General features: G+C 33.8%; 1 protein-coding gene across 1 annotated transcript; it reads left to right on the top strand.

Annotated features, from left to right (window-relative positions):
• Window positions 1-109129: 109129 nt before the first annotated feature.
• Window positions 109130-254837, top strand: CYLC2 (cylicin 2). Its single transcript, XM_054584086.1, has 5 exons — window positions 109130-109338; window positions 250600-250640; window positions 252379-252500; window positions 253944-254118; window positions 254272-254837. The coding sequence occupies exons 1-5, from the start codon at window positions 109130-109132 to the stop codon at window positions 254835-254837; spliced, it is 1113 nt and encodes a 370-aa protein (XP_054440061.1).
• The last annotated feature ends 33521 nt before the right edge of the window (window positions 254838-288358 follow it).

The raw sequence follows: 288358 nt of genomic DNA, 5'->3' as shown, positions 1-288358 counted from the left end.
CCCCACTTTCCAGTGGTTCTGAATAACATTCATACATTCTCAAGTAGTCCAGCGTAATGAGTACACTTCATATTTGGACAGTACTTCTTCATCTAATTGTCACATCCTCTGCTGCCTACCCGGATGAACAAGGGGCAACAGCGTCTTCAAAACAGAAAGGGAGTCTGAAGCCTACTACGCCAATCAAACCCAAATTCCACTCAATAAAAAGTGAGTCCTTGCCAAATGTTATTTCACATGTTTACTAAGAATCTTTTATTGTGAAATGCCCGGCCTAGTTTCAGGAGCTGTAACCCTGCTAACAGGCAGGAGGGGCCCAAGGATGAAATAATCAGGAGGCCTTGGAGAAACAGGCTCCTAAGGCTACTTGACCTGTTTCCCCACCCCTCTGCTTTGCCTTGAGATGGTCCTTGCCAATGACGGGTAAGACCCCTTGGGGGAGGGGCAACCTAAGACAGGTATTGGCTGATAAAGGTAGCAGATAAGAGGTTGGGGGACACGGAGAAGGGGAAAAGAGGTCCCCGCACCTCTCGGCTTGGTTTGGACACAGCCAGAGTCCTCATTATAGCCGAGAAGCAGTCCCCTTATCCCTTGGTGGTTCCGTCCCCGCGCCTGGCTAACAGGGCAGGAAAAACAGCCCTAGATCAGATCTGGCGGTTGCCAGGGTAATGAGGCCTAAAAGTAAATTTTTCAGTGTGCTCCGTTTTTCCCTCATATCTCTGGTCAACTCATGCTGCGAAGGACCTTCACGTTATTTATGCCCCTTACCCTTTATCATGAAGGCGCTTGCCCTTGTCTTCATTCTCTTTTGTTTAGACTGGTCTCCTCTTGGACCCATGTAAATCAGTAAATTCCTGTCACTTGTTTTCTTAAAGGTATCTGTTCTCTGTGAAACTTAACATGCTAATGTAACGTGTACGTATGCATTCCTGTTGCCTAGCCCACTGATAAGTTTTTCAATTAAAACCTTGGAACAAAGGGCGATGGGGCCTTCCCCACTAGGGGGATGGGCAATGGCCTTCTCCGGTAGGAGGGAAGTGCCCCATCTGCTCTCCCGGCAAACAGTGAAGTGTTTGCAATGATTTGTGTTTATTCCCCCTCATCCGTGACAACCCTGCGACGGGCTCTGTGGGTTTCGGAGCCCTGCTCCCACCTCAGCTGGCCCCAGCCGGTTTCACTAAGGTTTCAGGGAGCGCTGTGCTCCCTGCGGCCTGCCCCTACAGCCGCCACACAGTGCGACGGTCTTCTACTTTTCATCGTCAAAGCAAAAGTCCCTTGTGTTATTTATGTTAAGGATGGGAGAGAAGAAGTGTTCACTCTATAGTAACAGTAAGATAAACACACAACCATCCAAAAAGTTTACCTGCCTACACTGTTCGTGGTAAAATGGATTTTTCTCACAACTTTTATTCATTCTTAACATTTTTGTCCTAGTTAACTACTTATCCAATCTCAAAGATAGATGAATTGCATATCTGGTGAGTAGAAAGAAGGGTTTGATACCAGTATAGAAAAGAAAGGCTTTGAAGTCTGAATAAAGGCCATTTTTTTTTGATTTCCAATATGTCTTTAATATCTTTAGTCTATGTTTATACAACTCCTTAGGATATGCAAAATAGTATATGCTTCTGTGAATAGGAGAAATAGTACGAATAAAACAAAGACCTAATTTTAAGGAAAAATTAGCTCATTTAATGCTAGGAAAAGAAATGTGGAATATATTTCTGAATGATTATGAAGCATTACTTTATATATAAAAGTCTCCCTGCAAAGAGAATAATATATTCTGCTGGGTTACTTAAAGAGTCAAAAACAAACAAACAAACAAACAAAAACAATGAACTGCTGCCTTGGCTCGATAGCTCAGTTGTTTAGAGCATTGTCCTGATATACCAAAGTTTCAGGTTCAATCCCTGGTCAGGGTACCTACAAAAATCAATCAATAAATACATAAGTGGGTGGAACAACAAATTGATGTTTCTCTCTCTCTCTCTCCCTCCCTCTTCCTCTCTCTAAGAAAATCAATAAATAAAAATGTTTAAAAACCTGATGAACTGTAAATGAAATAGGATCTAAATAAAGCTAAATTTAGGAAAACAGGTTAGTAATATTATTTAAAGGATGTTGTTTTCTCCTAATATAGTTTCAAAGATAAAGGTGTTTGCTACCTCAATTTACATATTTACAAACATAATTCCTTTTATACATATTCAGTTATTCTTATACTTGGATAGCTGTCTCCATAATGTTGATTTACATGTGCAGTGAGAAAAAAATATGTGTCTGAATGTAAATCAAAATAACACACGATTTCAGTATTAAATTTTAATTTTGATTGCAAAAAAAAAATTAAGGTTTCCCATTTCTAATATTTTATATTTTAAACCATGGAGTTTTTCTCCTCCTTTTTCTTCGGCAGTACCTATACACATTTATACACTTTTTATTTAAAAGATCAGATATTTCTAGATTTAAGAAATAATAAGGGAGATAATATTGTCAAAGGCATAATAAAGTTTCAAAAATGAGTTCATCTCCATCAGTTGGCCAAGGTTCAATACTCAAATCAGAGGGTTCAGAGGAAGTATAAGCACCAACTTTAAACTTACCAATTCATGTTAATGAAGAGGATATGACCAAAATTTATAAACTTGGGGACTGGCAAGAATATGAAAGATGGCAGGAAGTTACAAAGAAATTACCTTTGCATATAGACACCATATGTAGACCAAGAACTTTTAAATTACTAAGTCACTTGGGGTTAAGCAAGAGCCTTATGACCTCTCAGGCTAATCTGTAATATAAACATCTGACTGGGTATTTTGAGTAGCTAAAATCAAGATAAAATGGGGGTAAGGATTTGTTTGAGAAAATGTGGTAGATATAGATATATTGTTATGTATTATACCTTAAATATCTGATAAGCATTTAGGTCTTTGTTACTATGAATCATATAAAATGATTCATACTGATATATGAATCCCTAATAAAATTTCCAATGTTCTCATAATAATTCATTAGGCAAGTAGTATATACTTTTACTCTTTGACCTATACTTATTCTGCTTCTTGTCATGCCATTGCTTAATCACTTATCTAACGTCATACTTTTATAAATCAATAAAAACCAAAACTGCAAAATTAATTTACTTTGTAGAGGCTATGCTATTGACAGTATGTCATAAAGACATAAACGGTATCATGTTTCCAATAAGGAGCTGATTCGAAGTTTTATATTTCTGAGCATGACACTCTTAAACTTTCCTCATGATTTTTCTTATGATCTCTTTCTCTCTCTCTCTCATGATAGATATATTCCAAATAATTTGACTAAATGCTTAAGGATATGTTTTTACCATGATATACTAGAGATAAAAAGAAATAGTAAATGTGGACAAATACACTTTTTGCTTAAAATATTAAAATAGCATAGCTATTTACATCTTTAAGTTTATTAGACTGAATATACAGAGAGGGGCTTTTGTTTTCCTAACTGAATATTGTCCTGATGGTGGAAAACTTTCATTTTTCTAAAATAGTTTTATTTAATGTAGTAATAACTTTGGCCTTAGACTCTATTATTTCTAATATACATGAAACTATACTGGCTTTACTTTGATTTATATTTGCCTGTTACATGTTGTTTATATATATTTTACTTTCTATGAAATTTGGTTTCAGCTCTGCTCTTACAAGCAAACTATAGCTGGACTTCTTTTCTGGTGGGTAATTATTCATATCTTGATTGAAGTAATTCATACCTTTATATTTATTATTTTTATTTATGATGTACTTACATTCATTTAATCTCTTAATTTTATATTTTTAGACAAATATTACAAATAATACACTGCAAAGATGGTAAGTATAAAATTTGGTAACTTTTGATATATGTGAACACCTGAATATCCTTCACTCCAATGGTGGTACAGAGCTCATTCATCATCTACACCTAACTGTGGGCAACCATTATTCTAATTTCTATAATGATTGATGAGTTTTGCCTGTTCTTGAACATTTTATAAATGGGATCATAAGTTTTATAATCTTTTGTGTCTGGATTCTTTCACTGAACATATTTATGAGATTCAGCCATATTTTTACATGTACCAGTAGTTCATTCGATATATGTTACCAAGGAGAATTCCATTGTATAAATATGCTTAAATTTATTTAACCATTCTCTTGAAAATGGCCATTGGATTTTTTTGAAGTGCTCAATAACTATGAAGAAAACATCTATTAACATTTTTATACAATGTTTTATTTTTATATGTTTTAATTTCTCTCTGGTAAGTACCTGGGGTTGACATTAATGGGTCATAGAGTGGGTTTTTGCTTAACTTTATAAAACATTTTCAAACATTTTTTTCCAAAATTGTTGCACCATTTGACATTCCCAGAATGCATGAGGATTCTAATTATTCCACATCCTCATACATTGGTCCTCTCTGCCCAAACTCAGTTGTTCCATCTGTGCATAAAGGAAATGATTCCAATGCAGAGCTCTGAGCAGACAGAGAATTGGAGTATTTCCTTGCAGTCTGTTCCTGTAACTCCTTCCAGACATCCTTTGGGAACGAATGATATTACCTGGCAGATGCCTCTGATCTAGGAGAAGTCCTCCAATTTGGAGCTGAGTCATGTGGACGTCTACTCTGGCAAAGAGCCCAATCTCATCTCTTAATGGACAGTAGGAAAAGCTAGCTAGTTCTTCACACATTTCTCCCTTTATTCATGAGAAATCTTTAGAGGAAAATGAACCAGAAAGCATCTTTCAAATCTATATAATAACATAATATTACATAAAATACTTTAACATTCTACTTATTTGTAACCTTCTGCTCACTTATGAAGGATTGACAGACTATACAGAATGGGCAATTATAAATTTGCAAAGGACTTAATCTATTATTTATTAATAAATTATAAGGAATAAATACAGAGTTAAAAGTTAACATATGTGATGTTAATGATCAAGTAGAAATCTATGATTTCACATAGAGACCTCTTCTATGAAGACCACTAAGACCCCTGTCAACATGTATGATTATTAAACCCATGAAAGATTCTTTACATAGCTATAAAAGTGATAAGTGCCTTACTGACACAATTTATAAAAACAGTATCGTTGGTTTTTTATACACACACATACACACACACACACATATATAATTTCAGAAAATTTACCTCAACACAGCATTTTGGGTGATACATGCCTGAAGACTAGACTAAGCCTAAAGGCATGGAGACCTCTAGACTACAGTACCTGTAAACTGCCACATTTATTTAAAATAAAAAATATAAGTTCAGTAATAAATCACCAGAAGTAGAAGTAGAAAAGAATTGCAAAATGAAGAGACATGTAGCACCAGGTACATGTTGCAAAATAAATAAATTTTTTAAAGCCCTAGATTTTAAGATTATAAAGCAAAACTATTTTATCCTGGCCCAAATCACTATGACTGGAAATTCAGAGAAAGGAACAGTGTGGGTGGGGCCTCTCTTTTTCACAATATCTGGTCCACTGATACCTGGACACTGGAACAAAGACACTTGACTCATTCCATGGTCTGAAACTATCACACATGTAAAAGAAAGAATTAAAATAATTTAACATGACATCTTAAATGTAATGCACCTTCAGAAGGAAACTACTCCTTCTGGTGCCTGATTTTAGTTATAATATAGAAAAGTTGATAATGAACAAACTGTAACTATTCAATAACTGTTTAAATTAGCAGTTTCTATTTTCACAGATGCCTTCCATCCCCCCATAATACTGAAGCATTCTAAAAAATGTACTCAAATTTCAACTGCCCCCAACACACACTGTCTTTGAAACATATAAGGCAAAAAAATACTTGGTTTAACTAAGAACAATACATTTTACCAAAATTTACATTTTTTAGATGCACAGAACTAGAGTACAGAATTTTGATATTTTTTATTTGTATGTGATTGCAGGTAATATCAGATGAGGTTAAAATAAGTTTCCAGCTGCTTGAGAATAACATTTTATTCCTGATTATTGATGACACTTAACAATTGAACAATCTGTTCTTTGCAAGATTTAAGTTTTTACTAAACAAGTTCTTGATTAGAGTGATTCACAGATTGATGAATAAATTTAACCTTAATGTACACTTAGGAACACAGCTCTTCCTGAATATGTAGCAAATAAAGTATTTATAAAATTGATAGGCATTTTATTTTATTTTAAGAAAAATCCAGGTTTATGACAATATAGAGAAGAAAAATGGTCTGGTATACTGATTAAATCAGGATATTTCATTTAAGGTTTGGACTGAATATAGTACTTCAGTATTCACACTTGAATGATCAAGCTAAGAAAAATAAACTTGAAAACAGTGATTTCAGTGATGATTATTTGTGTACATAACAGTATGATTATCAAGGTTCATGATGTCAAACCTGTTACTGTTGCTTTCCATGTTACTTAAAATAGGGGAGGTTGCTGAAGCTTTTTGTAAGTGCACTAGAATTATGTGAGCCAACCAACTTCTAAGTAATTAAAGTAACATTCACAGCCTTCTAAAAATATAGGTATCCAGCCACTCAGGAAATTAGCCTATATGACATGCCATGAGTATTCATGATACTACTAATGAAATTGAAGCTAACTGCTCTACTGCCAAGGGGTCGATGTGGAAATGCAACTGAGAATGATCTTTTCTTTGCAAAAAAAGGATTTCCCATGTCTTTCTTCTTTTCATATTTCTGGTCAGAAAAAAGGTTGGAATTTATTTGGTGCTGGCAGATGTTTCTTACTGTACCACAGAGAGTTGGCAGCATAAGGAAAACTAAAGATTTGTTTCCAAAATATTTGTTATTGTTATTTCTTTGCGGTGTTGTGGTTCAAAGAACATGGTTCTTTGAAGTAATATCAGTCCAAAACAAACCAACAACATACACACATGCACATACACAAACACAGAGATTATTTTATAATTTAAGAAAAGGAATACCGGGACACAGTTTCTTCCTAGAATAATGCAAACTCAGTATTAAAGGAGAATTAGAAGTTTTTCTCTTTCTATGTGAGATTTTCACTTTCCCCTTTTTCAGGGTAATTTTTTTATGGCAAGACTCTTTTAGTATTGGCTAACAGAAAACCTATTCCCAGCCTAACTTATTATGCACATAGACAAAGCCATTTACACACTTCTTTACCTTGCAAAGCCCTCTGGTCAAGAGAGACGATGTTTTGATGGCTGGGCTTTGAGGCCTATTCTGGTTGTACTTATTTATTTTTATTTTTATTCAACATCAATTTATTTATTTTTATTAGGGCGGCCCATTTTTTGGTATTTTTTCTATTACCCCTTATCCTCCTCCTTCCTCCTTCCCTGCTTAACCACCGCACTGTTGTCCATGAGTCCTTCTCCCTTTTGGCTCCATCCCCCGGCTCCTAGTCACCTCTGCTCCCAGGGCTGCCAGCCTGCTCTCTGTCTATGAGTCTGTATATTTTGCTTGTTAGTTCAGCTTGTTCACTAGCATTAGCCTAATGAACAAACTGGTTGCATTTAAATTTCAGTCCAAATGCACTAAGAATTCCTTGTTGATATTTGTGGGTTTTTATTCAACTAGTAAATATATCACAACAAGTAACTTGTTCTAACTTTTCTTCCACTGCCCCTCGTCCAAATAAAGCTCTAGTAATGCCAAAATAAATGATTTCCATAATTAGCTGTAGGGAATTAAATAAGTTGCTTAACACTTAGGAGACTATTTCTCACTTAAAATTGGAGTATTGTGTGTCTACCCAATAAGGTTTTTGCGAGGACTGTATAAACTCGATTTGACATATAGAATGTGTACATATAAGGCAAAGCACTTCACAAGTGTAATTATCTAAAGGAAATGTATGATGATGATAGATAGATATAAATATCAGAATACAAAAACACTATATTTCACATTTCTAAAATTATCATTTTTCTGACAGCCATGGGTATGTTTTCTGAGACTGTTTGAAACTATGAGGTTACCTAAGCATGACCTTTCTGTTTTAAACCTTAGACAAAAAATAACTTGATACAAAAGGAAGAGAAGTGAATAAACAAGGAATAGCTTATATAAAACCAATTTTATAGAATCCACATATGTGGTGGCAATACAAATGTTTTCCATAGCAGAAAAATGTCTTTGAGCAGTCATATCAACATAGCTTCAGCCTCTAGCAATACTTGTTATTTCATAGTCAAACCTGATTTAATTTTTCTGTTGATATCAATTTCTAAACATGAAGTTAGAGTCAAAGTCATTTTTTTTCCCTAAAATAAGAAAAGACCCCTGTAAATTCAGCCTTCAAATACACCTTTATATAATCTTGAATAAATCATAAACCATTAATAAATAAGACTGGGTTCAACTTAGGCAAAAGTTAGAAGTATTTTTTGAGTTTGTTTACACAAACTTTTAATTCTCAGAAACTTAGACAAGTTGTAGATATAAATAGACATGTAACTTAAAACAATTACACATAGTTAAATATGCATACACCAATGAAGACATCTTGGACATTCAGGCCTTCAAGAGACAAATATAGAGCTGCCAGTCTTCTAAAAGGCGAGTGTTACTTTTGCCATAAGTTGGTGGTCAAAGCAGCTATAAGCGAACAGAACTCAAGGGGAGAGGAAATGAAAAGTCAACTTTTAGTTGGCGGAGTGTCAAAGAATTCAGGTCTGTCTTAATTCTGCCTTAAAGAAGGGAAAAGTAGGGCCATTCAAAACAGAAGTGGAAGTTACAAACAACAAAGTAATACAAATGATAAATACAAGTGGTACAATAATTAAAAACTAATTTCAATGGTTGAGCTTAGAGTATATTGTAACTGGTGGAAAATTCAGTGAGTTTGAAGATGGTTCAAAAAATTCAATCTAAAAACTAAATAGTAAAATAGAAAGAAAAATAAATAGAACCGCAATAACTTGTGGGACAATATTGAACTTTTTAAAATACCCATAATTAGAATTATAGAAGAGGGGAAAGCAGTTTAAAAGCAGGAAAGACTATTTTAGAAAATCATTTGCAAATACATCTAAGAAAGGCCCTGACTATTGGAATGCTGTTTCTTCAAAGTCCAAACTGGTAATAGTGGAAACAAGAGAGAAATCTGTATTAACTGAGAGCCTCCAGAAAGTTCTGATTTCTGAAGTTTCAGATAATAGAGAGCAGTGGACCCATGTAAGTAGTTTCTAGGGGATCTTATCTTCTCCATTACTTCTGACTCCTCTGTTTATAATCTACTTATTGGATAAAGTGGGTTCTATAGAAAAGTGAAAAATCATGTTATATCACTCTCCACTTCACACTCTAGAAGATTCAAAGAGAAGAGAATGTTTCTCTAATCCCTTGAGACGAGCCCTCTTACAGTTATTTTTGAGGGAGCTCCCAGCAAGGAAAATCCTTTTTTAAAAAAAATTCACTATAGCAAAAACATTCTTTTGAATGAATTTAAGTCTTAGTTTTTATTGCAAAGAGATCATTACACATACAATTTTTAAAAAATATTTTATTTATTTATTTTCAGAAAGAGGAAGGGAGGAAGAAGAGTTGGAGAGAAACATTAATGTGTGATTGCCTGTTGCACATCCCCTACTGGGGACCTGGCCCACAACCCAGGCATGTGCCCTGACTGGGAATCAAACCAGCAACCCTTTGGTTCGCAGGCTGGTGCTCAATCCATTGAGCCACACCAGCCAGGGCTAAACATAAAAATTTTTAAAATTCACATATTTTGGTTCTTCAAATATATATTTTTTCTGTTTTGATACTCAACTATTTCCAGTAAGAAAATAAATTAAAATCAATTATCCTATGATCCACATAATTTCACCATCTTAACTCAGAGATTGAAATTGTCCATACTGATATAAATCAGTAACTGAACACTAAGTAAATGAAAGAGAAGAAATAGCTCTTCCTTGTAAAATTAATGTGATTGATAAATGTATAAGGAATTTGGGAAATAGAAAGTCATTATTGGAATCCACAGAAATAATCACTGCAGGCAAGATATGCTGATGAATAAACAGGATATTTACAACATCTCAAAGTATCTACCAATGATATAGACTAATTTTAAAGAAAAACATGGTAACTTTACAATGGAGAAACCTGATACACATCATTCTAAGCAAGATTTATGTCACCATTAATAAATATGAACATTATGTAACCCCTGACATGAAGCACCAAGAAGTGACATACTTTTATGCTATTTTTGTCAGAAGTGCATAATCTCAATTTAATAAGAAGAAAATATCAGATAAACTGATATTCAGGGACATTTAACAAAATAAATGACCAAAGTTTTTCAGACTTTTGAAAGTTGTGAAAAACAAGGAAAGACTGAGGTATTGTAATAGTTCGGAGGAAACATGATTAAATTATATATGACGTTCTAAACTGAATTCTAGATCAGATAAAGGACATTAATGGAAAAGAAAAATTGGTGATATTAAAATAACTACCTACTTACTTAATATTCTACCAATGCTAATTTCATAGTGTTTTAAACTGAATTTATTGGGGTGACATTGGTTAATAGGGTTATATAGGTTTTGACTGTACATTTCTATGATATGTGATCTGTATGTTGAATTGTGTGTCCACCTCTCAAAGTCAATTATGTTCTGTCCTCAAATAATTAATTTCTTAGTTTTGATAAATATAATATAGTTAGGCAAGATGTTAATGTTAGTAAAATCTGGGGGAAGGCTATTTGGGAGCTTTCTGCATTATTTTAAGAACATTTTTGAAGGTCTAAAGTTATTTAAAAAACTAACGAAACTTAGAAACAAAGCTATAGATCCCTATATGATTTTTCTACATTGAATTCATAGCAAAACTAAAGCTATTGATAATATAATTGTAACACATTATTAAACTCTCAAAAACTTAAAAATGAAAACTAAAACTATTCTTATTTAGTACTTTGATAATAATCAAACTACAATAAAAAGAAAAGCTTCCTCTTAGTTTCAAATGGTATGTGTCCTTTGCCACGGCATTATTACATCCACCTACAGATTTTAGTATTAATTTTAAGTATAATATATCAAAAATATTCTACTTACATAAATTTAAATGAATAGCAAGATAATTTAATATTTATTAATTTGAACAAGATGCACTGCAGTAATATTGATGTATTTCATACTCATTGAAATCAATTCTACTTCAAAAGAGTTTTATCTGAGCCTGAAGACAAAACTGATTATCCACTTAATGAACGGGAATAATAAAATAAGATACCAGGAAGTATGCCCCCAGGCAATCAAAAAAAAAAAGAAAGAAGGGTGGAAATAAAAGATGGAGGGAAAGAAGGAATTAACATTAATTATGACTTCGTATGTGAGACACTATGTTAAGAATGATACATTGATGAATCCATAACTTCCTTAAAACTATATGAAGTTCTAAGATTATTCCAATTTTGTACACAAAATAGCTTAGGTGGGGAGAGGATACACAAATAGCAGGTGTTATGGGCTGAACTATGCACCCTCAAAAAGCTATGTTAAAGTCCTACTCCTTTGTAACTGTGAATGCAGCTTATTTGGAAGTAGGATCTTTGCAGGTGTGATCAAATCAACATGCCATTGTACTGGATTAGGTAAACCCTTATTAAATGACCTGTGTCTTTATAAGAAGAGTGGAATTTGAAGGCAGATAGACACAAAGAGAAAATAACATAAGGAGATGGAGGCAGAAATTGGAGTGATTTGTCTGTTGTCCAAGAATGCCAATGATTGTTAGCAACTGCTGGAAGCTAAAGACAATTGGGAGGGGAGACTGACTATGTGAGGTAGGGATGGGTAGAGTGGAGGAGAGTAATGGGGGGGCAATGGGGACAACTGTAATTGATTTAAAAACAATATAAATTTTAAAAAAGAGTAACGTGGAACAGATTGTCTCTCACTCCCTCCAGAAGAAACAAATTTTGCCACATTTGGATTTTGGATTTCTAGTCTCCTGGACGGTGAGATAATAAATTTATTTTGTTTTAAGCCACTCAGTTTGTGGTACTTCATTATGGCAGCCCTAGAAACTAATGCACCAGTTTACATGGCTATTAGTGTCTGAATTTGAATTGTCATACTCACTTAAGAATCCATTACTTTGCAATAAAAATCAATCCGACAAAAGGATTAAACCATTCACTGGGCCAAAAACATGGAATGAATCCCATGTTTCCCTGAGATTTCTTCTCAGTAAAATTCTGATAAATTGGGAAAAAATTAAATCTATATTTTTAATTAATTTTAGGTAACAACATAAAATATGTATATATTCCTACATAGGAAAGATATCTATTACCTTTAAATTATTTCTCATGATACGAAGAGGTGTCATGCATAGAATAAAATAGGGTCATTCATTTTCAGATTTAACTTGAATCATGATTTAACAGGTAAGTAGCAAAGAATAATCAGATCTGCATGCAGCTGACACTGCCATCTTCCCTTTATTATTGAAAAAAAGGAAAGCATAAATAAACTGTCAAAAATGAATGAAACAAATGGTTACTTTATTCATTTCTCAAATGAGTTAATTTGAAATATGTCTGCTTCGATTGCTATGGTAGTTTATAAAATCCAAAGCAGTAGTGTCTCCCTAATGCGAAGGCAAAGGCCATAGCACTTCAGAAATAACAGTTTCCTGAGATTCAGATGTATTTTGTTCTTCCTGTGAATATATACAAGCTCAGGAGGCTCTTATGTGCCTTGTTATTCACACTGATCTTGTACCAAACGGTTGATAAAGCTATGCATTACAACTAGAAGCAGTAGAGTGGAATGCCCCACCTGGAGAAAATTCTTCATCACGCAGGTCACCCCTGTGGAGACACTGACTGAAATAAAGAATGTTCCGATCAGCACGGCAGGGACCCTGTGTGATCCTCTGAACACTCCTCAGAGGGGTTTTCTACTTTCAATAAACCTCACTGACAATCTTTCTCCTATTTTTATAAAGATATAATCTTCCAAATTTATATTTATGAGTTACATAATAGTTTCATGTTAAAAGAGCATTAATTTTTCTGATTTTAAAACAAAAAATTTACATAATATAGAAAGGTATTGAATATTTAAATCAGATGTAATCTCTTTAAAATTTTATAATTTTAAAATCCTTGATGTTTTCTATAACTCATGTAAATACAAAACAGATGTTTTGAGACCATTGGTATCATGCTATATATACTGTTTTTGTAAACTTTTTTGTACTTTTTTCTTCTCTTAATATCTTAATGCTTTTCTTAGTATGAATTTCTCATTATTTTTCAGAGATATAATGTTAATGATTAGTTACATAGCACTTCACTGTATTAATTACTATAATTAAATAATAGTATTCTTGAACTTTTTTTTTTTCTATTTTCATGTCTATGAAGAGAGCATGCATGTTTATTCCCCAGTTACTTACTGGTATAGAATGACAAGCATATGCTTCCTAAATTAAACTATTTTTAAACTCATGGAATAAAATATATTTGGTCATTTATTTCTAGATGCTTTGGAGAGCTGGATCTCTGCATGGAAGCATTAACTCATAGCTCTTGGCTTTCAAATGCCTTCTTTAATGTCCTAATCTCCAATAATCTTTATGCTTCATTTTTTTTTCTGTTTTGTACCCATCTCCTTAGCTTAGAGCAGTTTGTGGGGACCATCGCACATATTTTCTGATGAAGAAGATTTATTAAGTACACACCATTTGGCAAGCATCAGATAAATCATGAAGAACACCACTCTGTTGTCTTCATTTCTCCATAAGCCTTTAAATCATTAGCTCTCAAATTACTGACATCTTCTGATAGTCTATGCAAGGATGACCTTTTCTTCCCTTTTGCATACATTTTATCAGTCCAAATGACAGTTCCCATAAATATGTCTGTGCATCTTGGAAAAAGCAAGCATAATATGTAGTTTTGCATGAGTGTATGGCCCTGTGTTTCTAAATTGAAACTTGGCTTGTGAAATACATTTGACTGACAGGCTAAAAGCTATTCTTAAAGCTCTGGGAAGGAATGCCCTCTTGTCTCTTGGTTTTGCTACTCTCATTCTCAATATATTCAGTGAGACTACTTCACAGTTTTCATCTATTATCAAAATTTGTGATTCAATGTTTGGTTTAGAGCCTCTGTGTTTTTTAGTGAAAAATAATATCTTTTAAACAGGAGGTTCTCCTAGAACCTCCTGATCTACCAAAGCTTATTTATGAATGATTATGAAACAAGAAATTCAGTCAAGGAAGCTCATTGGATAAAAGTTTTCTATTTGTTTTGTATAACTACAACTTCACTCCTGAGAATATGAACCTCCAGCTGTCATGTGTATGTGATGAATTGGGTCCCTTTCCAACTATTAAGGAAGCCCCACTATGTTTCTATGTTTTCTGGCAAAAATAGAAGTTAGCTTAACACAACATCTTGGCAAACAAGTTGCTGGCATAGAAAGGCAAAACACATGCAAATTGGCAAGAAAAATACCTTGTATATGCAACCGATTCCAAAAAACAGCAGGTGCAAATCCAAATTCACCTTACCCAGTCCTGTAATAAGCACAAACTTATGTAAAAAATGTAAATACTTGTCTAAGTTAATATTATTCTGGATATAGGTTTAGGTTCTCTCATTTTCATTTCCTGGAAGAGGAAAATCTTGTTTAGAATGCAGAATGAAAAAATCTCTCTGTCTCAACTAGGAAGAATGATAGGTCTGTTTTCTGTTGAATGTAAAATTGTTTGCTAGTCTGTTTTCTACTGTTACATGAATAATTTTTTATGAGTTATAAGGCTCCCATCCCATTTCAATGAGGGAATGGCTTTTGACACATACATTCTCACTCTCTGTGTCCTCTAGTTCTTATGCTGCCTTTTAAATCTTCTCAGCAATAATTACTGTATTTGTTTTATATAATCACTCTAGTTGCACATATGCCATTTAATTTTGGATGTGTGTGTGTTTTATTTTATAAGTAAATAATGTTTATTTTATAGTTCATCAATATTCCCTTTAAAAATATTTTTCTATGTTCCTGTTCATTTGTTTACTTTCTTTATAGAACACGTTAATGAAGAATGAGGTTGCAGCAACCGTCACCCATATAGTTTGATCTCAGTGAATTTGCCCTTCATCCAGATGTCAATCTCAAATCAGACAGGTTACTTTTCTGCTCACTAAACCCTCATTGAATTGTTAAATAGGTGTCATCGATTCTGGTTTCTTTAACCTTGTATCTTTTTCATAGCTATGACCCCAGTTGAGACCCTAATAATCTCATGTAGAAAACTGCATTTGTCTCTTAGGTATCTTTTGTCACTATTTACATATTATACTTCCAATTGATTTACCATAGATGCTAGAATATCTTTTCCAAAGATGAATTATATCTCTTACCTCATTTAAAACAGCTCTTCATTGTCCACAGAATTAAATTCAACCAACTTACTATGGCATGAAAATCTCTTTAACCTCACTACTGCCTCCTCTTGAAAACTTACCTGATAAGTAAGTCTGTGCTTTCATCTTATTCTTTTGCCCATCAAAAATACGCTAGATGCAAGAATATATTAAAGTAGAATTTCCTTGCTTAGAAAATTAGGCATCTTGAGAGAGTTGTTTGCTTGGCATTAATTTCCAGTGCACATCTGGATTCTTAAGTCTCTAGAAGAGAAACCTCCACACGCACTCTATACCTTGGTGAACATATAATTTTGTCATGGAATGTAAATAATCTGAGAGCTTTTAGATGTTATTATTACATGTAACTCCCAATTTTAGACTATAAATTCCTTAATAATAACTTTATTTTTAATCCCCAGAGAATATTTATTCACGGGATGAATCCTCTCCGTTAAGTTTACCAGGTATTTTGAAATCTGAGGGTTAACCCTCATTTCTGACCACAGCTGATCAGCCCCTGCCTAAAACAAAAATAAAATCTCTAACCCAAAAATTATTGCCAAACACACTACACATTCTCTCATAAGCATCATCCTCAAATACTTAAATTTCTGATCCAAAACTCCATGAGGTATAACAAAATAGTCATTGTGTTAAGGCACTAAGATTTTATTAGTTTGTTATGTACTATTAGGTGACTAATATTCCTACTAGTCATGTAAACTAAAATGATTGGAAATCATTTAGTAGTACTAGCTTCTGAAGTTGAACTTGTGTGTGACCTATTATTCATCATTTCTACTCCTAGGTGTATACCTAAGAGAAATGTCTGCATGTGTATAATAGTATTAGTTGAATCAATAAAAAAATTAAGAAATTTCAAATGTCTAACAACAAAGAAGACTATAAACAAAGGGCATTTTATTCATAAAATATAATACCTTGCAAAAATAAAAATGGACTAACAGCAACTGCACATCAAAGTAGATGAATCTTACAATAAGAAAAGATCTAGACAAACCATAATAACATCATAAAATTCCATTAAAAAAACAAGCAAAACTAATATATCGAATAGAATTCAGGAGGGCAATTGACTTTGTGGAGGAAGCAGAGCATAGTAATTGAACATGGACAGAAAATCAACTTGTAATATTCTACTTCTTCATCTGGGTAGTGTCTACATAAGTGTGCTCAATGTGTCATAATGCACTCTACACACTACACGTTTGTTGTGTTCCCCCAAAAGCTTAAGAACAGGAGAGTGTTTCTGATTTTATTTGCAAGTAGATTCAAGTGTATATTATATCTGAGGTTCCAGAAGTAAACAATCATTTTGAAGAATTATTTTGAGATGAAGAATTTTGAATAACATGGAAATATGATGCCCAACTGAAATGATATAAAAAAGAACTTAAGGAGCAGGTAGAATATTACAAAATGTGCAATTGATAAGATAGAAGAAAGATTGAAAAAATTTACCCAGAACTAACATGGTAAGCCCAAAAATAAAGAGAAAAAGAAGAGGCATGGAGATCATACTATCAACTCCTAATCTAACAGGATTCCTGGGGTGGGGCCAGGGGGGTGGGGGAATCACATCAGATAGGAGAGAAGCAATACAGAGGGAAAAGAAAAGAGAAAAAGGAGAGGGGTTGATTTCTAAAATTTAGAAAAGCATCTAATTTAAAATGAAAAAAATGGTACTGCCTATGTCAAAATGTAATAATAAAAACAGTCAGTAAAAATTTTTATGAAAATAAAATAAAATCCCCAAGGAGGTAATGCTGGTTTATTCCATAAACTATTGCTTTGTACTCCAAATATCCAAAAAAAAAAAAAAAAAAAAAAAAAAAAAAAGAAAGAAAGAAAAAAGAAAAAAGAAAAAAAGAAAGAAAGAAAAGAAAAAAGAAAAAAAGGGACCTGTGGGAAACAGAATGAACTTCAAGATTTTTATGCCCAATTTGCCACTCCTATGCAAAATAATCAGAAGGTATTCTCATACACACAGAGGGTCAGAAATTTTACACCCACAATAATCTTACTTAAAAAAACAAAACCAAACAATATACTCTTAAACATCTTTGACCAACCAAAATATAAATCATTCTGAAGAAACAGTAACTGGAAAAACAGAAAAATGGCTAGATGACAACTAAATGCCACACATACATGATTCCATGTTTTTTATAGAACATCACCATTTTCTAGGATGCTACCTCTCCTGTTCTCTGGTCATAGGCTGACTTTCTTGAAAGACATAAATAGGAAAAATTAAATTATTATGGAAAAGTCCCCATTTATATTTTGATTCTGGTATGCCTCTTAATGGTGGCAGAAGGATCAAATTCCTCTGCAATTGTATTTTCTCTCTGTCATCCTTTTAGTTCATTTCCCAAACTCTGAAATCCTGCTGGTAAGTAAGCACACTATTCAAAACAATGTGAGTCTGCTTTTTCTTGTATTTGAATTTTCCCTCTACTTGCTGTTAGAAAAGGTGATAGGATGAGTACTATAGCATAATTACTTCACTTATTTATATTGCATCTCCATACCATTCAATGAACTTTGAACTCCTTGGGTGTATGGTTTATGTTCTAGTCCAGTTTCCATTCCCCACCTGGTCCAGTATTTGGACTCTATCAGGACCTCAGTGATATTTGTATATAAATAGATCTGAAGATAAAATCAAAATATAGTATCAATTCAGAGGTTCTCTTTCCAATTTAAAGTGCAAAGTTTTCTTCCAAGATATTGAAAGCATTAATCTTTTTAATCACCATAATGAAAATCAAAGCAAATTGAATTAGATAAATCCCAGCACCCACTCAGCACAATTTTTGTGGAATTAGTATTACTATCTCTCATATTTCTTGGTAATTGTGAATTGTTAGATATGGATTGTATATAGGAATTTTTCCACAATGAAATTACATTGCAGGTTTTAAAAAACAAGCAATCATAAACAAATAAAAAGCAAATGCTGCGACCCCCACGGAGTGGTGGTCCCTGAGCCGGAGCGAGGGGAGAATGAGAAAGGACAACACAACACAAAGATACAACACAAGACAGTTTAGAGAAAAGCGGGGGCCAGGTGGGACATTGCCCTCTGATGGAGAGACAGTGACAGTGACCACAGTCTCTGGGTTTATTTTATAGGGGTTGGTTAGATAAAGCTCAAGGGAGTTTTGCAGACTTAGAGGGAACACTGTGGGCACAGGTTGTTCCGTTCCCAGGCTATCTACATGATAAAGCTTTCTTCTGCAAAGGTTGCAGTCCTCTGCGGCTGTAGCTTGCAGTTATCTACTCCTTTCTCAACCCCGCCCCTCCCCCGCCCCAGCCTCCCGCCCCCTCACCGCCCCCACTGGTTCTTTCGCCAGTTGCCAGCTTGCATCTGACTTGCAGATACAAGAGGTCCAACGTGGCCTTGCCATGCGCTTAACCTGGCTTTTGACGTCAGCCTTCCCCGTCCCCCACCAGCAAACTTGTTGGCCTTTAAAGGGGTCCTTCAAGTATCATCAGATGATTGACTATAGCATTTGACCTCTCAAGTTTCTCTAGACCATGACATTCTGTGATGTTTTATTTCCTTTTTGACCTAAAATTTGTATATATATAATTTGAAGGCGCTTGCATTCTCTGAGGCTGTGGGTGTTTTTGCCACAAAACATGCTGCTATTGACTCACTCTGTTATTGATTTATGTTCATAGTTTCATTTTTCTTGAATGAAAATGTGCTAATCAAGTCACATAACTGTATCCAGTTCATGTTTTGACCAGCCAAATATGCTCATGGGACAGTTATGAGGCTGAGCAGTACAAGTATGGATCCATAGAGCTCAGAGACCTCAAATGTGTTACATAGAAGTGAAACTTACCATATTGATGTATACCCTAGTACGTTTCAAATATGTATATAAGCTGAAGGAATGATATAGAGAGTTTAAGAGAAAGAGATGAACTTATATAAAACTAATCAACAGAATATTTGATTCATTAAATTTTCAAACCCCCTTATGTTTTAATTTCATTATACACTAGGATATGCTAACTACAGGGTCTGGCAGAAGAAACGCCTGCTTGAGTATGGCTGGTTGGGTAATAATATGGATGTAATAATTTATCATTTTAATTTGAACATTTCATCTGAAATGTCATAAGGTGTGCTTGAGTGTGATATAGTTATGTTACAGAATTACATGCTTATAATTTTGGAATAAAAGATTTTGGAATAAAAAGGGGGCATTATTTATGCCAGACACTGTATTTAGTTAGCATCTTTATAAAATGAAATAATTCTTTTTGGCATAAGGAACAGTAGAAAGCAATGTCACATTTTGTGGTGAATATAGTATTTATCTGGAGTCTATTTAATCTAAAAAGACATCATTCTTTTCGTAGGACAGTGTTTAAATGGTATGGTAAAATGTTTATATTTTACAAACCATATTTACTATGGTGTGTAAAAATGTTGCAAAATCACATTCCATTTCTTACTCTGAACATAATAAACATTTTTGTTTGCTTTACCAGCTTGCTTAATATAAAACAGCAACAACATTACTTGTCTGCACACTCACATATTAGTTAAGTAAATCAAGCTAAATCATATGAGTAAGTGTACTTTCAGCTCCACTCAAAGTTTCCATTTTACTACTTAACCCTCACAACCTTCTCTATCTTCTTTAAATATAGGAAACAGGCCAAGATAAGTAAAACAGTGTATAATTCCGGTAATTCCTATCTGGTGAGTTTAACACAATAGGATCACCATGCTTGCTTTAGGACTGCAATCCATTTCACAAATCACAATTTGCTTTTACTTGCTTCGGTCATTACAGCAAATTGGTAAAATAAGGGATACTGCTATCATTTTAACCTTTAAGACTTTGGAAAAATCATGGAAAAATGATGGAGGCAGTAATATAAGCAAAATCTTAAAAAATAAATTTCATTTTCCCTATATCATGATGATTATAAGGCTCTGAATCTCACATTTTCTTCACTTGTTAGCTTTCCTTACTTTCTCTTTCTTTAATCTTCTATCATTCTTTGTCTTCTAATTCTCCCACCTCCTCTCCACCTGTTATCAAGAGTTTCTGAGTGTTTAATATGGCATATTTTGCTTTTCTCCCCTATGGGAAAGAAAATGGATTCAGGTTGAAAAAGAACAACCAACATTAAGTGAAAATAGAAGTTCAAGATGTGACAGAAAATAATAAGAGCTAGACTTGCATTCAAGAAGCCCAGGTAAGTATTCTAATGGAACTAAATGGTAGAATTCTGAAAGTTGTAGTTAGATGTGCAAATGGCTAAACCCAGCTGCTGAATCTAATTCAAAATATTGAATACAAGACTTCCCTCAGTATAGAAAGAATGTAGAATATTCTGGCCAGCATTCTTTCTTTGATTTATATAAAATTGTAAAATGCTTGTTAAATATATGTTTGAATTTCCTAAAACTGAAATAGATATTTATCTATAGATTATAGCAATACATTTGCTACTGAAAAATACAATAAGTCACAGAAAAAATACAAAGTTTTAAACAAAGATGCTATATAAGTACAGAATATGAAAGGGCATAATAATATAATTATTTTATTCTTATACTCAAAATAGCCAGAGTCCTCACTGACATGAAAATTAAATAATTCATTCCCTCATCAAATACTCATTGGTGCATTTTATGTGCCAGGCACTCTCCCTACCACTGGGAATATCAATGAATATGGAGACAAAGATAGTTGCCTAATAAAATAACATTAGAATGTAAGAAGACTTTTCAGTTTAAGAAACCATTTTTTGTCAGAAAACTTTCAGCTAAGAGTTTATCAAAAAAAGGAGATACATTTTTAAAAGTTAACAAATTCCTTAGATAGTATAAAGAGTGAATTTCTCAATTAACATAAATGTCTAAGTGAAATTACGTACCAGTAGTTTCAATATTAATAGAAATTTGAACAAAGGTTGTTTTGAACTATAGGTTGTTTTTTTTCCCTGGGGAAATGACTTATTTTTCAACCTTATTCTTTTTTGTCAATGTAGCATAAAAAGTGTTATAGCCTAGTAATAAAGAAATCATTCTCTAAGGTCTGCCAGATATGGCTCAAATTCCAGCTCAGTCACAAAGCTTTACAAGTGACCTTGGTCCAGTTAGTTAAGCTCTTTAAATCCTAGTGTTTTTTTCTAATTTATGAAATGACCTAATTATAGAACTTATTTCATTATGTCTTTGTGAGAATTAAATGAGACACTGTATTTAAAATATGGGAACATATTTTCAAATACCACTTTAAAAATACTAGTATCATGCTGATCTCAGTCAAAGTGATGTAGGGGTGGTAAAAGTATTTTTTTCCTAGACCATGCAAAAACTTTGCCTTAGGAGATTTGCTATTTACAAAAGAACCTGTTAATGCTGTGAATTAGACTAGTCAATGACAGATTTCTAAAAGCTGGTGGAGTGAAAAATGCAGTAACTATGGCATCTTTCAAGAAGTCATCATATGATACTAATGCTCTGTAAGATGGACATTTGTTAATCATATTGACTTCTACGACACTGTATTGAAATGTTCTATATTTCAAACCCCAGGTGTGCTGTCCCAAATGTTTAGCATAATGTTCAGAATTCCAATGATAGAGGATGATGGTCAAGGGCGCCTTACCTAGGCTAAACCATATTCCTGGTAGTGGATGAACTCACGTGAATATGGAATAGAAACTGGATGGACGAAGATTTTGTGAAGTGTAGAGAGGCCAATAGAATGCATAAATTCATTCATAAAGCACAAAAAGAAATTTCTTGATGTAAGAAATTTATCTTTGGAAATTATTATTTTTTTAAAATGTGGACTAGGGGAGTCCAGCAGAAATGGAATAATAAAACTAAGAACTAAAAAGACAATTGGATATTTTTATAGAGCAATATAAATTAGAAAGTGAAGTTTAAATTCAGGAATTCTGTTGGTTAAAAGACTTCTTATGAAATCTCTGCAAACCAAATAATCTTGCAATGATGTTTTTCTATTGATAAAGAACTTTCAAATTCACAAACGTCTTAAAAATGAAATTGTAATACACAGTGCTTTTGCAAGTTGGAATTGCCTATATAATGCTTGCAATTTTAAAATATCAATGAGTCCAGGTTACACAGGGAAAACCTGCCTTTTATGTTGTTTTAATTAGAGTAGACATTTCTCCCTTGATACTTAAAATTAAAGATTATACTTGTACTTGGAAAGCCATAATGAATTTCTGATGACAGTTAAGAGTATGGGACTTTGGGAATAGTTGCCCTCAGCAAGAAAGCTAAATTGTGTTCATAAATAGATTAACATACTTGTATGTGTTCTTGGTATTATTACTAACTGTAATAAAACCTTATTAGAGATTCACAGTGTATGAAAATTTTAAAAGATTTTATGATTCTATATGGCAGTCACATTTATGGTTTGTTTAGCTTTGCATAAGTATTTGCCAAGTACTCTTCACTTGTTCTTTCTAAGTGTGGGTCAAATATTCTTTTGTCCTCAAATAAATGACAAAGAGTTAGTGCTGTGAAAAATGTTTTATCTCTATTCTTCCTCAGAAGAGCAGATTTTGTTTATAATTTGATATTCTCTAAAATTAGATACAAGGTTATAAGTGTACAGAATTACTTAAGAGCTCATGGTGACAGTAGTCAACATGAACATCATAATGTAGACAATAACCTCACCTTCTCAAGGAAGATAATTTCAAAACCTATTCAGTGATGCTATTTATCTCAAAGGTCAGCATCTTTAGGTAAAGAGAGAGACATGATTTATTTTTCACCTCCACCATTTTATTTTAGAGATCTCCGTTTACACTATTATTTATTTACTTAATTTTTTTAAATTAATTTATTTACTTTTTAAATACATTTAATTTTTAAAGCATTGCCTCCTGTGGGTGGGTGAAATTTGTTGCTTATTATACTGCTTGTTTTTAACAGAAGAATGAAATGATGTATCAAAATAAAGCTTTAGGGAGACACAAAAAGTTAATAGAAAAGATAAAGTTGACAATTACAGTTACACAACAAGAAAAACAAGCTCCAAGAGAAACAATAGTCAGAGAGGGAAGAGTAGCTTTAGAGCAAACGCTTGCAGGAGCAGCAGACACACCCAATTCGATGAAGTTGTCAATTGCATCCCTGTGCATGAATACCTTTACACAATTTTAAAATAAATCTTTCATTTTACTTCCCACACTGTAATTTCTGTAAATATAAAGCAATATCTTTATTCATTTTCCTATCAGAGGCATTTATGTGGTTTCAAATTTTCCTCTAATAAAAACTATACCTATGTAGGTATCTTAACACCTATCTCTTCTTAAGCATGTAGTAGTTTATCTGGAAAAAGAATATATTTTATTGCTCCATTTTATGCTTCTGCCCTCTTTGTCAAATATTAGATGTCCATAGAGACTTGGGCTTATTTCTGGGCTTTCTATTCTGTTCCACTGGTCTATGGGTCTGTTCTTGTACCAGTACCAGATTGTTTTGAGTATAGTGGCTTTGTAGTAGAGTTTGATGTCCGGTATTGTGATCCCCCCTACTTTGTGTTTCTTTCTCAAAATTGCTATGGCTATTCGGGGTCGTTTATGGTTCCATATAAATTTTTGAAATGTCTGTTCTATTTCTGTGAAATACGTCATTGGTATCTTAATAGGGATTGCGTTGAATCTATAAATTGCTTTGGGTAGTATGGACATTTTGAGGATATTAATTCTTCCAATCCATGAGCACGGTATATGCTTCCATTTATTTGTGTCTTCCTTAATTTCTTTCTTCAATGTTGTATAGTTTTCTGCATACAGGTCTTTTACGTCTTTGGGTAAATTTATGCCTAGGTACTTTATTTTTCTTCTTGCTATATCGAATGGTATTTTTTCTCTGATTTCTTCTTCTTCTATTGCATTGCTGGTGTACAAAAATGCCTTTGATTTCTGAATGTTGACTTTGTATCCTGCTGTTTTGCCAAATTCACTTATTAGGTTGAGGAGTTTTTCAGTAGAGTCTACAGGGTTCTCTATGTACACTATCATGTCATCTGCAAACAATGATAGTTTTACTTCCTCCTTTCCTATTTGGATGCCTTTTATCTCTTTCTCTTGTCTGACCGCTGTGGCTAGGACTTCCAATACGATGTTGAAAAGAAGCGGTGAGAGCGGGCATCCTTGTCGTGTTCCCGATCTTAGTGGGAAAGCTTTCAGTTTTGGCCCATTGAGTATGATATTGGCTGTAGGTTTTTCATATATGGCCTTTATTATGTTGAGGAATGCCCCATTTATTCCCATTTTGCTGAGTGTTTTGATCATAAATGGGTGCTGTACCTTATCGAATGCTTTTTCTGCATCTATCGAGATGATCATATAGTTTTTGTCTTTTCTTTTATTTATGTGATGTATCACATTTACTGATCTGCGTATATTGAACCATGCCTGCATCCCTGGGATGAATCCCACTTGATCGTGGTGGATAATCTTTTGAATGTATTGCTGGATGCGGTTTGCCAATATTTTGTTGAGGATTTTAGCATCTATGTTCATCAGCGAAATTGGCCTGTAGTTTTCTTTCTTTGTAGGGTCTTTATCTGGTTTTGGAATCAGGGTGATGCTGGCCTCATAGAAAGAGTCTGGGAGTCTTCCCTCCTCTTGGATTTTTTGGAATAGTCTGAGAAGGACAGGGGTTAGCTCTTCCTTAAATGTTTTGTAAAATTCTCCTGTGAAACCATCCAGCCCTGGGCTTTGTGTGCTGGAAGTTTCTTGATTACTGCTTCAATTTCCTCAACTGTATTCGGTCTGTTCAAGCTTTCTGTTTCTTCCTTCTTCAGTGTTGGAAGATTATACTTTCCTAAAAATTTGTCCATTTCATCAAGATTTTCAAATTTCTTGGCATATAATTGTTCATAATAGTTTCTGATGATCTTTTGTATTTCTGTGGTATCAGTTATTTCTCCTCTTTCGTTTCTGATATTATTAATTTGGGTCCTCTCCCTTTTTTTCTTGTGAGTCTGCTTAATGGCTTCTCAATTTTATTTATCTTTTCAAAGAACCAGCTTCTGGATTGGTTGATCCTCTGAATTGTTCTTTAACAAATGGTGTTGGGAGAGCTGGACGGCTACATCCAAAAAATTGAAATTGGACCATCAGCTGACACCATACACAAAAATAAACTCAAGATGGATAAAAGACTTAAATATAAGTTGCAACACCATCAAAGTCCTAGAGGAGAACATTGGCAGGAAACTCTCAGATATCCCACGCAGCAATTTTTTCACGATATGTCTCCTAAAGCAAGGGACATAAAGGAAAGAATAAACAAGTGGGACCTCATCAAAATAAGAAGCTTCTGCGCGGCAAAAGAAAACATCAGCAAAATGAAAAGGGAGCCAACCCTATGGGAAAATATATTCGCTAATGATACATCAGATAGAGGTTTGATCTCCAAGATATATAAAGAACTCACTCGACTCCACTCCAAGAAGATAAACTATCCAATCAAAAAATGGGCAAAGGACCTGGGCAGATGCTTTTCCAAGGAGGAGATACAGAGGGCCCAGAGGCATTTGAAAGGATGCTCACCATCACTAGCCATCAGACAAATGCAGATCAAAACCACCATGAGGTACCACCTCACACCGGTCAGAATGGCCATCATAAACAGATAAACAAACAACAGGTGCTGGTGAGGCTGTGGAGAAAAGGGAACACTAGTCCACTGTTGGTGGGAATGCAGACTGGTGCAGCCATTGTGGAAAGCAGTGTGGAATTTCCTCCAAAAGCTGAAAATGGAACTGCCTTTTGATCCAGTGATTCCCCTGCTGGGACTATACCCTAAGAATCCCAAAACGCCAATACAAAAGAACCTATGCACCCCAATTTCATAGCAGCACAATTTACAATAGCCAAGTGTTGGAAGCAACCTAAATGCCCATCAGTAGATGATTGGATCAAAAAATGATGGTACATATACACAATGGAATACTATGCAGCAGAAAGAAAAAAAGAACTACTAAACTTCGCGACAGCATGGATGGAACTGGAGAGCATTATGATGAGCGAAATAAGCCAGGGGTGAAAGACAAATGCCATATGATCTCACCTATAAGTGGGACCTAACCAACAATACAAAGATGCAAGGAAAATAAGACCAGCAACACTGAAAGGAAAAGAAATCAACAGAGACAAGAGGGAAGGGGGGGGGGCAGGGAAAGGGAAGGGAAGGGGAAAGTCAAGGAACATATAGCAAGGACTCATGGACAAAACCAAAGGGGAAGAGCTGAGGGAGGGTAGGAGGGAGGGCGCAAGGGAAAGTGGTGCGGGGTAGGCAGAGACAAATGTATTTAAAAAATAAATTTAAAAAAATCTTAAAAAAAAAAGAATATATTTTAGAAGCGGAAGTATAGGCTCTTAGATTTCTTTTTAAAGTGAAGTTAAATCTTTACATATGACATATAGCTAATTTCCTGCTAATTTACATTTTGACAAAACCTGATACTATCAAACTTTTTGACTATCCCCAGTAAAATTCATGTAACAATATTACATTGTTGGTTCAATTAAGATTTTCTTATTACTAACAATTTTAATAATTTTTTACACTTTAAAAATTTTTTATTTTTAAATTACAGTTTAGATTCAATAATATTTTGTATTAATTTCAGGTATACAGCACAGTGATTAAACAATCATGTACTTTACAGAGAGTTCCTTCTGATATTTCAAGTACCCATCTGGCACCATACATAGTTATTATATTATTTCGTAGACATGACTATTTTGTACTACCAATCTGTAATTCTAATCCCTTCACCTTTTTCACACATTCTCCCAAACCGCATTCCCTCTGGCAATCATCAGTTTGTTCCCCTTATCTATGAGTCTGTTTTGATTTTGATTGTTTATTTTGTTCCCTATTCCACATATAAGTGAAATCATATGGTATTTGTCTTTCTCTAACTGACTTATTTTACATAGGATAATATCCTTTAAATTCATCCATGATGTCACAAGGGTAAGATTACATTCTATTCTATGGCCCAGTAATATGCTATTGTATATGTGTACCATCACTTTTTTTCCACTCATCTATTGATGGGCCCTTGAGTTGCTTCCATGTCTTGGTTATTATTAATAACTCAGCATTGAACATTAAGGGACATATATTCTTTTGAATTAGTGGGATTTTTTTTGTTTCTTCAAATATATATGCAAAAATAGAAATGCTGGGTCATAAGTCAGTTCCATTTCTAATTTTTGTTTCCCACAGTGGCTGCACCAATCTGTATTCCCACAAACAGTGCATGAGGGTTCCCTTTTCTCTACATGTGTGCCAATACTTTTTATTGGTTGATTTATTGATGTTAGCTATTCTGACAGGTGTGAGGTTATATCTCATTGTGGTTTTTATTTGCATTTCTCTGATGATTAGTGACTATGAGCATCTTCTCATAAGTCTAATGACCATCTGAGTGTCCTCTTGGTGTGTATCCAGGTCCTTCTTTGTCTCTTATTATTGCCTTTGTTTTAAAGTCTATTTGCCTGATCATAGTATGGCTACCTCAGCTTTTTTGTTTGTTTCCATTTGCATGACATATCTTTTTCATTCCCTTTACTTTCATTCTGTGTGTGTTTTCATTCTGAGCTGGGTCTCTTGTAGATAGCATATATATGGATCTTGTATACTTATCTATTCAGCTACCTATCTTCCTTTGACTGGAGCATTTAATCCATTTACATTTAGTCATTATTGACAGGTATATAGTTATTGCCATTTTATTCTTTGTAATAAGTAACAAAGAAGGTCATTACATAATGCTCAAAGGATCAATCCAACAAGTAGGTATAACTGTTGCAAACAGTTATATCCCCAACATAGGAACATCTAAATATATGAAGCAAATATTGATGGAGATAAAAGAAGAGATCAACAGTAATACGTTCATAGTAGGGGAATTTAACACCCCATTGGCATCAATGTATAGATCTTCCAGACAGAACATCAACAAAAAACAGTAGCCATAATGCCACACTGAACCAGATGGATTTAACTGATACTGCAGAATATTTCTTTCCAAAGCTGCTGAATATACATTATTTTCAAGTGCACATGGGACATTGTCCAGGATAAACCACATTTTAGGACACAGAACAAGTCTCAATAAATTCAAAAAGACAAATCATATCAAGCATCTTCTCTGACCACAGTAGTAGGAAACTAGAAATCAGTTACAAGGAACAAACTGAAAAACACACAAACACATGAAGGTTAAAAAACATGTTACTAAACAATGAATAGGTTAACAAAGAGATCAAGGAAGAAATCTAAATATACCTTCAGAAAACTGAAAATGAAAACACAATAACCCAAAATCTATGGGACACAGCAAAAATAGTCCTAAGAGGGAGATTCATAGCAATATGGGCCTACATTAAGAAAAATAAAAATCTCAAACAATCTAACCTTATACTTAAATGAACTGGAAAAAGAACAACAAACAAAGCCTAGAGTGAGTTTAAGGAAGGAAATAATAAAGGGAAGAATAGATATAACAATATAGTGTCCAACACTATACAAAAAATCAATGAAACCAAGAGCTGGTTCTTTTAACAGATAAATAAGATTAACAAATCTTTAACCTGACTCATCAAGGAAAAAAAAAAAAGAGAGAGGATCCAAATAAATAAAGTCAGAAAAGAAACAGGATAGGTAACAGCTGAGAAAGAATTAGAAGAAAGCATACAAACAAAAATATGCCAACATTGAACAATCTGGAAGAAATGAATAAATCCCTAGAAACATACAATCTTCCAAAACTGAATCAAGAAGAAACAAACAAAAAACTTAAACAGACCTATTACAACCAATGAAATAAAATCAGTAATGAAATAGTTCCCAAGAAACAAAAGTCTTGGATCAGATTGCTTCAAGGATGAATCAAAGGAGAACTAATACTTATTTTTCTCAAACTATTCCAAAAAATCTAAGAGGAGAGATTTCTCACAAGCTCATTTTTTATGAGGCCTGCATTAAAATATTAGCAAACTGCACACAGCAATTCATTAAAAAGATGATATACCATGAGTAATTGGGATTTATTCCTGGGATGGAAGTTTGATACAATATCTGCAAATAAATTAAGATGATACACCATGTAAACAGAATGAAGGATAAAAATTATATGATCATATCTGTAGATGCAGAAGAAGCATTGGAAACAATCCAGACCCATTTATGATTAAAAAAATAAAACTCTCAGCAAAGTGGGAATAAACAAGCATACCTCAACATAATAAAGGCCATACATGAAAAACCCACCACTAACATCATAATAAATGGGGGAAAAATTAGAAGTGTTTTTCTTAACATTAGGAACAAGACAGAGATGTCCACTTTCACCATCCTTATTCAACATAGTACTAGAAGTCCTAGCCACAATAATCAGACAAGAAAAAGAAATAAAATGCATCTAATTGGAGATGAAGAAGTAAAACTATCATAATTTGCAGATAACCTGATAATATATACAGAGAATCCTAAAAATTCCACCTAAAAACTACTAGAGCTGATAAATGAATACAGTACAGTAGCCAAATACAAAATTAATGTTCACAAGTCAGCTGCATTTTTATATACCAATAATGAAATAGCAAAAAGAGAAACTAAGAAAACAATCCCATTTACAATGCCTCAGAAAAAAATAGCTAGGAATAAATTTAATCAAGGAAGTAAATGATCTGTACTCAGAAAATTATAAGACACTGAAGAAAGAAATTGAAGAAAATCAAAATAAATGAAAACAGATAGTGTGTTCTTGGATAAGAATTAACATCATTAAAATGTCTACATTATCCAAAGTAACCCATAGATTCAACAGAATTCTTATCAAAGTACCAATGGCATATTTCAAAGAACTGGAACAAATAATCCAAAAAATGTATATGGAACCACAAAAGGCCCTGAATAACCATAGCAAACTTGAGAAAGAAGGACAAATTTAGAGATATTATGCTACCTGACATCAAACTATACTACAAGGCCATAGTATTGGGTCAGCCAAAAAGTTTTTTTCCCCTGTAAGATAGCTCTAGTAGCATTTTGTTGCCTTTAACTTCATTTGAAACTATTTTATTATATTGTATTTTGACACATCAGTGTGAATTTTAAAAAAATCAAAATTGATGAATTTTTGTGTAGCCATTTTAATATTGAAGATGGACAAAAATATGAAACATTTTCAGCATATTATACTTTCAAGAAAGGTAAACATGCATCTGAGATGCAAAAAAACAAAAACAAAAAAAAAACAACCCACAAGATTTGTGCAATGTATGGAGAAGGTGCTGTGACTGACCAAACGTGTCCAAAGTGGTTTGTGAAGTTTCGTGCTGGATATTTCTCACTGGATGATGCTCAGGTAGAACAGTTAAAGTTGATAGTGATCAAATAGAGATGAGTAGAATTAATGTTATACCATGTGGGAAATAGCCAACATACTCAAAATATCCAAATCAATACAGTTATTGGTGAAAATGAAAAATGTGTCTTTTATTTTATGGGAAAAACTAAACATACTTTTTGGGCAACATAATAATAAAAACATCATGGTACTGGCATAAAAACAGACATATAAATCAATGAAACAAAATAGTCCAGAAATAAACCCACACCACTATGGTCAATTAATATTTGATAATGGAGGAAAGAACATGAAATGGGGTAAAGGCAGCCTATTCCAAAAGTTGTGATGGGAAAATTCAACAGATAGATGAAAGAAATGAAACTAGCCCACCTTCTTACACCATATACAAGAATAAACTGAAAATGGGTTAAAGACTTAAATGTAAGTCTAACCACAAAAAAATCTTAGAAGGAAACATAAGCTCTAAAATCTCTGACATTTCTTTTAGCAATATTTTTTGTATATATTTTCTGAGGCAAGGGGAACAAAAGAAAAATAAACAAATGGGACGACCTAAATAAACTAAAAAGTTTTTTTTACAGCAAAGAAAACCATCAACAAAATGAAAAGATAACCTACTTAATAGAAGAAGATACTGCTGATAATACATCTGTTAAGGGGTCAATATTCAAAATTTATAGAGAACTCATACTACTCAATACCAAAAAAATCAAACAATCAGATTATAAAAATGGCAGAGGGCTTGAACAGATACCTCTCCAAAGAAGACATACAAAAAGACAATAGACATATTTTACATTTTTAAAGGTAGTTTACTTTTATTCTTGAGGAAAAAGCACACTGGTAATATTAATGTGGTCATTGCTTTTATTTTTTGGCATTTTCTAGTTGATCTTTAGGAGTTCTGTTGGCACTAAATACCAATTTTATGAATAAACACTTGGTAGTCTTCACATTGCAGATTACATGACTAAGTTATGATAAAATTAAATGAAAAGGACCAGGTAGTCAATATTTTATGCTTTCCAAGCCAGATATATCTCTGTTGCTGGTCAGTTAAGGTAATATTTTTCATTAAAAGACATATAGCTTCATATATGTTAGCTATATAAAAATACCTTTTTTCAAAAGCAACTAAATAAGTAAAATTGCAGTTGAAATGTTTTTGAGTTCTAGGTAAACACATTTTTGTGGTGACTTTTTTTAATTACTCATTCAACAATGAAGTTATTCAAAAATTACCACAAAGTTTAAAATTCCAATATTCATCAACCAAGAAACATTTGCAAATTGTAAGCATATTTGCAAATAATATTAGTAACATTTGTAAATAAATATTAGTGAAATGTGTCCAGTTTCTTTCTAACTTGTATAGTCTGAGTACAATTTACTCTTATTTCTTTATTCTAATATAACAAATACAATCATAATAAAATGGATGTCACAATGAAAACTGTAGAGCTAGGGGGAAACAAGGCAATGAAACAGGTTTTTGGGAAAAAAGGCGGTTTGCATCAGTCATGTGCAATTAAACCTGTCCTATAACCAAAGTACGATAAATCCTCAAGTCCAGCTCTGATTATCTCTGAGTTAGTGATGTGTGAGATGGAATATTCAAGGTGGTATGTGAAGTACGACACTTTGGTAAAAGGTACGATCACTCACAATGAGCTTCTAGTGATTTCACGGGTAGCACAATTTCACTATGGGATCCTAGTTCAGTCAGTGAGCCATACTACATAATGATTTTGTGATATATTGTCAATGATCTTTATAGTAGAGTTATTTATTCATGAGTCAGATTCAAATATTATCCCCTGTGTTAATCTTTATTTAAAGTAAAACTTGGAAACATTATGTTGGAGATTATTTTGGTCAAGGACCTTGAGTATTGTCATGCAGATGCTACTCAAGGCCGCCCAACTGAAAATGAGTGTGAGCAGTGAATTGGCAGCCTCTTTTGCCAAATCATGTACCTTGGCAAAAAGGTGCATGCACTAAACAAAGTTGCCTTATTATACTCCTCACAAAAATGTCATAGAGCTAAGACTGCCCTGAATCAATTTTTCCCATCATCAATATAGTATCAATGTCAAGTACCACTAAAGAAGTATTCAATGTCAATAGTTTACAGAAAAGGTGCCTGTGATAAGGTTAAGTTACTAAAACCGCATCATTATGAGTTAATTAGCATCCTCAGGAAGAGTTTTCTCATATGAATAATTTCAGTTCTCCCAAACATTTAGGTCACATTTCTAAATTGCTTTATAGGTTATACCAATACTGCAATTTGATATAATCAAATTTATTACATATCCACTCGAAGCTGCTTCTCCTCTTATGCTTTTATTTAAACAATATTTTATATCAACTAGTTTATAACTCCATCAGCAATACTTACTCTTTACTCACACCAATTTGACATTGTACCACACACAACCTTTACTTAGTGTCTCCTGCTTTAATTAATCCTGTGCCTTACTGTTACTTAATATGTTAGAGATATAACTCTAGTTTTGTCATTTCCCAGGTCCAACATCTTCAAAAGCTCCTCATTCTCTGCACAATTACTCTTCAATTACTTGTCCTGGTATTCAAAGTCATCATGTTGTCCCAACCTGCCATTTCAGCTGTCCTTTCAGGCTTTTCACTGGACAAGCAGTTTTCACAAAGATGAGTCTCATAAAAATGCCTCACTCAAAATGTTGAATACCAATACATTTTTCTGAAATCCCAGTATCTTTCATGCACTTATTTTTAAGTAACAGCTTATTGAGATAAAATTGACATATAATTTACCCATTTAATGTGCCATAATTAATTGGTTTTTAGTATATTCACAGAGTTGTGCAAGCATCACTACAATCAGTTTTCATCACGCCAAAAATTACTTCTATGCTCATTAGAAGTCACTTCTCATTTCCCCATTTCTCCCCAATTCTCCAATCATAGCTGTGTGTGTGTGTGTGTGTGTGTGTGTTTAATAAAATTTTCTTCAAGTCCTAGCCAGAGGTGTGGAAGAAGAGTGGAGAGGCAATGGAAAGTGCACATACATTTGTTTAAGAATAACAATTCATAAGGAATATCTGTGTTTTTTTGCTCATTTATTATTGTTCAGCAAGGATTATACAAATTTTAAAAGGGGCTGGGAAATGTAGTCTCTAGCGGGAAAGTTATGTACCCAGATGAAAATTAAAATTATAAGATTATAAAGAATAATATATCACAAGGTAATAGTAGGTGAGATCAAGAATATTAGAAATTATTAGAATAGTGTTATCAAGTTAAAATTTGGGAAGAAATTTTTTTTTCTGATATGAAAGGAAAAAAAGTACTAAAATAAATTGCATAGCAGGGAATATAACCAGATACGAAAATTTAGTGAGATGTGGGAAAATACTAACTTTGCTGTGAGCATATAGGTAAATAGTAGGAGGAACTATTTAAGAAATACAGTATATTGGATTCTGACTATTACTGTAATTTACCAATTAGATTAATTATGTCAAGTAGAGTGAGCAAGTCTTCTTCAGCTATGCAACTAAGGATAATGCACATGGTTGAAGAACCATTATATGCCTAATTGAAATATTGATTGAAATACTAAGTAGCATGGATTCAACCATAATAAATATTTGTTGTTCTAAGTGTGTTTCTGTCAAATAAAACTGCTGATACCCTGCAATTCTCACATGAAAAGAAATAATTACAGAGCTTATCTTATTTTAAACTAGAAGTACTATCAGTAGAAATGATTGCATTACTTTTGTATAAAAAAAGCAGCAGTCCATTTATTTTTGTTCCCAGATGAATTCTTAATACTGCATTTTGTTTTGGTATAGTTCTTTTTAAAAGAGCTCATGAGTAAAAAATTAATAATATTGTACAGTTTCCTCCACTTATTTTTTTAAAGATGTTCCATTTGGTCATTTGTAACTCATCCTTTGTGAGGTATCTTTAAAGTTCTTCTTATTTGTGTGATTTTGCATTGTCATTTTAATTGATTTTAAGGTTTTTATATGTTAAATACTATGTGTGTGTGTGTATGCATGTATGTGTGTGTGTGCAGTCTGTCTGGATAAAGTTCAGCCATTGTTAATATAATGAGAATGGCTTGCTCAACATCCATGTAACCTGGCAGCCAAGGAGAGTGGACAGGCATGCACATCCATGAACAATGACTTCACTGTACTAGTGAGACAGGGAAGTAGACACGTTTAGTGAGCATGTGTACTATGTGGCTATCACATTCAAAATGACTGAGCAACAGCATCACTAGCCATCAGAGAAATGCAGATCAAAACCACCACGAGGTACCACCTCACACTGGTCAGAATGGCCATCATAAACAGATCAACAAACAACAGGTGCTGGCGAGGCTGTGGAGAAAAGGGAACCCTAGTCCACTGTTGGTGGGAATGCAGACTGGTGCAGCCACTGTGGAAAGCAGTGTGGAATTTCCTCCAAAAGCTGAAAATGGAACTGCCTTTTGATCCAGTGATTCCCCTGCTGGGACGATACCCTAAGAATCCCAAAACACCAATTCAAAAGAACCTATGCACCCCAATTTCATAGCAGCACAATTTACAATAGCCAAGTGTTGGAAGCAACCTAAATGCCCACCAGTAGATGATTGGATCAAAAATTATGGTACATATACACAATGGAATACTACACAGCAGAAAGAAAAAAAGAACTACTAAATTTCACGACAGCATGGATGGAACTGGAGAGCATTATGCTGAGCGAAATAAGCCAGGGGGCGAAAGACAAATACCATATGATCTCACCTATAAGTGGAACCTAACCAACAATACAGAGATGCAAGGAAAATAAGACCAGCAACAGTGAAACGAAAAGAAATCAACAGAGACAAGAGGGAAGGAGGGAGCGGGGGTGGGGACAAGGAAGGGAAGGGGAAAGTCAAGGAACATATAGCAAGGACTCGTGGACAAAACCAAAGGGGAAGAGCTGAGGGAGGGAAGGAGGGAGGGCGCAAGGGAAAGTGGACAAATGTATTTGAAAAAATAAACTAAAATAAAATTAAAAAATAATAAAAAAGAAATTCTAGGAAAAAAAACCAAACAAAATGACTGAGCAAGTAGAGCAATGAATCTGTATCAAATTTTGCATTAAGCTTGAACATTCGCCCATGGAAATTATTTGGATGATTCAGAAGGCTGCGGCTATAGGCAACTGGTGATTGCAGCTTCATCTATCTGGACAACATGCCCACTCATGCATCATGTATGGTGCAGAGATTTTTTGGCGAGACATCAAATCATCCTGGTGGCTCAGGCCCCCTACAGCCCAGATTTGGCACTCTGCAACTTCTGACTTTTTCCAAAACTGAAATCACCTTTGAAAAGGAAGAGATAGCAGACCACTGATGAGATTTAGGAAAATACAACGGAGCAGCTGATGGCAACTGGGAGAACTGTGTGAGGTGCCAAGGTGCCTACTTTGAAAGAGACTGAGGAGTCATTGTTCTATGTACAATGTTTCTTATATCTTCTTCAATAAGTGTTTCTATTTTTAATATTACATGGCTGGATACCTTGTGGGCAGACTATATATACATATAAATATATATTCCCTCCTCTTAGCAAAACATAATCACAACACAGGCCATCTTAGAATAATAAAAGACTAACGTGAATTATTTACAATATATTTAAAAATCAAAAAGTCTAGTTTTACAAGTATGTAAAGGACTTCTACTAATTTTAAAAATAATATGTACAACGGACAAGGATATGACCAGCAATTCATAAAATAATTTAAAATTACCAATAAAATTTGTAAGAAATGTGAACATCAACAGTAAACAGAAAATTGCACATTTAAACAATAAAATATATTTTAAAAGTCCAAATAAAAGAAAATGAAAAGAAACAAAAATGTTACTTCAGTGAAGAAGAGAAAATGTGATACTTACCACGATGATAGATTCTTTCATCCTGACATTCATGTTGTAGAGCAATAAGACAGAACCAAGTAAAATTAATAATGCAAATGAGCCCTCATTTCTACTTCAAGGTACATGCAATTAAACATTTAATTTTTTTTCCAAAAGCAGTTATGTAAAATAATGCTCATTACAGTATTACTTTAATAATAAAAATGTGAAGCACACTAAATGAATCTCATTAAAGAAATTAATGCTATATAATAATTAAAATGAATGAATTATACTCCCCCATATATCAATCAAGAGTATATAGGAAAAAGTTATTTTTAAGAGGAAAATTCAAGCTTTATCGGGGCACATAATTTCAACTCCAACATAAACAAGAAACAACTCTGTTTTAAGCATGCATATATACATATATAAAAATCTAATAAAATTGACTGTAAAGATATGCATAACACTCATCACGATGTGAATTATGTGACTTGTGCAGGAACAGAAAATGTAGGGAAGAATACTAAGATGTGGTAAGCTTCTTTAAGAAAAGGCAATGGCTGCTACACCTGACATGAGCAATCTGTTAACTGAATACAAATTAAAATATTCTCATGTAAATTTATGCATGATATTAACTGCATCATTATAAAAATGTAACACAGTAGATTCAAAAGAGCATACAATGAATGGGAATTAGGATAATAAATGCTGGCATATCTATAGTATTGAATAATGCACGGCCATGAAAATTATGCTAACCATTTAGTGTTTTAGAAATTGATCACAACATTGTGCTACATTAAAGGGTGTTATAAATTTTAATGTCATGATCTTAATGATAAAAAATAGTATCAAAATATAAACAAATACATTTACAGATAAACACCATGTATATATGATCCCACAAAGAAATCAATTGCACAATGTTGGGATGGGCAGAAGATATTTCTGAGAACCTTTCTTGAACAAGAATTATTTCTCAAAGAGACATAAATGTCTAGGCCTTATCCGGATTGTGATCTTAGTGAAACATTAAAAGCCCACATTATATAATGTGTTATTGATGGGGCTTGGCATCAGGATATTTTTAGACTCTACTCCAATATTGTTGCTGTATTTTTAACTTTTTATTTTGAAGTAATTTCAATATGTTGAAAGAAAAAATTTTTTTTCTCCCAAGAACTGAAATTTAGGACTGCTTACAACTGAGCAACTATGTATTCTGTTGAATCACATTAGCCATACTCTGCCTCAGCTAAACTTTGTGCACTGAATAGAAATGCCAATAAAATATAAAAGGTTTTCAACTGCCTTTTCAGACACTTACTGTGATGTAATCCAAGCCTGACAAAGGTAATAATCTTTTAAATTTTAAAGAATAATAACTGAGAAGCCAGAGGTCTGGGAAATATAGCATACTAGTAAAAATTTAAGTCAATAAATGAATGAATCACTCAATGGAATAATAGATCAATAAATGTTTGAATAGAGTGTACTACAATTATATATACAACTTTTGAAGTAAGTTTTCAGATCCTTTAATTGCAAATTTAATATATAATATATTATAAGTCATTAAATAACATGCAATCCACCAAAAGCTTGAATATTGTTCAAAAAGACATTAAATATAATCAGGGCTGTATATAAATATTATAGCAAAGGAAACTTTTAATAAGGGAACTGAACTAGGTCCTATATAAGCTTCGGATGATAGAGGAAAAGGGGTTTGACCTAAATGCTTTTAAATATCTTATAATCTTACATGTCTATTGGATGCTAGCTAGCTCTCATCTTCAAAGAATACTCAGTAAAATGGGGAAAGACTTGAAATAAATACTCAAGATTCTGAAAGTTCTAAAGTAGAATTACTTAGGTATTTTCTCAGACCTTGAAACATTATCTGTATTTTTATTTTATTTTATTTACATTTATTTATTTGTTTATTGAAAGAACATCGCCCTATCCAGTCTCCAACACTGGACCTGCACCTGGCCAATGCTGTGCTCATGCCCAGCTCCACACGACTACTTGAACTAGTGATACACCTAAGCAAGCTATAGGTTCTTCCCCATGGGATGTTGGAATTCAGCACAGAGGATGGCGGTCCTGTAGGTGGTCAAATGTTTATCTTGTAAATTCAAGATCTTCAGTGAAATGTGTTCTGCCAGCATAGCAAGGAAAAGTTTGGCTGCGATCTAGAAGCATGTAGTAGAACAAGTAAGCGACTGGAGAGACTGAGTAGATTATGAAGTCCTACTAATTTCTTGTCCCCCTCTACTTCTGAGGGAACCGTCATTATATTTCAGCTCCAAGGTTTCACGAAACAGCCATGTGTCCTTATCCCCAATTCTGCATCTGAACATAGGGTAGCTCAAGCTACTTTTTGGTTGTTGCAACTGTAGTCTAATGAATACAATTTGAAGGAAACTGGTCCTTAAAATGCTCTTAAATGCCATACTCAAAAGACCCAGTAAGACAAGGTAATAAGCATGAAGTGTTCTCTACAAACGCGTCAAAGAAAACACCCTCGGTTAGGATTCTAACTCAAGCTTGTTAAAGCACGGAATATTCCATCTTTCTTTACAGCATTTCTCTGCTAAGCCATTCCTGATATTCAGTTTTTAATAGGGCTATTATAATTAGGCTAAGATAAGAATGTTCCCTTTCAGAGTCCTAGTCTGTTTTCTTTCTTGCTTTCTTTATATCCTTCTTTGATTCTCAGTGATTAATAACAGTGTCACTAAGTCCTGTAGATGTAGACTGGCAACATTAACCAGAGGATTCCTATGAAACAGTCTGACCCAGCACTTGCAATAAATCATGCTTAGTGCTTAGGCCAGAGTAAAAGTCTCTGCTTACACCAGAGGAGTTCTTTTGCACAGAGAAGATTAAAAAACTCAAAGTCTGAATTTTACCCTTGAAAGTAACTGAGATTTTCTGTTTATTATTAATGGACATATCTCCTTTTAAATACAAACTTCTCAATTACTGTCATATAAGTAAATTGCTGTTAGTTTTTGGCAAGATACTTAAAAGTACAAAATTACAGAATAAACATTGATAGAAATAACTTAGACATAATTAAATTCATCACCTGCTTTCACAGATTAATAGAGAGAAAATTAGTTATTTAGTTAGAGATAAAATCCAGTTTTGGTAACTCGTAGTGGTATTGAATTTTAAAAATATCTTATATAACTTTTCAATTATAAATAACAACACATTAACTGAACAATTTATTAATTCAATATTATTCTTAGCTCAATAATTTTAAAGGCTATTTGGGCTCAGTTGTGTGATTGTTTCTGAGGTTACCATGAGAAATAAATATGTTCTCAGTCTTCGAGAATACAGGATGGATAGAGCAATTGGAGTTACAAATGCAGAAATTATATGAAATGATAGCAAGATTAATAATGTAATCATAAAATATATAATATGAACTGGAGCTACAAAAAACCTTATAAAGAAGGTACCACTTGACTGAGTTGTGAAGTATATGCTTGGGTTTGCAAAGTACAGGAAAAAAAAAATATTTATTAATTGGTATCACTACTGGAATACCCTCTGAAAACCTGAAATCATCTCAGATACTTCATTGTATATCTATTTCTATCTCTCTCTCTCTCTCTCTCTCTCTATCTATCTATATATCTATCTATCTATCATCATCATCATCATCTATCATCTATCTATCTACCTATTATCAATCTTTCTATAATACCTACCTTCTTACAAAAAAAATCCTATGGAAAAGTTATTTTTCATTTAAAAATAGAATAGAGGGGGAAAGACCCAGGAAAATTAGTATTTGTAACAGTTGGACAGTTAGTACATGGAAGAATCACAATTCAAATCCAGAGTTGCTTGATTCCAAACTCACTCTTCTGGAAACACTGCATGTGTAAATAAATGCACATGCATGCACACGCTCACACAACTTGAGGAAATATGAAAAACCAAAGAAGGTAAAAAGAGGGTGATTTTGCAAAGATACTGTTTTCTTGCAGAGTTCATGGCCAAAATATGAAAATTTACTGTTTTCTTAAGGTTTTCCTAAAATGTCATTTTCTCAAATTCATACACCGTGTAGTAAGTCAGACAATAACAATGTATATAGAGTTTAAAAAATTAATAGTCAAGTAATTTTCTAACTATGTGACTCACATATAGATGGTACTGAATGTGAAACTGAATGGTAATAGAACCAGGGAAAAGTGTTATATGTTATGGTCTATTTGTATCTAAGAATCTAGCCCCATTTTTTTTGTGCCGATAGCTGCAAACATCTGAATGAACTTCTGTTCCCCAATAAACATATTGCTCTCAAATGATGTCAATATTTAGTACAAAAAAATTTATGTATTCAACCACTTCTCATATTTCTCTTGTAAAAAAGGGATTTTTCTCCATATTTAAAATTTTAACAATGCAAAATTGATAAATATGACTTCAGTCTCTCTTCTGATACATTTCTTTTCCCTCCTATCTGTGGTATTCATTTTTAATATTTAATGAATAAAATTAACTTAGACATTTAAACAGTCCATTTACAAATATGAAAAATGTTTCATTGTGATTGGCTTCCTCATAAAACATAAATAATTTCTAATGCTTATAACAATTTTAATTATGGAGTGGGGTGTTAGAGTGAAAATAAGAAAAGCGACATAATTAATTTTTAAACATATAGGTGTGAATATCTCATTAGAATTAAAACATATACAACAATTTTATGGCCCTTGATTTCCTGGAATCAATGTATGCTTTCAGCATCTTTTGGATTATTTTGATATAACATGAACAGAACACAAAAACAGCTACTAAGAGATTTTTTAGACAGGGGTTTTAATTGGCACCAGCCATCCGTTTAGGGAGGAGATACTAGGTAAATATTCATTAACTGGTTTAACTAAATATTGATACACAGCCCCATAGATACCTAAGGAAATACTTACAGTTCAGTATAGGTACAAATAAACGATAAGATAAATACGACAGCACTAGTAGCCTGTTTTTATAGATTATAATATCCTTAAAGTAATATAGTATCATTTACATTATGAACAAGAAAGTATCTTAGGTCATAGAACACAATTTATTTTTGTTTTCTTAGGGGTATAATATGCCCCATTAACATTGGTTAATTCCCTTTAACATGAAGAGAAGGGCCGTATGATTTGCCTTGGTTATTTTTTGTCTTCATTCTCCTTCAAGAAGACACTTTCTGGTATTAGGAAAAACACCCTTTATTACACTTTAATCTCCTTTATATTGTTAGTTTCAGTAAATAGGATGTCTTATTTCTATTTTCATTATGCTAATATAAACCTTATATTTTCAAATAATTTTATTTAAATATAGTTTATCTTAGTCAATGGATAACAAATCATTTTTTTCTCCACAATCACTTTCCAAGCTATAAAACCTCATTTAAATTCCAAACATCCCATGTAAACTTTTTCCTAGGATTCATATTCAATTAATTTTCATATATTTTTATCTAATAGATTTGTTGTAAGGATTCAAGAAATAAATAAAAAGAAATTTAAAAATTCATTGATAGTTAATAAATTACATAAAATGTTTACACAGTAACAGCTGACATTTACGCTAAACTCATAAAAGTTATCCACATTAAAAAGTAGAAAACTTAGAGTCATTTATATGGTGCCATACTAACAAACAATGATATAGTTCTATTGTACTGGGGATTTGAATTCTACTGGATTAAAGGAAATAAAAATACTATTTTTTCTTACAGTTTCTGAATATTTCCCATTGGTCATTTTCCTTCACTTTTCTATAATTCTGTTTATACACCAAAATCCAGAAAGAAACTGTTTAATTGATTGAAATGAATGGGAGGCACTACCTAGTTATATTGCTTCGGACTCAAAAATATGAATTGCTCCTGTGCTCTGTAGGGTAAGCCTTGTCATTTTGTCATCCTTGCCCTTTGGGGACTCTCTACCATTCATGTTATTGGTTTCCTATATCTTCGGGTGAAAAGACAAACATTTTTATGAGCTTGCCAGAGACATACAACAACGAAGTGCCTCATTCCTTGCTCTGTCACATGTATTTAAAAGGGTCCCTTGATGTTGGACATTTAAGATACTCACACCTTATCACTATTACAGGTGACAGTTCAATATTCACCATTGCATATCTACTAAGTGCTAGTATGTGTGAAGGGCAAATTCTAAAATTAAAATTAATTGTGACTAAAAATTATATTAATCTTTTTAGACGTAACAATGTTTGCACTAAAAAGTGCTTTGATTTATACCCCCAATATGTAGAGGAAAGCACCTGTTACTCTGTGGCCTTCCCAATATTGGGTTTTATTTATTGTTTGTAACTGCTCTTTGTCAATTGCACAGGGAGAAGAAGGACAGGGGAACAGGGCATACCTTGCTACCAGCAGTCCTTACCAACGCCAAGGGGGTGGCCTCTGAAAGTGCCAACTCAGGCACACTTTCTCCTTAGCTGAGGTGTATGAACTCTTGCCCATGACTAAAAACAAAAGGACCATTCTTCCAATTTTTTTTGCTTTGTGTGAGAGTTCAAGTTAATCCTACTTTTCTTGACAATGGAGGCAGTGTATCAGCTGGTAAAGCCTGCTGAAGGAGAAAAATCACGTATTTCGTCTCAGCTGGATTAGGACGCAAAAGTCATGAGAATATTGTTGGTGGAGCTCACCACCTGATTCTAAATCCTGGCTCCACCATGTATTGTGTAGCCCTGGCAAAGTTAATTGATACTTCTGTGTCTCATTTTCTCACCATTAAAAGGGGATAATGAATGTGTATGTGTGTCTGTGTGTGAGAGTGTGTGTGTATAAATGTATATATATAAATAATAGGTTTTTATAAGGATTAAAGAGGAATGTAGAGTTCTTAGAACATTGTCTTGTCTGGTATGAGTGTTCGCTGGTAATTTTATTCTGGTAAGAGTACATTAAAATAATTCTAAGCATTTTGCATTGATTCATAACCATATTAATCAATAGAAAAATATTTATTACCACACTAAGGCTAACATTTTATGACAGAAATATTAGCCACATAAAATAAAGCAACATATATTTAAAATTATAAATATGTAAGTTTATATTATATTTTCTGGTATTGAAGAATTTATGGTCTATTAGAGGAGGTGAGTCATATGTACATAAATATATGTCTAACAATAAAATGCAGCACATGCTAGTGCCAGATTTGTGACCCAGATTACTTCTTCAGTGGTAGTGAAAAGACCATGTCCTCATGAGACATTAAATTGAACTGTACTATGATATTTGTGAATAACTAAACTTTTGAAAGCAAATTCATAATTGTGGATCTAAATTCTATTATTTATTAAATGAAAGCATAGAACTATAAGTTATCCAAGAGGCCTTCCAACTCTAATTTTATTTGTTTAAATCTATGAACAAGCACTACAGGTTCAGAATAGTGAGAATCAAAATGTACTGTAGTAATAAGAGCCATTGCTACATTGGACTTAAATTGAGTATTCACATTTAGGTTCAAGTGGGAATCACTTTCTAGAAAATTGTGCTGCATTATGGTAGTTTTTACTGTGCTTATTATTATTTTCATGTATTTCTCTTTCAGGATGGGTAAGTTGGTTTTACATTAAATAGTTTAATTTTTACTTAATAGCTTTCTTTAACCACACAATCACAATTTTTAATAGCTAACTTTAATATTATACGCCATTAGTACATGTCTTATGAACCATCATAGTGGTTTCTTGGCTTGCTTGTTTTCCAAAAAGCTCATTATAGTTTAAAGGTCTGTAAAGGGGATAAAGTGAAATATTATAAAGACCATCACTGTCGCGACAGCATGGATGGAACTGGAGAGCATTATGCTAAGCGAAATAAGCCAGGGGGCGAAAGACAAATACCATATGATCTCACCTATAAGTGGAACCTAACCAACAATACAGAGATGCAAGGAAAATAAGACCAGCAACACTGAAAGGAAAAGAAATCAACAGAGACAAGAGGGAAGGAGGGAGGGGGGGTGGGGACAAGGAAGGGAAGGGGAAAGTCAAGGAACATATAGCAAGAACTCATGGACAAACCCAAAGGGGAAGAGCTGAGGGAGGGAAGGAGGAAGGGGGCAAGGGAAAGTGGTGGGGGGTTGGCAGAGACAAATATTAGAAATATCTGAAATATTTCTCAAAATATTAGAAATAGAGTTAGCATATTACCCAGCAATCCCTTTTAGGGGTATTTACCTGAAAAAATAAATTAAAATAAAATTTAAAAAAGAAAGACCATCACATATAAGAAGGATGAATTTTTGTTGCAAGCAGAACTAATCAATCAAGTGAGTCTTACTCTTTTATTTCTAAATTTGGAATGTCAATACTCATTTAAAAGTATAATGGATATTAGTTACACACGGTGGCTGCCCAGCATCTTTTACATAGCCTTGCTGTCAATAGGGAATTGATTATATAGTGATCTTACTTCTAATAAGTAGGAGCCAGAATCTGACCTTGACTATCCCAAACTAATCCCTGGTAGCAGATAGCGATCTAGGGAAAGAGAACACAGGCTCTATATCTTGGTGCAGGTTCTAGAGTAGAGCAAATATGTGGTATGAGTGACGTGGGCACCTGCTCTTCATCTGTACTGCCAGCCGTGGTGTCAACGGAAGAGGCAGTGCGATCTGCGCTACCATTGGCCTGGTGTGAACCAGATTTTGCTCCTGGCTGCAAACACAAATTTGATTTTGATTTTCCTGGATATATTGTAATCCATATAATATCTTAAAATTAATTATTGTTCTGCTAATACCAGATAACACCAGTGTTTGACTGATATCATTGCTTGATGAAATAATTAAAAAACCCAGTTCATGCAATTGTGTAAAGTGTCCTATAATGAATTCTGTTTAAAAAATGTTTGGAGGTCTGACTTCAGGGTAAGATGATGCCTGAAGCAGAGGTCCATCTCCAAACTCAAAGAAAAATCAATGGAAGGAACAAAAGATATGGTAAAATCAAAAAAATAAAACAAAAACATGTAGCTTTGAAATCTAAGGAAATGTGCCATTCATATTTCATTAATTTCAAGATATTTATGTTAGGTGGTGTGCAGTAAAAAAGACATTAATGTTCAAGTCATCCAAAAGGTTAGGTGATAATTATTATGAACATCTTGGAGGCTGGAAAATATAGGAAACCGAAAATTAAACACTTTACTAGGTATTTTATGTTTCAATTGTATAATTTAAAATAAAAATAGAACTCATCTCGTAAATGTTTGAAGATAACAGTGAGATTTATTTCAGCTCTGGTTAGAATTGACTTTAAAAAAGAAAGATGTCAAATAGTGCCTTGGGGACCTCTTGTGTGAAGGTTATAGAGAGAATTCAGCTTAAACCTTGATTAAAGCTAAATTCCTGTTTGATATATAATTCATTGCTTTTTTTTTTCTGTGAGCACAAAGCTAATCTGTAACACTAGTTATCTAGCACCAATTTCAAAAGTTAATCCTTTAAATATCTGAACATAAGAAGAATATATTTCTTAGAGAAAAACTTACATTTCAATTTAAAATAATATTAAGAGAATGGTAAAGTTTAGTTATATTGCAGTTTCATATCTACTAGCCTTCCTTCAAAAAAACAAAAAGCATGACCCACTATTCATAAATCAGGATTTGGAGATCAGAGATATTCTGAAAATATATGGAATCAAAAACCTAGAAGTCATAGATTAAAGTCCATGTATTTCCTTTGTTGTAGATTCCAGGTACAAGCTTCTGTCTCTCTCTCATCCTTTGAGGAAAGAAAAATGGATGAATAAAGGAAAGAAAGAAGGACAGACACTCTGGGCTCACCCTTACCTTGAAGACTTTGCAGTGATGGTTCCAGGTAGTCACATTTGCTTATTCCAGTTATGCATAATATGTTGTTAAATGACCCAAGTGTCTACAGAAAAATTTTGCATTTAAACAACAGCTCCAACAAATGGTTAACATCCATAATATATAAAGAAGTCATACAACTTAACACCAAACCAACAATCCAATAAAAAAAGGACAGAGGACCTAAACTGACACCTCTCCCAAGAAGACAAAAACAACCAACAGATATATGAAAAGATATTCAACTTCACTTGTTATTAGGGAAATGGAAATCAAAACTACAATGAGATACTACCTTACACATGTTAGAATGGCTATTATCAACAAGACAGGTAATAACAAGTGTTGGAGAGGTTGTGGAGGAAGAGGAACATTCATTCACTGCTGGTGGGAATGTAAACTGGTACAACCACTATGGAAAAGAGTATGACTGTGCCTCAAAATATTAGAAATAGAGTTAGCATATGACCCAGCAATCCCTTTTAGGGGTATTTACCTGAAAAACTCAAAAACATTTATCTGCCAAGGTATATGAGGTCTGTTTAGAAAATGTCCAGCCACTGTTAATATAATGAGAATGATTTGTGTGGCATTGATGTAACCTGGCAGCCAAGGAGAATGGACTGGAATGCACATGCATGAACAATGATGACTTCACTATACTAGTCAGTGGGAACGGTAGATGCCATTGAGTTAGCATGTGTACTGTATGGCCATTGCATTCAAAATAACTGAGCGAGTAGAGCAATGAATCTACATTAAATTTTGCGTTAAGCTTGACCATTTCTCCTCAGAAACTATTCGATGACTCAGAAGCCGCGGCTATGAGCAGCTGGTGACTGGCAGCTTCATCACAACAACATGCCCACTCATGCATTATGTCTTGTGAAGAATTTTTTGGTGAGACATCCAATCACCCAGGTGACTCAGACCCCTACAGCCCAGATTTGGTGCCCTGTGTGACTTCTGGCCTTTCCCAAAACTAAAATCATCTTTGAAAGAGAAGAGATTTCAAACTGTCAGTGAGATTCAGGAAAATATGACAGGGCAGCTGATGGCAATCGGGAGAACTGTGTGAGGTTCCGAGGTGTCTTCTTTGAAGGGGACGGAGGCATCATTGTCTTATGTACAATGTTTCTTGTATCTTGTAGCTTCTTCAATAAATGTCTCTATTTTTCATATTACATAGCTGGATTCCTTCGGGACACACCTCATATTCACCCCTATGTTCATTTCAGCATTATTCGCAGTGACCAAAACATGGAAACAACCAAAGTGTCCTATGACAGAGGATAGGATAAAGAAGATGTGGTACATCTATACTCAGTAATACTACTCAGCCATAAGAAAAGACAAAATACTGCCCTCTGTAACAAGACTGACGGACTTTGAGAATATTATGCTAAGTGAATAAGTAAGTCAGAAAAAGCTAAGACCATATGATTTCATTCACATATGGAATATAAAACTAAAACTCAAAGGCACAGAAAACAATATGGTGGCTACCAGATGGAAGGGATTCAGGGGTAATAAAGGATAAAAGTGGCCAAATATATGTGACAGAAGATGATTAGACTTTGGGTGGTGGGCATGCAATTCAATATACAGATCATGTATCATAGAAATCTATACTTGAAATCTATACGACCTTATTAACCAATGTCACCCCAATAAATTTAATAAAAATAAAAATATATAACAAAGAAAAAGCAGCCCAACATGGAAAAATGTGACTTTCCATTATTGGTAATTTTCTTAAAAAAATATGTAAATTAAGTGCGGGAAGATATACCAATATATTAACAGTATTAATCTCAGTGTGGTCACACTGTAGATGGCATATACTTATTTGCTTGGTTGGTTAGTTTCCTTTATTTCTTTTAATCTTAAATAAATATTGATTACTTAATTAAAAACAAATGGAAGGAAAGAAGGAAGGGTACACATAAGAGAGAGAAGGAGGAAGAGAATTAAAGGATTGGCATACATGACATCATTCTCCCTAAAATACCAAAAGGACAGAAATGTGAAAGTCTGGGAAAATGCAAGAGCACAAGAAGAAACACAGTCCAGAAATCCATTTTCCTGAAAGTATTTTTGTTCTGTAAATACTCTGCAAAAATGGGTTTATCTCCCTTTAGCAATTTATTGTTCATATAGGTTCATTGTTTGTCTAGGCTCTTCCAATAAAATGTACAAAATTCATTCTAGCCTCTTTCTTCAAGTGGTTTATACAAATTTAGACAGAGAGATAGATAGATAATAACAGACAAATATAACTGAACGTTGTTTTCATAGGATATTACAAATATCTCAAAGAGATGATCTCTTGATTGACTAACACAAATGTTAATCAGTACTTTGCATTGGGTATTTTGCTAATTGGGTAATATGCAAATTCCATTTGCCACCATGTTATCTGTTTATTTCTCTCAATCTTTAGAATAAAGAATCACAGATTCTGTCCCCAAAGTCCAGTTTGAATTTATCTAAAAATTGGCATTAATGCCCTTTTGATCAAACTGCAATAAAGAACCATAAAAATGGAAAAGATTAAAGAACAGGTTGCACAAATCTATACCCCTCACAAGTAAGTGCATTAATATTTTAAGTGTACTCCTACAATCCTGTTAATTATAAGAGGAAAAATGTATAAGTATTTAATATCTTTGAAAATCATTTTAATTTAGGTAAACCCAGATACATGATTTTAAAATAACAAAGTTGTCATCAAATAAAAAGAGCATTTTAAATTTTATTCTTACTCAGAATTATAAAGACAGTTTGTATTTCAAGAATGTTTTTCTGCTGTACCAATTTTTCTCTTTTAGTAACAACTTTTCTTTTTTGTTTATGTTTTAGCATATCTCACCTGGATTAATAATTATTTTACTTGGTTGCTTTGCCCTTATCTTCTCTTAAATGTATTTTTAATGTTTTGCTGCAATTATCTTTAAAACTATCTGAATGTTGCAGTCCCCTGTTTAAAATAGGTTTTCATAGGCCTCAATTTAAAAATTAACTCTCCCACATGACTTTTCTATGTTAAGTATGTTTTACATACTAATGTGCAGGATATTCTTGCATCAGTTGGGTATCACAAACCACAGCCTTTAGCCCAACATTGTAGTGGCTTGAAATTAAATTGGAAAGGGGAATTCCTATTAATAGGTAGGACTCCAAATAGTATAGTTAATAACATGATTCGCTGTATCTGTAAAGGAAAGATAGAAGCTGAGAAATACTCCACTTTTTGAATGAAGATTCTTGGAAACGCAGAACAGTCAGGGAAATGGCTGGAAAAATTTAGAGGACTGGTTTTAAGTGTTTGGCAAAACTGTATATGGCTAGATTTCTCAGAATAAAACTATAGTGAGAGAAAATATGATCCTTGCAAATTCATAGCACAAGTCTCTACTGCATATGCCGCTCTAAATAATGAGGTAGACAAGATGGTCCTCTAATAAATGCCATTTATCCTCCCTGTCTTGCCTCTTTGTTCTAATTGAGTTAGATCCTAATCACTGGCTACAGTAACAGGAATAGAGATTACACATGAGCTTACCCACATGGATTTAGCCTCCCTTAGCATGATCTTTGTATTACCACAGTTTGATACCCAAAGACCTGTAGTTGTGACTAAAGAAAATGGCTCACCGAACCCTGGAGGACCAGTCAGGGGCTTATAAATTGATTCTATTTGTATCCTTTGCTTTATGTTCATGAAATAGGTTGTTCTTACTCAAATAGAAATGTAAAGAATGTTCCTAGTAGTAAACTTTACACTTTACAGGTTACAGAATATCAACACTGAATTATGAAAGAAATCCTTGAGTAGTGGATGGACATCTTTCAGGTTATAATTAAGATATTCAAGTGATAATTTTCAGACAGTGGACATTCATATTCTCATTCATACCAGAAATAGTTACTCTGTATTAGATGAGCATAGTTTTAGAAGTGTATCTATATAAGGATGCTGGATGTTTTTGGACAGAAAAGCAAAAACACTAAACTTGATATGTATCATTATTTCTCACTGTTTGGTCCACATTGCCCTAAAAGCCCTCTCCAGGAAGTTAATTCCTTCTGCGTGCAATTATTGCCTGCTATTCAGCTCAAGATTTGTGTATACTGGGACTAAGGAAGGGGTGTAGTAGTCCCTGGTTGCACCTCTTTTTCGGCTAATTCATCCAGCTGCTGCCCCAGATATCACCTGTTACTTCGGACTCGCCTTATTCTGAGATTGCAATTCTGCCATCTCTGTCGTTGTGAGTTATTGTAGCACAAGCAGAGCTTCGGTTTCCCAGTACTTTTATTAATATTAAATGATTTGATTTCTAACTTTGAGAATTGCTTCCAATTTCTGGTCTGCTGATGCTATATTTTCTTATTTTGAGCTTTTATGTATTTTTTAAAAAATATATTCTGGTTACTTTTGAGTGATTTGGGGTATGAAAAGAGGTAGGCTCATTCATACAGTCTGGCTTTAGTTCTAAATATATTAAACCATGGTCAAAGATAATATTTACTGTAAAATACAGTTTTTGTACATACTTTTTCAGTCTATCACTACTTAGACTAAATATTTTCTCCTTGATTTAGACTTCAGCTTATCCGTACTTAGTCTAGAGAGCCTCAGGAGTCCCTGAAGGCTGGGTTAGGGACTCAGTCCTTGTTCTGACTGAATTTCCTACATCTAACCTTATTATAACATCTGCCATGATCTATTCAAACTGCCTTTTTATTGTTATTTTCCACATAATCAGATTTTAAACTCCTTGAGAGAAATTAATACTGCATATCAATCATAATATCTTGAAGGCTTGACATTCACTATGTACTGAATGAATCAAAGAAATAAATAACCACATTGATAAACTGATACATTTTAAAAGTTTTTGTTCAAAATCAATTTATCCTGCTGTGGCTCCCACGGAAATGTAACACTTTGATCTCCTTTTGAGAAAAATTTCTGGCTGAGAGGAATGAAATTAGCGAAGCAGCTTCAGTTCCAGATCTTCAGAATAAGCTTCAGTTTATGAGCCAACAACACCCCTTCATGGGTAGCCTTCAGTCAATGGCTGAGCACTGTGGGCAGATTGGGCTAATACAAGATTTCACTAGTGGACCATCTTTGATTCAGAACTGCCCATTGGGTTCTCTGATTACACTTTTAGATCTGCATCACTGTATCAGGCCCTTCCCGGACCTCCTCTACCTCCCTTTCCTTTCACAGGTCTCAGAGGGTGTGGAAAGTTTATCCTGCTCAGTTTAGCTCTCCTGACTCTCTTATCCTTCCTTCACTGGAGTTATTCCCCAATAAATTGCTTAAACTACTAATGCCCACTCACCATCTTCTTCCTAAAGGACCAACTGAAACACTACTGATATAAAAACAATTATTTTAAAATCTGAAATCACACAAAAAACACAAAAGATTTTGAAGTTTGAAATGAAATCAGTGTCTGCTCAATGTTGGATTGATAGGCATCTTTCACTTGGCACTCCTTAGTCAACCTTCTCCCTAAAGCTCCATGTTAAGAATTTAATCTTGTTTATATTGTTCAGTATAGGTTTTTCTAATAGGTGTAACAATTTTTCCACTTTTTATTAATTTTAACACAAAGTGACATTTTTATTTTAGTACGGATATATTATTTTGTTAAGGTTCTAACTTTTTCTCTGAAATATGTATAGTGCCACATGAATGCTTAGATATTAATTTCTCAGCATTATTATCAATTGCTTTATTATTATAGCTATAATTCTTATACTCCTGTTCTGCAGATTTTACTATACAGGCCAAAACTTAAGTCTTTAACTTCTGTCTCTATAATTAGATCTATTCATATTGCAAGCTAAAAAAAAATGATACTTCTAATGCACAATTCACTTAACCCTATAAGAAACAGTGATCCAGGAAACAGAACCGAAGGAAATCAAATAAGCTATTACCAAGGTATTGTTCATCATACTGTTGTCATTTGTAATTTAAAGACATGATACATGTTCCTTTTCCTCTTCTTTTCCCCTTATCTTTATTTTCTTTCTATACTTGAAAAATTTAGTCCAATATCTATTGAGCTGATCTTGCACATGGTAGAGAGTGACATGTGATGCTAATCTGATGCAGGATGTCGAAACTTGACCATGGAGGGATGGAATCCATAAGGGGGAGATTCATGACAGAGTGTCAGTTTGAATGGTATGGGGCAGGGGTTCATGCACAGGGACTGCCTAGCACGGCGTTTCCAGATTTAAGTGTGCTGCGAAGCATGTCTGTTTGTGGGGTGAGGGAGGTGGGTGATAGCAAAGATAAATCAGTTTCATACATAGCTACTCTGTGTGTGTGTGTGTGTGTGTGTGTGTTAGTAATAGGGATCAAATATATTTCCCCATCAGATTCAGGGTTACAAATATGAAAGGAATAAAATAAAAAATAAAATTGAGTGCTTAGATTGGAGTTATCAGTGTGAACTCATGGCATTAGAAAAATAGGTAAATGGACAAATATATAGAGGCGAATGTGTATTTATTCACACAAACATATACACAGACACATACAAATATACTAAATACATACATACAAATATACATATATACATACATGCATTATAAGTAGCTCTGTGCAATAAGAGATCCTTGAGCTACAACACCCCATTAGCAACTGCAGATTCTCATACCAAGATCTTGCTTTCTAATTACCATGCTCCACTAGAAGAAACTAAGGCTCATTATAAAAATGGATATTTTCAGGACTATGGATGTTAAAGTTGAGCCTGGTACTTATGGCTGGACCAGAGGGCTAAGACTTACTCAAAAAATAATGAAGATATGAAAAGGCCAAGAAGACAGCTTAAAGCTGATCACCCTAGCCAAATTAAACACCAAGATAAATAATGATAATAAAAGTTCATATTCTTTGAATAAAATAGGAATCCATGATTCAATACTGGTATAAAATGATAAATGAATCATTTGAAAGTTTGGTGAAGAATAGAATATTTATATAGCCTAAAAAGTATTTATTTTCCAAATAATCATTAATTACACAGTAAAACCAAATGCATTTACAAGGATGAATTCTGACAGGTACTACTTTAATCAAGAGGACTGTGCAATGAACAAATCGAACTTGCACAAAATCATACAGGGGGTGATGAGAAGGATACATCACTACATCTGTAATATTCCTGGCAAAGCGACAAAACTGAATATGATTCTAAGGAAACATAAGACAAACTCACACTGAATGACATTTTACAACCCATATTGCCTGCAGTCCTCTAGAGTATCACAGTTATGAAAGCCAAGTAAAATTTGACAAATTCTTCCAGGTCAACAGAGACTAAAGGGATTCTACAACTAAATATAACAATAGACTCTCAACTGGATATTTTGCTATAAAGACATTACAGGGACAATTGAAAAATTTGAACAGCGTTTTATAAGTAGACAGTAATAATGTATTATTGTTAATTTCCTGATTTGATGGTTACAATGTGATTTCTATAGAAGAATATTTTTGTAGGAGCTACACACAGAAGAGCAAAGGGGTGATGAGGCATGATGTCAGCAACTCCATACCAAAGGGCCCCCAAAAATTAAAGGCTATTGTACGGTACTTGCAACTTTTTTGTAAGTTGAATCATTGTAAACATAAAAAACAAGAAATGGAAAAGAATACTGTTTCAAGATACCTGAACTCAACTTCTCAAAAAAGTGTAGAGAAGTGGTAGAGAAGACAGTGGCAAAAATAAATGAATTAAATGAGTTATACTGTGACAGATTTAATTATATTTAATATTTAATAAAGATACATATAATTCCTGCCTTCTAAAAATTTAACAGAAAGAATATTATGAAAAACTGAAATTCTGATACTTATTTCCAAACCACATAAACTTTAGTATTTTTCTCAATTTTTACAGTATTATTCTCAAAGTTAATATTATAAAATTATCCTAGACTCTATCATAAAATTGCTATAAGGCCAAGAAAACCAAAAATGTGTGAAAATAATTTCTAAAACACTTATGTAAATAACAATGACTCAGTGGGAGAGATTATATCAAAAAGTGTTTGCACTTTTCTCCCAGGAGACTGCATAGTCATACAAAGCTAAAAAGTTAGTTGCACAAGTCAGAGCTAGAGAGGAAAAAAGTTTGCTCCAACAATGGATGTTGTCTGCTCCTTATTCTAAGAAGGTGTCCGTTTGACATTTAAGAATGAACTAGTGAAGAAAAAGAAAAAATACAGAAAATTGTACATGCAGAAGAAAGAAGGAATTTGCCTAATATGCACAATCTTCTGAGTTAAAGTATGAAAATAACAATTTTACATTGTAATTAAGAAAATGAACCAAATTATAATTTTGACTGACAGAGATAAAATATTTCCTACAGGTGTAGCAGAGTTGATTACTGTCCATAATAAGACAACTAATAAAAAAATCAAGAAAAATGCATAGAAATGGTAGGCAACTCATGTAAAATGAGGAAACTATGCTTAGACTTACTACGTTTATCTATAGATTTTTTTTTAGTTTAAAGCAAGTGAAATGGACTTAATTTAAACAAAAATAATATTCATTTAAAATATTTTGTAGCTCCAAGAAACTGTGGGTAGACCTGAGAATGAGGCATGGAGCAAAAGAGCAATGAACAATGACAAAAAAGATGCCACAGAACTGATCCCCTGGAAACACCACTGTTGCACCTGCTGAATATAAACATCATGTTTGCAACACCAACATCAATGACACTTGACAGTGGAGATGATGCTGCTACATCAGAAATGATTTGGTGAAAGGGCTGTTCACTTGCGTCTCTAATTTATTATACAACATCTGAGTAGTGTGTACATAGATGGGATTCATTTGCATGTTTCCTTAATTCAAGGAATGATAACCAATCCATATAGACTGTGCACAATGTGAAAAGAAGGTTCCCAAAAGGAAATAAAGAGTTGTTTCAAGAATGCTGCACGGCCAGAAAAGGCAGATGTTTACCAGGAGGGGTTTCATTATTTTTTATTCTTTAGTTCTTCAGGTTTACCTAAACACACTCACATGTAAACACATGCACATGATTGAGGTGCAATATACGTTATTACTAATGTATATGTATAGATGTTTGTGTATGTATAGTTTTTAAAAGAACATTCAATCACAGTGGTACTTAAATTAATACAAATAAAACAAACACATCAGACTCTACCCCCACACATTCCCCCTGACCCAGTAAAGAACACTTCCACGCATGGAGAATTTTAAACAGCGTGTTTTTTTATTTAAAAAAATACACTTAAAGTATTCTAAAAAATATAAGCATAAGATGCTTCATTTTCTCCATTTTACTAAATCAAAACACTGAGCACTCCTTCTTTTACTTTTACAGAGGGGCAAGGCTCTGTAATACCAATTCCTCATTCTTCTTTCAAATATTTGTCAATATTCACTTATCTATATTTCTTTGTTTTCAGGTTCCAATAAGCTGATCATTGTTACTGCAAAATCAAACTTTTTTCCAAACTCAAAGAAGTGGCTCAATTTAATTAAAATGTCTAGTTAGATTAAACATTTTAGATTAGATTAAAATGTCTAATTTTATTAGACATTTAATAAAATGTATCTGTTGTATCTGTTGTTAGAATTTACAAATGGACATTAACAAGCAAATCTCTCTGAATACCAATTAGTTTTAAAGGAATTGACAGATGGAAATGTTTATTCACTGTTACATTCATTTATACTTGCCTCATCTGATCTTTTCACATATTTATGATAGAATGCTCTCCTACAAGAAATATTTCCTTTCAGCATAAGCCTAACTATTTCGCTCTATTCTGCTTTCTACTGTATATCTAATCAGAGGTATAATTATAGAAAAAAAAGGGAGTCCAGGCAATAGCTGTTTCTAAATTCCAACAACAAGACTAGACTAATATTGGATATCTTAGGTGTTACTTAAATATTACGACTTGGGACAGTGTTGTCCAGGGCCTAGTAACATATCAGTTAATATTATTACATGAATGAATGAATGGATGGATGCATGGATGATAAGTGGCTAAATTAGAAGCAATAAAAGTGGGTGCTGTGTATTTGGATACAGAAACGTCTCCACTGAAACCATTGACATAATTTGCTAACATGCTAATCTCTGTATATGTCTCTCACCCACCCCAACCTGATAGTTTATCATTTATTATATCACATTTTAGTTTGCTGATCTTTTATTATTATTATTACACTTTATAATTTTTTTCTTGTGGTGTATTACCTCACTATGTAGGGACAAAACAACAATTGAATTCATTTTTTATATCTGGGTGACTGATAGAAAATAAAAATTAAATTGCTAATAGTTAAATAGATAAATGGGTGCCCTGGGTTTAGAAAATATATTGGCCAGTAAAGGTCATAGCCAGAAATAAATTTCTCTTGCAGACTTGGCCATAATATACCAAAGATGATTAGGACAAAAATAAATGTCTTTAGAGATTATTTAATCCCCTAACCTCTTTTTTTTAAATTCTGATTTGATGATAGGTCAAAGTATTTAGTAAATTATACTACTCATAACATTTTTTTCAATCATTACTCTAGCACAGGATATTTTATATTTAAATTTGTTCATCTTTCATTACCATTCCTATTTCCCATTGTTCATAAGAGCTATATTATGTGTTCATATAAGTACTTTAATATATGTGTAACTTTATTAAATATATAGTACATTTATGGGATAAATGATTTAATTTATATAAAGAGTATTATAAATATCATTCCTTCTCTATTACTCAAAATTATGTGTGTATTCTTATGGGTTTTAGGAGACATTCTTTGGGGTACACACCTAGAAATGAAATTACTGAACTACAAAACAAGCACACATTTAACTACAGAAAATGCAAGATTGCTTTCCAAGATGACTGTAACTATTTATACTCCTGAGAGTAGTGTATGGGGTTCCTCTTTCTCGCATCCTTTACAACACTTGGTATTATGCTCTAATGTGGTACTTTGTTATTTTGTTGTATAATATTCTAGCCCTCTTGTAGTATAGTTAAAAAGTAAATCTGTGTTATTTTAAATCATGAGAGCTTCGGGTATTCGTTACCAAACCATAATCTGCCGTGACTGATTCGGTGGCCATTCAAGATTTCACTTTTCTGAATGTTTAGAGCCACGTCAGTTGGGTGTCCCTGAGGTTATTAAGGTCAAGGCTTTACTTTGGCAATTTGGATGCTGAAGGCATATTTGCTTGTTACACATTACCAACTATTTAGGCTGGAAGGTGAAAGTATGCTGGAGTGCAATACCAATCAATTGTGAGCATAAAAATGTCAATTGTTTTATGTAATCCCTACAAATATTTATAACAGATCATTATGTTGAAGTTGTTTAGCTGTGGAGGCTGCTAATACATAGTATGCCTCTAAATCTCAATTGAAGGGGTCATGTAAAAATACAGTTGAGATGTTTTGCAGCAAATATTCAGTTCTTGAGTATATAAAGGCTGACTTAGGTTCATGGAAAGCTTGATTAAAGCAATAATGATCAAAGTATGGCTCAAGACAGTGAAATTAACCACTATCCTTAGATAGTTCCAGAAATAGTTGCAATTTAGTGTACTCTACCATTTGAAATTAAATCAGAGCAGTGATAAGCTGTCACAATTTCAATTAATTATGACCTTTAATTAAGCATAGCAATGAAAGAGCTGCATACACCCAAAATAATCAGGGTTTATGCTACTAAGTGGGTTAGAAACAGCACAAAATAAGTAATTTGCTGGCTGAAAGCAAGGCAGATCTAAAAATACCACTTTCTGAACTTCTGTATGTTTTGCTTTACCTTTTGTTCTTTACCATAGTATTCACCTCAAAGTAAAATTCCATAGTGTCTTACTCTTTACCAACCATGAGGTAGTCATTGAAATATCTTCTTTCTAGCTTTCCCAGCTGGGCAATGGGAATAATGAATGTCTGTGGTATATGTAGTTGTAAAACTGATAAATTAATTGTATACGGATAAAGTCCAAGGCTCTCTTGATTGCAGGACACAGAAACCCAATTTGAATCAGTTTAGGCAATACAGAGAAATATAGCGTTCCAAAAAGATGAATGAATTTCAGTGATTTCTAAAATCAGGAGAAAATGCAATAGACACTCTATAAATTTGTTTCTCATTTGTCCCTATTTCTCTATGCTAATTTAATTCCTCACCAGTTTCCTCTGAGCCTTTTAGCCATGGAGTCCACATACATCCAGTTTTGCTACAGGGAATTAAAAACTTAGTTTCAATTCCAAAAATTCCTTAAACAGGACTTTAAACAGCCTGGTATGAATTACATGATCATAACTTGTGGAAAATTGTTAGGTAGGATACTTGGCTCATAACTCAGAGAGTAATACCCGGAAATAAGGGTGTATATGTGTATGGGGCGGGGATGGGGGGGGAGAAATAGTGGGAGTAGATAACATAATAGTTGTGATTTTTCTAAATTTAAGAGTTGATGATTAAAACTTTCCTAGAGGTAAGGCACAAGTCAACAGCAATAGCGAATAAAAACAATGAATAATCATTGAGACTTTGGTTGCCCACAAAGAAAAAAAGAAAACAACAACAAAAAGATTAAGTACAAACTAATCATGTAGATTACTCAGAGAAAGATCCCCAAGATGTCTGCCTATTTGACAATTGTTTTAGAGAATTTGGTGAAAGGACATAGACAATGTTACTTCATAGTTGGAGGAAAAACTCCTTACATTATAAAGAGTAGATAAAAACGGTATCAGTTCTGTCCTTTATATTGGTGGATTTGCTTTTATAAAACAGCCACAGCTCCTAATAAAAATCATGAATAATGGATAAAAATAAAAAAATTTTTAAAATGTCTAAATATGTGAAAAGAAGTTTAATATAGAAACAAATAGATGGCTCCTGATCTTTGAAATGGGGCAGGGGGAAGGCTAGAGGAGCTCCACATTTCAATGAATTTCTTCCTAGAGGCATTTCCCACTTTACTGAGGCAAAAGAGAGCACGAAGTTCAAGCAGAAAACAGTAGTCTTTACTGGATGAAACAAAGTGACTATAGTTCAAGACTATAAGAACAACCAGATGTTGAAGGGAACATTCCACAGTGGGAGAGCCCCGAGTTTATATTCAATACCTATTACACGTTCCATTGATTCGTCATTTGTAGGATGATACTCTAAGGAATCCTGTGAACAACAGTAAGTGGGGGGCTAAATATCTGAGCCTTCACAAAAGCAAGTAAGGTGGAAGTAATTTAACTTTTTTCCAAAACCACAAAGGAAACAGTAAGAAGCTAGATGGAAAATTTCAATAAAAAATAAAAACTCCATGAAAGAACTAAATGGAAGTTAATCTATAATTCAAATACAAAATATGTGAAATTAAGAAAACCCAAATACTAGATGGATTGAACACAACAAATATAGATTCTTTAAACTCAAAGGCAGATTGAATAGGCATGTTTCTGAACTTTAGCAAGAAAATAAAGTTATAAAAATGAAAGAACCTATCCAAGCATTTGAGAATAGTGGTATCATGTCTACAGGTATAAATTTTGTATAATTAAAGTTATAGAAAAAGAAGAGACAGAGAATGGAGCAGGAGAAAAATTTTAAGAGATAATGGATATTCCCCCTCTGCCCCCAAATAGATAAAAGATTACTAATCACAGAGCCAAAAAGTTCAGCAAATTTAATACATACAAAGGAGACCAAACAAGGGTTCATTATAGACAAGCTACTTAAAAACAAAGAGAAAGAGAAAAACAATAACAGAAAAAAAATAAATGTACAAGGGAACAAGAATAAAAATGATAACAAACATCTCATCTGAAACTAAACAAAAAAGAAGACAATAGAGTGACACCTTTAAAATACAGGAAGAAGAAAAAAATCCTATAAACCTTGAATGCCACAACCAATTAAGAATATCTTTTTAAAATAATAGCAAAATACTTTCAAACACAAGAGAGTAGAATTTATTGCCACAAGAACTATTCTATAAGAAATATTTATTAAAAATTTTTAAGGCAGAAGAAAGTTGATAACTGATTTAAATTTGTATCTACACAAATGAATAAAGATAATCAGAAATGTCACACCCTTTTACTTCCTATTAAATATAATTGTTCTCATCACTTGAAAGAAAATAATAATGACAACATGTTGTGGGGTTTATAATAGATGTGTAGATAAAATTTTGCAGGACTATGGTACTAATAGGAAAAGAGATTAATGACAAAGAATAATCCACCAGTAGACTCACAGAAGCAATCAACTGATTTGCCAAAAGAGTTTCAATACAATTCAATGGGGAAAAGAAAGTCTTCAACAAATGTAGTGGAAAAATATAACCTTGACTCCTATTTCATATCATATGTGATAACTGAATCATAGATATAAATATAAATGCTCAAACTATAACATTTCTGGATTTTTTTTGTGAAAGTGAGATAGTTGAAGATTTCCTACACAGAATTTAAAAAGGCCTAATTAATTTTTAAAAATGATAATTAGGCTTCTTATAAAGTAGAACTTCTGTTCAGTGAAAAATATGATAAGAAAATGAAAATTCAAGATGTAGATAGTAATTTACATACATATATGACAGAAGACTTGTATATATAAAAATATATATATCTACAAATAAGTACAAAAAAGTTAAATGACTCACAGAAAAGGAGGCATCATCCTTTACTCAATGATAAACCATTTAAAATGTCTTTGGAATCAAACATTGACTTGTTACTTTCCATTCTCTATCTTTGTTTTCAGAGGGACATTTTATCTTTCAAGTAATAGACCATTAAAACCCCCCACAAAAAACACCCCCCCACACACAAACACACACACCCAGGGGGCTTCCTAGACTCTTATTCAAATGGATGCCTGTGCGGCTAAAGCATCAATTTTTCAGATATTTCCAGAAACTTCTGAATCATAAGGAGGCTATAATTTTTTATTAATCAAGAACATTTTTAATAAAAGGTAAAATTAAGAAAATTTAAATTTCCTTCCTTTACTATATAATGAGAGACCTTGGGTGCAATTGCATAAAGTTAGGACAGAGTCTCGATGCAAAAAATTGAAATAGGGAGTCTCCAGCTTGAAGAGAGAAAACAGAGGAACAGAAGGAACAGAAGTGATTGCTTTGCTATTTTTCTCTAGACTTGGTTACCTGAGTTTTGGTCTCCCAACTATACTTTTGCAGGGAAATATAGCAAAGAAATTAAATAATATCACTTAAGTATAACAGGGTACAAATATTCAACTGAAACCTATTTTTACCAGCAAAACAGATAATAACTGTGAGACCAGATGCGTTTGTTTTGTACTTCTTGAAACAAAAATTTCCTTATGCCTAGCACAAAGCAAGACTTCTATCCTTGTTATTATCCTTATAATCATATTCCTCCTCTTCATCATATCTTTGGTATGTGTTAACTGAGCATAAGATTTCAGGAAGTAGTAATAGTGACTAAAGAGAAAAAGTATTCAGGAAGCATATGATTTAATTGAATGGATAGAATTGCAATTGAATGCAATTTTCCAAAGAACCTCTGAATGTAAAACACCAGAAACATATTGTGCTTATTAACACCATGGACTGGTGAATTTAATGAGACCTTGACCCTATAAACATATTAAAACTGCTTTATATTTTATAGAATTTTATTATTTTACTTAACACTTCCACATATCTACTTTTTATTAAATATATAAACAATGTTACCATGGTTACTGTTAATATCAGAAGTTCAACCTTATTAGGAGTATTTTTCAAAGATAAGAATAATAATGATGATAATTATTATTACAATGATAACTTTTTTTTGAGCTGGAAAATTATAAGCACAGTTTTAGTACCTCCATATTAAGTCATTAACTTCTCACAAATCCTTTGAATCCAGTATAGTTCTTTTTTTTAAAGATTTTATTTATTTATTTTTAGAGAGAGAGGAAGGGGGGGAGAAAAAGGGGGAGAGAAAGAAAGGGGGAGAAAGAGAAGGAGAGAAACATCCATGTGGGGTTGCTTCTCACGCACCCCTTACTGGGGCCTGGCCCACAGCCAGGCAAGTGCCCTGACTGGGAATCAAACCAGTGACCTGTTTGTTCACAGGTTGGTTCTCAGCCCACTGAGCCACAGCAGCCAAGGCCCAGTATGGTTCTTTTTTCTGTTCATTTTACAGATAAGAAAGCTGAGGCAAAGATATATTGAGTAACTTGCCCAATGTTACACTAAGGTGGAGAACCTTGGATTTTCATAGCCAGGCAATCTGGCTCTATAGTAGATACTACATAGGCATAACATGAATGCCAAAGTCCCAATGGTAAAGGCACAAGAAGCTGCAGTAATGTAATTTAAGCTTAACGTTTCTGTATATTAACTAAAACAGGAATTCTCTTTGGTACTCTTATGTTGTATTTTCATTCTACTCACTTAATAATGGCTTTATAATATACTTTTCGTATATTATACGAAATAGACAAGAGGGATTATATGAGATAGACAAGAAGGGATAACCTTTTCTGAATAGGTAAATATTTTACTTTAAAATGGATAATAGATTTAATAGATTCATCACTGATAGAGAAATATATTAGTGTTTTCCCTTCTTTTCTATTAAAGCTCTTTGAGTCTCATCAGTACTCGTGGAATGATGATGACGTCTACCCTTGGGGCTGCTGTGAAATTTATGAGATGAGGTGTGTGCAGCGCAGGATGCCACGTATGTAGTGACTGTTTAAGAAGATAGTTTCCTTTAACCCGTAGTTAAATTCAGTTATAACTAGGCTACTAGTAAAACTTGAAAATAAATGTCATGGGATAAGACTCATAAAAGATAAGTAAAAATGTGAAGTCCTAAAAACTGTAAAGGAGTATTATTCTTCACATATTAAGCCTTGTTATGTACAACATATCACAGTGTTACTATGAGCAGTATGTTTCTGTTGTTTGACTTTCAGAGTGTTCACTAGAAAATCACAATCATCTGGAATACCTTCCTTTTACTTAACTCTTATGTTGCCTGGAAAAATTGACTTCTCTTTAGACACTACCATTAATTCTTTACACTGTTGTCTAAGCCAACAACCTTTGTTTTGTTTTGTTTTGTTTTTGCCCCAAGTTATCTGAACAACTCCTCCCCTGTCTTCCTCTTCTTTTACTAGTTACGCTTTTATGACCTTGTCTACATTTTAGACTGTGACAGGAACATTGTCAGAATACTGCTAAGCACTTAGAAGTTCTAAATTTACATGAGGTTCAAAATTCTTCTGATAGGTGTGTTGAGAAATAACACTAGTTAGAAGCACAGAATATTGGATCTAGAATAAAATTTAGATCTACATTAATTCTATTCTCCCTGTTTACTGTTAATTAAAATGATGCCTGATAGTTCTGTGGTGGAGAAAGTTGGCAAAATGGACACAGCTGCATGTCAAGTCCCTGTTCCACTATCTCTGGATGTGTGAGCCGGGGCCAGTTACCTAATCAATGGTAAACTTCGTTTTCATCAGTATCAAAATAACAATAAGAGGACACTCATAGGGGTGTTCTAAGGATTAAATGAGATTATACATAAAGGTACTCGACACATATCAAGCAATAGGCAAGATCTAAATAAGATTACTGTTTTTCATTAATAATAGTTCGTATTATTTAGCTGGTGTTACAAAGCAGTTCATATACATATGATAATCCTATTGTCTGACAGAGAAGGTAGCATAAAAATTACATTTTACAGGTAAAGTCTCTTAGGCTGGGACTAGAATCAAATTCCCTGCCTTCTTCCTTTTAATTCCTTTTGTACTTTAAGTATTTGGTCACATGTCTTTTGACTCAGTTCCTGGAAATAGCAGCGCATTCTGTAGGTTACCTAGACAACCCATTCAGGACAAGTTTCTTCCCTATCTTTCAAGCCAGATGATCCTGACTATTCCTTTAATTTGACTTTTCAGTGCTTCTCCTAAGGCTGTCTATATAAGTTCTTTCATACATTTTATTACTTATTCAAACCAAAATATTGGAGGGGCTTGCAGAATATCCTGGAAAAAAATGTTGTTTCAAGCTAATGATTCATATGAAAAAAGAATTATGATGAAATTAATCCAGGAACAGACATTTAATAAGAACCTATGTGAGTATATTTCTAAACCGTACATTCAGTTGGAGCCCAAGTTTAATTTGTTGGAGACATTATGAAGTCAATAAAACAATGTCTCAAACCAAACCTATATGAGTAGTATGAATTTAGATTCTATTTATTATAAATGCTCTTCCAAAAACTTTTTCACCAGTGTTCTCACTTACATTTAAAAACAGAACTATAAGTAGCCATGGTTAATGCAATTCAGGCCATGTTATGTTTTCAGGTAACTCTGAAACAGGAAAGCAGAAGACGTTTTTCAGCAGAATTCATTTTCATGAGACTGCATAACATCTTTGCTGACCAAACAGGTTCTAATAGTTTGTGCCTGGAAGGCTTTTTTACAAGTCTTCCCATACTGAATCACTATGTGGCTGAGAAAATGCTTTTCTGTATGAAAAATGGCCCAAATACTACTCTCACTTATACATACAATCTATGAAAACACAGACTATCCAGTACATAAGCACATTCTACAATTTATGTTTCTGTTAACAAGAAATCAAATATTGATAACCCCCAGGGAAACACAAAAGACTATTCATATAGCATACCCAACATTACATTAAATAGTCATCCATTTGTAAAGATCAAAGCTTAATTTGTAAAGAAGTATGCATTTATTGTTATATGAGGTTAAGACTTGACACATTATGGTCAAAGTAAAAGGCAATATTAAAAATAATATTGCTAAATGAACCCTGATTAATTATAAGTGCCAAGATATTTGAGCACAGCTGTTTTCCCTAATATCCCTTAAATATAATTGACATACCAACATTATTATAAAAAGTATTTATGAATACTATAAAACTTGTATCATCACTAGAAACAAGTAGAAAGTGTGAGTCCATGGTGTGCGCTTTTGTCTGTGTGTATAGTTTCATATATTGTTTAATGTGCAAATAAATATATTTTTATTTATTATAAAGGCATGTGTTATATTTGTAGCTGGTGTATTTTATCTATTTATGTATGATTATATATTTTCTAAATAATGTGAATAATACTTGTTTTATAAATAATATATAAATAATATACTCAAATGAGAGCATAAACTGCCCATATAGTCTTCTAGTACCAAGGGGAGGGGGTGTTAAGGGGAAGGGAGGGTGTGAGGTTTTCCTAAGATACACTTTAACCAAAAAAATAAGAATTTAAATATAAAAATCACAAAGTTGAATAATAAAATAATGGATGATAAATATTGGTGTCGATTTAATAGAATTGCCTAATTTGAAACAGAAACTATATAACTGTAAAATAAATCAATGATAGATAGATAGATAATAAATAGATATATAAACAGGACACTTAGAAGAGACACCAACTAAACTTGTAGTAAAGAGAAAGCTATTTGGGAAAAACTCAAGTGGATTAAGCATCAAATGTAAATTAAATAGCAACCATCATAGAATTTTGCTGAGAAATACTAACCCAAAAAGTGTCATTTTCTGTAGCTGATAGGATTAACTTCATTGAACATGTAAGAAAGAGAAAATTTCATTTCATATAAAACTTTCAAGCTTGCAGGGAACAATGTAAACTTTTCCAAAATTATTTCATAAAGCCCAGATTAAGTTGGCTCAAAATTTCTTAAAGTTAGATTTGTAAAACAAAAGCTTCTTTTTAATTTTATTTGTGAATTATGATTTTTTAAGGCCAACATGAAATTTCAGCAAAATATTCCCATTATATTACAAACTAGGATTTGAACTATGAAAAAGATAATAGTAAGAAATAGCGGGTCATACAAAGAAGAGTAAACAGTTTAAGGGAACACATAATTACCAAAAAAAAGTAGATTATGGCAGCTCATTTCTGAAAATAAAGAAAATTTTGATTTTGATTTTGAAATCTTTTGGAGAGTGCCATGCACAACAGAGTTTATTGTTGTTATTAATAAATGAAAAAACACAAAACCCTGTGTTTCTTATTTGGGCTTTTGGAAGTAAAATAGAAAAGAGTAGATACAGAAGTTAAGGATATTGCTTAAGAGCCAGGAGGCAATAAAGTATAGACTAGAGTACAGACCAAGTTCTGAGTGGAAATAAAACAAGAACCTTTTTACACAAATATTAGTGTGATAGAGGTAAACCATGAGAGTGTGGGAGGCTATATTTGTCAAATAGGTAGAGAGGAGTCATAGGAAAAATAGTGAATGAAAGAATGATGGCTCAGAAATATGGAAAATTCTGCTGGGATTGTACCCTAAGAATCCTGAAACACCAATTCAAAAGAACCTATGCACCCCAGTGTTCATAGCAACATTATTTACAATAGTCAAGTGCTGGAAACAGTCTAAGTGTCCATCAGTAAAAGAGTGGATCAAAAAACCGTGGTACATTTACACAATGGAGTACTACGCAGCAGAAAGAAAGAAGGAGCTCCTACCCTTTGTGACAGCATGGATGGAACTGGAGAGCATTATGCTAAGTGAAATCAGCCAGGCAGTAAAAGACAAATACCACATGATCTCATCTATAAGTGGAACCTAATGAAAAAAACAAACAAATGAGCAAAATAGAACAGGAGACATGAAAATAAGGAATGAAGTGACAGTGACTAGAGGGGCGGGGTAAGGAGGATAATGGGGGAAGAAGAAGGGCCTAGTCAAGGAGTATAAAAGACCCATGGATGTGGACAACGCAGTGGGAATGGACTGTGGGAGCTGGGGGTGGGCAGGGCTGGGGAGAGTAAGGGGAAAAAATTGGGACAACTGTAATTCAACAACAATAAAAAAGAAAATAAAAAACTAAAAGTTCTATTAATATAACTTTCCATGATAATAATATAAGCAAAAATATATGATATTAAAAAAATCTTCATTTGTTTAAGAAGAATTATTTAAAATTAAAACCTTTCAGTGAAACACAACATTCCATTTAAATATTCTATCATCCCTGTAATTCGTAATAATGTGCTTTAGACAATATAATAAATCATGAAGAGTAACTAAGACCTACAATTTAGAAAAGAAATAGTAAAAATGTTTGACTTGAATATAATATGATTATCTACTTGAAACCTGGAGAGAATGTGCTTTAAATGATCATGCCATCTAAGATGAAAGCAAAATGGGTAGTTACATGATAAATACATATATGAGAACTGTGGGGGCTGTGTGTGTGTGTGTGTGTGTGTATGTAAATTATTCTAGGGAAAAATACAATCAAGTAAGACCCAATTCATAATAATAATTCTAGTAAGAAACATCATAAAAACTAGCAAATAGCTAGAATCATCAATATAAAGGAAGCTACTCAATTTTTTAAGAGACACAAAATAGGATCTGATTGTGTCTTTAATATAAGCATAATACTAGTAAGATGTCTGTTCTATCAAACAATGAAGTGAAACAATAAATACAATTCTAAGATAACTGTGTTGTTTTTTTTAGTGAAATTTGAAAATAGATTTATGGCCCTGGCTGATGTGGCTCAATGGGTTGAGTGCCAGCCTGTGAACCAAAAGGTCGCAGGTTGGGTTCCCACTCAGGGCACATGCTAGGGTTGCAGGCCAGGTCCCCAGATGGGGGCGTGGGAGAGGCAACAACATATTGATGTTTCACTCCCCCTCTTTCTCCCTCCCTTCCCCTCTCTCTAAAAATAAATAAATAAAGTCTTTTTTAAAAAAAAGAAAATTGATTTATACCCATTAGGAAAAACAAATCTTTGAATAAAATGACAAATAAAATTAAAATCAAGAGAAACTTTTTCTACAAAGTACTAAAATATTACAAAGATATTATAACTAAAATGTATGTTTCTGGCACAGAGCTTAGTAGACCAAGCAATGGAATAGAGTTATGAGTCCAGAAAGTTATAGAAATTTTATATACACATAATTTCATATATATTCATGAAATTATAATACATAATTTCATGTATTAAAATTTGATATTTTATTTTTATATCATAAAAGAAAGATTTTTTAAAAAATAAGTCATATTGTGATAACAAAATCATTTAGGATAATAAAATGAACATACCACCCTTTTTATTCTTGAATGGTTTCATTGTTATATCATGAAAATAGCTTTCAGCACTTGCAATCTAGCTTCGGTCAATTAGGATCATATGAAACCATTACGGTTTCTTATGTCCAGGTTATCAGTTGTTGTATGGGCAGTGCATCAATCTCTTCTAGATTGCTTATGTTATCATTTAAAAATGAAAATATTAAAGGAGAGAAATCTGATACTTTTTTTTTAACTTTTAGGGAGAAAGTGAGAAGTTCCACTGAATACTTCTCCTATCAGTTTACAGGGAGTTGAGTTCCACTCATTAATTCATTTAATAAATATTTGTTAAATGTCTAATATGTATGAGCCAGGGTTTTAGTTTCTATGGTTTTACCTTAACCTGTTTTGTTCTCTTGGAACTTACATTCTACTTGAGAATTTACAAAACATATCAGCAAACAAGGACCTCTGCTATGTCAAGAAAGTGGTGGAGCTAAGCAAACTGGGACTGTCAAAATTCAGAGAACACTCTACAATATGGCTTCTTGAAAACAAATATCACAATCAAGATGTATTGTAACACAATCAGTCACTGCAAAATGCTTCAAAATTCTGATCCCTTAAAGAAAAAAACATCTATTCTTGATGTTTACCAAAAAAATGGAAATATCTGAGTACAGTTGAGGAGACACTGAGTTTCAGGTACCTATATCAATTTGAGTCTCAAAAGCAGATGGCGAATGGCTAAATATAACAGAATCTGGAGCACAGAAAAGAGAACAGGAAAGAAACATATGGAGGTCTGGAAGTACTTAGGGAGGAGAAGGTAATAGCAGCTTCAGCAATAGCTACTTCCTGGCTTATTTATTTTAACATCTGCTATATATTCTTTTGAATTAGTGGGTCAACAGCATCAAAATTTCTAAATTTGTCTTTCCTTCTTTACTTAATGTATTGGCAACATTTCACAAAAATTCAATATATCAATGCTAATTCTTAGGAATTATTATTTTTTCCTGTAACTTATAATATACATATTAAATAGATCAAGTACTTATATTTAAGCCCAATTTATTTCATTTTGCCCTTAACATTTAAAAAAATACAACCAACGATACTAACCTATTTAATTTCTCACTTTAACATTATAAGTAATATATATATATATGTGTGTGTGTGTGTGTGTGTGTGTGTGTGTGTGTGTGTGTGTGTATATATATATATATACACATTTAGTATTAGGAGATCCCTTGCAAGAAATATTTTTATAACTCAAAGATTTCCAAAAATATGTACCAATATGGTTGGTCTACATATCAATGAGACAGCAACTTAAAAACAAGAACAACAAAAAGAGGCTATCTTTTATGGCTACCATCGCCTGATGACCATATTGCCTAAGCTGTCTTAAGCACTCTAGACAACTCCGTATCCCGGGAGCTATGGAAATCCCTCAAGTTCCCCAATCTTTGAACACTGCAGTTATCTAATCCCATCTTGTAAGAATCTATGCAAAATTCTATCTAGCTTTTGAGTTCAAGTAAAGTAAAAACCACTTCAGCTCAACAAATCTGAGGCTAGTTCTCCTATAGCGTCAAAGCAAAACCTGATTTCTAGGAGCCCCATGTGACACTATCCTTTTATTGCATTTAAGGATAACACCACAGTATGGAAGCTCCCAATGCCTGAGCCCTGTTCACCAGCTGCGCTTATTCAGTGACAAACTATACAGACATTAGGACATTCCCAGAACTCCGAAGCCCTGGGTCCTTTTGAACCACCCTCCGTATTTTGCTTCTCTTGAATTCTTTCTGTTCACCCAGCAGCAAAGATGAATTTAGAGTTCTCTTGTAGCAAACGTCCAGAAGCCCATGCAATCCTTGCTTGCCATTTTTAGATGTTTAAATGGAGCATTTAATTGAAATATTAAAGATGGTCTTTACTGACATCATGGATTCTGTTATTCTGCTCGGAACCCCCCTTCTCACACAGAGCCCCTCCCACTGCGCACTCTCACAAAGGTTAATGCTCATAATGACAACGCAATGGAATCTAGAGTTCCTTTAATCTTACCTTCCCTTCAAAAAATAGCATCAAAAAAGCACTCTCATGTTAAAGAAATTCATAAAATATGCTGAAAATCCCTGTTCTCTGGGGAGTATTACTGCCTAAAATGTTTCAATTTTCATAATATTGGCACCTTTACATGAGGTCCAATAAGATTCAAATCTCGTGAATCCCCCTATTTAATCAGTACAGAGAAATTACAGGGACAAGTGTGGACTCAGTAAGAAGATATGTTTTCTAAAGACTTGTGATTAAACAGCATTATCTTTAGAGTCTCCTGCCATGCATCCTGGGAAATATATTGCTAAACAATTAGCAGACAGATAGCCATAGCAGGTTGATCAAGCTGGCATTGCTTATTTAACAGCTCCCTTCCCACACATGGCTTAATTTAAATTCCCCAATATAAAGTACTCATGGCTACTTGGTAAAAAGATTCAGGGAGTCCCTTCAGGCTCTATTATCCTCAAATCCTGAGCCCCTTTGCCCTGGTTGGCTGCCCTACATCCTTCTTCCCTAATGTTGTCTTGTTTGAAAGAACTCCAGATACATTCTATTTTTGTGATTACCTTCAGCTCTTTACTTTGCAACTAGGAAATTATATGTTTTCCTTCCTGGCTTTAATCCTGGTCATTTGGGACTTTTTTCCTACAGACTTTCACTTGTCCTCATAAATACAGATAACTAATATGACTTTTAGAGCTTCATATTAATTTAGAATTTAAGCAGAAGGTGATATTCCACAGAGCAGTACTACCTGTACTGATGTGCTGCAATACTTGGAATAATGTGTAGCTGATTAGTATATATTTTTGGAATGATTAAATGGATTAGGAACCTGTGTTGCAAAGAATCTTCTGAAAATTGCACCAATTATTAATGGCAAAACAAGAAGCCAAACCCAGGTTGCTGTTCAGGCACTCTTGAATCGATTTTATTGTTTATAGTTATCTCCACTGTTTCAGTGAGAAAAAGAAATTAAGTAAAAACATTTAATAAGCCAACAAACAGTAATTAGGGGAAAATTTAATACACTTTGAGTATGAAACTGTGGTAGCCACCTTCCACAATGTTGCCAATGATCCCACCTCTTGGTGTTCAGGGACTTGGTTGTGGGCTGCACGGACTGCTAGTGAACGGACTTCTCGTTTTACCACCTCTTGAGAAACTCTGTGCCAGAATCACCTCCCTTTACCCAGTTATGCCACACTCAGGTTTCTGTTCCCTAGAGTCTGTGTAAGATAATATATGATTTTGTTTTGAAATTCTAAGCTGTGGGGTAATTTGTTAAGCAACCATAGATAATAAAACACATTTCTGAAAGTGGTGGGGGGTAGGCAGAGACAAATGTATTTGAAAAAATTAATTAATTAATTAAAAAAACATTTCTGTAATTTCACTACCATTAACAACCAAAATGATAAAAGAAAATAAGTGTGTATATGTGCATGTGGCTATGTGTATGTGTAATATGTAAATTGCATTCGGTTCAGGCTCTTTCTGTACCTTACAAAAGTTACATATATAGTACATACATATCAATATCATGGAGAGAGAAACAGGTAATTTCTATCTCTATGTCTATTACTATGTATAAGATGTGTGTCCTAGGCTTTCAAGGCTTTTTTCATGGCAGTAAGAACGATAACATCATGGTGATGTTACTTGTCTCATTCTACCTTTGAACATATTGGTTTATCTGAGTATGCGTTAACACAGTGGCATGTGTAGAAGTTAAACTTGGTGCTTTTGCATATGTGGAAATCAGAATGTAAATATAAATAGGAATTCACATGGTTTTTTGTTTTATAAGGGGATTCCAGTTACATTTTCCATGAAGCATTATAGTTTGATGAAATGAACAAAGAGAAAAACATTTAATAAAGCTGTTTTTTTTAAATTCTAGCTATATCACTATTAGTTATGTGACCAAGAACAACAGGACCTATCATTCTGATCACCTAAAAAAGGTGGATTTTACTTAAAAAGTCATAACAAAAATAACAGTTATGAAAATAAAGTAATATAATTTATGGGAAATGCTTTGTTGTGTTTTTAAAAATGCTCCTGTTGAAACAGGAATTTATTTTTGTTCTTTGACAACTTGTATTTAAACAGGTGAATAGCAAAACATGTCTCACTGCTTGTCAAAACTAGGGCAAGGAGGAAGTTCACACTTTTCCACCCAGGAACTTTGCAAAGGACACGAAAAGCTTCTGATAGTTGATATTGAGAAGTCCTCAGAAAAGCCCATATTTTTTTGTCTCTATGTTAGGTAAGAGCACTCCTTGATTCTTTGGTAGAGTCTTTCTCTGAGTCTCCATCTTCTTTTTATTTCAACACAATATCACACAAATTAAAATTTTGAGGTACTCAGATTAAGAATTCCCATTTAATGTTTATCTAAACACCTGAACAGGAGAATACACCATCCAAAAAGGTGCCATTTCAGTATATGGATTGTGTTGAACTGAATGCAATTAAGACCTAGCAGAGTCAGAAAAAGCTTGTCATCTCCCCCTAACAGCTTTCCATGTGACTGATATGCATCACCACATCTGTCACCAGCTTGAGGACAACTCTCAGACTTCAGCTCTGTTGTTCTCCTGGGTGAGGACGGCCAATCCTGGTTCCCCATAAAGTGTTTACAGGCAGCTAAAGACTCATCCTCAAGATTCCCAAGTGCTTTCAAAGTAAACAAGAGAGCAACATTGTGTTGCAGCCTGTCAAGGCCTGGCAGGTCCATTCTAGAGTCAAGCAGATGGAAGAAAGTGTGCGGAGCCATGGGGATGCTTGACATGCCTTATTCACGAGTGGTGAGTGACACATGCTGCAAGCTGCGTGTGTCCAGTGAGAAACCCCTACTCCCTTAAGTACTAGAGACAGACAAAGTCAGCAGAAAGCCAAAATATTATATAACAGTGTGATTCTGTGCAAGCAAGCCTACTTCTTGTTATGGGAACATTTTATTGGACCTAGTCTCAAGGCTATGAGAACACTACTTACTAGGCCCATTCAAGGTTATGAGAAACTGCTTCCCTTAGTTACCCAGACACCTGGGTGAAGAAGCCAGACCGCCTCTGTTTATCCTACAAACAACCTCTGGATTTCTTGGTAGTCCTTTGTTTTATTATTGCTGAAGTTCCTTAGCCGCCATGAGGAGCATTCCTTTTCGTAGTGTGGTTTGCTCAGTGAGTGCAGCACAAGGGAACAGAGACGGATGCTCACTGCCATGGTTTGCATCTTGGGGTTTATGTGTTTTCAGAGGCATCTCAAAAGAAGCTTGGCAGCATCAAACCTGTTAAAGGGAACATCACAACAATTGGAGTCAGGCAAATACCTCAGGGAATCAATCATTCACTCCCTGAGGGAAACTTCAATGCTCCAGAAGCCTTCATGCACCAAGTCTTTCAGAACACAGTTTTCTACAGGTTCACAACCAGAATGTTCAGGCAGATGTCAGCCAGTGAAGGGAGATGCCCCTTCCTACAGTGCGCAGCAGCCCAGGGCAATGTCTGGGACCGGAGGCCCCTATGCAGGAAGGGAACCATGGTGACTCCTGCTGGGCATTGAGTAGACAATGGACATCAAGCTGGGTTTAAATCCATGTGAGAGGTGTTATGGGCCCACTCCCCAAGCGGGGCGCATAGACTTCCTATTGGTAATGCTTTAATATCTAACATACTCAAGTGGATAGAATATAATTTTCTTAATCTAAAGTAAAATTTAAAATTTCCTAAGAAAAAATTAATTGAATAATTAGAATAAAATAATGAGAGACTCCAATGAAAACATTTTCTGATGAAATTCTAGTTATTTAAGTATAGCAAACAAATCTTAAAATTATCACCCCTGAGAGGGGGAAGGATACATAAAATGTAGGAAGGCAATGGAATAACAACCACAGAGTTTAAAGGGAAGATTTTTGATCAAATAATTCATGATTCCAAGGCCATTTTTTAAATCAAGAAAATAAACAAAATAAAAAAAGTAATACTTTGTTTACAGTCCTCTAAATAGAACAGAATAAAACTTAAAAGCCTTCAATGCAATATATGGAACCTATTGATCAGAGAAATGAGAGAGGATTTTATCTTAAAGAAAGATCATTTCATGTAGGAACAAATAAATTGAAAACCCTTTACTGGCAGCACTAGTATTTTTAAAACCACAATTGAGAGCCTAGGTTATTTTTTAAAATTTTTAAACTTTTTAAAATTGCAGTTTACATTTAATATTATTTTGTATTAGTTTCAGGTGTACAGCAAAGTGGTTAGACAATCATATACTTAAGTGTACCTCCTGATATTTCCAGTACCCATCTGGTACCATACCTAGTTATTACAATATTATTGAAAATATTCCCTATCCTGTACTTTATATTCCTATGACTATTTTGTAACTGCCAACCTGTGCTTCTCAATTCTTTTATCTTTTTCACCCAGTCCTCCAATCCCCCAACCCCCATGGCAGGCATCATTCTCTTCTGTATCTATGAGTTTGTTTCTTTATTTAAATTGTTATTTAGATTCTACATACAAGTGAAATTATATGGTATTTGTCTTTCTCTGCCTGACTTGGCCTAATACCCTCTAGGTCCATCCATGTCGTCACACATGGTAAGACCCTAGGTCACTGTTTTGCCCTGGGTTAGAGTATTGCATTCCCCACTTCATTGTGTTTGTGTGCCTGGGAAACAACAACATTGATCATCCAGCAGAGACCTGGGCATTTCTCAAGCTAGTGGGCTAAGTCTTGTGGAATTTTCTGTTGAAAGGGTTAAGAATCAAACCTTCTTCTTGTGAGAAGGGAAATCAATTTCTGAAAAATGAAGATCATTTGGTATGAAGAGAGATAGCAGTCATCCAACAATAATACCCAATAATTATTGAGTATTTACCTTGTGTTTCCCACTAAATGCTGAGGGTTGAGTCGTGAACGAAGTCTATAAACTCCCTGTTCTTTGTGGGGCTGTTTTATAGGAAGGAGCCTTGGAAAATGAACACATGAAGAATCAAATAATTGAGAATTTCAAAATCAGAGAGTGACTGGGAAGTTTACCTAAAAAGAGTGGTAAGGGAAGTTCTCTCTGAGGATGAGTCATTTTGTCAAATTCTAATGATGAGTTACACCTAGTTGTATAAAATTGGAGTGGAAAGAATTCCAGACACAAAGAAGAAAGTGTATAAAAGTGCAATAGTGACATAAGCAGGGCTGGGTGCAGAACAAAAGCCAGACAGTGTGGTCACAGTACAGCATCTAGGGGAGCAGTGAGGGTACAGTTTTGAGAGGTAGAGAGTTGCTAGATTTTATAGACTACAGCATATTTGGATATTATTCAAGGGACAATTAAAAGCCATTGGAAAAGTTTAAGCAAGTGGAATAGGAATAACTGGGAGTGGGTGGAAATGTAAAACTGCTAATTTGTTTTAAACACATTTTAGTTGCAATGCTGAGAATTAATGGGAAGACTACTAATTATAAAGCTGTAAAGATAATCTTGGTGAATATTATTATAGCTTTAACCAGAGAGTTAATAGGAGATCTGAAGAGAAATGGTAAGATCACATATATATTTGAGGTAGAATCAGTAAGACTTGTTAATGGATTAAATGGGGTTTTGATGGGGAAAAGAAATGAATAAATACATTGACTACTAGGTGATTTGGCCTGACATTCATGTCTTAGCGCTCATGCCTACTGGGGGAAGAAAACTGAAGAAAGAAGTAGTCTTGAGGAAATGGAGGGGGTTTTTATAATTTTGTCCTGTACACTTGTAAATTTGATATGCCTATTAGATGTGTAAGTGGTATTGATGTGCGGATGTGCAAGTGAGGAACGATGAATGTAACATAATATAAATGCACACATAGATACTTTATGTATATTGACAGTATATTAAATTATATATACTGAAAATTTTTGATGGATGATTTCTGTGTGTCAGTTTTACTGAAACAGAAGTGACAAAATTTGTACATATTTAAAGTACACAACTCGATGTTTTGATACATGTGCACATTGTGAAATGATCACCACAATTAAGCTCTAAACATTATATATACTATGTATCATATATATTATATATACCATATGCTATATGTATAATTGTATATATGTATAATATATATGGTGGTATGTGTATATATATTACATTACATATACTATTACTGCATATAATACATGTTACATATTATAAATACTATGTACTATACATGATATATTATGCATATATATAAAGCATTAGATCTCCAGAACTTACTCATTGTGTGTAACTGAAATTTTGTACTTTGACCAACACCTCCTCATCTCCCCCTGTTCCCAGCCTTCAGCAACTTGTATTCTACTCTCTGCTTCTATGAGCTTGACTACTGTAGATTCCATATGTAAAACATTTTTCTATAACTATGATATATTTCAGTAAAGAATAAGATAAACTTCAATTTAATATTTCTGTAAGTTTCAAAAAGTAGGTTATTTTCTTTTTTATTAATTTTTCACATACATTTGTCTCGATTTACCTGCTACAACTCTCAAAAAGTAGGTTAATTATTTTCTGATGAATTCTTTTAAAACCAGAAATTAAGAGCAAATAAGAAATATCCTTACCGCACATATTACAATTCTAGGAAATTTAAACAACCTTAAAAATTCTCAAGAAAGAGGGGATATTAAAAATTGACATATAAAATATAAAAGTTAAATGGCAATGAGAATGCATCATTTAAAACATAAGATTCAGCCAATGTTTTACCAATTGAAGATATACCTCCTTTAATTTATTATAGAAGGCTTAGAAAAGATAAAGCACTACGCAAGATCCTGAAAACAAAACAAATAAACCCACTGGAAATACAAAAGTGTAAACCACAATGTATATACTTTATGAAGGCTAATTAAGAAACATAAAATTTATGAAAATATATTCACATTTTAGCATGTGATATACTATATTTTGCCATGTACAACGTGCATGTTTTTTGCCCAAATTTTCAAAGGAAAAATAAGGATATGCAGTTATACATGGCTAGTATTAATTCCATAGCTATATAAATGTTTTTAATTCTTTTATTTATGCTTATGCATTAAAAGTGTAATTATAGGAAGCAATAACGATATTGGTATGCAAAATCATACCCTGGAATATGAAAATTGGTTTTGTTTCTACATATAGATAAATAAATAAATGAATTAAAAAATTAATGTGAAAGATTTTTTTCTGAAAGATTGGGCCAAAAACGTGGGTGCACACTATACATGGAAGCACATTATATATGCGGCAAAATACGGTAACTATAATACAGTACACACACATACACACGCATTCATATGCTAAGTTGTTATGTTAATAATATAGAAGTTAGAGGATTAATGCCAAAAAGTATATAAAATGGAATGAAATGAAATAAAAATGATACTTTGATTATTTAGAAAACAAATGTATTAGTACTTCTAAAAAATTATAAGAGAATTCCATGTACAACTGTAAACTAAAATGTTTGGAAATTTTAGGCAATGGACTTTTAGTGAGAGAATATTAATAAATTTGTTCTTGGAACAATTAGCAAAACTGAATAAACTACAATGCTTTTTAAAAAGTGTTTAGCAATTCACTTTCAAAGGTGATACTGGTCTAACATGATTTTTAAGGCAAGTGTTTTCACATTCATATTTAATACATTTAACATTGTTTTAGCTCACAGAATAAAATTCAGATCTCTTAACAAATAATCAGTGGTGAATAGAATAGAAGCTCCCTGGTGTGGGTGAAGAAACTGCTGCATGCAATCATGAATACTGTTCACACAATCATAATTCAGAGTCTCATTTTTAATAGTAGTACTTTGTTTTAGAGAGAGTTAAATTATCACAGTCTTGAAAAATATCTCCTCTGTTTTTTCTTAATAAACTCTTATTCTTATACATTATCATATAATTATTATATAGTTAAATAATTATTTTTCATACCTGGAAAAAGGTAACATCTCCATTTCCAAGACAAAGAAATGTCAAGGGTAGCAACTGTATGTGATTTCAATGCAGACTAAATCTGCAATTGAGAAATACAAGGCCTTTTTTAAAAAATGTAGTGTGCGTGAAAATGGTTAGGAAAGAAAATGAAAACAGGCAGAAAAACACAGGCAAACTTGGCTTAAAAAAGAAAGCAAATTAGAGCACACATGAGTCTTATAAAGGTACAGATAATAATTGAAAGAAACAGAAAGGAGAGATGTAGCAGAATACCATTGCTCCTTGCCTAAGATAGCCTCATCCTAATTCTATGAGTCTGTGAATATGTTACTTTATATGGCAAAAGGGACTTCCCTGAACTGAAATGGGTTTTCAACAGTCATAAGACAGATATTGTTTGTGCCTGTTGTTGGGGAGGGGAAGAAATCCCACTTCTATCTTTTTTAAGTTCTTATGGGTCGGCTAATGATAAAATTGACACAAGACCAGACTGACAGGAGAAACATCAGTTTTCTACATGTACATGGGAGGTTATAAATAGTCTTCTCTAAAATGATAAACCAGCCAGCTTTTTAGACTTTTTAGAGAAAGAAACAAGAAATTTGTGAAGAAATGACAGCCAAAGACACTTGGGTTTGGGTGCTTTTGGGCCCTGAATACCTTAGCTCTAGAGTTAAAGTGCCCCTCTCAGCCCCCCTGGAGCAAGGAGGTCACCATTCACAGGAGAAATTTATTTCCTGCATTCAATAAAGAAAGGAAGGGTCAGCATGCCCTTGTTGCACCAGCTGCTTGTGAAGTAACATTAATTCAAAGCAATCAATATGCCATTGAGGCATATTTTGTGGCAGCCTGCCCTAAACCCTTGGCTAAGCAGTTTAATGTTTTAGGAAACAGGTGAGCTAGGGAAAAGGAATCCAGGTGGGGTCCCATGCCTTTCCCATCATAGCTGCCCCTGTCTTCACAACACGAGTTTTCTTAGGAATCTTGTCCATCTTATTTGTGAGCACTTGTTTTGGTGTATGGAAAAGAAACTGTGAGTGGATGTGAAACTAATTCCATTGTCTTTGAAATCACCAGGGGTTTTATACTCTGACTAGCAAATACATATATTCAACTTTCAGCAGCAAGTTAAACTTTGAAACTGAATTACTTTTAGTGATCTTCTGTAGTCTGATCCAAGTAAGCATGTGCTCATGTTCCTTATATCAGGGGCCCCGAACCCCCGGGGCGTGGACTGGTACTGGTGGGTGGCAGGTTAGGAACCAGGCAGGAGGCAAGCAAAGCTTGTCTGAGCTCTGCCTCCTGTCCCCGACTGCTGGTCTTCCACAAAACCTGTCTGTTGTGCTAAAAAGGTTGGGGACTCCTGCGGTATATCACCGTATTAGCGTAGGTAGCTAGATATTAATAAAGGAAGGGAGGAAAGGGAGTCAGACATTAAGCAGGATAATAAACTAGAGTGCATAAGCCTGCTTTGCTAGGAAGTTGCAGTACTTATAGGCTCCCCAAGGGATTACAGAATTTCCCTGCCAAAGGGATTAACACCTTGCTCTCCCCTGTTTAGAAAGAAAGGACTAGCTTTACAATCTCCCCAGGGTAAAACAGTTGCTTCCCACAGATTACTGGGAAAGGGATAAAATAATATAGGGGAAATTCCCCTGCTGGATATATGTCCAGTAGAAGCCAAATGGCAATGGGGGAGGAAATTCTACTTTGAGGCATGCTCAGTAGGAGCTAAGCTGGCAACTATAAAGGCCTGTCTGTCTAGCCTGGGAAAGGATCCAATTGGATAAGGCACACAGAACCCCAAAGACCTAGAAAATGGATTGGTTAGGAGGCGGCCCAGCAGGAGCCCAGGAAAGATTGGGAAGTTGAGTGGTTAGTTTGAAATGGTGCCTGGTCCTCTCCAAGGCAGAGATAATGTAACCCAGGCTAAACAGAGAGCTCTCACTCTCTCCTGCTAAAACACGCACTCACGGGTTCATTTGTGTGTTCTCTCTCCATAGCAGCCATGTGGCCCTCGCAGCCACCTGGGGCCATGGCAGGCACAGGGCCAGCCAGAGTGCAGCCAGGAACAGACGAAGCTAGTCATATGCACTAAGCTTCAGCATGGCACAGAATTTTTGGACACTGGCCTTTAAACTGGGCTTGATGAAGACAAGGTTGGATTTTTTTCAGTGGCGGTATGGAAAGAGATAGGACGTTGGGAACCTGGGGGCGGCTTTCTGTTTCCACACCAATAAACCTTACTTTGAAATCACAACCTCCCATGTGTGGGTTTCCCAAAATATTTTTCTCATGACCCTGTGAAAGGAAGCCATTTTCACAGCGGCTACAATCGGGGGTGCCAGTAGTAGATTTCAGTTTAGTTTTTCTGCAACCTAGAAAATAATGTGAATTATCTGACATTAATTGTGTATGTGTTTGTGTGGTTTTGGTGATATGTAAGTGTAAATAAAGAAATGTTTCATTCTCTGGTGTAGGTTAAATATTTTTCTCTCTACCTTTTTAGGTTCTTGGCAGAGACATTTCTGCCAAGTAATAAAACGACAGATTAAGAAGAGAACAACAAATAGAAATTTAGTAACGTGTACCTCCTGTAAACGTGGGAGAAACTCAGGAAAACAGAGTTACTCCCCAGAATGGTCTAAGCCATCATCTTAAATACCATCTTCAGCAAATGACAAGAAAAAGATGCTGGAGGGAGGGGTTGAAGCTAGGGTCCATATGACTGATGAAATTTAGCTTGAAATCCTAGCTCTAGAAATCATCTCTCTGTATATCCACTACTCAGTGACCTGGTCTTTCCCCCAGATAATCAGTAACCCCAGACAACAGCCCAGACCTGACTAATAGCCACCACGTCTGGGCTTCTGGCAGGCTAAAGAGAACATCTTGACCTAAGCTATGTTTAAGCTTCAGAGCTCTCAAATGGAATGAAGCTTTGGCTACTTTCCCATGTAGCCAAAGGGGATGCTGGAGCAGACCTCAGAACTATCTTCAAGAACTGAGGAAATGATTTATCACCTTTACCTCACCTCTGACTAATTGGCTCCCAGCAAGGCCATGAAGCCCCTAAACATAGTGACTTGTGATTTTTCCCTATATAATCTATAACCTACAGGCTGTCAGTGAGTTGGGTCTTCTGGGCATACGCTCCCCATCTACAGATGGGCCAATTCAATATTAAATAATTTTTCTTTCTATACTGCAAAATCTTGCTCCTGTATTTCTCTGGGCTGCTTGTGCAGGCAGACAGACTCTAACGTTGGGGCCCAGTAACAGGATGGGGGAAGGCCTGCTAATATGAGGTTGCTTAGGAAAAGCACAGTAACAAGTAATAAGAGTATGGCTGTTAGGCAGATCTAAACCCTTGCCTTCTCCATTAGTAAGAGTTTCTAGAGGTTTAGTCATCTTTTTTTTCCTGGTATAGAGAGGGCGATACCTATATAAATGGAGATTTTCCTTATAAATGTAAATGTCTCTTACAAAAAGGTAACTTCTACTTGGTTTTCAGAGCTTTTCCTATGTTTTCTGTTCCTTAAAAATAATCAGCCTAAAATAATCCTTAGCCAGGGACATATTTTGTGGTGACAAATTCTGCTCCCCCTCATTTTCTAGCAATAAAAAGGTAATTGACATTTTACAATTGTATATCTCCTGTATATATGGCCAGCTCTGTCACTTATGAATGCAAGCTCTACTCTCCCCTCTCTCTCAATTGAAGATTAGTTAATTATCAATATTTGTGCACAACCAAGGTATATTTAGTAAACACAAACAGATTTACAATGAAAAGAATATGTATGAGATTTAAATAACTTAAAAAACAGTTTTTATATGGTTTGTATGGGAATGTGGATATTTAAGAGAATTTCATTGATTTGTATAGTTATTATTAAAATGATCCTCAAGCTATGTGGAAAGGGAAACAACTTTTTGGTTTGTCTTCTGAGAAATATGAAGGTTTGTGAGTGCATTACTTTATGTCTCCTTACACAAATGAAAATAAAAAAGTACCAGAGAAAGTAAAAATTAAATGAAGTCAAGAAGTAAGGATAAGTCTCAATGCTTTGAAGCTATTGAAAAAAAAGTTGCACCCCTCTCCCAAGGTAATTCATAACATGACTGTTCTAGAATCACAAAAAAATAACATATGATAGGATAGAAAGAAATCTACATGTAAACTACACTGGAGTTTCTTAGTTTAATAAGACTCTATGGCATAACACAGCTGAAGTGAATGAAATGGTTCTTTGTTCCTGATATTGGAAGATGATTTAATGATAGTAAGAAGAGAATATTTCTGAAACTACAATAGACTTATAAGCTTAGGGGACTTATGACACCTCCAGATACACATTAAATTCTGTCTTAAAATAACATATGGTTCTAGTTTTGTTAAACCAAGTAAGAAGATTCTTATGAATTAACACGTTTTGTCATGTCTATGCAAATAAAATTGGTCAAATAAAACATAAAGATATTTGACAACTAAGGACTAAGGGAACAAAACTAACATTTTCTGCCAACTTTTGCAGTTAAGTGTGAACAGCACGTCCCTTGATGGGAAGTGAATGAAGAGCACTTTGCACCCTGAGATAAACCAAAAATAATAGGGTATTTTTTAGGTCCCAAACCAGGTTTATTTTTAATCTTTTCCTATAAATTATTGATTCTCTAAAGAAAACAATTTTATCACTGACTTTTCAATTCGGTGTCTGAAGATGTATCACTACCTTCATAAATACGATACTAATGACAAAAATATTTTTTTTGGATCTTAATAAACTAAATGGTGATTTTGTGCTCCTCCCCACCCCTGCTTTAATGCCACTGTTTTTTGTTTTTGTTATTGTTTGTGTATTTTATTACTAATCCTTCTAAATCTGACACCCTTGCATTTCTGGTAAATACGGTTCACTTTTTTAAGTTCTTTTGTCCCTGAGTCATTCCTTCACACAAAGCTAATCAAAATTCTTCTCTAAGGTATTTCAAATTGGAATGAAAGAAAGAGAGGCTCTTTAACATTGGCAATGAAGTTGAGCATATGGGAGCCCAGAAAAAAATGGCCGAAGCCCAAAATTCCTAGCCTCACAGTCGGGGGGAAAAAAAAAACCCCGAAAAAAAAAAAACAGCTGCAAGAAGGAAGCAGACTTGTAGAAAGAAGCCAAGGCTACACAAAGCAGACCAGTCTTGACAGGATTACAATAATCACATGCAAGTATCCCAGACTTCTTACTTCAACCCTGCCCATCTTTCTACAGGGTCATAACTCTCTTTTGGCCTAAAACTAGTTCAAGTTGTTTTTGTCCCTTAAAACTAAGGGAATGCTGACTGGTAAAACAGAATGGTATACCCATGAGTATGTGAAATATTCAGAGTAAGGGAAGCAATTTCTGAAGCAGGGAAGTCGAAAGACATGAGTTGTTGGAACTTGTGTCATCAGCTGGAGCAAGAGAGCTGTTAAACCAAGGTCAAGGGTTGTTGCAAAAGGCTCACAAATGAGGCTTTATATCTGATATGATCAATTTTCATTTCCCTTTGCAAATTCAGTTGGGCTAGTGACAATCAGCCAAATTTTGAGAGCCTTAATTTGATAAAACACAACTCTGGGACAAATAATCAATTTTTGTTTGGAGAGGAGAATTTTATTTTATAATGCTGGTTGAAGAGACGCAAGTTTTTGCTTGAGTGGGTAAGGTGTCACCTGATGGTGGGTCATTTTTATTTTTGGACATCATGATTTATATCTATTCCTGTGCATTCTGATCCAGTTTTCAATCTCTTGACAACTTTACATATTGCATTTAGGAATCTCAAGTTGATGTCCCAGCATGTGTGCTAATTGCAACATTGTTTATCCAGCTCTTACTCTATTCTATGCTGATTTACTTAAAGGTTCATTAATCTCCTCTGCACTTTGATTTGGTCCTAAATTAGCTATTGGAAGCCAGGTGATTGACCCAGATTTGACACTATTCATTTGTCAGTCTTACTTTTACTAAGATTAGATTCACTATTTTTAATTTGGCTAAGTTTTTTTTTCTACTCATTAAATTGATTTTCCCTAGTTGTTCACAAAATGAAATGCATGGGGAACATTATTTTAATATAATGTTCCTTAATATTCCTTCTTCAGCTAAAACCCATTTTTATCATATTTTGCCTGGGAAGGATTTCAGGGTATTGTGTAATGCTTTAAAAGTAGAGCTATTTATCTAATAAAAGTTAATTCTCTACAGTGTAAATGTTTCTTACATTAACACAGTTAACAGTTAAGAACACCAGAATACCAATGAAGGGTTCCGTGGTCTGTGCTCCGGAGGGTGGCCATGCCCTGAGGGGGCCTGGAAAAAGGAAATTACCCTGACGTTCCAAAGGCCTGTTATCTTAGATGCCAAAAAAAAAAAAAAAAAAAAAAAAAAAGAACAAGAGACAGACTCAGTTAAGGAAAAGGTTGACCTTTTTCAAGTAAGATACCAGCCTGGTGACTACCTGCCATGATCTGCTTTTAGTTAGAAAGTTTTCATTTCAAACCATCCGATGTGGTTACTTTAGGACTCTGAGTTTGGAAGGCCGCCATTGTCAGGTTTAGTATGTGTTCTCTTTTTCATCCCCAAAAATACAGCAGAAAGTTTGATTCTTCTTTGGCATAAGAATCCAGTTACATTGTAAAGACTTTCTAATGAAAAGGGAGACTGGATGTTTAATGGTTTATCCTTTAAGTTACTTTTTTTTTTTCAAGTTAAGGAGTATTTAAAGGCACCTAAAATGGTGACATAACTTTTTTTTTTTTTTTGCCTTTCTAAGTATCTCATAGACTCAGAAATTTTCACTCAATATTCTACACGTGTCAATACATTAGAATTATTATTATTTTTAGTCACTAATGTGTCCAGATAGGACTTTTTCAGAGGGGATTTTCTTAAGGGTCTGCTGTGTCCATTTGACATGACCCTGTTAATTTTTGAAAATTTACTTCTCTTCTCATCTGAGAAGATATCCCAGGCTTGTCTTTATCCTTTCTGTCCAGACCGAGAATTAAGTAGTGTCTCAAGGAACTTAGTCAGGTTTCTTTCGGTGATGAATTGTATTATAATGTATCTTATAGTTCCTCCTTTGTCAATCCATTGCTGATATTTGCTCCATAGTTATTAATAACTGTCTTTATGATTAGAGACCTTATCAATATAAAATGTTCTTTTGAGCTTTTAAAATGCTTTCTGTGGGTCCAATTATAGCTGTGTGAAAAATATCATGCTCTCATCTTCCCTTTGACTTGCATTTTTATGATATATCTTTGCCTACTGTTTTATGCATGTTATTGTGTTTTAGATATGTCTCATACTCAGCATAGTTTAATTTTTCTTTGTAAGTCAATTGGAAAAATCATTGTTTTGGGTTTTATTTTTTTATTTTTTTGGTGGGTTAGCCAGTTTATACATGTGATATGCTTAAAAATTTTTCTAATCTTTGTCACATTATTTTTCTATGTTAGGTAAAACCCCCAAAAGCCTGGAATGTATTTATAAAGCAAATGTGTATTTATTCTTATATATTTAAACTTCAGTCACCTTCAAAGTACTCTCCATTTGATGCAATATATCTATCAAGACATTTTTTCCACAGTTCAAAACAGTTTCTGAACTTGTCAATTTTGATGCCCTTTAGTGCTTCTGCCATTTTTTTTTTTCATTTTTCCACATTGGCAAAACATTTCTTTTTGAGAAAACATTTTCATATGGGGAAACAAAAAAAGTCACTTGTGGTGAGATCCAGTGAATAGGGAGGGTAGGGCATGGGGTCATAACATTTTTGGTCAAAAACTGCTGAACACTCAGGGTGGTGTGGGCAGGTGTGCTCCTAAATCACCCATCATGCAATGGGCAAATACATTCAAAGAATCTTAAAAAAAAATTTACTGAAGCCAAACGCAGCCTCTTACAACAACCCCAATTGGAACACTGATACAGATGGTTTCCCGGAACACTCACCTAGTGCACAGGGGAAGCCTGTACTACAAGGGGCCTTCCTGCCAGAAGATAATTCCATCTTGGGGGAGCTTCTCTTCATATGTACAGGGTCTGACAGAAGTAACACCTGCTTGAGTGTGGTTGATAGGGTATAGGAATGTCTCACATGAGATGGACAGCAATTTGAATATTTCACCTAAAATGTTCTATGGTGTGCTTGAGTATGATATTGTTATGTTACAGAGTTACATGCTTATGATTTTGTAATAAAAAATTTTGTAACGTGTTATTTGTGCCAGAACCTGTATATACATATATATTTATATTTATATATATTTGCGTATAAATAGCAAATCTAAAATAATGTGTAATTAATTAAACACAGTTGAACCTATGTGGCTTCTTTTCTTTACTCTATGTTTGCACTTCCAAATTCAGTACCATTTATATTTTGTTCATATTATTATATACATGTTATTTTTATACAGTATCTGTTAACTCCCTATTATAATTAATAATAAGATTGTGTTGTTACATCTGGCTTCCCGCTTCTTCCTTCTTGCTTCTTTCCTTGATCATTACATTTTTTAAAATAATAGTTTGTTGCTTGCTCTTCTCTTAATATATTTAAGCATTTACTTGTTAATCTGTTAGCTTAAAATATTATATTTATTCCCGGATTTTACATAACAGTTAATAAACTTATTTTTTATTTTCCCTCTCCATTCCCTTTTCTGCTTTTTAATTCCCTGTATTCCTCCCCTACTTCTCTATATAACATTTGCACTTAATTATTTTAATTGTTTGTAGATTTTTTGAGATTTCTATGTAAACAACCATGTTTTAGACAAGAATGCCTAAAAGAAGACAATAGTCTTCTTTTTTTTCCATATGTTTTTTATTTCTTCTGCTTAATTTAACAAGTTAGAGTGCAATTTTGAAAGAAAACCGTGCGGAGGGGAAATGTAGGTATTATCTAGTTTCTGATCTTATGGTAAAAACTTTTGATAAATTATATAATTTAATTTTAGTCTTTAAAATGTTCAGTTCTAGAAATTTTATGTGAACCTTATTTAACTAACAAACTTACCAAAATTTAATTCACATATTTCAAGTTTATCCTTTTAAAATATGCACTTCATTGTACATAATACTTTCCAGGTAAATTGTTGTCATAAGATTGATCAGCAATTCACTCCTTTTTATTGCCAAATAATATTTCACTGTTTGAGTATACCACATTGTGTTTATTCATTTATCAGTTGATGGACATTCAGGATGCTTCATTTTTAGCTACTATGAATGATGCTATTTATAAACATTCATTTACAAGTTTTTCTGCAGGCATATGTTTTCAATACTCTTGTGTGTATAGCAGGGTATGCAAGTGCAGGCTAACATGGTAATGCTATTTTCAACATTCTGAAACCTTGCCCAACTCTTTCTCAGAGCGGTTGTGCAAATAAGCATCAGTTCCTTCCCTCCAGGGGCAATGAATAGTAAATGTTCAATAAGTATTCAAAAAGTGTTTAATAATTTAAAGGCACTATTGGTTGGAAGTTGAGATCAGATATTTTGGACTCATGGATACAAGAGTCAAAATCCTGAATAATCTAGTTACTAGCAATATGCCTTATGTCAATTTTATTTAGTCTCTTCATATACCAATTCCCTCAGTTGCAAAGTAAGAACTAAAATAGTATCTATATTATAGAGCTTTAAAGATATTTAACTGAAGTAATACATTTACAGGGGTTAGCACAGGGCCTAACTTACAGGTTCAGTCAAATATCCCTATAGGCTATATTTCAATTTTTCCTCCTGTGAGTTTTATTAAGAATAGTTGTTCAGAAGAAAATTTTTTTTTTAAAACAATTAGAGTTGTATAATAGGGATATATATTACCTGGAAATGCAGTGACATAAAAAATACTTGATAAGAACCAGTAGGATGTATTATAGAATCCATTACTATAGCCAGGCTTGGCTGTCAGTGCCTTGTTAATTTTAGGATTTTATGATGCTATCGCTTTATAGCCAATATTTGAAGACTAGATAGACTTCATTTGTAGGGAATTTTATTATTCTAAATAGACCCATCAAACATTTTAAAACACATTAATTAGTATTAAATTTCTTAAGGTCTTATAATATTACTTAGGGATCATCTTTGTGTTTTAAATTATGTTGCCTTATTCTTTCAGAATATATATATATATATATATATATATATATATATACAGTATACATTGTGTAAGGATAAAAAACTGCACTGATAGTTTTGATTAACCCTCTGGGAACTTAATATATATACCTATTTATTATTATTTTTTATTCTCACATGAGGACATGCTTATTGATTTTAGAGAGAGGGGAAGGGAGGGAGAGCGAGAAGGAGAGAAACATCAGTATGAGAGAGAAACATCAATTAGTTGTCCCCTGTACACACCCAAGCAGGGGGACCAAACCCGCAACCCAGGCATGTGGCCTGACTGGGAATCAAACCCATGATCTTTTGGTTTACAGGACAATACTTCAACCAGGGGAGCCATACCAGTGAGGGCTTACATTTATATAATGTTATACGAAACAACACCTAATTGTGAAAAAATAGTAATAATGGCAATAGTAGGCAAAGGATATACTGAGCGCAAAGTATTTTGTCAAGCACTGTGGTAAGCTCTACACATTCTATCTCACTTATCCTTAAAACAATTTTATGATAATATGAGGGGTTTTATTATAACAATTTTATAAAACTGAAACATGATATATACCTTTATTATCTGCCAAAACAAATTGGTAATGAATCAGAAAAGATTCAAACGCAGATCAACTAACTTTAAACAATTCTTTTTGTTCTATACTAGATTATCCAAAATTTGTCTTATCAGTGGATGTTCTGAACAAAAGTATTTCATTGTCAAAACTCTTTGAAACCATTACCGTTTTATTCCTAATGTCAGGGTTCCCCCCGCACCTGTCAACACAAATCAGAGAATTAAACATAAGAGTATTTGTTATCACACTTAACTAGAAGTCTAAAGGAAGGGTTAGTTTCAGGGTTGAATTAATTCTGAGGACTTTATTTTGGTTCATTTCTCTATGATTCCCTCCACTCAACCTCCTCTCAGCTTCACACTCAAGCTAATAGAGAACTGTCTCATAGCTCTGACCAACGATGTTAAAAAAAGCAAACACACACAAAAAAAGAGTACTGTGTTTCTTCCTAGAAATAAACAAAGACAGAAAAATTACTGTTATATTTCACTGAACTGCATGTCCATTAGTAAATGCATTCCTGCCTAAAGGTAATGCTATGCTCTCCTTGACTTAGCTGTATGATCCTGAAAAAAGAAAGTAACATGAAAAGACCAGGCCAATCAGAGCACATCGCACCCTGGAAAGTACTCTGTAACTTAAAAGAGGTGTAAAATATTTTACAGAAGGAAAACCTCCAGTTCCTAAAACTATGTTTTGATATTTATCACACATATTAATACAGTAAGTGTTCTGATAACTTTTTTATTAAAGAATCCCATTTAATTTCAAACATCCCAATATTTTTCATAAATTAAATGACTATGGTTCTTTGTTGCATAGTGTAGCTATTAGCATATCACAACACAATAATCTCCATTGCAAAAAATTAGTTATATTCTGCTCTAGCTCAATAATTTTCAAACCCCCTCTATCACACACATACACACCAGAGCTCTGTGAGACATCATAAAACTCCTAGGGGGGAACATGAGCCAAGAAACTCTCAGATATTCCATGCAGCAATATTTTCACCGGTATGCCCCCTTGAGCAAGGAACATAAAAGAAAGAATAAACAAATGGACTTCATCAAAATAAGAAGCTTCTGCATGGCTAAAGAAAACATCAGCAAAATGAAAAGGGAAACAACAATATGGGAAAGTATATTTGCCAGTGATACCTTGGACAAGGGTTTGATCTCCAAAATGTATAAAGAACGCACACGACTCCACTCCAGGAAGACAAACAATCCAATTTAAAAAATGGGCAAAGGACTTGAACAGACACTTCTCCAAGGAGGACATACGCAGGGCTCAGAGACATATGATAGGATGCTCAGCATCACCAGTCATCAGAGAAATGCAAATTAAAACCACAATGAGATACACTTCACACCAGTCAGAATGGCCACCATAAAAAAATCAACAAACAAGTTCTGGTGAGGTTATAGAGGAAAGGGAACCCTAGTACACTATTGGTGGGAATGCAGACTGGTGCAGCCACTGTGGAAAACAGCTTGGAATATCCTCAAAAAGCTAAAAATGGAATTGCCTTTTGACCCAGCAATTCCACTGCTGGGATTATATTCTAAGAACCCCAAAACACCAGTTCAAAAGAAACTATGCACCCCAATGTTCATAGCAGCACAATATACAATAGCCAAGTGCTAGAAGCAAACGAAGTACCCATCAATAAATGAGTGGATCAAAAAAATATGATGCATTTACACAATGGAACACTACACAGCAGAAAGAAAGAAAGAGCTCCTACCCTTTGTGACAGCAGGGATGGAACTGGAGATCGTTATGCTAAGCGAAATAAGCCAGGGGGTGAAAGACAAATACGGTATGATCTTATGTATAAATGGAACCTAATCAACAAAAAAGCAAGGAAGCAAAATATAACCAGCAACATTGAAAGAGAAAACAAACCGAGAGTAACAAGAGGGAAGGAGGGTGGGGGATAACATGGAAAAGAAAGGGAAGGGTCAAGTCAAGGAACATGAATAAAGGATCCATGGTGAAAGCCAAAGTGGGGAAGGAATAAGAGGGGGAGGTGGGATGGGTGGGGCAGGGGAAAGTGGTGGATGGAAAATGGAGACAAATGTATTGGAACGATAAAAAAAAAGAGGTCTAGAAAAAGTTAGTTATTATTTGGTTATGGTGATCATCAAATTTGTGTATTTACTGAAATATATTTGAACAATGGCCTAAAACTCTTGAAATCACAAAGATTTAATAATGATCAATTATATTAGAAACAAATTTCCAAAACTAATTTAGAAGTTCTCTCTTATTACAAATCTTCAACTGTACCACTTCAAATAATATTTCTTGATTTATTTTCTTTCTACTCAGCATCCCTTCTATTCATCATCTAAAATCAGTCAAGAAAATAAATCTACAAATGAAAAAGATTCTGAACTTGTAATGAATTGAACATAAAAAACGTGTCAGATTTACACTGTATTTTTTAATATATCATCTGTTTTGATGATAACAGTAGCCTCATAAAGTGGATATTTTCCTTATTTTGCCTGGAAAGGATATTAAGCCACTTTACTTCTAATTTTACAATGCAAAAACATTTTATTATAAAAATAATGCTAATGAAAAATACAGCTATGAAAAGCAGGTGATCTCTCAGATAATGCATTCCAGATCTACACTGAATATGATTCTCTAAACACAAAAGTGATATTTTTAATACCTGACCATAGTTGATCAACAACCTATCCAATTAGCATGAAACCTCTTCTTTATCTCAAGATATTAGCAATACCCAATGCCTTTCATCTGGGGTGCTGAACAAAACACACCCATAACAATAATGATTAAAATAAAACATACTGTGACAATGACTATCTCTTGATTATATACTATATGCTAGATGTTTTATGCACACTATACATTCTTCTCATCATAACTTTACATATCTGATATTATCATCTACCCAATAATAACTTAGGCTCAGACTATTTAATAATTTATCTAAATCGTTTGAGTTAAAAGTAAAGATGTAGAAAAATATACAATTGCAGGATAAATCCTTGCTCCAGGTTGATATTATATCTGTAAGTTATCAAACCTTCAGTAGTCATTTCCCACTAACCCTCCTTGCTATGATTTCCTCTGGTCTTATTTCTTCATCAAATAATTCACATTTGCTTCCTAATTTAAGAATATTTTGGAAGAAAGTTTGCTAATACTATACTTTTCTATTTTTTCACAATTATTGTGGTTATATTTAAAATTAAATTTTCTCTTGAGTGAGATGGATGGTATCTTCAGTGTCAGTACCTTCTTATCTCTCAAACTTAGAAAACATGTCCACAAAATATTTGACGAAATTTATCTTTGCTACAAAATGACCTACAAAAATGTTTTAAAAATAACTTATATGTTAGCATAAAACTATGTATATGATATTAAAAAAACACAATACAAATACATTTGTGCATTTATAGATAGCATGCAGGCACATATAATCATGTAAGTACACACACCTGATTGCATGTACATATGTACACACAGGGGTACACAAACATGCATTCAGATACACATCTATGAGAGCATGTTTGCATAGTCTCTATTTGTATATTTGCATACGTATACATTTGTGCATTTTGGGCCTATTCAGTGGATTATTATGATGAAGTGTCTTCTACCAGGTGGCATCAGTTCCTATAACTCACGTATTGCCTTTACACTTTAACTGATTAGAACCGAGGCACTGGTATGATGAATGACCTGGTAACTTTCAGTATGTAAAGTATAAAGAATTCTACTGCTGTTCTAATCCTGACAGTGTGTTTAAATGGGACACATTTCAAACTAGGTAATACACCAGTGTCTGCTTGCCAATCATACAGTTAATATTCTGTTTTATACTATAAATTTATGGAAAGGCCAAACTTGTTCATTTAATCTTCTTGTATTTTGGGTGTAATAATCTTTTGTTGGCTTTTGTTCTGTTGGTTTTTTTTTTAAAGGCTGTTTTACAGTCATTTTAGATACTATAAAACTGTGATAAATGTTATATTGAAGATGTATTTTACCATGACCACTTTGAATACTTACGGGAAAATATTCTGGGAGTTGTTATAAAAACATCCCAAAGAAGCAATATTTAATAAAATTAGGTTTAAAAAATTATTTCTTCTTCCACACAGAAGCTAGAAATTGTTTTCAAAAAGCCCAGTTCTCTATTAAATGTTTACCTGGATGTTTCGTATGATTTTTATATCAGTTGATTAAGAGTTCTCTGATCTGCTCTCTCCTGACCTTCCTCCTTTCTTTCTTCTGACCTGGCCCGGCTCAATTTGAATTCTAAGCCTAGCAGTTTCATTTTTTGGATTCACTTCCATATTCTGGAAGAAATATATTCTCTTAAAAATTATTTTGATTTTATTTGTGATGTCCTGGGGGCTTAGGTAGGCTGTGCTGCCCCATAACTCTCTAATTTAGTGGTCCCACCAGTCATTTTGATCTCATAAATACTTTGGAGCCTCTGCAGCCCTCTATTGGCCTCACGGGCTTCTTTCGGGTCTCGTTGTGGCATACATTCTCCTTCCAGGCAAATATTTATTTCCCTTTCTGTCTTTTTTGGCCCTTAGGCTCATCACAACTCCATTTTCTCCTCCTTGCACTATTTTCAGCACAGTTGGTACAGTCTCACAGGTGTTGCAGTTTCCGTAGGTGGTGAACTTTTGACCTTATCCACACTCAAATACCTCTTAATACCTTGTCCCCTGGTTTACTAGAGGCCATTTCTGGTATTTATTCAGGTTTTTTGCTGTAGGAGCTGCTATTCTGACTTTAAGAGAGCATTGGGAATGATAGTAAGTCATGGTCAAGATATTATCCCAGCGGCAAATCCTTACTTTCACATGTTTTAATGTTTCATTTTTTAAAATAATGACATATCAATAGCAGGAGCAGAGAAATAATGAAGGTGAACTTTGAAAGCTCAGAAAGTATATAATAATTTAATCAGATTACATTTATAATTCTTGGATTGTACATGGTTATAAAGTCCCCAAACACATATTCGTCAGGTTTACAGGCATACATACTGATAATATAAACTTGTAAACAGCTACCAGGGGAAAAATGGTTTCTAGTAGCACTCATTTACAGAGTTCAGTGGACTTTAGAAATTGAATGAATTTACTCTTCATTAACTATTAGGCTGAAGTTATAATTTGAGAAAATAGGCCAGCAAAAATAAAGCTTACTCATAGATTCCAAAATATAATATATATTTTATTACATAAGTCCTATGTATTGTATATATCATCACAAGTATATGTTTTAAATATATGTTTGTATTTTCAATATACATGCTCATGATAGTATCTTCCTAACAGAATAAAGAGAATTTAAATTAAATATATGTTTCATTTGAACCCTACTTTACTTTCTGTAATATAACCACTGTTAATATTTACACACAGATTAATTCCATATTTTTAAGTGACATGAATATCAATCTATTACATAAATGGGAATATTTGATGCAGTCTTCTGAACCTTGCTTTTTCTCTTTAATAATTTCTTAAGTATTTTTTCCATATCAGGCCATAGCTCATTCAATTATATGTATAATATTTACTGAATAAGTGTTCCATAATTTATTTATGCCAGCTCTATTGGAAATTTATCTGTTGTTTATAGGAATCTGCTGTTATAAATAATGCTGCAATAAACATCCATTACAGAAATAGCATAGTTTTGAGGGTTAAAAAATTAGATATGCAATTCAAACGTTTAGATAGTTTGATATCTAAAAGAAAATCATGAACTCTATGAAACAGGTATCAAGAACTTAGAAAATATACTGTGATAAACCAGGGAGAAAAAAAATAGATAGTGAAAGAAAATAAAGAAAAAATTCATTCAAGAATTTAAGACTAGAAGTGTACCTAAATCTCCCTGGGGCACTTCAAAGACTAATGCAAAATAATCACTGTATCAGGTATAGCAAACAAATTCCATATTAAGTGGTTAAAATGTGTAAGTTGCATGTAATAAACTGAATAAAAATAGTCTATAAAGATTAGCTTTAACTAAGCAACTCAGATGGTTTTACTATGAAACATTTTCAGAGATATAATTGAAATTAATGCAATATTTCAAATTTTAACAGATAACAATACAACTCAAGAAAAATCAATATAAAAAAGAAGTAGGGCTATTTTGAGAAAATATCTGAATCATATTGAACATCAATTGAAAATAAATCTTCAGTTAGTAATAACATAAATATATGAAATAAATATTTAGAAACAAAAGGGAAATACTGATAAAAACACAATAGTGTCATTCATTAATAATTTAATTTCAGTCATAACAAATAAAAACATTTAGAATGGATGTGATAAGTGCTCATGTGCTCTGGAACTAGACAGGCAAGGTGGGTATGTGAAATCATCTTATGTAAGGAAATGGAAGTTGCAAGGACTGTCGGGACAGGTGAAATGATACCTTCAAGTGGTATGCACAGGAGAAAAAAGAAATTAAAAAAACACACTGTATTGTCAAAACAAAATGTTTGTGTAGGCCAATTGTTCTTGCAGTTGTATAGCCTTATACAATGTCTTTGCTCTCATTGAAATGAAATTTACTAAATCCATAAAAGTTGAAAGATAACTGGTCATAATATGATAAAGCTAGTAATTCATATTATATGTGCATGTAGAACTGACATAAGTAGAAATATACACTGCTAAATAACACTTCAAATAACTAAAAAAGCTGCAGTTTCAGAATATCCTTTTTTTTTCCTCTTTAGAATTAGCAAGAAATACATAATTTCTGGGGATAAATAGGTGAAATGAAAGATGTAAACAAGCAGCTCAGTTTTCGCCCAGCCTGAGCCCTAATTGTACTGAGCCCTAATGATTAGGTGTACACAATATACCCCTCAGGCATAGCCACCATGCCTGAGGGCATATTTTACTGGAGTAAAATACACCCCCTATGAAAGATGTAAATACATAAGCAAGTTATTTAAAATACAAATTAAAATTCATAAATTGAAAAAATATATAAATATGTATGTATAAAGTTATATCAATATAAATTTATTAATTGACAAATACCAATTAAAATTTTTTGCTTAAAATATAAACAACTTGCTTATATATTCATGTAACACATAGGAGAGCAGAGCTTAGGTTCTTCACAGGGGTTTCCCTTAAGTACTCTTTTCACTCTACCTTCCCTTTCTTCTGTGGCTTCAGACTACTAATTCCTTAAATATAATATTTGAGTTTCAGAAGAGGAGGATGAAATAACAATTTTTGAAAAGTTAAGATTATCATAAAGAGGAACTCATCACCATTCTTTAAAGCAAATAGAATTCCTACAAAGATTTCTATTATATAACATGTATGAATAAAATGCACATTAAGTTAAATGATGCAAATGTTTATAGCATTAGATAATTTGAGTACCTGTTCCTGATTTTAGTAGCTGCATAAAAATTCTCCTAAGTATTAAAGGTAAGTCTGCTTGGCACTGAAAAAATTTACTTTAAGTTTCAGAAGATTTTACCACTCTACATACTATCTTTTAAAAATTGTTCATTCTTTTATTTTCCACTGTTCTCCCTCTTTTTCTTTTTTTTTTTCACATATACAGAATTTATTTTTGTTGCTGTTCACATTCCCACAAAAAATATGAATAGAAGAGAGTAGGCTAGTTAACTCACATAATGCCATTTTCTTTTTTTTTTTTAAGCTATTAAAATTTCAAAATGTCACTTTATTTATTTTTTTTTTACCATGGCCTAATTTATTTATTTATTTATTTAAATTTATTTACTTTTTAAATACATTTGTCTCTGCCTTCCCCCCACCACTTTCCCTTGCCCCATCCCTTCACCCCTCCCTCAACCCTTCCCTTTTGGTTTTGTCCATGAGTCCTTGCTATATGGTCCTTGACTTCCCCCTTCCCTTCCCTTTCCCTGCCCCCCCCCTTCCCTCTTGTCTCTGTTGATTTCTTTTCCTTTCAGTGTTGCTGGTCATATTTTCCTTGCATCTTTGCATTGTTGGTTAGGTTCCGCTTATAGGTGAGATCATATGGTATTTGTCTTTTGCCCCCTGGCTTATTTCGCTTAGCATGATGCTCTCCAGTTCCATCCATGCTGTCGCAAAGTTTAGTACTTCTTTTTCTTTTCAAATACATTTGTCTCTGCTTTCCCCCAACCACTTTCCCTTGTCCCCTCTCCCCAACCCTTCCCCTTTGGTTTTGTCCATGAGTCCTTGCTATATGTTCCCTGACCTTCCCCTTCCCTTCCTTTTCCCCCGCCCCCCCCCCTCCTCTTGTCTCTGTTGGTTTCTTTTCCTTTCAGTGTCGCTGGTCTTATTTTCCTTGCATCTTTGTATTGTTGGTTAGGTTCCGCTTGTAGGTGAGATCATATGGTATTTGTCTTTCTCCCTCTGGCTTATTTCGCTTAGCATAATGCTTTCTAGTTCCATCCATGCTGTCGCGAAGTTTAGTCGTTCTTTTTTCTTTTCGCTGCATAGTATTTCATTGTGTAAATGTACCATAATTTTTTGATCCAATCATCTACTGATGGGCATTTAGGTTGCTTCCAACACTTGGCTATTGTCAATTGTGCTGCTATGAACATTGGGGTGCATAGGTTCTTTTGAATTGGTGTTTTGGGATTCTTAGGGTATTGAAATTTGATCATCAGCTGACACCATACACAAAAATAAACTCAAGATGGATAAAAGACTTAAATATAAGTCACAACACCATAAAAGTCCTAGAGGAGAACATTGGCAGGAAACTCTCAGATATCCCACACGGCAATTTTTTCACTGATATGTCTCCTAAAGCAAGGGACATAAAGGAAAGAATAAATAAGTGGGGCCTCATCAAAATAAGAAGCTTTTGGATGGCTAAAGAAAACATCAGCAAAATGAAAAGGGAGCCAACCCTATGGGAAAATATATTTGATAATGATACATCAGACAGAGGTTTGATCTCCAAGATATATAAAGAAGTCACTTGACTCCACTCCAAGAAGACAAACGATCCAATCAAAAAATGGGCAAAGGACCTGGGCAGACACATTTCCAAGGAGGAGATACAGAGGGCCCAGACACATTTGAAAGTATGCTCAGCATCACTAGCCATCAGAGAAATGAAGATCAAAACCATAATGAGGTACCACCTCACACTGGTCAGAATGGCCATCATAAACAGATCAACAAACAACAGGTGCTGGTGAGGCTGTGGAGAAACGGGAACACTAGTACACTGTTGGTGGGAATGCGGACTGGTGCAGCCATTGTGGAAAGCTGTGTGGAATTTCCTAAAAAAGCTGAAAATGGAACTGCCTTTGATCCTGTGATTCCCCTGGTGGGACTATTCCCTGAGAATCCCAATTGTTCTTTCTTCAATAAATAATTATTGAACTACTATGTGTTAGATGCAAAGATATGCATTGGTAGTTCTAGATAAGAGGCCTAAATTTATGACTGAAGGAGATAAAGCTACAATTTTTTTCATATAACATGATTACCTAGGGAATGTTTTTAAAAATCAGCTGGAAAAGAAAAAGTTATTTTAGGGCATGAGTGGTAAGATACCAGTTAATAAATAAATATAGAAAACATATAAAGTTCTTACATATTTTCAATGCCAACTAAGAAACTGAAATGAAAAAGTAAGAACTCCTTCATAATGACAAGGGGAATATAAAACACTGACATTTTAGTATAGATATTAATACATTGCTAAACTATAATGAGGAGAATAAGAAACTTGAATAAACAAAAGTCTATCAGGTTCTTGGGAAAAAAAGTAAATACAGAAAAACTTACAATGAAAAATTTTGCACCTGAATATACAAAAAAAAAACCTAATTCCAAAAGAAATGAAAAAAAAAACCCCAAAACAAAACCCAAACTGTAGAACCTGATGATATCAGGAAAACACATGAATAAAATAACTTTTGAACGTTATTGATGATTAATCTTCAGACTTCTGCCCAAATAAAATGTAAATTTTTAATAGCTTAAATTGTGAAATCTAGATTATGCTGGTCAAATAGAGAAGTGAAACTGAATAAAATGGAAAAAAAGCATGTATGAATGAATATGTGTTTTCTTATTTGTGTATGTGCCTGTGTAGGCTTTCTAGAACACTGTTATATAGTAAATACAGAATTATGAAAACAGGGGCAAAGAAATCTTGTGTTTGGATGATTGTTTAATTCTTTGAAAAATTATATTAGATTGTGTCTAAACATTAAATTAGAAAATAGAAAACGGAATAAATACATGGTGCTTAGATAATTGATATCTTTGCCCTTACATGATGGAAATATAATGAAGGCAATCATATAAAGTAAGACCATATTCACTGAGTTAAAAAATAAGTTAAGAATTATTATTTCTTTAGGTTTTTTTCTATGAGCTTGGGGATATGCATGAATTTACTTTTTTTTTTTTATTGTTGTTCAAGTCCAGTTGTCTCCATTTTACTCCCACCCTCAAACCTACCCCCTTTGGCTTTGTCCATGGGTCCTTTATATATGTTCATTAATGGCCCTCCTCCTATTTTCCCCCATTATCCCTCTCTCCTCTCCCCTTTGGTTACTGTTAGTTTGTTCTTTATTTCAATATCTCTGGTTATATTTTGCTTGCTTGTTTGTTTTGTTGATTAGGTTCCACTTATAGATGAGATCATGTGGTATTTGTCTCTTACCTCCTGGCTTATTTCACTTAGCATAATGCTCTCTAGATTCATCCATGCTGCCACAAAGAGTAGGAGCTTCTTCTTTCTTTCTGCTGCATAGTATTCCATTGTGTAAATGTACCAGTTTTTTGATCCACTTATTTATTGATGGGCACTTATGTTGCTTCCAGCACTTGGCTATCGTGAATTGCCCTGCTATGAACATTGGGGTGCACAGGTTCTTTTCAACTGGTGTTTCTGGGTTCTTAGGGTATAATCCCAGCAGTGGAATTGCTGGGTCAAAAGGCAGTTCTATTTTTAGTTTTCTGAAGAAATGCCATACTGTTTTCCACAGCGGCTGCACCAGTCTGCATTCCCACCAACAGTGCACTAGGGTTCCCTTTCCTCCACAGCCTCTCCAGCGCTTATTGTTTGTTGACTTGTTTATGATGGCCATTCTGACACCTGTGAAGTGTTTTCTCATTGTGGTTTTAATTTGCATCCTTTCATATGTCTCTGGGCCCTGTGTATGACCCCCTTGGAGAAGTGTCTGTTCAGATCCTTTGCCCATTTTTAAATTGGGTTTTTTGTCTTCCTGGAGTGGAGTTGTATAAATTTACTATTTTTGAAGTCATAACAGAGGTTCCTCTTTGTTTTTTTAGCTGATGCCAAGGCATGATGCTTTCTCATCTCATCTACATGTTGCTAAATGGAATTACATAATATACTGTTCCCATTAGCTGTGGTGTCTCCCATCCCTGTTAGGCTTTGCAGTTTCTGCACCCTGCCCATCATTTGCGTAAAGGGGAATGGTTGTTTTCTCCAACATCTCTTGGAATCATGTGGGCAGGCAGTCTGGCAACAGAACAGCAGTGATTGGCATTCGTAATACAACTGCTGACAAGGGTTGGTTGATCAATAAAAGCAGTCTTTTGACATGGATGACAAGTTATTCTTCATTGATTGTCAGGTGATGAGTGATATCCTGCATCTACCTTTTGCTTCTTATGTATTATCCTGTGGCTCTGTTTCTGGTCTAGACTGATTCTGCACTTACAGATTTCTTGCCTTATTCAAAGTGAGGAAGCATTTTTTAGTCTCACTTCATTCACACATTAACACTTGGAATTTGATTCATATTATAAGACTCAATAAGCTTTTCAAAGGTTTTTTAGAATTTGTTGCTTGCAAGAAAATCTACTGATTTCAAAATATATTATCTAGCTGGCTCTTCCCTCCAGCATTAGGGTGATACCTCCAAATGCACTGTAGTGACCTTTAATTGTTCCTTGGATTTCTCAAGAGCTGTTTCAGGGGTGTCACTATGATATTCATACAATATAATCTTTCCTATTCTACTTTTCTTCTTTTTGATTCATTTTCTAAGTGCCACATGATGCCTGTGAGAAGTTCCTTGCCATGCTCTATGTTTATTACCTCTGTAGGACTCTCCAGATACATAGGAGGTAACTAAGTATCACTAACCTTGAGGACCAAACTGTCTTCCCCAAACTGAGGCCTGTGTTATCAGCATGATAGAGTTAAAGGTCCTCCTTGACTATTGCCACTTCTAGCGCTCAATGACTCACATGAGCACAAGTGTCAAATCATTTGTTCTACAACATCTCCATTCTCTGCTTTCAGATCTTTGTTTCCTCCAGAGTATGTGAATTCCTCAGGGGTTAAGTCTTAGTCATGTACATGACTTTGTCAGAATTACCTTTCTCTACAGAGGGCTCAGGCTTTGCTATGGAACCATGCTGACCTGTGTCAAGTCTTCTTTTTTCAGTTCTCCTCAAGGAGGATCTAGTGAGCCCAGAGGGAAACAATAACAGTGCACACGAGGAGGGTCTCTGTGTAAGCTAGTTAATTATACATAGGTATATTTGACAGGACGTATATGGTAACTGGGAGCCAATTACCATATAAATACATGCAACCCTAGGTCTCAGAAATAATAGGTAATGGTGTGATTGAACATTTCATGAAAAATAGAAAAACATCTAGTTGTACGTGGCAAGAGAGATACTATTTTCATAGTATTGTAGTAGGTTAATGAATAAATAGAATCACACACATTAAGTCACTAGTATAACATGAGATCTATGTCAGTATATATTATATGTCAATATTAGTGTTACTCTTATTAACAGTAATTATGATAGTAATTATAGCTAATATTTGATGTGCATTTTAATATGCCAGACTCTATGCCAACTGCTTTACATATACTAACTCATTCATTTTAATATCCTTATATCTGAACATCACATACAGTTATATGCCATCTTAGAGATACACAGAATTTGGGATATCCTAGATATTGCACAACAGTTGTCAGATGGCAAGTGGTCATTCATAGAAGAAAATATAAGAAATTTTCAGTAAAATATAACAGCTAGGCATACTAACAATTAAAGTAAGAATAAGATCTAATTCATCCACAACACTTTCAAATTTAAAAAAGGAATATTTTCATAGTGGTTGAATTATCCTCATATAATTTAGACATGTAAATGATGACAAATTGTGGCTATAAATAAAAATTTATAGTATTTTATTGCTATACATTTGGGCAATATCCAAATATTATATAATCTAATATGTATTGCATCACTCTTCATGATGTGTGGAAGTCAGAAATAAGTTAAATGTTCTCCAGTTGAACAATGGTTATATAAATTATGTTCCATTCTTAAAATTGAATATTGTAAAACCATCCATAATGGTCATAAATATATCTGATTGTGTTGATGGACATAAAATAGTGATTCATAAAAAAAACAGGGTTAAAAAAACCAGATTTGATGTTGTTTTGCATTTAAAGTAAGTGTTTATATGTGTACTGAAAGAACTAAGAAAATATATTCACTAGAAATAAAACAGCAATGTCTGTTGTTGGATATTGGCACTCATGTAATTCTACTGCTTTGTTTTATACGTTTGTATCTAACATTTGAAACAAGAAAAATAAAGTATTAGTCAAGAAAGAGCAAAATATATTTAAAAAGAAAAATGAACTAATGGGACTACATCAAACTGAAAAGTTTTTGCACAGCAAAGGAAACTATCAACAAAATGAAAAGACAGCCCACTGCATGGGACAACATATTCGCCAATACACCTGATAAGGGATTAATATCCAAAATTTATAAAAAACTTTTAAAACTCGGCACCTAAACGCCCCCCCAAACAATCCAATTAAAACATAGGCAAAGGGCCTGAATAGACATTTCTCCAAAGAGGACATACAGATGGCCAATAGACATAAGAAAAGATGGCCAACATCACTAATCATCAGAGAAATGCCTGTTAAAACCACAATGACACATCACCTCACACAGGTCAGAATGGCAATCATCAATAAATCAACAAGCTACAATTGTTGGCGAGGAGAGAGGGCAACACTCTTGCACTGTTGGTGGGAATGCAGATTGTTGCAGCCACTGTGGAAAGCAGTATGTAGTTACCTCAAAAATTAAAATGGATCTGCCTTTTGACCCAGTGATCCCACTTTTGGGAATTTATCCAAAGAGACCCAAAATACTAATGTGAAAGAACATATGCATCCATATGTTCATTGCAGTATTATTTACAATAGCCAAGATTTGGAAGCAGCCCAAGTGTCCATCAAGAGATGAGTGGCTAAGACAGTTATAATACATTTATACAATGGAATACTACTTGGCCATAAAAAAGAAGAAAATTTTACCCTTAGCAACAGCATGGATGGACCTGGAGAACATTATGCTAAGTGAAACAAGCCAGTCAGAAAAAGACAATTACCATATAATTTCATTCATACGTGGAATCTAATGAACAAACTGAACTAACAGGCAAAATAGAGACAGACTCATAGATAGAGAGTAGGCTGATAGCTTTGGGGGCAGGTAGGAGGGGTGGCCAAAAGAAAAAGAAAAAGAAGTGAAAGAACTCATGAATGTGGATGACAGAGTGGTGATTATGGGGATGAGAGGGGTGGGTGGAGGTGGAAGAGGGTATAGGGATACAAATGATAATGAAAAAAATACAATAAAAAATAATGTAAAAAATTTCATTTCTGCTTCCAAAAATGTTATATCCAATGATCTTGTCTTCTCATGTTTTTGTGTTTAAAATCTTAAAATATATCTATAAAAATAATTTGGTAATTTCATGTGGAGGCTTGAACTATTTTTTAAATTTAATTTTTTAAAAATGGATAAACAGTTTATCCCAATACTTTCATAGATATTTCTTCCATTATCATTATATAATATGTCTCTTTGACCCTATATTACATATTTTATGTTCTCAATGAGTAATATATTTTATCCCACAGAATTACATATAATTATATTGTCTCAGCCATACACTGTTTTCATTAATTCCTTGAAGGACAGTTTCAAGTGGTTTCTAGCTGGTAAAATGTCATGTTCCCATATTCATTACAAAGTTTTTATTTCTAATTCTGATAATCTAATCCCATGCTTGAATTACTGGAAATAACTCATTACGCCTGCCTGATAACTTGACATTTACAAAGCACATTCCTATACACCATCCAACAAGTCCTTATAAAAATACTGTCAGTGAGATGTTATCATGTTTTTTAGCAGATCAGCAAACAGAAGCTCAGAGAAGTTATTACCACCTGAGAAAAGTATTACTTTGCAAACACGGATTCATATCAAATATCTCTATGTCACTGAATTTAAGATTACATTAATCTATCCATATTTTATACATTAAAAATTAAACATTGTTAATTAATCTGTGAAACTATTCATATCACTTGAAGATGCTGAGTGTTTGCAATATATTTGAGGATATTTTAAACAGTGAATCTTTCTCTCTATGTACAAATAGACTTATATGTTAATTAAACTGTGGAAATATTCATATCACTTCAAGAAATATTCATAATATTTCTGAGGCTATTAAAACAATGAATCTCTCTCTACATATATGTGTATATACACATATATACATGAGTATATACATATATGTATTATACACACACCTAAATAATTTAAATGATGATATTATAATCAACTTTGACCACACCCACAGGAAATGAAAAGAACATAATATTACTGATCAACAAACTCTGGGTTTAAATTGGTATTTACTACAAGTTGGCACAATAAAATGAGGGGAAAAAAGTGCTCATTTTGAAAAAAATGAGTTAGTGTTTTTATGCTTTTATGTCTAGATCAAAAATATTTACCACCTATCTATATCATTATTTCCTTCATGAAAAAAATGAAAAAAAGGATTAAAAGGCATAACAATATGAGATTAGCACTTCTGGCTTTTATTTCTCTGTAATATTTACAATTATTTAAGTATCTGTCATTTGCTAATATTCTACAATGGTTTCCTAGTTCCCAGAATTTATTTTTCTGAAAAGGAATATGCATTATGCCACATTCTTCTTCAAAAACATTGTATAAATTTTGAAACCTACGAAAATGCCATTTTTTAAAATTTGTCAAGTTCTTATTCCCATAATATGGGGTAACAAACTTTCAGTTTAATCTCAAACTATTTTTCTGTCCAACTCCTACATTGCAGCTAATTCATTTTAGTTCTCCTGAGCATGTCTTCTATTGCGAAGGCTGGTGTGATTACTTCTAAAGTCTTTATATGTGGAAGCTGTAACCAAATGTCTCAAATCATTTTAAATGACAGTAAAATATTCCTGATAAAATTTTCAATGAAAATAAACCAAGGAACAAAATTGCCCATTAATGCTAGCTTTACTTCCAGTCAAATAAAAGACAAATAGAAAGAACAACCTGAAACTAAATAAAACAAAGTGCTTGCTAATAGTCTTAATATCCTGGTTTAAATGTTATTTTTCTTTTTCGTGTGCATTTACTTTTTACAATAAACATATTAAATATAATGAGAAAAAGGCACATTAAAATGTTTGAGTATGATGGGTTTGAGCAAACCTAGAGAAATGGATAAAAATATGCCATAGGAAAGTGGGATAAAGCTTTCATTACATGGCTTCCTTAAAATTTATTCTCATTTTCACAAAAGCTTGAGGGTGAGAACACAGGTGATAACAGGGTTTCAGAAAGGACCATTGAAAAACACCTGTATTTGACACTGATCTCTCAGGCAATTCTGGTGTTATGTATGCTTTTACTCTCTGCTTACCGTATTCAATTTTCCCGATTTTCTGCTGTCAGAGGACTTCACCATTAGAGGAACTCAGGTGACAGTGTAAAAAAGGTGCCATAAAAGTTATTATAAATCTGACTGTGCCACTTGTCTTCTTGTAAAATTTAAATAAATTCCATTCTTTCCACAGAATAATATTGAATTAGCTTTCTTACTCAGTTTCCTCATTTCCTTCAGTTACGTATTATACTCATTCTGCCCCTGAGTGAAAATACATGCAAGGTCCCACATACACCAGGACTTTCACATTTGTATCCTTACAAATATTTAAATTCCTGACTGGAATCTTTTCATATCTCATTAACATGGAAAATATAACTATAGAGTGTCATATATCCAAAGACAATAGCTTATGCATATATATTTCAATACTTATGTCAGAGGCTAAGTTGACTGCTCTGTGCTACCACAAATCATGGGATATAGTCTGAGATTCACCCTCTTTACATCGCATTGTTATTGACAACTTTCTGTGACTTGTCCCCCCACCTACTTCAGATCTTTACTTAACATTTTCAGTGAAACCTCCCTTGCCAACCCAGGGTAAGTCTGATTCCACCTCCCTACACTCATTACCTCCAGTCTCTGCTTATTTTTAATTCACATCATTTATTCCCTACTTTTACTAAGTATATATTATCTTATTGTTTATCTACTTTTCCTCATATAAATGGAATCATATAGTGCATTACCCTTTGAATTTGACTTCTTTCACTTAGCATAATGTTTTTAAATTTTTTCTGTGCTGTTGAGTAAATCAGTCGTGCCTTTATTTAATTGACAAGTAGTATTCCATTGTATGAAAATGCTGTACTTATTTATTCACTTTCACCAGTTGAAGTATTTTTGGGTAATTTCTACCTCTGGAAGATTATATTAAAAAGTCACCAAAAACATTAATATAGAGATATTTCTATGACAATAAATTTTTGATATTTGGCAAAGCTTAGGAATGCATTTTCTGGGACATATGAAGAATATATATTAAAATTTAAAAACAGACAAAAGATTGGCCAAATTGGCTGTGTCACTTTGCAATATCCAGCAATTTATGTTATTTCTAGTTGTTCTGTATCTTTTCCATAACTTGATATTGTCAGTTTTATAATGATAATGATGATGATACCTTTATTTTAGCCATTCTAATAAGTGTACATACAGTGTTAAGGCATTGTGGTGTTGGCCTGCATTTCCCTAATGACTACAGTTGAACACCTTTACAAGTGCTCATTTTCTATTTATATCTCAGTTTTGGTGATCTCTCTGTTCTAATAGTTTGACCATTTTTTAAAAATTAGGTTATTTGTATTTTTATTATTAAATTTTCTAATTTTAAGTGTATCATGGATATAAACTATTTGAGATATATATATATATATACATATATATATATGTTATGCCAATATTTTCTTCCAATCTGAGGTTTACAGCTCATTTTTTGAAGAGCAGTTTTTAATTATACTGAAGTCTAATTTATCATTTTTTTTATGATCCATGCTACTGGTTATACGTAAAAATCTTGAGCTGAAAGCCACAACAATTAAAATCTTTTTCTTAGTTTTCCTTCCAGATGTTTTATAATTTTAAGTGTTACATTTGAATTATATCCATTTTGAATTGTCTTTTATACATGATATATGATGCTAAATATTGGTCATTTTCTTTTTTCCATATTTTTCACATGTGTTTTTTAAATATTACAACATAGTATGTTTTAAAAAATGTCTTTTTTCCATTGAATTGTTTTGTGTTTTTATCAAAATCAATTGGCCTTATATGCATGTGTCTATTTCTGGACTTTCAATTAAATACCATTATTATTTGTGTCTAAACTTCTACCAGTAGTATACTGCCTTGATCCCTATAGGTTTACAATAATGCACTGTATATCCTATAATATTTTATCTTCTTTTACAAAATTATTTTGGCCATCCTAGTTTCTTTGATTTTGATAGAAAGTTTAATGTTACTTTTTATTCAATATTACTCTGTATTTGTTTCAGATGTACAGTTTAGTGACTAGACAATCATATACTTTACAAAGTGCACCCCCCCTCCAATTTCTAGTACTCACCTGGTACTATACATAGTTGTCACAATATTATTGATTATATTCCCTGTGCTGTACTTTACATTCCCTTGACTATATTGTAACGGCCAATTTGTTCATCTTAATCCCTTTTTACCCAGTCTCCCAAACCCCCTCACCTCTAAACCACAAGCCTATTCCCTGTATCTCTGTCTGTTTTGATTTTGTTTGCTTGTTCATTTTGTTCTTTAGATTCCACATACGAGTGAAATTATATGGTATTTGTCTTTCTCTGTCTCTCTAACTTTCTCTAAATGCCCTGCCTCGTGTCCCACCCACCTACCTTTTGCCCACGCCAGCCCTGCCCCGCTCCATGACGCAACTCAGCTAAGCAGCCTCGCCCTGCCATCCGGGGCTTAGGAGGATGTGGGTCTGGACATTCTGGCCCGAAAGCTCTCCCTCCAAGTGCAGAAAGAAAGTAGGTTTAGGGAAGCTCATCCAGTCACAGGACCACTGCGAAGGGGCTCTGTTGAGGTAAAGTCCTCAGTGGCAATAGCAGGACACACTTGAGCTCGTGTGAACAGAGGGAACTTCAAAAAGGGCATCATGGAAGGTGCAAGAAGGTCAGAGGGTCAAGCTTTAGGCTTTAGGGGAAGCTATAGTGTCCAAACCACACTTCAGGGTTCTCCAGCAGTGACCCCTGCCCTGGCTCTGTGCCAGCTCTTTGCCCGCACACCCAGCACATCCAGCTTCTGTGAGGATGGATTCTGCTCAGCGAAGATCAGGGAGAGAGCCCTCATCTCCCCCAGAGACAGGTCAGGGGGAGTCCACTTGGTCTGAGGTTGCCAGGGGAGCCATGGTCAGCAGGATGTCTCATCTGCCCAGAAATGGGATTGCCTCTCAAGCAGAGAACTTAGGTCCTGAGTAATGGAACTCACCAGGCTCTTCCTGGACGAAGAGAAAGAAGCCTCTGGTGGTATGAGAGTAGGACAGGGGGTAGAGAAAGACATTTTTGTGGATGTCAGTCTTCTACCCAAACTGAAGCCACAGACTTGAAGAAAATATTTTCAAAACACACATCTGCTAAAGAACCATATATATACTCTATATATACTATATATAATATATGTATTATGTATATAGTTTTAATCCTCAACAGTAAGAAAGCAAAGAACCAAATTTAAAAATGGGATAAGCTCCAGACAGACACCTCAACACAGAAGATACCCAGATGGTGGGGGATCCAAGATGCCAGAGGAGTAAGTGGAAGTTACACTCAGCTCCTCCCAGGACCATGTTGGAATCACAACTCATTATAGAACAATTAACCTAAATAACCAACTGGAGACTAGTAATAAGTCTTACAACCAAATAGTATAGAAGAAGCCTCATTGGGACGGGTAGGAAGGTCTGAGACATGAAAAGGGCAGGCCCTGCATCCACATGTGGTAGTTGAGAATCTGCAGGGATCTCTCAGCTTCGAAGGTCCCTGATGGGGAATGAGGGTTTCAACCCCATCCAGAGCTCCCTAGCCCAGAGCACCAGAGCCAGTGAGAGAAGTTCACATAACATCTGGCTGTGATAATCCGTGGGAATTCCATCTGCCAGGGAGAGATGGGAGTCTGCTAGAAACTCAAGTGCCTTCCCTCTTAAAGGACCAGTGCACAAAATCTTGTTTGTGGCCACTCACCTTGGGCTCCCACAGAGGGAAAAGCAGCTCATAGCGGCCTAAAGTCATACAGGGAGAGTCATACAGGGAGAGATGGGGTTGTATGGCTTCAAGGAGAGGCTGGAGGGACAGCTCCCATATTCTCTGTGCTGACTCATTACCCACACCACCCACAGCGCCGTCTTTCCTGGGTTGAGCATTCCTTTTCATAGGGCATCGGCCCAGCGAATGCACTATTTTCACCCTCCCGACTCCCTGTGTCCTCAGGCTTGCGCCTTTGTGGAGCAATCTGCTGACTGTGAAGAGCCTGGGGCCTGTCATGCAGATTTTCTTGGAAGGCTCCCCAGGTGGTCTGGGCTGACTTGGGGTGACAGACACCCTGGGAGAGACAGCCTGAGTTATGTGGCTTTTGAAAGCTGGACAAGTGCCACTGTTCCTATGCAGAGCCCTTCCTCCACATTGCCAGACCTTGGTCTGTTTTAGCCTGATAAACTCTGCTGGCCTGACCCTGAAGACTCCCTGACTTGTCCCACCACAAAGGTGCATAAGCCCCAGGTGGATGGTGGATGACCTTGGTCTACCCTGAGACTTTTGCTGAGTGGCTTTGGAACAAGCACTGGCACCAAGTTTCAATCTGTGAACACCACTGTTATATACCACCTGCCGCTACCTCATATAACTCATGTATTGCCAGAGGCTCTTTCAGGGACTGAACCTAATAGGCATCTGGCAGCTGGAGGCGGGTTTTGGGGTGCTCTGGGATTTTGCTGACCTGCCCCAAGGCTCAATACTGGGAGAAGCTGGCCTTGATACGCAGCTTGGCCCCTCCCATGCACATCCAGGCCCCACAGGGGCACCCACAAACTGTGGATCACTTTGTAGCTCCAAACAGGTAGCCCAGGGCCAGTCAGAGGCAGCGTTTGACATTGACCTGCAATGCAGCTCTCCTCAAAAGGCCCTAGAACCAATCCACCTGGTGGCAGGTTTTAGGCCACAGCAGAGCATGCCAATCAGCTGTGTTAAGTGGCACCCCAAAAAGAGATCTTGGCAGTCACGGGACTGTGCTGAGGCAAATTCCACTTTTTGGTCTCAGCCCTGTATGCAAAGCAGCTCTTATACTATGGGTGGGGTTCTTCCTCACAGTCAGCCAGCATGAAGATCAACCCCACCCATGGATAGGCCAACAGCTGAACCGCTTGAGAAGAAAAATAAATGAGTCTTGTTTAACAGCATGGAACGGGTCTCTCCCTTTGTGTACCGTGTCTGATCATTCCCTCCCTATTCTAAACTTAGCTGCTTTAAGGAAAAAGACTATTAGGAGTGGGGATGAGGTCTCTTTGTCTCCAAGAGGAATTGAGGGTTATATACAACCATCCAATATGTTAGGGAATTTCAGGAAATAAAGAAACTCAAACTTCTATTGTTCTGTTGGACATAAACACACCTTCCTACTAGGTTCCATAGGGGAAGATATCTGACTAAGCTCACAGAGTTTGGTCAACGTTCACATAAGCTAAAATGACCCTGTGGTGGTGCCCTTTGGGCCAATTTAATATGCTGTTGCCATTTCCATATCTAAACAGGTAGTAGGGATTGATATTTTATAGCTATACCTCTCTGTTTTGTAAACGCCAGAAAGGATTTGCCCATTTGGAAAGAGTATAGAGAGAGAAGTGCTGGCAGGACAGGGATAATTAAACTGCCTGCCATTTGCCATCAGGGAGGATTTAGCATAAGTAGCTCCACCCTCTGATATGTGAAGTGTACAAAAATTATCTTCTTACTTGGCAAGTCAGAAGCTTCAGTCTCAGTGGAGTTGGCTGTAGTGTTATCACACCTCTGCCAGCAAGGAGGGTTGGTGAGACTCATCGAAATTCAGAAGACTGTTAGCTAAGTAAAATTCCTTGGGATTAAGCAGGCAGATTCATACTGGTCAATCTCTTCAGTAGTCGAAGGAAAATTGCTGTGGGTTTGCTCTTATCAACAAAAAAAAGACCCAGTATCTTATTGGGTTCTATGGACGAGAGCCAATGTATGCTTCACTCGAGTTCTTTATTTGGTCAGTTATATTGGTTAACTCACTAATCAGGACTTGTTGACTGGGATCCAAAGCAACAAGACATATTGGAAGTTGTCAGAAGCATGATGTAGCACACTTTCTATGTTTGGAGCCCACATTCTAAAAACCTCTTTAAGTTACACTCTCTGTAACTGCTGATTTTGTAGATTGAGTACGTTTTCAAAGGAAAACAACCTCAAACAGCGGCACCCTTTACCTAAGGCAAATTTAAGTGCTGATTCTTTATTAGTTGGTACAATCCCAGGACAGTGAGAATAAGGGCATAGAAGACAGAATCTAACCAAACTGGTTATTGCTTCAGCATAGACATAACCAGTCACCTATCTGTGTGGCATAGCACTGTGACTCACACTCAGCCACAATAGAAGTGACAGAGGGGTGATTTCCCTCCTATCGTCGCTCATTCATTGCTTAAACTAATTTCTCTACAGTTCTAGGTTATATCACTCATTTCCTTAATCTCTCCCTGTGGAAGTCAGATATCATGTCCTATGGCCTAATGCTTCATGTATCTCTGAAAATGAGAAGAAGAGTCAGTCTCCACTCTCGATGGTGATAAAATCATGAGCACCAGCAAGAGTCAGTTCCTAGAGAGATGGCCAGGGTGGAGCAAGCAACAAAGTGAGGCTGAGAGGTCTGTGGCAGCACAGCAGGGGCGTGTGCTACACATTCCATTACCGTTGTAGTTTTTTATTTCTCTACATGACTTGTGAACATAAATAAAGGGTAGAGGATGCTATAAAGGGCTATTAAGAAGTCAAAATTCATTTGAAATCCCTTTTATCACTTAAACTACGGAAGTATATGTATCATTACTTTTTTCCATTTACTGAAATATCCTGAAAGGACATTTCCTACTACATGAGAGAAACAGAAAAAGGAAATACCTTACTTCAGAAAGGCAAGATGAAATGATTTGGTTCATTTTTCTGGGCAATATGAATTATATTAGGGTAATATAATTTGCCTTCTATTATCAAATCCCAGGGGAGTGTTGGTTAGTTTAAATAGTGGGAGGACATTTTGTATTTTATTTATTTCTCCATATATAACAAACATGATTTGATAAACTGGCCAGAATTATGTTTGGTTTGACTGGTAGTAGTTTACATACTCTTAACATCTTTATTCCTTACATCCTAAAAACCATTACAATATTAAAAGGAAATGTTTAATGATTCATGTCATTTAGTGTGACCGCTCTCTTTACCAAGTCTTAGCGGCGGTGGCACATGTGTTTATACCTTTTATGACCACAGCTGGAAATGTGTATGGCATGGGACAAAGCAAAGAGACTTCAGTTTTCACCCCAAGAATTTGCATCTGGAGTATAATTGGAATGACATAAAACACTATCAAAATATCTGTTTATCTATTTGAGGAAGGGAAAGTCAAGCATGTAAAATGTTAAACTGTTTTCTCATGCAGTTGATATTCAATATTTAAGAATTACAGCTTATTAGTCACCCAAACGGAGCAGGCAGCTTTTCCCTGAAAGAAGACAGTGTCAAAATAGCAGTCGAACTCTTAGAAGCAGAGAATAGAATGGTGTTTGCTAAGGGCTAAGAAGGAGGAAAAAAGGTAAGCTATTAATACAAAATTTCAGTTATACCAATTGAAGAAGTTCTGGAGATCTAATGTACAGTAATTTGACTATACTTAACAATACTCTATTATGTATTATAAAATCTATTACACTCAAATGTTAGTATATAAATTTGCTAAAAGAGTAAATCTTGAGTGTTCTTACCACACACACACACACACATGAAAAGAAAATGGTAACTATGTAAGGTGATAGACATGTTAATCCAAATTCTTGATTGTGGTGATTATTTCACTATATATATATGCACACACATTAAGTTGTACATCTTTATATACAGTTTTTATTTCTCAATTATACCTCATTAAAGAAGGGGAAAAAGAAACTAACAGAGAGAAAACAAAAAAATGCAGAAATTATTTTCACTTTTTTTCCCATTTGAGAACAATTGCTTTTTGAGAGCAACATCATTCAATATTTCAGTGACATACAGTTTATACAGTGTAAAACAACATTTCTGCCTCTCCTCATTTCCACCAAAGCCTCCCACCTACTTCTCCTTTGGTCTACAAGTCAACTAAGTCCTGGTATAAGTGACTCATTAAATCCTGACACTACATTGCAGGACATCCAGAGGGTCATCTTGGAGGGGACAGGGCAGCCTGCACTGCCTGCTTTCTTCACAGTGGTGAACACATCCATTTTGACAAAACCTGTTGATTATTATACTAAACACAATTAGGTCTCTACTGCTCTTTTTCTAGCTCCTACATATACTCATTCATACTTACTCCCAAATATCTACACCCACTTTCTCTACTTATAAAGTCAGAGATTTGTTTTAATAAACACAGACATTTGTAGCCATACTTTATAGACAGATACATACTTAATACTATAGGTGAGAGAACATTTAGCGTTTTCTGCCCCATGGAGGGAGCGCCATGGGTCACTGCTCATCCCTGGTCCTGGTGACAACTGCCAAGGGGATGGAGCGTGTCAAGGGGAGCGCGGCGCTCCAGAATCTGAGGGTCACTCTCCAGGGCCCGCTGAGATGGGAGCTCGGACTCTGAATCCCGCAGAGCCCATCCGGGGTTGTCATGGATGTGGAGAATAAACACGAGTTGTCACAAACACTTCTCTGTTTCCAAGGAGAGGGGACGTGGCTCTTCCCTCTCGTGGGGAAGGCCCCGAACCCCTTTGTTCAAAGGCTCTTATTGAAAGGGTTGTCAGTGGGGCCGGGTAATAAGAATGTGCAGGTTATCTTATTACATCAGTATGTTAATGTTTACAGAATATAGATGCTTTGAAGAAAACAAATGGCAGGAACACACCGATTTACATGAGTCTGAGGAGACTAGTAAACAAGAGAGACGAGTAAACATGAGAGCGCCTAGGGTCGGGGTCTGTGAATAATACAAAGTTCCTTCCCAGCATGAGCTGGCTATAGTGTTTGAGGGAAAAAACAAAGCATACTTTAAAGAATTTACTTTTAGGCCTGATTTCCTTGGGAACTGCCTATCTAGTTTAGGACTGTTTCTGGTACTGTTTCGAGCCTGAGCCAGGCAGGGGGAGGGAGCCACCAACAGACAAGGAGACTGCTTTTGGATAGAATGAGGACCCCAGCCATGTCCAAGCTGAGCTGAGGGGTGCGGGCCTTTTTGCCCTTTCTCCGTGTCCCCCATGCCCATGTCTGCCGTCCATGCTGGCCGATGTCTGTCTTATGTTGTTTTCTTCTCCTGAGAAAACTTACCCCTCATCAACAAGCGACCATCACGGGGCCAAGCGGGGTGATGTGAGGGGGGCAGGGGCTGTGGCCCTGCCAGGGGGACAGGTTTCATCTCCTCAGCGGCCTGTTTTCCCAAGGCCCCCTTGATTATTTCCAGCCTTGGGGCCCTCTCACTGCTAGCGGGGTTACAGTTCCTGAAACCAGACCGGGCGTTTCCCAACAGTTTTCAACATTTATTTATTAAAATTTTCTAGGTTTATTCATCCTACCAATGCTGTTTTCAGTTTTCATATTAACTTTGCTAAGAACAAATTTGTGTGTTTTTATTTTTACAACATAACAGTGATTTCCTCCTCAGCATTGCTAACATGAAGATAATCACCCATAAATACAACTCAAGCATACCCCTGAGCCCTGCCTAACTTTTTAAAGTAGTCTGGCAATAAAACTTTCTATAATGACAGATTGTCCAATTGTAGCTAGTAGCCACACGTGGCTATTGAAGAGATGAAATCTGACTGGAGTAGCTGAGTTTTTATAATTTTAACTAATTTAAATATAAATATGAATAGGTATAAGTATCCGCTTATACAGGACACCAGAGTTTTAGAGACTAAACTCTATTTTTGAAAAACACCATTTATAGAAATACAGCCCATACATCAAGTAACGCACAGTATAATCCATGATTTACCCCAATTACTTGTAATATCAAAACTCCATTTCTTACAATGGAGTAACTTTGGATGAGTTATTGTTTTTAAAGTGTCCATAGAGTAGCTGTCTACTGTAAAAAGAAGTGACTACATTTATTTATCTCCATATTTTCTGAGTTCCTTTAAACAAAAGCCTCCACATCTTAAGAGAAAAGAAAAGAACAGGGAAACCTTCATTTTGTATAGTTTAACACCCCACACACTTCTTTTCTGGAGTAAGCAAAGTAAGGACTAGACAAGGTCACATGACTACACAGCACTTGGGAGAGTTATAGACTCAGTTGTACTGGATTCTACTTAGCTATCTTTAGGCTAAATGAACTTAATGCCAAACAGTCAGTGTAAGGAGTTGTTTTTTTGAAAAGAGAAAATATAAAGCAAAACAAAACAAGAAATAAAACAAAAGAAAATAGATTTGAAATTTTAGAAAGAAGTAAAAATTGCATATTTCTATAAGTACTGTTTTTAATTAGCAGAGATAGTTTTTCATGAAAGTTTTCATCAAAGATCTTGTTACATAAGATACATAATAGTCTTTTTAGCCTTATGCTTTGTGTTTTGCTTGTAAACATAACACTCCATTGTAGTAGTCTAGGGGTCGTCATGAACACAAAGTAAATTTGTAAACTTTCAGTTTATTTATAATTTCACAAGGAAGCATTTGTTTTTTCTGTCCATATATAAGTGTATACTGTAGTATATATATATTTTAATTGTTGTAAATATTTTATGATGCATAAAAAGATAATAATAATAATGAAATAGCTATGATCCTACAACCAATAACTAATAAACATAAGATTTTGGCATTTTTATTTCACAAATTTTAGTGACAAAATATGTTACAGAGAACATGAATATGAAGCTCCTTTTGTTTCCTACACTGTATCTTCCATCTTGTTCACAGTGCCACAACTTACAAAATTCACTGACACACTTAATGGCAATAACTTGGTTGGTTACAGAGATGCGAGGGGCAAGAAACAATCTGCTCTAGCCTGGATAAACCAAAAAGGTTTACTACAGAGTCCATAATTTCTTAAAGACCCAAAGGACAGGATGGAGAAATAGATACTTGGCAAAGTCTTCATGTGATGCTCAAGGCAACATCATAAAATTAGGTCACTGAAAGAGACACTGCTCCTTCCTTCCATAATCAGGAAGTTACTTTCTGAGTCTGGAAACTGCAGCAACATTTGAAAACAGTAGTGACACTCTTCTGCAATCCCACAATATGATGGTGCCATGACTCTTTCCCATTTGACCCTGTTCCAAACACAAATCTCATGCAAGAGATTAAAAAAATCTATAACATATGAAGGATTCTAAGAGCAAGAAAATCTAAAAGTAAAGTGGTTAGTTTCCCAACCATGGCAGCAGAAAAAAGAATAATAGCAAGATACCATTGGCAATCAACTGCATTTATCACAGTAAATATCTGACCCTATTAAAAATTTACTCACACCCTCATCCTTGTTCTTAACTTTCAACAACAATAATTTCCAACAACAACAATTAAAAATAATGTAACTATCTCTCATGAAAGCAATAATTTCTTAACTGGTCTTCAGAGAAAGTCTCTAGGCTCTCTCAGTCATTGTTCCAATTTCAGGAATGCTTATTCTTTATTGAATACAATGGCGATTCCATTTTGATGTTCTGTACTAAGTTCTGATATTTACTAAGTTCTAATAGATAAACTGCCAAGGACACATTCTGTACAAAAGAGGGGAGAAAGAACTTCCACTTCTGACTATGATGGAATAGCCTCTCTCAGAACAACATTTCTGTCAAGGAAAAAAATTAAAGATGAAACATACACACAACACAGTCACATTTTCTGTTTAAAGTCCTCAGAAATAATGTGCCAGTAAGCAAAGGGCCATGATGCTGGAAAATGTAAAACAAGCAAGGTGAGTTCTAGGTTCTTGGATGTGTTTTCCTTGCACATCTTCCAATACCTCAGCAATTTGGGGCTCAGAGAACAAGCAGAAAGCAGCAGAGATTTCAGCAGCCTTACTGGAATCGGAAGAAAAATAATAAACTCAAGGACAATAAACTCAATAATAAACGAAGGCAGCTAAGACTTTAAAGGGCAAAGCCCCAGAGAAAAGTTAATAGAACAACTGAATAATAATGAAGAAATAATATATTGAACTTGGATGAGCAGATAAATTCATGCTTAAGCAAGCTGAAGTGAAAATAAAAAGAAAGCAGTAAAAAAATGATCTAAATGTCTATTATAAAAGTTAAATAAAAGCTAGTAAGTCTAACAAAAATACTTTGAAGGAAATAATTCTGTTATATTTCCGATAATGTTTAAAACAAATTATATTATAAGAAATTTTATCCAGATTTAGATTCTTTGAAAATACTGAAAAAATTGAAAATCTGCTCAAAAGATTGATTAAAAAGTTGAAAACCAAATTATTAGTATTAAGAATAAAAGTGAGAAAATATGTTCTTTTCTTTTTAGGAAAAGTGTATATATAAAAATCCCAGAGTGTTATATTTGGTGCTGAATAATGTAAACTTATTCTCAATTTGGGAAGAAGACAAAGATTTCCACTAACGGCACTTCTTTTCAATGTTACACTGAAGGTCTTACCTAATGCATTAAGTCAAGAAAATAATAAAATGTATAAGGATTTATGAAAGAAAAATAAAATATCACTATCTACTGATAAACTTATAAAATATAAAAATAATCAATAAACTATTATAATTAATTATAAAATGAAACATTGATAATACAATAATGAAATATTTTACATTTTTTTATTTTTTAAAGTATATTTTATTGATTACGTTATTACAGTTTTTCCATTTTTTTCTCCCCTTTATTCCCCTCTGACCTGCACCCCACCCCCCACCACTTAGTTCATGTCCATGGGTCATACATACAAGTTCTTTGGCTTCTCCATTTCCTATCCTATTCTTAACCTCCCCCTGTCTATTTTGTACCTACCATTTCTGCTTCTTATTCCCTGTACCTTTCCCCCCATTCTCACCCCTCCCCATCCCAACTGATAACCCTCCATGTTATCTCCATGTGATCTCCATTTCTGGTGATTCTATTCCTGTTCAAGTTTGCTTAGTTTGTTTTCGTTTTTATTTAGGTTCAGTTGATAGTTGTGAGTTTGTTGTCGCTTTACTGTTCATAGTTTTGCTCTTTTTTAGATAAGTCCCTTTAACATTTCATATAATAAGGGCTTGGTGATGATGAACTCCTTTAACTTGACCTTATCTGGGAAGCACTTTATCTGCCCTTCCATTCTAAATGATAGCTTTGCTGCATAGAGTAATCTTGGATGTAGGTTCTTGCCTTTCATGACTTGGAATACTTCTTTCCAGTCCCTTCTTGCCTGTAAGGTTTCTCTGGAGAAATCAGCTGTGAGTCTATGGGCACTCATTTGTAGGTCACTCTCTCCATTTCTCTTCCTGATTTTAAGATTCTCTCCTTATCTTTAATCTTGGTAATGTAATTATGATGTGCCATGGTGTGTGTTTGCTTGGGTTCAACCTCTTTGGGACTCTGGGTTTTCTGGGCTTCCTGGACATCCTGGAAGTTGATTTCCTTTGCCAGGTTAGGGAAGTTCTCCTTCATTATTTTTTCAAATAAGTTTTCAATTTCTTGCTCCTCCTCTTCTCCTTCTGGCACACCTATAATTTGGATGCTGGAACATTTAAAGTTGCCCCAGGGATTCCTAAGCCTCTCTTCATTTTTTTTTCCTTGAATTCTTTCTTCTTTCTGTTCTGGTTGAATCTTCATTTCTTCCTTCTCCTCCAAAACGTTGATTTGATCCCCAGTTTCCTTCCCTTCACTTTTGGTCCCCTGTGTATTTTTCTTTATTTCACTTTGCATAGCCATCACTTTTTCCTCTATTTTGTGACCATACTCAACCATTTCTAGGAGCATCCTGATGACCAATATTTTAAACTCTGCATCTGATAGGTTGGCTATCTGTTCGTCACTTAGTTCTTTTTTTGGTGCTTTGATCTGTTCTTTCATTTGGGGCATATTTCTTTGTGTTCGCACAGTTCTTATGTTGTAAGGGGTGGAGCCTTAGGTATTTGCCAGGGTGGAACAACTCACATAGCTGCATTGTGGCACAGCCTGGATGAATGTTTCTTCTTTAACTCCTTAGTTGTCGGACTTCCATACAGTTTGATTTTCAGGCAGTTCTGGTTGTTCTTTGTTTTTAAATTGGTTGCTGTTCTTCTTTTGGTTGTGCGTGGAGGCAAAGTGTATCTACTTACACCTCCATCTTGGCCAGAAGTCTGATATTTTAAGTATTTTTAAAAGCCATTCCTGAACTTTCTATCCAGGGAAATGAAAAAAAAAATCATATTCAACGAACGAAAAAAAATCTGAGGAAATTCTGCACAATAAGAAAGATTTAATCTCTCCAGGCTGAAGGAAAATAATTCAAGATAGAAACTTGAAATTTTACAAAAGAATGAGGGGTGTAAGAAATGGAAATTAAAGTCCTGGTTGGTGTGTTGCTCAGTGGATCGAGTGCCAGCCAGTGAATCAAAGGGTCGCCGGTTTGATTCTCAGTCAGGGCACATGTCTGGGTTGCAGGCCTGCTTCCCAGTGGGGGGCATGCAGAGGCAGCCACACATTGATGTTTCTCTCCCTTTCTTTCTCTCTCCCTTCCTCTAAAAATAAATAAATAAAATCTTTTTAAAAAATGGTAATTATATGGATAAGTTTTTTAAAGTATTTTTTTAGTTTTAAATTTTTGAAAAACATGATTGTTCAAAGTACCAATATGATTAAAATATATGACAAAAAGATCAAAGAACTTGGAGTATTGAGAAGTATACTATTATAAGGCTCTTACATTAAGCATAATATGACACTGTTATTTGAAGATAAACAAAAATACGTAAAAAGCACACACCATAAACCCTTGAGCAACCATTTAAAAATATGAACAGATGATAAACCAAAAGAGAAGATAAAGTAGAATACCAAAATAACACCAAAAAGCAAAACAAAAAGAACCCCAACATTTAATTCAAAAGAATATAATAAATTAAGAAAATTGGATGAACAAATAGATGGCACTATTAAAAAAACAAATAAAAAGGAAAATAGATTTAAATCCAACCATATAAAATTATATTACGTGTAAAGGGTCTGAAGGCTCTAACTATGGTAGATTTTGTCAGGCTGCATAAAAATACCTAACTATATACTGTGTGTAAGATAATTATTTTATTGTAATAATGGATATTTTAAAAGTAAAAGATAAAAATATAGCATACATATACTACTCATAAGAAAGCTGGGCCACTTTAGATGAAGTAGATTTTGTGTCAGGAAATGCTACTAGGAATTAAGAACCAAATCATAATAAAATGATCCTAAATCTTATACATATAATAGCAGAGCTTCATAATACATGATACCACACTTGAAACACCTGAAAGAAGAAAAATACAAATGTAGTAGGAGAATTAATACTCGTTTGTCAATAATTGGTAGAAAAAAATGATAACACTTAATAGATAAAATCAGTAACAGCCATAAGACCCAAACATAGTGTTCTGTGAACCAAATTGACCAAATGACATTTACCAACACTATTCCCAGTGATGCCTACATACATATTCTTCTTAACTGCATATAGGACATTGACAAAGAGTGACCAGAAGCTGGATTATAAAACTTATCTCAGCAAACTGAAAAGGATTTAAAACATGCAAGTTTTGTTTTCTGACCACACCAGATTGTTAAAAATTAGTAATAAATTATATGAAGATTAATGAACAGAGTATTAAATAATCTATGGAGAAATAAAAAAGAAAAGACAGTATTTAGAAATAGCTTATGATGATTAAAAAACATTTGTGGAATACACAAATGCTTACTTTAGAAAAAAGAAGAACAATGATTAACAATGAAGAAGGGCAAGGATTAAAAGACATTCAACAAGGTTGAATGTGTGTGATGAAGGAATAAATTGAAACTCACACATTTCTAGTTGGAGTGTTAAATCAAATAATTAGGAAAAGATTTTGTCAGTCTTATAAAGTTATCCTATCAATCCCACTCTGAAGTATTTACCCAAGAGAAATGTAAATATATATATGCATATAGTCTTGACATGTAAAGCTTTTTTCATAGTAATATAAACCTGGAAAAACCCAAAAACATGTAATGGATAAGTAAACTGATTGATATATTCCAGTTAGTTACATGCTGTAACTTTCATTTATATTCTCCTTATCTCATAGGTATTTTTTTTTCATTTTTATTGCTTTAACTTTTCTCTTGTGAGAAATTTTTGTTTGTAGTTTAGTGATCAATTTAGTTATTTTTATCAGTTTTTCTCTTTAAAATATCTGTTATGTTTTAATTTACATATTTAATTTTCTATGTTTCATTAAATTTTACATTTGTTTCATGACTGCCATTCTATTCATTTGTATGCTAGACAGTTATTCCTCTCTAAGGACATAAAGGTTTGGGGAATTAAAGAAAATGACATCTCTATTCTTAAAAATTGCCTTACTGTTGACTAATAAACTTAATTGTTGGTGAAGAAATTACCTTTACAAAAACTGTGGCTATCAGACAAAAGCAAAACAAAGTAACAAAAAGGAACAAAAATAACCAAAATCATTGGAATTAAAATAATAAAAATATGATTTTAACTCTAGATTTTTTTTTTGGCTTATGTAATTGTGATTTTGCAAGATGCACAGGTCTTCTGTGAGGTTCAATTCTTACTTTCCAACAATTTGGTCTGAATGAAATGAGACTAAAAAAGTAAAAGACTATAATAGAACACTAGTAATATAGGAAGCTATCAGTAATTATTAGCTCACATATATAGTAAATGATTTTGGTGACACTAAATTCTTAGTGCTTATACAATATTTATATATGTGAAACAAATACTCTAATAATAGAAGCTCTACAAATAAACTACAAAGATAAACAGATTTTTTTAAAAATGGAATCACATTTTTAAAATTACTGATAGTTTGTAGTCCAGTGAGAGGAGGCAGTGTTGAATGTGTGAAGGTGGGTGAGCAGGGCAGAGGAGAGCAATGGAGGAAAAATGGGGACAACTGTAATTGAACAACAATAAAAAAAATAAAAAATATATATATTTAAGAGTACTAAGCAAATGCACACTTTGGTTAGAAAAGTTAATAACTGTTTACTCTAGAAAAAATTAAGGTAGCAAAAAAATCCAAAATGAACCAGAAAGATGTTTGAATATCCTTCTATGTTTTTCACTGCAACTAATTCTGACTGCTCTATTTCCTTGTTCTCACAACTTCAATCCCTTTCTTTTATATTAGTAGTGCATATTTTTCCTCATTTTTCTTCCTTTCCTCTATTTGTTTCCTTTCTTTACTATGCTACAATATTGCAGTTAACCATAAATCTACCAAAGATCCAATTTACAACCTAACAGAACAGACCAACTCCCATCACAAGCCTATTTTGTTCAAGAAGTTCTCCCACATTCCTTCAGAGTCTATGAGATTTATAGAAACCTTAAACACTGAAGTTTTTCTCATAGCATAAAAAGTTTTTGGAAGCAATTAGCAACTTCACTGAGAGAACAGAGTGAATAAGAAGCTTGCTCACAGGTTCAGACTCAATCTAAAAATCAAGTGTAGGAAAGGGCTTTTCTGAATGACCCAAATAAATACAGAAACAGAATATGACACCAAAAGCACAAAGTTCCAGTTATAAAAATAGGTCATGGAGATATAATGTACAGCATGGTGATTACGGTTAATAATAGCGTATTGCATATTTTAAATTTAACTAAGAGAGTAGCAAAAGTTATCACCCCAAGGGGGAAAAAATGTAGCCATGTATTGTGATAGATGTTAACTAGACTTCCTGTGATCATCTTTCACAATAGATATGAATATTAAATCATTATGTTGTACACCTGAAACTAATATAACATTATATGTCAACTATATGTCAATAAAAAAGAAACAAGATATGTTATTACTCTAGCATATTTTGCCACCTACTTTGAATTACAAACAGGATATTAACTCGCATATTTTTAGTTTAGCATTTTCTAGATTGGAAGACATATTACATATTATACTATCTAATGCCCATGAAATGTCCTAAGATCCAGATGGCAGTGGCTTTCAATTATAAGTTTACAAAGGGATATCAGACATTCAACTTTATTGGATTCAGCAACTCAATTTGTAAAGTCATTTATTATCAATAATTCACATGTCAGGAAATAGGCCCAAAATGGTTAAATTACTTCTCCATGCTTATTTAGCTAACAAGATTTGTGTAGGAATGTAAACCATGCCTTTTGTTATTTGAGTTATTATTACTTTCCTCCAAAACATATTGCCTTATATGTTAAATTCTGTAACTCTCACAATGTAAATAGTTAATTTTATTGAATGGCTACTAATTGCTAAATTACTATATTCTCTAAATTCGTGTTCCTTTTAATTGATTTTCCATGTAAGCATGCTCGTTTATAAAATTTAAGTGTGGTAAATACATTGTTTCATTTAATTTTCTTATCAGCTAGGAAGTAGGCACAACTATTATTCAGCTGCTGTCTTCCAAATTTAGAGTGAAGTATACAGCAAGAGGGAATAGCAGGTTATCATATAGTCAGTGATGAATGAAAGAAAAACACGGAATACTATTTTAAATCACACAAAAAGTCCCAACTAGCAAAAAATACACTTTCCTCATGATTCTTCAGAAGGATTAGGTAGGTACTGGAGTGTTGTCACACACAATCTGCACTCAGAATGTTATTTAGATGTTGTTATTAAGGAGGCCCCCTTATGGCTTCTTCGGATTCTTTCTGTTTGTTGTATGACCAGTTTTCTTCACTTAGCAATAGACTGCACTTTCTCTTTTCATCATGATATAGCTTATCTAATTTTAAAAATATATATTCTTATATTACAGTTGATATACAATATTATTAGTTTTACGTGTACAACATAGTGATTAGGCACTTACACCTTATGAAGTTATCACTCCGATAACTCTAGTACCCATCTGACAACATACATAGTTATTACAATATTATTGACTATATTCCCTATGATGCATTTAACATCAAATTTTTCACCAGTTCCCCCAACCACCCTCCCATCTGGCAACCATCAATTTTTTCTCCATGTCTATGAGTATGTTTCTGTTTTGTTTGTTTGTTCATTTACTTTTTAGTCCAGGCACAGAATCTTGATGACATTCCATTCATCTATGCATTCATCTATACACCACTGAATCCATGGAAAATGCCTGTAGATTCCCCTTTAAAATACATGTCATTTGTGACTGCTTATCACCACCTCCATCATAACCAGTCCAGACAAAACTACCATCTATACCTGAAACACTGCAATATTTTCTAACAATTTTACTTAACTTCCTCCTTTATCTCCCTTACAGCCTTCAGTTTATACAACTGATATTTTTAAATGTAAATCAGATCACGTATGTGTCCCAATTGTATTCCCTTTTCCTCTGAGAAAGTAATTCATACATTTTAACATGATTTACAAGGCTCTGATTGCTGCCTAGTGTCTTACCATTCTCCCTGATACTATCCCCACTTCACTTTACAAAGTTTCTTGTTATTCTTCAAAGGCATTAAGTAACACTTTTTTTGCTTGTGTTTCTCTCTGCATTTTTTTTTCACATCTTCTTAAGGCTTGTTCCTTCACCTAGCTAAAGACTCTGCTCAAACAGTATCTTGCTAAACTAGATTTCTCTTCAGTGTCTTTACTTTTTCTTTTCTTTCATAGCACATATTATTGATATTTTAAAAATATTTATTTTACCATACTTTCAAATAAACAAAAGAAAATGGTTGAAAGGGAAGTTCAAGAAATTACAATTATTGAAGTAGCAGATTCCTATAAGTGCCTATAAATTATTTTTCCCATAATGAAAAATAGCAATGACTCAGGGCTGAGCAGTCAAGAGGAATGCAAGAGCTGAGGCAATTAGAAATGAATGGTGCTATCTTTGGGTAATAGTAAATGCCCCAATATGACCTGAGTCATAGAATTTATAGAGGCATGAATTTGGGGAAGATATGCATATGTATGGCAAAAAAATCATGTATTATATAGATAGCCACAAATATAGTTTTAAACTACAAGGCAGCTTATAAGAATTCTCTCATTCCAGTTAGGCTTTTAGCCCTCTTCACATATCCATTAAAAATGTTCTTTTCAAGGTTACTGTGACCTTCACCTTTCTGAATTAAATTGATGATTTATAAACATAGTTATATGAAAAGATATCCAAATCATTACTATAGTGATCACTATAATAATACCTAATAATGAAGCCATTAGATCTTATCTACTGTGACCATCATTAACTCTAAATTTGTATGTCCTGCAAATACCATTTATAAAGAAACCTTCATTGTGCTTGGCTTGGTGATGCAAAACAGATAGAATAACTGCCCCAATGTACAAATAACATGTTCCTATCATGTATAAAGCATAAGATTCTCTTTAATATAAAACTATAGGCAAATGGTATAATGGAATTCTAGTATTTGGGTATCACAGAGGAAATATTGAAAAACTTAGAGAAGAAATACCCACTAATTTGTTACCTTGAACATTTTTATTTAAATTACTCTGAAAGATTTCAAGATGTAAAATCAAAATTTATCCATACCATTGACTCAGTATGGTCATATTCTGTTAACAAATTATGAATTACTGTGATTTCATTAAAAATTAAAGTCACAACCATTACATCAATTTATCAGGTAGACTATAGAGAAGGTATAGGCAAAATAATATATTTACATTTTTAAAAATTCCTAATATGCTTTATAAGTACCAAGAAAACTGGAAACAATATAAATAACCACCAACAGGTTTATAAAATGATAATGATTTAATAAAGGTGAATGAATAAACTGTAGTATATCTGTACATTGGAATACTAGTCAGGAACAGGCAGGAATAGGCCCGCAATCCAGGCATGTGCCCTGACCAGGAACTGAACTGGTGACCTTTTGGTCCACAGGCCAGAGCTTAATCCATTGAGGCACACCAGCCAGGGCTCCATAAAACTTAAAAAGAAAAAAAAAAAGAAACAAAAAGTACATTGAAAAAAATTCTCAACATGCCTTTCTGGTAAAAATGGGTCTCACCATTTTATAGATTACAGAACAAAGGTGGTTATTGAAGAGGTTGCTTGATATTCTTACTTGAAAAGCAGTCCATGTTTTGTAATGAAAAATGATCCATCAGTGTATATTCTCTCCAACTACAACTTGACTCTTTCTCACACTGGCAAGCCACATATTTATTGTATTAACTGATTTGAGTTCAGATTTATGTTTTGAGTGGCCCCATTAACCAGGTCAAAGTTTTCACCCCATGAGGATAATGGCATCTGTGACATCACAAATAGAGGACTTTTTAACAGAAGAAAGTGCCAGAGAAAATGTTTATAAAAAGATAATGATTTTTAAAAGGTGATGCGAAATTCTTTAACTGTTGAAAATCCCCTACAGCTAGACTAATGGGGTCATACATCCATTTATCTATGCTAATAATGTTTCCCTTTTCATTATCTGCACTTCTATACATGGTAATTGGTAAAGATCGGTCTGTTTTTTGTCCTTTTTTATGTTTAAAAATGGATTTTCTTTTTAACTAAAGTTAAAAGGGATGGAATATAAGCAACATCACAATAAAAGTATTATTTAATTAATTTCTACTTATCTATGGATGCGTTAGAGCTACTTTGAATTTTTTTGTAAAGTCAATCTTATTGTACTTCCCTTTGCACCCAACTATTTTTTAGCATGTGTTTTTACAATGCACTTATGTGGTTTTAGCTGAAATATGCAATTTAACATCAAAATTAGTCAAAAAGTCTTTGCATAATTCATTTTACTTGAATTTTGGATTTAAAATTCTACTTATTTACTTATTTTGATTTGATAAATTCTATGTGTGAAATAAAAAAGAAGCATCTATCATGTTTGTGGTTTCATGTAATTAAAATGCAAGCTGAGTCTAACTAATACAGGGGGAAACATCCAGGCATTTATTATAGTGCTATTTGTAGTCAGCACATAGTAGCACATAGCCAATGGCTCGTGAATATTTTTCCTCTTTCTCATGAGAGTAGAAAAAGAATAATAAACAAATGATTAAATAAAATTCCTTCTCAGACATGCATATTTCCATTTTTAATTTCTTTCAAATTTATAGGATCTTGAACTATTTAAAAATAATTAAAGACCATTATCTGCCTTTGTATTTTTACTCAACAACTAATTTACTGGAATTTTTTGTCATAATTAATTCTTGAATGTCAACTGCACATTGTACCTCCTAGTTTAGAAAATAGTGTCAGCTTCAGACTTTCTGTGTTTCAAGACAGGCTGGATCTATAAAGTAATTTTATTCATCTCAGCTTCAATTTCCCTTATCAATACAATAGGAATGAGGCCCTCATAATGATCAAATGAAAGATACTTTTAATAATTGCTTACCAAGTACCTATTAAGTTCTGTGTATTTATTTAAAATATTAACTAATATAATCCTAAAACAACCTAGTTATTATTCCCATTGTATATATCAGGAGATAGAGGCACATAGAGGTTAAGTATTTGTCTAATGTTGGACAGCTAGTCTGTGTTTCAGTTCAGGCAGTCAGTCCCCTGTTTCTCTGTATTAACTGTTATGCTGCTCATATGCTATCTGACCAACATGGCCTTAAAGTTCTCCTCAGCATAACTAAAATTTCGGAAAGTTTTCTTCCTGACTACAGGCCCTTGACCTCTTTTCTTAAAGAGCATCAGCCCTTTTGACATATCAATCTTCTCCTAGTCTCTTGTCAGTTTTACAACCCAGGAATGCCTTTCTCAAGGATTAAGGAGCCATCCTTTGAAATTTCATCATCAAAAAAGATACTGCAGAAACAATAACCTAGTTAAAAAGAGGGGAAAGCACATGAATAGATATTTCTCTAAAGAAGACATACAAATAGCCAACAGGTATATAAAAAGGAGCTCAACATTATTAATCAGGGAAATGCATATCAAAGCCACAATGAAATATCTCATCATAACTATTAAGATGGTTATTATTTTCAAACAAAATTAAAAAGAGAAAGTTGTGACAAAGATGTGGAGAAAAGGGGACTCTGGTACACTGTTTATAGGAATATAACTTGATATAGCCATTATGAAAAACAGTATGGTGATTCTTCAAAAAATTAAATGTAAAGCTACCATAGAATTCCTTAAATCCCATTTCTAGATATTTATACAAAGGACTTGAGATTAGATCTCAAAGAGATACCTGTGCTCTCATGTGCTTGCAGCACTATTCACAATTGTCACGATATGGAAACAACCTAAACAATCAATTGATGGATGAAAGGATAGGACAATTTGGTATTATCATACAATATAATACTATTCAGGCTTACAAAGTAAGGGATTCCTGAAATTTGGACCAGCATAGATGAACTTAGAGGACAATGTGCTAAGTGAAATGAGTCAGCTACAGACAAGCAAATATTGCATAATCAAATGCACATGTGGAATCTAAAATAGTCAATGTCATATTGAAGCAGAAAGTATAAAGGTGGAGAGCAGGAGGAGAGGGTAAATGGTTAAAGACTACAAAATTTCAATTATGCAAGATGAATAATTTCTGACGATCTACTATGCAGCACAATGGCTGTAACTAGCAACATTGTATTGTGTATTTAAATTTTTCTAAGAGAATAGATCTTTTTTAAGTGTTCTTACAACTACTACTAGTAATAATAATAATAGTAGGGATGGGAGGAAACTTTGGGAGGTTTTATATATGTCTATGGCCTTGATGGTGGTGATGGTATCATATGTATACACTTATCCTCAAACTCACTTTGTTGTATATATTAAATATGGAAAGCTTTTTGCATATTTAAATTTCAATCATACCTCAATAAAATAGTTTAAAATGAAAAGATTGTGTTCCCATTTCCCAGTCTCTCTGGGAGAATAAAAGTCTAACTTTGATAAGCACCAATTAGCAAGTACAGATGGCCTGATCACATTGACCAGCCTCCCAGCCTTACTTCCTTCAGTAGGTTTCCATTAACTCACCTAAAAAGTCTCCCTTGTTTTGTTTCAGTGAAGTTGAGTTCAGTCTCTACCCCTTATTGTAACAATCTTGACCTCTACTGCAACAGTCTTTGAATAAAGTTTTCCTTCTCTGTTGAACTTAATCCAGCACCATTTCTCTTTGAAAATATCTCACAGCCTGCTATATAGTAAATATTCCAAACATGTTAACTATTATATTATTATTTTATTTTATATTAAGATGATATTGTTTTTGCATTTCAATATTCTTCGTGGTTCAAAGATAGAGGCTCTCTTCTAAATGTTCTCCAGCCCGTTGATTATAAATATGGCAAGTGAATTGCCCATGACTGGAAAGTGAATTGCCCATGACTGGAGGTATCGCTGAAAATGTCTTAAGGAAACAAAAGAGCAGGGTGGGTTTTACTGCCCCAGACCTGAGGATTTATTTCACTAACTACAGCCTTGCCATGTTATTTTTTCTTAATATTAAAGTTATGGTCAAATAACTTACAAAGCCTATTATTACGTTGCAGCCACTCGGCCATGGTTTCCATGTTTTATACATGTTGATAGTGAGTAAGCTACTTTCTTACAACCAAATCCAACTGCAGACAAACACAGGCATCACAGAATCAGTGTATACAGTGTGTAAAATCCTTCTATAAAAACAAATCACAGTGCAAAAGATGACAAATATTTTATTTGTGAGTGTTATGGACAATTTAAATCACCACATTTTATATTATATAACTAGATCAAATTATAAGTTCTATAATTCTTTTTTCCTTTTTCAATACCATCAAAATTGTAGTACAACTACGATCTAGAAGGAAAAAGGCTTGCTTTATCCTGTGCTGGTGTCTATGCCTTGCAAATCCTACCTGAGCCTGTCCCCTAAACTCCAATCTTAGTCTTTTCAATTCTACAAAATCACAAAAACATTTTTAAGTTGTCCCTCACTGCACTCCAGGCTGCAAACTAGCCACAAACAGCGAGCTGGGAGATCATGGCACTCCACTCCTTTTTATTTTATATACCAAGGATCAGAGCCCTTAACTAACTGTTTCCTACTGCCTTTTAAAGAATTTTTGTTCATGTAGAGTTGTCTCCGTCTTCCCCCTACCACTATCCCCCACCCCACAGATCCCTACCTCCTACCCTCAACCCTACCCCACTTTGGTTTGTCCATGGGTCTTATACCTGTTCTTTGATGACCCTTGTCCTTCTTTGCCCCATTATACGCACTCTCTCCTCTCTGGTTACTGTCAGTTTATTCTTTATTTCAATTGTCTGATTATATTTTGCTTGTTTGTTTTGTTGATTAGGTTCCACATATAGGTGAGATCATACAGTATGTGTCTTTCACATACTGGCTTATTTCACTTAGCATAATACTCTCCAGATCCATCCATGCTGTCCAGAAGGGTAGGAGCTCCTTCCCTTCTTTCTTTCTGCTGTGTAGTACTCCATTGTGTAATTGTACCATAGTTTTTTAATCCACTCATTTACTGATGGGCACTTAGGCTGCTTCCAGCACTGGACTATTGTAAATTGTGCTGCTATGAACATTGGGATGCATTGGTTCTTTTGAACTGGTGTTTCAAGATGTTTAGGGTATAATCCCAGCCGTAGAATTTCAGCATCAAAAGGCAGTACTATTTTTAGTTTTCTGAGGAAATTCCATTATGTTTTCCACAGTGGCTGCACCAGTCTGCATTCCCACCAACAGTGTAGTAGGGTTCCCTTTTCTCCACAACTTCATCAGCACTTGTTTGTTGATTTGTTTATGATGGCAATTCTGACCCCTGTTTAATGGTATTTCATTGTGGTTTTAATTATACTCCTTTTGACACATAGAATATTCCTGTTTTTCGGCCAAATTTTTCTGATACTAATATATGCACTACAACTTTCTTATGTTTAATGTTTGCATAGGATGTTGCTTTCTAAACTTTGACTTTTTAATCTAATTATGACATGAAGTATATCAGCTATGGTTATTTTGTAGGCATTGTATAATTGTGTTCAGCTTTTTCACCAAGTTTGCTTATATCTACCTTTTAATTACAATGTTTAAACCCTTAGAACAATTTCTGGTTATCAATACATTTGTATATAAATGTACATACTGAACCATGCTATACCTTTTGCTATTTAATTCCAATTTGTTTTATCTGGTCTCTGCACCCTCCCCATTTTTTGCTTTTCCATGTATTTTGCATTAATCAAGTATATTTGTATTACATATTTTGTTAATTACTAGCTATTCAACTAATTTCCTTTAACTTTAGTGAGTTTTCGAGAGTTATACTATGTATTTTCAATTTATAACATTTCACTTTCCAAAAATATTGTGTTCTCATAAATTTAAGAGTCTCATGACACTATTCTGTCACTTCTCCCTCCCACACTTTTGCAATTCTTGCCATATGTTTTACTTCTATGTGTGTTTGAAATCACATATGCATTATCATCTTTTTTGCTTCAGTGTCTCAGTTGAATTTTTTATAATAGATTTTATATTTTTAGAGCAGTGTTTGTTTCAAAGCAAAACTGAGTGGAAAGTCCAGAGATGTTCCATATACACCATGCTGGAACATGCAAAGTTTCCCCACTATTAACACCCAGTATCAGAATAGGGTGTTTGTTACCATCTATGAACCTATGCTGACACAACATTATCACCCAAGGATTATAGATTACATCAGGTTTCACTCTTGATCTTATATATTGTATGGGTTTTGACAGATGTATTATGGCATATATCCACCATTATAACATAATACAGAAGAGTTTCACTGCCCTAAAAGGCCTATGTGCTCCACCTATTCATCCCTCCTCCCTCAACCCTGGCACCCACTGATATTTTCACTGTCTTCATAGTTTTGCCTTTTCCAGAATGTCATAGAGTTGGACTCATACAGTATGTCACCTTTTCAGATTGACCTCTTTCACTTCTTTCATGAATTGTGCCTTTGGAATGGTATATAAGAAGTTATTGCCAAATCTAAGGCCATCTAGGTTTCTCTATGTTATCTTCCAGTAATTTTATAATTTTGCATTTTACATTAGCTCTATCATCTATTTGAGTTAAATTTGTGAAGCATGTAAAGCCTGTGTCTGAATTCTTTTTTTTTTTTTTTTTTGCATGTGGATATACAGTTGATTCGGCATCATTCCCTGGGGGGAAAACTGTCTTTTTTTTTTTTTTTTTCATTTTTTTGACTTCCACCATCTAGACTTGTCTATAGGCTTAAAGCTGTGCTAAACTCGTGACAAACATCTTCACATAGAGTGGTAGCCCAGGCGTGAGGTCATGGAGCCCAACGGTTGTAAAGGGCTTCACAGTCTGAGAAAGATCAGGAGAATGCCTATGTGGGAAGAAGTCAAAGAAAGGGCAATATGGTTTCAAAAAACAAATTCCTGCATTTACTCTTGTCAAATGCTTTATGAATAATTTTTGTCACCCTCCTTTGGTCCAATATTCCAGTTATGATATAATGATTATCTTTTAGAAATTATTCCTTCATGGACAGATGCAGAAATCTTATTTATATTTTTCCATCTGTCAGACTGAATAACTTTGTTAGGCTGCACTGCCTTGTGGAAAGGTTCCAAAACATTTTAGGTTCTGTCACCTTTTCATTGGCCTTTTCTTGCCACCTTCATGAATTCTCAGAGTCCTCTGCTCTTCTGTCTCTTTCTTGCTCTAACTTTTACACTCTGTTGTGCTCTATCCATTTGCATAGAGGTCCTTCCCAATCAGCACAGAGCCTGACACACCATGCCAGGCCTCCTTCTAGTGTGAATGCCTTGAGAGAAAGAAAAAGTAGAGAAGAAGAAATAGGAGAGAAAAAGCCATAATAATATTGAAGGTTAAAATTATACACTATAATTTCAGTAATGCATGCAGAGGGTGATGAAGCTTTGGGTAGTCATATTATAAATCACTATGTATTTATTCTTTTTCTAATTCCAAATACTTCAAATTTTTCAATAATAAAATATGTTTTTATTATAAAAAGTATTGTATTTTCCAGGAGAAAAATAGTATATGTTTTTAAAGAGATTATTGTTTATTATTTTAACTGATTTATACTTGTTGACAAGTATAGATGCTTAATAATTCCAGCAGGTTATAGAAGTCCATATTTATTTAAATTAGGTGATTTAGGTGATCATTAAATATCTCTACTTGTAATATAGAAAGTGCATAATGCAGATTTTATATAGTAAATTAAAATTTAAGAAATTATTCATATTTGGCTGAAACTATTAATTCAAAACCCCTATGTTAGAAAGAGATGAAAAGTCAATTGCAGTTTCTTTCATTTACCAAGAACAAAAACTAATAAAACCAAAAATTTTAGAACTTTTAAAGCCATATTTATGGAAATAAAACCAAACATTTTATGGCATAAATCAAATGGCTTGCAAAGAATTAATATAATACAATTTTATTTACTGTTTTGGAATGGACATAACTTACATATAGCACACATGCAGAAGGAAAGCATATTTACTCATGGCAAGAGAATCTATTGTCATTGCTGTCCTAGGGGCCACTGCATGTTGTAAGTTAGTTATTAGAACCTCTCTGATTTCTTCCTTCCATCAGAAACCATAACAAGAGTCCAACACTCTTCACTGGAGACTTCCTTTGTCTCTGTCAAACTTTTCTGACTTCCATAAACTAATCAGATTTCTGACAGGAGGATTGTAAATTTTCTGTTGGCTTTAAGAAGTGGTAGTTTGAACTAATATAATACTCAATGTCAAGTGGAATTGAAAAAAAAAATTCAGAGGAAGAGGTAGTTTGAGCAGGGAAGGTAGTCAGTTATTTTAGGTGGAGTAGAGTACTGGATGCTCCTGCAGTTACAGTTACATTATCTTCAATGAGGCATAATTGGGACTCCATCTGAAGCAATGTGGTTCATAGTTATCAGTTATCACTCAGTGGGCAGGGATAAGATAGTTATAAATAGCTTTTTCTTCCACAGACCTAGCCTGGTATCCATAGGACATGGATGGATTGGGGAAGGAAGGTAAATAAATTGAAGTAAATGTAGTGGACACTACTTTATGAATCATACTTATATTTTTAAATGTTGTGGACTATTAATAAAAAATATTATTTCAATCTGCTGGAATTAAAATAATTTCATTTTAAATTAAAGGAAAAATTAACATTTATGAATCCATATGTGTCAGATATTAACTACACCCATTACATATCTCATTTAACTTTATCTTCACACTTAAATCCTGTTTATAATCCATTTAAGTGGTATAGGCAACAGCTGGCAAATGCCAGAGCTGAAACTGCAATCTACATAAGGTTGACTTAAAAGATCCACTATTCTAACGAATTATGTTTAACATCCTTGATTTTAATTTGCAACTGTGTATTAAGGACATGAAAGGTTTTTTGTCAGAAATATCCAGGTTTTTAAAAGAATTCATATTCTGCTTAGTCAATTTCCTATAGAAATTTCAACACCCATACCATATCAGCAAAATTTCAGTCTTCACTCTGTCATTGTAATTCATCAATTTCATCAACCCAGTCAAGGTAGTGAAAGAATTATAAACATACACCCATGAACACTCATGCCAGTATTATATTTTTGAGCCAGCTAGTTGCTCAAATGGAGTAAGAAAGTCAAATTAATTCAAATAAATGGCACCAGATAGACACTGCCTACATAAATGTTAAATATCCTTCAAAACATTCCTCTTTAACATATATAGAATCAATGTTTTATCAACTATAGGAACTGGATATTCATTATCTTAGGTAGCAGACATACTTCGACCCCTTTGGCACAAAACCCCGCCTTCACTTAAACACAGCTGTATATTTGAAATACTTATCTAAAGCAGACAGTAATCCCTTCACTGATGACAGGCTTTCACATACTGAGGAGATACACCTAATTCCCCCGTGAGCCCACTCTTTGCTCTTTTAGAATGTCATGCTACCTTCCATCATGTGTCTTGTCTAATAATTTAGAGTCCCTTGAATTCTCCTTCATTGTTATCTGAATTAATTCCTTTTTTATATACCTGACATTGAACAGAGCATCTGAGGAAATGTCATACCCTTAATTCCCTCAACCAGCAAATCATGTCATATATCATACACAATTATAAATCCTTTCAGGGTCTTGTCATTTGTAGTATATACAGACTATAGCAAAATGCATATAGTCATGTTTTTAAATATAATCTAGAAGGTAACTGACTTTAAAACACTGTTAATATTTCATTTAGAGTTGACAGTAAGACAATGAAAATATAGAAGACAAAAATAAGCAGTTAATAAAGGTTTCCTCTCTGGCACTTTTGTCAGTCATAAATGTGTTAGCTTATTTAAGCATTATTTTGAGGCTGACTTAGGTGAGCACATAATTTGTATGATTTTCCTACAATATGTTCATTTTAGAGATTCAATATAGTACTCTCCAATAATGATAAAATGGTTACATGGTTCAATACAGAACTACCAAGGTGAAATTCCATATGATAAAGATATTCAAGTTGTACTTTTAAACTTTTCCCTTTAAGATTTTTATTTGCTCTCGGAGTTTTAAATAAAAAACCAATTACAATACAATAAAACCTAAATATTTGACCCATGGAGAGACCATCCAACTTCGTTTATCATTACAGAACTTCCCCCAATCAAATTCTGTTATTATAGCACCCTGCAAATGTAATCTTTTAAAAATTTTTATATCAATTCCCCTATGAAGAATTTCTAAGACTATACATATTTCAAAGTAAAAATGCACACTTCTAAATTTACTACTAATTTAAGATTTATATGAATATGTATGTAGTCATGCAGATATTTAACCAAAATAATAAGTAATAACATTAAACTTAATTTTTTCTTCTGTAGCAAAATATATAAAATATAAATTAGCATATTAATCCTCCCATGCTTGATACTAGGTATGGACTTGGGGCCAACTATTGAAACACATATGAGGTCTGCCCAGAAAAAGTCCAGCCATTGTTAATATAATGAGAATGGTTTTTGCTACATCAATGTAACCTGGCAGCCAAAGAGAGTAGACTCAAATGTGCATGCGTGAACAATGATGACTTCACTAGTCAGTGGGGGAGGCAGACACTGTTCAGTAAGCATGTGTATTGTGTGGCTGTCACATTCAAGATGGCTGAGTGAGTAGAGCAACGTATCTGCATCAAATTTTGTGTTATGTTTGAGCATTCCTCCACGGGAATTGTTTAGATGATCCAGAAGGCCGGAACTATGGGAAACTGGTGATTGGCAACTTCATCACAACAACACACTTGCTCATGTATCACATGCCATGCAGTATTTTTTTTTTCTGTGAAACATCAAATCACCCAGGCAATTCTGACCCCTACAGCCCAGATTTGGTGGCCTGTGATTTCTGGCTTTTCCCAAAACTAAAATCACCTTTGAAAGGGAAGAGATTTCAGACCGTCGATGAGATTCAGGAAAATATGACAGGGAAGCTCATGGCTATTGTGAGGATTATGTGAGGTCCCAAGGTGCCTACTGTGGTGTCTGAGGGATAATTGTCCTATGTACAATGTTTCTTGTTTTTTGTATCTTCTTCAATAAATGTCTGTTTTTGATATTACATGACTGGATACCTTCTGGGCCAAACTTGTATACTAGATTATACTATAAAATTGTGTGAATCTTTGTGCTCTGGAGTTTAAATAAATGTGACATAAAAAAAAAGTGTAAAAGGCACAAAACTTGTAACTCAGTTATTAGCTAGGATTACCCTACCACTCGCCATCTTGGTAAAATGAGATTGAATATTCTTTTTATGTACTGTGGAAAGAATGTTGACACCTCAAGGATTTCTGCAAAAGATCACATGATTTCCTCTGGCTCAATTACTTTCATTAATTAAGTTACCTTTCGTTGCTTATGCTCATTTTACTTTGGTAGCAATTGCAAACACTCCTTTGCCTTGAAATGTTCTCTTCCCACAACTAGATAAAAAGAAAAAAACCTTTCTGAAATGTTAAATATTATTTATCAGGCATCACTTTTCTTAAAGTTTTTCAGAGCCATGTTTTGCAACTTAACTTTTGGAAACTAAATTCAGTAACTCAATTTTATTGATTTTACTGAGATTTTCAAAGTGCTTTGGGAATCTCTCAGAGAAAGGGCATATTCCAGGAGGCTAATATTACTCCTGATCAACCTTCAGGATTTATTCTTTATAACCTCATATGACTCTTTATTTGCCTCTGAAGCTGCTGATAACATGCAGATTGTTAGAAAAACATAATGTGGAGGCTCAGTGAACATGTTTTCAGTTCTTTACATTTCAATAGTTGAAGAAATTTCCAGTTCCTTTTTTTTTCCTGAAAGTCCTTTTATTATGAAGTGTCAGAAATTACAGGCAATGCAATTTATGACTAAATTGTACTGCATATTGACAATATTAACAGTTTCCTTAATAAATGTCTTTACAGTCCATTCATTTTTTTCCCTTGCTCCTGGAGTTGCAGTTACACCAGAGCACTTCACAATGTTGCATTCATAGTCTCATCCTCCCTTTTCTGATTGTATCATAGTTTTGACCACACACATCAAGTGTCCAGTTCTGCCACAATCTTAAATCATTTAATCTCCCCATATCCAATACAACAAAGCACAAAGGACCATCCTCTCAAACACCGTGCAAAATTACCTTCCCAGGTTTAAGTTGAAACAGAGTCTTTAAGTAATATTTACATTAAAATAAAGTAACAAGTAATTCCTTTTGTTTACTTAAAGTATTTGGGGGTGATGCTAGCTGTTGGCTTGTCTTGGTGCCCAAGATTAATCTTAAAGCAGGAAGGGATTATGTAATTTAAATCTCACCAAATGTGGGCCACAATCATCACCATTACCTGATAGATGGAACATGACTTTGTGCTGCATATGTGGGACAGAGTTCCATGTGTGGAAATACAATGGATTTTGAAGTCAGGAAACTTGTGTTCAGATCTGAGCTTTGTTATTTTCCAGACTGTGTTCTCTAAAATTTAGTAGTCTGTGAAAATCCAATGGGATGATATTTATAAATGTCCAAAGGTCTTACCTTAGTAGTAGACATTTATTAACATAGGGTTATTTCCTTGACTCTCATTTCAGTTGCTACACTATCCTTCTCAAAGCAACTGTATTTGATTATACATATTTACATGTTTATAATGACATGTATTTTATGCATTAGGAATATAACTTAGGAAATATATATAAATGTATATATGTGTGTATGTATGTGTGTGTGTATATACATATCATTTTATTATAAGGTATTTTGCACTACATATGAAGCAGTATACTTAATAAAAACTGAAAAAGGGGAGAAAATTAAATCCAAAGTAAGTAGAAGAAGAGAACCAATAAGAATTGGAATGGAGTTCAATGAAATTAACAGAGAAATAGAGAAAATCAATGAAATAAAAAGTTGATTCTTTGAAAAGGTCAATAACATCTGTAAGAGTCTAGCCAGACTAAGTAAAGAGAGGAAAGAATTTATTAATATAAAAATGAAAGAGGAAATACTACTGATCCTATACACATTAAAATGATAATAAAGAAATATGAACAACTCTATGTCCACAAATTTGATAACCTAGGTAAAATGGACAAATTCCTTGAAAGACTCTAACTGCCAAAACTCACACAAGAAAAAATAGACAATTTGAATAAACCCATATCTGAGAAAGAAATTGAATCAATAATTAATAACACTAACCCAGAAAGCAGCGAGCCTAGATGGGTTTACTGGTGAGGTCTTCTCAACATTTAAGAAATAAATAATACCAATTATATACAGTATCTTTAAGAGAAGGAAGCAGAGGAAATACTGTAACTGAGAAATGCTGAAGCCAATCCAGAGTATCAATTCTATCTTAATTCTAGAAAGAAACATTTCTTGCCTTAGATTCTCTAGCAAGGATAAGAAGTTATTTTCATATATATTAAGAAGTTATACTGAACCCTATCACATATTATAGCAAAGGGAAGGCTGTTGTCCCATAGAGGCCAAGTACCTGTCAGAGGTGTCCAACCCATGGCCCATGGGCTACATGCAGCCCAGGGTGGCTATGAATGTGACCCAACACAAAATCATACATTTATTTAAAACCTTTTCTTTGCTCATCAGTTTCCGTTAGTGTTTGTGTATTTAATGCGTGGCCCAAGACAATTCTTCTTCCAGTGTGGTGCAGAGACAGCAAAAAGTTGGACATCCCTGGTAGATTTGGATTCTATGGTACATGGAGTAAAGGCCTCTCACAAATGCCCATGTCCTCTGAACCCCTTGAACCTATGAATGTGCCATTTTATAGGGCAAAAGAGTCTTTGTAGATGGATTTAATGTTCTTCAAATCGAGAGATGATTCTACTTATCTGGGTAGGTTAAATGTAATCACAAGGGTCCTCACACAAAATAGAGAAGAGGGTCAGAATCGGAGGAAGGCACGTGAGGACCGAAGCAGAGGTCCGAGTGATGGGATTGCTAAATTTGAAAATGAAAGGGACGTGACAAATCAACAAACGTGGGCAGCCTCTAGGGGCTTGAAACTGATAAACAATAGTCCCTCATGGCCTCCGGATGGAATATCACCCTCCGGATACCTTGATTTTAGTCCAGTGAGGCATCTGCTCTCCAGAATATATCTGATAAATTTGAGCTGTTTTAATTGACTAACTCTGTGCTGATGGATTACAGCAGGAAAAGGACACTGATATAGCTGAGTAGGTTCTAATCTCATTTCTAACACTTGCCAAAATGTGGAAACCTGATGTTAAGAGTTTAAGAATACTTGGATTTAAAGCAATGAGGACCTTAAATTTCAGACACTTTTATAATAAAAATTATTTCTTATAAAATATGTGGTCCTTGAAAAAGAGACTTTTCTAAGATTATAGCTAATAAGGTAAAAAAAAAAGTTGTGATGGCAAACTATAATACCAAGGTGTAATTCAGATTGGCTACGACAGCAGTTGTATGGCATGTGAGCAGTTATATATGATGTCCTCATCCATGATGTGCATTCATAATGGACTCCAGCACTGAACTATTGCCATCGTGTAGCCTTAAAATATATCCCAACATGACACTCAAGGCAACTCTGACAAATATTTTAGTTGGAGTGTATGTCGCTCAGAGTCCTTCAGAATGAAGTCTGGGTCATTAGTACTCAAAACAGTTAAAATATGGGTAATTTAATAGAAGTATTTTCTACATTATGGATGAGCTAAGGAGACAAAAGGGGAAACTGAGGATACTCAGAGATTAGCAGTAGCAGAAAAAACATTACAATTCATGAGCTGCTAAGAAAAAAGAGAAGACTGCAAGTTCAAGGGCTGGAATCACTCTAAGGGTATATATTGTGTATGTACATATCCACTGTGTGTGTGTGTGTATGTGTACACATATACATACACATTATTTTCTTATCCATAATAATGTATTGAACTTCCACAGTACATTCATTTTTATTTTAATAAACTCACAGTTTGATGAGAAAAAAAGATGTGTGTATACACACACACATATGCGCACACACAGTATTACCATGACAAGTTTTATATGTAAAAACAGACACAAGATCAAAGAGAGTGTTGTAGCTATTGTAAATCATGCTGCAATGAACATAGGGATGCAGATATATTTATGAATTGGTGGTTTTAGTTTTTTTGATAAACACTCAGAAGTGGAAATCCTTGATCATATAGTTCTATATTTCACTTTTTGAGGTGCCACTACTCTCTCAATTCTCGCTAACTCCGAACAGATTGGAACCAGCTGAAAGTGAAGCCAAGGAAACCGAATGGGCAAAGATCAGGCCTTCTGCTCCACCAAACAGAGCAGGGCGGGGGGAAGGTGAGGGATCTGAGGGCAATTGGCTCTGGATCAGCACAGCATGTAAGTTTAAGAAAGAATATTCAAAGATTCCCCACCCCCCTTTTTTTTTGACCTGTTGCATACAGAGGAAGCTAAAGAGGCTATCTTTTGAGAGACAGGGATTCTGTACAAAGAGAGACATTGTCCAAAATATAATGATGATTAAAACTGAAGCATATAGACTAAGCGTAAGACTAAGACTACTTTCGATGTAAAACTCCTTTCTATTTTGTTGGTCGGAATTACGCCAGGCTGATAGGTTGTGTGCATTAAAAAATATGTAAATGAAACAATTGAATTTTCTTTTATCTGATCTGCCATATATAATTTAACCATTCTGGCAGAAAAAATGCAATTTATAAATCAGAAAAATTATACAGGTGTAATTAATTTCCCAGGGATCTTTTAAAATGAGAGTTTTGTGAAAATAATTGTTAAGGAGTGCTATTAGATTAATATAAAATATTAAAATAATGATTACAGGATATAGTCATAATGTAGTAATTTTTTATATTTACACATTGAGGATACACATAATATTGATATTCATAAGACAGAGATAAATCTTGGAATATCAATAGTTTTTAAAAGTACTAAACTTCGCAACAGCATGGATGGAACTGGAGAGCATCATGCTAAGCGAAATAAGCCAGGGGGCGAAAGACAAATACCATATGATCTCACCTATAAGCGGAACCTAACCAACAATGCAAAGAAGCAAGGCAAATATGGCCAGCAACACTGAAAGGAAAAGAAATCAACAGAGACAAGAGGGAAGGGGGGGGGCAGGGAAAGGGAAGGGAAGGGGAAAGTCAAGGAACATATAGCAAGGACTCATGGACAAAACCAAAGGGGAAGAGCTGAGGGAGGGAAGGTGGGAGGGGGCAAGGGAAAGGGGGGGGGGAAGGCAGAGACAAATGTATTTAAAAAGTAAATAAATTAATTAAAAAAAATAAAAAAAAAAAAAAAAAAAATAAAAGTCAAAACTATAAAGTTGATGATTTTGTTAGGTCTCTTTCTCTGTTGCTATATATAATCATTTCAGGCATGAAATTACCATTGACATTTTCAGTCAGAAGATGAAGTAAAATGTATTTTGATAAGTAGACAATAATAGTTTTCCTAGAATAAATTATAGTAAGTACCCAGTACACAACTGAGTAACTTTGCAAAAATAATCATCAAGACATCTTGTCTCTCAGCAGTTATCAGCCTTTATCCTCCTCAATCTATCAGAACTGTGACAGAGTTTTATGCCCATCTTTCATAATCAATTGATTCTTTTTCAACTGGCAGATTAAAGCACACGAGGGAATTCCTAGATGATATGATAGCCAGCAAATTCATTCTCTCTAAAAATTGCAAGGTAGATTGAGTAAGGACTAATTTTACCTGTGACAAGTGATTAAGTATTTTGGTTCCTCAAAGTTACAAAGTGCAATTTTCTGCCCTTATCCATTGTTCCTCCATGTTAGGGAATTTGTATACCATATTTAGAAATTTTATAGTATATTTGATTTACTTCTATTACAGGAGTCTGTTCATCATTTGAAATGTCTCTATATAGCATGGATTAAACAGATCACTTTTATTCAGAACTAAGAAGGTCAATTCCTCAACTTAGTTTTCTCAGTTTCATATTTTCCTTAGTAATAACGTATCGAACTTCCACAGTGCATTAATTTTTATCTTAATAAACTCAGAGTCCGATGAGAAAAATAAATATTGAAACAAAGTATCGCCATGCAGAATATTACACTTAAAAATGGTCCTAAGAACTCAGTTAACAACAAATAACTAGCAATGGGCGATTAACCCTTTGAAGGGTGAGAGAAGTCTTCCTGAAAAGCAAAGTCTTCCACATTTTGGTGGGAATAAGCTTCACTTAAAAATCAGGGATAAGTGTGTATCACATGAGAGAGGATGTGTTTTCCCTCTCATTTGGACAGCCATGAGAAAGGGAGACATGAACATGGCCTAGGTTTTAAGTAGAAATGTCCAAATAGTGTCTTTAGAAATCAGAATTGAGCCAAAAACTGCTTAAGTCTTTGCTGCAACATTTGGTGCCTCACACAGAAAAATAGCTAAATCGGTTTTTTTTTCTGATATCTCTGAATATCAACCATTCTTCAATCCATACCAAAAAATTTTGTGCGCTCATGATGAAATTGTACATCTGAAAAGATAAAAATTCAGATGTACAATTTTATCATGAGTTACAAATTATCATCGGTCATTCAATTGCTATTTTTTTAAACAAATGTCCTTGGCGGAACTTTCTCAGGTGTTTTCTGTAGCATCTTTGATAAAACCACATGGTTTGTCTTCTATAATTTATTAATACAATATACTATATTGTTAACTTTCCTAATGTCAATTAACTTTTCAAGTCTTAGAATAAATCCTGATAATCTATCTATGCATAAGTCTCACTCTGTTCATTTTTCTTTTATTCTGCATCCATAATCATATGTAAGTAGTCAGTAGTTTTCTTTTACTGAATTACGTTTATCACATGTTTATTAAATATTGTTATTTAGGTTTAAAAGTCAATTAGAAAGGGCTTATGATTTTTATAGTCCTGAATGTTTTTAATTATATTGGATTTAATATTATTTAAAAATTAGGGAGAACCCATCTGTCAAATGATCCAGTCAGTGTTTTTTCAAAGAAGAAACTTCCAATCAGCTTCACAATTTATTTTATAGAAATCAATTTATTAAATTATTTGTCTTTCTTATACCAATGGTGGTAGTTTAACTCTCACTAAAAAAATTATTCACTTCAGATTTTAAATTTCTTGCCCTAGAGTTTACAGGTAATATTCTCTTAGAAATCTATCAACTTATCTATGTCTGTGGATAAATCTAATTTCATTTCTAAATCTCAAATCTTTATCTCTTTATTCTTTAATCAATCACATAAACCAGCTTTTTATTATCTTTTTCAATATTTTTTGTTTCATATTTCATTATATTTTATGCCTGCTTTTACCATTGTTAACTTCTACTTTCTTATTATTTTTTAAATTTTTGTTGTGTGCTCTCTTTAAATAAGTTTTAAGATTCTTTTTTAGTATACCAGTTTATACACTAGTCTCAACTAGATATGATGGATTCATTCTTATCTATCACTAAGAAGAGGGAGAGGCTCCGTCTTATTATGATAACCCCTTAAAAAAAGATGTTTTCATATAGCAGAATAAGTCTCCAACAAAAATGAAAACTCACTGTTTGGAGATTAAAAGATATGTTGATGTCCTAACCCAGGTATCTGTGAATGTGACCTTTTTGGAAACAGAATCTTTGCAGGTATAATTAAATTAAGGTGGGGTCATTAGGGTTGGCTGTAATTCAATACTTATAATAAGAGAAAAACACTGTGTGAAGACAGGCACAGGAAAAATAGCTCGGGGCAATGGAGGCAGAGATTGAGAGGCTGTAGCTGAAATGTGCCGAATGCCGAAGACTCCTGACAAACCACTAGAAACTAGGAAGCGGCAAGGAAAGATTCCTCCATAACGGTTTTACAGGGAGCTCGACTCTAACAACACCTCTCTTTTGGCTATCTAACCTCCAGAACTGTGAAACGATAAATTTCTTATGCTTTAGGCCACCCGGTTTGTGGTCCTTCGTTATGGCAGCCCCAGGAAATTGAGACACCCACTCAACACAAACCATGCTTTACACAGACTTTTCAATTAGTTTCTGAATGGAACAGTCAAGATATTACTCCTTCAGTGCTGCTGCAATGATTTCAGAAATGTATTGATTTATGTTGTTTTAAATGGGCTCCCAGAGAAAAAATCCTTATCATAAATGATATACCTATTCTTGTCTCTCTAAATTACAGGATTTACCTATCATTTTCCTGGGAACAGAATTGTGGGTCATTCTTCCATGGAGCTTTTTCTGTCTTCTGGTTTATCTCCAGAATTATGTTAATGTGTATGTTGGCTGGAGACCATTCCCTAGTGTCAGTAAAAATTAATGTCATTTTGTTTTAGTGTGTCATATCTTTATACTTTTATATGGAAATGTCATGTTTCCACAATGTTATACTTCCACTCATTTCCAAAAGGGAGCTTTTTGATAGGAGAAATTATGCTTATTTATCTTTGTAACTTTCACACTAAAAAAGTACTTAGAACATTGTAAGTACAAAATAAAAATGTATTAAAGGAATATTATTCATTTCTTAATGAAATAACAAAGAAGTAAAAAAAAAAGCACATAATATTTGACAATATAATATTTGACAGTATTTTATGTGACCATTATACAAAAAGATATAATAAGGGGACATTTGGGGTAAGATGTCCAGTGTAAAAAATATGAATTTTCTGACATGGGTTGGCTATTTTTAAAGGATGTTTTATTATTAGTTTCTGAGAGTAGTGTATATTTTAATTGATATTTTCAAGTTTTGTGAGTTTTCACCTCACAGTTTTGACCTGAGTAATAGTAGCTACATTACTATTGAGGAATAGGATTTAGAATCCAAGTTCTGTGTCTATTAATCTTAGTGCATTAGTGTTTTCCAGTAAATTAAACAGGCCAGCACCATATTCACCCATGACTGATGTGAAGACAGCATGTAGTTGTAGACTTCTTGATGGATAAATGATAGCAGTCCATGAACCCCACCGAGCCGGTATACAGCATCAAAATCAATCATTCAAACTCCTTTTTATCCATTACCTACCTAATAGCTAGAAAGTCCATTTTAATAGCTAGTCATTAGGGACTTGCCTTGGAATGGAATAAAGAATACTTATTTAGGCAAATGGCATTTGCCTTTAATAATTTATTTCTTTTTCTGACAACTTTTAACCTAAAAACTTATAAAAATCTAAATATAATTAGCACTCCTTAAAAAGTACCTGATTATATTTTATAACAATCATTCACTGTGATTTCTGTGATTGCTTGTTCACCTTGCACAAATGAAATTCATAAAGGAAAAAAATAATAGGAGAACCCTCCAAGGGTTTAAGTAAAAAGCCAGAGCAAAAAAAAAAAAAACCTCTGAAAAACTACCAGTTATGTTATTATAAATTCAAACACTACTATTTTTATGATCGCTCCTGTGTGTTGAATACTCTGGACTTTTTTCTGGATATTTTTCTGACTAGCAGTTAGGGAACTGACTCTTATCCCTTTTGCCTGTCTTTTTGAAATTATCCATCCAGATAAAATGCTCCCTGCTAGTGAAGAATTAGAGGTGTAATCTAAGTTTTGCCAGACAGATCCTTTCATCATAATAAATTTGAATCTTATTCAAGGTTAGTGATGCAAGTATGGAGTGGATTCACCTTATCAAAATCCACTTTTGAGACTCATCTGCATGTTTGAATTTGCCAGATACCTCTCTCTTTTCACACTCTGATTCTTCAATTTTTTAAAAAAAATCTGTAATATATTCCCATCTTATACCAATTAAAATATGTTTCCCTTACTTGGAAAACTCAAAGAAGATAATGTAGGAGAAAAATCTAGGTGACCTTGGGTTTGGCTATGACTTCATAAATCAAATACCAAAGCAAGTTACTAGAAGAAAAAATGGGTAAGTTGGACTTCATTAAAATTAAAAACTGTGACTCTGCAAAAGATACTATTAAGAAAATAAAATGGTATGCCACATACTGGGGGAATATATTTTCAAAAGATGTGTGATTAAGGACTGCTATCTAAAATATACAAAGAACTCTTCCATTTCATAATTAAAAATCACAATGAAATTAACAAATGGGCAAAAGATCTGAAAAGACACTTCAAAAAGGATGCATTATACATATGTCAAGTAGCATATGAAAAAAACGCTCAACACTACATGTCATTAGGGAAATGTGAATTAAAACAATGAGATATTAATAGCACCAGTTAGAATGGCTAAAATCCAAAACACTGACACTACCAAATGCAGGAGAGGATATTGAGCAATGGATGAATCTCATTCATTGCTGTTGGTCTGCAGAACGGTACAACCACTTTGGAAGGAAGTTTGGATAATTTTTTATAAAACTATATATTTTTTTACTAGCTGAGTGAGCCATCATACTCACTGGTTATTCTCCAAATGAGTTGAGAGCTTATGTCTGCACAAAAACCTATACACAAATGTTTATAGAAGCTTTATATATATTTGCCAAAACTTGGAAGCAACCAAGACGTCCTTCAGTAAACTCACGAACTGTAGTACATCCAGATAATATTATTCAGTGATAAAATGAAATGATCTATTATGCCCAGAAAAGACATTGAAGAAACTTAAATGCATAGTATTAAGTGAAAGAAGACAATCTGAAAGTGCTACATAATGTATGATTTCAAATATATGACATTGTGGGAAGGCAAACTATGGGACAGTGAAAATATTGGTTGTCAGGAGTTTGGGAGACGAGGAGAAATGAGTAGGTGAAACACAAAGCATTTTTAGAGCAGTGAAAATATTCTGTATGTTATAGTAATGGTGAATATATGTCATTATTCATTAGTCAAAGCCCTTATATTACACAAGGAATAAATCCTAATGTAAACCATCAACTTAATTTAAAAATAATGTATGAATATTTTCTTATCAGTTGTAACAAATGTACCACACTAATGTAAAATGTTAGGAATAGGGGATTCTAGGAGTGGTTGTGAGGAGGTACATGAAAATTGTACTTTCTCCTCAATTTCTCTATAAACTTAACATTTCTCAAAATAATAAATTATATTAAAATTATTATTCAATATTAAAAATTAAATAAGTCTAAAATAAATTTAATTATTTTAATGTGGTGCACTTGTAGCATTTGTATTTTTAAGATTATTAAAGGGGCTACACATGGGGATGTAAAGTACAGCTTAGAGAATATAGTCAATAATATTGTAATAACTATGTATGGTGCCAACTGGGTACTAGAAATACTGAGAGGAACACTTCATAAAGTATATAATTGTATAATCACTATGCTGTACATCTGAAATTAATATAAAATAATATTGGCTGTAAACTATAATTGACAAAATTAAAATAAAATTAAAAATAAAGCAAAGAGACTACAGTGATACTTTTAGAATACCCTGCATATAATCTCATCAGACATAACTATAAAATTTGTTGAAAACTCAAGCCAGTCCATATTGAGAAATGTGATTATAATGAAGTAATTGTCTATTATTATGTGATGACAATGACTCCACAGATTGCAAGAGAAAATTATTTTCTGTCCATTTGCCTTTTATCAATATAAACAAAATCTTAGAAACAGGATCTTGAATATTTAGAAAGAAACAGTGAGCAATAGGGCAATTGAAAAAACATAAACAGAAATTTCCCTAAAGAGTTATTATAGAAAGATGTTCAGAACTTCTGAACATAAAGTAACTAATGAATGATATATTATTTTAACCAACATTTAAAAATAAAATGGACAATTCTATATAACATGAAGAAAGTGTAGCACTATTAAATCCCAAGTCTGTATAAGGCACATTATAGTATACTTTGAGTAAAACCCTGGCCCCTAAAATGAATAATTTATGGCTATGTATCTGTTCCTTTTGTTGCTCCTGCCTTTAATCTTGACTTTTTTCGGTTCCATTGTTGCCTTCTGGGGAAAAATAGAAGCAAATAATAACTCCATAAAAATAAAACAAGAATATATTTATTTAGATTTTTAGATAAAAATCACAGCTCTCTTAGTTTTTCATCTCTAAATCCTCTTCAGGCTTGTATTATAACCAAATAATACACAGAAAAACACATATATGTCTGTTTAGTACCTTGTCACTGATATGAAGCAATTCTACTTAATCTTATTAATAGAAAATTTATATCTAGAAGTGAATTTCACTGTCTTCCTCTAACTAGTCTTTGCCTCAATTTCTCCAATTTGGTCCAGTTTCATAAAGTGCTTGTGAAAGAACTATTACAGGAATAAATACAACCAAAAAATCATTAAAATTGAGTTGTATAATCACCATCGAGCACTCCTGCTTTCTATAGTTTCAGATGATGTTGTTTATTTACTTACTGATTTATCATCAATCTAGACTTAAAAAAGAGAAGAATTAAAGAGGTGTTAGGGTACAGACAACATATCAAAGGCATAAAATTTGATATGAAAAACTGATGGAAAAATAAAGCTATTGTGGAAGAGTAAGGGTTGGTACATCAAATATATATAATGAACTTCTATATTCTTGATAAATTATCCACATGCCACATAAGTTTCTGCATCTGGATCAGACAGACTGTGGATACAGCTAATTTACTGTAGATCACTGTGGTGGTCTATATGACGCAGCAGTAAAACTGATGAAGAAAGTGTGAGACTTTATGAAGCACTAAGAAGTTAATAATAATCTATTCAAAAGTTCTATACTGGGGAGGTAAAAGCAAATAATAAGTCCATAAATATTTTACACACTTGAATTTTTCCCATGAAAATAAATTTGAGGATTAATTTGTAATTCATATGAATGTATCTATTTCTGAAGTGTATTTATAGGGTAAGGCAATATCATGTTTTTGTGTATTTGAACTCCAGTACAAATAAAATGATCATGAGGGAGTGCTGACTTGGAACTGGTTCTGATAGCTTTCATCAGAAGATGAAATATTAATACTTGCATCTGTTTTCCACTGGATGATAAAGTTGCTATTTTATTCACTCATAAAACAAATATAAAATACCCTAAATAGTCAAAGCAATCTTGATAAAAGAGAACAGAGTTGGAAATATCATATTTCTTAATCATAAATTACATTACAAAACTATAGCAATCAAAACAATATGGTACTGAAATAAAAAAGAACACACAGATCAGTGGCACACAAGAGACAGTCCAAAATTAAAACGAAGCATATATGATCGGCTAACTTTGACAAAGATGTTGAGAATACACAATAGGAAAATGTTAGACTCTTCAATAAATGGTGTTGGTAAAACTGGATATTCACATGCAAAATAATTAAATTGAACTCTTATCTTGCATCATACACAAAAAATCAACTCAAAATGAATTAAAGTAAAAACTAAAACTATCTCCTAGAAGAAGACAAAGGAAAAAACCTCCTTTACATTGGCTATGGCAATGATTTTTTGGAAATAGCACCAAAAGCACAGGCTTAACAAATGCAAAAATAAACAAGAGAGACAGTGAACTAAAAGGCTTCTGCACATAAAAAGAACAATCAATAAAATGAAAAAACCTACAGAGTAGGAGAAAATATTTGAAAACTATATACCTATGAGGAGTTAATATCTAAAATATGTAAGGAATCCACACAATTAAATAACAAAACACAACTAAAAGCAGGCAAAGAACTCAAACAGACATTTTTCCAAAGAAGACATACAAATGTTAATAGGTATATGAAAACATACACAACATCTCTAATTTTCAAGTAAATACAATCAAAAAGACACAATGAGGTACCATCTCATACCTATTACAATGGCAATTATAAAATAATAATAATGATGTATTGGCATGGATTTGGAGGAAAAAGAAGTCTTGTACACTATTGGAGGGAATATGAATTGTTAAAGCCATTATAGAAAACAATATGGCAACTCCTCAAAAATCTAAAAAATACTGTCATGTGATTCAGAAATTCTCACTTCTAGATATGTACACAAAGGAAGTAAAATCTATCTCAAAGAGATATCTGTGCTTCCATATTCACTGTAGCACTATTAACAAAACCAAGATATGGAAACACCTGAAGTGTTCATCAACAGAATACTATACATATGTATGGATATGTGTATATATATATATATGAGGTCTGTCTGGAAAAAGTCCAGCCATTGTTAATATAATGATAATGGTTTGTGCAACATTGATGTACCTGGCAGTCAAGGAGAGTAGACTGAAATGCACATGCATGAGCAATAATAACTTCATTGTACTAGTCAGTGGGGGTAGTAGACACTGTTAAGTGAGCACGTGTACTGTGTGGCCATCACATTCAAAGTGACTGAGCTAGTAGAGCAATGAATCTGCATCAAATTTTGTATTAAGCTTGAACATTCCTCCCTGGAAATTATTTGGATGATTCAGGAGGCTGCACCTATAGGCAACTGGTGATTGGCAGCTTCATCACCACAATGTGCCTGTTCATGTATCACGTCTCAGGCAGAGTTTTTTGGTGAAAAAAACTCTGGGTGAAACAACAAATCACCCAGGTGAATCAGGCCCACTACAGCCCAGATTTGGTGCCCTGCAACTTCTGAGATTTCAGACCATTGATGAGATTCAGGAAAATACAATGGGGCAGCTGATGGTAACTGGGAAAACTGTGCAAGGCCCCAAAGTGCCTACTTTGAAGGGGACAGAGGGGTCATTGTCCTACACAAAACAGTTTTTGTATCTTGTATCTTCTTCAATAAATGTCTCTATTTTTCTTTTTTTTTTGTTTAATTTTTATTTATTTATTTTTACAGAGAGGGGAAGGGAGGGAGAAAGAAAGGGAAAGAAATATCAATATGTGGTTACCTCTCTCATGCCCCTTACTGGGGACCTAGCCTCCAACCCAGACATGTGCCCCGACTGAGAATTGAATCGGCAACCCTATTGTTCACAGGGTGGTACTCAGTCCACTAAGCCACACAAGCCAGGGCTCTATTTTTCATATTGCATGGCTGGATATCTTCTGGACAGACCTCGTACATATACATGTATATACAATTTCACCAAACAAAAGGAGACCCTGTCCTTTGCAACAACATGGATTAGCCTGCAAGACATTATGGTAAGCAAAATAAGACAGAAAGAAAAAACAGAAAGATCTTACTTACATATGAAATCTAAAAATGTTGAATATATACAAAGAGAGAGTAGAAACCTGGTTACCAGGGTTGGGAGGAGGGAAAAAATGGGAATCTGTTGGACAAAGGGTCAAAGTTGCAGTTCTATAGTAGGATAGATAAGTCTAGAGATCTAATGCACTGCATGATGACTGTGGTTAATAACATTATATTGAATAATGAAAATTTACTAGGAAAACTGATTTCAGGGGCACTTACCACACAAAAAATAAATGGTATGTGAAAAGATTATATGTTAATTAGCTTGACTGTGTAACATCACTAAGTACATGTTTATCAAATCATCATGTTATACGCCTTAAATATATACAGTTTTGTTAAACATAACATTTTAAAAATAGGAGCATTGACAACTTTATCAATATTTGTAGATGATATGGTTCACTCTAACTTGAAAGTTCAGGTAATTCTGTTGGGGTTTTGAGTTATTACGTTGGAGCTTTGTGTTTATTTTTCTCTTCCATATATTATAAGATGATTTTATAGGAAAGATGCACATTGTACTATGATGATGTGGTAGAAACTTTTCACTAAACCTCTTCAAGTTTCAGGTAGGGGTATTTTCAACTTATATCCAATACTGATAACTAAGTTTCCCATGTATAATGCAATGTAACATCAAGTATATAGAATATATAAATGTTGAGAGAGCTTAAAGTAAGTATATATACTGGAATATATTTGAGTGTGTAGTAATCTCTCATATAAACAAGAGAAAATGACTGCATGTGTACCAGATACTTGTCAATAAAATGATATATTTTCCCAGAGGTGTTTAATGCCAAAACAAGGTGTATAGATAAACTGTCAGGTCTTCTTATTTATCTTACAATATTTTTACAATCCAGTTGAAATCAAAACAAAAATATAATAGACAAATTGTAAACTGGTTTCCTTTTTATTTCTCACAAAAGATGAAAACGACCTGACTTGATTTACAATAATAATGAGATTGACACTAATGTTTGGTAATGTTGCCATCTCCAATGATTGATCTGGCCAATAAAAATAACAGATGAAGGATTTCAGAAATAAGAGAAGGATGGGAGAACATTCGTAATCAACTAAATTGTTTATAGGTGAATTTCATGTATCACTGAAAATAGTCACTCTCCGAAGTCATTTAACTGGCTAGAAAACAATGACAATAAAGTGGTTTAATGCCAACTTGATATACCCTTCAATCAAAATCAATGACCACTCAACAAATGGTGAGGATAGTATTTTACTAATAATTATTAAGAGTAGAAATACACTTTCCATACACAGAATTAAATTGTCACCCAAAGAAAACTGAATATTCATGAGCCCATACTGAGGTAAATAAATGAATAAATAAATAAATAAATAGAGGAAAAGGGACATATTTTCCCTATAAAAGAATCCAAGTGATTTAAATAGATACTTTCCCCTTCAGGAGTGAAGCTTAATCACCCTTCTTGAATGCAGGCAACACTTAATAACTTGCTTCCAAACAGCATGGTAATAAGGTAACTTTGCAGTGGAGAAAACTGGCAAACACTCTCCTGGCTAGGTGAATCAGGTTAGCATCATCAGTAATAATTCATGCTCTGGTGTGATAAAACATACTTCCTCTTTGTTCTTTCAAAACTTGTCATATCAATCTAATCAATAGGAATATAAGAGGAAAACTCAAATTAAGACACATCTACAAAATACCCAAAAAATAATCCTCAAAACTGCCAAGGTAATGAAAAATTAGGAGAAACAGGGAAACAACTACTGACTAGAAGGAGGAGACATGATAACAAAATAAGGCAATGTGACCTCCTGGATGGGATCCTGGAATTGAACGTGCACGTTATTGGAAAATCTAGTGTATGCTGAATCAACTGTGGAGTATAATTAATAATAATGCAGCAAAGTTTGTTTCTTAGTCATGTCAAATATACCATGTTAATGTAAGATTAACAACTGTAAGTGAAAATGGTGAGAGACATATAAGAACTCTTTGTACTTGAAAAGATATGCTTTTGCTACTGTTCACCGCAGTGTTCATTTTTATCATTAATTGGTCTAGTTCATAGTGTTATTATGACCTCTGTATTATGACTGATTTTCTTCTTATTATCAGTTACTGAAAGAGAATGGTTGATGTCTAAAACTGTAAGTGTGGATTTGTCTCGTTCTTTTCTATTTTTCTCTTCTTTTTTCTTTCTTTTTTTATTTTTGTTTCTATCAGGGTTTACTTTACACCATGCAAAGTTGTGTTTAGGTGCATTAAACATTTAATCATGTTCTGTCCACAGTGTCCCTCCTCCTAATTTCTAATTGCCCTTGAACTGAAGCTTGCTTTGTCTGGTATTAATATAGCCTCTCCAGTTTCCTTTCAATTATTTCTTCATGGTATTTTCCCATTTCCTTTGCTTTTTGCCTGTCTACCTTTATATTTAAAATGGAATTTTCATGGAGAGTGTATAGCAAGATCTTGTTTTTATTATCAGCCTGATAATCACTGTCTTTTTATTAGGATGCTCAGGCCATTTATACTTGAAACTATTATTGATAAGCTTAGATATAAAATATCATCTTGCTGGTTGATTTTCCTTTTTTTATGCTTTATTTTTAGTTTTATTGTTCAATTATAGTCTACATTCAATCTTATTTTATATTAGCTTCAGATGTGTAGCGTAGTGGTTAGACATTTATATACTTTATGAAGTGATCCCTCTGATAAGTCTACTACCCACCAGGTACCATATGTAATTATTATAATATTATTGACTATATTCACTATGCTGTACTTCACATCCTGTGATTATTTTATACTGCCAGTTTCTACTGCATCCATTTACCTTTTCCATCTAGCCTCCCAACTCCTCCCATCCGACAACCATCATTTTTCCCTTGTATCTATGAGTCTGTTTCTGTTTTATTTCGTTTTTTAGATTCTGCATATAAGTGAAATCATATGGAATTTGTCTTTGTTTTATTTCACGTAGCATAATATTCTCTAGGTCCATCCATATTGATTTTCATTTTTTCCATCTGTTTTTATTCTCCATTTCTCTTTTTCCACCTGATTTTGAATTAATAACATTTTATTTATGATTTAGTTGTATCTTATTTTTCTCTTGTTAGTTGTGCCTCTTTTTTTAATTGTTTTATTGGTTGCCCTCATTTTTAAAATTGACATTTTTCCATGTCATAGGAAATGCATGAATACCATACATTTTTGTCTAATTATATGAATATTACAGCACTGTATTTCCAACTTCTCCATATTTTGTCTTTGTTATAGATTTTTAAACAAAATATAAAATCCATAATTAATTGTTTTTATTCTTGCTTTATACAACCAAGTATCTTTATGAGTAGTTAAAAATAAGGATAAGTGCCTTTTATATTTACTTTTTTATGATTTCTGGAACTATTTGTGTATTTTATGTTTTTCTCTGGTAACAATTTCTGTATAAACTTTTTCTACCATTCTTATAGTACATGTTAGCAGAAAATTAATTCGCTCAGATTTTGTTTGTCTGAAAGTCTTTATATTGTTTGCAGTTGTAAACATATTCATGTCCATTTTCAGAACTTTCCCCCCAGTACTTCAAAATCACTCTATATTTTTCTGGCTGGCAAGATTTCTGATGAGAAATCTGTCATTGCTATTTTCGTTTTTCTGTATTTGATATGTCTTTTGTATCTGGCTAAATTCAAGATTTCCTTTTCATCTTGATTTTCAGCTTATCTGGATATTATTTGTCCCAGTATGTTTGTGTTTATTGTTATTGTGTATATGTGTCTTTGATATTTATATTATTTTAACTATTCTTCACTTTTGGATTCATTGCTTGGTTTTTTATTATTTTAAAAAAATTTCTTGGTAATTATCAACCCAGACATCTCTCTCTCCTCTTTTTGCAATTAAATCTTATATATGTTACACTGTTTGACCACTTGATGATCTCCCTATCCCTTTTTTTCTCCTTATGTTTTAGAAATTTGTATTGACCTATGTACAATTTCTCTATTTTTTTATTTAGTTCTGTTGAGTCTACTGAATGAGCCTGTCAAAGAAGATTACTACTATTACAGTTTTGGGGGGTACAATTTCATTTTAACTCTTTCTACTACTTTCCATCTCTTTTCTGAAAGTCCCTGTATGTTTATACATAGTTAGCCATTTTTCCTAGATTCTAAATTCTTTAACATTTTAATCATAGCTTTTAAAAATCTCCATGCCATGTTGGTGTCTTTTTATATATATATATATACACACACACACACACACACACATTTATATATAAAATATGTATTTTATATATATTAAAATACATATTAAAATATATAAATTTATATATTATATATAAATGCTATACATATAAATTTTAACACATATATATAAAATTTTAACTAAATGCAAGATACCCTGTGTATAACAATAGATATTAAAGTGATTAGCATTTATGCCTGGAAATGGGTAGTCTCTTACAGGCAGGTAGCAAAGAGTATTGAATCAATATAATCAGGAATTGCCCAGAATTTGGGTTTTGTTTGCTATGTATATTTTCAATGTACCAAAGGTGGATTTTCTTTGGAATTAGAGCTTTCCCCTCATGTGTCAGCTGCCTCTTTAACCCTCCATCCCATGAGGGGTGTTTCTCTCCATGATTTTATCCCTACCCCAGTGGTAGGCTATGTTTGCTTCTCACTAGGTGCTTGCTAAGCTCACAGTTGTGAAACGCATGTTTGGAATGTTTTCTGTTGTCCTTGTAGCTAAGTGAGCTCCCTGTAATTGCACCTCAGGTCTGTGGCTTTGTCAGCATTCCTGTCCCCACTTCTCATGGCTGTGAAGTTCTGCCAAATATCTGTGGTGAGTCTTGTAATCAAGAAAGTTCCCCACCTTTCCCCAGTATAAGAGACCTCTAATAATATTAGCCTAGGAGCCTAAACTCAAGTGTATTTCCTACGCTTTCTCCGGAAGTAACGCTGCTTTTTCTTTTACCAACAATATGTGTTTATTTGTTCCCAGGAAAGACACATTTTTCTGTCCCTCTCAGAGAGGCTTAAGGTTTTAAGAAATTGTGCGTGAGAAGAGTTGCAGAGTTTGTGCTTTTTTTGTAGGATATGTACTATCCTCCCAAACCTGCACTAGGAAGAGATGCTCCTCTGGTCTCCTGCACAGCCCTCGACCATAAGCTTTTTAAAAGCACTTGGTGGAAATTCGTGGTCATCTATGGGAATCTAAACACTTTTTTGCTCATGTGTGTCGGGGTTTGTATATACAATCACCCTAGTTCAAACTCTGCGTTTAGTAATTTGTTAAAATTTTAGCTGATTTTTTCCTTGTCTGCTTGTATCGTGGTTCTGATTCCCTCCCATGCTCTGTAAGAGGCAAGACAGTCTAAGTAACTTAACGCATTTCTACTTGTGGGGATAAGTCTGTCCTTTCTTGAATTTCAGGCTACTTGTTACCATGTAATTTAACTTTCTGAAGGGATTAAGATAGATTATGGTTTTTTAAAATGTTTTTTTCCCTTTATTTTTGGAGTGAGTGAAATGCTTTTTTCATCTTTCTACACTCCAGGAAGAAGTGAAATTGGATATATTTTTAAAAATTAATTTTATAAATATATTGTATATATATGCATGCTCAGATATATCTACAACAGGCATTAAGATACTTTAAGAAGTTTACATTTATCCATAACTAGAAATATAAGTAAGCTTTTCACAAAAATTATTTTGGTAGTTATTACGTATATTCACTCAAACCCAGTTTTATATATTGAATTACTTTTATTTTATTGATTCTACACTTCCAAACTTGTCCCTCATTCTTTGCATGTATAACGTCATGGTAAATGGCACTCTCTGCACCTTTTTGTGGGAATTCCTGTCTAATTCTAGAAAACTTTCATTTTAATCTCCAAATAGTTCATATTTTAAAAAATAAGTTGGATGTTAGTCTAGCTTATATTTTATAGTATTTGCTTGATTACCGAGACATTTGTCATAAAGAACAAATATCATTCACAAATAAAATTTATAAAATATATTCAATCAAACATTTCCAAATAAACAAAATTAATATAATATCTAGTACAGAAAAATTCAAGTAAGAGGCCCAATATTTAAAACGTGATCTATCAGGAATTCTTGTCAGCTCCTTGGAAGATCTGACAGGATCCAGAGGTCACTTAGTTCTCAACCCCATTTTTTCAACCTCAATTTCTATTATTGTCCTTTGGCCTGAAATTCTCTTTTCATTCAGGTCAGCCTTCAACATAAGTCACCGTAACTTGCTGTGCTCCTGTGAGTCCCACATTCCTCACTGGACCTCTGTGGTCCTCACTGGATTCAAGTCAATCAACTGGGTTCTAAAACTTCTGAGTCTTAAAAGAGCTTGCATCTCGCCCTGGCTGGTGTGACTTGGTGGATTGAGCACTGGTCTGCGAACCAAAGGGTTGCTCATTCAATTCCCAGTCAGGGCACAAGTTTGGGTTGCAGGCAAGTTCCCCAGTAGGGGGTGCACAAGATGCAACCACATATTGATGTTTCCCTCTCTTTCTCCCTCCTTTTCTTTCTCTAAAAATAAATAAATCTACCCCACCAAAAAAACTAGCTACAAATATCATTAAAAAAAGAGCTTGCATCTCTTCACACTACAGAATACAGATATGATTTGTCAGATATGAACACAAATTAAAATTACATTCATTTACATATTATGACAAAATTGATTTTTATCCCAATGAGATATTGGTAAGAAATGGCTGCTTAATAAAAGGAGGAAATTCCCCCAGAACCTGCAGCATCTGTTTAACTTAGGGAAAAGGAAAAGTTCGAAGATGTGGTAAAAAGGAAAAGTGTGGGCATGTGAGGTGGGTCTTTTCAGGGATACTTATGTAGCCTTTTATCCTGGGACTTTGATTAGACAATCCAAATATTTGCTATCACCATCCTCTCTTACACGCCTAAAGTTTGGAAATTCATTGTTTCTAAATGGTGAATAATTGATCAATTCTCTCTATTTTTAACTTCTCAAATAAAGTTTTAATATCATAACCATCATTCAGAAAAAAATGTCCAGTATCAAAGTTCTATTAACTCATGGTACCTGTATATATATATTTTATCTATTCTGATTAACAATCCCTTTTCCTAAATATATAATTGAAGCACTAAGCCCACCAGGTGTGACAGTAGAAAACTGACTATTTTAGCAAAATTGTTATGTGCAGTCCTTTGCTACATTACTTTTTAAAATCCTCATGGTATTATGTTTGATATGGCGGTTGTGTATTAATTTCTTAAAAATCATTTTTAAAAAGAAAAGTGGCTCTTTCACCATTACACATAATTCACTATCTGGATTTCTGTTACTTTCATTTACACTCTCAAGTATTGATACATAAACTTATACAGTGAAGCATATAAATAAAGCAGATAAACATGCTGATTTCTTTGAAAAGTTATGAATACTTTGAAAAACAGAACAGTATTACTTTATGCTTTTTTTCTAGTGTTTCACAACTGTTACCTGTAAGTAATGCTGACTTTTCTCCCTCCATCTTGTTCCTTCCTTCCTTTCCTACTTCCCTGCTCTCCTTCCATTTCTCCCTTTTTAGTCTTCTTTTCAAACTTAGTCATTAATTGAAAAACAAATATAAGTCTGGTTGTAGTTGTGATTACTAATTTAAGGAATAAAATTCTGTCTCTGTCCTCCAAGTTTTAACAATTTAGATATAAATGACCTAACATCACCTCCTAGTTGATTACTTCCTGGGTATTAAGACTTTTCTGTTCAATTTATGACGTTGGCCTAAGACAAGGGCAGATGCTGAAAATATTGACTTACTGAGAGGAGACCACTCTAGGAAGAAGTAGGTCATTGAACTACTTGACTACCTGAATTCAAATACTCGGACTAACTTGACTGACCATGGAGAATTCATTTGATTGCTCAGTTTTTTTGTAAGATCAGAATATACACTTATAAAGTATATTAAACATTAAAAATGTAAACTATTATCCTCATAATCATCATACATTGAAAAGGGCATATTAAGAGGCTGGAAAGTTAGTTGGAATATAACAAGTGGCATTTACAGTGCAGTTAATAAGCTTCTAATCTGAGTTTATGTCTGTTTGGTTATATATGCAGAATAAAGTAAAATAATCTATCATAAATTCTGAGGGGTTATAAATTTTACCCTGCTTACACCCAAACACATTGTTGGACTATAGTTCTTTTGATGCTGGCCTCAAAAAGTCTAATGACTTTTGAATCACAGAAATGATTACCTAGGACACGGTAAGCAGTTCTCACCCTTAAGTATGTATGGATACTTATAATTTAATATTTCCACTAATTATAATGGGTTCATAATAAACATTTTTATATTAATTCTATTTCAACTACATTATGTTTTATAAACATCCTTATTTAACATAGCATTTATCTTCAAAACATAAATGTTCTCACATAAAGACACTTCTTAAAAATTTTACTTCTCCTTTGCCATTAGTTGTATAATTTTCCATGCCTTTTGTCATGTAAATATTAAACAGTAATACTAATTATTCTTTGTCATATTATGTGAAATTTTGATGTACACTATTTACACTATATGTTTCTATTGAAAGAATTACTAAATATCTGGATGTCATTGACTGACGAACACAAGAATGAAGTAAAACATTTTTTTGGCAAAATGCTATTATGAAGAGAAATCTGAGTCCTAGACACACATTTTATTCAGTGTATATATAAAGACAAGAAATACCAAATGCATCACAATTAGTTTCTGTATCTGAGAAAGGAGACTAGTTTCTTAACATAAGAAATTTCCAAAACAACTATTTCTATGGCATTTATTGACAGATTGCTGTACTAGATAATAGCTATGCTAGTTGCATGGTAGTTGGGGAATATGTACTAAATAAAATTCTGTAGAATATAATATGATTTCCACTTCGTAATCTACCATCTCTACTATTTTAGACTACTGACCTGGGTAAATAAAGAATATTTAAATGAGAGGATAAAAAAGTAGTTCAAATAGGGGGAATTACATAAACTTTATAACATGAATTAAGAAACACTATTTTCATGAACAGGATTGAGAAATAAAAATATCATTTTAATTTCCCACAATCCAACCCTGCTGCCATATTATATTAATAGAACATACAGTCAATGTATAAAGAAATAGAGATTTTGTTAGAAAATCAAGAAACGTTGAACAAATGGTAGATTAACTGAAGTGAGTTTGGGAATGTTCACAAAGCTTTGTGCTGTGAACCCTTTATAGTGAATGAGTCAGTGATACATGAGTAAGGTAGAAACCCTAGGAGATAGTTGAGGAACACAATATATACATATATATTTGAGAAACACATGCATGGCAAATTTGCTTGTAGTCTTCAATTGTGAGCTCAGGAGCTGAATTAGAAAACGGTATTCTGCTTTACATGCAAAATTTTTAATCATTCCTTGGGAAATGAAACATTTATTTTGAGTAATATGTATACTTCAACAAATTATAACTGATGAGTATAAAAAACATGTCTTTATCTTTTTTTTTTTGGAATAAGTCACAATCATAATAGTGCAAGCAATGTTGAGAATAAAATATATAGGTAAGTTATATCTCTCTATGCCATTTGGCATACTAATTTCTTTGGAAATGGGAAGTAAAAATTTCATGATCTTAACAGAAAAAATATGAAAACTTTTCAGAATATAAAATTTTACATGTAAAAATGCACACCATAAACCAGGAACTTTACAAAATCATAGGTATAAATGTTAATGAAAGAAAGTTTGTTCAAAGATGAATTTGTTTCTATTGTAGCTCAATGAATAGGTGTTAGAATTCCTATAAGAAAAGTCATTAGAAAGATAAGTAGCTTTAAATCCCATGTCATTATTTTCATCATTTATAAGTGCTGTTTGAAGTTGCATTAGTACACATTTGCTTTGTTGATTTATTTTGCTATTTTCTCCCATGTGAGGAAATAAAACTGTTACAAATGATTCCCTCAGGCTGTTTCAGCATCATTATATAACAGAATTTCAAACATAAAAGAAGGGTACTGCTGTACTAGAGTGCAAGTCACCAGGGGAAATAGATAGTAGTCTGTGTAAGTGGTAGCAGAACCGACAAAATCTGTGTTTAGTGGTTGTTAGGGACCTCTTGGTTTATGACGTTATTATTAATAATAACTAAAACAATAAATCTCTAAAGATGCAGATATAAAGGGGAGAGAATCCAAGAACATTTCTAATATATTGAAAAACTGCTAATGACATATGCATGACATGTGTGGGGCGGTGCGGGCAGAGGAGGTGAGGGGTGAACATCTTTCTTGTCTAGTTCCGTTAGCATCACTAAAGTTGTCTAAGCCCATGTTGATAGGTAAATATAACACATACTTTAAAGGAAAAAAACCAATAGTTTAGAGTTAAATGTAGAATTAAAGAAGGCTATACATACTTTCAAATGTTTAACTTATGTGGAAGATAAAATTACTTAGCCTAATTTGCTAATGACATGATTTCACATACATAAGAAAAAACTGACAGCATTACAAAGGAAAAGGCTTAAAAATACCAAATTATTACTAGTTTTTTTTTCTTTTTTTGTTCCCCACTGCCATACTGCCTTTTTGAATAACATTCAACATATTTTTAATTTAACCTTTATGTCTATGTGTCAGTTTTTACCTAATAGTCATCCTATTTGCAGTAGTTCTCCCAAACTCTTCTAGTTCCTATAGTTAATTGTTTTCTGTATATTAGATTTACCTAAAGTATGAGAGAAAAATCCTGAATTCAAATCACTGTATAGGAATTTGTTCATCTTTGTATTATATAAGTGTTTTGGGTTTATTTGCACATCTATTTTCTACAGAAACAAATATGTATAAGAAAGAGAGGAATTAAAAAGAGAGTCAAATGTACCATAAGTACAAAGACCAGTGGATTAAGAGGAAATATCACTTATTAATAGCTATTGTGATATGACCTCTAAGTTATGTTTATCTATATATTATTTTGAATTACTTTAGAAATATAACATAAATGCTACCATTTTCATCACTTAACAGATGATAAAAATTCCCATGATCATCTAAAATGTTCAGTTACAGAGGCAACTTCCAAATAAAGTATTCCTTACCTCTAATTGCCTGAAGAACAAATAAGTATGTAACAAAATATCACAGAAAATCCAGAGAAAGTAACCCACATATGAACGAGTGACTAATTTATGGTGCGGTACAATTATAAACTTTAAACTTATAAAATTATAAATTATAAAATGAGGAAAGGATATACTTATTCATAAAGTTAAAGGTACTCAAATGATGGTTTACATGAATTGGGAGAGGTATTATTACTAACTCACATCAGTCAAAAATTCCAGCAGAACTGAATTTCTCAAACTGGAGATATTATTTTAGGCAAAATTTTTTGCCAAGACTGAAATGAAATCATGGAGACAGCATAAATATGAAAAATAATAGTGTATTTTTACAATATATTTTACTGGAAATATTGGAAATACTAGAATATTACGAATGCTCTACCTCTCTAACTATCCCTTCTAATCCTTGACAACCACTGAACTTTTCATTGTCTTTTTGTTTTGCTTTTTCCAGAATGTCATGTTAATGGAATCACACAGTATGTAGTCTTTCCAGATTAGTTTCTTTGATTTAGCAATATCCTTTAGGATTCACTCATGTCTTTTCATGGCTCTTTCCTATTTATTGTCGAGGGATGTTCTGTTTTACAACTGTACCACATGTCTTTTTTCCATTTTCAAATTGAAGGACATGCTGATAACTTCCAGTTTTTGGAGCTTATGACTAGACCACGTCTCTGCTCTCATATCCATCCCCATGTGGCTTTTCCTTTATATCCTCAGTTGCTGAGAATCTGTTCTGCTGGTCTTCATATTGTTCTCTGAGGTAGTATCTATATGTAGGTATAGTTTTGGTGTGTGTCATGGAAGAAGTTAGCCCAGGATCTTCCTACTCCACTCTCTTGACCCCACTGCAGGCTACTATTACTTGAGAAAATTTTCAAGATTTAAAAATATATACTGAGCCTTATCCTCCCTCTCTATCCTTATTTTTGTGATTTTTCACAGAAGTAACTGCAGTGCATTGAGTCTGGCTTGAAGAATCTCAAGATGCTTTTTGCTCTTATGACAACGATAACCCAGGAGCAAAAGGAGTGAAATCTCCAAACCTGGTATCAGGGTTTTATGATACAAATTCTTCTTCAATGCAGTGTTTACTATCAGTTGTTGTTCTTTAGAAATAATAAGTCTTTATACAATATTATCACAAGAATCTATATGCCATTATGAAAAGCACTGGAAATGCTTGTAAGGAGATGTGGACATATAATTTACCTCCAGTGGTTCTCATTCCATAATTTGTATCTTTTTCCTTAGTGTTCCGGTAATAGCAGCCAGCAAGATTCATGCATTATCTGTAATTTGAAGCAAGTTACTCCCTCGAGTGAGGTTTAAGATGTCTTCAATCACAATGTGCTCTCAGTCACCCACACTCTAAGGAGAAAGGATTTCCTGTTAAGCTGTCGCTTAATATTTACCTACTAATTACATGTAATCGTTTTGAAAAAGAAGTGGAACAAGCCATACAGCTTTTTATAATTTAAAACATCCTGAAAAATATACAGGAAAAAGGAAAGCAGTCAAAATCTCTCTCCTAGACCCAGAACTCTGATACTTGGCAAAACTGTTTTCTATGTCAATAAAAATACTACCCTTGGGAAAACAGTCCTAGGACCTCATTTTGCTTTTGGTATTAAAATGTGGTAAAGAGGCAGGCACTAGTAATCCAAAGAAATGTAATTTCACCAGAATATTGTCATTACCTAAAGTAGGTATAGCAACTCTATCTCCATCCCCATTTAAGATACAAAGGGGACAAAGCACTGATTTATACCCCAAACTCATGAGCTTCTGGGAATAGAATAAAGGTTTCATAAGTGTAGGTACTAATACTACAAACCATAAATTCCTAGGCAATAGAATTTCAATCTCAAATGGATGACCATGTTATTAGCAAAGTTATGACTATTGATAGGAGACTGACAAAGTAAAATTTGAGGCAATAAATAGGAGTTTATATCCCAACTCCCCTCTTCTAGCCAACCCATTTGAGATAGGAATGACAAACTATGCTTTCTGCTATGGAAACATAAAGAATTCAGAATGTGCTGCCAATATCTAGAGTTCAGTCACTTGCAAGTAGTAATTCTTTCTTAACCCTAGCATTACTGAGATATAATTGACATACAACATTGTACAGATTTGAAATGTACAGCATGATGATGATTTGCACATACGTTATGACATGATTACACTGTAAGTTTAATGAACACTTGTAACACCTTACATAACTACTTTTTTTAAGAACATGTAAAATCTACTACTCTTAGCAACTTTCAAGACATAATGCAGTATTGCTAACTGTATTTGCCATGTTCTATACTAGATTCCCTAGAACCCTTTTGTCTTATAACTGGAACTTTATAGGCTTTGACCAATATTACCCCATTTTGCCTACCTTCAGGTCACTGGCAACCACCATTTTCCTATTTCTATGAGTTCAGCTTTTTTAGATCTCATTTCTAAGTGAGATCATACAGTTTTTATTTTTCTCTGACACATCCTTAAGTATAATATCCTCAAGGTTCACCTATGTTGTCACAAATGACAGAATTTCTTTCCTTTTGTTATGGATGAAAAATACTCCATTATATATACATACCACATATTCTTTATCCATGAATCATCATTGATAAGTCATTTGAGTGGAATTATTTTTTTTCTTAGAAGGCTTAACTCTTCCAGGACTTAAAAGCTCACAATAAAGTACAGACATTTTCACTGAAAGTTAATGCAAGACTAAAATTATAGTTTAAATTGCAACTCATTAAAAGATATGCTTGTCTTTCAGATGCAGAGATTTCAAAAGGTATGGCAGATTCTTCATCACTGAGAATAGAAGCTACGTTTCACTTCAGGCTGCATCATGAGCAATGCTGTGTATTAATCAAAGGGATTATTTTGACCCATACCATTGTTAAAGCATAACAGTAGAAGGAAATTGGTTTCAACTCTGAGACTTATGCCAAACAGATGCCTAGTATTGCTTGATTCCCAACTTCTATCTATATTTTTTGTATCTTAAAGTGGGTTCTAGAGTTGTTCTCTCTTGCAGATTCAGGCCCAGTGCTGGGCACAAGGCTGGCTTCTCACATGTGGGTGTCATTAAATTAGGAATGCTGGGTTTTACAAGCACACACACACACACACAACACAGTATTTTTAAGTATAAATATGTCCCAAATATTGTGATTATTCAACATGTATCAATTTAACTTAAATTAAATTGAAATTAAGATTTAACTCGGTGCCTTGTATTTTATCTTACAACCCTAGGTTAAGTAACTTTTATTCCATAGTCTGAGAATTAGCACTAAATACCTCTTCTTATTGATTCCAACTGGATCTTAATCCCTGAAGTTGATTTTTAAATGTTTAAGTTAAATTGATTCATTCATTGATTAGTTAGTTAATGGTTCTTATCCATATCCAGAGAACCTCACAGGCATTCTGGTTGTCTTTGAACTTCAACTATGCCAATTTTTATACTATCCTGTCAAATAATCAAACTTTTCTTTGAACTCTCTGAGTTGGTTAGGAGCCTGGTATACATTGACAGGATTCCCTCAAGTGACTGACTCTCTGCCAACCTGCATTACGGAACACCATCTGCTCCTGGGTTTTGTGTGGCCACATTCTAACACAATTTAAGATACACAGCTATTTCATGTTAATCCTCTGATATCTACTCCTAGCTGAACTGCACTTGGTAGATGAGGCCATCCTCTGTGGTATGTGTTCTGGTTAATGGTCTACTACCAGATACATGTAGATGTTGCTACGTACTTAGCACAAGCCCCATATCCAACACTACCCAACATTACAGACTTTGTTCAATTTTGTATTCAGTTTTTATTTCACTCTAAAATTCTTCCTATGCATTGTCATTTTTAATGTCCCTCCAAATGTGGACACAATGCACAGGATAATCTTAGGCTTGGTGCCCTTTCTGAGCCCTCCATGGCCAGTAATAAAAATAGAAAAAATTATCTGACTGAACAGCAGAATGCTCAGGTAGTATTTCAGTAGTGTATAAGAGAAAGAAAGAAAGAGTTATATTATATGGAGAGGAAAGAGTCAAAGGGGCATGAAGAAATAAAAAAGGAAGGCTGAAAAGAAAAACCTCATTGTTATATTTCATAGTTCCCTAATGGAGTCCATTCTGTCTTAACCTTACATCTCCAAGGCCTTCTGAATTTTGTTTGGTATGCGTTTCTTGACTAAATGTCTTCCATAGGTTCCATAAGCTTCTCATTTCTGCACGCCAAATACATGGCTTCAAAGGACAGAGGGAGAACATGGAAAAACACATTTTTCAATTTCTCTAAGGTTCTTAATATTAGAAATATATGTGATCACAATGAAAATATTTTTTAGATATATAAGTTCTTTTCATCTCTACAAATGTCATTTTCCATGTTCTCACTGAGGACAAATGGTCCAGTTTTACTAGTGTTTAACAAGTATTAGGGAGAATAAATATTTGATGAAAAATATTGCCATGACATATAACGCAAGCTATAATTGCAAACTCATATGAACAGTTAATTATCTGATAATATTTAATTCATAGATGCCACTTACATAAAGGTTTTCTAAAGAAATCGGCCTTGAATAAGACCATGAGGAAAAGTTAGATTTTTGAGTTGGAAAATATAATATTTTTTATTTTTTAAAGAAAGAAGTGTGTGTTTGAGTGTGTATTGCCTTGCAAACCAAGAAAACGATCAACCACAGAACTCTTTCATCTTATGTTCTATTTGAATCTCTTCTTAGCCAGAAACTTGGACTTCTCTTTTCGCCCTCATATTAATTGTCCAGTTTACCTATTTTATTAAAAGCTATTTAAAATTATTTTGAAATTAGGGGAAAAAAGTCAGTAGAGCATAAAATACTATGAATTTTTATTTTCATATGGACTTTTGATTCCATTTAGGTAACCATCAAGAACCTAAATTATAGATTTGACAAATTTTTATCTTCTGCATCAGAAACTTGACTTTTTCTTTTATTACCATTTTATGACCAACCACTTTAAGGGCTCAGCATCTCCAGGATACATAACGTTTGCCTATTATGAAAACAGGAAAATAAAACTAATATTAACATTTACATTTTGGAAGAAATCAATTCATATTTATGCATTAAATATGTCAAGTTGATTTTTAAAGTCATTTAGCTCATATTTTAAATTATAAACAAAGATTTTTATCACACTGACAAATTGTTAGACATCAATAAGCTAGAAGGGATGAAATGGTCATGGATAATGGTTTGGGTGTGGATAAGTATAGATATGTACATGGTTATAGATTAGCTACAGATATGTACTAAATACATGTAAGAAACAAATTGGGCATACATTAGGAAGATATGTAAACTGAGACAAATAAAGAAAAATAACTGCAGACATAAAAGAAGTCCACTTAGAGAGAGTAGAGTATCCTTCAAGGAGACTGACAAGTATTGAATCTTATTGATCATAATATAAAGTAAATATATTGGAAGAAGTGTTTGATTAGACTAAGTTATTAATCCACAAGCAATTTTGAAATCTACAGTTGTAATAAAATAGTGTGATATTGAAAGCCACCGTATCTTGCCTGACTTAATGAATATTTATTTAACCTCTTTTTAATAGAATTTATGGTGTGTTTTCCAGAGATTACTGAGATATAAGCACTGATCTACTGGAGCCAGCTCATATCAATTCACTGAGCCAATTATGCACAATTCTTTTCAATTTTGCTTTCAGAAATATCAAGCTGATACCTTGATCCATAAAATCTTCCATGGTAGGAATATTTGTGGAAACTAGTTTGAACTCAGAGGTTCTTTTTCTATTTTTTTTCATTTTATTTTATTTTATTTTATTTTATTTTATTTTTTCAAATACATTTGTCTCTGCCTACCCCCCACCACTTTCCTTTGCCCCCTCCCTGCTTCCCTCCCTCAGCTCTTCCCCTTTGGTTTTGTCCATGAGTCCTTGCTATATGTTCCTTGACTTTCCCCTTCCCTTCCTTTTCCCCGCTCCCCCCTTCCCTCTTGTTTCTGTTGATTTCTTTTCCTTTCAGTGTTGCTGGTCTTATTTTCCTTGCATCTTTGTATTGTTGGTTAGGTTCCACTTATAGGTGAGATCATATGGTATTTGTCTTTCGCCCCCTGGCTTATTTCGCTCAGCATAATGCTCTCCAGTTCCATCCATGCTGTCGCGAAGTTTAGTAGTTCTTTTTTTCTTTCTGCTGCATAGTATTCCATTGTGTATATGTACCATAATTTTTGATCCAATCATCTACTGGTGGGCATTTAGGTTGCTTCCAACACTTGGCTATTGTAAATTGTGCTGCTATGAAATTCGGGTGCATAGGTTCTTTTGAATTGGTGTTTTGGGATGCTTAGGGTATAGTCCCAGCAGGGGAATCACTGGATCAAAAGGCAGTTCCATTTTCAGCTTTTGGAGGAAATTCCACACTGCTTTCTACAGTGGCTGCACCAGTCTGCATTCCCACCAACAGTGGACTAGGGTTCCCTTTTCTCCACAGCCTCGCCAGCACCTGTTGTTTGTGGATCTGTTTATGATGGCCATTCTGACCGGTGTGAGGTGGTACCTCATGGTGGTTTTGATCTGCATTTCTCTGATGGCTAGTGATTCTGAGCATCCTTTCGAATACCTCTGGGCCCTCTGTATCTCCTCCTTGGAAAAGCATCTGCCCAGGTCCTTTGCCCATTTTTGATTGGATCGTTTGCCTTCTTGGAGTGGAGTCAAGTGACTTCTTTATATATCTTGGAGATCAAACCTCTATCTGATGTGTCATTAGCGAATATATTTTCCCATAGGGTTGCCTCCCTTTTCATTTTGCTGATGTTTTCTTTTGCCGTGCAGAAGCTTCCTATTTTGATGAGGTCCCACTTGTTTATTCTTTCCTTTATGTCCCTTGCTTTAGGAGACATATCAGTGAAAAAATTGCTGCATGGGATATCTGAGAGTTTCCTGCCAATGTTCTCCTCTAGGACTTTTATGGTGTTGCGACTTATATTTAAGTCTTTTATCTATCTTGAGTTTAGTTCTGTGTATGGTGTCAGCTGATGGTCCAATTTCAATTTTTTGCATGTAGCCATCCAGCTCTCCCAACACCATTTGTTGAAGAGGCTATTATTGCTCCATTTTATGCTTCTGTCCCCTTTGTCAAATATTAGATGTCCACAGAGACCTGGGCTTATTTCTGGGTTTTCTATTCTGTTCCACTGGTCTATGGGTCTGTTCTTGTGCCAGTACCAGATTGTTTTGAGTATAGTGGTTTTGTAGTAGAGTTTGATGTCCGGTATTGTGATCCCTCCTACTTTGTGTTTCTTTCTCAAAATTGCTGAGGCTATTCAGGGTCGTTTATGGTTCCATATAAATTTTCGAAATGTCTGTTCTATTTCTGTGAAATATGTCATTGGTATCTTAATAGGGATTGCATTGAATCTATAAATTGCTTTGGGTAGTATGGACATTTTGATGATATTAATTCTTCCAATCCATGAGCACGGTATATTCTTCCATTTATTTGTGTCTTCCTTAATTTCTTTTTTCAATGTTGTATAGTTTTCTGCATACAGGTCTTTTACATCTTTGGTTAAGTTTATGCCTAGGTACTTTACTTTTCTTCTTGCTATATCGAATGGTATTTTTTTTTCTGATTTCTATTATTTAAAAATTTTTTTTGACAGTTAAAAATTTACTACTACTTTCTCACTGAGTGTAATACTCTTTAATTAATATCTATACTATTCTAACCTGACACATATTATTAAAAATTTTTCACTTAAAAGACTGCTCTCTTATTAATTTACATATAAATTATTTTTCTTTTCATTTTAGTGTTTAATAATAATGCTAATAGTAAACATTTAATGTCTTTCAAAGCAGCTACACTAAATAATACATTTTTCAAAATTTGTATTGGCAACATAGAAGAAAATAAGGTCCTATAAAAACAAGTGAAACAAGTTTTTTAATAATAAAGATAGAGCTGAATCATACAATAACTCAAAAGTAAACTTGAGTATAATTTCACATTTCTGGACCTTTTTTACTAAAGGCACAGTGATTCTGGTTTGTGATTTAGTTGGGTACTGGAAAACTTTGAATCAGGTGAAAGTTTTTGAAAACATTAAAAGTGAAGCCACTTGACATTTGCATCATTCATGTTTATAAAATATCACAGTAAATATCTTATTTATCAGGAAGAAGTAGCTAAAAAGTGTTATCCTGGTGTCAGTTCATCTACTTCACAGAAACATGGAAACTTTTGGAAATAAAGCATGTGCATTCTGGAGTTATTATTTGATCACTACAAGATAACCCAAATCTATAGCTGCTATTGAAATCATGGAATGGCCAAAAGGCTCTTACTCACTCTGTCTGAAGCATGATATTGTCTAACCTTTCTGTTTGATTGCAGAACATCTTTTATTTTTATTTTAATTTTAAAAATGTCTGGGTTCTATGGCTATAATATTGGAAAATATCATTCATATTGAGACAGGTCTTGGCAGCCATCTATGTGGTCTAAATCCTGCCTGACGAGATATCCTACCAGATGACTATTAGATCATTTTAGAAAGTTACCAATGCAGTCAGTGAGAACAAATAAAACATAATAAATCCTTCTTTACTTTCTTCTTATAAACTTCAAAATGTGTAGAGCCATAGATGCTTTTGACAATTGAAAAATTCTTATTTAGCAATAATATAAAACATATATTTTCTTCTTTTGTCTCTCTCCACCAGGGAGTTTTCGAAGATCTGAAATTCTCTAATGTCTGTTAACAGGTCCCTATACCAAACACGTTCCATATTTTTCAGTTACCACGTTTTTAAATTATATTTTATTTATTGTGCTATTACATTTATCCTATTTTTTCCTACTTTGCCCTCCTCCACCCAGCATCACCCACTCCCTCAGGCAATCCCCATACCATTGTTCATAATCATGAGTCACACATATAAGTTTTTGGCTACTCCATTCCCTATACCATCCTTTACATCCCCATGGCTATTCAGTAACTACCTGTTTTTAGTTCTTAATCCCCTCACCTCTTCATCCATTCTTCCATACCCCCTTTCCATCTAGCAACCATCAAATTTCTCTCCATATCCATGATTCTGTCTCTGGTCTTCTTGTCTGCTTAGCTTGTTTTTTAGATTCATTGTTGATAGGTATGTATTTATTTTTATTACAGGTCATTTTATTGTTCATAGTTTTGAGCTTCTTTTGCTTAAATAAGTCTCTTTAACATTTCATATACCAATGGTTTGGTGATGATGAACTCCTTTAGTTTTTTTCTTGTCTGGGAAGCTCTTTATCTGCCCTTCAATTCTGAATGAATGATAGCTTTGCTGGGTAGAGCAATCTTGGCCGTAGGTTCCTGCTTTTCATGACTTTGAATATTTCTTGCCATTCCCTTCTAGCCTGTAAAGCTTCTTTTGAGAAATAAGTTGGCAGTCTTATGGGAACTCTCCTGTAGGTAACTAACTGCTTTTCTCTTGTTACTTTTAAGGTTTTCTCTTTATCTTTAACATTTGGCATTTTAATTATGAAGTGTCTTGAAGTGGGCCTCTTTGCCTCCATCTTGTTTGGGACTCTTCGTGCTTCCTGGACTTGCATGTCTATTTCCTTCACCAAATTAGGAAAGTTTTCTTTCATTATTTTATAAAATAGAGTTCCAATTTCTTGCTCTTTCTCTTCTCCTTCTGGCACCCCTATGATGCGAATGTTGGAATACTTGAAGTTGTCTCAGAGGCTGCTTACACTATCCTTGTTTTTTTGGATTATTTTTTCTTCTTGTTGCCCTGACTAGTTGTTTAGCTTCTTTATAGTCCAAATACATGATTTGATTCTTGGCTTCATCCACTCTACTATTGTTTCCCTGTAAATTGTTCTTGTTACTTCTTTTCAAGTTAGAGGCATAGATAAACATGGCTCATCTCCTTGCACAACCACATCAAAATTACAGTTAAAATATAGAACAACCATTACTTAGAACAGTCAGAAATTGAGTTGAATGGCAGTCTGAGAACTACAGAATTAAAGAAACAACATCCATCCATAATGGTAGGAGGGTGGAGACTTGGAACGGGCTGGTTCCACATGCATGTATGGTGGATAAAAATTCAGGAGGGACATCTCAGGATTGAGGAGTCCCAGCTCCACACCAGGCCCCCCAGCCCAGGGTTCCTGCCAGGAAGATAAGTCCCTATAATTTCTGGCTGCAAAAACCAGTGGGGATTGAGTTGGTGGGAGAAACTTTTGGAGTCCCAAGCAGTTATCCTTAAAGAACCCACACATGGACTTGGACTGAAAATTTCTAACATTCAGCATTGGGGTAACACCTTGAAAGGCACCAGTAACATACAGGGAGGAACTGAAGTGTCTGGCGTCAAGGTGGGAGCTGGGGGAAGGCTTTCTCTCAGAAAGAAAGGCAGGCAGAGGCCATTGTCCCTTTTCTGAGCCCTCCCCCAACAACAGCCACAGAACTAGCAGGCAGGTACTATATCTGAAACTACATTAACCAAACTAACAATGTTTGTTCACCTTGGAGATCCCCAGAGACTCTGTCCCACACAACTTACAGGCTCACCTAAACTGTTTATCATGACTTTTCTGTATGAATAGTTGGTCTTGGCTCATGCTTCACAACTTCCTAAATCCTATCAAACAAGCAACAGCCAGTCTCCGTAACCTGCCAGCCCCCGTACTACTTGCTAAGTGGCTCCAGGGCTGGTACTAGGAGCAGCCCACTTCAATTCATAGCTTGGCTTCACCTGGAAATCTCCAAGCCCAGCACAAGTAGCAGCCATCTCGGGTTGCTTGATAGCTCATACAGGGTGGCCCTGGGCACAACACAGGGTGGGGCTCACCTTGGCTCACACCACCCAGGAAACCCCAGTGCCTGTGCATGCAGTAGATGGCTAAAGGCCATGTCAGAGCACCACCACCCTGCCACTGCACAGTTGATCCTCCATGGAAGACAAAGATTGGTGATCTGTGGTCACAGCTCCTCCCTGTAGCTGACTGGCCTGGACAAATCTCTTCCATTGATCTTCCAACAGCAACCAAGTCTCAACTACAAGAGGAGGGTGTACTCAACACTCATGAGCGGCACACCTTTGAACACTCATCTTGGATGATAGTGGAGGCTGTGATACTGGACCCTACAGGACACCTATGACATTAGGCCACACTACCAAGACAGGGAGTCATAGCAGCTCTACCTAATATACAGAAACAAATATAGGGAGGCTTCTAAAATGAGGAAACAAAGCAATATGGCCCCAATGAAAGAACAGATCAAAACTCCAGAGAAAGAACTGAACAAAATGCAGATAAGCAATCTGTCAGATGTAGAGTTCAAAACACTAGTTATAAGGATGCTCAATGAACTTAGGACATCAACAGCATAAAAAGACCATGTAACACTTTTTAAAGAAAAGACACTGCTTTTTTTATTCATACTAGACTATTTTTATATCAAGAAGACCTATTAATATCTCAGTAAAAGTTTAATTGTATTATTTTAAATTTCTCCTTCAATTAAAAATTTTAGAGTGTTTGAAAAAAAGATATTATGATTACAAGCTTATACCATAATAAGCTATGCAAAGATAGTTTAAGTATTGATAATTTGGTGTAAAAAAAGCCCTGCCATGATAAATAAATTTATTCATATCAATATTTTGGATATAATCTTGGAAAAAAATTCAACTTAAATTCCAAAAGCACACATAAATATGAAGGGGTGAAAAATGCAAGACTACATATTCCCCTTATTTACAAAAATTAATAGACTAAGGAAGTTTCTGTACATCCTATGATGTATACTGTAAACATTATATCTGAAAAGTAATTATACCACATACTGTCTTTCTTCGTTTTTTATTTCATTTATACAATGAAGTTTTAAATCTTATAGATGTTTTTAAGGATCCAATTAAACTAGATAGATAATATTTAAATATTGACTAGAAATATAAAATATTTTATAAATCATCATGATCATTTTCCATATTCTTCAGATTTGTGTTGCTTCCCCCTTTGCCTTACTCCTTTACATCTTGTCCCCTTCTCTTATTTATTTCTTCTCTTCTCTGCTTTTTCTAGTCTTCTCTTTCTATTAACTATTTCTTATTTCCCTATTATAAGTCTTCTTCTTCCCATTAAAATGTTGATCTTCTTTTCTTTTATCACCTTTCTTCCTTCTTATCTTCCTGCTCTATTTTGTTTTCCTCTTTCTCTTCTACATATTCTAATCCCTTCCACTTCCCCCCTTTCTCTTCCAATTCTTTGGAATAGCGTGGAATAGAAAATGTAAAGACAGAAATAAATTTCTACTGCTTCTAGAACATTTTGACATACCACATTCCAATTTCAGTTGTCTAATTGGGGGCTTTTTGCATTATGCACAGATTTATACTAAACTATATACAATTGTCTACATTTCTCTAGCACAGATCCAACACGATCTTAGGTACATAAAGTTTATGATTTTCCATGATTTTCTTTCTGTTAGCTTGCCTTTTGCTCTTGTTTTTGTGGAATAATTTTCATCTTTATAAATCCCACAATATTTGGTCCAAATAAAGATTTAAATATTATAACTGGAAGTTAGAAAAATAAATAGATTTATAAATAAATATAAATAAATAAATAAATAGATAAATACACACATATGTATATATAAAATATGCCTAATATTGTTACCTAAGCAGATCATAGAGGAAATTAACCAGATTTTCTCATATACCTAATGAAGCGATGCATCATCAAACTCCAGTTAAAAGAGAAATGAAAGGATGATCAGAGACTGGGTTATATTGTCTCAGAGTTTCTCAGGAAGAGCTCACTTTATTATTAAGGCACATCTTTTAGTTCTAAATTTATGAAGGCGCACTCTGCCACTCAACATGTCTGTTGGTGAGTTCAACATTTCAATTTTCTAAATTCAATTTACATTCTTCTAGCTTACAGGTAATAATAAAGGTACATAGGTTTCATATGTCAAATTTTGTCACTGCTTGGAAAAAACTGTTAAAAATTCAACACCCATTACTTAGAATTTGTATTTCAGATGTACAGAAACTTATTTAATCCATTAATTTTTATAAATAAGAGAAAATATGTAGTCAGATTTTTTATAAGCAATTTTTCCACCCTTTCACATTTGCATGTGCTTCTGGAATTAAATTCAGAATTCTCCTCTAAGATTACAGCTTAGATTGTTTTCTAAATATTCATTTTGGGAAAAATAACTTTATGCATTATTTTCTTACTTTGCTTTTCTAGAGGCAATGAATTTACATAATTTATTTTCCTCGCTAACTTGTTTTATAGTCTGTATATTTATTTTTAATTTAAAGTTTATAAAGATGATGTATATATTTTTTCCAAAGTGTTAGTGCAGCTTTAGGCTTTATATAGCTTATTAAATTTTCTATTTATGTCACATAAATATTCCCACACATCCAAGCAAAATTTCTGTCTTTACCCAGAAATTACTTAGTTGTTGAACTAAGCAACTCTCTTCAATAGCCTTTCTCATAACATTTTCCTTGTTTCTGGCATTTGCCACTTTTCTAACAAGTGTCCCTGACCCATACTAACTTCAGTTATAAAACTTCAGTTATAAAACAATTCCCTGACTCTTATGGGGTGAATTATACTCCCTATGATTTAAAAAGGTAATTAACTTAAAATGAGGTAATAAAGGTGTGGCCCTAATCCAATACAGCTAGTGTCCATAAAGATGAGGATGGGGCATCAGAAGTGTGCATTCATAGATAAAAGATCGTATGAAAATAGAGGGAGAAAGAGGCCCACTGTAAGCCAAGGAAAGAAGTCTCATCAGAAACCTATCTGCCTGCACCCTGATCTTGAACTTCCAGCTTCCAGAGCTGTGAGGAAATATATTTTCTATTGTGTTAGACTCCCAGTCTGTGGTACTTTGTTACAGCAGTCCTGGCAGACTAACACACTGACTAATCCTGATTTTGAAGTAGAATTTATGTAATAGTTTGTTTCCATATTCTCTCCTTTTTAAGCAATCCCTCTTTGCTCATGCTTTGAATTTTCTTATGAATATTATATTCCCAAATGATTATTATCCAAAAGTTTTATGAGTTACAGATTGTAAGTTACCTTAAACCATCAGTACAAATAATGAGGAGGAAAGTTATTCATCGACTTCCTTTCCAAGCCATGTGCCCTTGTAATTCATGCTGGGTCAGTTCCACAAAAGTCTAAGTGCGAAGCTTCATGTTGGATATCAGACTCATGAAAGGGACATTTACAGGAGATAATCATAAAAGTAGCAATCTTTTGTATTATTTAGAAACTGTAACTAGGAACACAGTTAGATATTATTACAGACCACGAAGAAGAGGAATGTATGTCATAGTCAAGTGATGTCTAAGTTGAGCACAGATGAATAGTGACCAGGAGTTTGGCAGGTGAAAAAAAATGAGAAAATGAAAAAGGAACAATAGGAAGAAAGACATGAAATTTCAGTATTTTCATGTCTTCTTCTTGACTAGAGACTAGTGTAGTTGCCCAGAACTGATAGACAGGCATTTAAAGCATTGGTTTCCCAGTTGCTGACATTTCTTATATCTGTCCCCCTGAATAAATTATAGAAAGCACACTGATGATATCTTTAGCATGTAGAATAAATTTAGAGTAGTGAAATTTCTTGCCCAGAGGAATCAGGCCAACAAGTAATAGATCCAAGAACCAACACCAGTTTAGTTTTCTACAAGGGGGCCCTCCTACTAAACATATACTTCTTTTAGACTTCAAACTTTGTTTGTAATATCATTCTGAGGCCCAAATCATTTTCCTAGAAAACCCACAGCAAATATTACTTCATTATTTTCTATGTCCAACAATGTTTTTGGTCATTCAAAAGTAATTATTAAGTTTACTCAATTATTAATTACTTTAAAAAAAAACCAATTACAAGTGCTTAAGAAACTTCCATATCATTTTGAAAAATTTTGTAATTTTGTAATTTTGAAAAATTACAAAAACTTAAAATTGGGAAATATCTTTTACTGACAAATTATGTAATATGGACTAATTTATATATATAGCTCCAATCAACCTCACACATTTTATTTTTTTTCTGGATGCCTTCCAGGCAAACTAATAAATTTTTTTAAAAAAATCATATCAATTATGTTTCTTCTCCATCCTCTTGAATCCCATTTCTTGTTCATGGCACAATGCTCTGCTAAGAATCCTGGAGTCATCTCTGACTTGTCCAAGTCCCTCATATTCCCTCCCTTTCCTACATGGAAGAGGGGGCACAGTGAATGAATCCTCAACCCTCACAAACATATCAAATGAAATAGACAATATGCTTCATGTTAAGGCTTGCTGCAATTAACTATAAAATGAATTATTATAGTACATTTTTAAAAAACTCTAACATTTGTAAATTCATATTACCCTGTTTCCACTGCAGCTTTTATAAGCCTATGCCCCTTACTTTCCTCCCCTTACTCTTGCAATTGATTTCCTACATGCTTTCTCTCCAACGCTAGGCAGTTCACTGCATACACTAATGTCTAATAACTTCACGTGAAGCATAGATCTAATCATGTCAACTACCTACACTGAGTTCAGGTATTCTCCAGCTGGAGTACAGGTGCATTGCATTGAATGTTGGAAAGTTGGGTGTGAATAAAAATGTGAAGGGCTTTGGAATGTACACTCAGAAATGGGGCACCAATTAACATTAGATTGTGTTTTGATAAGACAAAATGCCTCCTGAATGGAATATCATTCCCTGCCAACAAGCAATAGGCATAGCAACTGTGTCACACTCATGATACTTTAGGAAAGTAGGGAGTTTACGTCAAAATTTAAGTGCACAGACACTTTTAGGAAACAATTCTATGTCTAGGAATATATTTTATAGGAATCCTTCAAATGGAAACAGAAGTGGATTTGCCATGATACTCTTTGCAGCATTCATTATTAATTAATTAATTCATTCATTCAGTGAATATTGTTAAGCACCTACAATATGTCAATATGTCAGGAACTATACTAGGCAGTGGAAATTAAATAATGAGAAAAATAGATCCAGCAATGCTTTTATGAAGATTACAGATTAATGAATAAAAAGTCAAATACACAGATGGTTAGATATAAACTGTGAAAGTAATATGAGAATAAATACAGGATGTTACGAGAGCATTATGATGTTTATGCTGAGGAACACTAGGGTGAATAATGCTGAATTAGTAACACTTAGGCTAATATTTCAAGGATATAGTATGGTGGTGTTAGGATGGCAGGGGGAACCCTAACAGAATGGAACCTAGTCTGTGAGATTAGAGAAATTTCCCCTAAGGAATTGTCAATTCATATGAAATGAGGTAAGGGGAGAAAGAAGGATATGTAGGCAAGAGAAGAATTTCCAGATAAATGAAATTACATGTGCACAGTTCTGAGAAAGCAACATTTTTTTTGTGATTAAAATAAGGTCAATGTGGCTTTAACACAGCATTTCAAACTGAAAGAAACCCTTAAATACGATTGATAAAAAAGATAAATTATGTTATACCCATAATATGCAATCCTATAAAAATACAGACAGAGAGATAATAGATGGTCTATTATTAATTGAGCACCCCCAAATATATCTTAAAACACCTGGTTTAGGAAAAAGCAAATATTAATACAATAACATATATTTGTGTGTGCCTGTGTGTGTAGGGTCAATGATTTTAAAGTCCTTAATGTATTAAAATAATATTTTGCTTTTATTATTTTTAAGACATTCCATATCCTTTACCTTTATCCAACCCACAGGGAAATATTTTTTCTTATGCTTGGCAGTTCTTTAAGTAGGGAATAGAATTCGGACTTCAAATATGATTCTAAGGTGCATGATTTGAGACTCTATTTCAGATTATGGCCATTTGAATTGTGTTGCTGATAGTCACAAAATGTTGACCAATTTCCAGTGTCTCACATTATTCTTTGTTTTATTCCAGACGTAAAATCTAAGTTGTACTGCCATAAAATCTGCGCATTGCACGATTCTTCAACATTAGAGTTGAAACATTGAACATAGCAGATGACAGAAAAAGCAGGTTGGAGGAAAAAGTAATAGGATCTGTTTGGGTGAAAATGAATTTTATTGTAGGCCATTTGACTGGTAATAATTCATAGGATTGTTCTTTGTTTTATTTTTAATATTTTTGAAAGCTGAGGTTGGATGGGTCATTGCAACAAAAAAAAATGAGAGGCTGTATTATCAATAGATAGGTAATATTCCACTGACACTTGACATTCTTATCCAAGTCCATATGTAATATTGAAACCTAAGGGGTAAGTAAAGACAAATTCTTAAAGAGATGCTTGAACCTCACAGGCTAAAGTGGAGTCTGAACTTTTGCTAAAAAAAGAGGGAGAGGGACAAAAGTATACAGCAAATTTAGGGTAGGAAATAAAAATTAAATAAAGCTAACAATTTGAAAAAATACAGGCTGTAGTAAGAGTATCCATAGTATAAGGCCTATGTTAGCCTTTAGTGTGTGTAAGATATATTTAAAAAAAAACATTCACTAGCAGGTAGATGGTATTTCAAGTCACTAGATGGGATAGGCAGGGGGAGTTCCACAAAAGAAAAAACCTAGAATCCACCTTGATAATTAAGTTATGAATTAACAATTATTTATGAAACATCTATTGCTGCAGGGAATGACCTATCAGTGATACAGCAGTGAAAAATACTGTCAACCAATTCACTTTTATGGAATTCATGTTCTAGTTAATTCTAGAATGTTATAAGCACAAATCTAAAGGAAGAATCAGCAAAAGAGTGTGGAAAGGGTTTGCATGGGAGTAGTGATCAAATGCAGGAAAAAATGAATTATCTTTCTGAGAGGGAGGGAGTAAGGGAGAAGAAGGAAGAGGAGGAAGTAGAGGAGAGAAAAAGAGAAATATTGAGAAGAGACGAATGCAGTCATGGGGTCAAATGAAAAATAGACCAAACTAAAAAATGTCTCCTGATTGCTCGCCTGGGCCTGGGTGGTTATGTGCTCTACTAATAAGGGTGTTTTGAGTAAATTTATGCATGATCATTATTATGCATTGCAGAGGGTGGCATATACCATATAAGAAAATAAATAACAGTTGAATAAGTTCAGAGAGAGGAGAAGCATAAAAATGTGAGAAAAGATGCCTTCACTCCAGCTGCAGAAATTTGGACATAGTTTATGAATGTATAGATGGCACAAGGCTGAAAGAGACAGGTCCTTTCTTAAACAGTCTTTGTAGTTTCTCAGTCCCTGGCACAAGCAGAGTTTTGCCATCCTGAAATGGCACAAAATAGCTTCATGACCTGACACTGTACTGACTGCAAGAGTTTCAAACAAACCAGGTGCACTACATATTTTATTGTGCGCCTACCCATCTCTCAAAAGAATAGTGTGTCTCTTCTATGGTGGTTACTGATAAGCAAGCAGAAAAGCAAGCATGAATATTTAGCATGACTCAAAGTACTATGAGAAGTAAAATATATAATATTGGAGCCACACAGAATATATAAGATAGGCTGTTGTTGCTGAACTGGCAATACCAAGGCATTTGCCCTTTCAAAACAAGAAGCATTTGAAGAACTGTGTAAGCATATCAATGGCATCACAGTGATTCTGGAAACTTTTATGATTGCTCTGTTCTTCATTAAAAATAACTTACCCAGCTTGTATTGAAAGGTGTTGGCGTTAGTTCATAGTTAGTCTGACCCTGTAAGCAAAACATGATAGGTTCTTTTCTCAGCAAACAGGTATCTCAATGAGTTATTATTTTAGCAGTGATATCATCTTTCATGTATTTATATCTGTTTCAGCATATTATACTTTGAATGTGCATCGCTAAGATTTACTTGATAAGGTATTGTCCCATTTTGATTGCACCATCCAATTTTTTTTTCTTTTCTTTCCTACAGATAACATAAATCAAAATCTTAGTGCCATAAAACCTAATTGAACATCTTGCAATTCTGCATGATTATAAAAGAATGCTATACATGAACAATGCTTTATGTATTTTAATGGTTTATTTGCCTCTTTTGTAAGATAATACAAATGACAGAGAATCGGCATAGGAACCCACACGTAGCATATTTTCATGGTACTATTCTATCTGTATAGTCAGTTTAGGTGCGATATGTGAAACCTGATGAGCCTAGTAATAACTTTAGCAAGCAGGGTTATCAAAGGACTGCCGATTTCAGCAGGAAAGAGAATCATCCACAACTGGCAATCTCTACAGACTGCCAAATTACCCAAAATTCTATTCTGAAAAGCAGTAATCTTTAATGTTCCAATAAAACGTAGCTCTTTTTGGGATTGCTATTGTGTTTGTAATTGCACACTCAGAAACTAATTTGCATAATATTGCAAAGGACCACAGAAAAGGTACTGATAAAAAAGATAATTTAAGATGACTGGAAAGCCGTTTGTGCTACTCTGTCCTCATTTATTCTTCATTCAGGTATTAAGTAACTAATTGGTCCCTGTCACATACAAGTCACTGGGATTAAATATTAAAAAATAAAAAGTTTTGAACATCCCATGTCCCAAAGGAGGTCATGTTGTAGTGCTAACATAGAAAATAGGCAATAAGAACAGTGTTTAATATTTCTTACTATACAGGTATATATCATGGATATTTGGAGGCAGGGTTTGGAAGCTTAGGAGTGATGAGTCACTCAGATGAGATGGCATTTGATGAAATTAAGAAACAAAGACGAGAAACTAGAGACAGGGCATTTTATGTAGAGGGGGTGTCATGTGACATGCATAGAAAGCGAAATAGCTGGGTGAATTGTGTAGAGTATACCTTAGATTGACAAAATATAGGAAAGAATGTGAAAAAATAGGAGAGTGCAGATTGCAAAGTTAAACAGATGGTCAGTTGATAAATTTGTATGTCATGTTAAGGACTTTTGATTTAATGCAGAAGGCAATTAGAATCCACTGAAAAATTTATGTTAGAACATGTTCTAATCATATTTGATTTAAATATATCTCTGTGGAATACATTTAACAGAGAGGCAAGTAACAAGATATTTTAGGCGGCTCTTCCGCGGGTAATGATATGGGCCAACACTGAGCTAAAGAATTGGGTTGGAGAAAAGTGATTAGTTACGAAATATTAAGAAAGTAAAACTGACAAAAGATGGTAGAAGAAAAGGAAGAATGGGTCAAATATGTCTTCAGAAAAATTGATGTCTTTTTGTTAGAATTTAGATTCTATCTGAAATGTTATCATGCTCAGTTTAGCCATGCAGAAGCTTACCTAAGGAAAGGGTATGATCTCCAAAATATACAAAGAACTCACATAATCCCACACCACGAAGACAAACAATCCCATTAAAAGATGGGCAAAGGACCTGAATGTCACTGGGAGAGCTGCGCAAGGCACTCCTGGATCTGAGGGTTACTGTCTGGGGCCAGCTGAGATGGGAGTGTGGACTCTGAATCCCGCAGAGCCTGTCCCAGGGTTGTCACGGGTGGGGGGAATAAACACAAGTCATAGCAAACACTTCTCTCTTTGCCAGGAGAGGGGAAATGGCTCTTCCCCCTAGTGGAGAAGGCCCCGAGCCCCCATGTCCAAAGGCTTTTATTGAGAACTATATGCAGAGGAGTATGGATGCAAAGCTCATCAATCAATGTCAAAAGGCTATGTTTACAGAAAAAAAAAATAGAGATCATAGATAACAATTGGAGGAATACTAGAGATCTGCCTTAGGTCAGGGACTATGAATAATATAAATCTCTTTCCCAGTATGAGCTGGTTATCATAGCTTTTGAGGGAAAAACAAAGCATGCTTCAAGGAATTTACTTCTAGGCCTGATTTTCCTCCTGGGAATCACCCAATCCAGTTTAGGGCCATACCTGCCTTTAGTATTGTTTCAAGCCTGAGGCAAGTAGGTGGGGCAGAGCCGTCAAGAGATAAGGAGACTTCTTTCAGATAGAATGAGGACCCCGGCCATGTCCAAGTCGAGCTGAAGGGTGCAGGCCTTTTTGCCCTTTCTCTGAGTCCCCCAAGTCCTTGTTCTGTTTCCCATACCAGTCATGTCTGTCTTAGGTCATCCTTCCTCATGAGAAATCTTACCCGTCTTTGAATAATTGACCATCACAGGATCAAGCAGGGTGATGTGAGGGAGGCAGGGGCTGTGCCCCTGCCAGGCGGACAGGTTTCATCTCCTCAGTGGCTTGTTTTCCCAAGTCCTCCTTGATTATTTCCAGCCTTTTGGCCCTTTCACCTGTTGGTGAGGCTACAGTCCTTGAAACCAGGCAGGACGGTTCCCAACACTTGAATAGACACTTGTCCAAAGAGGACATACAGAGGATCCAGAGGAATATGAAAGTATACTCGGCATCACTAGCCATCAGAGAGATGCAAGTTAAAACCACAACGACATACCACTTCACATCAGCCAGAATGGCCATCATAAACAAATCAACAAACAAGTGCTGGCAAGGCTGTGGCGAAAAGGGAACCCTAGTACACTGTTGGTGGGAAAGCAGACTTGTGCAGTCACTGTGGAAAACATTATGGAATTCCTTCAAAGAACTAAAAATGACACTGTCTTTTGACCTAGCAATCCCACTGCTGGGAGTATACTAAGATTCCTGCAACACCAATTCAAAAGAACCTGTTCACCCCAATGTTCATAGCAGCACAATTTACAATAGCCAAATGCTGGAAACATCTAAGTGCCCATCAGTAAATGAGTAGATCAAAAAACTGTGGTATATTTATACAATGGAATATTACACAGCAGAAAGAAAGAAGGAACTCCTACCCTTTGCAACAGTATGGAGGGAACTGGAGAGCATTATGCTAAGTGAAATAGGCCAGTAGGTGAAAGACATACTGTATGATCTCACCTGTAAGTGGAACCTCATCAAGTGAGCAAAATAAAACCTGAGACATGGAAATGGAGAACAAGCTGACAGTGACCAGAAGGGAGGGGTGAGGGAGATAATAGGGGAGCAAAGGGGAAGAGTCAAGTCAAGGAACATGTATAAAGGACCCCCGGACAAAGACAATGGGGTAAGGGGAGAACTGAATATGGAAGGTGGTGGCTGAGTAGCGCAGGGCAGAGTAATGGGAGAAAAATGGGGACAACTTTAATTGAACAATAAAATTTTTTAAAAAAAGAATGACTCAAAAATACTCGATTTAAACTTTGTAGAGAATGATTTAACTGAATGCTTTGATATGTTTTCTTTAAAGTTTCAAAACAGCTTTCACCAGTCATTGTCAGTAGGATGGAGAAATATATTTCATAACACTGATTTTGCAAATTTTGGCTCTGATTTTGCCTATATTTTTTGTTATAAAAATAAAATAAGTTAATATCTATAAATTTATTAGTTCAGTGCCTGGTTTTTTACATAGCAAATATGAATTGGAAAATAAAGGACTTTTCACACATATTTTATCTGAGTACATGTCTGAAATAACTAAATCCAAATTTATAAATAAGTTCTAAATTCAATACTTCCATTTAACTTCCTGCTACTTGGTAAACTTTTGAAAGTTTCCTGAAATTTTTATGTTTGGGGCTGCTGGCATTTAGCATCTGTTAAATAAAAGCACTGGAATGTTGATGTCTGTGTTTTTTGAGTTTATGAACACTTTGGAACATTTTTTGTGTTTCCAAACTCAACATTTTCATTATTTTTTGATTTATTCATTTTAATAAATGCTAATAACTTTTTACTTTGTGTCTGGTACAATGCTTAGTAACTGAAGAATGAGAGGCAAATAAAATAGGTAATATCCTTTCCTCAATGAAATAAGATATGTATCTGTGTATTCTTTTGTGTATTTGTGATATATATCTCCCAAGTTTCTGCAGTTCACATCTGTTCTCTATAAATTCAGATGCTTGAGCAAAAAGCTTGAACTCAGGAAACACTTAACCCCTTCAAAGACTGTGCTAGGGCTCATTCTTATGCAAATCTATGTGCAATGTGCAAAAAGCTAAGTATGCATATAAAATAAAACCATGAGATATTTGTCATTGAAAACTCAGCAAAATGTATCACCAAAACTAAGAACAAAAATCTCAGAAATACCTTTTAGATATTAAAGTGTTATAATGTTAGACTGTTACAGAATGTTCAGAATGAAAACCAATGTCTGCAAAATTAGATTTGAAAGGCAGAACAGTTATTGTATTGAATTTAGGCTAAATAATAATCAGAATCAGAAAATAAATTTTGTGTGCTTCCATTTTTGATAATAAAATTTCTAAGATAATTTTTGTTTTGTATTTTCACCTCTACTGTGTCATTTAAAAAAAAATAACTACCTCTAAAATTCTCTATTATCACTTTTGTTGTGATTTTGGAGTACTGATTCATTGGAAAACAATTTATATGTCATCCATTGTATATGAGAAATGACCCTGTTTTCTCTCCTTTTAATGTATAACTTGACTCTGAAGCTACTGTTTTCTTAGTAGTTTCTACAGCAGGTTTAAAATTTTTTTTAAATCACATATTCTGCTCTTTTATTATTTTACCTTTATTCATTCATATTATATAGTGTGAAATTAATGTTATGTGAAAAATAAACTTAATCTTTAATTCATTCTGACCTTACCTTTGCAATACTTCAACAGTCCATTGTCAGTGGCAACGCCATCTATTGGAATTCATGCTTATCCTTACTTAATCCTGAGTAATTAAAGGCATTTTACACCAAAGGCAGCAGAACTGGAAGTAACCACCTGTCCCTTCAGCTGAACAACCACAGTTTGGTCTCCATTTCACTCATCACTCACATTATTATAGATATTTTAAACAATTTCCTAATCTCTTGTCTCCACCTTTTTAAAATAATTTCTTTATTGAGGTATGTTTTAAATACAAATAGACTGCACATTTAATGTATACAATTTGATGAGATTGAATATATACACACACACTCACACACACATACATATGTATATATACATATGAATGAAACCATTACCACAATCAAGGTAATAAACATATTGATCATCTCCAAAAGTTTCCTCCTACTTCATTTTTATGGTAAAAATATTTAACATGAGTTCTTCCCTCTTAACAAATTTCCTGAGTATGATGCAAAATTGCTAACCTATGTTGTACAGTAGATCTGTAGGACTTGTTTCATCTTGCAAACTGAAAGTTTACACCTGTTTGACAATAATGCCCTTCTTCCCATAAACTCCAGCCTTTGGCACCTGCCATTTTACTCTGTTTCTACGAGTCTGATTATTTTAGATTTTTAATGTAAGTGTAATCATGAAGTATTTGTCCTTATGTGATGGGCTCTTACTTCATTTTCTTGGCTCTATGTTTTGAGTGTATCCTCCTTGGAATTATCAGGGTAATTTTTTTTTCTAAAATACAAAATTAATCATATTACTTAACTGTCATTCAATGGACTTCTGATTAAGAAGGCTAAAGACAATTTTAGTTTACTTTATATTAAAAATTTACTAAAGCAATAAAAATGTAATCTGTAACAAAAAATCAAGTTATTTCAATTTTAATAATGCAATCAGCAAAATATTCACTGAGGTTAAAACCACAGTACACATTTTTTTCTTTGCCATTTAATGTAATAATAGACCTTTTGAGCAACAACTACCTTTTCTTGTTCTAGCTTTTCTGATACTAGTTGAAGAAGATTAGTAAGTTATTTTCTACCTCTGTTTCATTCTTCATGTGTAAAATGTTAATACTTTAGGCAAGATCTCCAAGCTCTGTTCAATACTAACTTTTGGCTTCATTTCTGTCTTGAGTTTTACTAGAGAGTGATAAACATAAAGGGAGTGGAAAAGAATAAATCAGAAAAAATAAAAATATTTCTGGATGTAGACTGAAGCAAGGAAGCAGATAAAATCGTAGAAGTTACAAAAATAACAAATAATGGAGCAAATGATAAAAACAGGCACCTGAGACCTTGAGCTATGTTAATACTATCCCTAAGCATTTTTTTACTTATTGAAAAACAAAAGCTTTTCTTTTGGGGGTTTGGAAATGCAAGAGGAGTTAGAGAGACAGGGCCCAAAGGGTAGTTGTGCCTACGAACATGTATAGATACTAAAGCCATCAGTGGACATAAGGACGTCTTTGCAGTATTCATCAAATTTAATTTTTAAAACTCAACAAATCTCACAATTTTCTAACTCTTCCACAAAAACATAATCCTTTCTTCACTACCCTTTCCCCCAACTATCTTTCTTCTTTCTGCTCCCAGAAGCTCGCATTTGTTCTCCTGATACCTTTTGTTTTCTATCTTTTCAAACATTTCCCCCCAGAGGAGAAACAAAGGACATGCATAGTCTTTGAAGCACCCGGTCTGGGGTTATTGATTCTAATTTTTTGTAAGTCATATCTTTCTGCTGCTTGTCTCTGTTTAGCCAGCATCAGCTTTCATGTATAAGAACAGACTGAAATGAATAAGCAACATATTGACTTTCAAAGAATCATAAAGAACAGAATGATAGACCTGGAAAGGCTTTACTACAGCCTCTAGTCCAAACTCCTTCCTTTCACAGGTGGATAAATTGAGTCAGGATGGGTGAAGAAAGTTGCCTTGGGTCAACCGTATTGTGTAGCCCAAGTCAGATAAAATATTTCAAATGCTGTGACCCTAATACAGAGTATATCATACCACAGTAAAAAGTTCCTGCTGTAGCTCTGTTATGTACCCTTGATTCCTCTGTGCCACATATAGGCTACACTATACCCAACCTCACATTCTAAAAGAGAATCTTCTCTTAGGAGATGTTTAAGAAGCCCATAATAAAGAAACTTAATATGTGAAGATTGTTGATGCCTGCTTCTGCCAGGTATTGTTTTTGGTGTTTCTTTTCTTATTTTGCTGTGATAATGAAGTATAAACTCACCTTCCTTGTAACATTTTTGTGCTCATTTACATGGACCTGTTCTCACATTCAAGCAAAAATTACATTAAATTAAATTCTAACTATTTTTTTCCAGAACACACATGTAGTTTGAATTTTGGTGAATAACTGAAAAACCTTGCAAGATTTGACTTGCTGTTATCAATTAACAATCAACATTCATCAGGGATTTTTCTCTATTCCTTTTAACATACTGAGTTTATTTTCCATTCACTCTTAAAATGTCAGTAAAGATTTTGGGAGTTTTATGTAGAAATAAATGCTAGATTATCACCTTTGGTGAGTCCTTATGTTTATATCATATCTTCTGCATCTTTCAAACTGTAAAAACAGAAGTCCAAGGTCTCAAGAATTTGGTAGAAAGTCTATGATTATACTTAAGCTTTGAAGCTTACTTATTTTCCCCAAATTATATTTTATTATACTTTCGGGTTTTGTGGGTTCCTTGGCTTTGTGTCAGATATTTTAAAACTATCAGTTCAGCATCTTACTTGTTTTTAGTTTTATTTGTATTTTGGTTCTAAACAGTTATTACACCCTGCTAGAGAAAATAGGATCATCACTGTAATTTCCAGTGAAGAGAATACAACCGTCAAAGAAATCAAATCAAAATAGAAATAAAATAATCAAGCAATCTGTACCAGTGTTAAACTATTAGTGTTAAATTTCTGCCCACAGCTGACTGCATTTCAGGGGCAAAGTCATGATTTTGGTTTTAACTATCCAAATCTTATTTTATTTTAAAATTTACAGACAGGCAATGGTTTTACAGTCCAATTCATTATTTTTCTTTTATTATTAAATACAACGTTCTTTTATCACTATGTTGGTACTTTCAAAGCTCACTAATCTCAATTTCCTTAAAAAATTCCTAATGTGTAACTACAGATTTTATTTTCCAGTAAACACACAAATCTCTACTTTTTTTTAACGAAATTATAAAAATGAAAGGTCTATATACTTTCGTTTTCTTTGGGACATTGGAATTTACATGTGAAAAGATACTTCCCATTTTACCCACAGACATAAAAAGCTTCTCTACAAAGCTATAAGCTTTAGTAGACTAATCTTCAGGTATTAGTGAATTCTTTGCATTTTTATTCAGTTTTACTTTTGTTCAAGATCAATAATAATAATGGTACCATTATTACATTAGTTCACCAAATTTCTAATCATTATTAATTTATATCATTATATAATTAGGACACAAAGTTATGCAATAAAGATAATATCTGTGGTTTAACAGAGCATATGTTCTATTGTTGGAAATGGATAATTAATTGCAGTGAAAGAGTATATATGCTATACTCTACTAAATATATGGTAAGTATAACATGATTGCAAAGATGTGCTTTATAGAGATATAATTTTCAAATCTATGAACATGTTTCAAGCAGAAAAAAAAGCATGCTGTAGGTGTTAGAGAGAAAGAAAAGCATGTGAAGTTGGAGAATGATAAGTTTAGTAGCACTACTCAGTTATGAGAGATAGATAAACCTGAAGATAAAATATCTGTGCTGTGAACAATATTAGCAGTGAGCTACCATAATCATATTCATAATTAAATTTTTTATTAAATTTATTGGTGTGACATTGGTTAATAAGGTTATATAGATTTCAAGTGTACATTTCAAAAATACAGGAGCTTCATACTGCACAGTGTGCCCAACACCCGAAGTAAAATAATCTTCATCACCCTATATTTGACCCCCTTTACCCTTCACTAGCCCTCACCTCCAATGCCTCTGATAACAACCGTACTGTTGTCAGTGTGAGTGATCCTAATCTTGCCCATAACTTACTGTGTGTTTTCAATGGAAATAAAATTCTTAAATTTGTGTCTGTTTTCTGTTTATTTTAAAAAGAGTTGATCAAAGAAAAGATGATTTCTATAATTTGTACCTGAAACATGTGCTTGGAAGAAAATCTTTTCATAACAGATGTGCTATATAAAGAATATCAGGATGCACTGAAATCATTCATATCCTTTCTTTTATGACATGATTGCTCAGTTAATGATATGCATCTTAAACATGGAAAGAAAAGAGAACAGATGGTAAAGGCTTAGTTAAAAAGAAATAAATCTCTGAAAAGTAACTGCATTCATCATAATTTTAATTTCCTTGTTCAAATTATTTTGTTCTGTGGGTCAGGAAAATGATGCTACTATTGAAGAAAAGGAAATTTCAAGAGTACAATTCTAATATCAAAGTCATTTATGTATCCCAACAAATGTCATATTACTGCTATTGCTACTGAAGAACAAACAGAAAGCAATTGCACATAGTGAACTAGAATTTGCTTGAAAGAAGACAACTATTTGGAATCTTAGAATCTTTTATAATCCATATATTATGGAAATCAAATGATAGACACAGTATGCCCTTGTTAATCCCTATTATACAAAGGTCATATGCTTAGAAAAGGAAGTCTACTCCTCTCTCTCTCTATATATAGACATCAATATCTATATCTATATCTATATATATATATATTCTTGTCTTTTTTTTCTTTTGCAAGTTTGTGCTAAATTTCTGCCTACAGTTGATGCATTTCAGGGCAAATATATATATATATTTTTTTCTGGTAGAAAAAAAATATATATTCTACCAGAAAAATATTGAGCTTTGTTGGCCATGTTTTTCTAATTTATTGAAGCATATTTGTATTCATTCACTTGCTCATTCAGAAGCCTGGTGCCATTTTATTACTTCTTGCTCACTACAAGGCCCATGAATTCAATTTTCAAGTCACACAACTTTTTCCAAAAGTAGACCCCTAACCTATCTTCTTGAATAAATTCTTACCAATTTACAATCAATTCTCCTCAAGGCTTCTCAAAATGCCTCGGGTGTCCTTTTAAAATGTTAATCAGATTTTGCAACTTTTATGGTTAGAATTTTTTAATCCCTTGCTATTTCCCTTAGGGAAAAAAACCAAATTTCACTAATTCCTACATGTTCCAGCATCTGCTTTATTCTATAGCTACTTCTGTTTTTTTTTAGGCCCAGCTCACTAGTGGTATAGAATAAAGATTATTGCAAAGATTTTTAGAATAACAGTTAATGAAATTCTTTAAAGTCAGTTACTGTGTGTATTAAGTGGGATTATTAATAAGAACTATTATATAGGGCAGTTGCAGGGATTCAGTAAAATACTCTCACTTTTTTCTGGTAGAACATTCTTTTTTAAATTTCATCTTTATTAAGGTATAATTGATAAATTGTAAAAAAGTAAGATTTTTTTAAAAGTCACCATTAAAATTATTGTGATTTAATGTATTATATACATTGTGAAAGGATCCCCTCCCTGCCACAGCTAATTATCTCATATGATAAAATATTCTTATTATGTAATTTACACACTTGTTCTTTTAATAATAATAGGGTCATTTGTTCTTTTGTAAACAGGATTTGTCTCAATTATGTGTATTCATGATAATTTAAATACATGATGGAAAAAGACTATTCTGCTTACCATTACTTTCAGATGTCTCACCCACTGCCTGGCCCAAAATAGCCAAAATACTTGAATGAGAGACTGAATATAAGGAGCAGAGAGATCATACAAATAAGTATAGAAAGGGACCTAAATCTGTCCTAAATATACTGGTCTTTTTTAGGATAGGATGTTAGGGTAATTCCATAGTTACTTAAGGGAAACACTGATTACATTTCTCAGACGTAGGCCTGGCTAGATTTCCTGGTAGACTTATTTTTCTCTACTGCAGGGAAGCAGACTTTTCCTATTACCTTCTCTTAGCAGCTTGCTTTATCAGTGTCCCTGCCTTACATAACACAAGGTGGTTTTCAGGTTTGTGCTGAGGAAAATGACAGAAAGCTCTTCCAGGAGTGAACCTGAACTTCCTTGCAGGCCACGATCCTCCTGCTTCACATTTATAAGAGGTCTTGGCCCTGCCGGAAAATGAGAATGTGATAGGAAGACAGGGCATTCCTTTTGCCTTGTGTAATGTGTCTTTAAGCATGAAATGGAACTTTAAAAAAACGAAAGGGACACATTAGTCATGGAATCCATTGTTCTGATGCGATCTTTATCACATCTTACAGATGGCCTTGAAATTTTTACGTCTACTTATAGCACCATTTTCTCTCTCTCTCTCTCTTTCTCTCTAATTATTGTTGTTCAGTTACAGTTGTCCTTATTTTTCCCCCAGTTGCTCTCCCCTACCCCATCCAACCCCCGGCTCCCAAAGACATTCCCCTCTTCATTGTCCTTGTCCATGGATCCTTTGCACATTTTCCCCTGCTTTCCCCGTTACTCCCCATCCCCTGGTCCCTGCCAGTTTGTTCTTTATTTCCATGTCTCTGGTTCTTTTTTGCTCATTTGTTTGTTCTGTTGATTAGGTTCCACTTACAGGTGAGATCGTATGGTGTGTGTCTTTAATGTGCTTCTGTCAGTCTAGGGGGTGCATAGGAGCTGCAGTACCCTCCCTGCCTGCTCCATACCTACACCCCACACACAACACTGCACACAACAGAGCTGGATATATTTTGTTCCCTCTTTTTCTGGAACACATGAAGGTAGAAGGAGGGGGAACCTCCTGGTCCCCTACAAAATTTCATGAAGGCAATGCTAAGAGGTGGGGAATAGTTCAGGTCTCCACAGCCTCCTGCAGGACGAGAAAGAGATTTCGGGGGCTTCCGTTGGCTTTCCCTTACCAATGCAATCAGTCTGCTCCCTCACTCTCTATGCAGGGTCTAGTCACCCTCAAAATTCATTTTCAAATGTTTTAAAAACTATGAAGCTACTGGAACTTCACCTATTCTGGAAGCTGAAGGAGTGTCTCCAGGATCAGTGCTCAAAGCTACATGCGCCCCTGAGCTTTGGAGCCCATTCTTTATATCAGTTCTATTTCCAGCTGGGTCTGGGATTAGGCCAGGGTCTGTTACTGACCTAAGATGGCTATTTAAAATGGGCCTCCCTACACCATGATTTCTTTATTTCTTTTTTTTTTTAAACTGTGGCTGAAGCCATTGAAAGTAGTTCCTTAGATACTTTTTCTTATTTTCCTTTTAGTGTTCTAGGTAGGGCAGGACGGACAGGGCCTCTTATCTCAAAGGGTCTTAGACATAGAGACTTCTCTTCTTCTTTGGACGTCCCATCCATATTTCTGGCCCCTGACCCGGTCTCCTACTTTGAACCACAGAGTATCTGCTTCCTCAGCTACTGGGAAAACAGACTTTTTCCAGCTATTCCTTGCTGTCTGAATCTCGGGCTGCTTTTGCCATCACAAGCTCCTCCCTCTGGCTTCCCTATGGGCATCCAACTGCTGGAAAGCTTCCGGGACCCACTGTGCCAACTCTGGGTCAGCTTTTCATATAATACATAAATTCACTTTTATAAATGCAATTAAATAGTTGAATCGTATGATTTTCTACACGAAGATGATGCATCTTTACTTGCTGTTAAATGGATATCACCATATTATTTAATATTCCTGATAGTATGTTTTTTACCAAGTAGAAAAAAATTAAGACATTCACAAAGCAGAAATTGGATGAGTTGCCCAGTCAGTTCAAGAGAATGCAGGCAGCAGTCAGGAGTCAGACATTTGTCAATCCTGCCTCATTTTCCTTTGCTTTTCTTTAATAGCAAATTTAAATTTTGGTTGACTAAGCTGTATCTTCACCAGTTCTGCCATTTTCAGAATACAAGCTGAGTATGAAACAGGCCATACCTAAACAGGCCCAGTCCTCTTAATTCCCTTCCAAAAATGAAGAGATGTATTTTATCTTCATGGTTAAATTGATTCAGGTTCAATACCCTAGTATTGTGTTCCTGTGATGTAATCTGATTTGCAGGCCCTCTTTCTTCTGCCTTCCTACATCTCCATCATGTAATTACTGTTCTTAAAATGAGGTATCTTACTTCATATTTTTGTTTAGGCCTTCATGCTATGTTTTTGGTAATAGTGGATTATAAAACAAACCCATTACCTAGACTCAGCTCAGCATTAACATTCAATTTTCCCTGACAAATGTGGGAGTTCTAGTCTTAAACTCAAGTCTATGTCCTGCCCCATTAAATATCCAGGTGGCCTCCATTTGACAGTTGAAACATGATAAAATTAGACTTTCAACTCTAAGTTTATTGAGATATAAAGATGTGATCTTTAAAGTACCCCAAACATTCATTTTTATTATAAAGCTGTTCCATTCTATGTGATCGTCTAGCACAGGCACTGTAATGGAACTAAATATTGTATGATTCAGTGATGACTCTGGAATATATGCAAGATACTTAACTGTTAGGGTGTGAATGGAGTCAGTTATTTAATTCAGTATTTGTTAAAGTGTCACTTGCCTGGGAAAACAACTGTTGTTGTTGCCATAACTGTGTCACTAATATGAAATAGACTACCAAGGTATACTAGACTTCTATCTAAAACTTTGGAATTCCTTGACATATTTAGATGGACCTTCTAATGAGAGGAAAGCCTCAGGTAAAAGATTGGTACCAGAATATTAGAGCAATTAAGTCTTACTAATTCCCAATCTATAGCTTTTTTGGAAAACATCTTACAATCAAATTTCAGGCATTGCTTTAGAACTTTTTTGGTGTCTATGCCACTCTCCTATTGTGCTAAGGCCCTGCACTCAATGATCATTGAGAGAGTCAAGCCAAGCTTATATATAATTAACTTCTATATAGAATAATAGGTAGTATGATAGATATTTTAATCATGTAGACTAACAGAAAAAAGTTATAAATTCTACCCTAGAGACTACAAGAATTGCCAAAAATTTCTTTCAGGTGAATGTGACATTTATATCATTTACATCATTTAAGAAGTGCAGAAGGCAGCTATGTGTGAGGACAGGGAGCCATAGGAAAACATACATTTCTTTCCCCCAGGATTTTTAATGTATTTTCAATACCCCCTAACTATATTTATTTCTATTTCAAATATCCATAGGTCACAGATGTGGAACTATAATATTGCTTTTTTCTTTTAATCATATCTATTTTTATTTTTATTAAATTTATTGCAGTGACATTGGTTAATAAGATTATATAGGTTTCAAGTGTACATTTTTACAATACATGAGCAGTTGTGACTGGGTTATTTCACAAAGGATAATTTACTCAAGATTTATCCATGTTGTAAATATGTCAGAAATTCTTTCATTTTTAAGGTTCAAAATATTCTATTATACTTCTATATAATATATAACATATTACATTATTATTATATATATTTTATATAGGTATATATGAATGATAAATTTGTGTATCCATTCATCCCTTAATGGTGATGAATACTTAGGTGCTTTGACTATTTGGCAATTCTATATAAAGCTGCTGTGAACATGGATGTACAGATATTTCTTCAAGACCCTGCTTTCAATTCTTTATGGTATATATCCAGAAGTGGAATTGTTGGATCATATGATAATTCTATTTTCAATTTTTTAAGGAACCATCACATTGTTTTTTCATAGCAGCTACACCATTTTACATCTGGATAACAGTGTACAAGGGTTTCATATTCTCTGAACATCCTCACTATGACTTGTTATCGCCTGTTTTATTTATTTATTTGATAAGAACCAAAGTAATAAGTTTGAGGTAGTATCTCACTGTAGTTTCAATTTGCATTTCTCTGGTGATAGGTAAAGTTGAACATCTTTTAATTTGCAAACTGCCCAGTATTTGCAATACAGGGTGATGCAAAAGTAGGTTTACAGTTGTTTGCATGGAAAATAATAATTACTAATTAAATTATTAAATAACAAGACAAGAATAATTCTGTGTTTCACATACTCACAACCGTAAACCTACATTTGCCCCATCATGTATAGCTTCTTTGGAGAAATCAGGTTGGTTTTGTGGTTTTGTATTTTTGCAAATATTTTCTTCCATTCTGTGGGCTGTCTTTTAACTTTATTGATAGTGTTCATTCATGTACAAAAGTTTTAAATTTTGGTAAGTCAAGTTCATACATTTTTTGTTGTTGTTGCCTGTACTTTTGATGTCCTATCTAGGAAAATATTACCAAATCCAATGTCATGAAATCTCCTTATGTTTTCATTGAAGAGTTCTTATATTCTTAGCTCTTGCATATAAGTTTTTCATTCCACTTTCAGTTAATTTTTATATATGATGTAAAGTATGGGTCCAACTTCATTCTTTTGTATGAGATATCCAGTTCTCTGTTCTATTCCATTGGTTTATATATCTGTCATTATTCTGGAACTTTCCATACTGTTTGGAGTAGTGGAGCTTTGTAATAAGTTTTGAAATCAGAAAATGTAAGACCTCCAAATTGTTCCTTTTTTTCAAAGTTGTTTTGGCTATTTGTGGTGTCATGTGGTCTGAATATTGCATGATACCTCCCTCATTTACTATGTTGAAACCTAATGACCAATGTGATTGTATTAAGAGATGGGGCAGTTAGGTCATAAGGGTGGGGCTTGTAGGAGTAGGATTTAATACTCTTATACAAAAGACCCCACAGAGCTTCCGAGTGCCCTACATCTTGTGAAAACACAGGAGAAAAAAGGCTATCCAGATTCACAGGTTCCAATCCAGACCTAGTCCTAGTGACTCAGAATTTGCACTTTAGTGAGATTCTCTCAGGTTTTGTTTTTTGTTTTGTTTTTTTAATGTACTGCCCTGGGATAGTTTTCTCATTTTTATTTTTTAAATCAGCTTTACTTTTAATAAAAATATATATCAAATAAGTCCCTCTTCCCCAGATCAACTAAAATTTTGATCAAATGACCCTTTTGTCATACTTTCATTGAGAATCATTGGGTGGGGCAGGGGGAAGTGGTGGTGGGAAAATGGAGGCAACTGTACTTGAACAACAATAAAAAAAAAAAGAAAGAAACTGACTTCTTCAGCAGGGCCTTTCTTTGACTTGTTTGCTTTTGGTTGGTTTGGGTCCTAGGGACCACGGTTTTGAAATGCGCACCAACCACTGGGAAATATCCTGCTATTAAAAATCATAACAATCTCCCTGGTGCATTGTATGTACTCAAAAGCTTTCAAATATCCACAGCTAACCACAAAGCAAATGATCTTCCTAAGACTGGAACATCAGAAAATGACTGAAAATAATGACCAACTGACTTAAACATTGTGAAGCTGAAGCTGGGACCTGTGAATATCACAGGAATTAAGTAAAAATGGCATGACCTATGGGCACCACACAAAGGACTGACAAAAGCTGTGAGAACTACTGAACAATAGCTGAGAGTGGTGCTAATGATTTACATTTTGATCATGTCTCTAGATAAACTCAAGAGTCTGACCAAAGAAGGGGAAATTACTTAAAAGAAACAAAGAGCCTCAAAAGGAATCATTTGTCCTAAGCAAACCAGGACTTAATACCTAATCTAATTACAGTTAGAGCTTTCCCCAGGAATTTAGTCTTAACTGGTCAGTGTGCAGTTTTCTGGTCAGCACCACAAAGGAAGGTGAGGCAATCAGTGGCATAGGTCCCTTTTATCCCATAGGTAGGTTATCTAAAACTGAAATATCCTTTTGGTTTATAACTTCCTTGTCTTGCCTTTAAAAACCTTTTTATTTCTACAGTCCTTTGGAGCTCCTCTCCACTTGCTAGAAGGGATGCTACCCAATTCATGACTCACTCGGTGAAGCTCTTCAAAGCTTCTAAACAAAAAAAGAGAGCGAGAATCATTGCTGTAAAATGTTCCACTTTGGGTTTCACGGGGTCTTTGCTCTCAGGAAATTTAAGAGACATTTTATTAGTCTAAATGTTTTTCTTTTAGTTCAGTTTTGATACATTCTCAAGTTGGTTTGAAAATCCCTAACTTGTTCAAAAATTATTACTCTAGTGAAAATGTATGGATTTGGAGATTATACTTAGCTGAATTCATTTTCTGAACCTGCTGTTTACTTACTATCTGTGTGAAGTTGGAAAGTTATTTAATCTATCTAGAATTCCTTTTAATTGGACTATGGTGATAACTTACGTATGACCCATATACAGTGCCCTGCTTGTAGCAGCTCAATAAATTTCAGCTACCAACTCATAGTTCTAGTTGCCTTGCCTTAAGCAGAGAAAGTGTAAATCTTCTGAGAGTCTTCCAATTATCCTATTCAATTCTCCCTTTCTTCTAAATAAAATCTGTGATTTTATCTGAGTGTGTAGTTACCTAGAATAAAGACTATTTCCAAGTTTACTTGAATGTGGTCATGTGAAAAAAAATGGGAGCATTGTATGTAACATGCAGGTTGTTTCTATTTTTTTTTATTTATTTATTTTTAAATTTTATTTTAATTTATTTTTTCAAATACATTTGTCTCATTTAAGCAAATAGTGTTGCTTTCCTTTATCACCCTTTCCTTTTCTGTTCCCTGCTGTTTGGAGTGCGGGTATGTTAACTGGAACTAGAGCATGTTTCTTGAACAATAACATGTAATATTCTTGATGAGAATCACAGAATGATAAGATAAAAGAAATGGAATCTCCAGACATTATTGGCTTTTATATAAACCCTGGGCCACTTGTCTGACTTTAAAGATCAACTTTTACGCTGATTAAGCTGTTAACATTTTATATCTTTGGTCATTCAGAGTTGAAAATGGTCTTAACTAACACAAACACTTGACCAAAAGAATGCATACAAGAATAAATGTGATGATAAACAGGTCAAGAAAATACAGTTTCGTTTCACAGTTCAACCTTTTAGTTGAATGACAATATACTTAAGTATTATGTTCCTCCATATACTCTTTTTAAATAAGAAATAATAATAATAACAACAATAAATAATAATAAATATTCCATATAAATGTAGTGAGAATTAAATGAGATAAACCTCATGCAGTGTCTGGAACAGGAGTCAGTAAATCAAGACTTGCAGCCCCTGTGATCTGCAGGTCATATCCTGCTCTCTGTTTCTGTAAATAAATTTTGCATTTTTAAAATTATAATTGACATATATTATGTTAGTTTCAGGTGCACAACCCCATGATTAGATATCACTCTGATAAATCTAGTACTTACATGGTATATAAGTCTGATACCATACATAGTTGTTACAATGTTACTAATAATGGCATTACCTGTGCTGTACTTTTCATCCCTGTGACTATTCTGTAACTATCAATTTGTACTTCTAAATCCCTTCACTCTTTCACTCATCCACCCCGTAAGTAAACTTTGATTGGAATACAGCCACAGAATTTGTTTATGTATTGTTTTTGGCTGCTTTCATGATAGAATGGCAGAGTTGCGTAGTTGTAACAGATACCTTATAGCCCATAGAGCCTAAAATATTTATTATTTGGCCCTTTACTGAAAAAGTTTGCCTCTGATTAGAAACTAATCTGATTGAATATGTCCTCTCTATGAAATCCTTGTAGTAAAGTGTTGTTTTGCTTGTAAAATGATTATATCACCAGTCAAACCTTAACTATGCATATTCTTAGAGATGTTTTTTAAGTGATGTGAGTCAGATTTTACTAATCCAGCAGTGCTTATCAGACTAATCCCTTTGAGGCTCATGGTATAGATGTACTGAAGGTTGATACAGACAACAGTTTTTGTCTGTAGCCTCAGAATAACAGAATAACAGATTGGTCAATAACAGATCAGTCAATACCAGATGAAACGCATGATCCATTAATTTCTATTATGGGTTAAAAAGCTAGACTACACATAAGCTCTTTCCCTGGCAATGTAAGATTCTTATCCTCATGGGATGAAATCCACTAAACCTTCACTTTTTAGAAGGCCGCCAGGCATAATCAATCGATTTAAACTCAATTGAACTGATCTAACTCAGGCCCTAAAAATCAATGATTCAAATGAAATAAGTATCCTGCAACAATAACATCAGGAAATGTTTAAAGATTTAGCGCCTTCTTATACAGCTAACACAAAATTTGATTTGAAAGTCTCCTATTTACCCCTATTAGAAGCCACTCTAGTGTCTTTCATGTATCTGCTCTGGTTCTGATTGTAAAATTTGCAGGCTGATTAACATAGGCAAGTCTACCAGCCAGTACAACAAACATCTGGCTTGTTCCTCTAAGAAATACTCCCAGGCAGTGCAGCATTTCTCAGTTTGAGTTTAAGGCTTAGCTCTCTAATGCACCTTTGCCTCCTCCTCAACTGAAGGTACCCATTACATGGTTAAATTAATCACGTTCACTTCCCCAAAGGATTCAGAATTGTTACTGCTTTATCATAACAAGATGTTCAGTGTAGTTTTTTGTACAAGTCACTTATCTTATTAATGAGACTGAGAAAACATTCAATTTAATTTTTTTTCAGAAAACATCTATTTTGTCCAACATATGGAAATGGACTGTCACTTTGAGATACAGGTTTAAATTACTTTTGGTTCCTCCTCTCAGAGAGCTCAAAATTGGAATGTTGTTAATACATATATGTACATATACATAGTTAGAGGTAATGACATGTAGTGAAGAGTCTTAAGGTAGAAAAACCTTAATCTGGAGTGAGCTAATCAGAGTTCAAATAACAGCTTTTGTGCTATGATATTGAGTAAGTCTTTTATGTGCCTCTTTTATCTGTAAAAAAATGTTATTATACTTACATTTTTAGTTACGATTAAATAAGATAACATATGTTAGGAGTTTGGCCTTTGGTTGATTTCTGACTAGTGTTGGTTCACTTCTCTACTTAGAATGTACCTAGACACATGGAACAAAAGAGTGATTCTAAGGAAGAAAATGTTAATAAAAATAGGGAAACCAACTTTAAATATATTTATGGTTTATACAGGGAAAAACAGGTCATCCCTGGGAGCCAGAGAGTGTGGAGTCAAGGCTCTGGAAAATATAGGGTAAGTGGAAAGGGTTAATGGAAAATAAAAGTATTGCATAATGAAATGCTTCACATTACTGTGATTAGAATAACTAATAAAGAGTAATAACTCAATTAATATCTGCTGAATAAATGTTGAATGACTTTTGACATATGTATGTTTACCCTTCTGTGAGTCCTTTATTAGTAATAAGATGGCAACAGCTTCCTATTCTTTGCAAAATATGTTAGTGCAATGATGTAGGCAAGTTACTGAATGTCCATCTATTTAAATGCTACATAGGTTACTCTTCTTCCTAAGAGTGACTGATTTAATTTCAATGACACAACAGAAGCTGGACAATAAACACGCGCATGCACACTAACCCCCCGCCCCCGCCCCCACAAAGTAGCAATGTTTTCTAAAGAAAGACAAAACAAAAATCTGATACTGTTAAATTCTTTTTCTTTTCTGCCACTTTTTAAAATTTAAATGTTTAGTTCCCCAAATAAGCATATGCCACCCAGTGTGGCAGTCATGGTAGAAGCAAATGTCACCTATTATTTTTCCAGCTATATCCTGGAATAGTGAAGAGGGCCATGGTTAAGAAGAAGGGAAGCAAATGAGAGCTCCTATGTAGGAATAAAATAAGGGAGTAAAAGTTCAATGAAATCTCCAGTTCAGAAACCTCCACGTTACTGTCACAAAAAGGGTAGTATCTCTAAATCAGCTGTTTTTTTTCCTGATTATTATTTGCCTAATAATAAACGATTACAAGTAATTTAAAAAGTGAAGAATATGTATGCTTGCTTTGACAGAACCAAAGAAGAGAGCAAAGATCGGAAGTAAGTTTGCCACTTGATAGCCAGGTTTGAAAGGAAAAGGACCTGCAGGCATGAAGTGTAACAGGAGGGAGCCTAAACTGGAATTATAAAATAAAAATACATGCAACAACTTCTGTGAGAAGGTGATATGGACCCGAGCTGTAGGAAAATAAACCTCCAGAATGTCCAATGCGTCTATTTTCTAAAGCTAGTTGTCAATGTTAGCATAATGCAGTAAAGAGAGATAGTGGACTCAGTGGAAGGAATGGCATATTAATTTCGAGGAAATCTGGGTTTGATTCAGTTCTTTTCCTCTGTTCCAGCCAAGTGACTTCGGGCAAATCATTTCACATTTTCTGGTAGCTTTGGATTAAATGATTTTTCAAGAGCTGTTACCACTCTAAAATACTCTTTGATGCTAGAAAATGATTACTGTAATCCACTGAGATAAAAACTAACCAAATCTCTATTAAGATGCAAACAGGATGCAGCATTTGAAGACAGAGTTGCAAATAGTATCTGTTGCTCTGTTGAGGAGACTAATGAGCAGGGAAATGACCAATTGTGAGCAACAGATGGAAGACAGGGGGGGAAATCTGAAAAAGTTTATCACCTAGATAATCGGTCCCTGAATAATTCAGTAATGACTCAATTTCCTTTTCTCATTGCCTAAATATTTAGCAAAACTCATTGATGTTACTGAAATGACTCTCCAAGGTCACTTTTATCAAAATGAATGCTCTTCTATAATGGTCCAATACCAAGTAAGAAAACAACAAAGAAGGATTTCCCATTTGTCATTCATTGGTGATTTTGCATCCAGCTAGGTTTCTCTCTGCCTCCTTTTAGGAAGGGTTCTCTCCAATCCATAGCCACTGCCAAACTCTTAGTTCAGGACGCAGTGTCTCTCCTCTAGAATTTTACTGCAATGTCCTGTTGGTTCACTCTGACCCCAGTCTTCCTTGCCATTGATCATGCTAGCTACAAGAAAACTCTTCTGAAATGCAAATCTCTTTAAAAATGTCCAATATGTTTCTTTAGAGGAAGCGATATACTCCAAAATTTGTATTATTGCTTTAGACCTCTCTGTAGTATTTAAGCACATTTCTTATCAATCACACCATTTTTATTCCAATAATAAGGAACTACTGTAATCTGCTTACATTCAAAATTTATTTTGTCTCTTATACAGATATATAGATACTAGGAAAAAAGAAATATTGACAGTACGCTGTGAGGAAATTTATTCTTTTGATTAATTTCATGCTTAGAGCACAGTGGATAAAAATAAATATAAACTCAAATTCCAAACATTGGAATATCCAAACAGATTTTGTTAAAAAATATTTCAGAATCTATTCAGAATTTCAGAAATTTTCAGAATTCCAATTTCAGAATTGGAAATATGAAAGCAAAGAAATGTACACTTACCATTAACACAATTTTGAAAAACACTGTCTTCTTGGAAAAACACACGTGGTGAATGTCATGTCTGATTGAGTTAACCCAGAACTTAAAAAAACTGGTTTGGCCTTTCATATGTTGCTTGAGCTTACAAGTCTGTGAAGCACTGTTAAACCTTTGGGCTCCAGCAGCTTTACATACAGTATTTTTTCCTCTACTTGGCTGATATTGTATTAACAGGGGAAAAGCGTTATATTTCCTTCCAATTCAAAGAACTTTATTCTACTCATTTGATTCTCTTTGTAACTGTTCAAATACCATTATCTTCGCTGATGAAGGAGAGAATATCACTTTATTTCATTTAAAGCTGCAGATCTATACCCACATGATACTATATTCAGTCTTCAGTACAAAGAGAGCAGTAAGTTTTTGATATGTAAAGGAAGTTGATAATATCTAAAGCTAAAAAGTATCATTGAAATGCCAATAAATGTAACAAAGTAATATACAGTGAAATGTAAAAACAAAAATAAGCAGTTTTACTACCCCTTTGCTTGAACTCAGGTACTTAGCAATTTGTACCTGTCTATATTACTGCCATCGCTCAAGCTCATTGTTATAAACTTGAATTCACGGCTAGGCCTGGGTCTTACTGAATGTCACATACCCACTGTACACATCAGTATTTGGCTGGTAATGAATATTCTATAAATGTTTAGGTAACTAATTCTGTATTAGTTTCCTAGGGCTGCCATAACATGTTATTATTAACTTAGCGGCTTATAGTACCAACAATATATTTCCTCACAGTTTTGCAGCCAGAAGTCTGAAATCATGATGTCACAGGTTCAGTTCCTTAGAAGGCACTGAGGGAAAAATCACTTCTCTGTGCCTTCTCCTAGGTCTCTGGCTTCCCAGAAATTGGTTTTCCTTTGCTTACAGGCACATCACTCCAGTCTCCACTATGTCTTTGTATACCCTGTTTCGTCTCTTATAAAAATGCTCTCATTAGATTTCGGGTCCATTCTAATCCAGCATGATCTTATATTACATCCACATTAATTATATCTACATTAATTACATTAATTACATCTACGAGACCTTATTTCCAAGTGAGTTCACGTTCTGAGTTTCTGGGTGGGCATGAATATTTGGAGGCTCTCATTCATTCTACTACAAATTCTGTAATGAGCTGTTTTGGCTTTGGTATTTCTAACTTGTAGGCATTTTTTCCATCATTTCTGATAAAGGATACTAATTCAAATTAGCAAAGTCTGAGAGAACACAAAATATATAAAGTACAAATTACACTGATTAACAAAGTTTGAGAAATTTTAAAATTATGAATGACATTTCCTTAATAGTCACAGGGCTGAAAAAAAGGGGTTTTCAAATAATCTATTGAATATTAGGTGAATTTTGGCAGGTTTTGCGTTTTAACTAATTGATCCAATTCACTTAAGTTGTCAATTTTATGTTTCTGCAATTGTTCATAATATTTTTCAAATGTCCTGTGCATGCTTGCAGGTTCTTTAGTGATATCTCCTGTTTCATTCATGATATTGGTAACTTGTCTTCTCTCTTTTTTTCTTTATCATGTTGCTAGAAGTTTGTAAATGTCATTTATTTTTTTTTAATAAGTTGCTCTTTGCTTTCATAATTTTTTCGGTAGCTTTACAATTTTTAATGTCATCTATTCCTGCTCTTATTGTTATTGTTTCCTTTCTTTTGCTTGATGTGGGCTTACCTTTATCTTCCCTTTCTAGGTCCTTGAGATAAGAGCTTAGACTGTTGATTTGGAAATTTTTCCCTTTTTAAACTATGTATTTTATGTTATAATTCTCCCTGTCATGATCTCACAAATTTTGTACTTTCCTTTTCATTCAGTTCAGTATATTTCTTTATTTCCTCGAAGACTATCTTTCTGATACATGGAATATTTAGAAGTGTATCACTGTGTTTCTAAGTATTTGGAGGTGTTCACATTATATTTGTGTTGACCTCTAGTTTGAGTCTGTTGTGGTCATAAACATACTCTGTATGATTGCATGATTTTGAATTTGTTTTGACTTGTCTCATGACCTAGGGCATGGTCTATTTTGGTAAATGTTCCTTGGACACTTCCAAAGTGTCAACCCTCAGTACCTCACCCAACTTCAGGCCATAGCCTCCATAACATTATATATCAGGAGCAAAAGAAAATTCTAAAAATCTTCTTTATAAATATTTAGTTATCACATTAAGCAGATAACCGCAACTCACCCCATCCCTAGGAAACATAATTCAGAAAAAAAGTAGAGTGGAGCAAAGTGAAGAGCAAACACTGTAATATAAATGAATGTGTTTTGTATCACTGTGTTTATGTTTGACTCATAGCTGAAATTTTAGAATGAAATCTATATGATCTCTGTTTGTATCTGTAAGTTTATGTATTTTTGTGCATGTGTGTACATATCTATATACTTATATATGAAAATGTATGCATATGTGATATTATCCTACCTCTGGATGATATTATCAACCTAATTTCTGAAATCTCTTATAGGATTTCATAAATGAGATCTTTTTAATGGACTTAATAATAAATAAGTTCTTAAATATATTAAATATTCCTAAAACTCCTAGAAATATAGAAATTAACCCAAATGTTTTTCAAGTACACATAATACATGTCAATTTTTGGCAAATAGATTAGATCAGTACTGTTGGTTTAATAAAAACACACCATTTGCAGATGGCTGCCTTCTCATCATATCCTCACAGAGATACAGAGATAAGGGTAGGAGAGTGAGTGTAAGGGAACTCCATGGGGTCCCATTATAAGGGCCTAATCTCATTCATGAGAGCTCTACCCTCATGACTTAAGTACTTCCCAAAGGCACCGCGTCCTAATAGTGTCACTTTGTGGATTAGGATTTTAAAATATGAAGTTGGAGGGTGACACAAACATTCAGGCAGAAACCGTTCTTAAGACCAAATATGGCTGCAGGAACTGCACCATCTTGCTAACTCTGCTGTTGTCATTTGTTCAAAATAAATTATGACAAGACAACACCCTAAAAATTCTCAGTGGCGGGATAGCATGAACATAAGGATATACTGCCTTTGGCTGTGCAGAAATACGTAGAGGATGCTATCGCTTCCCACCCACGCTCCCTCACAACATGCCATTGTGAGGGCACAGTTGGTTCAATTTCCAACTACCAGCATGTGCATCTGTTTTACTGAAGGATTTCTGTGCCAGCTGAATCTGATATATCTGTGTGCTCAGAAGCCAGTAACAATGAAAATTAAAGCCCCTCTATGAACAACGCTCATTGATATCTAATGAGAATTGAAGTATACACACTCAACTTCCTTGCCCTTCAGATGAAATATTGGGTTGGCCAAAAAGGTCATTTGTTTGTTTGTTTTTTCCATAAAATATCTCTAATAGCATGTAGTTATCTTACTTCATTAAAAATAATTTTGTTAGATTGTATTGTGACAACTGTCATATCATGTTTAAAAACATCGAAATTGGTGCATTTTTGTGTAGCCATTTTAATACTGAAGATGGAAGAAAATACATAATATTTTGGCATATTATGCTTTATTATTTCAAGTAAAATAAAAATACAACTGAAAGACAAACAAAGATTTGTATGGGGTACAGAAAAAGTGCTGTAACCAATAAACATGTCAGAAGTGGTTTGGGAAGTTTCATGGAGATTTTTCACTGGACAATGCTCAATGGTCAGGTAGACTCATTGAAGTGGATAGCAATCAAACGGGGACATTAACTAAGAACAATAAACATTATACCATGTGGGAGATAGCCACCACACTCAAAATATCCAAATCAACAAAGTCATTGGTGAAAATGAAAAATGTGTCTTCTATTTTACGGAAAAAACTAAATGTCCTTTTTTGCCAACCCAATAACTCCGATGTACAGTACATGTCCTCCAGAAGGATTCAAACAGTTATCTGCAATGGTAACACGCTTGACATCAGGGCTTGTGTTTGCTTTGTTCACTAAAGTAGCCTGATTGCCTAGCATATAATAGCCACTCAATCATTATACAACCTGTCATATAGTAGAAGGTAACATACTGTCTGTTCTGTTAAATGAATTAATTGATGAATGGATTTTCTACAAAATGACACATAAGTCATGAACAAGCAAAGACCTGATAGCATATGTCTGTGAATTTTATTAAAACTATTATTTTTTATTGTCTTTGGTGATATGGGGATGTGAATAATATTTGCAGCACTATAAATCCATCACAGTAATTTATCAGCCAATGCTATGGTGAAGAAAATATGCATGGAGTCAGTAGTTATTGGAGATAACACCATCAAATTGCAAATAGTTTTAATTAAGTGAAACTGCCTATTGATCCTTGCTTATCTTAGTATTGAATAGTGAAAGAAAAAGATTGAATATTTTTCTATTAGTTTTAGACACTCAATTGTGTGAAGGCAAAGGGACAGAACCAAATGATTTATGAAGGTCTCTTATAGCTCTTTGAATAAAAGTTTAGCCCCATCCAAATTAAATTCTAGGAAAAGTTCTAATTTAAATACAAGTTTATTGGCAGCCTAAATTGCCTTTTCTAACCTATTTCTATAATCTCCCTGAGGAAGTAATAAATTAAAAATTAATAAACGCAAAATATCTACAAAGTCTAGTTGCTTACAAGAAAAATGACAGGAAACCTAATGCTAGAATTTTTTTTAAGAATTCTTACAGAGAGATAAAAGTGAATTGAGAAAACATTGACCTAGTCTTTCTTTCCTGGCATCCTCAGTTTTCCTTCACCTCATAAAACAGAATACTTTATAAAATACAGAAAAAGATTTCATACACTAGCCATCTCTTCCCCTGACTCTAAGTCCCAGAGTTTGGAAACAAACAAATGAACATAAATAAGAAATTGGATGGCCTCATCTCTACTGTGTAAATATTGCCATTGGAAAAGTTCTAATCCTGTGTCTTTCTTTACTTCTCATAGTTCTTCTATATTCACTCAGAGACAGCAATTTCTTCAAGTACAACAAGCAGAGAATACTTATTCCATTATAAGTGTATGGAGAGAGGAATCTAGTAGCATTGTGCACTGAAATGGGATTAGCTCAATGCATCTGAGGGCAGGTCATCAAACTGTGGCATTTAGCTTCTATATCTTTTATAATCTTTTCTTCTTCATTGTTTTTCCAGAAACATTTGATCACTGCTGCAGCTTCCAAATATATATCTTAATAGATAAGTCATTTTTTAAAACCATTAAATTGTTTCTCAATATCCTATAAATAAAATAAATGAACAAATTTAGCTTATGATGACCTAAGGGCATGTCCCCAGCTATGTACTGAAACTTAAGCTCCTTTTCACCACCTCTTTGTACTTCAGTTGCACACACTGACTGGTCTTCTTTCAGCTCTCTAAACATAACATCCTCTCTTCTGCCTAATGGTACTGCATATACATTGCTTCCTCAAGGAATTTTCCCTCCCACCAGTCCTTAAAATTAGATCATTTACAGACACTTTCTTGGGAAAGGTCTCCCTGACCACCAAACTAGAGAAGCCTCTCCTATCCTCTTATATTTACACTTTGTATATTATTTTATTCATATGTATATGTAGTTGTTGCTATGTTTTGTATTCCTTTCAATGCATATTTCAGGAGATCAGAGACTATGTAAGTTTTATTCACCATTTATCGTTTATCCTTGGCAATTAATAGAGTGCCTAGGGCTTGTCAAATAAAATATATATATTACACACATACAGTCTTGAATTTAAGACCCCTTTATGCCAAACAATCATTAACAAAATTAAAAAGATACTGTATGAGAAACAGTTTCATACTGTAAGATAAAGTGTTAATTCCCTTAATGTTTCTTATATTCTTACAGACCAAGTAGAAAAAGGCCATATGAATATATGGGTAGAAAGCAATCATCTACATATGTTGGGAACATAAATCTCAATAGAATTCAAATTTTCCAGTGCTTTTATCATGAACCACTAGCCCCTTGAACTATGAAAAAATCAATGTCTGTTGTTTCAGCCATCCATTCTATAGTATTTGGTTATGGCAGCCTGAGAAGACTAATAGGCTTATAGGTGCTTTAAATATATTTGATAAAATGTCTTCTTCATTTTCATTAAAAATCTTTTTAAAAAAAAGAAATATTTACTAACCCTGCTTCATAGCAACCAACAGTGTAAAGATTGATCTAGATTGACAATTGGTACTTCAATGGATCAATTTTCAGTGAGCCCAGTCAAACACATCCTTTAGAAATTTAATAGCATCAAAAGACTGTGAGAAATTGATTTTCTTTTTCATTTTTTTCTAATGCATTTTCTGCCTCACTTTTTGACTCAGCCCATATATTTTTCATGCTGGTTTCTGAATTTAATGACCACATGATATCTTGTGAATTGAAACACTTTCTGAAGTTCTAACACTAATATTTTAAAAGGTCAGTCTTTTAAAAAATGCAGATTAACTTCAACATTTCCTGTAACTGTGGATATTTTTACTTACAGTGATTTAAAAAATCCTTTGCAATTTAGCAATTTTAATACTGTGATGGAATTATTCTAATCAAAACAAAGTGATAGAATAGAGCACATATTCTTAATAAAATAAACCAGTCAAAAATGTTTAATAGCAATTTGACTCTTCATTTATATATTTTGAACTTATGTAAGCAAATTATCTTACTGTGTTAGTAGACTACTGTTCTTACTCAACATATCATATAAATTCTATGGTAAAATATTTATGCAATATTTCATGTATCATGTTGTTATGGTAAGATCGTTCCTTTATGTTTACATTCTTCCTCAGTGATAATACATTCTCTCTCCCTCTTTTCCTTTTTCTGTCTGTCTCTGTCCCTCTATCCTGACATACACACACATACACACAATCTCCATATACACAAAGTTCCTCAAGGTCAAGAATTACTCAGTTTTCTATTTCCAGTACATAGCACAATGTGCCAGATTAATATAAAATAATCCATAACCATTTGTGGAATCAAACTTTACTCCATTTATTTAGGACTAATATTGTGGTTTGGGTATTTAGAATTTGAGATTGAGCTAAATTATTGTATCTGGAAAATTGATAAGAGATAAAATGTTAGTATAATTTTCTTCTAATTCAAATTCTTGCAACTGACATATTAGCCCTAAGAAAGGGAGAGGAGCTATGAGTAAAAACCATGAAACTGCGTGATATGAGGTATTTAGTCTGCCACACACAATTCAACAAAAATAAAATCCATTATTCTATTCTACCTTGCAATGACTTTGACAATTCGCTGTGTAGGTACTAGTTAAATGCTGTAAAGGGATAATAATTTTTTTTAAATCTGAAAATGTAGGTTTTGATTAGTGAATAATTACACCTGCACATGGAAAAAAAGACAGGCCATTGATGTATGAAGCTTTGCAGAAGGTAAAACTCACAGGGACAAACTAGATTAAAAGGGAAGTGTAAAAGTCAGAAAATGTCTGGCTACTTATACACATGAAATGGCCAATCCCAAATTACTGTAATAGTGTATTTCATAAATTCTTACCAATGTATTTGCTTCTTTGAAGCCATCATAATCTATTACAGTATATACTACAGATACATAACATACATTTTTAACCTTTTTGATTTTTCATTATTTATTTTACATTCTCAGTAGATTTTATATCAACGTGAAAGGTGACGTGTTGAATTTCTTTGTGGGGTTGGGGGGAAGGGTTTCCAATAACTTATTTTAGATTTGAAATCTCAGGTCCTCTATCAGCTTGGAATGTAATATTCATTCTCTTACCATATAACTCAACACTGCTTTAGTTTCCCAAAATGAGATTTTGCATCAGCTCTGTGAGTTAGTATCCTATGGTGAAGTAATTTACACAATAGCAGTTTGTAGAGATGTTGAAAGAAAAAAATACATTATTTTTGCATCATAGAAAACACCTACTTGCTAAATGGCTTATGAAAATGAAAATGTTTTAATACATATTAAAATAATTGATCAGTGTTTTGTTTGACTTCACTTGCAAATTTTCCTTCTGGTTTCTCTAGTCAACAATTTTCTCTTTCTCTGATATGTAAAACATTTAGTAGGGAAAAAATGCTGTAATTTGTCTCCCTATTTCTATAAACAGAACAAAATGGTAATTTGCCTAGCAAATTAAAACTGATTAACATAGTACCAACAGGATGGATGAATCTTCAAAAAAGTCTCTCATGATGACTATTATTGATCATTACATCTATACAGGTACAAACTGTTTGAGGTAAACACACTGAGTTACAATGTTTGCATTTATTATAATTATTGCATTCTTTTTATTGTGATAAAAACACATAACATAAAATGTACCACCTTAATCTTTTTTTAATTCCCATCCCTCACCTTCCTCCCCTTTGGCAAGCTTATCATCTTGTTCTTTTATCCTATGGGTCTGTTTCTATAGTGATTTATTAATTTGTTTTGTTTTTTTTAGAATCCACAGCTTAACCATTCTTAATGTAGAGTACAGTAGTGTTAACTATATATAGATTGTTTAATGGCTCTGTAAAATTATTTTATCTTGGCAAACAGAAACATACATATGTATATGTATATACATTTATAAAATACAAATGTATAATTACTCAGTACAAAAACTAGATACTAAAAGTGTTGGACAGACACCTCATGCTTTCCATCCTTCTCTTTTGTAACTTCTAAGCAATCTCTGGGGACACTGAATGGCACAGGCCTTGTGGTACAATGTCTCCTGACTCTATCAAAACCTCTTCCTTAGCAGGTGTCTGTGGCCTTGGGGAAAGGATTTCCCCAGGTTTTTCTAGCAATCTCTGGTGCATGTTTATGGAGTAATAGAAATTCATCTCTCTTTATGATGCTGATTTCATTTATGATAAACCGAACTCGGAAATAAATCACTTTTATACAGAGTGTCCTCTGGTTATCCACAAGCTGAGGAAGATCTAACGAACAAATTCACCAGACTCTGAGAACTTTAAGTCTGATATTAAGCAAGTAGAGATGAACATGTTATTGGGAGGTTGAGCCATTATGAATATTAAAGTGTCACATGAGTATGGTTACTGAGCTTTTGAGCAAACACTGTATTCCTCTTCAGAAAGTATCCAGCGATATAATACAACAAATAAAGACATTTATTGAAGAAGATACAAGATATAAGAAACCTTGTACACAGGACAATGATGTCTCAGTCCCCTTCAAAGTAATCACCTTGAGACCTCACACAGCTCTCCAGCATCTCTTCCACTGTTCAAAACACTCTGCAAATTCCTTTGCTGGAATCGTCATCAGCTGCCTCATCGTATTTTCCTGAATCTCATCGATGGTCTGAAATCTTTTCCCTTTCAACGGTGATTTTAGTTTTGGGAAAAGCAATAAGTTTCTAGGCCCCAAATCTGGGCTGGAGGAGGGCTATGCCACCCGAGTCACCAATGTTTGTTGATTGCAGCCCATACACATTCAACATTCTCGGGTGTTCTTGTTGCAGACCTCCCAGAACATGGATCACTTTTAACAGGTTTTCACCCATTTTTGATGTTTGTGCCACACTTTTATTTGTGCTGCATTCATTTCATCCTCCCCAAAAGCCTTCTGAATTATCTGAATAGTTTCTGTGGCGGAATGGTCAAGCCTAATGAAAAATTTGATGCAGATCTATTGCTCTACTCACGCAGTCATTTTGAATGTGATGGCCACACGGTACATATGCTCACTCACCAGCATCTACTGCCTCCACTGATCAGTACAGTGAAGTCATCACTGTTCATACATGCATATTCCAGTGTACTCTCCTTGGCTGCCAAGTAACACTGATGTCATGCAAACCATTCTTGTTATATTAAAAATGGCTGGAATTTTTCTGGACAAACCTCATATGAACAAATTCTCTATCAGCAGTTCAACATTCCACAATTACGCTGGACCCATACTTCATAAATCTAAAACAGTCATCAATACAAACTCATTAACAGCCAGATTTTTCCTCTTTTAATCAATATTAGGGAGAAACAAATGAAATATTTCCTAGATACCTAAGCCCTTTACTTTATACTGATGGTTTCCCTGGTCTCTTAAGGTACAAAAGCTGTTCCATGCTTTACGTATTTGAGATACAAAATAATAACTCATTCCTTTTAGCATTCTTCTGGAACTCTTCAGTGCTGCATTAAAATTGTACAATGACTTTTGGTCCTTCTAAGGAAAAGAAAGCACTGACACTCAATACTTCTCTGATGAACCTATTTTGTCCAGTTAAATCCAAAGTAGCAAACATTTGGCTCGTTCCATATCTTTGATGGAGCAAACTCAGAGAATAAGGTATGTTTTGATGACCTGTAGAGACTCATTCTTTGAAAAGGACCAGACTGTTTCTGTAGTTTTAGGAAATGACACAGAAGAACTCTGACAAAATCCTTCATTTTGTCACTATTGCTGATACACTGTTGACTGTTGATAGCTAAATTATGCCTATCATTGCTCCATCATTAAACAAGAGTAATGTCTCCACAAGAACCATCCTAGATATCTGAAATGCCTTCAAGAAGGGGACCATGGTGTCTCCTTCCCCAACTGGACAATTGCACAATATTGAATGTACCTGAGATATCCTAAAATTGGTAAGCGTATTTGAAACAGCTTGTTTGAAGGTAATAATGAGAGCAAAACAAAGCTGTAATCTTATCAGTTTACACCATTCAATAAAGTTTTACACTAATTTTACATATCCTAATGATGATAATTTCAGTTATTAAATACCCTAAGTAGGTGCTAGTTTTCAGAAAAAAAAAACCCATTAATTTTAATGAAAATAAAGGTAGAAAAAAACTCTGTAATTCCGTTAAAATAGAATTAGGTTGATGAGATTGGATGCGATTAAGTTAAATTGGAAGGTAATAAAAATGTAACTGAGTTGAAGGAATAAATACATGGGGTCTGAAAGATGTGCAGTGATGAAGAAAAAATTCAGGGCCAATGTAGGTTGGTGAGAGGCCAGTGACCTTCATTTACTCAATACCTATGTAATACAGGTGATAAAGCAAGGACAAAAAGATATTAAAAAATTCCTACCTTTTTGGAGCTTCTGTTCTAATGGGACCTAGGAGAAAAAGTCCATGGAAGATCATTTTTGTAGTTGAAAGCTGACAAGGCAGGCATACAGATTTTAGTAAGAGGATTTTTGTGGAAACAGCACTATGAACAAGAAAGTTTAAATTTTGGTAACTTTAACAAGAAATGGAGGAAAAGGCATTGAAGTGCCATTTGTAGACACCTAACACATAGTTAAAAAACATTGATGAAATTTTGATATATTCAAACTATCATTTTTGCTTTAAGCACAACTTTAAATATTTCCTAAGGATATAATTTCATTCTTATCCAACAAGATTGGAAGTTAGACCAAAAAAAAAAGAGAGTTCTAGGGTAACCTAAATATCACTTTGGAGAAAAGACAATATACTTAATTATTCATCTGACAGAAAGGAAATTCCATATCTATTTAAAAACTAGATGAACCAAAAAAAATTGGTTAAAATAAAAATGAAAAAGAATCTTCAAACCATGTCCTCAGATTATGTGGTCATACATATAATTTTCAATTAATAAATACATTTATAAACAATTTTAACACTGTAACACTGTATTACTTTTCAAATAGTCTGTTAATATACAGATTTGTAGACAAGAAAATATTCATAGCACAATAAGCACTGTTTGAATTTTTCAATAATGCCATCAAAATGGTCTAGTTAGTGGGAAAAATTCAAAAATTAGTTTTCAACTTCCAGAAAATATTCCCATGCTACATGAAAATTCTCATGTCATGAGTATTTTCTTTACATGCTATTGCATTTTAAAATTTTAGGTATAAAATGAAAATTCTAGTATTTTCAGCAAAAACGATATCATTTTATAAATCTGAACTAGAAAAATCACAACTTTAGAACAATTAGACATCTGTTGTACTGTTTGTCTTTTCATTATATTCCTTTCTGAAAAGTTAACTGCAGGAATTTGCATATTTGATATAACACACTTCATCATACATAGTTATTTTAACATTTTACTGAATTTCATGACAATTTTAGAATAATGAATGACAACTTTTGCACTAGAGAACAATACAAGTGAATTACTAGTCTTTCACAAAAATAAACAACTATTATATACCTATAATCCCTCTATGGTTCATCTTTCAATAAAGATATGCTAAACACATATCCTTATCAACACTTATCTATTGTGTAAAATGATTTCTCACATTTTATATTAGAACTGTTATAGGTTTATTTTCATGTGTGAGTTATCATCTGCTGGGTGGGCAGAAACAATACCTTCTAAGTCATTTTTAGGTTATTTTTTATTAATTTAACTTTCATTGTTGTTCTTTTAAAACTGATGAAAATTTGTTGTGGAATCTTTAAAGAATGAACAAAATGTGTGTTAACATTTTAGCTTTATACCCTAGAGTCCAGTGTAGCAATTATCAACATTTAATTATTCCTTAATACCTTGATAAATATATTATCAATTCAACTATTCTATTTTCTAAAATGAGCATGTTTAACTTGAATAATAATATTGTTTTATTACTTAAACTTTAATATATTAATTTTAATAACTTATTGTATTACCATAGATAACATTTGAGATTTAACTTTTTAAAATATTTTTTTAACATCAGTTCAGAAATACTCCTATTCAATACAGATGATCACTTTTTTTTTTTTTTTTTTTTTTTAAGGATTGTATAGTCAGCTTCTCAAGGTTAATTCCCAAATAGTTGTCTTCACTGTTGACTGGATGGAGAAAAAGATTAAAAAAAGAGAGAGATACTTTTGTTGTTTGTAAGGTAACATTATGGTGAAATATATACAGAAGCCAATACTGCTTCTTTTCTTTTACTTTTACTCAGCACTTATCCTAATGGAATTATTACCCCACTATCACTGTGTCTTGGACAGTTTGTTGAACATTAGATGAAAAATAATAAGAAGGGAAACTATTATCCTTATACACAATATGCAGTTCATCATAGTTTATGTCTTGTCCTACAGATTCTCACTTTATTTCATATCATAACTTTGTAGATAATGTTTCCAAATTACAAAAATATTAACTTTACAGTGCTCAGTATTAACTTAAGTCAAATACTGAACCTAAATAAACTCAGATAGATAGAAAGTTTTTAAATAGTTACTTTCCCCAATCTCTCCTTGGAATATCCTCAAGGCAGAGTAGTTTTCAAGGCTCTGCATTGAACTACAGCAATAATACCCTTTTATAAGTCAAATCATCACACCTGTTTAAAATTTTCCCATGACTCTCACTTAGCTATTGGAGGATTGCTTAAGAAATCCCTCCTGCTATCTTTACATTATATTGGTTTTGATAATTTGTTCACTGTTAATAACATAAATTAAAGTAGAAAATAACATTCAGTATTAAAAATTATGATAGTGAATATAAGGACGTTAACCCATTCACTGTTAGTTTGCATGTCTGTGTGTGTGTGTGTGTGTGTGTGTGTGTGTGTGTGTGTGTAATTCAAGTATTCATTATCTAGGTCACAGTTGTCCTTTTTTCACACACATATAGAGCTAAAGAGAAAAGCACCCCCACCCTACCATGATTTTTTGCCTCAACGAAAATGCTGATTCAACAGAGAGGAATCTTAAAAAGAATATCAAGATCAATCCTTTTGTTTACAGCCAGGAACACTGAAACTGAGGTAAGTGCTTTGTCTATGTCTCATACAGTGTAAGAGTTACTAGGTGGGAACTTGTAGCTCCTGACTCCCATCCCAACACACTCTTTCCTTGTTACTATTGTGTTTTGTTATATTTCTAAACTGTGCACTTGCTTCCTCCTCTACCATTATCTATATTTCCTTTCTTTGCATACACACATTATCCAAACTTACTCCTGTCTAAATCCCAATTTCATCTTCCAACAATTTTTCCTTTCTTTTCGTTGTTCCAAAACAGAGTACTTTTTTTTCTCCTTTATTCTTTGATATTTTATACTTCTATGGCTGCATAGATACCCATATAGTTCTCATTCCTTAAGAACTGCATTAAATATTAACTCCCAATAAGACATTGCTCTCTAAATTCTCTGGGCAGGGTTGTTTCTCTGTTATCACATAACCCTTCAGATTTGCTTCTGCAAATAGAGAGCTTATGAATTATATGTATAGTATGTAGAAGAACTGATTCTGGAACCAAACTGCCTAGGTAGGTAGGTACAACTCCTCAATCTTCAATTTATTTATGTGTTGACCTTAGGAATCAAGCTAATAGTAGGAATAACAAGGCAAACAATTTAATGAAGTGAATTAGTAGATAAAAGTTTAGATAAATCTTTGATAACTTTTATTTTTACTTTTATCATAATATTTCCCCAAATTTATTTGAAAATATTTGCTCTATGTTTCTCTAAATTAAAATATTCAAAAATGCAATGTAATTCTCATGTTTGCATATCATATATAGTACAATTCTTGACATCTCACAGAAATTTAATACACATTTGTTTTATGAGTGAATAAATGGGTATCTGTAAGCTTATAACAAATATTCTAGGCCAAAAGTGGTTTGTCTAGAATTTCATATTCAGAAAAACAATGTTTTGACATTCATAATACAAAAGGAATTTTTTTGATTTCTTCTCTTATCTCATTATTGACCCATTCATTGTTTAAAAGTGTACTGTTCAGTCTCCATGAGTTTCCAAGTTTTTGAAGTTTCTCTTTGAGTTTGATTTCGAGTTTCAAGGCCTTGTGGTCTGAGAAAAAGTTTGGTATTATTTCAATTTTCCTGAATTTACTGAGGCTTGCTTTGTGTCCTATCATGTGGTCTATCTTTGAAAAACTGCCATGAGCATTTGAAAAGAATGTGTATTTTTCTTCTTTGGGATGTAAGATTCTATATATGTCAGTTAAGTCTCTTTGATTCAGTGTGTCATTCAGCGCCACGATATGTTTATTAATGTTTTGTTTGGAAGATCTGTCCATTTTGGACAGTGGGGTGTTGAAATCCCCTACTATCAGTGTGTTGCTATCTATATCTTTTTTGAAGTCATCCAACAATTTCCTTATAAACTTGGGGGCTCCTATATTGGGAGCATATAAATTTACAATATTGATGTCTTCTTGATAGATTCTTCCTTTAAGTATGATAAAGTGCCCCTCTGGGTCTCTCTTTATGGCCTTTGCTTTGAAATCGACTTTGTCTGATACAAGTATGGCAACGCCAGCCTTTTTCTCATGTCCATTTGCTTGGAATATTATTTTCCATCCCTTTACTTTCAATCTGTGTAGGTCTTTTGCTCTGAGGTGGGTCTCTTGTAGGCAGCATATGTGTGGGTCATGTTTTCTTATCCACTCAGCTACCCTGTGTCTTTTGATTGGGGCATTTAGTCCATTCACATTGAGAGATATTACTGATAGAAACTTACTCATCTTTTCTCTTTGTACTTGTGTTCCTCTCCGTCTCATTCTTTTCCTTCATCTGCTTAAACCAGTCCCCTTAGCATATCTTGGAGTGCTGGTTTGGTAGAGATGTATTCTTTTAGCTTTCTTTTGGCAAAACAGCAGGATACAAAGTCAACATTCAGAAATCAAAGGCGTTTTTGTACACCAGCAATGCAATAGAAGAAGAAGAAATCAGAAAAAATATACCATTCGATATAGCACGAAAAAAGATAAAGTACCTAGGGATAAATTTAACCAAAGACACAAAAGACCTGTATACAGAAAACTATACAACATTGAAAAAAGAAATTAAGGAAGACACAAATAAATGGAAGCATATACCGTGCTCATGGATTGGAAGAATTAATATCCTTAAAATGTCCATACTACCAAAAGCAATTTATAGATTCAACGCAATCCCTATTAAGATACCAATGACGTATTTCACAGAAATAGAACAGACATTTCAAAAATTTATATGGAACCATAAACGACCTCGAATAGCTGCAGCAATTTTGAGAAAGAAACACAAAGTAGGAGGGATCACAATACCGGACATCAAACTCTACTACAAAGCCACTATACTCAAAACAATCTGGTACTGGCACAAGAACAGACCCATAGACCAGTGGAACAGAATAGAAAGCCCAGAAATAAGCCCAGGTCTCTATGGACATCTAATATTTGACAAAGGGGGCAGAAGCATAAAATGGAGCAATAACAGCCTCTTCAACAAATGGTGTTGGGAGAGCTGGATGGCTACATGCAAAAAATTGAAACTGGATCATCAGCTGACACCATACACAAAAATAAACTCAAGATGGATAAAAGACTTAAATATAAGTCGCAACACCATCAAAGTCCTAGAGGAGAACATTGGCAGGAAACTCTCAGATATCCCACGCAGCAATTTTTTCACTGATATGTCTCCTAAAGCAAGGGACATAAAGGAAAGAATAAACAAGTGGGACCTCATCAAAATAAGAAGCTTCTGCACGGCTAAAGAAAACATCAGCAAAATGAAAAGGGAGCCAACCATTTGGGAAAATATATTTGCTAATGATACATCAGATAGAGGTTTGATCTCCAAGATATACAAAGAACTCACTCGACTTTACTCCAAGAAGACAAACGATCCAATCAAAAAATGGGCAAAGGACCTGGGCAGATGCTTTTCTAAGGAGGAGATACAGAGGGCCCAGAGGCATTTGAAAGGATGCTCTGCATCACTAGCCATTAGAGAAATGCAGATCAAAACCACCATGAGGTACCACCTCACACCGGTCAGAATGGCCATCATAAACAGATCCACAAACAACAGGTGCTGGCGAGGCTGTGGAGAAAAGGGAACTCTAGTCCACTGTTGGTGGGAATGCAGACTGGTGCAGCCACTATGGAAAGCAGTGTGGAATTTCCTCAGAAAGCTGAAAATGGAACTGCCTTTTGATCCAGCGATTCCCCCTGCTGGGACTATACCCTGAGAACACCAAAACGCCAATACAAAAGAACCTATGCACCCCAATGTTCATAGCAGCACAATTTACAATAGCCAAGTGTTGGAAGCAACCTAAATGCCCATCAGTAGATGATTGGATCAAAAAATTATGGTACATATACACAATGGAATACTACGTAGCAGAAAGAAAAAAAGAAGTACTAAACTTCGCAACAGCATGGATGGAACTGGAGAGCATCATGCTAAGCGAAATAAGCCAGGGGGCGAAAGACAAATACCATATGATCTCACCTATAAGCGGAACCTAACCAACAATGCAAAGAAGCAAGGCAAATATGGCCAGCAACACTGAAAGGAAAAGAAATCAACAGAGACAAGAGGGAAGGGGGGGGCAGGGAAAGGGAAGGGAAGGGGAAAGTCAAGGAACATATAGCAAGGACTCATGGACAAAACCAAAGGGGAAGAGCTGAGGGAGGGAAGGTGGGAGGGGGCAAGGGAAAGGGGGGGGAAGGCAGAGACAAATGTATTTAAAAAGTAAATAAATTAATAAAAAAAAAAAAAAAAAATAATAATACAAAAGGTACTTGAAATAGACAGGTGTTTGCATTTGTAGAACAATCCCCAAACAAATTAAACAGATACATATTAATACATAGAGTAGTTTGGAAAAAAATATTTTTTTTAACTGAAATCAATTCTCAAGGCAATTTGTTTTATTCTATTGTAGTCATTTATAGCAGTTTTCCTGTACTTGGCATTGAAGAACAGCTAAAATTTGCATGTATTATATTTTTATATGTGTTCTAAATATTCTTTTACTGAGTTTTATTATTGCCACTTAAGCAAAAAAAAAAACTCCTTGTAAGGGGAAAAATAAATTGAAGCTAATTAAATTAATAACGAAGGACAAGGAAGAAAAGCAAACTTAGAAACTTGCAGCTTAGCTGATTTTCCAAAAGGAAAAATGATTAATAAAGGCTATTGGTGTTTTTAAACATTTTATTTTATTTTATTTACTTCTTTTTAGAGAGAGGGGAAGGGAGGGAGAAAGAGAGGGAGAGAAACATCAATGTGTGGTTGCCTGCCATGTGTCCCCCACTGGGAACCTGGCACCCAGTGCAGGTGTGTGCTCTGACTGGGAATCAAACTAGCAACCCTTAAGTTCGCAGACCAGGGCTCAGTCCACTGAGCCACACCAGCCAGTGTGATGATAAACTGTTTATTTAATTTAATTTGCATTCTCTTGGTAGCAATGGAAATATAAAATATAAAATTTATCAAGGTTAAAGTAAAAATTCTTATCTGTATTTTATTTTTCCAGGTTAATCATTAGGAAATAGTATTCCAAATTGAGTGGATTTTGAATGTAGACTTTTATTTTCATGTAGAAGGAAGGCACATTACAATTTTTCTACAAAAAAAAAGAGACAAACTGATTTGTCATTACTGATATTATCTTTACACATAGTGATAATGACTCCCACTACTCCAACAATCTCTCATAACAAGATTAACTATTTCTTTTAAAATTTATCAAATCATGGCAGTATGCCTAAATTAATAGTTTTCATTGTGTGGTCCCTAAACCAGAAGCATTATTTTCACCTTGGAACTTGTTAGAAATGCAAATTCACAAGCTCTACCAAAGAACCATAAAATCAGAAACTTTTTTAAAAAATTTTTATTTCTTTATTTTTTTATTGTTGTTCAAGTCCAGTTGTTTCCATTTTCCTCCTACCATTCTCCTCCACCCCACCCACCCCAACTACCCTACCCCACTTTGGCTTGGTCCATGGGTCCTTTATACATGTTCCTTGACTTGACCCTTCCCTTTCCTTTCCCTGCCTCCCCTCTCCCTACTTCCCTCTTGACTTCATTGGTTTCTTTTTTCTTTCAATGTTGCTGGTTATATTTGATCTCACCTATAAGTGGAACCTAACAAACAAAACAAACAAGCAAGGAAAATATAATCCTAGATACTTTTTAACTTAATTGTACATGAGATTGATTTCTTATTCTTTTCTTTCTGATAGTTCATTATTGCTGTATAAAGTGCAAATGATTTCTGAATATTAATTTTGTTTTATGCTACTTTACTGAATTAATTTATCATTTCCAGTTTCTGTGTGTTTGTGTAATCTTTAGGGTTCTGTATATACTATATCATGTCATCTGCAAATAATGACAGTTTTACTTCTTTTCAAATTTGTATGCCTTTTATTTCTTCTTGTCTGACTGTACTGCAATACTATGTTGAATAAGAGTGGTGAAAGTGGACATCCCTGTCTTGTTCCTGATATTAAGGGAAATTCTTTCAGGTTTTTTTTTATTCCCATTGTGTATTATGTTGACTGTGGGTTTGTCAAATATGGCCTTTATTATGTCGAGGTATGTTCCCTCTATTCCCAATTCGCTGAGAGCTTTTTTATATCATAAATGCATGCTGAACTTTGTAAAATGATTTTTCTGCATCTGTTGGTATGATCCTATGATTTTATACTCCATTAGATTTATGTGATGTCTCATGTTAACTAATTTGTAGATATTGTTTCAACCTTGCATCCCAGAAATAAATGATCATGGTGTATGATCTTTTTAATGTGTTCCTGAACTTGATTTGCTAATATTTTCTTGTCTAGGAAGCTCTTTATTTTTTCTTTAATTTTAAACTATAATCTTGTTATGTAGAGTAGTCTTTATTGTATGTAGGTCCTTACAATTAATCACTTTGAAAATTTCATGCCAATCCTTTCTTCCCTGAAATGTTTCTTGAGAAGTCAGCTAACAGTCTTTTGGGAGCTCCCTTGTAGAATCTCTGTAGAGCTCCTTTGTAGAGTGTCTCCTCATTTTTAAACTTTGACATTCTAATTATGGTATGTCTTGGTGTGGTCCTCTTTGGGTTCATCTTTCTTATCTTTCTTGAAACTCTGAGCACTTCCTGGACTTGTATGTCTATTTCATTCACAAAGTTAGGAAAGTTTTTCAATTCTTATTTCTTCAAATGTGTTCTCAATCCTTTGCACTCTTCTTTAGTCCTTCTGGTACTCCTAAGATGCAGATGTTGTTATGCCTGATACTGCTCTAGAGGTCCCTTAAACTATGTTAACATTTTTTTTTTCCTTTTGCTATTCCAATTGGGTTTCTTTCTTGCCACCTTGCCTTCCAAATTGCTGATTTGACCCTCTGTTCTATCTCATTGGTGTTGATTTCTTCTAGTGTATTCTTCATTTCAGTATTGCATTCTTCATTTCTGACTGGTTCTCTTTTATTGTTTCTATTTTCTTTTTTATACTTACTGTCTCTTTGCTTAAGTTATCTCTGAGTTCATCCATTCTTCCCATAAGTTCCTTGAGCACACTTAGAACTATTGTTTTGAACTCTGTATCTGGTAGATTGCTTGTCTCCATTTCATTTAGTTACTTTTCTGGGGATTTATCCTGTTATTTCATTTGGGGCATGTTTATTTGTCTCCCCATTTTGGTTACCTTTCTGTGTTTGTTTCTGTCTGTTAGGAAAACCCACTGTCTCCCAGTGTTGGTATAGTGGCCTTATGTAGTAGGTGTCCTATAGGGCTAGCAGCACAGTCTCTCTGATCACCAAAGTTAGATGCTCAGGGTATGTCCATTGTGCGGGTTAAGGGAGCTGTCCTGTTGTAGCTGAATCTTGATTGCAGTTGGCATCGATGGCGTTCACCCGCAGGCTGACTGACAATGAGGACTGACCCCAACCACTACATGTACTAACCCCAATGTACTAACTGCTATGCAGGTATCTACCCTACAAAGCACAATTTGCCCCAGCAGTGTCTGGCACCTGCCAAGATCTCCCTTTTAGATGAGATCTTTTAGATGAGTTTGGGTATGTTCAGGGTGGTATGGTCGTAGATGGGAGATCTTTTATATACTGATTCAAGTTAGATGACATTTTGGAAATAGCTGTTTCTATAGCAACATCTTGATTTCTTGAATATGTCAAAATTTGTCATGCCTAAAGACACTTCATCATTAAACATATATTTTATGAGACCAGTTTAACACCTACTTTGCAGATATTTAAATAGAGATTTGGCAAGCCAAACTGCCTGCTTCTATCAAATTCTAAGTAGTGTTTTCAGGTAGACAGTATGACTGATCTATTTGATTTCTTATTCAATAATTTATTTGACATCACATTTATTAGTCACAAGTGGTTATCCACTTTACTCCAGGCACTAGATAAGAGGCTGATCTCTCCTGATGCTTCCTAAATAGATGAAATCAACTTAAAGAAAGAAAATTTCTGAGAGCCACAAATAGGCCCACCTCTTGAATTTTTCAAATTCCTATGGACTGGAAGCAGGTAGTTTCTAAAAGGGTATTAGGTATTCTCAGGTTTTAAATATAGACCTGCTGGTCACATAGAACTAGTGATGCCTTTGCATCAGTCATAATAAGAAGAATACTTCAGTTGCTCCTTATTGATAATACCTCTCCATTTGCATGTTCACATTTAATGTGGAAATTCAAAGTTTACTTCAATATTTAAATGAAGTTCTACCCTCAAATCCACTGACATATCCTGAAACTAACTAAAACTTTTTGGGGTGGGCAGTAAACTTGTCAATATTTCCAATAACTTCTCAATACCTTCACAAATATGTATATTTATGTATATATTTATATATACATATATATTTAAAAACAATAACTACTTAGTCACACTTGTCACCAAAGAAACTTTTTTAAAATGCAGAAATAAAATGGTCTTACCAAAAACAAACAAACCTACAAATAGAAACAGATGTGAGTTGGTGCTACTACAACTTACACATTGTAAGTTGTTGAACCCTGCCATGAAAATAAAGCGAGAGTCAGGAATAAACTACCCAGGTATAAGATGGAGTTGAAATGGTGCAAATGTCCAGTTCTGTGTTTGAATCTACTAGTTATAGAGGATTGAGGTTGAAGTAAACAAGATCTAAGGGAAAGCTGGGAGGCTGTCAATTCCAGTGTAAGAAGACTAAGCCTAGATAGCTACATAAGGACAGAGTGGTAGTTCTGTTCCACAGGAGCTACGCCAATGTGCCTGGAGACTCTGGTAACTTAAAAAAAAAACAAAACACAAACACTAATTAAACTAAGAAAGACTATAACAAAAAATAATGAGTGTGCAGTGCATGCTCTGTTTGAATGAGATATTTTACTTTGTAAAACATTATTATATTATAAAGATCTTTTTTTTTTTTACTCAAAATTTTGGATTACGTAGGAGACATCCTTAATCAGTAAATGTTTCAAATTTACTTTAAACTGTAATGACTCTTAACTTTGCTCTCTGAAAAGTGTTTTTATCCCAAGCTCAATTCTGTGTTTTGTTTTGTTTGTTTGTTTGTTTGGGGTTTTTTTGTTTGTTTTTTGGGGTTTTTTTTTTGTAGCACTATTGTCATTACATTCCTGAGAAAGAGGGTTCATATAGTATTTACAAATCATCTCTCTTTTTAAATATTTTATTTTTAAAATTCTTTTAGAGAAAGAGGAAGGGAGGGAGAAAGAGGGATAGAAGCATTGATGTGAGAGAGAAACATCGATCAGTTGTCTCTCAACCATACCTGCAACCTAGATATGTACCCTGATTGGGAACTGACCTGGCGACCTTCTGCTTTGTGGAATGACACCCAAGCAACTGAGCTACAATGGTCATGGCTCAAAATCATCTCTTCTGTCTTTCCTTATAACAGTTTCACCAAAAATTATGAAATGTGGATTGTTATGATTTCATGCAGCAACATTAAGTAAAAGAGACGGTTTACCTCATTTACCTACAGTGCACTGTGCAGGAAATAATAACTGTATTTCCTTATAAAGGGGTATAAATAGTTAGCTGCTAATAAATAGGTACTAATAATGGATATTTACTGATAATACCTATACACAATGGTATCAACAGATACACCTGTTTACATCTAATCTTTCCATATTATGGAAGTGTTAAAATTCTTTACATGTATGGATAATGCAAATTTAATTTCTATGTGTCTTTTTAGATTCTTTCTCTTCATTTTTTTAGTTCATTAATTTTTTTACTCTCTCCTGTGAACTCTGGCAACTTATAACCAGTTGGTACTTCTATCTGTACTTACATGATTATTGTTGAAAATTCTTACTTTCATTGTACTATTATACATAGTTTATAGGTTCATAAACCAAGTAATCATATACGTGTGTGTGTGTGTGTGAGAGAGAGAGAGAGAGAGATATTTATGATATATAAGATTATATAATAAAACAAGTTAGTGTTTATAAGGATATAACTGAAATTACAAAAATTTTGATTTAGATCATACTTTCCTTTAACCTTTGCAGGAACTGAGGCAAGAATACATATAAAAACCCACATGTCATATGTCTAAATATATAACTTGTAAATCAAGTTAAGATTATAACTTAACCTGCATTCTTACTAAGGGCAGCATTGTTCTACGTTTTTTCTTGATTCAAGAGCTGATTCTGTGATTTTTCTCCTTCCCCACTCCACACTCCTCTACCCTATACTGCTAAGTTCTTTGGAGAATAGGCACACACAAACACACACGCTCAACATACAAGCTCAGTCAGCCCTGATCCTCTGGTGTGGGGCAAATTTGGTTTAAAGTTTCTTTCTCATTAGTTTTGTTTGCTCAATTACTCATTGAACTTTCAAAACACTAGTAGAAGAACAAAATGAAAAAAAATGATTTTGAACTTCTGTTAGTGATCTAGAGACTCTTCTAAGTACAATGTTTTATTTTTTGAGAAAAACAAAAATATAGCAAGTTTTATAATATTAAATATACATATGCAACATGTAAGATGACTATACAAATGTGGAAGAGAATATGAATGTATATATTTGCAGGCACAAGAATTATTAAAGCATCATATTTAAAAAGGTTGTATCAAAATGTTTTAAACATTATTTCAATTAGCAATTAAATTGAGTTGCTTGTTTGTATGTGACATGAATACTTTTCCATAGTCTTGATTTTTTTATGCAGTGTTTTAAATTCAGGCTTAACAACTACGCATGCCATGTTCTATTAATATTTTCTATATCCCTCAATGTTTCTGCATTTATTAATTGGATTTCCTCTCTAAGGAAGTACTGTCTCTTCTCTCCCCCTTTATTTATTTATGTATCCAATTACTTATGGACTCCTGAATATTCATTTTATTTCATGGATTATAGTCAGACACAAATGTTATTTATTTTGTTGCTGAAATTGTTCCAGCTTTGGCTATTGAAAGCTCTTTCAGTTTGGCTCCTGTGTGCTTTCAACCTATTCCCATCCTTTTTACTCATCAGTTCAAATTTATTTTATTCATGCAGGATTTACAAGACAGTACAGAAACTATATAAAACTGTATTTACAGTATAATTTCAATTTAATAAGTAATTGTATAGATCAATCATATTCTATGATTTATAAATCTGGTGATTAAAATTTTAGACTCATTTTTACAAACTACATATCATAAAAGCTGTTATATCTAAGAGGTAGAAAAAAAGAACAAATTTTATTATTATATTTTTGTATTTTTATATTTTGATTTTATAGGGCAAAAGAATATTTTAAATTGATTATAAGTACTAGACTGAATAAAGGACAGTCATTTTCTTCAGTTTGACTTCTTGAATTTGACTATCTATGGGTCATTTTCAAGGATAAATACATAATTATATAAAACCATCAGCCAGTAGTGAGTTTCTGTTAGTATTTTGATTTCTAATACAAGGAACCAGGGCTCCTTGGAGAGTGCTTGATTTTATTTATTTTATTTTGTTTTATTTTATTTTTCATTTTTGTTCAAGTACAGTTTTCTCCATTTTCCCCCCACCACTCTCCCTTAATCCTACCCCCTTTTGATTTTGTCCATGTGTCCTTTATACATGTTCCTTGATGACCCTTCACTCTTTTTCCCCCTGATATACCCTTCCCCCTCTCCTCTGGTTACTGTCAGGTTGTTTTTTATTTCAATGTCTCCGGTTATATTTTGTTTGCTTGTTTGATTTGTTAACTAGGTTCCACTTCTAGGTGAAATCATATGGTATTTGTCTTTCATCACCTGGCTTATTTCACTTAGCATAATGCTCTCCAGTCCCATCCAAGGTGTTACAAAGGGCAGGAGTTCCTTTGTTTCTTCTGTGTAGTATTCCACTGTGTAAATGTGCCACGGCTTTTTGATCCACTCATTTACTGATGGGCACGTAGGTTGCTTCCATCACTTGGCTATTGAAAATTGTACTGCTATGAAATTTGGGGTACATAGGTTCTTTTGAATTGGTGTTTCAGGATTCTTAGCATATAATCCCAGCAGTTCCACTGCTGGGTCAAAAGGTAGTTCCATTTTTAGTTTTTTGAGGAATTTCCAAACTGTTTTCCACAGTGGATGCACCAGTTTGCATGCCCACCAACAGTGTACTAGTGTTCCCTTCTCTCCACAGCCTTGCCAGCACTTGTTTGTTGATTTGTTTATGATGGCCATTCTGACTGGTGTGAAGTGGTACCTCATTGTGGTTTTAAGTTGTTTTTCTCTGATAGCTAGTGATGTTGAACATCCTTTCATATGTCTCTGGGCCCTCTGTATGTCCTCCTTGGAGGAGTGTCTGTCCAGGTCCTTTGCCCATTTTTTAATCAAACTGTTTGTCTTCTTGGAGTTGAGTCATGTGAGTTTTTAATATGTTTTAGAGATCAAATCGTTGTCTTGAAGTATCATTGGCAAATATATTTTCCCATACGGTTGGTTCCCTTTTCATTTTGCTGATGTTTTCTTTAACTGTGCAGAAGCTTCTTATTTTGATGAAGTCCCATTTGTTTATTTTTTCCTTTATGTCCCTTGCTCTAGGGGACATATCAGTGAAAATATTGCTGCATGGAATATCTAAGATTTTCCTGCCAATGTTCTCCTGTAGGACTTTTACTGTGTTGTGACTTATATTTAAGCCTTTTATCCATCTTAAGTTTATTTTTTGTATGGTGTAAATTGGTGGTCGAGTTTCATTTTTTTTTTTTGCATGTAGCTGTCCAGGTCTCACAACACCATTTCTTAAAGAGGTGATTTTTGCTCCATTTTATGCTTCTGCTCTCATTTAACAAATATTAATTAATCATAGATACATGGGTTTATTTCTGGGCTATTTTTTTCCATTGATCTATGTGTCTGTTCTTATGCCAGTACCAGACTGTTTTGATTATCATGGTCTTGTAGTATAGTCTGATTTCAAGTATTGTGATCCCTCCTACTTTATTCTCTGTCCAAATTGCTGAGGCTATTCAGGTAATTTATAGTTCCATATACACTTTTGAAATATTTGTCCTATATCTGTGAAATATGTCATTGGCATTTTAATAGGGGCTGCATTAAGCCTATAAATTGCTTTGGGTAGTATGGACATTTGGATGATGTTAATTCTTCCAATCCATGAACACGGAATATGCTTCCATTTGTTTGTGTCTTCGTTAGTTTGTTTCTACAGTGTTGTATAGTTTTCTGAGTATAGGTCTTTTACCTACTTGGAAAGATTTATTGCTAGGTACTTTATATTTCTTGTTGCTATAGCAAATGGGATTTTCCCCCTGATTTCTGATTCTGATATTTCATTGTTCGTGTATAAAAATGCCTTTGATTTCTGAATATTGACTTTCTATCCTGCTGTTTTGCCAAATTCACTTATTAGGTCAAGTAGTTTTTGGTGGAGCCTGTAGGGTTTTCTATATACACTATCATGTCATCTGCAAACAATGACAGTTTTACTTCCTCCTTTCCAACTTGAATGTCTTTTATTTTTTTTTCTTGTCTGATCACTATGGCTAGGACTTCCAATACTATGCTGAATAGAAGTGGTGAAAGTGGACACCCTTGTTTTGTTTCTGATCTTAGTGGGGAAGATTTTAGTTTTTGCCCATTGAGAATGAGGTTGGTTGTAGGTTTCTCGTATATGGCCTTTATTATGTTGAGGTATACTCCCTTTATTCCCACTTTGCTGAGTGTTTTTATCATAAATGGATGCTGTACCATATCAAATGCTTTTTCCGCATCTATTGATATGATCATGAGATTTTTGTCTTTCCTTTTGTTTATGTGATTGATGTACTAAGTTTATTGATTTGTGAATATTGAACTATCCTTGCATCCCTCGGATGAATCCCACTTGATCATGGTGGATGATCTTTTTAATGTATTGCTGGATGTGGCTTGTCAATATTTTGTTGGGGATTTTAGTGTCTATATTCATCAGCAATTTTGGCCTGTAGTTTTCTTTCTGTGTTGTGTCTTTATCTGGTTTTGGGATGGTGCTGAATTCATAAAAAAAAGTTTGGTAGTGGAAGTCTTACCTCTTTTTTGGATTTTTTGGAATAGCATGAGAAGGATAGTGGTTAGCTCTTCTGTAAATGTTTTGTAAAGTTTCCCATGAAGCCATCCGGTCCAGTGCTTTTGTGTGCCGGGAGTTTTTTGATTACTGCTTTGATTTTACCAGCTGTTATCAGTCTTTTCAGGCTTTCTGCTTCTTCTTCATTCAGTCTTGAAAGATGATATTTTCCTAGAAATTTGTCCATTTCAACCAGGTTTTCAAATTTCTTGGCATATAGGTGTTTGTAGTAATTTCTTACAAACCTTTGTATTTCTGTGGTATCAGTTATAATCTCTTTCATTTCTGATTTTATTTATTTGGGTTCTTTTTTTTTTCTTGATGAGTCTGCTTAAAGGCTTGTCAATTTTGTTTATCTTTACAAAGAACCAGCTCTTGGATTTATTGATCCTTTGAATTGTTCTGTTAGTCTCTATGTCATTCCATTCTGCTCTGATCTTGGTTATTTCCTTCCTTCTACTCATCCTGGGCTTTGTTATTGTTGTCCCTCCAGGTCTTGTAGATGTAGGGTTAGGTTGTTTATTTGAAATGTTTCTATCTTTTTTAGGTAGGCCTGTATTGCTATGAACTTTCCTCTCAGGAGTGCCTTCACTGTGTCCCATAAGTTTCGGACTATTGTGTGTTCATTTTCATTTGTTTCCAAAAACTTTTTGATTTCTTCCTTGATCTCATTATTAAGCTGTTCATTATTTAATAGCATGCTATTCAATCTCCACAAATTTGATTGTTTTCAAGTTTTATCTTTGATGTTGGTTTCTAGTTTCAGGCCCTTGTAGTCCAAGAAAATGCTTGATAAGATTTCATTTTTTTTTTTAATTTGTTGAGGCTTGTTTTGTGTCCTATCATGCGGTCTGTCTTTGAAAATGTTTCATGTGTATTTGAAAAGAATGTGTATTTTGCTTCTTTGGTATGAAAGGTTCCATATATATATATATATATATATATATATATATATATGTCACATATCATATATATATCTATATATCAATTCAGTCCATTTGATCTAGGGCATTGTTCAATACTGCAATATCTTTGTTGATATTTTGTTTGGAAGATCTATCCATTTTTTCAGTGGTTGTTAAAATCTCCTAGTATAAGTATGTTGTTGTCTAAATCTATCTTGAAGTTCTCCAAGATTTTCCTTATATATTTGGGTGCTCCTATGTTGGGTGCATATATATTTACAATGATTATGTCTTCTTCATCCATTCTTCCCTTGAATATTATGAAGTGTCCTTCAGTGTTGTTTTAATGGCTTTTGTTTTGAAGTCTATTTTGTCTGACATAAGTATTGCTACCCCAGCTTTTCTTTTTTCCTGTCCATTCGCTTGGAGTATTTTTTTCCATCCCTTTACTTTCAATCTGTGTAGGTCCTTTGTTCTGAGGTAGGTCCCTTGTAGGCAGCATATGTATAGATCATGTTTTCTTATCTATTCAGCTACCCTATGTCTTTTGATTGGAGCATTTAATCCATTAACATTTAAGGTTATTATTGATAGGTACTTATTCATTTTCCCCGCTTTGTACCTGTGTTTCTCTCTCTCTCACTCTTTTTATTCCTCTTCTTATAGCAGTCCTTTTAGCATATCTTGCTGTGCTGGATTGGCGGAAGTGTATTTTTTCATCCTTCTTTTGTCTGGGAAACTTCTTATTTCTCCTTCCATTTTAGTTGAGAGCCTTGCTGGGTAGAATAGTCTTAGTCGCAGGCTCTGCTTTTCATTACTTGGAATATTTCTTGCCATTCCCTTCTGGCTTGCAGTATTTCTGTTGAGAAATTAGCTGCTAGCCTTATGGAGCTCCCTTGTATGTTACTTCCTTTTTTCTCCCTTGCTGCTTTTAAGATTCTCTTTTTGTCTTTAAAACTTGGCATTTTAATTATGATGTGTTTCGGAGTAGGCCTTTTTGAGTTTATCTTGATTGGGACCTTCTGTGCTTCCTGAACTTGCATGGTGTTTTCCCTTTCCAGGTTCAGGAAGTTGTCTGTCCTTATTTTTTGAAACAGGGTTTCTATCTCTTGCTCTTGTTCCTTCTGCTATTCCTATGATTCAAATGCTGCCATGTTTCATGTTGTCTTACACTTTCTTTAAGCTATCTTCATATTTTTTTAGTCTCTTTTCATCCAGCTGCTCTCCTTGGGCATTTCTTTCAACCTTGTGTTCCACACTCTTCCAGCTCACTAATTTGGTCCTCTGTTTCATCGAGCCTGCTTGTAATTCCTTCTAATGTGTTTTTTATTTTAGAAATTGTATTCTTCATTTCTTTCTGGGTTTTTTTTTTATAGTTTCTATTTCCTTTTTCATACTGCTGCAGTTCTCACTCAGTTCCTTGTAGTTGTCTGGGAATTCCTTGAGCATGCTTATAACCATTCTTTTGAATTCTATATCTGATAGCTTGCTTGCCTCTATTTCATTCAGCCCTTTTACTGGGGAGTCTCTGATTCCTTTCAGTTGCAGGCTCTTTTATTTTCTCCCCATTTTAGATGACTCTTTTTGTCTGGTTCTGCAATTCCCAATGCTCTGCTTTGCCAGCTGTCTTCATAGGGTGAACTTCTGTGGTAAGACTTCTGTGGGACTCAGTGCTGTAGTCTCTTTGATCTTGTCTGGATGCTCTAGGGTTGCCCTTTCTTCCATTTGCATGGGCTCTCTTGCTGTACTTGGGTTTTTCGTGTTGGTGGCTGATTTGTTGGTGGGTTCTCTCTTCCAGGGGGTTTACTGGTATTCACAACTCCCACCTTATCTTGTATGTGATCAAGGACAGAGGGAAGGCAAAATGGATTAGGACAGTGGTAGAGTGTTCTATGGGATTTAATGTACCAAGAAGTAGAGAACAGATAGGAGATCCCTTGGAGAAGTATAGCAATAACCATGATAATTCACCCAACTAGCCACTCTTTATAAAAAGTTAAAAAGAGATTAGACTCTTATTAGGGGAGAAAATGAATGTGAGCTGACTCCAGGAAGCAGAGCACTTATGCAAAGTAAGATGGTAAGATATAGTGAGTGTAAGGGATAGAAACTTGGAGTAGTGTGGGAGAGAATAAAGTTAACCACAACAGTAATAAAGCTCAGGAAGACAGCGAAATGGACCAAGGGAAGGGTGTTATGTGGGATTTGGAACAAAAATAATAGGACAAGAAATATATAATCATCCATTTTTTAAACGTTTTCTGTAATCTTTGGTTTCCAAACTTCAAACAAGCTGGGATTTTGTGGGCTGTTCACTTAGTTATTCAGAAGGTCAGCTAGGCGTCCCAGCTGGGTGCACAAGCAGTAGGTTCAGCTTCCACCGACCTCACTGCCATTTCATGTCTCCTCAAAATGTCAAGAATGTTTGATTTTAGAGCCAGGGCAAGGAAAGTCTTCATAAGCCTAGAGCAACCTGTGGTACAAAAAGAAAGGAAATACTCAAGCGAAAGGATGGGATGTGCTGAAAGCACACATTCTGGAAAATTCTACAAAAACAATAGGCCAGTACACTTTAGAAGTGTCAAGGTTATGAAAGTCATGAAAAGATAGAGGGACAGTCATGTATTTGGTACAGGTAGCATGAATCCTGGACTAGCGAACAGAAAATCCAGGAAACAGAAAAACATGTGAAGAGACTAACTATGAATAAAATTGGTAGTTAAATTAATAATGTTGTACCAATATTAATTTCTTAATTTTAGGTTTGGTCATGATGTAGGGTCCTCACATTAAGGGAATTTTGGTGAAGTTTACAGGGAAATCTATATTATTTTGCAATGTGTTGGTAATTCTAAATTTAGTTTAAAATAAAAAATTTAAGCATATTTAGATATTCAATTGTGACTCCCTCTTGACCTGGGAATATTAAAAGAATTTTGTTTTATTTCCAAATAATTGGTGACTTTCCAGATATCTTTTATTGATTTCTAGTGTAATTCCATTATGACTCAAAAATTTGTATTATGCAAATTTTAAAGATTGCTTTTATGCTTAATACAATGCTCTATTTTGATGAAAACTATATCTGAAAACTTCAAAAGGATAAATATTCTAATATTGGGTTAAATATTTTAAATGTATATTAGGATAAGTTGGTTGACAGTGTGTTGGTTCTTCTTTATTTATAGTGTGGTTGTTTGTTTGTCTATTTTTCCCTATTCATCATTAAGAGAAGAGTGGTAAAGATCCAACTATAGTTTCAGATTTGTCTATTTCTCCTTCCAGTTTTATCAGCTTTTGCTACATATAATGTAAATTCTGGTTTTAGGTACAGAAAAACATTTAAGAATATCATATCTTCTTGATGAATTGACTCCTTTATTTTTATGCAAGATTTCATTTACCCATGGTTATATTTCTTGCCCTGATGCCTAGTTTGTACAATGTTTGTACAGTCATTCCAGTTTTCTTCTACTTTCTTCTAATTACTTATATATTTTCCCTTTTATTCAATTTAATATATATCTGGCTTGTACAATTTTTTATGAAAAGTTTGCTATAATTCTTATGTTCATTCTTTGGTATCTTATATTTTATTTTTTAGACCTGCCCTTTCACCAGTGTTCCTAATTATTAGAAATCTGAAAAATGTAATTTAAGGCAACAGTGATACATAATCACATACTTTCATACCAGCTAAAATTAAAATAACTCAGAGTAGTGTGGTGAGTACTTCATAAAGTATATAAGTGTTGAATCGTTGTACACCTGAAACTAATATAATATTGTATACCAACTATATTTTAATAAAAATAAGTAAATACATAAAATAAAATAATGCATGATAACCAATGTTAGTGAGAATGTGGATGAACAGGAGCTCTCATACACTGCCAGTGATACAGATGCTGAGGAAAAATGTTTGGCATTGCCTAAAGTTCAACATCACTATTCCCTATGACCGAATACTTTTTTTTTGTCTCATCCCCAATGTCCCTCCTCTTAGGAAACCATCAGATTATTCTTTATATCAGTGGGTCTGTTTCTGTTTGGTTTTATTTATTCATTTGTTTTTTTAGATTACACATATAAGTGATGTCACATGGTATTTGTCTTTGTATGACTTATTTCACTTAGCATAATACCTTCTAGGTCCATCCATGTTGCAAATGGCAAGATGTAATTATTTTTTATTGTTGAATAATATTGTATTGTGTGTATGGGATGCGTATGTGTGGGTGTGTATCACATCTTTATACATTCATTTCTTGATAGACACCTAGATTTCTTCCATATCTGGCTATTACTAGTAATATTGCAGTAGACATAGGGGTTCACATATCTTTATAAATTAGTGTTTTTGATTTCTTTGGACAAATGCCCAGAAATGGAATTGCTAGATCACATGGTTGCTCTATTTTCCCATAGTGGCTGCACTAATTTACAGTTCCACCAACAGTGTAGAAAGGTTCACTTTTCTCCACATCCTTGCCAGCATTTGTTATTTATTGATTTATTAATCATAGCCATTTTGAGAGGTGTGAGTTGATATATCATTGTGATTATAATTCACATTTCCCTGATGATATAGCCAAGTACCTTAATAAAGTTATATACCAGCATGTATGACCATGTCTGGAGAAATACATATGTAAAATTGTTCATGAAAAAATTAAAAATTGGAGGTAAAATTAATATTCACCAATTGTAAAAATACATAAGTAAACTGTATATACTTATAATGCTCACAGCACCAAACATAATTTTATATATAGAAATTATAAATAAACTGCAAATACATGCAACTATAAACCTAAAAATGTATACTAAAAGAAGCCACATGCCACATATAAGAAAATAATATTGTATACTACTCACATAAATTTTTAAAATGGACAAAATTAATACTGTTACAAGACAAGTTAGTGGTCACTTATGGGTTTAAAGGAGAGTAAATTGAATAGGTCATAGGTTACTAGTAAGAATCTATTTACAACTCAGATATTTGTCAAAAGTTTTGTTCATTTTATAATACTTTATCACACTGAAAATTTATGATTTTACTTACATTTAAAACTAATAAAGAATAAGAACTGGATATTTGCACAATTTTGTGGTTAATTTTTACAATAATGACACCAATTATTATACTATACAATATATATTAGAATGTATTGTTTTACTTTTAACTGTATATACTGATGTTTGGTTTCTTAAATCCTGTATATAACACAGAGAGATAAACTTATGATACATGGAAGGATAAATAGATAAGTTAATACAAATCACATATACATACACATGTACAGGCATACATACATAAATATGTGGATCACTGACACCATTACAAGCTTGAAAAATCTATTTTAGTTATATGGATGGACATTTTATGGAGAAAATTTGAGGTGGGTACCCTGTCCTGCGAAGTCCCCCCAGGTCACTGTGGATGAAAGAAATAAGTTGTTCCAGATACTCCCGGTCTGCCAGGAAATGGGGTGGCAATCCCCTCTAGTGGAGCCCTCCTCTTGAAGTGGCTTTTATTGAGAATGATATGTGTAGGGGTGTACAGCATGCATGCAAAGCTCATCAATCAGTGTTAAAAGGCTATGTTTATAGAAAACAAATGGAGATCATAGATAACAATTGAAGGAACACAGAGATTTGCCTCAGATCAGGGTCTGGTAGACAGGGTAGGGCCCATTCAGCCCTGAAACCTGGGAAACTGATTACATTCTATGCTTGGACCCCAAACATCAGTACTCATTAACTCAAGGGCATTCTTAGCAAAGTAAGTTTCATAAGATTTAATGCATTCCTTTTCCAGGACTAATTGCCCCCAGAAACTGCCTGATCTAGTTTAGGACTGTACTTGCTTTTAGTATTGTTTCACTGACCTGGTCAGGGGGCCGGCAGAGCAGCCAAGAGATAAGGAGACTTCTTTCAGATAGAATGAGGACTCTGGCCATGATAAAGCTGAGGGGTGAGGGCCTTTTGCCCTTTTTCCGTGTCCCACAAGTCCTTCCCTGACGGCCCCCATGCAACTGTGCTTGTCTTAGGTTGCCCCTGTCATTGAGGGGTCTTACCCGTTATTGACTAAACAGCAGTGTGATGTGAGGAGGCAAGGGCTGCACCCCTGCCAGGGGGACAGATGTTGTCTCCTCAGTGGCCCATTTTCCCAAGGCCTCCTTCTCAGCTCCAGCCTTGGGACCTTCTTGTCTGTCGGTGAGGCTACAGTCCCTGAAACCAGGCAGGACAGTTCCCAACAACAATTATGTACCATATTTTAAAACTGATAACATATCACAAAGTCTTAGGAAATAACTTTGTGGATATCAAGGTCCAAACATCCTTACTTTTTTACTATATTATTATAAGAAAGAAATGAGTTAATATATACAAATTATTTTATAACCTGTAAAACATTTAAAATACTTAATAATATTATTTTATACATATATATTTAAGTATAATATTTATGTTTGAGAACATGGTTACTAAGCTCAATGACTTTCTAAAAACAAAAATGCTTATATACAAGCTATGATAACATTGCTGATGGACTGACTTTGGCAAACTATTAGAATATAAAAAATAACATACATAAGGCTGAAATACTCCTAATAAGCCTCAAATACTAAAGCAAATCTTTACTTTAATTTTGGCCTTTTAGGTAGGCAAAGTTCTAAGAATGACCCCAATGACCCTTTTTTTGAGTGTAGGTGGGGCTTGTGAATATGAAGAAACATCACTCCCATGGTTATGCTATGTTATGAAGTACAGGAGACTTTAAAATGAAGAGACTATCTAGATGTGTCTACTCTAATCACGTCAGCCTTTTAGAAGACATTTTTTCCTCAGTGGATAGCAGTAGAGGAAGGCATACAAATGATAGAAATTTAAACAATGGGAGGGACTTAATGAAACTGCTGGTTGAAGACAGGTCATGTGAGAAGTAGTGTGGGCATCCTCTAGAAACAGGGAGCAGCCCATAGTTGATGCTGACAGCAAACAAGAAAACAGAGGCATCAGAACCAAAGCCATAGGGAACTGAAATTTTCCAACTGACATGTCAATTGAAAACATTCTTCCTTAGACCCTTTAGATAAGAACACAGCGAAGTCAACAAATTCAATTCAGCCTGTGAGATGCTGAGCAGAGGATCCAGTTAATTTGCCTGAGATTCTGAACTATAGAACTATGAGATTTTAAGTGTGTTTTATTTTTAAACCACTAAATTTGTGGTAATTTTTATATAGCAATAGAAAAAATAGCAGTCTTATTATTTAAAAAGAAAAGATCATTAGCTCTCTAAGATCTAGATCATACTTAGTTAAGAATTACTGTAACAGATTAAATCAAGAGACCATGGTGCAGAAAGCAAGCACTGTTGGCTGCTCAGTCATGATGTGGATCTTAGTAAATGCTGAGAGAAGAAATGCATGGGGTGTAAATACTTTTATAAATCAGGTATAGACTATAAAATCCTATACAGAATATCATAGATTTAGAAATCATACTTCATTTATTATATCAGTACTTCACAAAAAAATATCAGTATCAATAATGTTAAGTTAGTGGTTGAGGAAGAAACTGCTGCAGAGAAACCTAAATTCCTAAATCACATTATGGGAGTCCCTCCACCCTAACCTGTCCAGAACTTACTGCATTGTCTGACACATGAAGAAAAAAAACTTTTTTCACTGAGAAAAAAACCAAACAAAAAACCACTGATACTTTTGCAGTTTATCTCTAACAGTGGCTGAAGTTTAATAAATTTATTACTTAAGTGCAAAAATCAGTTGAAATTCCCTAAAGAGAGCTAATAATGGCAAAGTGTCAAATACTACCCTGTATAGTTTTTATTTTCATCTATTTGCGGGGTGGAGTAATGGATGGAGTACAAATTATCCAATTCAGATATGAAAGCAGATGATTTTAATAAACATCTAGCCTTCTTCAAAATCTTGTACCTATGAGAGGGTCATAAGGTTAAATAAAACTACATGAAAAATTGAAAATATTTTAAAGCTGTTAAAGCAATGGGTTATTTTTAAACCACCAGTTGTTGTTCGGTCAGTAATAATAAGTCAAGGTAAATACCAACCTTAGACTGAATATTTGAGATTATTAAAACACAAAGAAAAGCAGGTCCTCTTGTTTTCCCCTGTAACTGGCAGAGCTCTTGGCCTCTTTATGATGTCACCCCTTAACATCACTAATTTGACCTTACACGCTTAGGTCCTGGCAAACTGTAGGAGGGGAAATGTCTGTACCAAGATTGTAAGTCCTCTTTTCAAATTTTATGTTTTAAAATAACTGAAATGCTCTAGACTTAACATTTATTCTCTTTAGTGAACAGAGATATTTGTTACATTATTAATCATGCCATTGATAAACAAGAGGGAATATGTAGAGAAACACATCCTTAAGCAACATTATAGGATATTCTGATCCAAGTATTAACTAGTTCATTCACATCAGTAAAATATAGACATGGCTTTAGATAAGTCTTTCTCAATGTGATTCTCCATTTTTTTTGTTATATTATATTTTGGAAAATAAAAAATAAAATAACTCATCATTCTCATTCAGGCAACTATCACAAATGACTCCTTAAGGGTCATTTGGAAATTTATGGCATTTTAAAAAATATTACAGTGACCAAAAAGTGCTACTGACCTTTAGAATATGTGGGTCAAAAGTACCAAAACTTCGCTAATAAATGGGGCAGCCCAACACAAAGAAGACCAATATAAAAAGATAATCCAGAATGGGAAGCTTGATGATAGTTGATTCCTGATGTTTGATTTATTTTGTGTTAAAATGGGGTTTTAATGAAAGTTAAAACATTTCAGTTATGGGTGGTTGTTTTTCTTCCTCTGAATGCATGAAATAAAGGCAAAGGTACAGAACTCCGGAATATAAAAGAAAGTGTAACTGAGTATCCTTTGGACAGTAATGTTATTGGGAAGATAAAACACAAATCTTGAAAATAAATACAAATAAAACAGACTTCCCTTAGGCACTGGTGCCTACTTCATTATAACATAAAGAACATACTTCAGTAAAAAATTCGAATGTATTTGTCATGATTACATTAGAGGCCCCAAGTGGATTGTTAACTAATACACAATCATCTATGTTCATGCATATACCATGACAGAATTAACTATGGTAATTATTTTAAATTGTTTAAGCACAATAAAATATTGATGGCATTGCTATTATCTTGAATGTTGCATGACTTTCAAAGAACTTCACCACCACAATGGTTAAAAACTTATTTTTGGTTTTATGATGATTGCTGGTATAATCCCAATACTCCCATGCTATTTAAAAGGAAAGTGTGGTTAAATTCAAAATCAAATGGCCTGATTATTGGTCAATGAAGTACACACAAAATCCTTAATAAAAGTTCATATTTCCTTGGGTTCAAGTGGCAACTTTCAATTCACTTAACCGAAAGGCAGAGATGCAAAAAATAATTTTCCAATAATTAAGTTTAGACTTGTATGCCTGTGCCATGGTAACCAACTTGCAGTTGATAAAGAAAATTCTCCTCTCCTCTGTGAGCTCAGTTTTTCCTCTCTCTACTTATTCTACTTTAATATATTTATTCATCTAAACCTCAATAACCGCACTCAAGAGTCACCTCTTGCCGTTGCCTCTAATTCAGGTTGTGTCAGTCAACTCAGTACTTCCATTCCTAATATTGAATAGTAGTTCTGGGACTTCTAAAGGAAGTGGGAGAAGTTTCCTAAATATTTGGCATCAGATGTGGAGAAAAACTTTTTAACTTCTAGTCTTATTTTCCAGATCTTATATCCACTATACATTTTATCTTTTACTCTCCTGAATTATATGAATAAGGATCTGTCTTATATTCTTGGCCTAGGGCTTCACCTTGATCTGGAAAGTTTATCAGCAGCCTTGGCACTATTGACATTTCAGACAGGATTACTCTTTACTGGGGTTGATAACTGGGGGTAAGGGTTGTCCTATACATTGTAAAATGTTTAGCAGCATGCAAGTGTACATAAACTCATGCATACCCAGAATTGTGATAACCAAAAATATCTGAGACATTGTAAAATGTCCCCCGAGGAAGGGAATTCAAAATAAACCGAGATTGAGAAACACTGCTCTAGAAAATGTTAGAAAATGACAGAAAATCTCACCATTATACAATAAGGTCTTAACAAGACAGTGACAATGTGGCAGTTGATCTTTACCTCTATGTAGAGACTCCTCTAGCAAATACAAGTAGTGACTTAGTCCCCAGTCAGTCCTTAAAAAACCTTTTGCCAAGACCTCTACAAGCTTATTTGTCACACATCTATTGCAGAATCCCAAAATCCATACCCTGCTGGCAAGATATCTTGGGATATTCACAGATACAAACTGTGGCCATTTCAAATGAAACTGTAGAAAATATATTATTGAGGGCCCTAGTCCTTTGAATTTATTCCATATTTTAAAAAGATACCCAGATATATATTTAAAGACAAGAGTAAATACAAGCATATTTTGTACTTAACATCGAGAGTTTTCAAGGGTAAATCCCTCCCATTGATCTGCCAACAGCAACCAAGGCTCAAATACAAGAAGAAGGTGTACTCAGCTCACACAAAGGGTTTACCTTGAGTACTCAGCTTGGGTGATAGGGGAGGCTGTGTCACTGGACCCTACAGGATACCTACTACATTAGGCCACACTACCAAGACACAGATCAAAGCAGCTCTACCTAATACCTAAAAACAAACACAGGGATGCTGCCAAAATGAGGAAACAAAGAAACATGGCCCAAATGAAAGAACAGATCAAAATGCCAGAAAAAGAGCTAAACTAAATGGAGATAAGCAGTCTATCAGATACAGAGTTCAAAACCCTGGTTATAAGGATGCTCAAGGAAATTAGCAAGGACCTAAAGAGCATAAAAAAGATCCAGTCAGAAATGAAGGATACATTAATTAAAATGAACAATTTACAGGGAAACAACAGTAAAGCAGATAAAGCTGAGAATCAAATCATTAATTTGGAAAATAAGGAAGCAACAACCAACTAATCAGAACAAGAAGAAAAGAGAAGCCATAAAACTTGGATAGTGTAAGCAGCCTTTGGGACAACTTTAAGCAATCCAACATTTGCTTCAAAAGTGTGCAAGAAGAAAAAAAGAAACAGCAAGAAATGGAAATCTATTTGAAAAATAATGAAAGAAAACTTCCCTAATTTGTTGAAGGAAATAGACATGCTAGTCCAGGAAGCACAGAGAGTTCCAAACAAGATGGATGCAAAGAGGCCCACTCCAACACATATCATAATTAAAATGCTAAGTTTAAAAATAAAGAGATGGGAGGGTGGGTGTGGGAGAATGGGTGGGAGGTGAGGGGATTAAGAAATATAAATAGGTAGTCACAGAACTACTATGGGAATGTAAAATACAGTATAGGAAAGGGAATTGAGAAAGAACTTTCACACATGACCCATAGACATGAAAAGCAGGGGAGACTGCCTGAGGGAGTGGGAGGGGCTCGGTGGAGGGGGACCAAGGGGGAAAATCAGGACAACTGTAATAGTACAACCAATAAAATATAATTTTAAAAAACTGAAAAAAAGTTTTCAGACCAAAAATAAAAATGAAACAACACGAAGTGGTTAAATATTTACACCTTAAAAAAAAGTTTTTCATTGGTTATTCAGAAGTAGGTTTTTCTCCTAAATAATAAAGTCCCCCATGTCTCCAACCGTGGGCTCTCAGCTTTTACTTAGGAAAGCCAAAACCTAGCTTCCCTTCCTAAGTCATTATTAACACACTCTATTCAGAAAGCTGACAACGAATATCTTCATTACTTAAAAAAGCTCACAGATACTGAGACTTCTTAAAATGATTGAATTTTCTACCTGAAGTGAAGGCAGACTTGTAGCTATGTATGCCATTTAATTTTGGTTAAGATGAAGTATTAGCTATTTGTTTCCTTATATATGTCCAGAGAACTTGATTCAAGAACTAGTTGTATTGAACAGCCTTTTTGACATAATTGTTGCATCTTTTCTTCTTTTCAGCATAATTAAATTAGACCACCTTCAGAATCTTGAGGACTTATTTTAAAGGAATGAAAATAAATATATATTCATATAAAATGACCTCAAAATAAAAAATAATAAAAGATACGCAAACAGTTTTTTTTCTTAAATAAGAAACTTCAGAAATTGAATCTAAATACATTCTGGTTCTAAAAAACTTCTCGAATGTCCCAGAGAAGCAAAAGAGAGACACTGCCACCAGCAAAACCAGACTTAGATGAAAGGGTCGAAAAATGCTCTCTAGTTCCAAAAGATTAATAATTGCTAATGACATATGCAAATTTACATAAAGGTATGTGGATCGTTGTTATTTGGGTGTCCTATTAGCTCTTCTCAATAAAAATGAAAGAGAATCTAAATACATGAATTGTCGCTAACATTGTCCTAACCAAGCTAGAAACAGATAATGTCAACCACACCATTAGGTTACACTGTGCCAGTTTCCAGTAAATCCACTTTGCCCTTCTCCCACAAATAGCTGTTATGTTACCAGAAACAGTCTTGCCTGTTCTTGAAATTCACAGAAGTTATATATAGTATATGCTTTCATGTCTCTGATATTTTCTTTCAGTTTAATACTTATTTGGATTCATCCATGTTGCCATACTTGCATATAACAGTAAACCATTCCTTTACGTTGCTGAGAAGTATATCATTAACATGAATATACCACAGTTTATGCATTCTCTTATTGATGGGTATTTATTTGAGTTACTTTAGTTTTGGGTTATTATGAATAAAGCTGTTATACATATTTTTGCCCAATTCTTTTGTAGACTTTTCTCAGATAAAGTACTAGTGGAAATGATGAATCATACATAGAACATGTATAAGTTTAACTTTATTTTAAAAATCACATGGTATTCCAAAGTGGTCGTATCATTTTTACACCCACCACCAATATTGAACGTGTCAGATGCTCTACACAGTTGCTGACTGTTGACGTCATTAATCTTTCACTGTCTCTGCTTTAGTGGGTATAAAGGAGATCTAATCAGAATATTTTTCCCCTTATAAAAATTTTTAGTTTTCCCATACAGTTCTTGCTTATTTTAAAGCTTATTTCTAAATATTCTTATGTTATTGTAAACTATATTGTTTTCTTAAACTTATATCTTCCAATTTTCTAGATATAGATATATAGTTTATAATTAGCCCTTGCATCATATAATTTTACTACATTCACATAAGAGCTCTAAATAATAATATTTGTAGATGTCATTGGATAGTATATTTACTCAATCAGGTCTTTTGTGAATAGAAACAATTTTACTTCTTCCTTTCCAATCTTGATGTTTTTATTACTTTATGGAATAAAATAGGATCTGGATTACAATGTTGAATAGCAGGCTGAGCATCCTCATCTCGTTTCTGATTTAGAGAGGAAAAACAGTGAATATTCTACCATTAGAGTTGATTTTAATAGTTTTTATTTACTAGTTAGATTAATTTAATTTCTCATTCTTGCATAATTTCAAATGGAAAAAAATCAATCAGACATACATGTTTCAGGGTCTGGGTGAGGATAGATATGTAGGCATATCAGAAAAGAGGTTGGCTGCACCTGATTATAATGAAAGAGTACCTAATTATAAACCAAAGCCATATTTAAATTTTCCATTGATTTATACCTTTTTTCTGCCTTAGTCTCATGTAGTCCATGGCAACCTACCATTGATTCCTTTGCAGTAATTTTTAGATCTTTTATTTTTTAAATATTTTTTAAAATTTATTTTCTTTATTTTATCAAATACATTTTTCTCTGCCCTCCCCCCACCGCCTTTCCCTGCCCCCTCCCCAATCCCTCCCTTAATCCTTCCCCTTTGGTTTTGCCCATGAGACCTTGCTACACATTCCCCGACCCTCCCATTCCCTTCCTTTTCCCCTGTACCCCCTTCTCTCCATCCCTCTTGTCTCTGTTCGTTTCTTTTCCTTTCAGTGTTGCTGGTCTTATTTTCCTTGCATCTTTGTATTGTTCGTTAGGTTCTGCTTATAGGTGAGATCATATGGTATTTGTCTTTTGCTCCCTGGCTTATTTTCTCTTAGCATAATGCTCTCTAGTTCCATCCATGCTGTCGCGAAGTTTAGTACTTCTTTTTTTCTTTCTGCTACATAGTATTCCATTGTGTAAATGTACCATAGTTTTTTGATCCAGTCATCTACTGATGGACATTTAGGTTGCTTCCAACACGTGGCTATTGTAAATTGTGCTGCTATGAACATTGGGGTGCATAGGTTCTTTTGAATTGGTGTTTTGGGATTCTTAGGGTATAGTCCAGCAGAGGAATCACTGGATCAAAAGGCAGTTCCATTTTCAGCTTTTTGAGGCAATTCCACACTGCTTTCCACAATGGCTGCACCAGTCTGCATTCCCACCAACAGTGTACTAGGGTTCCCTTTTCTCCACAGTCTCGCCAGCACCTGTTGTTTGTTGATCTGTTTATGACGGCCATTTTAATAGTTTTATCTGAACACACTTTATCCATTTGTGGAAGACATCTTTTATTCCTAGTTTTCTGAGTTTTTAATTATAAATGAATGATGCTTTTTTGGTCCAGAAAATCTTTTACATGTCTTGAGATGATAAGTTCGTATTTTGATATTTAGAGTGATTGCATTGGTTGATGTATATATGTGAAAAAACCTTATATTCCAGAGAGTAAACGTCAATGGTCATGATGTATTACCCATTTTATATATTGTTCAGTAAGGTTAGTTAATACGTTGTTAAGGAATTTTTTGTCTGTGTTAATGCAATTTATTGCTTTATAACATGTATTTCTGGTAATGTCTGAGAGGTTTGGGGTTACAGTTATTTATATTGGTCTCAAAAATGAGTTGAAATATCACTTTCCATCCTCTTGTTTTTGAAAAACTTATGTGCAAAATTTCTCCTTAAATTTTTCATTTAATTCATTGGCAAAATGGACTAGGCCTGTGCTTTTCTGTTTGATAATTAATTAACATAACAATTAAAGAGCTACCCATATTTTTATTATTTCATCATGTACCAGTTTTGATAAACTGAGTTTTACATGGAGCTCATCTATATCACTTAAGTTACTGAATTTTTTATCATGAAGTTGTTAATGATATTCCTCATTATTCTTCAAAATCTACATAGTTATAAATCCTGCATCAGTCCTAATATTGGTAATTTGTGGGTTTTTTTTTCTTTTCCTTCATCATTATTTCTAGGACTTAACTAGACATGTTAACTCATTTTAATAATCTTTTATAAAAAACCCAAATTTTAGAATTTTATATTTTCTCTAATTTTGTTCAGTCTTTCACTGATTTTGGCTTATAGCTCTATAATTTCCCCTCTTTTAATTTAGTTCAATATTTTTCTAATTTTAAAGCAGAGACTTAAAGCATTGATTTTAAACCTTTTCTAATTTAAGGAATTAAAGCTAAAAATTCTACTGTATGAACTACAAGTAATAACCCACAATTTTCAATGTATTATTGTTTAGTTGCTTCTTAAAATAAGTATACACTGTAATTTCTGTTTGACCACTGGCTGACTTTTCAAATACCTGTGTTGTTACATGGCATTGAGTTGTCTGAGCTGCCTGAAGACTCAATGAATGAGTGATGTGCACAATGTCCTATACTCTACCGCCCTGCTCAGCTCCTGTAGACTCATTTCAGTGACTCCTCTTATGGTGTCAGTCCATCTCATATTTGGTCTTCCCCTTTTCCTGATGCTTTCTATTTTTCCCCAGCATCCTTGTCTTTTTCAAAAAAAAAAAAAAACCAAAACAACCCTTCCTTCTCATGATATGCCTGGAGTAGGACAGTCTCAGTTCTGTTATTTTTGCCTCCAGCAATGTTTCAAGCTTAATTTTCTCTAGGACTCACTTGATTGTCTTTCTGGAAGTCCAAGGTATCTGTAAGAGCTCACCTCTACCGCCATATTTCAAATGAATCAATTTTTCTTCTACTGTCCAATTTCTGTGTATTTTCTATATAATTTTCTTATTGATTTATAATTCAATTGCTTGGTGATCAAAGAAAATGAACTAGAGATTCACAAGGAATTATTGGGCCATGTCTATGAAATAGTTTTTAAATCTCAAGTTTAAAAATATTGTTTCATAAACCTGAAGTATTTCATCTTCCAGAGCATTTAGAACAGAGAAGTTCATAACCATGGACATCAAAATTTCTTCAGGAAATGTTTTTGTATTTCTGTGTCTGTACAAGACCAATAATAAATCTATTTGTGTAATATAATGGGAAAATATAGAATAATATTTCTCTAATAAATTGTACTATTTGCCTCCATTATAAGTATATAAAAGGTAGACTGTGAAATTAACTTTGTGGAGACAAATATGCTCATATAGTACTAAAATAAATGAAAACTTATAAGTGGAAAATACTTTGTAACATAATTTTATTTCTCAGATTTTTAGAGAACAAAGGAAAAATTGAAATTCAGGTTAATATTGTGGTACACACTGACTCACAGAGACACACGCACACATACATTCATATACACACATGCCATGGAATGATCTGGATTTAGTTAAGTCCTGAAAATAATTTGAGGATCTGGCTTTACTTAAGTATAGAATTTTCAAAGTGTTGTCTCAATTAAAATCAATTGCAAGGAAATTTGGAGAATGAGGTGGGGAAATGAATTCAATCACGGCTTCACAATTTTTAAAATGTCTGTATTTTAGATATGAAAGGTTGATAAGATACTTTTCCTTATATTTTATTCCTGTTGTTCTAGCTCTGTTGAAATTTGCTTTAAAAGCAAAAACATATTCTCATCTCTGGTACTATGAGATGGGACTATAGTCTGGGACTATAATATTACATAATGATAGAGATCTGAGAATGCAATGCAATGTCTACTTGGTAGTGGCGAGTCCTTAGGCATAATAATGATTATTAAATACAGTGATTTTTGTATAAATTAATTGAAATCTTTCCCTCTTATTTTAATAGCCAAAAAGTAAACTTTGGGGCACATGATAATTACATTCCAGGTAAGATATAGTTCAATATATATTTAAAAAAATGTATGATTAATTTTAGGGACAAGCGATTATCCTCCATTCAAAGTGATAAAGCAATAGCTGTCATGGAATGTTATTAAAAATCAACTTTTCACTTGCCAAGGTACCTTTTCGACGGTCTCAATGAACATTTTCTAAAGATATTTTGGTTCTAAATCCAAAGAAGATTAAGCAAATATGTATAGAACCATGAAGGTGGACATTTACATGTTAGAAGTCATTCAATTAGATAATCTTACAATTCAAAGGCAGTGTAAAATAATTGGATAAACAATTGTTTATCCATGTCAGAAATGTCTTCTACTACAATTCTGATAGATTATATCAGGGTTTAAATTGGCTAAAAAATTCATTACTTGACAAGGCCAGTCAAACTTGTGTTGGAAGACTTCATACATCAAGTGGTTTTCCCTTATATATTGATCTGATATATACCTTTCATTCTGCATATTTTCTCATTGCTCCTGCTTCTGTCTTTAGGAAATGCACAGGACACGTCTATTTTCATTTACACACAGTATTACCACACATATTCAAACACAGTGCAGATATCTCTCTCACTTGTCTCATTGGTAAGCTAAATGTCTTTATTTCTATTATAGTTTGCAGGTAACTTTATACTCCCAGTCACAATTCTGTAGGTACTCCTTTTAAAAATATTTTTATTTATTTATTGTTTAGAGAGAGGGGAATGGAGGGTGAAAGAAAGGGAGAGAAACATCAATATGTGGTTGCCTCTCTCACACTCCCAACTGGGGACCTGGCCAGCAACCCAGGCATGTGCCCTGACTGGGAATCGAACTGGCAACCCTTTGGTTCGCAGGCCAGCACTCAATCCACTGAGCCACACCAGCCAGGATACAATTCTGTAGGTACTTTTTATTTGTTAATTTCTTATGTGCCACCTCTAACAATGAAGTTCTTAGGTATACAACATTTACTTTTGTAGCTTAGAAATTGATTATAAACTAAGGAAATCTAAAGCAGTGATTTTCAACCTTTTTCATATCATGGCACACATAAACTAATTACTAAAATTATGTCACACACCAAAAAATGTATTTTTTGCCTATCTGATAAAAAATAATTTTGATTTTGATTCATTCATACCTGACAGCCATTGTTGTGTTGGCAGCTGTCATTTTTTTATTTGACAATCTAAAGAGTCAATGCTCCTGACTAAATATGCAGGTATTGCATGTTTTAAAATTTCTTGCAGTACACCTGCTGTGGCACACTGCTTAAAAATGCTGCTCTAAAGAGTTTAGCATTTAGAGTCAATCCTATATTTACTGAACATTTTATAACAGGCACTGCACTAATTACTTTGAAGGCTGCAGAAGTAGTTACCATGTTTTTTGTTCTAATTATAACTGTATTCTAATCAAAAGAGTGTAAAGCAAAAATCTAGACTGGATTAGATAGAAAGACTAAGAGGAAGCAGTAAAATGGTTTATTTCCATTCATCTTACAGATTATATTAGTTTTACAATCACTACTTCATATAGTTTTCTGTAAAGGTAGGAAGAATAGAAAAAAATTTTTTGTTTTTTCATATTAATAGTAGAGAATTTCAAATATTGCCAAATAAATGAAGACATAATTTTAGTTATTTGTTTATTCATTTACATGATATATAACTAACTGCTCTATTAGTTTTGATGAAATACTATTTACTCTAAAGCGTATATTTATTTTCTTATTTTAGTCAGTGAATTAAGCAAAAAATCATGGAATCAGCAACACTTTTCCCTAATATTTCCCAAACCACAACGGCCAGGAAGAAAATTAAGATCAAGACCTTCCCAACTACAAGATAATACAGTTTCTGTGAGTATTAAGATCATATAATTTTCCAAGTTACAAACTTGTAAAATCTTGTATAGTTATATGTCTTGATAGATCATCACTGGCCAATGAGATTTCTGTGATGATGAAAATATTTTATTTTTTGTATGCCAATGCACCTGTTGAACAGAAAATGAGGCTAGTGTAACTAAGGAATTGAATTTTATATTTCAATTCAATTTAATTCACATGTGGCTCTTAAAATTCATATGACACAGTAAAGTTAAAGGTAATTCAAATTCTTCTACTTGGATAAAGTAGATGTATTTTATATGCATTTCCCAGTATAAAAATTTCTCCCTTATTTCACATTAACTATTTGCTTAGTAAACCTACATTATAGAAAATACGTAGGTTTACAATAATTTTGTAGGTTTACTACAAAAGCACAGAAATCTGTAGATCCTAATGCTACAGTTAGTATAAACTTTTATCTCCAACCTTTATCTTCAACATTCAAAAAATATTCCCCAGCTAGAGAAATCCACTTACTAGAATCATTATACTCGAAGTTTCAACACATCCTTTTTCCTGTAATTTAGAATTCAGGATTCTGAATTTGGAAGATAGGTATTTCCCAAGGTTTCTGATGTCATCATGGGATATAAAAATGTTTAAAGAATAGTTTTCACAAGATAAATGTATCATTGATCTTGTTTATTTTAGGACATGTACCCAATCTGTACTGATCCATGTTTCTTCTGTCTCCTAACATTTTTTTCTTGCCTTTTTCAATTTATTTTCCTACTACTTGTTAACATTCCTTCCAAAATTTCCTATATTTGCAATTAAATTTTTTATTTCAATCACAAGTTAAAAATAAAATGCACCATTCTGCACAAATTAATGTGCACTGAATGTTACTGTTTTCATTATTGCACTTTCCTATGTGATGATAATTTATATCTTGCCATACAAGATGATTTTTAAGCTTTTACTTTTAACCACAGTTAGCATTTTAAGTTCCAAAGACCTTAAATGTAACAACAGAGATCAGCATCTACTTGAACAGAAAACCAATAGATATTAGAAAATAATTAGTTTCTAAGTTAGTCTCAGAATGGAGACTAGGCAAGATGTTTCGAGAATCTCTAAACAGAGAGTCAAAAAAAAAATCCTTTTTCAGCTTGTGAAGAGAGTTTCTGATATGTCATTGGTAAGTGAAGGTCTGTATCAATTTTAACATACAATAATATAGGAGTTATGAAAGTACTCTAAATTGAAATTAGATATAAAATTAGACATGTATAACAATTAGTTGAAAAAGAATGAAATTAAAAAGCAAAAATAAACTATAAAATCTACAATTTATTTGCTATTAAAATCTAAAATCTTTTCATGGTTGAAGTTAAAATGTATTTGATATCTGGTAACAAAGTCTGTGTAACTCATACATATTACTTACTATTCTAACCAATATTTCAGAAATATAATGAAGACAAATTAAGGGGAGGTTCTAAACGACCATTATGGATGCACCGGTCTTTAATGCAAATTTCTGAAAGACCATCTGTTTATTTAGCTGCCAGGAGACAGCCTTCACATAAACCAGCTCATCTCCCACCGTCAAAGGCACAGCAACCTTTACCTACAACAATAAGTAAGGGAGCTAAGGAAGACAAGAAGGACAAATTAGGTTCAGAAGCTAAATCCACAGTCTCACAGGAGTCAAAAATTACCAAAAAAGATTCAAAGAAAGAGAAGGATTTAGAAACAGAAACAAAAGACAAGAAAAAAGGCAGTATAAAACTAGATGACAAAAAAGATAAGAGGGGTTCTAAAAAGGGCAAGGACTCAATTACAGTATCAGAAGCTGAAAAAGAAGACACACAGGAAGCCACTGTAAAAGATAAAGGCTCAGAGAAGAGCAAGGGATCCATTGTAGAATCTGGAGAGGAAAAAGGAGACACAAAGAAAGAATCCAAAAAAGATAAAGGTTCAAAGAAGAGCAAGGAATCAGTTGCAGAAACTGAAGATGAAAAAGGAGACACAAAGAAAGAGTCCAAAAAAGATAAAGGTTCAAAGAGGGGCAAGGGGTCAGCTGCAGAATCTGGAGATGCAACAAAAGATGCAAAAGAGGATAAGGATGGAAAAAAAGATACAAAGAAATCCAGTGAAAAAGGTGATGAGTCAAAGGGCAAGAAAGATGCCAAAAAAGATGCCAAGAAACATGCCAAAAAAGATTCTAAAGCAGACACTGACCCTGAATCTGCTGAGGCAAAAAAGAAGGCAAAAAAGGAAGCGAAGAAGAATGAAAAGAAAGAGGCAAAGAAGGAAGCAAAGAAGGAAGCAAAGAAGGATGCAAAGAAGGGGAAGTAGGCCTTGGATAACATCAAAAGCATATTATCTGAAAAAGTTTTAGAGTCTGAAACTGAATCTATGAGTGAAAAGGGGCAGGGTCTGAATATTTAATCAAATACTTTAAAAAATAGGGCAAAGAACAATACCAAGAAAGACCCAGAAAATCTTCATAAAAATATAAGATGTTAAGAAGAATTAACAGATGATTAGATGAAGGACTTGAAGCATACTTATGATGAATTTGGAGATATAAAGTGTTAAACAAAAGGTCCCTAGAAAGATTCAAATAATATACATGTAGGATGTAGAAGTTAATGATACTGAACGTAGCAGTATGGAAAAAAAATTGAGGAAGGCTTTGATACAATTTAAGAAGGCAGATGTTGAATCTATAGATTCAAGCAATTTGAAGTTGCATCCACAGATTTAAACATAGGAACCAACAGGGGTCATGAGAAAAAGCCAAACAAATTTCAGAATACTTTCAAACAAATATAAATTCAAATTAAAGGTAGTGTTCCTCAAAAAAAGAAAAGAAAAAATATTGTTACTTTCTTGTGAAACTATACCGCCATCTCTGAAGTACAAATTGCTGCAACCAGGTTCATGGATGTTGAATATTCCACCTCCACGCAAGTTAAACACATTTGGTAAGTTAGTTTTATTTTATTTTAAACCAAAATGGATTAAACAATTGAATAAATTTATAGGTTTAAATTGATTACATTTTAATAAAATCTCTGTAACCTGCTGATTAGGTTTTGACTACAATTTTACCAAGTGTAGGCTTTCTCATTATAAGAAATATTAAAGAATTTGGTAAAAACACCACTAAAATGAAGATTTATGAAAAGGTTAAGGGAAGTAGAATTATTTTTCATGAGGGAGAAGAGACTGGCCGATGGTATAACTCTAACAATTACTTATTATAACTTTTTTTTTTAAATAGAGAATTTTGGCCAACTTTTCTGTATATGATTATTGTCCAAATTACCAACTTGAGTAAATTTAAATGAGGCATATGAATAGATTCCTGATAAATTTCTAAATACATATAGACAACCAAATTAAGCAGCATTCAGAGTCTAACAGTGAAATATTTATATACTATTTATATATGAAAATAATTAACTTTATTTTTTTATTTACATTAAATTTTCTTGTAACTATGTCTCATTAATGTGAAAAAATTAAACATAACAAAAAAAATGCAAACCCTTGAACTTCCCACGTAATGATAATTAAATCTCTTCTGATTTAAAACAGTCTCTCAGATAAACTCAACATTGTTACAGAATTTCCTAAGTGATTTCCTTTCCTCCTTATCTTGCCACTATAAAATGTGGATTTTGCTTTCTATAAACAGTGAAGTATAATTGTTTTGCCTGCTCGTCAAACTTTGGCCTCTGTCCACCTACATCAACTACTCAAGGACTAATGGCTCTTGTTTCTCATGGTTTTCCAGGAGGCCCTACCTTGCTGACTGAGAGTCAGCCACAAGAGCTGTAATGGCAGAGTCAAATCCTGCCCCACCATTCTCCTCGCCCCATTTCAGGAGACTCCTCATTCTCCACCTGCTTATAAGATTCCTTGTTCAGATTTTCAAACTTTTCTGAAAATGTTAGCATCTCTCTGAGGATTTAGGGAATCATTTTAAATCTTCTTCCCCTTTCAAAAAAACAGCTCTTAAGATTCTTCTCCCACAGGATATTCAAAAGTCATGTTTTAGATTCAAATTTAACATAGTGAAAAAAAAATGAGTTTCTGCCTTTACATTCTACTGAAATGCACCAAAGTCACCAAGAACTTCCATGTAGCCAATTCCAATAGCAGTGTCTTTTTACTCTAGTCTCTTTTCTCTCTATATATTTCACTAAGTTATTCTATCCATTCCTATCCCTTTATATACCATTCTTATACTGTTGAATTCTATATTTTAAAGCCAGTACTGACTAATCCATCCAACTCCAAATTTGTATATCCAGATTGTAAATTAAAGCAACTACTTGACTGTCTTCCAGGCATCTCAAAATTAACATGTCACAATGAGAAGATACCCCTCTACCCAAACCTGGTTGCCCCAAGTTTTCGCCAGCCCAGTAAATGAAATTAACATCTAACCTGTGACTCAATCCAAAATTGGTGGGCCATTCATTATTTTTTTCTTCACTCTGCTTATCTTTTAGTAAGTTCTGCCTGACTACCGCCAAAATATTTGAAATATTCTATTTACTCCATATTTACCACTTCCATGCCAAAAGTCCAGTCAACCATTATATCTCACTTGGAAACCCCAAAAGCACCCTAAATGGAGGTTATGAGGTATGTTTATGGCATAGATTGGAGAGATGGTTTCACAGGTATATACTTATCTCAAACTCATCAAGTCATCAATTGTATATGTTAAATATATATGTCAAAAATACACACACAGATATATACACATACACACATGTATTGGTTTGGCCAAAAAGTTATATATTTTTTTCATAAGGTGGTTCTAGTTGCACTTATTTCTCTTCATTTGAAACAATTTTGTTAGGTTGTGCTGTGACAGCTGTCAAATCAGTGTACATTTAAAAAAATCAAAATTGGTGCAATTTTGTGTAGCCATTTTAATATAGAAGGTGTAAGAAAATACACAACATTTTTGGCATATTATTTTATTATTTCAAGAAAGGTAAAAATGCAAAAAAGTATTGTGCAGTGTATGGGGAAGGTGCTGTAACGGATCAGACATGTGTAAAGTGGTTTGCGTAGTTTTGTGCTCGAGATTTCTTACTGGATGATGTTTCATGTTCAGATATACCAGTTGAAGTGATAGTGATCAAATCGAGACATTAATTGATAATTGTCACCATGATACCATGCAGGAGATAGCTGACATACTGAAAATATTCAAGTCAATAAAGTTATTGGTGAAAATTAAAAGAAATATGCCTTTTATTTTACAGAAAAAGTCATACAGACTTTTTGACCAACCCAATATATACATACATACATGCACACATATATACACATGCACACGTACATACACATCACACAAAAGGAACCTCCAAACTGACTTTTATAGTGGCTACACCATTTTGCATTCCCACCAGCAATGACTTGGAGTTCTTGTTGCTTTCCATCCTCCCTAGCATTTGGTGTTGTCAGTGTTTTGGATATTGACCATTCTAATAGGAGTGTAGTGTGTCTTTGGTATTATATCTAAAAAGTCATCACCAAACCCAGGGTCGTCTAGATTTGCTCCTATGTTTTTTTCTAGGAGTTTTATACTTTTACATTTTATATTTAAGTCTGTGATCCATTTTGATTCAGACATATTTCATTGCCTGTTCTCCATTTCCCTTTAGCTAGCTACTTCTATTCTCTAACATGTTTTACTCTTCTATATGTTAACTGAAACAACCTTCTGTCTGCCTGAATGTATGCATGAATGTATTTACATATGCCTATCTAATCTCTAATCTTATTTATTGTCATATACCTGTCTATCTAATTTAAATCATTATCATATATTATCTGTGTCCCTATAAGAATAAAATCTCTACCTGAGAAAAATATTATATGACTTATTTATTGCTGTATTTTCAGAGTACAGAACTATTTCAAATACATAGTATATTCATATTGGCCACATGTCAGGTAAATAAATAAACACAATTTGGAGTACTTAGTGGAAATAATGACTTACTTGGAGTGAGCCACTCCAATATCCCAAATCAAAACACACCAGTCTTAACAAAGACAAACTGAAATAATTATCAATGTCCTTTGGAAAAGGGAAAGTTCCAAAAGAGGGGAATTTTGAGCCTTAGTGGCCATTTGGAAAGTATGGTATAGTGTTCTTTTATTTTAGTGTGATGAAATATGGGAATTTATAAACCATATAGTGATTTTAAGACTGTGTCTAAACAGGCTGGCAGAATTCTTTGTCCCTGACCAAATGATGTTTTATTATTAGTATTATTATTTTAATTCCCACCTGGGGATATTTTTCAATATTGATCTTAGAGAGAAAGGAATGGAGTGGAAGAGAGAGAGAGAGAGAGAGACAGAGAGAAGGGGATATGTTACCTCCTGCATGCTCCCCAAACCCAGGGATCAAATCCGTGACCTAGGCATGTTCCCTGACTGGGAATCGAATCTGCAACCTTCTGGTTTATGGGACAATGCTCCAACCAACTGAGCCACCCAGGCAGGGCCAATTATGTTTATTTTTTAATTAGTTAATTAATTAAATCTGTTGTTATTGAATAGATATATACATTTATTTTTATAAATTTAGTATTGAATTATTGCAGAGAAAATTATTATTAAATTATTGTATAGAATTTTAATAAAATTATATAGCTTATTATAGTTTCTCCTATAGAATTATTACTGTGAAATATTATTATACTCTTTATTATTATATATTTATCTTATTTTTATTGCACAGAATGATGACTACTCAAATTCCATTATTTGTAATCATGGCACAAGGAATTATGTTCTTTATTAAGGTGAGAACATGGATTTCTACATGTCATGTTGCCTTTGTTTTCTTCAGAAAAATTACGTTTTTTTTCAGATTTTTATAATTTGATAAATAGTATTTTTATATTATCCATGCTTGTAATAGCATTTGAAAAATACAGAAATACACAAAAAAAGAGTCAATTTATCACATTGCTCCATTCCCAACCCTAACTGAAAATTCATACATTTAAAAAAAACTTTCCAATTGTTTGTCAGCTTATTTGATTTCCTGTCATATTACTGAATTATAAAAACTTATTTATTGAAGAGACTCGATTTGCCTTTTTTTGAGGAAAGGAGAAAGGATAGAGGGCAAAATTATTCTTGGACCATAAAATAAGTTTTCTTTCTTTTATTTGAAATTCCTTCATCTCTAGAATGTGTTATTGAACTAGATGATGTAAAACTGAAGTTGGCTGGCCTAGGAGTAAAAAAGGTGAAGACTATAAAAAATGGGTATTCTCCTGAACTTCACTGCGTTAAGATATTCTCAAATTGTTTCCTCTTTTGTCCAGAAACAAGTTTTTTTAAAAAAAATTTTACAGTTGAAAGGAGAAAAAGCTCACAGAGCACTACCCATAAGACTCTAATTCTACAATTACTATTTAACAAACAATATGGTCCAATTATTTGGCAAGGTTCTTCTCAATGTAACTATATTCCATCTCCAATAGTTAGTTCACCATGAAAGATATATTATCTAGCCATATAACCTTCCTATTCACAGACTAGCCTAAGTAATTTTTTTTTTATTTCCCACTACCTAAGAGCAATTAAAAGATTTTATCCCCTCGAAAACACAGGGGAAAAGGACAGGTGCATATTTTGAGTCTTCACTTTTGCTCTGATAACTGATCTAAGGTACTCAATCATTTTATGAAGACTACCAGAATCACCTAAAAATGACTTTACTCATCAGTTTGGACTCTGACTTATGGCAGAGGATGTAGGCTTTTATCCAAAATTGTATTTTATGAATCAAATGTGGGTTATGAGTTTTTAGACTTAAACTTAGAAATACATGGAAATGATTAAATAAAATAAAATAAAGTAACAATTCATGTGACATATAGGCTTTTGGTCATTAAAATGAAAAAAATAATAACACAATAAAAAGTCCTCCAATAAATGAAAATTAATACATTTCTAAGACATACCTAATTTTCTTTTAGTTATTTGCTGAGGTTTTCTTCATGCATAACAATAAGCAATGGACCTGATGGGTTGTCTAACTCTGGGTTATTTCCCTAGCATTTCTTTTTCTGGTCTCCTTGGTACCTAGGCCAAAAGGGGAGGTGAAACAGGATGGGAGATTAATCCAAAGGTAGAGATCCATGTACAGAACTGCCTCCTATTCAATAATCCTGCCATATGTTTCCATTTTCAATCTAGACTTTTCATCACATCGCATGTGGAAGACACTCCTCCAGTTTTATTGGGTAATTTCCCCTTGAGAAAAACTTAGAGCTGTAAAAATAAAATACAGATGTTAAAGAATTGCTAATTTTGTAGGCCTGTTGATCAGCGAATATATAATTAAATTGCTGCAAAGGCTTGCAGTGATGGTTAAAGATTATCAGATGTAACTAAAATCACAGAAGAAATACTATAAACATAATAACAGATATTGTATTTATAAGTAGATATGTCCTGAAAGAAATGTGTGAGATCTCTGGACTCCTTATGTAAAAAATTAAAAAGGTACAACTGATTATTATTTAGTCATTTTGATATTATAACATTCTATGAAAACAGCACAATGTGACTGATCACCTATAAAGGTACGGATCCTTGCAAGGTTTGTTTTCTCTTTTACATGTATGTGTGTCTGTCTCTTGATCTTTGTGTAATATTATCAATGTCACATGTACTTTAAGAAAAATGTTAAAAGTGTCAGTGTCATGAAAGATGAAATAACTGATTGATTTGAATATTTTGTAAGAAGTCTGTTTTATATATGAGTACAAAAATCACATTATGCCCAATATGTACACTAATTTTCTGAAATTATATGACCCTTTAAATATTACCAATTTTTAAAATTCCAATAAAAACACTATGGTTAATAATGCCAATACAGAAATAAGATTCTTTAATACTATCTCTCTTTTTTTTTTTGCACTAAAAACAGCATTTTCACTAGTGTTTTCATAGAAATGAAAATATGCCACTTGTCTATTTTATAAATGCGAATAATGTAAGCTCTGTCCTAGACTTTTAGCATGCTACTCCCACTGAAAAATGTACTTTTTACCTGTATTACAATCTACACTGTTGCATGAAGCAAACACCTGGAGATTAACATGACTCCTCCATGCCATTCATCATCTCCTTTCATTTGCTAGTATTCATGAAGTAATTGTTTCAAAGGGTCATACTTTAACCTCTGTTTAAGTAGGTATAGCCACATTACAGGATGCATATTTGGTCCTTAAACAATGTTGCTTTAAAATAATGAATGGGTCACTAACATTGTCTCCCATCCTGTAAATTTTCTTCACTTTGTTGATTGTCTCCTTTCTATGCAGAAACTTATTTTAATGTTGTATCACTGTCTACTTTTGCTATTGATTGTGTTTTTGGTGTGATACCCAAGAAATCATTGTTTATTTCAAAGTCATGAAGATATTCCCATATATTTTCCTCTAGGAGGTCTTACATTTAATTCTGAATCCATTTTAAGTTGATTTTTGTGTACAGTGCAAGATAAGGTCCAGTTTTTCATTCTTATGCATGTGAATATTTAGTTTTTTTAATTTTATTTTTAAAAAAACTCTTTTTCCCCCTTGTGCATTCTTGGAACCCTTGTTGAAGTTCAGTTGATCATATATATATATATGGATTTATTTCTGGACTTTCTATTATGTTTTAAGTGTTTGTATTCTGTTTCTATGTGAGTACCATAGTGTTTTAATTACTATACCTTTCCATTGTAATATATTTTTTAATTCAGGATGTTGATTTCTCTAGTTTTATTCTTCTTTCTCAAGGTGGTTTGGTGTTGGGGGTCTTTATTCCATGAATAATAGAATTGTTGTTTATATTTTAGTGAAACTGCCATTGGAGTTTTGATAGGAATTATACTGAATCCATAGATTGAATGGGGGAGTATAGACATTTTAACAATGTTAAGTTGTTCAACCCATGAACACAGATGCTTTCCATTTATTTTCTTTAAATTTGTATTTATTGATTGGTGAGAGAGAGAGAGAGAGAGAGAGAGAAAGAAAGAGAGAGAGAGAGAGAATGAATTTGTTGTTCCACTTATTTATGCATTCATTGGTTGATTTTTATATGTGCCCTGACCAGGCATCAAACCTACAACCTTGGTGTATTGAGGTGACACTCTAACCAATTGACAAATCTATCAATCCAGTCAGAGTTGGCTTCTCACTTATTTGTGTCAAATTTCTTTCATCAGTGTTTTGTAGTTTTTCATGTACATATCTTTCATTTCTTTGGTTTAGTGTTTTTATTCCTTTTGTGCTATTATAAATGGTATTGGTTTCTTAATTTCCTTTTCTGATAGTTTGTTATTATAAAAACACAAATAACTTTTGTATGTTGATTTTCTATTTTACAAATTTATTAAACTCATTTCTTAGTTCTAATTGTGTGTGTGTGTGTGTGTGTGTGTGTGTGTAGTCTTTTGGGTTTTCTATGTATAAGATCATGCCATCTGCAAACAGTGATTATTTACTTCCTTTGCAATTTGAATGCTTTTTATTTATCTTTTCTTGCCTAATTTCCCTAACAGAGACTTCTAGTATAATGTTGAATAGAAATGGTAGGAGTGAGGATCCTTGTCTTTCAGATCTTAGAAAAAAAGCTTTGCTTTCAAAGCTGAGTATGATGTTAGTTGTGGGCTTTTCGTATATGGCTTTTATTATGTTGAGGTAAATTCCTTCTATACCCAGTTTGCAAAAAGATTTTATCATGAAAGGATGTTAAATTATGTTAAATGTTTCTCTTCATCTACTGGGATGATCATGAGATTTTTGTCATTCATGAGTTCCCTCTGTCGACCCAAGTACTAATTAAATTTTATTTGTGCTTTTTAGTAGTATTTACATCACATAGAGAAAAATAAAATATTTAAACTCTAATTGTTATACTTATTTTAATATTCTTATTTCTTATATTATTTACTATACACTTATTAACTTGCCAAAAGAATATAGTTCATGATAAGATAATAAAATGTTTCATATACATATTTTCAAAATTGAAGTTAATGTCATTCATTAAAACGTCTAGAGACAAATGTATTTAAAAAGTAAATAAATTAATTAAAAAAAAAAAACTTTTCCACAGAACTAGTACAAATTTTTTATATCTATTCAGATTTTGTCTTATTTTTTAAATACTGAAACAAGTAGTCATTTTACTTTCTTTCCCTAATTTTCACACAGTTCTTTTTATCTTTATTATTTTTAAGTAGCTTTAATTATATATGTTGATTAGAATTCTTAACCCTTAGAGTCCTTAATTCCTAGTGAAAACTAAGAAGAAAACAATTGTGGACTGTCATTTATACTAACATTCTGTGGATTGGCAAACTGATAAATACAGTTTATAATTTTTATAAATATATTATTCCTCATAGTACATTTTTCAATGTGGCACAAAACATGTTTATTAATGGACTCAAATATCTTTAGTTCCTCTTTAAAAGGAAACTAAAAGTGGATAAACCTATGTTCAATAAAAAAAAACAAAACAAAAAAAACAAAAAAAAAAAGTCTGTCATTACATATTAAAAACAATACCATTTTACATTCTGAAAGTACAAATAAATATGAAAATATAATTGGTTGAAAAATCCATTTGCTTTGTTAATTGAACAGTAGTAAAAACTTAAGAAACCTATTTTTTTATGTGTTCCTAATTTCATATAAGAAATGCCAATAATCATAATAAAATAAACTTTTGAATTAAAAAAATTATCTATAACTATTTCTTACTCATTCAACCTTATTTCTATGATAAAAAAATTATCTATAACTATTTCTTACTCATTCAATCTTATTTCTATGAGGTATCAAATACTGATACTGAAAAAAAATTGCAATCAGTGAAAAGACACAGAAAAGTCAGAAATCACCTACTAAATGAGAAGTCATATACCATATTACTTTATAATCAGCAAAGTATTTAAAAGCAATGGCAAAAATCAAAAAATATTTCAATATTATATATTTCAAGTCAGTACTCAAATGCTCTATCTATAAAGTCTTTTTAAATTGAAATAACAGCAGTAGCAAATTCAACCAGGATTTATTGAGCAATATTTGCTAAACACTTTTCTTGTATTGTCACTTAATCCTCAGGACAATCCTTCTACATTATCTCTCTTTAACTGAAGCTCAGATGTAAGATAATATGAATAAATTTGTACAACTAGCAGTAAAACAAGATTTGAGTCTGAATTTGAATCTCATAGAACACTAGAATTTAGACAATGATTTTACAGTTTAATTGTTCTGAGATCTGGAGAAATTGTTCTTTAACATCTCAGCCTCAGTTTCTTTCATAGCCTCATATCTTTATCTGCAAAGATGTAGTTATGTGAAAATCATGTATGTAACCCTCCTAGCACAGAATTTCTTAAGAAAGGTAATAACTGCTTGTCTCAACCTCAACTGCTACTGTTCCCAAAGTCCATAGCCTTTGGTGTGTTTCCTCAGTAAACATTGCACTCTGCTTAATAGTTATATGAGTTGTATGTGCAGAAATACACCATAGTGAACAAAAGGATAAAAACTGAAAATATGCATTTGAATCCCAGCTCAATCATTTTGTAATCATGAAGGAGGGACTCGATAGAGAATATGAAACACTGAAATCAAAACAGAATAAAAAAGCACCTCACACTTAAACAGCACTGATTCTAAAAAAGAACTAGAAGGAAAGAATTTTATTCCTGGAAGAAAACAGGTAAATATTCTTTAAGTTATCTGCACCTATCATTAAAGAAACAGCTCTAATAGATTTCCCGTAATTATCTTGTATGTTTCCCCCTTTATACATCATCAAGAAGCACTTCTGTGGTTCCTTTTTTCATATTTTCAATTAATCACTTTGCTTTATAATAAATTCTGCTAAAGATTGACTAGAGAATGAGACAATTGAATCTATCTATCTATCTGTCTATAAAACCTCTAAAAAATTCTGATTCATGCATGATTTCTGAAAGTAAGTGGTGAATATTGATAACAGGCAAGTTGTTTTTAAACTATTTTACTTTGAGATCAATACATTTTTAATTAGTCACACTCATAATCATCAAAAAAAGATTTCAATGAATGAGAGCTAAAGGTTGAGTGATATATACTTATAAATCCACATAAAAGCATGCTATACATTATTGAAATCCCCCAGTCTAAATTAGAGGGACTTAGGTTGGTCAACTAGTAATTAATAAAGTACGGTTTAAGTCTAAAGTTTTTCTAGACAGGTAATTTTATTATTACTGTGCTTTAGTTTTCCTTAGAAGTGTAACAGCACTGAAATAAATGTTAATATACCAATAAATTAAATTCTACAGTTTTAAAACTCATTAATAAACTGAAAATATTTTTAATAAATGGCTAATCAGAGAGTCCAAAAATCAATTCTGTACTGCTTGTGATATTTTAATCCATAGATATATAAAATATTTCAAATGCCAGGGATATAAGATGATGACAGATGAGTGATTTCTTATCATCCTTTATAATGCCTATGTCAACCACTGAGAATTATAAACAATGAGTATTAAGCACATTATTACTTACAAAGAAATGTTTTCAAATATCATATATTCTGCTGTTTCTCTGGCAGTTTGGAAGATTCATATCCAAGATTTTGCCTTTGGTGAATTTTAAATGCCAGCAAATTGTCTGTCCCTATTTTCATGTTCTATTTAAATTCAGTTGCATGCATGATGAGATCTAGCGTATCCTAAATCACAGCATAATGAATCATTACAAATTAATATTAAATATGCAGAACACTTAGACTGTTGCTTTTTAGTTTAAATATACTAAAATAAATATATTAATATCATGTAAAATGCTAAATATACATTAAACTAAATATATTAAATAAGGTGTTACATCATAGAAAAATAACTAATAAACTAAATTTCCTGCAATATATCCAACATATATGAGAAATATTAACAATTCTAAGAAATGTGAATGATAACCACAAAAATATCAATCTATAAAATTTTACATTTGGTTTGAAAATAAACTATAGATTTTACTGTTAAGCTTCTAAAAATCTATAATAAAGTAAAATAAGTTAATGATAGATGGATTTAGGGTAAAATCTGAGTCATAAAACATAGAAATATTTTGGTTTCTTTTTCATTTACATATATATGTTTAGTTGAGTTTATTGGGGTGACATTGGTTAATAAAATTATATAGGTTTCACATATACAATTCTAGAATATATCCATATCACTTTTTACCAAATCTCAAAACTTCAGTATCAACTCTAATGAAGAAGATGTTCAAAGTAAAATTACAAGCAAATATCACCCATAAACATTGGTGCAATACCTTAAAACAAATATCCTCAAACCAAATTAAAAATAAATAAATGTGACAGGACATCCTGAATAATTTAAACTTATCGCAGGAATGTATTTTTTATTATTAGAGAACAACAAAGTAATTAACCTGTATGTGAGAAAATCATCCTGATGGACTATATCATTTGCTACCCCAACCTGCAACAGTAGTCTTATTCTAATGCTATTTATGTAAAATAAATGAAAAATAAACTAGGAAAATGGTAATAGTAAATAAAATAAAGAAATTTGCAAAGGGGATTTAAGGTGCATAGCATTTCTGAAACAAGCCTAAAAGTAAACTATTAAAATATATCATAACTGAATTATCCTAAAGTTTAAAACATTAGAGAGTTGGGAAATCTCAAAGTTCATTGCATTAATTTAAAATTTTCTTATTTAGACATAAAGGGCATCTGTAGAATGCCAAAGATTTGGAATCATCTGTAATATATTTATATCATAAAGAGACCTTTACATTTCAAAGAAATCAGAGTTTTAACTGTTGCCTCTAATTCACTTTAGTGAACAAATTGATCTGAAAACTAGAAAGTATGGCCATCAATTATATTCAGTATGTTCATCTTATCTCTTCAGAAACCTTTATGGCATTTCCTCCTATTTATACATTCTTGAATGCAGGTAAGTATATTCAAAACATATATTTTCCTAAACCTAGAATAAATAGATATCAATTGGACCCTTTTAAATTTTTTTCTAGATATAATTGATGAGTCTTACTTAGAATTTATGCAGGAGGGGTATGTTTGTTTTCTAGGGCTTCCATAATATACTGCCACAGAATGTGTAGCCTAAACAACAGAAATGTATTTTCTCACAGATCTGAAAGCTACCAAACAAGTCTGAGATCAAGCCTTTGCCGGTGTGGCTCAATGGATTGAATGCCAGCCTACAAAACAAAGGATCATCAGTTCAATTCCCAGTCAGGGCACACACCTGGGTTTGTGGGCCAGGTCCCCAGTATGGGATGCGCAAGAGGCAACCACACATTGGTGTTTTTTTCTCTCTCCTTCCCCCTCTCTTTAAAAAAATACATAAATAAAATCTTAAAAAAAAAAAAGAAGTCTGAGATGAAGGTATCTGTAGAGCTGATTTCTTCTGAGGCATCTTCCTTGGCCTGTAGACGGCCTTTTACTCCCTTTTTCTGTGTGCCTGTTCCCTAATCACCTCTTTTTACAGGGACATCAGTCATATTATATTGAGGCCTACATGAAAGACCTCATTTAATCATAATCGCCTCTTTAATGTTCCTATCTCCAAATACAGTCACATTAATGAGGTACTGTGCGATAGGACTTCAGCATATGAATTTTGGGGAACACAATTCTGCCCATGAAAAGGGGTATATAAGACTAGTTTGATTTTAGGTGGTAATCACTCAGAATCCTAAGGGTGATGGGCTTGGAACTCACATGTTCAATAAAGGACTTTGTACTTAGGCTTTTGGTAAAAATTGTTGCATCTAGAGAGAAGCTTTAGCATCTTACTTGACTCTGGTCTGATTATATTCCAGGACTACTACCATGAAGATATTTTGAAAATTCTACCACACTGGAGTACAGTATTCTGTTCAGCTGATGATCTTCCAGTCATGGAAATTACTTGCCATCTCTAATTTTAAATAAACACCTTAACACAATGATGTAAATATCAATTAAAAAAAAATCTACTCTCCGTGCTATGTGTGTCTATTTCCCTGTGTGTTCAGACCTACTTCACAGCCACCTTATACACAGTTGTCTGTAGGTCTGTTTTATCAAAGTACTAAAATAGACAGTTTAAATCATCTATTTTTTCCCCACTCTTTTACCTTGACTTTGCCTTCAGTTCTTGCTCACTCCTCAAGATTGGGACATGGAGGGATCCTTATGTCCTTTACCACAGAATTTCTTTGTCAGGAATTTCAGAATTTCCTCAAAGTTTGCAGTTAGGTATTTGATTTGATTTCTAATTTTAACACTCTTTTCTTTTCATATTTTCCTACCCTTTAAATCTATGTTGCTTGTATGAATTTGAAAATTTGCACATACTCTAGGCTATAATTCCCCAGAAATTCCATTTCACAAGACTTATTTCTACCTGGATGCTCTAAAAGATCCCCAAAATACTAGTATTCAGGTCCCAAGTTCCTAGTGACAATAACGCAATTCTCTCTGACAGTTTGAAGTTTAGCAAATGCAATTTGTGAACATGTAGCCCTTTTGAGTTAGCTCAAAATCATCATCATAGAACAGAATTCTTGTCCATAAAATTAAGATCTACATCAATCAATCAATATCAAGTCATATTATTTCCATTTAATAAGGCACTTTTGCATTTCAAATATTCTTTCATTTGAATATAAAACAATTTATAATCTAATCCAAACGTATTTTTTCATCTCACTCCCATTATTATTCCACCTTTGTCTTCAATCCAATAATGTATGTCAATATTTTTCTTTCCAAAATATGTTTACTACTTCTGTTCCTTGGTGTTTTTATCATACTGTTTATTTGACATTGCATCTGTTAAACATGTTTATATTCCCCAATAGCCCTATTTAGGCAGTTAGCTTCACAGCAAATTTCCAGACTATCTTCTACAATCTAAGCCTACAACCTCAGCTGGGAATCTACTAGCGAAATATCAAGCTCTCCTTATCTTCACAAGCAGGAATCAGAGGAAATATGGACAGCAGTGTACATCTTCCAAGGAACAGTGTTTACACTCTCCATCAATTCCTCTGCTTAGGGTTGACTTCACTGACCACAGAAGTTGCATAAGGCCCAGCACACAAAAGGGCCCTGCTCTTGGGGTTAAATGTTTAGCAGTTACCATTTTGAAATTCTTATCTCCGAAATTTATTTTATAAATAAGTCCTATCAGACAATGTAGAATTGTAGTGGACAGGGGTCAGATTTAAGGGAAGGCTCTGCAGCTGGGGCTGGGCAAGGTGGCAGCAATCCCTCATTTCTCAAGGAGAGATGGGAGTCTCGCATCTACTCCCTACCTGGATACTGACAGCATCCCAGCATGAAAGTTGCAATCCCTTGAGGGTTTGCCTAGGTCAGGGTTGTGGGCTCTGGGGAAAAGGAAACTGATTTCCTATGCCCAGACAGAGCCCATCGTTTTCATTTTGCACTATGCCCCTCAAATTATGTGCCAGACCATACCTCCAATAAATCCCCCAGCAAAGACCCACTGTATACCAATTATTCTAAGGTGTCAGGAGCTCTTTTTCTCCCAGTACTCACACGGTTCAACATTTAAAATTAAACAAGAGCAAGAGAGAAGAGTAAAAGGCACTCTATTGCTGTTGATTATAGTTTTTTCTCTTGAATGTCTTCAATACATACTGTGTTAAATTGAATTAACACAGTGTTAAAGGTAAAATTTGTACATGTCTGAATATTTTTTAATTTATTATTTTATTGTTCAAATACAGTTGTCTCCATATTCCTGCCACAACTTTCCCTGCCCCACCCACCCCCATCTCCCACCCTCAAACCTTCCCCACTTTGACTTTGTCCATGGGTCCTTTATACTTGATCCTTGATTTGACCCTTCCCTTTCTTTTCCTCGTTACCTGCCCTCCCTCCTCCCTTCTCGTTACTGACTGTTTGTTTTTTTCTTTCAATGGTGCTGGTTATATTTTTCTTCCTTTTTGTTTTGCTAATTAGGTTCCACTTATAGGTGAGATCATATGGTATTTGTCCTTCGCACCCTGGCTTATTTCACTTAACATAATGCTCTCCAGTTCCATCCACGCTGTCACAAAGGGTAGGAGTTCTTTTTTTCTCCTCTATCGTATTCCAATGTATAAATGTACCATAGGTTTTCGATCCACTCATTTACTGATGGCACTTAGGTTGCTTCCAGCACTTGGCTATTGTAAATTGTGCTGCTATGAACATTGGGGTGCATAGGTTCTCTCGAATTGGTGTTTTGGGTATAATTTAGGGTATAATTCCAGCAGAGGGATTGCTGGGTCAAAAGGCAGTTCTATTTTTAGCTTTCTGAGGAAATTCAAAACTATTTTCCACAGTGGCTGCACCAGTCTGTATGCCCACCAACAGTGTACTAGGGTTCCCTTTTTTCCACAGCCTTGCCAGCACCTGTTGTTTGTTGATCTGTTTATGATGGCCATTCTGACTGGTGTGAAGTGGTATCTCATTGTGGTTTTAATTTGCATTTCTCTGATGGCTAGTGATGCTGAGTATCCTTTCATATGTCTCTGTGCCCTGTGTATGTCCTTCTAAAGAAGTGTCTGTTCAGGTCCTTTTTTAAATTGGATTGTTTGTCTTCTTGGAGTAGAGTCATGTGAGTTCTTCATGTATTTTGGAGCTCAAACCCTTGTCTGAGGTCATTGGCAAATATATTTTCCCATATGGTTGGTTCCCTTTTCATTTTGCTGATATTTTCTTTAGCCATGCAGAAGCTTCTCTTTTTTTTTATGAAGTCCCATTTGTTTATTCTTTCCTTTATTTCCCTTGCTGCAGGGGACATATCAGTGAAAATATTGTTGCATGGCATATCTGAGAGCTGCCTGCCCATGTTCTCTTCTAGGACTTTTATGGTGTTGCGACTTATATTTAAGCCTTTTATAGACCTTGAGTTTATTTTTTGTGTAATAGGATAATAAAAAATTTCATTATTTTGCATGTAGCTGTCCAGATCTCCCAACATCATTTGTTGAAGAGGTTATTTTTACTCCATTTCATGCTTCTGCCCACTTTGTCAAATATTAATTGACCACAAAGACATGGGTTTATTTCTGGGCTCTCTATTCTGTTCCATTGATCTATATATCTGTTCTTGTGCCAGTACCAGACTGTTTTGATTACCATGGCCTTGTAGTATAGTTTGATGCCAGGTATTGTGATCACTACTACTTTGTTGTTCTTTCTCAAAATTGCTGCAGCTATTCATGATCATTTATGGTTCCATATAAATTTTTGAAAGGTTTGTTCTTTATCTGTGAAATACGTAATTTGTATTTTAATAGGGATTGCATTAAAGCTATAAACTGCTTTGGGTAATATGGAAATTTTGATGATGTTAGTTCTTCCTACCCATGAACACCGAATATGCTTCCATTTGTTTGTGTCTTCCTTAATTTCTTTCTTCAGTGTTGTGTTGTTTTTTGAGTACAAGCCTTTTACCTCCTTGGTTAAGTTTATTCCTAGGTACTTTATTTTTCTTGTTGCTATAGCAAATGGGATTTCTTCCCCTCATTTCTGATTCTTATATTTCATTGTTGGTGTACAAAATGTCTTCGATTTCTGAATATTGACTTTGTAACCTCCTGTTTTGCCAAATTCATTATTAGGTTATTTAGGCCAAGTAGTTTTTGGTAGAGCCTGTAGGTTTTCTATGTACACTATCATTTCATCTGCAAACAATGACAGTTTTACTTCCCCCTTTCCAATTTGGATGATTTTATTTCTTTTCCTTGTCTGATGGCTGAACGATGCATTAGATCAAATGGACTCAAATGATTTTATACACACACACACACACACACACACACACACACACACACACACACAAAACCTTTCAACCCAAAGAAGCAAAATATGCATTCTTTTCAAATGCACATGGAATACTGATGAAGATAGACCACATGATAAAACACAAAACAAGACTCAACAAATTCAAGAAAATTGAAATCATATCAAGCATTTTCTCAGACCACAAGGGCTTGATACTAGAAACCAACCTCAAGGAAAGAACTCAAAAACATTCAAACTCATGGAGACTAAATAGCATGCTATTAAACAATGAATGGGTTAACAATGAGATCAAAGAAGAAATCAAAAAGTTTCTGGAAACAAATGAAAATGAACACACAACAGTCTAAAACCTATGGGACACAGCGAAGGCAGTCCTGAGAGGGATGGTCACAGCAATACAGGCCTACCTAAAAAAGATAGAAACAGTTGAAATAAACAACCTAACTACATCTTCAAAAACTAGAGAAACAACAACAAAGCCCAGAGCTAGTAGAAGGAAGGACATAATCAAGATCAGAGAAGAATTGAATGACATAGAGACAAACAGAACAATTCAAAGGATCAATAAATTCAGCAGCTGGTTCTTTGAAAAGATAAAATTGACAAGCCTTTAGGCAGACTCATTATGTCTGAATAATTATTAAGCACATATAAGTGTAATCTGAGAAAACAATTTTATATTTAAAAGTTATGAAGGGACATTTCAACATAGTATGATATATAGAATGTGTATCCAAATTCTGAGCCCTACTTTCTAGATGAGTATTCTTACAACATTCTTTAGTTTCCAATTATATTTTTATTTATTATTTTTTATTTGTTTAAACCCAAATATGCCTTACTCTAAAATAATATTTGATCATTAATTCATAAACACACATTGAGCTGCTAATTATATTGCATAGATCATGGCCTAGAAATACAAACATTGCCACAGAAAGAACAAAATTAATTTTCCTAATTAAGTGAGAAATTTAGGGTTTTCAGGAAGATCTGAGAAGAGGGTAGGTGGTGCCTTAGACAGAGAGAAAAAAAAGCAGAGGATACTGTAAGTTAACATATCTGTTGATGGTTAGTAGGAGTTACAGGAAGACATTTTACAAACATAGGCGGACTCTTTGTTATATAGCAATGGCATAAAGTACCTTTTAATAAAATATATCCCAATGTTCAATAAAAGTCACAACCACATACAGCCTTGGGCAGTAGTAATTCTGTGAAGAGTAACAAAGTTTAAAGAGATATCAAAGTATTCCATGGGTCAGCCAGTGATAGCACCTTGAGCATGGTGTAATCCAACAGTGTATTAGTAACACCTTTGTTGGAGAAAAATGGGATAATAATAAGTTATCACTAAAAATAATAGTACACACTTAGATAGCTTTGCATTTGTAATAGACACTATTATATACAACACAAAAACTACTCTGAAACAGATACTACTAACAAACAGATAAGGAACCTAAAGCACCAAGAGGTGTTTCTCATTCCATCACACAGATTACAAGCGGAACAGCCAGGATTTGAACGATGACTCTTCATTTCCAGAACCTAAACTCTTAATGTCTACCTCAAAAGATCTCTGTGCTGATTCTTAGTCTTCTTTTCCATGTGAATGTGAGTTCAAGTTTTCCCCAGATATCATCTGACTTATTTTAACTTGGATCTTTTTCTTACTTTTTCATTCTGCACGGGGAAATAGGTAGCCAGAAGTGTAAAAACATTGCCATTTTTTTAATGAATGATTTTATGCAATGTTAATTGTATATACGCAGCTTTATCAAAACAATGCATTTTTATCTACAATAGGTGTGGAGTTTTGCCTTCTTATTCTGTCTCAATTGCTTGGGACAGCATAGCATGTGTCTGATGTCCCAGCAGCAATATGCAGAGTTTTGAAACAATTTATACTATACATATTTATGTGTACTTCAACCTGAGATTTGTATCTTTTCAAGTGATAGATAGGTATTATTATTCTGGGTTCTTCAATATAATATTTTCCAATGAAATATTTTAGCTTCTATACCAATTTTCATAATATATTGCCTAAAAAATGGTAAAAATGTCTAGATTAGACTTTGTAATTACTACTGCATTGCTGGAACAGTTACTGAGGACTTCACAACTTACTACTTGAAAATGGTGTTTCTTTGATGGCATAGAAACCAGAAAAAAAACAGAGGCAGACAGGCAAGGCAAACATGCCTGAATTGTGTTTCACTTGTGAATTTATTTTTCAGTGGCTTTAGCAGTTTAAATAATGCAAGGCTACTGTCACTGCTGAAATTCTTTTTTTTTTTTTTTTTACTTTAGTTTGTTCAGAAAGTCATTTTATTTAACTTGGAGCTAATGAGTCAGTGTTTTTATCCAGGATGGAAAACAGGGTCACAGAATATGTAAGAAACTGCATAGAACGTGCATAACTTATTTTTGTATCTTTGACTAAAGATAAAAACATAGATTTTCATATTGGTGTACATGTTGTATATTTAAAAACCCCTAAAATTTATTAAACGCCTATTCTATGTCAGGAAATATGAGCCTTATCACAGCACTCTATTTCTCTGCTTAAACTGTATTATTTTCCTGATCTACCCAAAAAATACACTCCATCATTCTGTTCTTTATTCTCCCTGTTCTGGCTTCATTAACATAATCATATTTTCCTTTTATCTGATATTACATTCTAATTAAAATAATATGATTACTAACTAGTCAATCACCCTTTTCTCTAACCTCTCAGTAGTCAGCCTGCCTTGCAGGGTACCCAATCGAGGGTCCTCTTTTAGAGAAGTTCATTGAGGATAGCGTCTGCCTCATTTTGAAGTGGGGTATGAGGAGCCTACAGCATTAGCTGAGGTCTACACTGTTGAACCTTATTCAGATGGCCTGAGGACTGCCCTGGTGGGTTTAGTCAAAGAATAGTGGCCTCTGAAGTATCAGTATGAGATTGTGGCATTTAATTGTATATATGCTGCTTTATCTTATACTATAGGAGATGCGGAAGCTGAATGTAGTCTTCCTTATGCACTGTCAGACAAAACACTGTGTCTACTTTTTTAAAGCTGCTGACTTGAATGAGTGAAGCAAAGCAATTATGTGTGAGCTTCTAGCTTTAGCTTGTCAGCGCTTGTCTGTGGGTAGCACTAGATAGGCTACCCTAAATTCTATTTGGTTTAAAAGTCAGGAGGGAGACAGGAAATATTCACCTTAAATGCATGTGGTTGCCTTCAGACCCAATAATCAGGAACATATATGCTGTCTCAAGTTAAATCCAGGTTTATAAACTATGAGACACAAACATGGATTTTTCCCATGAAACGGTGTTAGATTTCATTAAAATACAAATAAAAATAGTGGCTCTTATTGTGAAGCTATGCCAATTTCTTAAGTCAAGTTATTGAAAATACTCATGAAATTGCAAACCCAAAGGATAAGAAAGCAATTTAAAAGGTCTGAGATTGGAGCAATGTCTCTGGAAATCAAGTTTGCAAATAAATCAACAGAAAACTAGAGTGGATTCTGTCTTACCATCAGAATGAAAACAAAACAAAAGAAGAAAAAAGTTAATTAAGCCAAAAGTGGAAAGAGATTTCCTTAAGAGAAATGAGAAAATATTAAGAGACAGATTAGATACATATGAAATGACAAATGAGATATTGAGGGCCAAAATAGGTCAATATAAAAGGAAAACATAGGCTTAGTCACATTTAACTATTTTTAAGGAAGACACTAAAAAATAAGTTACTAATGTGGTCTAGCACTAAGAAGGCAGCACATACACAGGACAGCTCTCATTGGGCACAAATGTGGGAATCAAAAGGAAAATAGACATTTAAGTGGTGTGATTATACTAGAATTTTTTCATTTTTCAGGAGACAATGTGCACATGTAAATTTTCTCCTTAGATGTATTTTAAGTAAAGTATCATGGTGAAATATCAAATTTTTAAGATAATTTAAAGTTCAAAAGTCATACATTCTGATAGACTATTGTTTTGATCATGATGAATACTAGATTCCCACCATCCATAATCCATCTCTCAGATGCCATTGAGTCTTTTTTAAAAAGATTATTTATTTATTTGTTTGTTTATTTATTTATTTTATTTATTTTTAGAGAGGGGGGAAAAGGAGGGAGAAAGAAAGGGAGAAACAGTGATCGGTTGTCTCTCATATAACCACAAACAGGGACCTGGCCTGCAACCCAGACATGCGCCCTGGCCAGGAATTGAACAGACAACCTTTTGGTCTACAGAGTGACACCCAACCTACTGAGCCCCACCAGTCAGGGTGCCAACGAGTCTTTTACCTGGCCCTCAATACCAGTGAATTTATGTTCTAGAACTTAAATTTCTCTGGGAAATTTGTTGAAGGCTAAAATTTGGCTTGTCTTTTTTTTAAATTTTTGGGAATATGGGGTAGGTGCAATAATTATTTCATAGTAGCTGAACACTGTAAAAGTGATATTCATGAGAGAATTGGCATTAGATTTCAATGGTTTCTGATATCTTAAACAGCTTAGCACCACTCCAGAGAGAAACATCTAAAATGAAAACTGCCATTTGAGGAGTGAGGCTCTACCTAGGCTCCTCTCTAAATCAATCCATAGTAGAAAATAAAAGCTAGAACTTTGCCTATTAGACCAAAACTATCATTTTGGCCCACCAGCCATTTGCTGAAGCTCCAGCAATGTATACCTTTATTGAGGCTGCAGCATTTGATGCCAGTGTTAAAACTGCTCAGTTAAGTTGATTTCTTGCACAGAAATTGTGAGATGACGAACGAAGAGTGCTTTTTAAACCCATTAAGATTTGGTATAATTTGTTACTCAACAATAATTAGTGAGGTACAGAGCAAAGGATTTACATCAAAAGCTTTGGCTCGCAATCCCAATGCTCTGCTTAGGTGAGGCAGCTTGGGTCACAGTGTGACTGCTTTTATCCACCCTTAGAGGTTCTCAATTGTAAAACAATACAGTCAAAATGCCTGTTGTGATTCTAACCCCTCAGTGTATCTTGGATCTTAAAATTTGCATAAATTTAGATGAGAAGGAAAAACCAAGTGTAAGGAACCAGTCATATTTCTTTTTTACATTTTCTCATTGCAGTGAATGGAGTATTTTATGCCACATCATTCTCCCTACTATCACCCTGGTACAAAAACAATTTATATTTGTGCATCTACTTGACAATAAAACTTTTTCTAAAATTTATTGTTGTTTAGTTACAGTTGTTCTGCCTTTTCCCCCATTGCTCATCCCTACCCTGTCCTCCCCATTTTTTAATTGAAACATCATCTGATATTTATTTAGCTGATTATGTGATTTTTAATTTTTTTCCAATTATAGTTCACATCTAATACTCTTATTAGTTTCTGGTATGCAGCATAGTGGTAGACATTTGTGCAGCTTACATGAAGTGATCCCGAATAAGTCCAGTATCCACCTGGCATCATATACAATTATTACTACATTCCCTATACTGTATTTTATATCCCTGTAAAATACATGACTATTTTGTAATTGCCAGTTTGCACTTCATAATCCCTTCAACTTTTTTATCCAGCCCCTTCCATCTGATAACCATCAGTTTGTTCTCTGTTCCTATGAGTCTGTTTCTAGCTTATTTATTTTGTTTTTTTAGATTCTGTATGTAAGTGAAATCATATGGTATTTGTCTTTATCTGTCTGACTTATTTGACTTAGCATAATACCTCTATGTCTATCCATGTTGTCACAAATAATAAAGTTTAATTCTTTTTTATATATGAGGAGTATTCCATTGTGTGTGTGGTGTATGTGTGTATATATATATATAATACATATATATGTATTAATATAAAGAGTAGGTGGTGTGTGTATGTATATATGTTTATATGTATATACACACACCACCTATTATTTATATTATCATCTATTGGTGGAGAGTTAGGTTGCTTCCATGTCTTGGATATTGTAAAAAATACTTCAATGACCATAGGGGTGCATATGTCTTTTTGAGTTAGTATTTTGAATTTCTTCAGGTAAGTACCCAGAAGTGTAATTGCTGAATTATTACCACGTAATTTTTTGTATACAATTCTATTGCACGCAGCATGAAAAATAAAACCCACTTCTAATACTTATACTTTATATAGTTTTCCTGTAATTACATTCCCTAGCACTCAAAGAACATGTAAACAAGAATAATAATAGAGATCACACCTGGGAATAGGTCTGCTGTAAACTTTAATATAAATATCTTTAAGCTCTATAGTTCCAAGGTATGACACACTTACTACTTGCTTTGTTTTATTTTGTTTATGCTATATATGATTCACTTTTTTTAAATTGCAAAAATAATCCTAACTCCTATAATTTTACCAGTGGACTTTCCAATTTCTGCTTTGCCCAGTTATCTCTTTCCCTGTTAAGATGTCAGGACTAGGAAAATGAAACGCATGGAATATTGTACACTATCTCCAATATTAAAAAGTCCATCCATGTTTTTGAGTCCTTTTTTTCCATTTCAGCTCCGATTGAATGATAACTTCACTCTCTCAAAGTAGATCCTGCAATTCTGACAAGATATTTGCTTTGGTTTTAATTTTATTCTAAGTGTTTTAGAAGCAAAACAAGTCATGAGAAAATATGGTACTGACTTTTATACTGCTGGCCTCCTATATTTTTCAATGATATTTCACTTGGGGATTTTTTAAATTTAAGTGGAATATGTTGGATACTACAGTGAAGTAGCTTATTCTATAAGATTAATAAATTCCAAGTGACAAATCCACTCAAAGCTTTTCAGTGCCTACTTTACTTGGTCAGATAGTACCCATACTAACCAATCCTTCTAAAAGCACTCTCATCCTTAAGCACTGTAGAACAATAGTATTGTGATATATTTGTACTATGCTGGTTGCTCCTTTACATTTCCATTGGCATCTGCTTCTCCATTAGGTGATCTTTAAAAGTTGACATATTTTTATGCTTTTTTTCACCCCCCACCTTCCCTCTCTCTATTCCCATGGTTTGAATTGCCATCACTTCTATTTCTTAAATATCCATTTTGGGTTTTAAGCTCTCTTTTTAAATCCAGATCTGATTATTTTATTGGTTCGTTACTGCCTTAATTTCTGAACTTTTTATTAGTATACCGAACTAAAAATAACCCAAGATAAACTTTTTATATTCCTTTCTAAACACGGTCCTTTTTGTTTTAATATACTCTATCAGAAATTAAAACTACTAATTACTTTTTTCTTTAATATTGCAATTATAGTTGACATTCAATATTATTTTATAATAGTTTCAGGTTTACAGCATAGTGGTTATACATTTATATCATTTATAAAGTTATCCCACCCTTAAGTCTAGTACTCACCTGACATTATATATAGTTATTAGAATATTATTGTTTATATTCCCTACTCTGTTCTCTAAATCGCATAATTATTTTGTAACTTTTTAATCCCTTCACCTTTTCCACCCAGCCTCCTAACCTACCTCCCATCTGGCAACCGATAGATAATATTCTTACCTATGAATCTGTTCCTGTTTTGTTTTGTTTGCTTATTTTTAAGACAGAGGACTAAATATCATTAATTATTTCTTCTTTGAACCCATTTCCCAAGCTGCTTCTAAATATGTCATATTTTCTCCTTCCTTCTTTCCTTCCTTCCTTCCTTCTTTCCTTCCTTCCTTCCTTCCTTCCTTCCTTCCTTCCTTCCTTCCTTCCTTCCTTCCTTCTTTCCTTCCTTCCTTCACTCCCTCCCACTCCTCAGTAATATAAACCACACATGACTTAGCAAAACAGCCTTTATCTTCCTATTTATATCTAGCTCCTGTCCACACTATTCTCCCCAGTGATGGGCAGAAGTGTTGCATTTTCAGTACAAATCTGATTATAATTTTCATTATTAAAGTACTTGATGGTTTTTAATTTCTGTAGACTGAAAAAACATGACTTTCAAGACCGCCAAAGTTCTTTTACGTATGTGTTTCTAGTATCTTTCATATACTCTTTAATGATTCACTAAAATTTAGCTATGATGGACCTCTTCTTTTTTCCTGAATGAATCATATTTTCCCTCAAAGTTAATATATTTTATCAGGGTGACCTTCCAAGACATTTTATGCTTACCTAGTTTCCTGTATCTTTATAACATTTTGTGTTCTTTACTTGGCTTTTTAGTTATTTGCCACTAATTGCATTTCATCCCACTACAGTTTTAAGCATTTGACTTAATTTCACACTTACTATAGAGTTGTGTTACATTCTTCAGAAACACGTCTGTAATGACTATTCTCACATACACAAACATGAACAGACACACATTTTTATAGAGTTTCTACAATAATTTAGGAAAAAATTAATAGCTGGGTTCTAACCATTATGAATAAGATGATTTCTTGCTAAAATGCAAACTGTTTATATGATTAATAATATAAGCTTACAAATACCTGTGTTAACTCTTCTACCTGAGGGAAGTAGTAAACATCATGATGCCATTTTTCATTATCATCTTTGTTGCTTATCCCTTAATTTTTATGACTTGTACATTTGACTATTTTCTTGCCTTTAGAATCACTTTTTCTTAAAAGATACACTTAATTTAATATACTGACAGTAGCAGTAGGCATTTGTTATGCATATTGAAGCTGGAACAGTACCAGAACTTTAGGCATTATTTTCCACTTACATCTCAAGATCCATGGGAATTAGATGCATCCATCACTATGGAAACTGTTGACATGCTAGAGATCTCACATTTTAAAAGCTATGTTCTGATCTTTAGACTACTTAAATGTCCCCAGTTCATGCTATGTTTTGCTCCAAAGCTTTGGAAATTTGCCTGATGTACCCTAATACCAGGAAAAAATAGGGCTCTTAACATTCCACTCATCTTTCTCCCAAAAATAGTCCTTTTGCTGTTATATACAGAGTCTAGCACAAATAGTGCTCTTTTTTATTACATTAAAACTCTTTTATTACAAAATCATAAGCATGTAATTCTGTAACATAACAATATCACTCTCAAGCACACCATATGACATTTTAGGTGAAATGTTCAAATTGCTGTCCATCTTGTTCTAAACATTCACGTACCCTACCAACCACACTTAATGGTGCTATTTCTGCTGGACTCTATATGTGTATGCTAACTTGCCTAATTACACTGTGGTTTTTCAAATGATTGACTAAAAATCATATGGAGAGGTGAGACTTCCGGAGTGACAGCGTGAGGAATTTGGGGAAACCTCTTCCTGTGGTAAGATACCTAGTAAGCTCTTCAAATGTGTAATGATGATTATTGAAAGTATCTAAAGATTCATCAAAGAACTTAGTAATAATTTGACCAAATTGACAAAATTTAACAAAACTCTACAGTGCTTAATATGGACAGCCTTGGAAATTGAGCTGGCTCTGTCTTGCAGAGGAACAGGCCCAGTAGACTAAGGAACCATACCGCCGGTCTCGTCTCCCTGAGCTCCTGGGGTAGAGAAGCTATTCTGGGTGGATTAGGCTGGTGAACACCAGCATATCCTATCTTCCACAGCTCGTTACTGTAGAAGACCTGTGTCAAGTCAGTGGTAACAGCAGGGTAATGGTGCTATAATTCTCTTATCCCCCACTTTTGATACCTAATGATGATCCAGTGAGGTAGCTGGTGAACAGAACTCCCTCTTTCCTGCAGAGCTCTGTGTTGCAAGACAATTGCTCTCTTGGGCTCAGCTGCAAGTGTCACCTCTGATATGCTCCAGCTTCCCTGGACAGAAAAATTATTCCTAATAAATTCAGCAGCTAGTGAACATGGTAAGTCCCATTATCCCATTACCTGTCCACACTGGGCCATTCCCAATTCCCTCCCACAAACAGCTCCTCTCCACAGGGAAAATATCTGGGAAAAATCAACCTCCCTTCTACAGTTCCCCAAAAAGGCAGCTTCTGCTTTACAGCTGAGAGGTTCTTCCCAGGGGGAGTCTGAGTAAATCTCGAAAACTATCTACTCTACAAGTGACCTGACTTTAATTGCATCAAGTAGTGGAACATTTTATAAACCAGGACATGGTCCTTAGCAATAGAGCAATCAGGTAACAGTTAATGGAGGCTACCAATGAAAACAGACTAGCTGGAAGCCTAATGGAAGATCAAAAAAAGAAAGTGCCCCTCTAAATTCAAAATGAAATTAAGAAAAAAATAATAAATACTAATATTTCTAAATAGTGCTTAGGAATAAATTCAACATGAGAAGTGTAACACTTGTACACTGAAATTATAAAACATTGCTAAAAAATAAAATAATATTGAGAAAAAAATGGTAATATATCCTATATTCAAAGAATGGAAGACTTATTGTTATAATGCCAATACTCCTCAAACTGAATTCCAGATTTAGTTAAAAATGTACTAAAACTCCAACTTGTTTTATATAAATTGGCAAGATTATTCTAAAAATGATATGAAAATCAAGAGATCCAGAATAGCCAAAATAAGGTTGAAACAAAATTGGAGGACTCACACTTCATAATTTCAAAACCTATTATGAAAATATAATAATAATCAAGACAGTAATCAATAAGTTACTGGCACAATGCTAAAGATACGGATCAATCAGATAGAATTAAGAATCAGAAAAACACTCCTGAAACTTCTGTTTAATTGATGTTTGATGAGGGTACCGAGATAATTTAATGTGTAATTTTCAACAAATTGTGCTGAAACAATTAGATATCCACAAGCAGAAGAATCAAGTTGAATCCTTACTTAATACCATCCACAAAAATTAACCAAAATGGATTCTAGGCCTAAATTTGACAGCTAAAGTAACATTATTTGGCAAAAACAAAAGATGAAATCTTTGTTATCTTGGATTAGGCGGTGGTTTTTTTAGATGCCAACTTCATCAAAATTACAAAAAAAACCCAAAAAACTTTTAAACTTTGTACTTCAGAGAAGACTGCCATGAAAAAGAAATCACACAGAAAGTAAGAATATATTTGCAAATCATACATTTGATAAAGAATTTGTCTACGAGTATAATTAAAAACTGACAAAAATCTGAATAGGTATTTCTACAAAGATATAGACAAGAGGCCAATAAGCATATGAAGAGATGCTCAACAGCAGGAGACACAAGGGAAATGCAATTCAAACCACAATAAGATGTTATTTCAGTCACAATGATTGCTAACATAAAACAAAGATAATAAAATGTGTCGTCAAGGATGTGGAGAAATTAAAAGCATCATGCATCATAGGGTGATTTTGGTAACATGGTGCAGCCACTTAAAAAAAATAACTGCTTGGCAGTTCTGCATATAAGTAAACATAGAGTTACCATATGAATTGGCAATTCCACTCCAAAAGAAATGAAAATATACAGCCATACCAAAATAAAAAAGGATGTTCATAGTTGTGTCATTCATTATAATAGGCAAAGAGTAAAAGCAACTCAAAAGGCCATCCATGGATAAATGAATAAACAACATAGAGTATATCCACATAACGTATTATTATTTGACAATAAAAATAAATGAAGTATTGATACATGCTACAACACAAATGAACCCTGAAAACATAGTGCCACGTGCAAGGATCAAGTCACAAAGGACAACACATTATAATACAACTGATATAAACTGTCCAGTATGAGTAAATCTATAGAGACAACACATAGGTTAGTAGTTGCCCAGGGATAGGAGAGCCGTGGGGGTTTGTGGAAATGGTGAGTGACTGCTGATGGGTATGGGTTTTCTTTGGGGGGTTATAAAATACTACACACCTTATGAATATACAAAAACACTGAATTGTACATTTAAATGGATGAATTGCATGGTATGTAAATTATCCTCAATTATACATAAAAATAGAAATAATATTTGTACTTGATGACATATCTTTGCTTAAATTGCTGATATTTAAATTATATTTCAGAATTTTTACACCCAATTTTATAGTATAATGCTACATAGTCAACCTAAATTTCATATTGCTTAAATTGTAATCCCCCCATTCTTATTTTCATTCTCAAATTTTACATTATTTTGTAGAACTTTGATTAAAGATGATACCCGAGCCACAATGTACATTTGTTTGCACTTATCTGTTTTTTCAGAACTCATCACTGTGCATTCCACATTACTAAATAGCTGTTTTATGTCTTATAATAGTAAAGAATATACGTGATTATACTTGCTATTATTTCTGAAAAAATGAATTTTTAAAAAATAATTTATGTATACTGTCCTGACACATTTTTCCCATTATAATCTTGTATTTCTCCTTCACATTCAGCCTTCTGCCTTTACCGCCTTCTCCTTTTACTTTTCTTTCTGTTCCTTGTGCTCCCCTTCCTCTTTCTCATCTTTATCTTCCTCCTTTTCCTATAAGTACTGATTCTTTTTCACATTAAAAAATAAGATATTTGTCCATAGAGGTCATTATTTTTATTATTATCTTAGAATTTGAAACCATATAAGATTTATTACTTTTGTTCACTACACTGAAATAAAGCCTTATATTCACACTTGAATCACTATTTCTCTAACTCTTCATACTAAGGATTTTTTCTTTTTCCTTCTTCCCTGGTAAAGTTAAGAAATTGACACAACTATATACTTGCAGCCTGTACTTCCTCCTGTATTAAGTTTCTGCTTGGTTACATTTGGGATGGTTAAATTTCAACTCAGCCTTTCTTATTTATTCTTATATTTTTCTTATGGTAATTAGTTTACATAGGTTACCTAAAACCAACAAATATTTTAATACTATTAGGATTCTCATTTACACTGAGTTCAGAGATTTAATCATTTTCTTTCCCAGTATCTGTCATTTTCTCTAATTTAATTTTGATTCTTTGTTTTTATTCATTTTCTTATTGGCCTGAAAGCTCTTCTATATATGGGTTTTCAGAAAAGTCACTTTTAGTGGCGCCCTCACTATGTTCAGCTCAATGATGTTGTTGTTTCCTTTATAAATAAATAAAATAGAGGAGCTTATTTCTCTCTTTTCTGCCCTACTACCTACTAACCTCCCCCAACCCTCACCACAAATGACATGGTAGATGATACTCTACTGAATTGTGGCTTTGTTACTAATGTGTTTGCTGCAATAACATTACAGAATATTCCATCAGGAAACAGTATTACAAGTGGACAAAAAAAGATATGAAATTAAAAACAAAACAAAAAAACTTAAAACTAATTTCCTCAGGACATATATTTTTCCTAGTATACATCTAAAATTTGTTTCAATTAAGGAGTTTATTCAATTCAGGAAAGGATTCTTATAATAAAACCTTGATTATTATTTCTGCTTTATTTGTTCTTGAGTCAATTACAGTAATACATTTTATACTTTAGATCTGACCTTTTTCCTACATATTTATTCCCTTCCTAATTGCATTAGACTTTTGCCATATTAGTTTACAATCCAGTAGAGTAGCTTTTTGTGCTCAATATCAGTATCACTGAAAATATTTTGCAGTGTTCATTTTTCTATTCAAATTTTATTTAAGATGTAAATTTGCAATTGAATTCACAGAATCCTTAATACTAAATTATTTCATTCATGTCTGCTTTATTCTACTCTGTTATGCAGGCCACTCTTTAATATCTATTATCTGATTTTTTCATCATCGATTTCATAATATAGCAATATATAATACAATATGTATGGTACCTTGCATTTATTTTTTTTTAGACTGACGTAAATCATTTCTTACAAGCACATTCTTTTACTCTGAAGTACTACTTTCCCTTTGTTCTACATAATAAGTTATTCCGACAATTTTCATTTATTGCTTTCTGTTAGCCTATTTTAATTTAAAAGGCATATCTTCACGTGTGAATGGATTCTCCTTTGTCCTGGTCCTTCTCCCTAATTGTGTGTTAAAACAGAAAAACTAAAGTAAAACAATTGTATTCCAATCCTAATTCCGAAGGCTAATGGTTGTGAAAGCACATTGACAAGTCAGAGCTCCAGGAGACTAAGAGAAGAGAAATTAGAAACTAAAGAAAAGCAAGCGAGAATCATCTTTCTGCAATCTCTTCTTGGTACTCAGTTTAATAACTACAATAGAAGTTCACTTTACATATCTGTTTCTTTAATCTAATAGATAAATAAATGTCTGCACTTCCTAATTTTACATAAATTTTATCATTTAAATGGGGGAATACTGAGGAGTTTTTAGCCTCCTCTCCATGAGTTTCATGGATCCCAATATTTCAGTTTAAAAACAATTATTATTTTTAATATAACTTACTCAGAAAAGAACACTGAGTCCTGCCTATTTTACCCTATACAACCGGTTACTAGTGTTCTGACCAAGAAATAAATAAAAATACAAAATCCAATACATGCACACACACACACACACACACACACAAATGACTTACGACAGGATCTTCCTTCCACATTACCCACAGCAGCATTGTATAATTTATAACAGCTTTGCTCCAGAGGTACTTCTTTGATCTTTCCTCACTCACGACCAGCTCAAATATTAATAAATTAAATAAATTATAAAAAATATATACAAACTTCATGTTCATCTATGACATGAAAAACTTGGAAGTAGCCATTTCATGTTTTCCTTATAAGAAAAAGGTACACAAACTAAAAATCAACTACTTTCTTGGATCCATCAGAACACTGGGCTTATCCCATCCACCCAAAGGAAGGAAACCAGAGAGTCACAGCTGAGATCTACCTACCTGCATAGAGCAAAAGCCTCTGAAAGCATAAAATGATAGAAACATTTAAAAGGCCGTTTTAATAAAGTGCTGAGTATGATAAATTGATTAGTATGAGAGTGAGAAACTCCTGAGATTCTTTGGAGGCTGCAGTGTTAGGTGGATCATTACACTTTCACGTGCTTGAACAATGGTGGGAACAATGCCCTCATGCTGTTGGCAGGTGGAAGAGAAGAGTAATCATTGTGAAACATGCTTACAGCCTTCAGAACCTTATTAAGAATTGTACAAGAATTTGAGGGAAAGGGCATACCTCCCATTCTAGAACTCTCTTATTGTCTCATTAACATGATACAATAAAGGCTATTAGGAGTGATATTTAAATTGTTACAGGAGCAAAGAGCAGTAAATTTTTCTGATTTCAGAGTCAAGAGACTATACAAGTTATTTTGCACTGAGGCTCTAGGAGAATAGAAAGTGTAGATTGTTCTGGGACATTACAACAAGAATTACAGGAAGCGGTGATAGCAGGAGCAGAAACAAAAAGATAAAATCATATTAATATTTCACATTGCTTCTGGCGAATGTTTTCCTTTAGGGCTACAAGGGCAGCTTCAACACTGGAAGTTATTTCAATAATAATGACAGTGATGACAACACTGCTTAGTGTCCGTATGGAATTCCTTTCATGTGTTATCTCATTTCCTACAACTTAGAATTATGATTTTATTTCTCCTATAGAGATGATAAACAGCCTCAGATCTGGTTTTATATCCTAAATGCCACAATGACACTGAATTTAGAGCCTTAAGTATTCCTCTACATTTGTTCTTAGCATGAGAAATGCAAAGAAAAGAGGATGTCCCTGTAGATTTAGAGCTTCAACAGGCTTATTGCTTCCCACAGGCCAATTTTATTAGTTTCAAAAATTTTATGTGATATATATTAAAAGAAATTGAACTTCTGCTAAAGGAATTTCTGCATGGAAGTGTATATTTTATCAAATCAAGCTACCAATCAGATCCTAAGTAAAATATTCCCATAGTTTTTAAAGCTTAAATGACATCTCTGAATTTAGAATTTTATACATTCTTCCAGCTTTTTTAATGATATAATTGACATATAGCATCATGCAAGTTTATGGTGTCAAAAGTGTTGATTTGATACACTTATGTACTGCAAAATGATTATGATGATAGCATTAGCTAACATATCCATACTGTCACATAGTTAACATTTGACTCTTGTTGTGAGAA

Source organism: Pteronotus mesoamericanus, unplaced genomic scaffold, assembly GCF_021234165.1.
Source record: "Pteronotus mesoamericanus isolate MK-2021 breed Mesoamerican mustached bat unplaced genomic scaffold, CSHL_Meso_final contig_78, whole genome shotgun sequence".
NCBI lineage: Eukaryota > Metazoa > Chordata > Mammalia > Chiroptera > Mormoopidae > Pteronotus > Pteronotus mesoamericanus.
The sequence above is the reverse complement of the archived record's forward strand: the minus strand, read 5'-3'. Positions and strand labels throughout refer to the sequence as shown.

Bases quoted from the DNA above. Each gene is read 5' to 3' on its own strand.
- CYLC2 (XM_054584086.1), top strand. From the start codon at position 109,130: ATGGAAGGTGCAAGAAGGTCAGAGGGTCAAGCTTTAGGCTTTAGGGGA. The intron at 250,641-252,378 runs GTAAGATATAGT...TTCTTATTTTAG, and splicing joins ACATGATAATTACATTCCAG to TCAGTGAATTAAGCAAAAAA. The intron at 254,119-254,271 runs GTAAGGGAGCTA...GTATAAAACTAG, and splicing joins ACCTTTACCTACAACAATAA to ATGACAAAAAAGATAAGAGG.